Raw genomic sequence first — 225553 nt, 5'->3', positions numbered from 1 at the left:
CTCTGCACATAACTGTCCCTGCTCCACATTCAATGTCCCTAAAGGGCAGCCCCGCTTCCTCCTGCAGGTCAGGAGCAAGCATGTGAGGTACAGCCCTCTGGGGGGTTCATACCCCACTGCCCAGGAGCTTGAGGGGTGCAGGAAAGCCACGCCCGCTCCCCAGCAGGTAGCAAAAGTCCTAGGAGTTCTAGAACCATTCTTCTCCTTCACCCCCTTGACGCAAATTTGCCGAGTGTGGACCTGACAGGCACAGCCAAACCAGGCCAGGTTGCACCCTCACGGGGCACCACACTGCATGTGCAGGAAGCTGGTGGGTGGCAGGCTCGGATTCAAACCCGGGTCTGTCTGAATGTGGGAACTGTGGGAGCAACTGCTCACTAACAACCTAATACCCAGATTCCCCTTCCTTCCTAAGAGAATCCTGACTTATCCTGGGAATCTACATGCACAGCTCAAAGACCATATATCCCAGCCTCCCTTGCAATTAGGGAAATGTAAGGGGAAGTTTGGGGGAGAGACAAATGGCGCTTCCTCCAGTTTTCTGCTGCGGATGCAGACGCAATGGCTGGAGCACCAGCAGTGTTCTTGCATCTTGAGGTGACTGTGAGGGTGGAAACCCCACTTGGAGGATGGCAGATCAGAAAGAAAGAAGGAGCCACAGTCACTGATGATACTTGGGGGCCCAGGACTGCTGCTTGGGTTTCTTTTACATGAGACAGAAAGAAATTTGTGTCTTGTGTTAAATGACTGTTATTTCAGTTCTCTGTTACTTGCAGCCAAGAGCAATTCCTAACAAATACAGGAGAAAACTTTATTCTTTATAGTTTCAAATACCATGGGCATGGGTTAATCCTCTGCTGGGTTTTTACCGCTTAGACAAGGTATGAATTATTAATAAAAGAACTCTATTAATGAAGATCTCTTCCAAAAAAAGAAAATACTGTGTGGCCTGTAGCATTTTCTGGCATTTTGACCTACAGAAGACAAATTAGCAGCAGAAATCTTCAGGAGGTGGGAGTGAATGCATGGGGGTCCTAGGAGGATTCCTTGTTCTTGCCTCCTCCCTGACAATCCATCTCTGCACCACCAGCTCCGGGTCTGCCAGGGAGTGTGACACCTTGAAAAACAGAGTGTCTCCCTCCAAGAGCCCGTGAGCAATGCTGCTTTTTCCAAGACAGCCCCCAGAAACAAGCTAGACGTGCTGGGTGTAGAGAGGCCGTGACTCCGAGGTGCAGCTGCCGTTATTTAGGGCCAAATAAACCACCACACGAGGCGATGCTAGGGCCGGAAGGCCTGCAGCTTCCATCTTGTGAAAGCCTTAAGTTAAAATGTGAATCTCCCCCAAGCCGAGGCCTTCGTGTTTCGGCCTGGAAGCTGTGCTTCCTTGTAAAGCGCTCCGTGCTGAGTGGACAGATGTGACCAGGAAGGAGTCTCGGACAAAAAGCCAGTTGAGTGATTTATATCATTTGTTTGACTTCAGAACTCTCGGGTGGCTGAGCAGAATAAGCAAACAGGTGGCTTGCATGTCATTTGGGAGGACAAGTGGGGTGGAGATAAGCTGTGCGTAGGGAAAGATATCTGAAAAGAATCTGTGGTGGGGTTTCTTTTCCCCCTTGCCTTGCCCGAGTGATTTTAACCAGGATCAAGAGTGCAGGGCTGTGGGGTGGTTACTTGCTAATAAGCGGGTGAGAGGAGGCAGGGGCCGAGGGCTGGAATGAGGTTCCCTCTTCCCTTCCCTTCTCTGATGAAATGGTGAAGGCAGCAGGGGAGTGGGGTTGGCACCCCGAGGACGGGTCCACATGAGGATTTCCAAGGAGACCTCCAGCATCATCGGCTTCAGCCCCCAGGTCCTGCCTGTTCAGCTGCCAGCAACCCCTGTGTCTGCCTGGAGAGCCGAGTGGGGTCTGGGAGGCCGGGGAGGGAGGCACGGAGCTCTTTGCACCGTCTGCCTGCAAGTCCAAGTAATGCACAAGGGCCTGTAAGCTGAGTTTTGACCGCAGAGCCAGCCCAGGGCTCAGGGAAGCTCCCCGTACAGCAAAGCCTGGAGCCCGAGGCTCTGGATGCCTGTGCCAAGCCGACAATGCCACAACGATGCTTGGTTCACACCATGGGCACCAGCCACGCAGCCCAGAGCCACTGTGAGAGGCGAGCACTGGAAATTGTGTCGTATGTGTAGACACACACTTTTCTGGGGAGAAAGTCCAGCCTTTCTCAAATTCCCAAAGGGTGTTGCAATCCCAAAAAGATAAAGAACTATTGCTCTGGGATTTGGCAACTATGAGCAAATGTTTTTTGAGCTCCTCCTCTGTGCTGAGCACCTTGTAAATGTTATTTTACTTATCCCCAAACTCTTCTCCATGTTATACAGGTGAAAATTGAGGCTCAGAGAGGTTAAGTGACTTGACCAAGGTCACACAGCTGGTAAGCTGGAACTTCACCCAGGTCTGCTGATTTGCAACTGTAAGCTCGGGGCTGGATTTTCCATTTCTGAGGTGCTGTTTGGGGTCCCAGGGCCTTTGGTCGTGTGTCCCCTCTGCTCTTCTAGGGACCAAGGAAGTGGTTGGTGTCCTAGGCAGTGGCTGGCTGGGGGTTGGGTGGCTGGGTGACATAATGACCACACTGAGAGGATGTGAATTTCCTCTCTTGTTTGTGGTTTTTTGTTTGGTTGCATTTGTTTTTGCTTTTGTTTTGTTTTTGGTTTTCGTTTTTGTTTTTTGTTTTTTTTTTCTTTTTTTGAGACAGAGTCTCACTCTGTCACCCAGGCTGGAGTGCAGTGGCACGATCTTGACTCACTGCAACCTCCACCTCCCAGGTTCAAATGATTCTTGTGCCTCAGCCTCCTGAGTAGCTGGGACTACTGGTGTGCACCACCACCACTCCCGGCTAATTTTTGTATTTTTAATAGAGACAGGGTTTCACCATGTTGGCCAGGCTGGTATCGAACTCCTGACCTCAGTTGATCTGCCTGCCTCGGCCTCCCAAAGTGCTGGGATCACTTGAGGTCAGGAGTTCCAGACCAGCCTGGGCAATGTAGTGAGACCTTGTTTCTACAAAGAATATTTAAAAATTAGCTGAGCATGGTGATTCATGCCTGTAGTCCCAGCTACTGTGCTGGGATTACAGGATTTCCTCTCTTGGAAGAGTCAGTCTGCTCACCCCCTGGTAGTGTCGGCCCAGCTGGCCCTGGGCTTCTACCTAACCAGGTCACAATTCTGAGAAACGCTGGTTTTCTCACCCAACCCAGGAGGGGGGCTGCTTTGGGGAGGGGGTGAATGCAGGAGTGAGATGTCTTTGAGCCCTGGCATCATGCCACCATGCTGTTCTCAAAAGCCATCACAGGCTGGGTGTGGGGGTTCACACTTGGAATCCCAGCAGTTTGGAAGGCCAAGGTAGGCATATCTCTTGAGCTAGCATCCAGGCTGGAGTGCAGTGGTATGAACATGGCCCACTTACAGCCTCGACCTTCTGGGCTCAATCCTCCAGCCTCATCCTCCCTAGTAGCTGGGACTACAGGCATGCATCACCATGCTCAGCTAATTTTTAAACATTCTTTGTAGAGACGAGGTCTCACTACATTGCCCAGGCTGGCCTGGAACTCCTGACCTCAAGAGATGGTCCCATCTCGGACTCCCAAAGTGCTGGGATTCCAGGAGTGAGCCCCCGCACGGCCTCTCGCATTCCTTTTGACAGCCATGTGGTGCTCTGCCGGTGCTGGCCTGTCCTTCCGTCACCAGTCCTTGTTGGTAGACAGCTGTCATTTCCAGGGAATCACTGTTGAGCATCATTTTGAACAGTTCTTCTCTGCAAGATAGTCCCCCAAGAGGGGCCACGCACTGATTTCCTTGGAGGGAGCCCCACGGCCCTCCCCGGAGGGTGCACGCACACAGACGGGGCTTCATGATGGCCACAGCAGGCTGGCGGCCCTGGCCTGGGACGTTTCCATTTCGGCCTGTCCAACCATAGGGGCAGGGGTCAGTGTGGATGGTGGACTCACCTGTCTCGGTTACACCCTAAGCTCTGGGAACCTGGTCCCAGGGCCGCTGTTCTTTACTGCAGAGTAGCGCGTGTGGTTTGTGAACCACGGTGGTTCTTCCCCGGGAGAGTCTGGGGAGACGCTTGGTGCTGGGACCCCACCACCTCTACAAGATACAGACTGATCCCCGCCCCCCATCCTGTGAGGGACACTAATCCAGTCCACACAGGCCTAAAACCCACTCACCTTGTTACTCCCAAACCTGCCCCTCTCCTCCCCAGCCCACCCTTAACTCAGTCACTCAGTCAGAAACCCAGGTAACATGGGCATTGGCTCTCCCCTCTCCTCTCCATCTGTACAGGCAACTGTACACACACATTCACAGCGGCACTGTTCACAACAGCCAGAAGGTGGAAGCCAGCCAAGTGTCCATCAAGTGGTGAATGGATACGCAAAATATAGTCCATCCACACAATGGAATATTGCTCAGCCATGAAAAGGAATGAGGCTGGGCATGGTGGCTCATGCCTGTAAGCCCAACACTTTGGGAAGCCAAGATGGGAGATGGCTTGAGCCCAGGCATTCGAGACCAGCCTGGGTAACATAACAAGACCCCATCTTTACTAAAAATAGGAAACAGGGCTGGACACGGTGGCTCACGCCTGTAATCCCAGCACTTTGGGAGGCTGAGGCGGGTGGATCACAAGGTCAGGATATCGAGACCATCCTGGCCAACACGGTGAAACCCCATCTCTACTAAAAATACAAAAAATTAGCTGGGCGTGGTGGCAGGCGCCTGTAGTCCCAGCTACTCTGGAGGCTGAGGCAGGAGAATGGCGTGAACCCAGGAGGCGGAGCCTGCAGTGAGTCGAGATTGCACCACTGCACTCCAGCCTGGGCAACAGAGTGAGACTCCATCTCAAAAAACAAAACAAACAAACAACAAAAAAAAAACAGGCTGGGCATGGTGGCTCATGCGTGTAATCCCAGCACTTACTTTGGGAGGCTGAGGCAGGCAGACCACCTGAGGTCAGGAGTTTGAAACCAACCTGGCCAATATGGTGAAACCCTGTCTCCACTAAAAATACAAAAATTAGCTCGGTGTGATGGCATGTGCCTGTAATCCTAGCTACTCAGGAGGCTGAGGCAGGAGAATGGCTTGAACCTAGGAGGCGGAGGTTGCAGTGAGCCGAGATCGTGCCATTGCTCTCCAGCCTGGGTGATAGAACAAGACTCCGTCTCAAAAAAAATAAAAATAATAAAAAACAAAAAAAATCTAGCTGGGTTTGGGGATGCACACCTATAGTTCCAGCTACCTGGGAGGCTGAGGCAGGAGGATCGCTTGAGCCCGGGAGCTCGAGGCTGCAGTGAGCTTTAATTGTGTCACTGCACTCCAGCCTGAGCGGCCAAGTGAGACCCTGTCTCAAAAAAAAAAAAAGGGAACGAAATGCTGATACGCATGGCAACCTAGATGAACCTTGAAAACACTATGCTCAGTGAAACAAGCCAGCCACAAAAAGACAAATATTGTAGGATTCCATTTATATGAAATGTCCAGAATGGGCAAATCCCTAGAGGCAAAAAAAAAAAAAAAAAAAGATTAGCAGTTACCAGGCATCAGGGAGAGAGGAATGGGAGTGACTGCTTCATAAGTGCAGGGTCTCTTTTTAGGGTGATGAAACTGTTTGGAACTAGACAGTGATGCTGATTGCACGGCATTGTGAATGTACTGAGTTGTACATTTTAAAATCGTTAAAATGGTGAAGTTTAGGTCGTATGTACTTTTGCACCATTGTTTTTTAAAAAAAGAAAAAGCGTGGGCTGGGCGCGGTGGCTCACGCCCGTAATTCCAGCACTTTGGGAGGCCAAGGTGGGCGGATCATGAGGTCAGGAGATCGCGACCATCCTAGCTAACACGTTGAAACCCCATCTCTACTAAAACATACAAAAAATTGGCCGGGCATGGTGGCTGGCGCCTGTAGTCCCAGCTACTTGGGAGGCTGACGCAGGAGAATGGCGTGAACCCGGGAGGCGGAGCTTGCAGTGAGCCGAGACTGCGCCACTGCACTCCAGCCTGGGTGACAGAGCGAGACTCCATCTCAAAAAACAAAGAAAAAAGAAAAAAGCATGAGCAAAAGCGAATCTTTCCTTTCCCTCTGGCTGCAGGAGGAGGAAGGCCGTCAGGAGGGGCAGCCTGCAGGGCCCCCACCAACTTTCCTTCACTTGTTCTAACATTCACTCACCGACCAATTTCAGGGCATCCTCAGGGTGAACATGCCCCACGGAAAGGGGTTCTGGTGAAAGGGTAGGAGAGGAACGATCAATTCCGCCAGGGGCTCAAAGTGGGAGGGTCAGAGGTGAGGCCTGAAGGATGAGTTGGATCTCACTGAGTGTGTCCTCGTAGACTGTGGGTAGAGGAAAAGCGAAGCTGAGGTACGAAGCCTGGCAAGAGTGGTCAGGGACCAGTCAGGGATTCAGCTAGTCATGGCCTTGGCAGAGCTGATCCATTGGGAAAAATACTGGATTCTTCCTTACCAGTTGAAGAGCAGTTACCGCTCCAAGCCCCATCGTCTGCCTCCCTGGCTCTGTGACCCTAATGGGTTTGTTGCCCATTGGACATAGCAGGTCAATACGTCAATACATCAGCTTGCAGCAGAGAAAGGGGTTTAATCACAGGGTTGCCAAACCTCAACTCCACCTCCCCGAGGAATTTGGGATTTGGGTTTTAATTACAAGTCAATAAAAATCCAATTCCTCTGTCACATGAGCCACATTTCAAATGTTGAAGAGCCTCATGGGGCTAGTGGCTACGGTATGGGGCAGAGCAGATTAGAGAACATTTCCATCATTGCAGATACTTCTATGGGCCTGCCCTGCCTTGGACAGTCGCTGAGTTCCTGCCATGTCCCTGGAACCACAGGGATGGGTCCAAGAGCCCAGAGATTTATCAGCCCCAGTCCCTATTCTCAAGGTGCTGACAGCTTGTTGGGATAGGCACGCAATTAAACAAGTTATTACATTGCCACTGGAGTTGCCCAGGTGCCAGCAAGAATGTAAATGAGTGAAGTGGACCAGAGTAATGCAATAGGGACAGGCGGGGACTGTGGCAAATTGGAGTTAAAAGGGACAGCTGGAACTCAGCCTCAATCGCTTGGTGTCATGCAGGAAGCAGGCTCTTTCTGGCCAGAACTGATTGTTCAAGAAAACTGTTGGTTTTGTCAGGTAGGTTGCCTCATTATCACAAAATAGCTGCCACCAATCCAGATATCACATCCTCACATGCTGGTGCCCAAAGCAAAAATGGAGGGCCTCCTCCTCAGGTAGGGCTTCTCCTTATTTTTTTTTTTTTTTTTTTTTTTAGAGACAGGGTCTTACTCTGTCACCCAGGCTGGAGTGCAATGGCATAATCATGGCTCACTGCAGCCTCCAACTCCTGGGCTCAAGCAGTCCTCGCACCTCAGTCTCCAGAGTAGCTGGGACTACAGGCACATGCCACCACACCTGACTAATGTTTAAAAAATATTTTATGCAGACAGATTCTCACTATGGTGCCAGGCTGGTCTCAAACTCCTGGCCTCAAATGATCCTCCTGCCTCGGCCTCCCAAAGTGCTGGGATTACCACCCAGTACTTTGGGTATGAGCCACCATGCCTGGCCAAGAAGCAAAAGTCTTCGAGTTCCTTTACTTGGTTGCTGGGCTGTGTTTCTTGGCTTCAGACACTTCTGAGAGACTGCCCTTGGGTCACACCTTTGGAGGTGCGGACAAGATTCATGGCCAGAAGGTGGACAGCCTCCAGGCCCCATGAAGACAGTGAAACTATCAGAAACCGAGGCCACACCCAGCCCAGACCAGCAAGAGCCGATTGTGGATACCTCTTCCCAAGTCCCTATTCAGTGACTTTACAGGGGCAGCTTGATATTGGCATGATGGAGGTGTTTATACCAGGGAGGTGGCAAAAGCCATGAATCAGGATTTTTCCCCAGAGAGCAAGGAACTTTTTTTTTTTTTTTTTTTTTTTATGGAGACAGAGTCTCACTCTGTCACCCAGGCTGGAGTACAATGGTGCGATCTCGGCTCACTGCAACCTCCACCTCCCGGGTTCACACCATTCTCCTACCTCAGCCTCCTGAGTAGCTGAGACTACAGGTGCACGCTGCCACGCCCAGCTAATTTTTTGTATTTTAGTAGAGACGGGGTTTCACCATGTTGCCCATGCTGGCCTTGAACTCCTGAGCTCAGGCAATCCGCCTGCCTCGGCCTCCCAAAGTGCTAGGGTTACAGGCATGAGCCACTGCACCGGGCCAGCAGGGAACCTTTCCTAGCACGTCTGTCTACAACTTTCTCCCAGACAGGGGACACCTGGTTCTTCTCATCTCTGCCTTTCGCACAACGGGATCCTCTCTCTCCTTCTCTCTGAGTCTGCTTCCAGTGACCGTTTTTATACTCAGCCCCCATATCCATATGGCTTCCAGCCCAGTGCTGCAGGAGGAATCTGACTGGACCAGCAGGCTTCCGGCTCGACTCACTGAGGGACCAGGCAGGGTCACATGGTGGGAAGGTGGCTGCCCAGGCCTGTGCATTCAGCGGGGTTGTGGGGACTGGCCGTCCTCAGGGAAGAGGTCACCAGTAGGGGGCACACCAGGGACACCCACTCCCGAGATCCCACGTGGCCCACCCTACTCAGTGACCCAGGCTTTTCTCAAGACACATTTCATTCCCCCAGGCCTTCACCGACCAGTATGCTGAGGAGGAAAATAAAATAAACTTCAAGAAAAACACCAGAGGGCTCATAGGGACATTCTGGCAGGTTGGAGACGCAATTCAGAGAGAGAGGAGGGGCCAAGAGGGCAAGTGGACGGTTCCCTGGGCAACCCTTCCTCAGGTCATACCTACCTTTTCTCCCGATCCACGGATTTCATTGAATTTTTGTGTGTTAAAAATAACTGGCAGGGTGCAGTGGCTCACGCCTGTAATCCAGCACTTTGGGAGGCCGAGGCAGGTGGATCACCTGAGGTCAGGAGTTTGAGACCAACCTGGCCAACATGGCGAAACCTGAAACCCTGTCTCTACTAAAAATACAAACATTAGCTGGGCGTGGTGGCGAGCGCCTGTAATCCCAGCTACTAGGGAGGCTGAGGCAGGAGAATCACTTGAACCCGGGAGGCAGAGGTTGCAGGGAGCCGAGATCGCGCCATTGCACTCCAGCCTGGGTAACAAGAGCGAAACTCCCTCTCAAAAACAAAAAATAATAGTAATAATCAGAAACTGAAAGCAGACGTCTCTTTTGCCCATGGCCAGCTCATGGTGGGGGGCCTCTGGGGAGCTGGGTCTAGCAATGCTTCACCTAAGAGTTCAAAGGGCTTCCCCTCCCCACGTGCTTGAGTCCCTTTGCCATCGGCAGCTCCCCTCCTGCCCCAGCACCTGGCCTGGCCTCTTGTTATCAGATCTCTGTTTATGAACTAGAGCAGCAACCCCAGGGCTGGGATAGCCACAGCCCTGCCCAGGCAGCTGCCTGTGTTCCCATTGATCTGCCATCACATCCCATTACCGTCACTGCCGCACACATGCCTCTGAGCGCCCGCTTTGGGTGAGCGGAGTGGGGCTTGCAGCTCCTTTTGCTTGAGGCCTCTGGGTCTTCTAACCTTGAAGGTGACCTCCAAACTAGGCGAAGAGAACGGTCCCCTCCAGCAGACAAGGGTACCTACCATGCACCTGCCCATTTACACCTGGTGTTTACAAACCCAGCACAGACCTGCTCCCCTGGTGACCATCATTCCTACTTTACAGATGGGGAAACTGAGGCTCAGGGGGGTCTCACATCTGGGAACAGAGCTGAGATTTGAAGACAGAAACCTCCAGCTGGGCACGGTGGCTCACACCTGTCATCCCAGCACTTTGGGAGGCCGAGGTGGGAGGATCACTTGAAGCCAGGTGTTCAAGATCAGCCGGGGCAACATAGTGAGACCTTGTCTTTGCAAAAAAAAAATTTAATTGGCCAGCGTGGTGACACACACTTTAGTCCTTGCTACTCAGGAGGCTGAGGTGGGAGGATCACTTGAGCCCAGGAGTTGAAGGCTACAGTAATCCGTGATGGTACAATCCAGCCTGAGCCACAGAGTGAGACCCTGTCTCTAAAAGTAACTATAATAATGAACAGGGGAACTTTCGAGGGCTTCTCACGGCCGCCTCAGGGCTTACTTGGTACAAGCTTCACTGAGGTGTGCATCAGGTCCAAGGACAGAGGTCAAGGTCAGACAAAATTCAGGAAGACTGGAGTTCCCAGGTGCTCAGGAGGCAGTGCTGAAAAGTGAGAGGGGTGGGGGCCGGACGCAGTGGCTCACGCCTGTAATCCCAGCACTCTGGGAGGTGGAGGCGGGAAGATACCTGAGGTTGGGAGTTTGAGACCAGCCTGGCCAACATAGTGAAACCCCATCTCTACTAAAAATACAAAAAATTAGCTGGGCGTGGTGGTGTGTGCCTGTAGTCCCAGCTACTCAGGAAGCTAAGGCAGGAGACTTGCTTGAACCCGGGAGGCAGAGGTTGCGGTGAGTCCAGATCTCGCCACTGTACTCCAGCCTGGGTGAGGAAGTGAGACTCTCTCTCAAAAAAAAAAAAAAAAAAAAAAAGTTTTTAATTAAAAAAAAAAAACTAAAATTAAAATTAAAAAAAAAAAGAATGAGAAGGGTGGGCCACCAATGCTGGTACATATGTGGGGGCTCAGCTCAGAGCCCTGGCCCCTCCTCCCTGCAGACCCAGGTATGGAGAGGTTGGTCCTGACTGAGGGTCCCCAGCCTGGCCCACTTCCTGTACTGCCCCTGGGGTCAACAAGGCCCCTGGTGCCAACAAGTTCCTCTGCACAGGAGCACCCCAACCCGGGTCCCTGAACTCCTCGGTATCGTCCTTCCCTGGCAGCCCCAAGGCAAGACAGCCGGGGCCCTTGGCAGGAAGCTGGGGCTCACGCTGTGGGCAGGAGCTGCAGCTGCGCCGGGAAGCAGGTGGGTGAGGAGGGGGCGTGGAGGAGAGAGAGGAGAAAGGATTGGGGGCTTTCTGGTTTGTTTGGCTACTAAAATTAGCTGTTTGTGAACAGGGGGCCAAAGGCTCACACCCTCTCCTCTCAGCACAGTCTGCTTTGAAACCCCAGGTGCTTGGCTAAAAATCGTATTGAAAGTTTCCACGCGGCTTGGGGTGACTGGAAATGAGTCTCTGATACAGGATTGTCTTCCTTCCTTATTACATGTCACATTCAGTTCTGATGTTGTTTTGACCGACGCTGTGTGCCCCCCTAGCTTGTATGATGGGTGGGATACGACGCAGGTATGAGGCTGTGAAATTGCATTTGCTTCTGTGTGTGTGCGAGACAGGGAGGCAGAGAGAAAGAAGAGGAAGAGGAGGAGGGAGGGAGGAAGGGATGAAGAAGGAGACACAGAGAGGAAGGACCAAGGAAGGGAGAGAGAAGGAGAAGGAGGCAGGGAAGGAGGCAGGGAAGGAGGGAAGGAGAGACAGAAACAGGAAGAGGGGAAACAGAACAGAGAGAAAAAGAGAAACAGAAAGAAACACACACACAGAGGCTTTTAGACCACTAGCTGCTTGGCTGTTACCAGCCAAGGCCCAGGTGGACATTAGGTGTCTTGTTTTTTTCTTTTTCCTTTTTCTTTTTGAGAGAAGTTCTTGCTCTGTTACGCAGGCTGGAGTGCAGTGGTATGATCACAGCTCACTGCAGCCTTGACCTCCTGAGCTCATTCTCCTGCCTCAGCCTCCGGAGTAGCTGGGACCACGCACATGCACCACCACACCTAGCTAATTTTCTTTTCTTTTTTTTTTTTTTAAGAAATAGGGTCTCATTATGTTGCCCAAGCTGGTCTCAAACTCCTGGGCTCAATCAATCCTCCACCTCAGCCTACCAAAGTGCTGAGATGACAGGCATGAGCCACCACGCCTGGCCTGGGGTCTTGGTGATGGAGTAGCCGGGCCCCCAGATGTGCCATCCCATGTGATTTCACAGTGAGGAGTCCTAGGGTGTCTGTTGGCTGGGACATGCCCATATTGTGGGATGACGTGGAGCCCCAGGGTTGGAAATGGCCGCATCTGAGCTTTCTGTAAGCCCAGGGAGGTAACGTCACACTAGAAAGGCTGGGTGACGAGCCACAGGAAGTCACTGTGAGGACCCAGTGAGCCCGTGCAAGGGGACCCCCCACATGCAAGGGGACCCCCACATAGGCACCTCCAGCCCAGCTGTTAAATGGCCAGCCTAGTAGAGCCAGGTCCTCTTGGCATCTCTGCTTGGATTTCCCCAAATTCAGTGTCCAAATCCAAACAAACTGCCGGGTACGGTGACTCACATCAGTAATCCCAGCACTTTGGGAGGCCAAGACAGGCGGATCACCTGAGGTCAGGAGTTTGAGACTAGCTTGGCCAACATGGTGAAACCCCATCTCTACTAAAAATACAAAAAAAAAAAAAAAAAAATCAGCCGGGCATGGTGGCAGGTGCCTGTAATCCCAGCTACTCTGGGAGGCTGAGGCAGAAGAATCACTTGAACCCAGAAGGCAGAGATTGCAGTGAGCCGAGATCGTGCCACTGCACTCCAGCCTGGGCTACAGAGGGAGACTCCATTTCAAAAAAATAAATTAATTTTAAAAATAAACCCAACACTTTCTCCCTGGAAAGAGGAAACCTGTTCCTCTTCCCCCTCCACCAATGGCATCCCCACCCACCAGTCACTCAGGCTTAAAGCCCAAGCCTCATCCCCGGTTCCCAGCTGAACCCCAACAGACACCTCAAATCCCCTGCTTCTCTCCAGCCCCACCCTCTGCTCCATCTGAACCATGAACTCCCCTGAGCCTCTGAAAGCCCAGAGACTCCCTTCTCAAAATAACATTTTCAAATGCATGAAATAAAACACACAGGATCGCAAAGGAAGCCAACTTTCTTATCAAAATATTTAAAGAGCAAATGGGTAATCCGGTAATTTGCGTGCTTTTGTGTGTGTGTGGTGAGTGAATGTATTAAATCACAGGATTGAATAACAAGCTCTGGCGGTGGGGCCAACAGCTGTCATTATTCTGGAGTTGTGACAAGCATGCTTGGTGTTTCACGCTACCTGCGGCAGCTGCAGTGGGATGGGAAGACCCCCGTGTTTGTACTGGTGAACGTGTCCCAGGCGCTGCGTCATGCCTCTGCAGTTTTGTGGATTTTTTCTTCCATTCATCCATAAGGCAAGGAAATGCTCACTTTCCATTAGGGGGTGGGAAAATAAAGATGTCATTTTTTTTTTCCATTCAACATTCACAGACTCCCTGAATTCTCTATCCATGGATTCGAATGAAGAGTGCCCTGATGCAGGGATCTTTCTGGAACACAAATTGGAGTGTCACTGTGATGACTGAGACCTTCCCATTGGAAGCTACGAGAATTACTAATTTTTTTTTTTTTTTTTTTTTTTTTTGAGATGGAGTCTTGCTCTGTCACCCAGATTGGTGCGCACTGGCGTCATCTCGGCTCACTGCACCTCCACCTCCCAAGTTCAAGCGATTCCCGTGCCTCAGCCTCCCGAGTAGCTGGGATTACAGGCTTGCACCACCACGCCCAGCTAATTTTTGTATATTTTTTTTTTAGTAGAGACAGGATTTCACCATGTTGGCCAGGCAGGTCTTGAACTCCTGACCTCAAGTGATCTATGCACCTCAGCCTCCCACAGTGCTGGGATTACAGGCGTGAGCCACCACGCCCAGCCTGGAATTACTATTATTTATTTTTTTATTTTTTATTTTTTAGTAGAGAGGAGGTCTCGCTATGTTGCCCAGGCTGGTCTTGAACTCCTAAGCCAGGGCAACCCTCTCACCTGAGCGTCCCAAAATGCTGGGATAACAGGTGAGAGCCATAGCACCTGATCCTCTGCTGCTGGAATTAAATGAGAACAATCTGCCCTGCTTACATGGCCTGGCCCCTTCCAGAACCTTCTTCCTCCTACTGGCTATATTCAGCCACAATGGCCCCCTGTTGGTCCCCAAAACTATTTCTGTGCAAGGCCTTTGTGGCAGCGTTCCCTCTGCTGCCCCCTCCCCTGCCCACCCGTCTCCCAAGCCCCACTCCCCTCCCCCCGTCCCCTGGTATGGGGCTCAGGCCTGCCTCGGCCTCCGCATTTTCTCCCTTCTCAGCTGCTGCATGGTTTTCTTGGACTGACTGGACTACCTCCCCCTGAAAGATGTGCCCAAGTCTGCAGTGCCCGTGACTGTAGCCTTATCCGGAAATAGGGTCTTTACCAATGTAATCAGGTTAAGATGTCATACAGGATTAGGGTGGGTCCCCAAATCCAGTGATGGTGTCCACATAAAGAGGAGGGAGGCGGGGCACGGTGGCTCACGCCTGTAATCCCAACACTTTGGGAGGCCGAAGCAGGAGGATAACTTGAGGCCAGGAGTTCAAGACCAGCCTGGGCAACATAGCAGGACCCCATCTCTACAAAAAAATACAAAAATTAGCTGGGCATGGTGGTGCACACCTGTGATCCCAGCTACTCGGGAGGCTGAGGCAGGAGGATCACTTAAGCCCAGGAGCTGGAGACTTCAGTGAGCTGTTATTGCACCACTGCACTCCAACCTGGGCAATAGAGCAAGACCCTGTCTCAAAAAGAAAAAAAAAAGAGAAGAGAGATTTGGATGCAGAGACACAGAGAAGGCCAGAAGGCTGAAGAGGGAGGTAGAGGCTAGAGTGACGCAGCCATGAGCCAAGCAACTCCAGGAGCCGCCAGAGACTGGAAGAGGCAGGAAGGACCCTCCACAGAGCCTTTTTAGGGAAGGAGGTCCTGCAGACACCTTGACCTCAGACTCCTGGCTCTGAAACTGTGAGGGAGTACACTTCTGTTGTTTTAAGCCACCTGGTTTTCAGTGATTCCTTATAGCAGCCACAGGGAACTCCTACCAGAATTTAAATGTCAAAGAGCAGGGACCCTGTCTTCCTAGGCACTGCTATGCACATGCCTGGTACCCAGTTGGTGCCTAATAAGTGTTGTTGAAAGAATGGATGTGTTCTCAAAACTGCAAACCTATGTCCAGGTGTGAAGCACTGTTCTTCTCCTCCTGGGTCTCAGTGCTGACCACCACCGGCTGCTCCGTCCACCTCATCACTGGTGTCTGCCGGCAAGGTTGGCTTAGCTGCTCCCCAATCCGTCAGAACCTGCTCCTGAATCTCCTGCATCCACAGAGCCTGGAGCGTGTAGGAAGTGCTTGATCAAGGAATGCTGCAGAGACAGGGTCCTGGATGGGCAGACAGGCCAGAAAGCCCAGCCCTGCCTCCACCATAGACAACAGGACCAAGGTCTGGTGTGGGGAAAAGCCCTGAGCAGCCGGGGCCCACCATGGACATGCTCTGCACAAAAAGCTGAGGGCTCCATGGCAGCGTCCCCTCCAGCCATCTCACAAGTAGCCCTGACCTTGAGAATGGCCAGATACAGGCTGCTACAGAGCTCAAAGCAGTGAGGAACAGACCCTGAAACAAAACTGGAGCCTGGGAGGTCTGGCCCAGAAGTCACCTCCAAAACGAGCCCATCTGGAGAAAGTATTTGCAAGCTATGCATCCGACAAAGGACTAACATCCAGGATCTATAAGGAACTTAAATCAATAAGAAAAAAACACAAGGCCAGGTGCGGTGGCTCACGCCTGTAATCCCAGCACTTGGGAGGCCGAGGTGGGTAGATTGCTTCAGACCAGGAGAAGTTCAAGACCAGCCTGGCCAACACAGCAAAACCCTATCTCTACTAAAAATTAGCCAGGCGTGGTGGCGGGTGCCTGTAATCCCAGCTACTTGGGAAGCTGAGGCAGGAGAATCATTTGAACCCAGAAGGTGGAGGTTGCAGTGAGCCAAGAGTGCACCACTGCACTCCAGCCTGGGCGACAGAGCAAGACTCTCTTGGAAAAAAAAAAAAAAAAAAAAAAACTCCATTAAAAAGTGAGCAAAGGAAATGAACAGACGCTTCTCCAAAGAAAACGTACAAGCAGCCAACAAACATATGAGAAAACGCTCAACGTCACGAATCATCAGAAAAATGCAAATCAAAACTGCCATGAGAGAGCATCTCACACTAGTCAGAATGGCCATTACTAAAAAGTCAAAATACAGATGCGGGCAAGGCTGCAGAGAAGAAGGAATGCTTACACACTGCTGGGGGAATGTAAATTAATTCAGCCCCTGTGGAAAACAGTTTGGGGATTTCTCAAGGAACCAAAAATAGATTGGCCAGGTGCGGTGGTTCACGCCTGTAATCCCAGCACTTTGGGAGGCCGAGGCCGGTGGTTCACCTGAGGTCAGGAGTTCGAGACCAGCCTGGTCAACGTGGCAAAACCCCGTCTCTACTAAAAATACACACACACAAAATAATAATAATAATAGATCTACAATTCAATATAGCAGTCCCACTACTGGGTGTCTACCCAAGGGAAAATAAATCATTCAATCGAAAAAACACCTGCAATGGTATGTTTATTGCAGCACTATTCACAATAGCTAAGACATGGAGTCAAACTAAGCGTCCATCAATAGTGGAGGGGATGAAGAAAATGTGGTGCATATACACCATGGAATACTATGCAGCCATCAAAACAAATGATATCGTGTCCTTTGCAGCAACATGGATGCAGCTGGAGGTCATTATCCTAAGTGAATTAATGCAAAAACAAAAAAGCAAATACTTAATGTTCTCACTTATATGTGGGAGCTAAACAGTGGGTACACACAGACGTAAAGATAGAAACAATACTGTAATCCCAGCACTTTGGGAGGCTGAGGCGGGAGGATCACAAGGTCAGGAGATTCAAACCATCCTGGCTAACATGGTGAAACCCTGTCTCTACTAAAAATACAAAAATTTAGCCGGGCATGGTGGAGGGCGCCTGTAGTCCCAGCTACTCGGGAGGCTGAGGCAGGAGAATGGCATGAACCCGGAAGGCGGAGGTTGCAGTGAGCCGAGATGGCGCCACTGCACTCCAGCCTGGACGACAGAGCGAGACTCCATCTTAAAAATAATAATAAAAAAAAAAAAGATGGAAACAATAGGCACTGTGATTCCAAAGCTGGGAGGAAGGGAGTGGGGGAAGGGTTGAAAAACTACCTACTATTGGGTTCACTGTTTGGGTGATGGGTTCAGTAGGAGCCCAAACCTCAGCATTACACAATATACCCAAGTCACAAACCTGGACGTGTGTGCCCTGAACCTAAAATTTTTTTTTCAGACGAGTCTTTCTGTCGCCCAGGCTGGAGTGCAATGGTGCAATCTCGGCTCACTGCAACCTCCACCTTGCAGGTTTAAGCGATTCTTCTGTCTCAGCCTCCCAAGTAGCTGGGATTATAGGTGTGCATCACCACGCCCAGCTAATTTTTTGTATTTTTAGTAGAGACGGGGTTTCACCATTTAGGCCAGGCTGGTCTGGAACTCCTGACCCCAGGTGATCCACCTGCCTCAGCCTCCCAAAGTGCAATGATTACAGGCATGAGCCACTGCACCTGGCCTAAAATAATTTTTAAAAGTTAAAATTAAAAAGCCCATCTTTCCCTGTCCTTGGAGACCGCGACAGCATAAAATTACCAACTACACAGACACGCACATTTGCCATTGGCCGTGAATGAGAATGAGGGAAGCTACACTGCAAACAGGAGCCATCTGACGGCAGCTGCTGCTGGTCCGGGCTCCCCATGCACAAGGGTTGGGGGTACAGGCTGGGGTCCCTTTGCTGCGGTTGTCCCTCCTGGGACTGAGCAGCAGACCCCAAGCAGGGGAGGTGGCAGCAGCCCAGCCATGGCTGGGATCCCAATGGGGCTCCTGGCCCAGCAGAAAGAGACCTTGGCAGGCCCAATTCCCTGCTGCAATTTGGGTCACCGTTGAAGAACAGAACGGCCAGCTAAGACCCAGAGGCATCGCCGTCAGAAATGTGATTTCTCACCCCCCACCCCTAGGCAGCTCCTAGTGCTGCACAGAGAAGTTGGAAGAGGGGTTTGGAGGCCGGGCGCAGTGGCTCACACCTGTAACCCCTCGGTCTTGGGAGGCTGAGGTGGGCAAATCACTTGTGGTCAGGAGTTTGAGACCAGCCTGGCCAACATGGTGAAACCCTGTCTCTACTAAAAATACAAAAATCAGCTGGGCCCAGGGGCGTGTGCCTATAATTAGCTGGGCGTGGTGGTGCGTGCGTGCAGTCCCAGCTACTCGGGAGGCTGAGACACGAGAATCACTTGAACCCAGGAGGTGGAGGTTGCAGTGAGCCGAGATGGTGCCACTGCACTCCAGCCTGGGTGACAGAGTGAGACTCTGTCTCAAAAAAAAAAAAAAAAGAAGAAGGAGTTGGGACGGAGGTGAACACGACACCCACAAACCTACAGCAGGGACCAGCTCGGGGTCCGAATGTGGGGAAAAATCTCAGTGCGGCTTATTGATCTGGGTGGCAAAGCATTAAATATCTCGGTTAGTCTGGCACCGTTCCATTCATATTCTATTATTGTTATCAGCCTCCAGGATTTACGGGTGTCGTCGACTTGAATTACCATCAACAGCTATATTTCTCGAGGGATTTTCTTTTCTTTTTCTTTCTTCCTTTTTTTTCCTCTGTGTGAGTGTGTGTCCATCGGTTTCAGCCAATGAATTTCTGCTGGGAAGACTTCTAGCACCCCCTAGCTGTGGGAAGGACTCCACTGCGCTCTGTGTGTGCACGTGTGTGTTTGGCTCCGTGTGTGTGTGTGTGTGTGTGGGTGGAGAGGTGTACACACGTGTGTGCACACACACGTCTGTGCACGGTAGGGTGGGGGGCTGTCAGGTCCATGGTGGGGCACACGTGGGTACCGGACCCTCACTGTGGTCCCACGCACATGCAGAGACCCCACCCCGACTGTCCTCTCCACGCTGGCCCCCCTGGTGGCCTTGTTCCCTGCAGGCTATGACTGCCAGATGTCCCCCAGCTGCACCCCACCCTCTTCACATCCCCCCAGACAGGCCCAAAGCCAGCTGGGCAAACCCAGGCCCCTGGCAGACACTCCCTCTCAGGCCCACTACCCCACTTTTCAGCCAGCGCAACAAGGAGGGGTGACCAGGACCCCCTTCCCCTCACCCAGAGTTCTGCCACCCTTGGTGACATAAGTCTCCCAGGATTAAGCCTTTCCCTGCTCTGCAGAGAAGGTGCCTCCCAGCTCCAGTCACTTCACAGGCCACAGCTTCGTGCCCCAGCCTGCTGGAGCAGGAAGGTATTGATTTCCTTTCTGCAAAAGAACATGGAGTCAAGGGGCAGGCCCCTTGCACATTCTTCCCTCCCGCCCCATGTGACCCGGAGCCCCTGAGACCTGGCACCACCCAGCAGGTCCCCAGGCCCTAAAAGCCATTCCAATAAATCCACGTGTCTTTATCCCTGAGCCAGGGCAGCCTTTGTGGAGAAGAAATGTATCTCCAGGGCACCCCCACCCACGGTCCCTGAATTCCCCCGTGAGAGGGACTCCGGAGGGAGGATCCCAGGGTCTGAACCCAGCTCCACCACTCACAACCATGTGCACGTGAGCAAGTGGCTCAGTCCCCTGGGCCGCAGGGTTTCCAACTATAAAATGGGCACAGATCTATGAAATTGAAAAACAATACTGCATATATTATTTATGGTTATGTACATATGCAATAACAGTATAAATTCCTGCAATGGAAAAATGGATAATCAACTGAGAAGGTGGCTCTTCTTCAGGAGAAAGAGAAGGGGAGAGGGCTGGGTTGGAGCAAGTGGGGAGTGGGGCTTCAGTAGTATCTGTCATGGTCTGTTTCTTCACAAGATACCAAGAAAATACCTGCATATTGGGACCGGATAGGGCTAGAAGGCAGGTACCTGGCAGGTTCATTCTGCTACTCTGCAGTGTTCTGTATGTTTGAATTATTTTAAAAGAAGAAGATACAGCCAGGCACGGTGGCTCACGCCTGTAATCCCAGCACTTTGGGAGGCCAAGGCAGGTGGATCACCTGAGGTCAGGAGTTCCAGACCAGCCTGGGCAACATGGTGAGACCCCTTCTCTACTAAAAATACAAAAATTAGTCAGGCGTGGTGGTAGGCACCTGTAATTCCAGCCACTCGGGAGGCTGAGGCAGGAGAATCACTCCAGCCCAGAAGTTGGAGGTTGCAGTGAGCAGAGATTGAGCCACTGCACTCCAGCGTGGGTGACAGAGTGAGACTCTGTCTCCAAAAAAAAGATACAAAGGTGAAATAAAGTGAGGATATCAAGCCCCCTTTCAGGACTGCAGGGAAGCTACTTGCAGGGCATTGAGCCCAGTGCCTGGTGCTCAGCCAGAACTTGTTCCATCCCATCCCCTGCTACCTGCTACCAGCACCCCACCTCATGGCACCTGCCCAGACCTGACCCCCCGCCACAGTCCCCATCAAAACTCAGCTATCCTCCATTCCTTCCCCAAACCTCAGGAGAGCAACTTGATCAGTTAATCCTCATGAGCACGTTTGCTTGCACTTCAGGTTTGCACTTTTTTTTTTTTTTGAGACAGGGTCTCACTGTGTTGCCCAGGCTGGTCATGAATTCCTGGGCTCAAGCGATCCTTCTGCCTTGACCTCCCAAAGTGCTGGGATTACAAACCTTTTACGATAATATTATACAAATATAAAGTATGTATATCTGGCCAGGCACGGTGGCTCATGCCTGTAATCCCAGCACTTTGGGAGGCTGAGGCAGGCAGATCACGAGGTCAGGAAATTGAGACCATCCTGGTGAACACGGTGAAACCCTGCCTCTACTAAAAATACAAAAAAATTAGCCGGGCGTGGTGGCAGGTGCCTGTAATCCCAGCTACTCGGGAGGCTGAGGCAGGAGAATGGCCTGAACCCGGGGGGGCGGAGCTTGCAGTGAGCGGACATCACGCCACTGCACTCCAGCCTGGGCAACAAAGCGAGACTCCGTCTCAAAAAAAAAAAAAAAGTATGTGTATCCGTATATGCATCTATGTCATATATACATATTTATGTCATAAATATTATAATAACATAAGATAGGGCTGGGCGCGGTGGCTCACACCCATAATCCCAGCACTTTGGGAGGCCGAGGTGGGAGGATCGCTTGAGCCCAGGAGTTCCAGACCAGCCTGTGAAACCCCATCTCTACAAAAATACAAAAAGATCAGTGGGGCATGTGGTGCATGCCTGTAGTCTCAGCTACTCAGGAGGCTGATGTGGGAGGATCGCTTGAGCCCAGGAGCTGGAGGCTGCTGTGAGTTATAATTGCACCAGTACACTCCAGCCTGGACCGTGGGGAGAGACCCTGTCTCTGGGGGCGGGGGGAAGAGTATAAAATGTATTGGAGACATATTTATTTTTGTGTTATCATCTATGTTTGGCAAGCAGTGCTGGCTGCCCATAAATTATGGCTGTAAAATTTCCTTTTATAATCCGTTTGTTTAAGGCGGGGTCAGGAATGGCACATTGGTGCCAGTTGGAACCCTTTGCATGCAGTCAGGGGTCCAGGTGGGCTGAGCCCGGCCTGTGCCTGCTCACTGGCCACACGCCCTGGTGCTGGGCCGGGCCACCCAGAGGATGGGGCATCTTTTTCTATGCACAAAGGCACCGCCTGCTCCCTAAAAATCCTAAGGGTAGAATTTGACACCCAGCCTCCTTTCTGAGGAACCAGGAGCAAACTGCATCTTCTACATCCTCCTCCTTCCAACTCCCCCACTCCCTTGCTGTGTGACCTCAACCGAGTGCCTGTCCCTTTCTGGGCCTGAGTAGTCTCTCCACCTGAAAATCGAAAGGTAGGAGCTAAAGATGTCTCCTGGGTTCCAAAGGCGCCCCCAGCACAGTCAGTGTGGAAGTCTCTCTTTCCCCCAGTCTCTCTCCTACACACACACACCCTGCGTCTAAACCGATGGCTTCACTTGACAGATCCGCCAGCAGAAAACAATTTCCACCAGCAGCCAATGGATTTATGCCTCGCTCATCAGCCGCAGCCTGATCAACCTGTCCTAAGTCACTGAGGGAGGCAGCTGCCTTCCACCCCCGCCACAGGCCCTGCCACGGTGCACACTGGCAGGGCTGGGAGCAGGACTGGCCCAAAGGCCCTGAGAGCCGTGGCCCCACATGTGGATTCTGGGGCTCTTGGGTGCGTGTGGGTGGCACAATGGGGAGAGCACAGGGTAGGGAGGCATCCACAGGTCCTCAGGAGCCAGGACAACTCCCCACTTTACTAATGGGGGACCTGTGGCCTGCAGAGGAAACCAGGCATTCAGGGTCACAGAGGAAGCCACTACAGGGTCCAGATGCATGTCCAGGGGCCCTGCTGGGGCCACCACAATGAGGAAGGCAGAGAACAAGTCCTAGATGTTGTTCCCAGGCTCCCAGGCAAGTCGGGGGAGGCCTGCAGCCCCCACCTGCCTGCCTCCTGAGCCCGTCCGTTCAGCCGCAAGGGAGGCCCTGGCCCTCCCAGCCCCTGTACCGGCAGGCGCAACCCTTGCACGGGAACCCTGCTCCCAGGATGCCCTCATGCCTGCCAGCCCCTCTGTGAGGCCCCTCCTCACTGGGCCATAAGGAGACCACTGGTCTGCCGTGGCCACGGGGGTGGCGTCCTGATGGCCATCACCCCCCACCCCCAGCTGGCCGCCAGCACGTTGCACCATGAGCTCGGAACAGGGTCTGGAAATGCGCCGCTGCAGAACCGCAGCTCCTGCAAACTTCCTGTCCCCTTCAGATGCTCTGGGCGGAGGTGTGCTCCTCATCTCCAGTTTGCAGATGTAGAAACTGAGGCTCAGAGGCGGGAAGTGGTTTTCCAAGGCCAGGAAATGTGCAGCTGGGATTGGCAGCCAGGCCAGCCTGCCCCCGAGGTATGGCCCCTCCTCCACCACCCAGAGCAGGGGCACACAGACAGGAGGCAAAGGCCACACGGGTGCCCGTGGAGCCTCACCTGGCACTTGGCAAGCCCTCAAAAGCCCCATGCGATATATGGAAATCGGGTGCAGCGGGTTATCATGTATCATCTGGGAACCTTGGAGAGGTGAAGGAGCTGGGGGCTCCCAACAAACCCCACATATGATTACGCTCCCCCTCTCCCCAGGCTTCCCCCTGCAACCTGGCAGAGCTCCCAGTTCTCACAAGGAAGAGACAGGGACTCCCCTTCGCTGAGCACCTGAGCAAGGCAGGAATGGCCAAACGGGGGCCGCACCCTGCCCAGAGCCCACACTGGCAGGACCTCGAAACTTTGGGCTGGAGAAGCTCCCTGGGTGCCCATCTTTTTCTCCTGTAGGACTTGGCTGCAAGCCCCTCTTGCAGAAGGAGCCCCCATCCTGGGGCTGAGCCCACCTCTGCCCGGGCACACCCTTGCCCCCCACCTTGGGCTGGGATATAAATTAAAATTCAATTTCATTAAAGGCAGTGAGCAATCAATCCCTGGCTGGGGCTAACAATGCCAGGCAGGGGGCCTTTGCTTCCTCTGGGCTGTAATTCACTCGGCCTCCCCCGCTCTTGTTCGCAAACTGCTGGAGCTGCACTTTCCGCCCAAATTTATGGCACTGGCAGCGTCTGGGGCCTGAGTTACAGCTGCAGGTTTGATCGGGGACTGCATTATTCTGCATCTAGTCCTCACGCCTTGACAGCAAGGGCCGGTTGTTCTCTCAAGCTGGGCATTGTCCTCTGGTTGGCCAGGCTGGGGTGCGGAGGCCGGGTTCTGGGCCCATGCCCTGAGCCACCCACACCCAGGTGGGACATGGAAATCAGAGAACTCATCCCACATCTCGCACTCTCCCTCCTTTAATCCTATAAAGGAGGAAGGGCTAGAATCCATCTCACAGATCAGCAAATTGAGGCACGGAGTGGTCATCTCAGGACCCAGTGAGTGACTCTAACACTCCGCACCTAGAAATACTCCCCACAGGACATGCCGATGGTGCCCATGGGTACCCCCTGCAGCGTGGCTTAAAATAGCCCAACATCAGAAAAAAAAAAAGGGGGCCTGGTGGCTCACGCCTGTAATCCCAACACTTTGGGAGGCCGAGATAGGCGGATCACCTGAGGTTAGAAGTTCGAGACCGGCCCGGCCAATATGGGGAAACCCTGTCCCTACTCAAAATACAAAAATTAGCTGGGCGTGGTGGCGAGCCTCAGCTACCTATTTGGGAGGCTGAGGCAGGAGAATCGCTTGAATCTGGAAGGTGGAGGTTGCAATGAGCCAAGATCGCGCCACTGCACTCCAGCCTGGGCAACAGAGTAAAACTCCATCTCAAAAAAAAGAAAAAGAAAAGAAAAAAAGGACAAATGACCACCAGTAGGCCACAGAGCAGCTGGATATGGGACCCAGGGAATTCTGGGCTCGTGAAAAACAGCAAAGCAGCCCCCATGGATCCCGACATGTCCAGGAGGCACCGGCGCCAGGAGGCAGCTGAGGGTAACAGTATGGGCGGTCCACGTGGGAAGCTCAGATGGTAACTGCGCAGGCTGCGTGTGCACAGAAACGCCTGCAAATGTGGAATCCACGCTGTTACCTTTGGGAACCATAGGATTTTTTTCAAGACCTATATTTCTCCCCACTGCAGAGCAGCTGGCTGCATCTAGAAGTTTCTGCACCTCCGTCTGGGCATCAGATGTTTACCTCTGGTCTGGGGGTAGGAGGGTGGGCTGTCTGCCCGCCACCCCCAGCTTCATGCAGGATCTGACCTCCCACACGGGCTGGGGCAGCCAGCCCGGACTCCCCAATCTCTGACCTCCTCGGCAGCCTTGTGGGAGGGGCTTCGGGGTGGAGAGGAGGGCAAGGCCAGGAGAAGCTGGGACTTGTCCCAAGCGCAGCCCCAAGGCAGCACCTCCCACCCTCTTTCAGAGATGCTTTGGATCCTGAGCTGTTTCTGGCTCCGGCTGGTGGGGCTGGGCCTCCACTGCTGCCCGCAGCCTCTGTGAAATGGGGCTGAACCAAACATCTGCCCCCCGATAAGGATCAATAGAAGGCGGTTCCCTCCCATTAAGCATTTTTCTTTTTTGCCTGCTGGTATCGATTCGAGCCTCTTTTGTATCCCCGAGGGCTACAAGCAATTTTCAGACACCATCCCTGCCTCATGGGCTCGGAAGAGAAGCAGGATCAACGTGTGTGGGAGAGTCCGAGGGGGACCCAGGGCAGGCTTATGCCAGCCTGGGCAGAGGCCCAGCTGGAGAAACTGAGGGGCGGGGGCCACTTGGGGGAGGACCCTGGCCAGCCTCCTGCCTGGATGCATCTCACAGCCCTGTTCTCTCCATCATCGCCCTGCCCCCAATTCCAGGCCACCATCACCTCCCACTGGATACAGCCAGGGTCTCCTGTCCACTCTGGTTCCCTCTAACCCACTCTGCTCTCTGTTCCCAGAGGGGTCTTTCTATATGCAAATGTGGACAGGAAATGTCCAGGGCTCCCTGTTGCCTTCTGGCAGAATCGGCCCTCTGTAGCCCGGTTTCCAACACTCTGCACAGTCTGGTCTCTGCTTCCCGTGCTGGCTTTACCACCTTATCCCTACACACACACACACGAATGCATGCATGCACACACATGCACACATGTTCACACTCACGTGTACATGTACAAATACACACTTGTGCTGCACACATGCATATGCCCTCATGTATGCACACATTCACACAGAGACACACATACGCACACGCACATGCACGCAAACATGCACTTGTGCAAATGCACTTGTCATGCACAGATACACACATGCACACTCACAGACACACACAGGCATGCACACATGCACATGGCCACATATGTCCACATGCACACACACATTCACACACATGCACGTGCACGTGCAAATGCACTCGTCATGCAGATACACACATGCACGCACATACATGTTCATATACACATATGTGCTACACACAAGCATGAACACATGCACACACCACATATGCCCATATGCACACACATACATATGCACATGCAAATGCACTCCAGTCATGCACAGATACATGCACACTCACAGGCACACATAGACATGTACAAGTAGACTTGTGTGCTGCACACAGGCATGCATACATGCACATGGTCACATATGTCCACAAGCACATACACATTCACACACATGCGCGTGCACGTGCAAATGTACTCCAGTCATGCACAGATACATACATGCACACTCACACATATGTTCATATACACATAAGTGCTGCACACAGGCATGAACACATGCACACACCACATATGCCCATATGCACAGACATACACACATGTGCACATGCAAATGCACTCGAGTTATGCACAGATACACACATGCACTTTCACACACACGTGCATATACACATATGTGCTGCTCACAGGCATGCACACATGCACATGGTCACATATGTCCACATGCACACACACACATGCACGTGCAAATGCACTCGAGTCAGGCACAGATACATGCACACTCCCATGACACACATATCCATGGACTACACACCTGTGCTTCACTCTGGCATGCACACAGCCACACATATACATGTGCAAACACACTCAAGTCACACAGATGCACAGATGTGTCCGCACACACACACACATTCCAGCCACACAGATGCACAGATGTGTCCGCACACACACACACATTCCAGCCACACAGATGCACAGATGTGTCCGCACACACACACACACACATTCCAGCCACAATGAGCACTCTGCTACCCTCCTTCCCTGTCTCTGATGGGCCACCCCTCTGCCATGTCAGGCCAGTTCCTACTCCTTTCAAACTCAGCCATGGTAGCGTTTGCCCGTGCACATCTAACTAGGGGCCCCTCTCCCGGAAACACAGGCAGCTTACACTTCCTGCCCCTTTGAAGAGGCCAGCTGCAGCCTGTGTTGCTTCCCAGATCAAGGTGGAATTGGCCACGAGGGACCCTCCAGTGCTGGTTCCTCTTTCACAGATCGGTCCACATCAAGAGGGGGCACTAAAAACCAACGGACCAGCCGGGCGCGGTGACTCACGCTTGTAATCCCAGCACTTCGGGAGGCCGAGGCGGGCAGATCACCTGAGGTCAGGAGTTCGAGACCAGCCTGGCCAACATGGTAAAACCCCATCTCTACTAAAAGTACAAAAATTAGCCAGGCGTGGTAATGGGCGCCTGTAATCCCAGCTACTCAGGAGGTTGAGGCAGGAGAAGCTCAAACCTGGGAGACAGAGGTTGCAGTGAACCGAGATTGCACCATTGCACTCCAGCCTAGGCGACAAGAGTGAGACTCCGTCTCAACAAAAAAGAAAAAAGAAAAAAAGGAAAAAAAACGAAGGTCAGCTGCCCCAGGGCATTGCAGGGACCCACAGCCAGGCTGTGTGACCAAGATATGAAGCCTTGATGTTCTAAGCAATTTTGACTTCAGAGCATGTTTTACTGCACCCACCCCCACCACAAAAAAAGGCCAGCTCACCATCTTCTGGTGCCCAAAACCCCGTACTTCCTCCATGAACAACCTCCCCCGCTCATCCTAGGACCACCTGTTCACACATCTGTACCCCTACCCTGGACAGCACTAAGCTGTAAATTCATGAAGAGCAGAGGCTGGTCTTGGGTATAGATCCTCCAGCAGGGCCCAGCAGAGAGTAGGAGTTCAGTAAGTGATGTGGAACGAATGCATGAATTAAATAAAAGTTGGAAATAGAGTTCGGGTGCAGTGGTTCACATCAGTAATCCCAGCACTTTGGGAGGCCGAGGCAGGAGGATCGCCTGAGGCCAGGAGTTTGAGACAAGCCTGGGCAACATGGTGAAACCCCATCTCTACAAAAATACGAAAACATTAGCCGGGACTGGGCATGGTGGTTCACGCCTGTAATCCTAGCACTTTGGGAGGCCCAGGCAGGTGGATCACTTGAGGTCAGGAGTTCGACACCAGCTTGGCCAACATGGTGAATTCCTGTCTCTACTAAAAATACAAAAAAATTAGCCAGGTGTGGTAGCATGCACCTGTAATCCCAGCTACTTGGGAGGCTGAGGCAGGATAATCGCTTGAACCTGGGAGGCAGAGGCTGCAGTGAGCCGAGATCATGCCACTGCACTCCAGCCTGGGCAACAGAGCAAAACTCTGTCTCAAAAAAAAAAGAAAGAAAAAAAAAGATTATGCGGGCGGACATGGTGGCATGTGCCTGTAGTCCCAGCTACTCAAGAGGCTGAGGTGGGAGGATCACTCGAGCTCAGGAATTCCAGGCTACAATGAGCTATGATTGCACCACTGCACTCCAGCCTGGGCAACAGAGCAAGACCCTGTCTTGTAAGAAAATAAGAAAGAAAGAAAATAAATAGAACTGGACTTGGAACGATGGCTGGGAGAAAGTGAGGCAGATGTTCATACAGAGGCCCCTCCCAAGTAAAGGCAAGAGGCAGAGAGGAGACGAAAAAGGAAGGTGCTGGGGGTCAACTGGCTGGGTGGGGCATGGCAAGAGGTGAGCCTGGGGGGCTTAGGGTGAAGGGCTCCCTCCGTGAGTATTTCTTTTTTGTTGTTGTTGTTATTATTGAGATGGAGTCTCGCTCTGTCTCCCATGCTGGAGTGCAGTGGTATGACTTGGCTCACTGCAACCTCTGCCTCCTGGACTCAAGTGATCCTCCCCCCTCAGCCTCCCAAGTAGCTGGGATTACAGGTGCCCACCACCACACCCAGCTAATTTTTCTGGTTTTGGTAGAGATGGGGTTTCACCATGTTGGCCAGGCTGGTCTGGAACTCCTGACCTCAAGTGATCCACTCACCTCAACTTCCCATAGTGCTGGGATTACAGGTGTGAGCCACCGCGCCCGGTCCTCCATGAGTATTTCTGAGCACTCATTGAATGTGACCCGCGATGCCTGCTCCTGCACCAGGATGCAATTCCAGGAGCTGGTCCCCAACCTGGAAGTTCAGGACCCAGCTCACCTCACTGGCAGGGCCCAGGCCAAGACCAGCCGGGGCACAGCCCGGGCACAGCTCCATGGGGCAGCCAGCATTCTCACCCTCTTGCACTGGGCCCTGACACTTCCAAGGTGACATCCTTCCCAGTCCTGTGTGCCCTTTGGTGGGACCAGGGATGCCAGCCCCTCCCCACAGTGACCCCTGGAGGGGCCGGGCTATTCTCTGCTGGCTCACTGGGCTTCTTTGTGAGTTGAAATGTATTTTTTTTTCTCTTTCCTAATTAACTTCCTGCCACCCCACTTGCAGTAAAGGCTGATTTATTTCTCGTTCTCTGCATTCCGGGGACGGGCTATTTAATCTCAGCCGCGTGGACTCCAACCCACTGTCTCAATGAAATGCAGATCCTTCATCCTGCCAGCATCCTGCCAGCCCCACTCCATCCTCCTGCTGCCCTCGGGCTTGGCCAGCCCAAGCTGCCGCTGCCGTAAATTCTCTTTTATAATAACACCCTTTGCCCTTTGGCCACACCTGTCAGCACGGCTTGGGACTCTGCCGGGCCACAGCTGGCTGCTCACTTCTATGGGCAAACCGGGCCTCAGGCGGCGCCCCGCTGGGAAGCCAGCAGCTGCCCCCAGGCGTCCACCTGCCTGGTCCCCTGTGGCCAACACTCTTGGTGCTCAGCCAAGTCTAGAGGTTACCTGCAGGCAGTCCCCACATGAGCCTGCTGGGGTGTCCTCAGGCCAGGACCACACACAGCCCGTTCACAGGGCAGGCCAGACCAATCTTTCTCCGCATGAATCAGCTCACTGCACTGCTCCTGCACCAGGGAGGGGCCGGAGTGGTACAGGAGGCTGATTCACGGGGAAAAAGAAGCCTGATTTGTAACATCCGCTGATGTCTGTGGTGTCAATACTCCCACCGTGGCCGATGGCCAGATAGTGATGTGATGCCTGTGAATGCCACATTGGGAGGAAAACCCCAGGGCTCCGAGACACCGCCAGGCAGGAGGGGGCGGGTCAATGCCGCAGCTCCTCACCCCTCACGGGGGCAATTCTCAAGCACATTCCACACAGCCTCTTGGAGGGAGGGGTGCCACCAAGACTGAGCCCCAAGTGCCTGCAGCTACAACCTTCTCTTGTGAGTTGAATTATATTCCCCAAAAGATATGCGCAAGTCCTAACCATTGGTAACTGCAAACATCACTTTATTTGGAAATAGCGTCATTGCAGATGTAATTAGTTAAGATGAGGATACACTGGAGTAGGAAGGGCCCTAGCCCGGTGACTGGAGTCCTCATCAGAAGAAGGAACTTGACCGGGCACAGTGGCTCAGGCCTGTAATCCCAGCACTTTGGGAGGCCGAGGCAGGCGGATCACTTGAGGCCAGGAGTTCGAGACCAGCCTGACCAACATGGTGAAACCCTGTCTCTACTAAAAATATAAAAATTAGCCAGACATGGTGGCACATGCTTGTAATCCCAGCTACTCAGGAGGCTGAGGCAGGAGAATCGCTTGATCCTGGGAAGTGGAGGTGATCCTGGGAGGTCAGCCGAGATTGCACCACTGCACTCCAGCCTGGGTGACAGAGTAAGACTGTGTCTCAAAAAAAAGATGAAGATGAAAATTTAGACCCAGACACACAGAGAGAACGTCCTGTGAAGACACAGGCGCACCCATGCATGGCGAAGAAGGTCGCGTGATGACGGGGGCAGAGATTGGAGCGAGGCATTCGCAAACCAAGGAATGCTGGGAGCTTCCAGAAGCAGGAAGAGGCAGGACGGATCCCCCTAGAGCTTCCAGGAGGACAAGGGCCTGCAGACACCTTGAATTTGGGCTTCTGGCCTTTAGAAAAGTAAGAAAACAAACTATGGTTGTTTTCAGTCACTCCGTTGTGATTTGTTACAGCAGTAAAAGGAAGTTCACACGCCTTCCATGTCTTACCCTTAATAGCCTCCCTCCCGCCCTGTCTCAGCTCTCACGTCTTTATGGTGTTCCTGGGGTTACCTCCCAAATAAACCACCTGAACCTGTGTCATTGTCTGAGAGTCAAGGAGCACATTGGACTCACAATCTGAAAGTCCTGCTCCAGGTCCAGCCTCACCATGCCCAGGTGTGGCACCGTGGGCAAATCCCCCACCACACCCCACCCCTGCCTCATCATCTCTAAGTGGGACATTAAGGACTCCAACAGGAGAAGGTTGCTATGTTGGCGGGTACAGTGGCTCACGCCTGTAATCCAGCACTTTGGGAGGCCAAAGCGGGAGGATCACTTGAGCCCCAGGAGTTTGAGACCAGCTGGGCAACACAGGGAGACCCCATCTCTACAAAAATTTAAAAGTTAGACAGGGCTGCTGGTGTGAGCTTGTGGTCCCAGCTGCTCAGGAAGCTGAGGCAGGAGGATCACTTGAGCCCCAGGAGTTTGAGGCTGCACTGAGCCACGATGGTGCCACTGCACTCCAGCCTGGGTGTCAGAATGAGACTTTCTCAAAAAGCAAAACAAAACAAAACAAAACAAAACAAAAAAAATGGTCACTGTGAATGAAGGTGTTGTGGCCTGAACAGACATGCAGTTGTGTTGACAGCCTGCCCAGGAAAGCTTACATCAAAAGCTCACACAGCCAAGTGACTTTGACCCTCCCTTCTTCTGTGGTCCTTTGAGTCCCTAAAGGATGACTGGCAGGCAAGTTGCCCTCATGAATGCATCACCATTTGGGGCCTCTCAAGTCCCCACCCTACATTCTCATCCACCTGCCTTTGGTCTCTGATGGTCCTTGGGGGTCTTCCTCCCACACAAGCAGGGGTTTGATTAGTTTTAGCCAGGTAGCTGTATCATTTCCTAGTAAAACAAAATGGCCTGTATGTGACCTCCACACAACACAAAGTAGGTAAAACAAGGATAGAGAAACACAAAGTCTACTCCAGTCTGTTCTTATTACAAAAAACATTATTCCATCTCTGGCAGAGTGTTCCTGAGTTTTCCCATGATGCCCAACTCTTCTCTTAGTTATGGGGAGTTCTTTGTTGTTGTTGTTGTTGAGGGATTTTTTTGCTCCTCCCTACACTTGTCTTCCATGGCCTGTACCTCTCCACCGCATCTGACAATCTGCACACATGTTTAAAACCATGTTCGACATGGGGTTTAAATTTCTTCCCAGGAGACTCCTGGGCCATATGCAAATCAGAGGGCTGTGGCTAAAGCCAGGAGGAGCAAACAGGAAAACAGCGGAAAGGATTTTCTAATTCCATAGGCCAGTCTAGATCCTGTACATGAGTCAGCTTTGGCTGCATAACAAACAGCCGCGAAAACCTCAGCTGCAGAAAACAGTATGTATTTCTTGCATCCTGATGACTTAGACTGGACTCCCTGGGCTTGGCTCCAAACTGCAGGTGAGGCTCAGCCCTGTGGCCTGGCAGGCTAGCCCAGGGCTGTTCTTCTCATGGCGAAAAAGAGGTGGGCAAGAAGGCAAGCCCCATTAAGAAGTGCGTGTCAAGCCTCTGCTCCTGCTACATCCCCCTCAACAGCCCACTGCCCAAAGCAAGTCTCTCAGCAAAGCCCAAACTCGAGGTGCAGGGAAGGGAACAGTCATGAATGATAACAGCACCCGCCACTGCCCACAACATATGCACGTCCCAGAGTTTGGTGCTCCAGTTCTCATCACAGCATAAACTTGCTGACCGAGTTTCCGACAGTTGAGACCAGACATGATTGACTTTGCGGGAAGAAAGCCCTGGCTTCTCTCTACTGAAGTGTCACTCCAGTCTGGCCTCTTGCCAGGACAGAGGAGGTCATCCCTGACGGAACTGTGATCAGCGTCTCTCAGCCTCAGTCCCTGCTGACATATCCTGAGAACCTTGCTATACTGGACCTCACAATGAATAATCAGGCGATGAATAATCAGACCTCTTCTCGCCATGGCCAGAGCCTAACTGGGGAGACAGGTGAGCCTGCCCTCCATGCAGAAACAAAAATAAGCACCGGAGCAAAGGTACAGGCCAAGTGTCCTGAACACTTAAGGATGGGGTGGGCCGGGCGCGGTGGCCCACGCCTGTAATCCCAGCACTTTGGGAGGCCGAGGTAGGTGGATCATCTGAGGTCAGGAGCTCGAGACCAGCCTGACCAACATGGTGAAACCCCAACTCTAATAAAAATACAAAATTACCCGGGCATGGTGGCACATGCCTGTAATCCCAGCTACTTGGGAGGCTGAGGCAGGAGAATTGCTTGAACCCAGGAGGCAGAGGTTGCAGTGAGCCGAGATCGCGCCATTGTACTCCAGCCCGGGCAACAAGAGCGAAACAACATCTCAAAAAAGAAAAAAAAAAAAAAAAAAGGATGGGGTGAGGAAGTTGATGCATGCAAATGGGAAGGAAGGAACACCTGGGCTGGGTTTCAAAGGGTGAGTAGGAGTCTGACAAACAGGAGAGGAAGGACACATCCTGGGGAGAGCAAGAACAAGGCCTGAGCATGGGCAACTTACATGGCTTTTTTTTTAATTATTTTTTGTCTGTTTCAGGATTTGTGTGCAGGGCAGGACCATCTTGCCGGAAGCATGCTGTTACCATGGCACCCAACACGGCATCTGGTGTTACGTGAACATCCTCCTCTGACTGCGAACAGATGGGTGGATTGTTTTTCCAGAAGGATGAGCTCTATTTCATGATGAAAATCACCCAGGTGTTTTTGCACAAATCATAGGTTTAGTCCCCCAGATGCGTTTTTTACTGAAGTCTCTGGCTACGTTCCTCACAGCCCAGAGGCCTGATGTGCTCTCTGTCCGCATTCAGCCACCGTCTGGGTGTGGGACTCAGAGTGAGCCTCAGCCCAAGTACCGCCACCCCATGTGGAGTGAGGAGATTGCACTAGACCGGTGGTGTTTCTCAAACTTGGACCACTGGTGTTTCTCAAACTTGGGTGGGTGTACGAATCATCAGGAAAGTTCATAACATGTGGATCCTTGGACTCTACCTCCAGGTATATTTTGATTCTACAGGTCTGGGCTTGAGGCCTGAGTATCTGTGTTTCTAATAAGCTCTTGGGGGATGCTGCTGGCTTAGGGTCACTCTGGACTCAGACCCCAGACCCCTGCTCACCTGGACCTTCTCCAAACCTTGCACTGGAGAGAAGGTTCTTGAACCTCATCCGGGAGCAGGCACCCATTCCCTGAGAATCCCACTCTACCAGACCTCACAATGAATAATCAGGCAATGAATAAGCAGATCCCCTCCCACCATGGCCCCAGCCTAACTGTGGAGACAGGCAAGCCTGCTCTCCATGCAGGAACAAAAATCAGTGCTAGAACAAAGGCACAGATCGAGCTGTATCTGGCAGGAGTGGTCAGAATGCCAGAGAGAGAGAGCTCAGGCAGCATTCCCAAGGCAGGTGGTAGACCCAGGGCCCCACGGTGTGTTCAGCCAGTGGCAGGGGTTCGGTTTGAGCTGGTCTGCCCACTGGAATCAAAGTGGGCTGGTACACAGGACCAGAGTCCCAAATACAACCCTCGGGCTCTGCAAGCCTGGCCCATGTCACGTTCACTGCGCCCACAAGCCATGAGTCCTGCCCTCAACTTGCGCCTGTGATGCTGTCCTCATCCAGTCCCAGAGAGATGATCCACCTCGGGGCCCTGCATAAGCCCTGGCCTCTGACACTCAGCCCCCATCTCCTTTACACTGGAAATGTCTCAGGTGTCAGCCCTCTCCAGGAAGCCTCCCTGACCCCAGTCCCTTGGTCGGTGCTCCCTGACCCCAGTCCCTTGGTCGGTCCATTGCCTAGGATGGAGTGCAGTGGTGCGATCTCATCTCACTGCAACCTCTGCCTCCCAGGTTCAAGCGATCCTCCTGCTTCAGCCTTCCCCGTGGCTGGGACTGCAGGCAGGCACTACCACGCCCTGCTAATTTTTGTATTTTTAGTAGAGATGGGGTCTCACCATGTTGGCCACGCTGGTCTCAAACTCCTGACCTCAGGTGATCCACCCGCCTCAGCCTCCCAAAGCGTTGGAATTACAGGCGTGAGCCACCAGCCCCGGCATTTGGTCAGTGCTTTGATACATGTGTCACATCAGCCTTTGTGTCACCGTCGGGGTGGCCCTGGAGGTGCACGGCTCTGCTGTCCCTCCCAGAGTCACCCTCCATGGGAATGTAGTAGCACCTGGGGCCTGGCAGCTCCTGCCCCACCCGGGACCTTGCTAGAGCTCCCCGTGGGCCTGGAGAGGACGTTCTCACAGCTGCACTGCAGCCTGGGGCTCCTCCCACTTAACCCTCCTTCCTTCCTCTTCTCCTCTTGCAAACACCAGCCCTGCGTCACGGTTGGAAGTTGGTCCCCGCCCACCCTGCACCCTCTCCCTGTATCCTGCTCGGGCATTGCGTTTCATCAATCTCTTGCTCATTTCTTCTGTCTTGACGTCTGCTTCCCAGATGACCAAACTGACACAGGTAACGAAATGAGTCTCTCTAATGAGTTCCCTAAAGTCCTGGGCCTCCGAGGGCTGCAAGCTCCGCAGGGCAGGCCCTGCCTCCTCTTACTCATCGCTGACTCCAGGCACCTGGCCTAGAGCTTCGCAGGGGCTCAATAGCTTCCTGTCCTGCTCAGGCAGAGAGGGGCAAGCAGGGAGGGTCTCACACTCCAGGGAAGGGTGCTGCCTTTGCAGAGTTGAAGCGGAGTGTGTGTGGGGGGGGGGGAGTCCTGGGAGACCGTCAGCCACTCCTTGTGCACGTGGGAAAGGGGGACCCGGACAGGACGGGAGGACGCAGGGTGTGAACAGCATCGGACCCCACAAAGCACTCCTGGCGCACAGAGGTAAGGTCTGCTGGCTCAGGTATCACTAAAAGCCACAGAGTGGCTCACCAAGCCCAACAGGGCCCAGACCAGGCGCTCAGCTCTCACTAGGTCCGATCCCCGCCTTGCCTCTGAGCTGTAGCCCTCTGTGCAGGGGGGGCGCACTCCTGCCCATGGCAGACAGACCCCTCCACTGGGACACACGGGGCCACCACAGCCCAGCGCCCTCTTTCTCCTCCAGGCAGGGTGGACTCTCCTGGGTGGAGACTGATATGGTGAGGCTTTGCACCTCACCCAAATCTCATCTTTTTTTTTTTTCCTTTGAGACTGAGTCTGGCTCTGTCACCCAGGCTGGTGTGATCTCAGCTCACTGCAGCCTCTGCCTCTCAGGTTCAAGCGATTCTCCTGCCACAGCCTCCCACGTAGCTGGGACTACAGGCATGTGCCATCATTTCTGGCTAATTTTTGTATTTTTAGTAGAGACAAGGTTTCGCCATATTGGCCAGGCTGGTCTCGAACTCCTGACCTCAAGTGATCCGCCTGCTTTGGCCTCCCAAAGTGCTGGGATTATAGGTGTGAGCCACCGTACCCAGCCCCAAATTTCATCTTGAATTGTAATCCCCATAATCTCCATTGAGTCATGGGAGAGACCAGGTGGAGGTCATTGAGTCACGGGGATAGATTTCCCCCAAGCTGTTCTCGTGAGAGTGGCTGAGTTTTCACGAGATCTGATGGTTTTACAAGGGGCTCTTCCCGCTTCACTTAGCACTTCACCCTCCTGCCGCTTTATGAAGAAGGTCCTTGCTTCCTCTTCACCTTCCATCATGATTGTAAGTGTCTTGAGGCCTCCCAGCCATGCTGAACTGTGAGTCAATTCAACCTCTTTTCCTGTATAAATCACCCAGTCTCAGGCAGTTCTTTATAGCAGGGTGAAAACAGACTAATACATAGGCCTACCCCTTGGGCCATGTGACTGTTGCCAAAGATGTGAAGAGGTCCGGGTTACAGGACCATGCCCCTGGGTGGGTGTGTGGGTGGGTGTGTGGGTGGGTGTGTGCACATGCATGCTGCAACGCTCCCGTGACTATGCATGGCTGTGGTGTACGTGCGTTCGTATGTGACTCCATGGGGTACATCCGCGTGTGTATGTGTTTGCGTATGGCTTGGCAAGGCCCCACCAGAACTGGAATGGGACATGGGGAATCCCCTAGAGGAAACTGGAAGCCTCTGCTTTAAGGGTTATGATATGTTAATTCGCTGCGTTTAATCATTCTACGACGTATACATGGATCGAAGCATCACACGGTGCCCCTTAAATAGACGTAATTATTATTTGTCAATTACAGAAAGAAAGAATTGCCCCAAATTAATTAACAAATGCAGCATTTGCTAGCGAACTAGGAAATAAGGTGGAGAAAACAAGATTTAACCCTTATTTAAATCGAGACATCTTGTATTTTGAAAATGCAATCGAGTATTTTATTTTTAATAGAGACGAGGTTTCACCATGTAGACAGATTTTAAGTGTTCTCACTACAAAAAATAATAAGCATGGGAGGAATGCATATGTTAATTTGCTTGATTGAACCATTCTACAAGGTATGCGTATTTCAAAACATTGTGTTGTACATGATAAACATATCAATTGTTATTTGTCCATTTAAAGTAATATAAATAGCTGGGCACAGTGGCTCACACCTGTAATCCCAACAGTTTGGGAAGCCAAGGCAGGAGGATCACTTGAGCCCAGGAGTTCAAGATCAACCTGGGCAACAAAGTGAGACCCCCATCTCTACAAAAGAATCAAAATAAAATTAGCCAGGTGTGGTGGTGAACACCTGTAGTCCCAGCCACTTGGGAGGCTGAGGTGGGTGGATCACTTGAGCCCAGGAGGTAGAGGCTGCAGTGAGCTGTGACTGCACCACTGTACTCCACCCTGGATGACAGAGTGAGATCCTGTTTCAAAAAATTTTTTTTAATTAAAAATATAAATAGGCCAGCACAGTGGCTCACACCTGTAATCCCAGCATTTTGGGAGGCCAAGGCGCGCAGATCACTTGAGGTCAGGAGTTTGAGACAAGCCTGGCCAATATGGTGAAACCCTGTCTCTGCTGAAAATACAAAAATTAGGCTGGTTGCAGTGGCTCACACCTGTAATCTCAGCACTGTGGGAGGCCAAGGCAGGTGGATCGCCTGAAGTCAACTGTTCCAGACCAGCCTGGCCCACATGGCAAAACCCCTCCTCTACTAAAAATACAAAAATTAGCATGGTATGGTGGCACATGCCTGTAATCCTAGCTATTCAGGAGGCTGAGGCGGGAGAATCGCTTGAACACAGAAAGCAGTGAGCTGGGATTGCACCACTGCACTCCAGCCTGGGCAACAGAGCAAGATTCTGTCTCAAAAAAAAAATTTTTATGTGTATATACATATATATGTGTGTGTATATATATGTGTGTGTGTGTGTATATATGAATATTTATAGGCTGGGCACGGTGGCTCACACCTTTAATCCCAGCACTTTGGGAGTCCGACACAGGTGGATCACCTGAGCTCAGGAGTTCGAAACCAGCCTGGCCAACATGGTGAAACCCCGTCTCTACTAAAAATACAAAAATTAGCTGTGCATGGTGGTGCTTGCCTGTAATCCCAGCTACTTGGGAGGCTGAGGCAGGAGAATTGCTTGAACCCGGGAGGCGGAGATTGCAGTGAGCTGAGATCGCACCACTGCACTCCAACCTGGGCAACAGAGTGAGACTCCATCTAAAAAAATAGAGAGAGAGAGAGAGAGAGAGAGGGGGGCATTTAACAGGAAGAAAAGAACGCAAAATTGTGACCACTATGTTAAAAAGGAAAATGTAGTACCCCACCCCCAGGCTGCAGGGGAGGAGGAAGCCCACATGTGCTGGATACCTGGAGATAGGTGGTGATATGGTTTGGATGTGTGTCCCTCCAAATCTCATGTTGGAATGTGATCCCCGGTGTTGGAGGCAGGGCCTGGTGGGAGCTGTTGGATCACGGCAGGCAGACCCCTCACGAGTGGCTTAGCCGCATCCGCTTGGTGATGAGTGAGTTTTTGCTCAGTTTACATGAGATCTGGTTGTTTAAGAATCTGGGTTTAAGAGCTCTGGTCGTTTAAGAGTCTGGGGCCTCCCCCTTCTCTCTCTCACTCTTGCCGCCTGTACCTTCCGCCATGATTGGAAGCTTCCGGAGACCTCACTAGAAGCAGAAGGCAGCACCGCACTTCCTGTACAGCCTGCAGAACTGTGAGCCAATTAAACCCCTTTTCTTTATCAATTACCCAGTCTCAGGTACTCCTTTATAGCAATGCAAGAACAAACTGGCACAGATGGCACCCAGGAAAATGGGAAGCCAACCCAGGGAATGGGAAGTCAACCTTCCACCCAGGGAAGGGCACATCTCACTAACACAGAAGGCACCTGGCAGGGGTCCAAGGAAGACGGTCCCCAAGTCTCCCACGGCCCCCATGGGAGCACAGGAGGATGTGAGGCCGGGAAATTAGTCAGGGACTGCTAGCAAGATGCAGAGAAAATGCCCTCCACAGAGAACCAGGCACCTCTGGGATAACCAGCATGGAGGGTGGGGGATGGCACATGACAATGTCCCTCCAGGAGACATCTGTGTTGGAGGGGGAACTGGAGCCTCCCCAGGGCCATAAGTTTATACCACCCCCTAGAGCATACCTGCCATGCCAGGTGAGCAAAGGAATGCTCAGAATTGAGCTTAAATGACCAAGTTCATCTGGAATTGGCCAAGATGACATTTTCCATCATCAGTCTGAAAAGGGGCTGGAAATAATGATTAGGTTGGGTCATAGAAAAACACAGTCCTAGCCGGGTGCAGTGGTTCACACCTGTAATCCCAGCACTTTGGGAGGCTAAGGTAGGAGGATCCTTTGAGCTCAGGAGTTCAAGACCAGCCTGAGCAATATGGCAAAACCCCGTCTCTACAAAAAATATAAAAAATTAATGAGTCGGGTGTGGTGTCAAGCACCTCTGGTCCCAGCTACTCAAGAGGCTGAGGTGAGAGGACCGCTTGCGCCCTGGAGGTTGAGGCTGCAATGAGCTGTGATCCCACCACTGCACTCCAGCCTGGGCAACAAAGCGAGACCCTGTCTCAAATAAAAGAAAAAAGGGCCAGGCGTGGTGGCTCACACCTGTAATCCCAGCACTTTGGGAGGCCAAGGCATGTGGTTCACTTGAGATCAGCAGTTCAAGACCAGCCTGACCAACATGGTGAAACCTTATCTCTACTAAAAATACAAAAATTAGCTGAGCATGGTGGTGGGCACCTGTTATCTCCAGCCTGGGCGACAGAGAGAGACTTGGTTTCAAAAAAAAAAAAAGAAAGAAAGAAAAAGGAAAAAAACACAGCCCTGGTTTTGCTTCACTCAAGTACATGGAATAAGAAACGCTTGCCTGCTGGCCAAGTGACCCTCCCACAGTGGTCAGGAAGCTTCTAGAACCCGGTTATGTTGGCTGAAAGCAGAAATGGCCAAGTCAACCTCAGTGTGATATTGAGGGGGCTCCTGGGGCTGGAAGCATGCACCCCAAACTTAGAACCCGGCAAAAGGAGTGGGGAAGACGCCGGTGCCATGAGGGCAGGAAGCTGAGTTTGTTGCTAGGGGCCTGGGAGTGTTCCCGGAGGACGGGAGCCCTGGGAGGGGCATCTGGTGGCTGACACTGATGAATGGCTGTGCCGGGCCAGCCTTACCTGGGCAGCCAAGGCCAAAGCTTGGGGGCAGGAGGAGTGGCAGTGACACGGCTGCAGCTGGATGGAATCCGGGGCCTGAACCCCAGCATCCCCTCCCTGACACCCTACAGCTACCCATAGCCGGGGAGGTGGGGGGGTGCCGGCCCTCGGCCCACAATGCTGATCACATCTGTCTGGTTCTGAGGAGGAAATCCAGGACCTAATGAGAACAAATGGCAGCCTGGATAACTCATTTGTGGTCACAGATGAGATTTCCCCACCCCCTGCACCCCTAATTCAGCAGAGGCCGTCTATGGGTTTCCTTGTGTGGCATGAGCGACACCTGGTGGTCACAGATGGGAATTTCGAGTCATGTTCTTCAGGCTGCTTGGGACACCCCACCTGGACCCCATCCCACTCTGAGCAAAGGCAAGACCACCACTGAGCTCAGGGTGCACTTGAGACTAGGCCGCAGCAAGGAGATGTAGATACAAGGATCATGTCAGAAGACGTTTCATTCATTCATTCACGTTCCCAAGCATTTAGTGAGCGCATACCAGGTATCAGGGAGAGATGAACAAAATGGTTTTATGAAGTTTGCATCCTAATGAGGAAAGCAGATAACAAGCATGTAAATATCAGATAATTCCTTACTGTTAAGTGCTGTGAGAATTCACAAGGTTCAGAAATTGAGTCAAAAATCTTTCTCAGTACCCTCAATAAGCTTCATCTCAGGCCGGGCGCAGTGGCTCACGCCTGTAATCCCAACACTTCAGGAGGCCGAGGCGGGGTGATCACTTGAGGTCAGGAGTTTGAGACCAGCCTGGCCGAGAGTGAAACCCCGTCTCTACCAAAAAATAGAAAAATTAGGCAAGCGTGGTGGCACATGCCTGTAGTCACAACTACTCGGGAGGCTGAGGTGGGAGAATCATTTGAACCTAGGAGGCAGAGGTTGTAGTGAGCTGAGATCTTGCCACTGCACTCCAGCCTGGGCAACAGAGAGAGACTCTATCAAAAAAAAAAAAAAGTGTAAGCCTCATCTTAGCTGAATCCCTGGACACTTACCTTCCCACGGGTCCCAGGCCCCAACCTCAGGAACTTTATATGGACTCTTGCGAAAGTGAGGCAGTGCAGTGACTGGGCAACGGATGTGGAATCAGGAAGACCTTGGGTTCCAATCCTGACTCTGCCACCTCCTAATTTTGTGGCCTTGGGCACATTACCTACCTTGTCTCAGCCTGTTTCCTCAACAGAGAAAAATGGGAATTACAACAGGACCTTATTACAGGACGTACCTCCTAGTTACAAAACTTAATGCCATAACTTACTGTCAGAAAAGTGCTTGGAGCGTCTCCAGACCCAGAGAACCACTTGCAGTAAATATTAGCTGCTATTGTTATTGATATTACTATTATGCCAACACTCCTGACCTTCTCCTCCTCCTCCTCTTCCCCTCCCAACCCCAGAAGCCAGGGGGAAAGAGGAAGGACCGCAGCCAGTCCCCCCGACCTCTCCCCTCCTTCTCCAGGGCTCTCCAGCCAAGGCTAAGCCAGCCCTTCAGTTGGGGGCAAGATGAGTGTGAAATTGCATGTGAGATGGCAGTTTCAGACTCAACCAGACTGGCCTTTCTATTGCCCAAAATTACCCAAGCCGCGGCTAAGGGACAGGAAGCAGAGATTGGAAAGGGCAGGGCTGACGGGAGTGAGTCACCGGTGGGGAGAAAATGAACCACTTCCTGTGTGTTCCCACAGAGGTCAGGGCCCTCAGCAAACAGCGACAGGCTCGTTCTCCGGGCCTGGAGGAGGCTCGGTGCCCAGCGTCTCCGGAGGACTGGCTCTTCCCTCCGCCTGGGGAGTTTGCGGGCCCCAGACACAATCCCCAGGGAGGGGCTCGGCTCTGGACAGCCTTGGCCTCTTTCCCCAGATTTCCCCAGCACTCACACTCTCGGGAGGCTCAGGGTCTGTACTGGGAAGGGCCCTTGCTCGGCGTGGTGCTCTGCTGTGGCTGTTTTGAAATTCGTAATACTTTTTGGACAAGAGGCCCCACATTTTCATTTTGCACAAATTATGCAGCCGGTCCTGAATCATTGCTGGCTTTCCAAGGTCACAGCCAGCAAATGGAATTAACTCCAGGGCTCCTGGTCATCTGTGCCCCCACAGATACCTTCTGGGGGTCTCTGAGGTCAGGCGCCCTCACCCTCCTCCTTCCCTGGAACACGGGCGACCACTGCCCACTTTGCCGCTGCGGCACCCTGAGCGCCGTGGCCTGTGCAGACCACCAGAGGAAGGATCCCGGGAGCCAGGACAGGGCAAGGAGGTTACTTGTTGGGGCAGAAACATGGCTACTGGTCCCCTAGGGCAGAGAAGACTGCAGCAAGTGGGGAAACCTGCCAGACAGCCACCCTGGGAGAGGAGGAAGACCTGTCATCCAGTAGCAAAAAATGCAAGTTCCGTGGTGGTCTAGCGGTTACAGGGAGGGAAAAAATGCAAACACTTAGCGAGCACTGCCAAGGCGACCAGCATGTTCTGAGTTCATTCTCTGCATTTACCCCTTTATCTCCACTGGTTCACTTCCATTTTACAGAATAGAAAACCAAGGGCCGGGTGCGGTGGCGCACACTTATAATCCCAGCACTTTGGGAGGCCGAGGAGGGCGCATTGTGAGGTAAGGAGTTCGAGACCAGCCTGGCCAACATAGTGAAACCCCGTCTCTACTAAAAATACAAAAATTAGCCAGGCGTGATGGCACGCAACTGTAATCCCAGCTACTCAGGAGGCTGAGGCAGGGGAATTGCTCAAACCTGGGAGGTGGAGGTTGTGGTGAGCCAAGATCCCGCCACTGCACTCCAGCCTGGGCAACAGAGAGAGACTCCGTCTCGGGAAAAAAAAAGAAAGCAAGGCACAGGGAGGTAAGGAAGTTGTTCAAGAGCCTACAGAGCTAGTGCCTGGCAGAGCTGGGGTCTACGCCAGGATGCACTTTGCACCCTGCCTGTTCTCCATACGTTAACTCGAATCTGTCCAATAACCCTACAGCACTTATTAGTACTGACCGATCATCTGTGATGTCTTAAGGGTAATGGGTAGTATTGTACTTCCTGGGACCTTAGCTGGGAGAGGCATAACTAGTACTGTATTAGTTGGGGGTTCTCCAGAGAAACAAAACCAGTAGGAGATTTTTTTATATATAATTAATAAATTATGTATATACACATACACACACACACACACACACACACACACACACACTCAGCCCCTCATAGCTGCTTGTTCTGCATCTATGGATTCAATCACCCACGGATGGAAAATATTTCTTAAAATAACAATATAACAATAAAAAATAAACACCTTAAAAATACAATCTAACTACTATATTTATTGATTTATTTATTTTCGAGACCGAGTGTTGCTCTGTTGCCCAGACTGGAGTACATTGGTGCGATCTCAGCTCATTGCAGCCTCCGCCTCCCAGGTTCAAGTGATCCTCCCACCTCAGCCTCCCAAGTAGCTGGGATTACAGGTGAGCACCACCATGGCTGGCTCAATTTTTCTTTTTCTTTCTTTTTTTTTTTTTGTTTTTAAGACAGGGTATCACTCTGTGATGGCACATGCCTCCACACATCGCTAATTATTTTGTATTTTTATTAGAGACAGAGTTTCGCCATGTTGGCCAGGCTGGTCTCAAACTCCGGACCTCAAGTGCTCTGCCTGCCTCGACCTCCCACAGTGCTGGAATTACAGGGGTAAGCCACCACACCCGGCCATTATCCTTTTTTTTTTTTTGTAAATTTTTCTTTAGTGTAGATGGGGTCTCACTATGTTGCCCAGGCTGGTCTGGAACAGCATTTACATTGTATTAGGTATTACAAGTAATCTAGAGATTATTTAAAGTGTACAGGAGGATGTGCGTAGGTTATATGCAAATACTACACCATTTTATATTAGGGACTTGAGCATCCAGGGATTTTGGTACCCATGGGGGGTTCTGGAACCAAGTCCCCATAAATACTACGAGATGACTGTAATATATTTATAGTTATTCTATAACATAATATAATACCAAATATATTAATGATATTATATACATACACAGGTAAAGTGATTTTTTTTTTTTTTTTTTGAGACAGAGTTTCACTCTTTATTGTCCAGGCTAGAGTGCAGTGGCACGATCTCGGCTCACTGCAACCTCTGCCTCCTGGGTTCAAGCAATTCTGCTGTCTTAGCCTCCGAGTAGCTGGGATTACAGGCACCCGCCACCATGCCCGATTAATTTTTGTATTTATTTATTTTTTTTTTTTAGTAGAGACGGGGCTTCACCATGTTGGCCAGGCTGGTCTTGAACTCCTGATCTCAGGTGAGCCGCCCACCTTGGCCTCCCAAAGTGCTGGGATTACAGGTATGAGCCACCATGCCCAGCCGGGTTTTATTTTAATAAATTGGCTCACACAATCTTGGGGGCAGGCCAGTCTGTAGTCTGCAGGGCAGGCTGGCAAGCTAGACACCCAGGCAGGAGCTGGTGCCACAGTCTTGAGTCTAGAGGAAAAATTTCTTCTCCAGGAAGCCTCAGTGTTTGCTCTCAAGGAACAACGAATCAGATGAGGCCCACCCACGTTATTGAGGGTGGCGTCCTTTACATAAAGACAAGTGGTTGCGGATATTAACCACGCCTCCCAGGCACCTTCACCACAATGCCTCCATTCATGTGTGATTAAATAATTGATTAGGATCTTAGCCAAGCAGACACACGCAACTCCTCAGCACCGTTCTGTCCAGTACGCTGTGTGCAGAACTCGTGTGTCACTTGCAGGCCGTGCACCTGTCAGCACAAAACTTTCCCAAGCTCTTTCTTTCTCTTGGCTCAGTGGCCAACAACGTTCAAGACAGTGGTTGCTGCGTCAGCCTGGATCCTGGGGTGAGATGATATGGAAGAGAGTCCCCAAACCAGAAATAAGTCTTGGGTGTTAAAAGCCATGAAAAGGGCCGGGCGCGGTGGCTCACATCTGTAATCCCAGCACTTTGGGAGGCCGAGGCCGGCGTATCAGTTGAGGTCTGGGCAACATGGTAAAACCCTGTCTCTACTAAAAATACAAAAAAATTAGCCAGGAGTGGTAGAGGGGGACACCTGAAATCACAGCTACTTGGGAGGCTGAGGCAGGAGAATTGCTCGAACCTGGGAGGTGGAGGTTGTGGTGAGCCAAGATCCCGCCACTGCACTCCAGCCTGGGCAACAGAGCAAGACTCTGTCTCAAAAAAAAAAAGCCATGAAAGGCAGCTCCCTCCTTCGTCACCACCGGGCTGATCCTTACTCATACCACTCCCATGTGGCACAGAGTGTCACAGTTCAGAGCATGGGCTCAGGGCCACCTGTCTGTCTTTGAATCCTGGCTCTGCCTGTAACTGGCTGTGTGATCCTAAGCAAATTCCTTAACCTCACTGGGCCTCGCTTTTCCTTATCTGTAAAGTGGGAACAATAAGAGTATGTACAATAGCACAATAGGACTAAAATCAAGATCCAAGGAGATAATACACATAAAGTCCTAAGGAGAGTGCCCGGCACAAAGTCGGCTCTCAAAAAATGTTAATTATTATCACTATCATGATCTTCATATGACACGAGATACAAATGACGCAGCGACGTGAAACCTCTCGCTCAAAATCACACGCTCGGTTGGGCCCAGTGGCTCATGCCTGTAATCCCAGCACTTTGGGAGGCTGAGGCAGGCAGATCCCCTGAGGTCAGGAGTTCGAGACCAGCCTGGCCCACATGATGAAACCCCTATCTCTACTAAAAGTACAAAAATTAGCCGGATGTGGTGGTGGCGGGCACCTGTAATCCCAGCTACTTGGGGGTGCTGAGGCAGAAGAATCGCTTGAACCCAGGAAACAGGGGTTGCAGTGGGCCGAGATTGTGCCACTCCAGCCTGGGTGATAGAGCAAGCCTCCATCTCAAAATAAATAAATAAATAAATATTTATTTATTATTTAATAAATATAATATAATATATAATAAATATATTATAATAATATATATAATATATAAATATATAATTATATATAAATTATAATATATTTATATGTATATATATATATATATATGGTGATTGGCCCAGAGGGCTCTACCCCACAGGTGGGATTATAAAAGGGTGAGTTCAGCTCCCTTTTGACTCTCTTTGTCCCTCTGCCATGGCAGGTTGCAGCAAGAAGTCCCTTGCCAGATGCTGGTATTGATTGATTGATTGATTGATTGATTGATTGATTGACAGGGTCTCACTCTGTTGTCCAGGCTGGAATGCAGTAATGTGACCATAGCTCACTGCAGTCTCAAGCTCCTGGGTTTAAACAATCCTCCAGCCTCAGCCTCCTGTAGCTGGGACTACAGGCACACGCTAGCAGGCCTGTTTTGTTTTGTTTTTTTGATTTTTTGTAGAGACTGGGTCTCACTGTGTTGGCTAGGCTGGTCTCGAAACCCCTGGCCTCAAGGAATCCTCTCGCTTCGGCCTCCCAAAGCACTGGGATTATAGGTGGGAATCACTGTGCCCAGCCAGGTGCTGACATTTTAATCTTGGACTTCCCAGCCTCCAGAACTGTGAGGAAATCAATTTCTATTCATTATAAATTCCCCAGCCTCGGGTATCCTGTTGTAGCTGCACAAATGGACTAAGACACTGGCCATGAGCACAACAGCTGGGACCAGCCCCCTTGGCATCTATCTCTAAGTTCATGGATGCCTCTTCATGCCTCTTTCCTTCATGGCTGAAGCAGACATTTGTTGAGGGGCTTCTGCCGGGGACAGTGGAGTGCCTCTGAGCTGTTCCTGTCCCCTGCCTGTCCCCACGCCAGGTTAGCCATGCACTAATGCATGTGTCTTCTAAAGGGACTGAACACAGATCTGGCACTTAAAAGAGATTCAAGGATTTTGCATGTTACAGATGAGGAAACTGAGGCTCTGTTTCTGACATGGGGCTTTGAGAGGGCTGAAGGGGTAAGCATCCACTCTTTGAGGTTTTGTGGGTTTTTTTGTTTTTTTTTGTTTTTTGTTTTTTGTTTTTTCAGACAGAGTCTTGCTCCGTCACCCAGGCTGGAGTGCAGTGGTGCAATCTCAGCTCACTGCAACCTCTGTCTCCCGGTTCAAGCAATTCTCCTGCCTCAGCCTCCCAAGTAGCTCGGATTACAGGCGTGCACCACCACGCCTGGCTAATTTTTGTATTTTTAATAGAAATGGGGTTTCCCCATGTCGGGCAGGATGGTCTCAATCTCCTGACCGTGATCTGCCTGCCTCGGCCTCCCAAAGTGCTGGGATTACAGGCATGAGCCACTGCACCCAGCCTTTTTTCTTTTCTTTTTTTTTTCTTTCTTTTCTTTTTTTTTTCTTTCTTTTCTTTTTTTTTTTTTTTTTTTTTTTTTTTGAGACAGAGTTTCACTCTTGTTGCCCAGGCTGGAGTGCAATGGTGCAATCTTGGCTCACTACAACCTCTGCCTCCCGGGTTCAAGCGATTCTCCTGCCTCAGCCTCCCAAGTAGCTGGGATTACAGGTGTGAGTCACCATGCCTGGCTAATTTGGGTTTCACCATGTAGACCAGACTGGTATCAAACTCCTGACCTCAGGTGATCCACCCACCTCAGCCTCCCAGGGTGCTGGGATTACAGGCATGAGCCACTGTGCCTGGCCTTTGGGGGGGTTTTGGCTTTAGGATGAACCAGACAGAGGCAGCGCTCAGGGACGGAAGAGCCACAGTGGCAAACACACAGGGGACGCAGACAATCAGTGGCTGCTGTAAATATCCGTGGAACATGGTCGATCTCAACGAGGGGCCGGGCTATGAGCACGGTCTCCCTGGAGACACTTAGCTATCCTGACAGCACCTTGCAGGGGCTGAGGCCCTGCAATTATCCAGGTGCTGGTTTCCATGGCAACAAAAATCAGAAGGTAAAATCAACAGGACCTTGTTTATTCTTGCAACCTGTGAATCCAGGGAGAATACAGGCAGCACCAGGGTGTTTGACTAAAAACAACATCCCATTCCCCAGACAGGCTAGATAATAAAGCAGCTCCTGGCCTGTCACCTTTAACACGGGGAAAGCCCTTTCACCCTAGAACTACAGTTGCAAAGAAATCAGGTAATAGATTTTGTTTTCATCAGACCAGGCATGGTGGCTCAAGCCTGTAATCCAGCACTTTGGGAGGCTGAGGCAGGTAGGTCATCTGAGGTCAAGAGTTCAAGACCAGCCTGGCCAACATAGGGAAACCTCATCTCTACTAAAAATACAAAAATTAGCTGGGCGTGGTGGTGCACACCTGTAGTCCCAGCTACTCAGGAGGATGAGGCAGGAGAATCACATGAACCTGGAGGTGGAGGTTGCAATGAGCCAAGATCACACCATTGTACTCCAGCCTGGGCAATAGAGTGAGACTCCCACCATCTCAAAAAAAAAAAAAAAAAAATTTGTATTCATCAGCTATTGCCATAGTAACACTGCATAACAAACTATCCTAAATCCAATGGCTTGAAACAATAGCCACTTCTTCTCAGTCACATGCCTTTGGTTTGACTGCGAATCAGCTGATCTAGGCTGTGCTCAGCTGGGATGTGTTGGGTCCAGGCCTGCTGTGTGTGTGTCTAGGTCGGCTGTGTGTATCTCTAGGCCTGCTGTGTGTGTGTGTCTAGGTCTGCTGTATGTGTCTCTAGGCCTGCTGTGTGTGTGTGTCTAGGTCTGCTATATGTGTCTCTAGGCCTGCTGTGTGTGTGTCTGGGTCTGCTGTGTGTATCTCTAGGCCTGCTGTGTGTGTGTCTAGGTCTGCTGTGTGTGTCTCTAGGCCTGCTGTGTGTGTGTGTCTAGGTCGGCTGTGTGTATCTCTAGGCCTGCTGTGTGTGTGTGTCTAGGTCGGCTGTATGTGTCTCTAGGCCTGCTGTGTGTGTGTGTCTAGGTCGGCTGTATGTGTCTCTAGGCCTGCTGTGTGTGTGTGTCTAGGTCTGCTGTGTGTGTCTCCTCCTCCTCGGACGTTTCCTCTCCAGGGCACAAGAGGCCAAGCCAACCCAAATATGGCATGCCTATTTCAAGCCTCTCCTTGCCTCATATCTGTTGATATCCCACTGGCCAAGGTAAGTTACAAGGTCAAGCCCAAAGACAATGGGAGAGGAAGACCACTTGTGCCTGCTGGGAGTCAGTGTCAAAGGTGTGAATGTATAGTCCAACTATAAGAGAGTGAAGAATCAGTAACAGTAATTCAATCTACAGTTTTTGAAGGCTACTCTATTATCCTATTTTGATGATACAACAAGAAGGACCAGAGGAAGTAATATCTCACAGCAACCTGCCCCAGACAGAAAGGAATATGTTCAATCCAGGGGCATAGTGGCTCATGCCTGTGATCCCCACACTTTGGGAGGCTGAGACAGGAGGATTGCTTGAGTCCAGGAGTTTCAAGACCAGCCTGGGCCACATAGTGAAACCCCCATCTCTACAAAAAATAAAAAGTTATCCAGGTGTGGTGGCACATGCCTGTAGTCCCAGCTAGTCAGGAGGCTGAGGCAGAAGATCACTTGAGCCTGGGAGGTTGAGGCTGCAGTGAGCTATGATCACACCACTGCACTCCAGCCTGGGTAACAGAGTGAGACCTTGTCCCTAAAAGAAAAAGAAATATGTTCAATCCGAGCAGTAAGATAGTTAAAATATTTTTAAGAGAACTTTAAGATTATTAAGGATGGCCAGGCATGGTGACTCACGCCTGTAATCCCAGCAATTTGGGAGGCCAAGGTGGGAGGATCACTTGAGGCCAGGAGTTTGAGACCAGCCTGGCCAACATGGCAAAACCCCGTCTTTAATAAAAATACAAAATAATTAGCCATGCATGGTGGTATGTGCCTGTAATCCAAGCTACTCAGGAGGCTGAGGCAGGAGAATCGCTTGAACCCAGGAGTCAGAGGTTAAAGTGAGTCTCATGGAGTGGCAGGCTAGAAACATAGCTTGGCTTCCATGAGCTATTCTGCTTGCCCTAGGTTAGTCCCATCCTTGGCCAACACCCTGCAAAAGGTTTGGTTTGCACCTGCCTGGTGCTGACATCATTAAAGGTCTCACACCTGACTCACTTGGCCACGCTTGAGCCTCTTGTATCCTGTTAGCCTTTTTCCTTCATAAGGTTTGTTTTGCTGTTCTTTTTCTAAGTCCTCCTTTTTCTTTTTTCTTTTTTTTTTTTTTTTTTTTTTTTTGGAGACTGTCTCACTCTGTCGCCCAGGCTGGAGCACAGTGGCATGATCATAGCTCACTGCAGCTTCAACCTCCCTGCTCAGGCGATCCTCACACCTCAGCCTCCCAAGTAGCTGGGACTATAGGCGTGCACCACCATGTCCAACTTAAGTCCTTATTTTGCATGTTGACATGCTGACATGGTGAGCTCAATAACATGCAACCGTTCTTTTTTTTTTTCTTTTTTTTTTTTGAGACGGAGTCTCACTCTGTCACCCCCCAGGCTGGAGTGCAGTGGCGCGATCTCTGCTCACTGCAAGCTCCGCCTCCCAGGTTCACTCCATTCTCCTGCCTCAGCCTCCCAAGTAGCTGGGACTACAGGCAGCCGCCACCATGCCCGGCTAATTTTTTGTATTTTTAGTAGAGACGGGGTTTCACCATGTTAGCCAGGATGGTCTCGATCTCCTGACCTCGTGATCCGCCCGCCTCGGCCTCCCAAAGTGCTGGGATTACAGGCGTGAGCCACTATGCCCGGCCGCAACCATTCTTGTTTTATAACATAAATCTGTAAGCCTATGAATTTCCCACTAGTTTCAGCCTTAGCTACATCATGAACATTTTGATATGTAGTAATGTCACTGTTGTTCATTCTTAAATAGATCAAATTTTCTTTACATTTCATCTTTGCTTGATGAGTTTATTTAGAAGTGTATTTTTAACTTATGTATCTGTGGAGTTTTTAGAAGATATCTTTTAATGATTTCAAATGTAATTGCAACATGGTGAGAGAATGTGGCCTGTATGATACCACTCCTTTAAAATGTATTGAAACTTGCTTTGTGTCCTAGTATTTGGTCAGTTTTTGAAAATGTTTCTTGTATTTGAACAGAACATGTATTCTCTAATTCTGGGACACTGTATTAGTCTGTTCTCAAGCTGCTAATAAAGACATACCCTAGGGCCGGATGTGGTGGCTCACACCTGTAATGCCAGTGCTTTGGGATGCCACACCGGGCGAATCAAGAGGTCAGGAGTTCGAGACCAGCCTAACCAACATGGTGAAACCCCCATCTCTACTAAAAATACAAAAATAGGGCCGGGTGCGGTGGCTCAAGCCTGTAATCCCAGCACTTTGGGAGGCCGAAGCGAGCAGATCACGAGGTCAGGAGTTTGAGACCAACCTGGCTGACATGGTGAAACCCCATCTCTACTAAAAATACAAAAATTAGCTGGATGTGGTGGTATGTGCCTGTAGTCCCAGCTACTTGGGAGGCTGAGCCAAGAGAATCACTGGAACCCGGGAGGCAGAGGCTGCACTGAGCTGAGATCGCACCACTGCACTCCAGCCTGGGTGACAAAGTGAGACTCTTTCTTGGAAAAAAAAAAAAATACAAAAATTAGCCAGGCACGGTGGTATGCACCTGTAATCCCAGCTACTCAGGAGGCTGAGGCAGGAGAATTGCTTGAACCCAGGAGGCGGAGGTTGCAGCGAGCCGAGATTGTGCCACTGCACTCCAGCCTGGTTGACAGAGCAAGACTCCGTCTCAGAAAAAAAAAAAAAAAAGACATACCCAAGACCAGGTAATTTATAAAGGAAAGAGGTTCAATTGACTGACAGTTCCACATGGCTGGGGAGGCCTCACAATCATGGCGAGAGAGTAAGGGACGTCTTACATGGCGGCAGGCAAGAAGAAATTGTGGAGGGAACTCCCCTTCATAAACCATCAGATCTCCTGAGACTTGTTCACTATCAGCACGGGAAAGACCCGCCCCATGATTCAATTACCTCCCACCAAGTCCCTCCCACAACATGTGGGAATTATGGGAGCTACAATTCAAGGTCAGATTTGGGTGGGGATGCAGCCAAACCATATAAGACACACAGTTTGAAATGTATTTATTAGGCCAAACTTGTTCACTGTTGCTTCAGTGATCTGTTGGTGCATAACTAACCACTACAGATTTTAGTGGCTTAAAACACTATTTTGTCATGAATCTGCACCCTGGGCTGGACTCAGCTGGGCAGGCAGGCTAGTCTTTCCTACGACTGTATTCTGCTAGCAGATTGACTGAAGGCTTGGCTCAGCTGGGACGTTGGGATGAGTAGGACTCTCTTCCTCCCCACGTACTCTCAGGCCCTTTACCTCTCCCATGGGTCTCTCCAAAAGAGTAGCTGGACTTCCCACATGACTTACAGGGCTCCAGGAACACAAAAACAAAGCTATCAGGCTTTCTTAAGGCTTAGACTTGGAACTGGTAGAATATTGCGTCTGCCACATTCTATTTGTCAAAATAAGTTCCAGCCCAATCCAGATTTAAGTGGAGGGGTTACACAAGGGAATGGATACCCGGAGAAGTGGTTCATTTGGAGACTACTCATATATTAGACTGCTACAATTGTATTTTTCAGCTGTTTGAACTATTAATTACTAGAAGAGATAACCCACACTCACACCCAGCAGTGAGGATGGATTCCTCAGTTTCTCCTTTATGTTCTCTTAGTTTTGAGCCTTTAATTTTTTTTTTTTTCCAGACAGGGTCTTGCTGTCTCCCATACTGGAGTGCAGCAGCACAATCATGGCTCACTGCAGCCTCAGCCTCTCCAGTTCAAGTGATCATGCCCCTTCAGCCACCCAAGTAACTGGGAAATAGCCATGTACCACTATGCTTGGCTAATTTTTTAAATTTTTGTAGAGACAGGGTGTCACTATATTACCTGGGCTAGTCTGGAACTCCTGAACTCAAGCAGTCTTCCTGCCTTGGCCTCCCAAAGTGCTAGGATTATAGGCATAAGCCACTGCAGCCAGCCTGGCCTTAAATATTTGAGGCTATATTATTAGGTGCATACAAGTTTAGAATGGTTATACCTTGCTTATGAATTAAACCTTTTATTGCATATATGACCCTCTCTATCACTAGTAATTCTAATTCTTTTAGGCTTAAAATCTATTTTGCCTTCTATTAATATTGATATGCTATACTTATTATGGTTAATACTTGCGTGGTAAATCTTTCTCCATTCTTTTACTTTGATCTTTGATCTTTTCTGGGTCCTTAATGGGTGTGTCTCTTTTTTTATTTATTTTATTTATTTATTTTATTATTATTATTTTTTTAGACAGAGTCCCACTCTGTCACCAGGCTGGAGTGCAGTGGCACAATCTCGGCTCACTGCAACCTCCAACTCCCTGGTTCAGGCTATTCTCCTGCCTCAGCCTCCTGAGTAGCTGGGATTACAGGCACGCACCACCATGCCCAGCTCATTTTTTAAAAATATTTTTAGTAGAGATGGGGTTTCACCATGTTGGCCAGGATGGTCTCTATCTCCTGACCTTGTGATCCGCCCACCTCATCGTCCCAAAGTGTGGTGTGTCTCTTATAAGCATATGGCTGGTCTTTGTTTATTTTTATTTTTTGTTTATTTTTTGAGATGGAGTCTCACTTTGCTACCCAGGCTGGAGTGCAGTGGTGCGATCTCGGCTCACTGCAATATCTGCCTCCCAGGTTCAAGTGATTCTCCTGCCTCAGCCTCCTGAGTAGCTGGGATTACAGGCATGTGCCACCACACCTGGCTAATTTTTGTATTTTTATTAGAGAGGGTTTCACTATATTGGTCAGGCTGGTCTCGAACTTCTGACCTCAGGTATCCACCCACCTCAACCTCCCAAAATGCTGGGATTACAGGTGTGAGCCACTGTGCCGGCCAGAAGGTCAGTTTACAAGGGTTCTGCAGATGCCCCTGAGGCAGCTAGAGGCCTCACAGTGTGTCAGTTTAACTCTGAATTTCTGCTTTCACTTTGATTTTGGCCTCTGAGGCTTTCTTACTCAGCTCAGTAACACTTAAAAAAAAAAAAAAAAAAAAAAAAAAAAACCTTCTGTGTGGTTTGTACAGCATTTTAAATTGTTGCTGCAGGAGGGTTGATCTGAGTGTTTTGCTCACTATACTGTCAGAAAAGGGAATCTATTATTTCTTTAAATATTTCCTCCTCTCCATCTCTTTCCCCTTCCTCTTGGAACTCACAGTTCACATATTAGAACTCCTGGATCTCTCCTCTAACTGTCCTGCTCTTCCTCTTATAATTCCCATCTCTTTATACTTGTTCTCTGGGTTTTGAGATTTTTTTTTATTTTATCTTCTAGGTCTCTTGTTTTGTTATCAATGTTTACCATTCCCTCTTCCATTAATTTTTTAAAATTATGATTTGCTGTTGTTGTACAATGTCTTTTCTTTTCTTTCTTTTTCTTTTCTTTTCTTTTTTTTTTTTTTTTTTTTTGAGACAGATTCTCACTGTGTCACCCAGGTTGGAGTGCAGTGGCATGATCTTGGCTCACTGCAATCTCCATCTCCTGGGTTCAAGCAATTCTCCTGCCTCAGCCTCATGAGTAGCAGTGATTACAGGCGTGCACCACCACACCCAGCTAATTTTTGTATTTTTAGTAGAGAGAAGGTTTCACCATGTTGACCTGGCTGGTCTTGAACTCCTGACCTCAGGTGATTCACCTGCCTCAGCCTCCCAAAGTGCTGGGATTACAGGCATGAGCCACTGTCCCCAGCCAAATACAATGTCTTTTTATGCCATTGACAATTCTTCTAAGGTGGAACCATGGTGATAGTGATGGTGGTGATGATGAAGATGGTGATAGTGATGCTGATAGTGATGGTGGTGATATGATGATGGTGATGGTGGTGATGATAGTGATGGTGGTGATAGTGATGGTGGTGATGTTAATGGTGGTGGTGATGGTGATAGTGATGGTGATGATGGTGATGGTGATAATGATGGTGATGGTGATAATGATGGTGGTGATAGGGTGATAGTGATAGTGATGGTGGTGGTGGTGGTTATGATGTGATGGTGATCGTGATGGTGGTGGTGGTGGTGATGATGGTGATGGTGATGATGCTGATAGTGATGGTGGTGATGATGGTGTTGGTATTGGTGATAGTGATGGTGGTGATGATGATTATGATGATGTGATGGTGATGGTGACAGTGATGGTGACGATGATGGTGATGGTGATAGTGATGGTGGTGATGATGGTGATGGTGATGATGCTGATAGTGATGGTGGTGATGATGGTGGTGGTGATAGTGATGGTGGTGATGATGGTGATAGTGATAGTGATGGTGGTGATTATAGTGATGGTGATAGTGAAGGTGGTGATGATAATGGTGGCAATGGTGATGATGGTGATGGTGATGATGCTGATAGTGATGGTGGTGATGATGATGATGGTGTTGGTGTTGGTGATAGTGATGGTGGTGATGATGATTATGATGATCTGATGGTGATGGTGACAGTGATGGTGACGATGATGGTGATGGTGATAGTGATGGTGGCAATGATGGTGATGGTGATGATGCTGATAGTGATGGTGGTGATTATGGTGGTGGCGATAGTGATGGTGGTGATGATGGTGGTGGTGGTGATGATGGTGATAGTGATAGTGATGGTGGTGATTATAGTGATGGTGATAGTGAAGGTGGTGATGATGATGGTGGTGGTGGTGATGATGGTGATGGTGATGATGCTGATAGTGATGGTGGTGATGATGGTGACAGTGATGGTGGTGATGATGATTATGATGATCACGATGGTGATGGTGACAGTGATGTGACAATGGTGATAGTGATGGTGGTGACAATGATGGCGATATAAAGTTTCCATTCATTCATTTACTATTATGTGAGATATCCTACTTTTTCTTCTTCTCTCTGGCACCTCGGTCCCCTTAAGTCTATTGACATTTTCTTATTCTCACTCATAGCTCTTTGGCTTTCAGGGGGAGCCTTTAGGGTCTCCTATACAGTGGAGAAAGGTAAGGTAACAGGCAGGATGCCACTCCTGTGATGAGCACCAGGAGGAAGTGAAGAGGTCTCAGAGCTGAAGTTGTTGGCAGCTCCCATGTTCAGGGATGGGGGAAATCTCCCAGTCCTCTCACCCCACAGAGCTCTCAGACTGTATTAGTTCGTTTTCACGCTGCTGATAAAGACATACCTGAGACTGGGCAATTTACAAAAGAAAGAGGTTTAATGGACTCACAGTTCTATGTTGCTGGGGAGGCCTCACAATCATGGTGGAAGGTGAAAGGCACTTCTTACATGGTGGCAGATAACAGAAGAATGACAGCCAAGTGAAAGGGGTCTCCCCTTATAAAACCATCAGATCTCGTGAGACTTATTCACTACCACAAGAACAGTCTGGGGGAATCATGGGGGAAATCACCCCATGATTCAATTATCTCTCACTGGGTCCCTCCCACAACATGAGGGAATTATGGGAGCTACAATTAAAGATGAGATTTGGGTGGGGACACAGCCAAACCATATCACCCACATTCTCCCCAGGCCAGAGAGGCCCTACTAGGACCTCATAAGGAGACTGCATGCATGGGACCTAAGGGGATCCTATTCCTATTGGGAATCCCAGCGTCTTGGGCCCTATACCAGGCCTCTGAGTTCCTGATCCCCTCACTGCTGGCCCACTGGAGAGTGAGAGTCCCTGTGGCTGCTTCCTTTCCTAGAGATTTCAGGTGAGCTTACCATGTCACATGAAGGTTTCAGGCCCTGCTGTCAGACTCCCTCTTCCTGGCTTCTCCTTAGCTCCGGACGTGGAACTGAATACAAGTTGGGAGGAACATTCAGTCTACTCCTCCTACTCTCTACCAATTTTTTTAACAGCTGGTAGACCAAGAAAGCATGTCTGTGGGCCATCTATTTACACATTTTGGTCTTGCATATTCTTTTTAGGAATAATATGTTATTTTGTTTGTTTTTTTAGACAGTCTCGCTCTGTTGCCCAGGCTGGAGTGCAGTGGTGCGATATCAGTTCACTGTAACCCCTGCCTCCTGGATTCAAGTGATTCTCCTGCCTCAGTCTTCCAAGTAGCACGTGCCTCCACACCCAGCTAATTTTTGTATTTTTAGTAGAGAGAAGGTTTCACCATGTTGACCTGGCTGGTCTCAAACTCCAGATCTCAGATGATCTGCCCACCTCGGCCTCCCAAAGTGCTACGATTACAGGCGTGAGCCACCATGCCTGGCCAGGAATAATATGTTATTGTACTTATATGGATGTACCTTAATTTATTTAACCAGACCACCTCCCAGGTTTTAATTTTTAATATCATACCATACAAGGTATTGTCTTTATAGATTCTTCACCAGCCTGCCACTGTTATTCTAAATTTGCAATACCCGATTCCCAAAGCTCCACGATGATAATAATAACAATATTACCATTTACTGAGGGCCTGTTATGTGCTAAAGTCCAGTTCTAGGACCTTATCTGTATTAACTTATTTAAGGTGTAGTACAGCTTTATTTTCATCCTGATTTTACAGACAAGGAAACTACGTCTCAGAGATACTGTATGACTTGTTCAAGGTCACACAGCTGGTAGGTGATGGAGCCAAACTTCAAAGTTCTCATGTTTTTCTCCATCCTATTATACACAGAGAATGCTGTGTGTCAGACTTCCAGTTCAGGGTTTGCAGTGTACTAACCATACTTCCCTTGCCAGGAGAGGTTAGCCACCTGGATTCAGATACTTGTAAGGCAGTCACCTTTCCCCAGCAGTGTAGAGAGGGCAAATGAGATAATGCACCTGTAAGTACTTCAAAACTTTTAGCATGCCATACAAACAGAAGGGATAATTAAGAGATTATTGTGGAGTATGCAGATAACCTTGTTTATTTAAAGCACCTTAGCCCATTGACACATGTGGAGATGTCCAGAGACCTGGTCAAATCCTCAAATCGAATATTGCTGACAGCAGAAGAATTTCTCCCATAAAATGCCATAATGTGTCATTTAAAAATGTAAGTAACTCTTGGCCAGGCCCGGTGGCTCACACCTGTAATCCCAGCACTTTGGGAGGCGGAGGCAGGTGGATCACTTGAGGTCAGGAGTTTGAGACCAGCCTGGCCAATGTGATAAAACCCCATCTGTTTTAAAATACAAAAAATGGCCAAGCATGGTGGTGTGTGCATGTAATCCCAGCTACTCAGGAAGCTGAGGCAGGAGAATAGCTTGAACCTGGGAGGCAGAAGTTGTAGTGAGCCGAGATTGCACCACTGCACTCCAACCTGGGCAACAGAGCTGCATCTCAAAAAAAAAAAAAGAAAAAAGAAAAGTAAATAACTCTTTAAAATGTTTTATGATTACATAAACACAAGGCATAAAGATTAAAAAAAAATAGAGACAGAGTCTTGTTCTGTTGTTCAGGCTGGTGTGCAGTGGTACAATCATAGCTCACTGCAGCCTCAAACTCCTGGACTCAAGCAACCCTCCCACCTCAGCTTCCCACCATGCCTGGCTTATTTATAAGGATTTAAAGTTATTTGTGAGTGTTGTCTGGAGCACTTGCTGAAACTGTTTTGTGAATCAGTTTTTCTTAATTTCTTAAAACTGAATGAGGAATAAACCCTGTGTGAACTGGATGAGCCAAAAACCTGTTCTGAATTCCAGTCCACTCTTTAGTGGTTCAAAATTCCCTATTTCTGTCTCAGAAACATTGCTTTCTTTGGATTCTCCAATTTCTCCTCCCTTCTATTTCAATACTAGTGTTTGGCCTTTTTTTTTTTTTTTTTTTTCTTTTTGAGACAGAGTCCTGCTCTGTTGCCCAGGCTGGAGTGCAGTGGTGTGATCGCAGCTCACTGCCACTTCAGCCTCCTGGGATCAAGCAATTCTCATGCCTCAGCCTCCCAAGTAACTGGAATTACAGGCGTTCACCACCATGCCTGGCTCATTTTGGTGTTTCCAATAGAGATGGAGGTTTTACCATGTTGGCCAGGCTGGTCTCAAACTCCTGGCCTCAAGTGATCTGCCCACCTCAGCCTCACAAAGTGCTGGGATTACAGCCTCACAAAGTGCTGGGATTACATGGTGTGAGCTACCATGCCAGACCTAGTATTTGGCCTTCCCGTTTTTTTGTTTTTTTGTTTTTTTGGTTTTTTTTTTTTTTGAGGCAGAGTTTTGCTCTTGTTGCCCAGGCTGGAGTGCAATGGCGCGATCTCGGCTCACTGCAACCTCCGCCTCCCAGGTTCAATCAATTCTCCTATCTCAGCCTCCCCAGTAGCTGGGATTACAGGCGCCCTCCACCACACCCAGCCAAGTTTTGTATTTTTTAGTAGAGACAGGGTTTCGCCATGTTGGCCAGGCTGGTCCTGAACTCCTGACCTTAGATAATCTGCCTGCCTCGGCCTCCCAAAGTGCTGGGATTACAGGCATGAGCCACCGCGCCCAGCCATATTTGGCCTCCTATGGGAGGTCATTTCCACAAACAAGCAAGACTTTCTAATCATTTTCCAAGGATTACAAAATCTTGACTCATAAGTGATACAAATTCATGCCATGATTTGTAGTATTTGTAGCAAGTGACAAATAATACATATTATGTGCATTCAAGGTTGTCAGGGAGTTGGTTTTTGTTTTGTTTCTGAAACAGGGTCTTGCTCCATTGCCTAGGCTGGAGTACAGTGGCACGATCATAGGTCACTGCACCCTTGACCTCCTGGGCTCAAGTGATCCTCCCACCTCAGCATCTCAAACTGCTGGGACTGTAGTTGTGAGTCACCGTGCCCAGCCTTCCGGGGAGTTTAGATCTGTGACTAAGCAAAAAGAACAAATCTGGAGGCATCACTTTACCTGACTTCAAACTATACTATAAGGCTATCGTCACAAAAACAGCATGGTACTAATATAAAAATAGGCACAGACACCAATGGAACATAATAGAGAACCCAGAAATAAAGCCAAATACTTACAGCCAACTGATCTTCAACAAAGCAAATGAAAACAAAGTGGGGAAAGGACAGCAAATGGTGCTGAGATAATTGGCAAGCCACATGTAGAAGAATAAAACTGGATCCTCATCTCTCACCTTATACAAAAATCAACTCAGGATAGATCAAAGACTTAAATCTACAACCTGAAACCATAAACATTCTAGAAGATAACATCGGAAACACCCTAGACGTTGGCTTAGGCAAAGACTTTGTGACCAAGAACCCAAAAGCAAATGCAACAAAAACAAATAGATGGGACTTAATTAAACTAAAAAGCTTCGGCACTGCAAAAGAAATAATCAGCAGAGTTAACAGACACTGCACAGAGATTGGACTTTGGGGACTCAGGGTCAAAGGTGGGGGGTGGCGAGAGATAAAAGACTACACACTGGGCCAGGCGCGGCGGCTCACGCCTGTAATCTTAAGGGATACCTGAGCTCCTTCTAGGAGGTTCTGATTCAGTAGATCTGGGAGAGTCAAGAATCTGTAATCAGCTGATCTCTATCAAGAGCTGATTTTGGGCTAGCTCACGTGCTAAGTGTTTGGTAAGTTCATGTTCTCAGTTTATATCTTCATGACGATTTGAGCAATGTCAAGCCATAACCAATGTCGTCAATGACACCCCCGTTTTACAGATGAGGAAACTGAAGCTAAGAACATCCAAAAGGATTTGTTGGGGGGGTGGGGGAAGCTGCTTAAAAAAGTTATGCAACTAGTACACCTAGTAACTGGTCGACTGGAGATTCCAACTCAGGCCCAGCAACTCCAGACCCCACTCTCTCAATCACTGTGAGACATAAGACTTTTGGGGGAGCTTCTGGTGATTTTAGTGATTAGTCAGCTTTTCGCAAAGCCTCCTAGAAGCCCATGCCACTCTCAAAGGGTGCATGTGTTTGAAATTTATGGCCCATCCCCCTCCAGCGTTTCTGGAAGGAAAATAGTGTAGAAACAAGATCATCGGAGGGAATACGACGAGCAGCTGAACCTCTTATCAGCATTTCCCAGCCTTTGGGCTACTTCGCGAGGTCCTGGTCTCACAGGCGGACCCAATCTGGGAACCAAGGGAGAATCTTTCTGTACACCTGGCACTTCTCGTCACGCCCCGTCCCCCGAACACCCAATCCCAAGCCCGTTGGGCATGACTGATGTCCACTCAGAGCAATTATAATTGGCTATGGCGGACGATCGCTCCGCCTCCCGGACGACCCCGCCTCCCTTTCATTCTGAAAGAAAGAACCTCAGCCTGGGCGTCCAATGAGAAGCGCCTTCACCTCAAAGATCCCGCCTCTTTCGGCGTCGACCCCGCCCCGAGGCCGGAAGGGATGCCCGCCTCCCTTGGCGAGATGAGCCAATCGGAGGGCTCTCACGGCCAGATGGACGGCAGCCGGCCCAATCCGCCGGGCCTCACGCGGCGCCGCCCCGCCCCTCCGCCGGGCCCGAGTGGCGGCCGGGCGACGAGTGCGGGCCTCGGAGCGACTGCAGCGGCGGCGGCGGACGCGGCCTGAGGCGAGCGGCGGGGCGTGGGGCGGTGCCTCGGCCCGGGCTCGCCCTCGCCGGCGGGAGCGTCCATGGCCCCCGGGCGCCGGCGGGGCGCGGCCGCGGCCTGAGGGGCCATGTCCGGGGTGGTGCGGACCCTCAGCCGCTGCCTGCTGCCGGCCGAGGCCGGCGGGGCCCGCGAGCGCAGGGCGGGCAGCGGCGCGCGCGACGCGGAGCGCGAGGCCCGGAGGCGTAGCCGCGACATCGACGCGCTGCTGGCCCGCGAGCGGCGCGCGGTCCGGCGCCTGGTGAAGATCCTGTTGCTGGGCGCGGGCGAGAGCGGCAAGTCCACGTTCCTCAAGCAGATGCGCATCATCCACGGCCGCGAGTTCGACCAGAAGGCGCTGCTGGAGTTCCGCGACACCATCTTCGACAACATCCTCAAGGTGACGCGCGCCCCCTGCCCAGCACCTGCACCCAGGTGGGCCGGGGCGCTAACCCCCGCCCTGGGCCCCTCCGTGGTCCGCCGCCGCGGGCGGGGACCCCTGGGGCGAGGATGCTGGATCCAGCCCCGCCTGCACCCCACTCCCCCTGACCCATTCCCCGAGGCCTGCTGGCGTCGTCTCTGCCCCACCCCGTCTCGCCCTTTTTGAGATGGGGTCTCGCTGTGTTTCCCAGGCTTGAGTGCAGTGGCGCCCTCACAGCTCACTGCAGCCTCGACCTCCCAGGCTCAAGCCCTACTCCCTTCTTAGCCTCCCAAAGTAGTGGGATTACAGGCGCGCACCACCAGCCCAGCTAATTTTTAAGTTTTTTTTGTAGAGATGGGGTCTTGCCGTGTTGCCCAGGCTGGTCTCAGTCTCCTGGCCTCAAGTGATCCTCCTGCCTTGGTCTCCCTCAAGTGCTGGGATTATAGGCATGAGTCATGGCGCCCGGTCTGCCTCTGCCCTCTCTAGGGTGCCTGGGGACCGTGGGAGTGGGAACTCGGGCCAGCTTCTGGGGATGGGGAGTGGGGGCTTGGCACTTAGCCCCCTCCTGGATGTGCCCTAGCAGAATGGTATCTGTCCATTTCCCACTGGAAGATTTGTGGGATAGGAGCCCAACTTGCCCTGCCCTCCGGCTGAGCTTAGAAGAAGAGCAGTGGAGACTGGACAGGAACCAGCCATGAGACTCTTTTTACTTTTCTGTTTTTTTAGAAAGGCTCTCACTCTCTTGCCCAGGCTGGTCTCAAGCCATCCTCCCACCTGGGCCTCCCAAAGTGCTGAGATTACAGGTGTGAGCCACACTTTCTAATAGGAAAACTTCAAATGTATGCAAAAGTAGAGAAAATAGTAGATTGACTGTAAAGTACCTACAGCCCAACTAAAGCAGTCATCAATTCTGTGCCAATCCTATTCACCTGTGCCCTCCCCATGGTCTCCAAGCAAATACAACTTTGTGTAGTTGGATTAGGAAACGTTTTAGGATGTATATGAGTGGCTAAAAGATGAGGCCTCCATGTAAAAACACAACTGCAGTAGCATTAGCAAACCTAAACATTAGTAATAGCTCATTATCACCAGATATCCAGTGTTCAGAATTCCTCCATTGTGGCATAATTGTTTTGTTTGACTCGACATGCATTGCAATGAATCTCCAGATTCTCCTGTCTCTTGCTTCCTTTTTTCTCTTTGCCATATTTGTGAAAGAAGCTGTAGACGTCGGCCAGGTGTGATGGCTCGTGCCTGTAATCCCTGCACTTTGGGAAGCTGAGGCAGGAGGATCACTTGAGGCCAGAAGTTTGAGACCAACCTGGGCAACATAGCAAGACCTCAGTGCCACAAAAATGAACACATTAGTTGGGCATGGTGGAATGCACCTGTAGTCCCAGTTGCTTGAGCGGCTGAGGTAGGAGAATTGGTTGAGCCTGGGAGGTTGAGGCTGCAGTGAGCCATGTTTGGGCCACTGCACTCCAGCCTGAGTGGCAGTGAAAAAAATAAAAGAACCATAGAGTTGATAAAGTCGGGGTTCCAGTCTCTCAGTACCGTGAGCCTGTGTTAAAGGGCCCCAAGGAAGATCTGGAGGAAACTGATGATGAGGGAACAGTGCAGCCTGGCTTACACCTAAATAGCGTCCTTTGTCCTCCCTCCCTTTTTCCTTCCTTCCTTTCTTCCTTCCTTTCCTTCCTTCCTTTCTTCCTTCCTTTCCTTCCTTTCCTTCCTTTCCTTCCTTTCCTTCCTTTCCTTCCTTTCCTTCCTTTCCTTCCTTTCCTTTCTTTCCTTCCCGCTTTCCTTCCTTTTCTTCCTTTCTTTCTCCCTTCCTTCCTTTTTTCTTTTCTTCCTTCCTCCCTTCCTTTCTTTTTTCTTTTCTTCCTTCCTCCCTTCCTTTCTCCCTCCCTCCCTTTCTTCCTTCCTCCCTCCCTCCCTCCCTCCCTCCCTACCCTTTCCTTGTCCCCTCACCACTTTTTCCCCAGCCCATTTTGGGGAAACCAAGTTAGAGGCGAGGACAATCATCTCAAAGCAGATTCGGAGAGAAGTTTGCCATGCCAGAAAACCTGCCTGGAGACGAGGTTTTATGGTGCCTGGGAGATTTTAAATTTAGCAAAGCCCCGTAGAAACCTATCGGGTACATTTGTATCACTTACCCATAAGGACTCCTGCCTCAGCCCTAGAGATGAAGTGACTCCTTCCTGGGGTCTCTGTGCTGGAATCCTGGCCTCCAGACTTCCAGGCCAGTATTCCCACTTGACATACTTCTCATGGAAATGTTTCATTTTCATAGAGCTCCTTTAGGGTTGTGAAGGGGAGAAAATAACTTGATAAAACACCCTTTTTCATTTTACCTCTTTGCAAAGGCTCTCGGTGCGTCAGAGCTCTGGTCAGATACTTCGTGAACTTTGAAGACTAGGTGCCCAGCTTAGCTCACTGGGAGCGTCTGTGTTCAAGTGCATTTGGCTGTCTCAGGGCCTGCCCTCTAACTTCTCTGTTGAAGATCCTGATTTTATTTTTGCTGCTTGCCCAGACCTCAGAACCAGGCAGGCATAAAAGTATAGCAGTTTGACTGTCTCTAGTTTCTTCCAACTCAGAAGATGGAGAAAGTATTTGGAAACATAGAATCTGAAATCTAAATCCGTGTATGAAGTGCGTGTTAGAAAACTCAACCTCCTGGCAGGAGAATGGGGTGAACCTGGGAGGCGGAGCTTGCAGTGAGCCGAGATCGCACCACTGCACTCTAGCCTGGGCAACTCAGCGAAACTCCGTCTGAAAAAAAAAAAAAAAAAAGAAAAAGAAAAAAAGAAAACTCAACCTCCTGATGCATAGAAACACTAACTTCCACTGACTTTCTTATCAGCAGAAACAAAATGTGTTAACTGGTGTCCTAGTTCTTCTTTCCAGCTTTGTTTTTTTACTAATTATAGTTCCATATTAAACTCACTTCATGTGTCGTGACCATTTCAATAACAAGTTAGAAATTCATCTTTCAATTTAAAACCAAAAATCATTTCCTCCTCGTCAGCCCCCACCCCCGCATTTTTATTCGAACAGATCACTTTGAGAAGAGACTATTTTATTTTTTTATATTTATTTTTTGAGACAGAGTCTCATTCTGTCACCCAGGCTGGAGTGCAGTGGCAGGATTATGGCTCACTGTGGCCTTGCCTCGCCTCGTGGGCTCAAGCAATCCTCCCACCTCAGCCTCCCAAGTAGCTGGGACTGTAGGTGTGTACCACCACACCCAGCTCATTTTTGTAGAGATGGGGTCTCACTATGTTGCCCAGGCTGGTCTTGAGCTCTTGAACTCAAGCGAACCACCTGCCTCAGCCTCCCAAAGTGCTGGGATTACATGTGTGAAATACTAAACCTGGCCAGGGAAGAGACTTTAAATAAATTGTTCTGCAGTGCCTTTAGTACTGGACATTTGAATGGCACCATTTAGAAGAATATTTGTGGCTATATAGAGGTTTAGTGTTGACAGGCTCCTTCTAGAGCATGGACTGTGTGCTGTACACATCGTGCCTGATCCTTTCAAATATGGTGTTGAATTTTCATAATGCTTCAGATGGTATTACCTGATTTAGTGAATGAGGAAATTGAGGATAGAGACATTAAAATCTGTTCAAAGTCAGCTACCTAATTAGCAGATGGCAGAGCTAGGAACTAAACATGCCTTTTTTAAAAATTAAACTTTTGATTTTGAGATAATTCTGGAGTCCTATGCAGTTGTAAGAAATAGTAGAGATCCCACATACCCTCTGCCAGCTTTCCCTCAGTGGTTATGTTCTGTAGAACTAGACAGCACAATCTTACAACCAGGATATTGACGTCGATACAGTCACGATACAGAGCCTTTCCATCAGAGAAGGACCCTTCATGTTGCTCTTTTGTAGCCACTCTCTCCCCTTCCTGTCCCAGACCCTGGCGGTGAATAATCTATTCTGTTGTTGTTTTGAGACAGAGTCTTGCTCTGTCGCCCAGGCTGGAGTGCAGTGGCGCAATCTCAGCTCACGGCAACCTCCGCCCTGGGGTTCAAGCGATTCTCCTGTCCCAGCCTCCCAGGTAGCTGGGATTACAGGCGCCCACCACCACGTCCAGCTAATTTTTGTGTATTTAGTAGAGACGGGGTTTTACCATGTTGGCCAGGCTGATCCCCAACTCCTGACCTCGTGATCCACCCGCCTCGGCCTCCCAAAGTGCCAGATGTGAGATACCGTGCCCCGCCTCTGTTCTTTAATTCGATAATTTTGTCATTTCATAAATGTCATGGCCAGGTGCAATGGCTCATGCCTGTAATCCCAGCACTTTGGGAGGCCAAGACAGGCAGATTGCTTGAACCCAGGAGTTCAAGACCAACCTGGGCAATATGGTGAAACCCCATCTCTACAAAAAATACAAAAATTGGCTGGGTGCAGTAGCAGGTGCCTGTAATCCCAGCTACTCAGTAGGCTGAGGCAGGAGAATCACTTGAACCTAGGAGGCATAGGTTGCAGTGCACAGAGAGCACGCCACTGTACCCAGCCTGGGCGACAGAGCAAGACTCCATTTCAAAAACAAACAAATTAGCCGGGTGTGGTGGTGCACACTTGAACCTGGGAGGCGGGTGGGAGGATCACTTGAACCTGGGAGGCAAAGGTTGCAGTGAGCCAACATCGTGCCACTGCACTTTATCCTGGGCGACAGAGTAAGACCCTGCCTCAAAAAAAAAGAAAAGATTTTCCTGTTGTCTCTCTTTTGTTGATTTCTGGTTCGACTCCACTATGGACAGAGAGTATACTGTGTATGGTTTCACTTCTTTTAAATGTGTTGGTTTGTTTTCTGGCCTAGGATACGGTCTATTTGGCAGATGTTCTGTGGTCTTGTGTTGGTGAACGTCCCATAAGTACATGTTAAACGCGTATGCTCGTTTGGTGGAATGTTCTACATGTGTCAGATCTTGATTGATAGTGGTGTTGAGTTCTATATCCTTGCTGATTGTTCAGTAGTTCTGTCAGTTAAGAGTCCTCAACTATAATTGTGGATTTGTCTATTTCTTCTTTAGCTCTATCAGTTTTTGTTTCCTGTATTTTGAGGTTCTGTTGTGTGGTGCATAAATGTTTAGGATTATTATATCTTGATAGATTAACCTTTTTTATTATGTAATGTCCTTCTTTTTTCTCCAGTAATTTTCTTTGAAGTCTCCATTATCAGATATTTTAATATAGCCACTTATGTTTTTATTAATGCTTTCATAATATATATTTCTCCATTCTTTTAATACCCTTGTTTTGAAGTGAGTTTCATATAGACAGCATATTGTTGCATCATATCTTTTAATCCACTCTTTACATTTAGGGTAAAGTCATTATTATGACTGTTACTATCTTAGAGACAAGGTATTTTGCTATTGCCTAGGCTGAAGCGCAGTGGCACGATCATGGCTCACTGTAGTCTTGACCTCCTGGACCCAAGCCATCCTCCCACCTCAGCCTCCCTAGTAGCCGGGACTACAGATGTGCACCACCACACCCAGCTAATTTTTAATCTATATTTATTTTTTGTAGATAGGGTTCCACTATGTTACTTAGGCTGCTCTTGAATTGCTAGCCTCAAAGCCATCCTCCTGCCTCAGCCAAAGTGCCGAGATTATAGGCATGAGCTATCCTCCCTGGCTGATTTTTTTTTTTTTTAAGTATAATGCTTTGTATTATTTTCTTGGTAGTTCCCCTAGGTTTACAGTATACATATGTAACTTATCCCAGTCTCCTGGCCAAAGTGCCAAGATTACAGGCATGAACTGTCCTCCCTGGCTGAGATTGATTTTTTTTTTTAAGTATAATGCTTTGTATTATTTTCTTGGTAGTTGCCTTAGGTTTGCAGTATACATGTGTAACTTATCCCAGTCTCCTGGCCCTGATGTTTTACAGCTTTAAGTGTAGAAACTTTACTTCTGCTTGGGCCCATTTACCCACCCCACTTCACTACAAATGTCTTAGCACTTCTTAACAGACTTTGAATGCCACATCAGGTGGTTTACTTCAGTCATCAACTGTGATTTTAAAAACTCATTAGGAGTAGGAGATTATATTATCTTTCCCCCCTTTTGACTGAATAAAATTGTCCCTTTTTTTTTTTTTTTTTTTTTTTTTTTTTTTACCTATTCTGATGGTCTTCTTTCTGAAGCTCTAAGCCTTCTTCTGTTGTCATTTCCTTTCTGTTTAGAGAACTTCCTTTAGCCATTCTTTAACGATCAGTTTGCTTGCAACAGATTCTCTTAGCTTTCCTTTGTCCAAGAATGCCTGTATTTCCTCTTCATTCCTGAAGGATACCTTCACATTGTTTCAGAAGAGAAATCTACTGTCGTTTGAGTTGGTCTCCTCTCCGAGTTCATGCATTGCTCCTCTCTGGCTGCTTTGAAGAGTTCTATGTTTAGTTTTCAGAAGTTTCATTATGATTTGTCTTGGCACAGGCTTCATCCCGTTTATTATATTTGGGGTTTGCTTGGCTTCTTGAATCTGTACATTTATGTCTCTTGCCAAATGTGGGAAGTTTTCAGCCATTATTTCTTGAATGACTATTTCAGTCCCTCTCTCTCATCTCCTTCTGGGACTCTGACTTAGGGCTGTTAGCACTTTTGTTAATGACCTCCGGGTCCCTGAGACCCTGTGGCCTTGTTGAGTGGGGTTGGAACATCAGCTCCCCTCTGGGCGTTGCTGATTCTAGGGAATGGGAGGGGGTAGCAAAGCGACAGCTAGTCCAGCCTTCCCCCCTCCCACCTTCCCATCCCCTCTTTCTGCCTCGTGGTGGGGGTGCACTTCCCCACTGGGCCCTGCTGACACCACCCTGGTGAGGGAATTGGAGCACCTCCTGCTTCTTCCAGGCAGAGAATGGGAGGTGAGATCCCTGCTTGGCCCTGCCAGCACTATTTGACATGCCACTTGGAGCATGTCACCTGGTTCCTTGAGGGTAGAAGATCAATTTCCCCCTCAATTCCACTGAAACCTCAGTGGGTGGTATATGTGGTTTCTCTGCTGATGTTTTCTCTTGTATTTGTTTTTTGTTGTTGTTGAGATGGAGTTTCGCTCTTGTTGCCCAGGCTGGAGTGCAGTGGCGCAATCTTGGCTCACTGCAACCTCCGCCACCCAGGTTCAAGCGATTCTCCTGCCTCAGCCTCCCAAGTAGCTGGGACTACAGGCACGCACCACCATGCCCAGCTAATTTTTGTATTTTTAGTAGAAATGGGACTTCACCATGTTGGCCAGGCTGGTCTCGAACTCCTGACCTCAGGCGATCCACCCGCCTCGGCCTCCCAAAGTGCTGGGATTACAGGTGTGGGCCACTGCACCTGGCCTTCTCTTGTTATTTGGAATAGGACGGGCATTGCCAAAAAGGTCTGCTGTTGTAAGAGCATCCTTTTCTGGGTCCTTTGGCCAAGAACAGGCTCTTCTTGGAGTTCTTTTTCTCTGTACCTTTTGGCTGTTCCAGCTTGGAGGCTTCTGCAGCACCCATCCTGGGTAAGTAGGAGGCAGTAAGGACACCCAGAGAACTCACTGCCTTGTCATCCCTCAAGTCCTGAGGTCGCTGGGTAGCCTGCCGCCTTCTTTCCACCTTCTTTCTGCACTTGCTGGTTGTGTTACATTCAGAACTTTCTCTTTAGCTGTAAGGGGGCAGACCTGGGAGGAGTAGAGCTGTTACTTTGTGGAAGTCTCCATCATCCTGGTCTTTTTACTCAGTGTCTGGGGCTTTTCCATCTTGATCACAGTTGTGCCTGAATTTGCACATAGGATTTCTGTTAGATAGTGCGAGGACTTCATTACCTCACTCTATCCTCTGCAGTTCATTATTTGAATCTACTAGTTGCTTTGATTTTTTTTGTAAAGATTGCCAGTAAGACTTTCTAGTTTATTCTTTTTTTCTTAAACAATAATCAAGTTTATTAAACAAATTTTTTTAAGTATTATAAAATGTTTAACTTTCATCAGCTTCAAGGTTTATGCTGCTCCCAAATTTTGCATACAACTGAACTTTCAAATCTGCTCACACCCACTGAATTGCTTCGACTTTGGATTCTAAGGCGTCAGTTGCTTCTTGCAAATTTTTATTTGCTGCTTCTAACATTTCCTGTGTTTCTTCTTGAGAATGGCTAATGAAGACATCACCGATTTGATAAGGCATCATTAAGCAGTCAGCATCTGCAAGCATGGTACCGTCACGAGCATCTTCTACGTTTTGGAGTTGTTTCTGTTTTACTTCTATTTCTTCCTTCAGCTCTGTGATTCTACTTGTATTCCATGCAGATTTGTTTATCTTTTGTTGCTCTTCGAAAGTAACATTGACATCTTCTGCAGCCGTCTTCTTCATGGTGGCCACCATCTCGGGACTGGAGAACAGCATGAGACAATGGGACTTTGCCCCCAAGCGCGCTCTTGCTCCCTGTCGGCCCAGAATTCCCCGGCAAATACAACCCTGTCTCCACATTCCCTCCCCTTGGACCCATGGCCAATGATCCCTAAAAGCTGGGACACAGGGAGGAAATGTCACCTGGAAGGACTTGGTACATGCCAGTTAAAGGGACCGGCAACCCCCGTGGGCCGACATCAATGGGGGTGTGGCGAACAGCCTAGTTTATTCTTTTTATTTTTCTAATTCTACAGATGATATCTCCTCACTTCCTGACTGGGCTGTCCTTAAAGTTTGTGTATTTGGTGTTCCCGAAGTTGTGTAATAATGTCTCTGGTGGTGGGGTGTGCCTTAGGCTGTTGGACGACATCAGGCCAGCTTAGATTTATCTCACAGTGCTTCCATTCCCTGACGTATGTGTGATGCGTTAAATCCCAAGAGCGTTTTCATTACTAAATTTCACATCCAGTTAGAAGTGGATAAAATGTTAGCTGTCTGAAGGTTCCTTGTTATATAGACTAGAAGTCCTGACCATCCACATGATTGCATTAGTGTAGCCTTTAAAAGCAACCCCAAGGTAGACTTGTCTTATATGCAAATGTATAGTCACACATCGCAATGTATAGTCACGCATCGCGATGCATAGTCACGCATTGCTTAACGACTGGGATCCCGTCCAGGAAATGCATCGTTAGGTGAGGTTCTTACACAAACATCTTAGAGTGGACCTACACAAACCTAGATAATATAGCTGACCGTATACCTAGGCCTATTGCTCCCAGACTGCAAACCTGTACCGCATGTTACTATACTGAATACTGTGGGCCATTGTAGCACAATGGCAAGCATTTATGTATCTAAACATAGAAAACGTGCTGTAAAAATCTGGTGTTATAACCTTATGGGACCACCATCGTATATGTGGTTCATCTTTTACCAAAACATCATTACGCGGTGCGTGACTGTTTGGCTGATTTTAGAAACTTTTTGAAGAATTAGATGATTAGAGTGGGTGGTCTCTTGTTGCCACTGAAACAAAAAGATCAAGTTCAACAAAATCTCCAAGGCATTGTGCTAGGCGCTGATGCAGAAGGGATATTCAGTGCATATTGCAGAGCCCCTACTCTCCACTCACACTCTCAAGCTGGGGAGACAGTTCCACAAGTAACTTTAACATACAGCGTGAATGGATACCATGGTAAATGCCACTGGAGAGGTGTTGCAGGAGCCCAGTGGGAAGATTAATTCTGGCTGAGGTATCTAAAAAAGCCTTATTGAATTGTGATTTGAGCTGGCCTTTGAAGGTTCTGTAGGATTTCAGCAAGTGGAGAAGAATACACAAATGAGAACCATCTTAATACCTCTACATTTATCAGCTAAGACAGAAAATTCAAATACATAGAGATACTAAAGAATCAGAACTTTCTAGTCCAAAGGAGTGGTTGTAACGTGGTGGCTTGCTTTGGACTGCAGTCGCAGCACTCTAGCTGAAAGCTGTGGGCCTTCTCCCTAGAAAATTCATGTATCTGTGTAGGGTTTCAGGGGAGTGTTTGGACATCCTGAATCCCAAGAGTGGGCCTACTAGTGGCCCATGCACTGCAGGTTAACAGCTTTTGTTGTAGAATATCAAAGATTATGTAAAAGTTTTGGAAATTAAATTTTTTTTTGAAGAATTGTTTGCTGTATCACATGTACTTTTTGCCAGGACGTATGGAACTTTGAAGAAGCCTCCTCTGCTGTTCTGGCCTTTAAGAGTCTCTGTCTTGGGAGTTCAGAAGCGCCTCTTTGGGCTTGATGCTGCAGCGGGTTTGCGTGGCGGCGGAAGCATACATCTGCTTCTGGGGTCTGGAAGCACAGTTGGGTTTTTATGGCCTTGTTGGCAAATTGCATTTAACAGGTTTACCTTATGCTTTGACATACGGGGTTGGTCCTTTTGTAATACCAAAAGACAAAACAAAACAAATGCAAAAACATCTTTTTCCATCAGCTAACTAAATCCAGAGAGACTCCTCTGGCCATTTTTGGGGATTCAGAACACATGAGTGATTGGTCTTGTCCCCCAGCTTTGGAGTTTACATGTTGATTATCTTAACGAAATAATTAGGGGGAGCAGGGTTTGACCTTCAGTCATCTGTCATGTGAGATTTGGAAGCCAGCTGTGCTTGATGTGAGATAGTGTTCCGTTGACAGCTCGTAATTATTTTCTGTTCTTACTCAGTTGAGAGTGGGTTCATGGATCGTATCGGTTTTAAATGGAACTGAAGATTTAAACTTCGGGCTTATCTAGAGATGTAATTATAGGGTGATGTTCAAACCAAAGAAGCTGATGTTGTGTAATGGACCTAGGGCTTAACTTGCATCACCTGAAGGGCAGTGCCATCCCATAATGACAGGCCGGCTCATTTCATGCTGTAACTATTATGGTTTGTTTGTACTTAAAAGAAATGGAGGCTTCAAGTGGACTGGACAGAGCAGCTGCTCAGGACCACCGGATTGCCTTTTAATCCTAAAAGCCGAGTGTGAATATTCGTTGCTCACCGTGTGATGGGTTAGTCTTTCTCTCTGTGAGGATAAATGCTCAGGTGTGTCCAGGTTTTGCAGAATGGAAAACATGACTTGTATCCTGTGTTAGCCGTTAGAGAAGCCCACGCTTCTGGTTGATTCCGTTGACCAAATGCATTTGGAACGTCTGCTTTGGAAGTGCAGCATCCAGAGGACAGAGAAGCAGAGGGTGGGAGCTCTTGCAAGCAGCTAGAAAGGTGCTGGAGGGCAGCACATCCAGCCGCTCTGGACGGCAAGGGGAAGAAAACATCCCTGACCCCCACTTTCTTAAGTAGAGACCAAGTAGATGGCACCTCTCTGTGAACGTCAGCATCTATTTTACTGTCTAGTCTGAAGTCCACAGCACCAACTTTGTCACATGGCCCTGTTAAATCAGACCACAGCAGCAGAGAACCAGCCGTAGTGGGTATTTGCTGGTGGAAGTGTGCCAGGCACGGGTAATCAATAGCTGCTTAAGCCAAGCTGAACAGAAACTAAGCCTGAGGAACACTGAGACCCGAAGAATCTGTGCTAATTCTCTCGTCACCCTGGTGGAACGTTCCAGTGATGGTGCATGGCGTGGACTCCTCGCAGCCCTCGAGTGCCTGTTTGGGGCAGTCAGTGGAGGTTGCCTGGTCTCAACTGGGAAAGGCCAGGCTAGATGCGGGGTCCACGGGAGGACCTGCTCTGTCGTTCAGAGCTAGGCTTTGTGCTCTGCTGCGTGTATGGTAGTGAGTGGAGGAGACACAGTCCTGGCCTCATGGAGCTGATTCCTAGTTCACTTCTCTGGGGACAGGAAACACAACGGGAGGACAGGGCATGAGCTGGAACATCACTGGGAAAGTCACTTGGAGGAGAGGGGAGGCCTTGCCTAGTGGAAGAGGCCTTTCGACTGTCCATTAGATGGATGAACACATCCACCTGGACTAGTCTAACGATGTCCTGGGGCCAAAATCAGGGATTTGGGCTGCGGACAAATTTGTAACAAAACAGTTTGATGCTCAGTCAAGGTGAGATACTGGCAGTCACTGACAACTCCACGGGATGCAAATTACATTCATTTTAAGGGTAAAATTTTGCACATGTTTGTAGACAAGATACACAGTATTCCAGGCAAAACCCTTGTGATAAGGGAGTCATTACTTAAAGTCTCACCTGCCTTCCGGTTTCCATTACAGGTAAGAGGGAATAGCTGGTTCAGATGTTTACTTGTATAATACTTACTAACAAGACTTTTAATCTGTGTTTTCCACTCATGCTCAGTTTTATATCTACAATTTTTGGCGCACATGAGGTGACTAATAACTATTTATATTTTTGTGACCACTTGTGTTTTTTTTAAGAAAATGAAGTTCCAGGCGGGGTGCGGTGGTTCACGCCTGTAATCCCAGCACTTTGGGAGGCCGAGGCGGGCGGATCACGAGGTCAGGAGATCGAGACCATCCTGGCTAACACGGTGAAATCCCGTCTCTACTAAAAATACAAAAAATTAGCCGGGCGTGATGGCAGGCGCCTGTAGTCCCAGCTACTCGGGAGGCTGAGGCAGGAGAATGGCGTGAACCCGGGAGGTATAGTTTGCAGTGAGCAGAGATCACGCCACTGCACTCCAGCCTGGGCGACAGAGTGAGACTCCATCTCAAAAAAAAAGAAAAGAAAGTGAAGTTCCATAATTTTAGTTTTAGGGTGGGGAGAGGAACTGTTTTTCCCTAAGGTTCTGATGACTTGATTAGATAGATATGGATCGAAAACTCTGTTAAAAGTATGGAGTGATGTGGACCAGGAGGCAAAACTCCCTGGGAGATGAGCTGGTCAGAATTGAGAAATAGAAAACCGGTCATTTACCTTCTTATCAGTACTTATCTGGTATGACCGTAGCACAATGAGACTGTTTTTAAACATACCAGGACTGCTGGAACGCACTAGTTAAAGCAGATGCCTCATGAAAAGTAATGATCTTAGGACAGCAAGTCAACAAATGCCTATTAAGTGTGTGTTTATGTGCTAGGTACTGCAGAAGCTGAGGAGATGAGAAGAATGATACCTGGAAGGAATGATACCTTGATACCTTCTCTGTGCATTGGGAGCTTTTGTTTTTTGGGGTTTTTTTTTCATTAATTTTTTTGAGACAGGGTCTTGCTCTGTCACCTAGGCTGATGTGCAGTGGTGCAATCACAGCTCACTGTAGCTTCGACCTCCTGGGCTCAAGTGATCTTCCAACCTCAGCCTCCTGGGTAGCTAGGACACAGGTGCACACCGCCATAGCCCACTTGGCAGGGAGCTTGTGTGTTTGAAGCACCTTATCTGTTATGTCTTTGATCCTCCGAGTAAACCTGTAAGATCAGGTTGGGCTTTACTCTGATGGGTGGGATTCTCACTTTCCTAGCCTCATGTTTCCTTGCAGAGAGATCTCAGCTACTGTGATTCTCTTGCCTCTCCTGCCATCCCTTATCCCCCTTTGCTCGGGGAAGGAGTGACTTGCTTGACTGGTGGATTTTGGGGAAGGCAGTAAGCAGGCGGGGCTCAGGCCCTGTAGATTCCTTCCAGGTTCTCTCTTTGGGAGCCGCCCTCCCCACAGGGGACATGCCTTCCTCCTGCCAGAGTTGTAGGGCCACCTCCCCTGCGTTTGTCCCACTATGGCAGTGGTCAGGAGCCTACTTGGCTACAAACCCAAAACCAGACTTTTTAGTCAGAAGGCCAGTGTTTTCATCTCTATCCACCTGACTCCTGTTTTGATTTCCAAATGGATTCTAGACTGGGAGCAGAGGAAGAAATACTGAGACTCGTATGAGCATGAACACAGCACCCAAGGCAAAAAGAAGATTCTAGGGTGTGTAGTGCATTTCCTGACCCCAGCCCCAGTCCCTTAAGGTAGTATTGAGGCAAGAAAGAGCCATTGCAACCCTAAACATTCTGACACCTTCCCATCTAGAAAGAAACAGACCCAGAGTCGGGAATAGAAGCCGGGGAAAAGTTCGGGGAGAACACTCAAAAGGAAAGGGTCCTTGGTGGAGCCAGGAAGTGTGGAGGCACCCAGAGCTCTGTGCTGACCACAGCTCGAGGCAGGAGTCCACTGGAGGTTGGGACACTTACTAGCTAGCAGGAGAAAATCCACTAGCCTCAGACAAGTTCCCAGCTTTCATCATCTCCCTTTCCTCAGACAGGGATTGAAAGCAGCGTCCGTCTGTCAAACTCTAGCTCTGGTCCAAGAAGACAAACCAGGTAGAAACAGAATCAGGAAAAACTGGCCTCGAGCACGTCTGAGAACAGGCTGGTGGAGGGCTACCACAGGGATGCTGGAAAGGGACGACATGGCAGCTCCGAAACACCGTCCCAAAAGAAAAGAGGGCGAGAGGAAAAATAGCACACAAAAGTCAGATGAAAAACAGGGTAAGAAGAGAAACTATGAAAGAGAAGTAGCCTGTCCAAGAGTGCTCTATATTGTATAAGAATAATAAGCATATAGATGATATAAAACAAGAGCTCCAGGGTATGAGAAAGCATTAACATGAGATGCAAAGGGAAATGGCAGAAGTAATAGATTGAAAACTCAGCATCGTCCTAGATCTCATAGGTGCATCGGAGACAGGAAGGAACTGAATAGTAATGAACAACGATGCAAGGGGATGTCTCTGAATCCTACCCACTGTCAGCGTCCCCATGGCTGTAGAGTTAGGAGTCAGAGAGACACTGGACTCCTTCAGGCATTTGCCCAAAACACATGAACCTAAACCTCATTGTTCAAAGAAGCCTTGGTTTTTCTTATCTCTCCCGACAGAGGGAAATACGGGTGGAGGATTTCCCAATTCTAGGCTTTCTCCTCCTGTGTGCCTGATTTTAAACTGCCTGGGGCAGGGACCTGTTTGTGAGGGCCAACAGCGGCAAAGGGCCTTTTGTACGAATAGCTGGTCTCTGCTCTCATGGGGGTGAGCCCTTTGTACTTCATACAATGAGCAGACCATTTTCTTTTTTCTTTTCTTTTTTTTTTTTTCTGAGACAGGGTCTGGCTCTGTCGCCCAGGCTGGAGTGCAGTGATGTGATCTTGGCCCGCTGCAGCCTCCACCTCCTGGGCCCAAGCCATCCTCTCACCTCAGCCTCCCAAGTAGCTGGGACTGCAGGCAGACACCACCACACCTGGCTCACTTTTAAAAAATTTTTGTAGAGAAAAATTAAGATTTTTGTAGATTTTGCCATGTTGCCCAGGCTGGTCTCAAACTCCTGAGCTCAAGCAACCCACCCACCTTGGCCTCCCAAAATGCTGGGATTACAGGCGTGAGCCACCGTGCCTGGCCAAGCAGGCCATTTTCATATGGGTATATCCACTAAAGAAGATTCCATTGGAGTAGAGGGAAATTTATTTCTTTGGCCACCTGCTAAACTGAAGTCACTAGAATAGTTTTGTTTTCCCTTTCCTGGTGTTTTAACGTAGTGTCCTAAGGTAATAGGAGCTAGACGACTTGGGGGCAGCCACCTGCAGCCAGCTTGGTAGACAACACTTTGGTCTTTCCCCAGCTGCGTCCCTGGTACCATATAACAATACCGGCTGGATGTGGAGGCTCATGCCTGTAATCCCAGCAGTTTGGGAGGCCGAGGCAGGAGGATCGCTTGAGCACAGCAGTTCAAGATTACAGTAAGCTATGATCGTGCCACTGCACTCCAGCCTGGGCTGTCGACAGAGTGAGACCCTGTCTCTAAAAAAATAAAAATAACTATTTTCTACAGCAAACATTAGTTTAGAAACTGCATTGGTGATAGTTATTTTATAGTACAAATCCTTAGGAATATAATTTAGCTGTCCAGTAGTGATTATTTAAAGCCTTTTCTCCCTGTATTCTTCTGCAGTTTTCAGGAAGTTTTCATTTTGAATTGTAGGTGTTTTAATTTCTGGTTTGAATCTTGCTTTACAATTTTTGTAATCTTGAATATTTTTAGAATGTGTAAATATCTGCCAAGGAGACCACAACATCTTCGGCATTTTCTTTTTTAATTGGAAACTTGTCTTGTTTCTTAATTCTTGGTAACTTCAGGAAAAGAGCCACCAACTTGCCTGAGTTCTTTCCTGTTATCTGGAGCAAATTAGAACTCTTCTGGTAAAGTAAGACGCCCTTTTTCTAGTCTTTCATTAATTAAAAAAAAAAAATTTTAATAAAGTATTGGGGGTAGGGAGAATGTCTCAAATGTAGGTGTTTTTGAAGTAGGTTAAAAGACTTCAATCTTGAATTGAGTCTTCTAAAAAAATTTGCGCGATGTTTTTGTAGTTACTTAGTGATACCTCATGATAGATATACATGAATATTTATTTTCTTTGATATGTTTTTATAATTAGGTGATTCTTTCCTTCATTATAACTCCTTTCTCTGAGTGGTTCTGACATTGGTCTTGCCATCTGCCCTATTCTAAGTCACGTCCTGGTGTCACTGCAGTCAGGAGTCCTGTTCTGTCCTCTGCACTGCTGACGGACTAGCCCAGCCCCACTGTCCTCAGCGTGGTTATGCAGAAGCCACTGTGGTTCCCTTCCAGTCAGTTTGGTGGTTATTCCCTCAGTTTAGGTGCCTTCAGTCCGGCCCACAGTGCTTGAATTCTCACGCGACATCACAGACTTCACCTGACCAGCTGAAGTTTCGTTAATACAACCTTTCTGTTTTCACTGTTTTTTAAAATAATCGAGGTAGAATTCACATACCATACAATTAATCATCTGGAAGTGTACGTTCAGTAGCATTCAGTACATTCACTGTGTTGTTCACCCACCACCTCTGTCAAATTCCAAAACGTTCTAATCACTCCAAAAGGAGATCTGGACACGTTAGTAGTGACTCCCCATTCCCTCCTCCTCCCGGCCCCCGGCAACCACGAATCTGTTTTCTGTCTCCATGAATGTACCTATTCTGAATATTTCATATAAATGGAATCATATAATATGTGACCTTTTGTGTCTGGCTTCCTTCACTTTTTTAAAATTAATATACTTTATCACTTAATTTTAGGTTTACAGCAAAACTGAGCAGAAAATACAGATTTCCCACATACTGCCTGCCTCCCCCACACCAGCTTTCCCCTGTGGGTAACATCTTGCATTAGTGTGGTAGGGTTGGGAAAGTTGTGAGTGAATATGAATATATTATTAACTGAAGTCCATAGTTTGCATTAGGGTTCACTCATTGTATTGTATAGTTCTGTGGGTTTTGACAAATGTCTCCACCGTTATGGCATCATTCAAAATAGTTTCACTGCCCTAAAAATCCTGCTTGTTCTACCTGTTCATCCCTCCTTCCCTGTCTCCCCTCAACCCCTGGCAGCCTCTGAGCGTTTACTGTCTCCATCGTTTTTCCTTTTCCAGAATGTCCTGTAGTTGGAATCAGGAATATGTAGCCGTTTCACATGGGCTTCTTTCACTTAGCAATACATATTTAAGGTTTCTGTGTCTTTCCGTGGCATGTTAGTTTATTTCTTTTCATTATGGAGTTGTGTACCTTTGTATGGATATACCACACTTTGTTTATCTATTTACCTGCTGAAGGACATTTTGGTGACTCCTAAGTTTTGGCAATTATGAATAAAGCTGTGGTAAACACCTGTGTGCAGGCTTTTGTGTAGACATAAGTGTTCAACTCATTTCAAGTGCAGTTAATTGCTGGATTATATGGTACAAGTATTTGGTTTTTGTTGGTTTTTTTTTTTTTTTTTTTTGAGATGGAGTCTCACTCTGTCACCCAGGCTGGAGTACAGTGGCTTGATCTCGGCTCACTGCACCCTCTGCTTCCGGGTTCAAGTGATTTTCCTGTAAGTGTTCAACTCATTTCAAGTGCAGTTAATTGCTGGATTATATGGTACAAGTATTTGGTTTTTGTTGGTTTTTTTTTTTTTTTTTTTGAGATGGAGTCTCACTCTGTCACCCAGGCTGGAGTACAGTGGCATGATCTCGGCTTACTGCACCCTCTGCTTCCGGGTTCAAGTGATTTTCCTGTCTTAGCCTCTCCCAAGTAGCTGGGATTACAGGCATCCACCACCAAGCCTGGCTAATTTTTTGTATTTTTAGTAGAGACAAAGTTTCACCGTGTTGGCCTGGCTGGTTTCAAACTCCTGACCTCGTGATCTGCCCGCCTGGGCCTCCCAAAGTGCTAGGATTACAGGTGTGAGCCACCGCCCCCCGCCCGAGTACGTTTAGTTTTGTAAGAAACTGCCCAACTGTCTTCCGGAGTTTGCATTCCCAGAGCAGGGAATGAGAGTTCCTGTTGCTCCACTTCCTGGCTACCATGTGGCATTGTCTGTTTTGGATTTTAGCCGCCCTAAGAGGTGAGGAATGGCATCTCAGTATTTTAATTAGCAGTGCCCTAATGATATATGGTGTGGAGCGTCTTCCTAGGTGCTGGTTGTCCCCTGGGTGGTGGGAATGCTGGGATGAACGCTGGAGTGAGCGTACTCTAAAGACTTGTTCTCTTCAGCTGCCGCAGCTGCTTTGTGTCTGCAGCCCCACCACAGCCGTTTCCCTGGCTTCTCTGCCCTGCGTCCTCCTCCTTTCAGTGTCCTGGACGCAAACGCCAGCACACGTTTTCTCAGGCATTTTTCATAAGGCTGCTTTCCTGTTTACAAAACTATAGCGGCCCTCAGCCTCCCATCAGCTCGATACCTTCTCAGCCAGAAATGACCACAGTAGCTGTATGCTGGCACAAACGCACTTCTCCTCCTCTCTGAGATAGCTCCCTTCTCTCCAGCACCTCCTTCCCTAGTTTACATCTTCTTCATGGCGTCTTCATGTTATGTCACATGAAAACACACCCCTTTAGGGAAAAGAGGAAAGCGTCTTCATACACTGCTGGGGGCGCACATGCTGGGAAGCTTCTGTCCGCCCCTTCCCGCCCTCTCTCCTGCTTCTGCCAGCCCTCTGCTCTTGGGGTGACCTGTATAGATTGTAGCAGCGAGTGTTGTGCTTTCTGGCTTCTGGTTGGCCAGTGGGAAGTCCTGGCAAGAGCTCGGAGGGAGGGAGGGAAGAGAGTGAGGTTCAGTATTTCTTCTCCCCTCCCACCCCCCAGGATTCCTTCTGTCTTGTTTCTCGGGCTTCCCCCACACCTTTGTGATTAGTTCCTAATTTGAATGTGCTGCTTGTTTCCTGTTGGGTGCCTGGATTTAGGATGTAAATTGTTGTAACCTCTCTTCTGGTGGCAGTCTGATGTTTAGAGATGGTCATGGAGTCTTGGGTACTACCCAGAGCGAGATCTAGGAGGAGGCAAGCCAGGTGTCTGTCCACCCGCAGGTGCAGACCTCACCCTCACGGGGCCTGAGGGAGAGGGGCCTCCTCACTTGTCTTTAGTGGGAAAGTGGTTCTTGGACTTCCTGTGCCTGTGGTCACCTGGCCATGCTGTTCAAATGCAGATTCTATTCAGTAGGCCTGGGAGGTCTGTAAGCTCCTAGGTGATGGCTGTGCTGCCACCGGTCCTCAGCCACGCTTTGAGCAGCAGGGATTTTTTTATTGCAGTTTGATTTGCATTGTTAAAATCCTGGAACGACCTAATTGCCACCTGTCGGGGCTGACTGATTGAACTGTGGTGTGTGATGGGCACTACACAGCTTTTAATAAGTCGGTGAATCAGCTGATATTTATCGAGCACCTTCTCTATGTCAAGTGCCCGGGATACATCATTGGAAGCAAATGCTTGCCATGTAGAGCTTACATTCTAGTGTGGGAAACAGACGATCCACAGGGTAAACAGGCACGTCTTATGAAATGTTAGAAAGCAACAAGTGCTGGGGGCAGGAGAAAGCAGGGCGAGAGCGTGTCCATGTCAGGGGTGGCAGGGAGCCGCCTGCAGAGGTGGTGGGGAGAGCACCCCAAGTGCGGAGGCCTCCGCAGACCCAGAGGAGCCAGTGTAATGGCCGTGTAGTGAGGGAGGAGACCCCTGGATGGGCAGAGGCGGGTGCAGGCCACTGGGAAGACGCGGGCCTTAACTCTGTGTTGGGGGGGGCTCTTTGTCCCTGAGGATTTCTGCAGAGGAGTGGCAGGATCTGACTTGGACATTCACAGGGTTGCCCTGGCCTCCCTCACTGAGGGAGACCAGGTGGACGTGGGGGCAGTGAGAGGCTGTCATCCTGATCTGTGGGACCAGCGTGTTAGGAGTGGAGATGCTGGGAAGCGGTCAGATCCTAGAAATGTTGTGAAAGTGTTGATGTTGAAAATACCATTTTTGAGACAGGCAGACATGGGTGGGATCTGTTGAACTGGGAAAGGAGTGAACTATCTTTTAGGAACTGTTTTGAATGTGAACAAAAAGAATGGTGGTGGCATATGGTAATGACACTAACATGTAATGAGCATTTCTCTCTAATTAAAGGGGATTTATTTTTATTGCCCTTATCTCTGTTTTCTAGAATGCGCATTATTTTCATAGGAAAAAGAGTCTTAGAAAAGACATTGCTTCTTTCTCTATGTAATTTTACTGCATGATCTTTATTCTGTGAAGTTTACTCATTTGCATTGGGTTTTATAGATATTAGTAGGTAGTTTGTGCTTTATTATGTCTACAACATGCTTTTTTAATTTTTAATTTTTTTTTTAGCTTGCCTAGCCAACTAGAATGAAAGATCCTTTGACATTGAGGATTGCATTTTTATTTTTCCTGTATTCCAGCTTGTAACAGACACTTCCTAAGTGCTTATTGAACGAATTGTTCTAATTCTTTTAAGCAACGACTGGCCTCTTCCAGAACGGTTTTATTTTTCTAAATCTGCAGAGGGTTATTATTAGCATGCTTGAAAGACCAAAGAATGATTGTCTAATTCTTGAAGGTTCTCATTTCTTCTTCCTTATGCCCTCTGTTCCTGTTACCTTCCCCAAGCACTCCTCCTGAATATGCCATCAAAGTCCTGAATTGGGGCTGCGGTTGAAGTTGGAGTGTCAGAACACGCTTTTGCCTTTACTGCTATCAGCCTTCAGTCAGATAAGTAGCCTTTTTATATAAATAGTTCCTTCTTGTCTCTGTAGAGCTGTGGAAGGCGGGTCCCTTGGGTTTGTGTGTATGCTGGATGAAGCAGACAGAAGGGTTCTTCAGGGTATGGGGCTGTCTCTGGACTACACCAGGAAGCCTGGAAAAGGCCCTCCAACAAAGCCTGCCATAGATGATGCCTCGGACCCCACGTTTTTAGTTACAAATAATATACAAATAGTTACTGAGAATTAAAGTTACTTTCTTCAAGGCCATCAGAGTGGTTGGTAACTGTAATGTCCGTGAAAGACTTAGTGTCTTTAATCTCCTAAACCATGTTGAATTCCAGCAATGGGAGGCCAGGGAATGGGCAGAGGACTGATAGTGAATCTAGGGAGCACCTTTTTATCACATCTAGGAGTGGGCTGAGCAGACTCTCTTAGGGACTGAGGGGGTTGGGTGTTTATCTCCTTCAACTCCTTTCCAAGTCATTGTCTTTAAATCTTTCTTTTCTTTTGGAAACAGAGTCTTACTCTGTCGCCCAGGCTGGAGTGCAGTGGGGTGATCATAGCTCGCTGCAGCCTTTACTTTCTGGACTCAAGTGATCCTCTCAGTTCAGCCTCCTGTGTAGCTGGGACCACAGGCACGCACCACCACGCCTGGCTAATTTTTCTGTAGAAACAAGGACTCACTATGTTGCCCAGCCTGGTCTCAAACTCCTGGGCTCAAGCAGTCCTCCTGCCCTGGGCTTGCAGTCCTTTTTCTTTTTGTTGATTGAGGCTGATCTCACGCTCTTGGGCTCAAGCACCCCTCCCACCTTGGCCTCCCAAAGTGCTGGGATTACAGGCGAGAGCCACCACGCTTGGCCCTTCAATCTTTATCAGGGTTTGAGAAGGGGACTTCCATAAGATATGTCTCAGATTGGGGAGGTTAAGAGTGTACCAGGTCTCAGGCCCATCTAACTCAGAACTACCACTGTTAGTTACTGGACTCTCTACAGATGCTAGTTCCAGTAGGTAGATCTCTGAATTCTGAAGAAATTGCCCAGTGAAGCCTGAGATGCGAAACAACCACTCCAGTCGCTGCCGCTGTATGGTTGAAAACGTACGAAGAACAACATCTCGGAGGAGGCATAGCTTCCCACAGAAGCTTCAGAATTTGTAGGTTTAGATAAAAAGTTAAAAGAGAATGGGAAGGCTAAGCACATTCTAACGTTTTTTAGCTAGGTTTGTTAAGAAATGGTGGTGGTAATCTGAATCACCCTTTTGATGTGTATATCACATTTTACATAGTTCTAGTCATCACATCCTGGAATGTCAGCCTGGGCGGGCATGCGAGGGCCTGGTCTGATTCCCCCGTGTCCCTAGGGCCTGGCACCATGGCAGCACATAGTAGGCATTTGAGTATTTGTTGGATGCATAAATAAATTCTTGTAATAAATACAGGAAAAAGGTCTTAGGGAACTTGAAAGCCTAATTTTAATATTGATGATCTTGTAAACAAAGTATTTTTCATGTTTTAGTAACATGAAGGTCAGGATTCCGCTAAGCAGGAATATGGTGTAACCTCATGTTTCCTGGCAACTAGCCCTTTGGTACTAGACTTGCCACAGGAAGGGAAAGAGCTTACCTAGCGTTGTTCATCACTGTCTTGCTAAGGTGGAGGAAAACGAGGAGCAGGGAGCTGAGAAAATAGAATAACTGCAGGAGTTTCTCTTGTCCATAGGGCACACCGTTTGGGGTGAATTGTTTTGCTTGGGGCCACCCAGTGAGTTCGTTTGGAGTCGCAAGCCTCGCTTCCTTATATAGAGTCATTGATACAATTGGGGAGTTTCCTGAGTGGATGATTAAAGCAGTTCTGTATTCATTCTTCTCTGTAAGTGCCAACACCTGGCCATGATTTCTCTGCGGTCAGCTGGAGACTGACATCCATTTTCTCACAGTATTTACGAGGGAAGGGAACCCTGGTTGGTGAATTCATTCTCATGGTCTTTTTGCCCGAGTCAGCAGCAAGACAGTCACCTTGCCACGGGAGGCAGCGTGTCCCTGTGTTAAACAGGCGGGGAGTCTCCCCTCAGGATACAGCAGGAGTGATTGGAATGATTCTGTTTCTCAGCCTGTCTTGCAGAACAACTGTAATCTAAGCGTCATCACAAAAATTATTAAGCCAAGAATAAGCAGAACATTAACCAGAGAATAATTGATTGGCATCTTTCACCTAGACAACATTTTTGTGAAATGGGAGTGATTCCTGTGGAGTTTTGTCCATGTTGATGAAAACATGGATGTAGGCTGGGCGCGGTGGCTCACGCCTGTAATCCTGGCACTTTGGGAGTCCAAGGCAGGAGGTTTCTTGAAGTCAGCAGTTCAAGACCAGCCTGAGCAACATAGTGAGATCCCATCTCTATTAGAAATTTTTAAAAATTAGCTGGCCATGGTGGCGCATGCCTGTAATCCCAGCTACATGGGAGGCTGAGGCAAGAGGATGGCTTGAGTCCAGGAGCTTGAAAGCTGCAGAGAGCTATGATTGCACCACTGCATTCCAGCCTGGGTGACAGAGTGAGATCCTGTCTCTAAAGTAAAAAGTTTTAAAAGACACAGTTGGAGTTTCCTCTTTGGAAGATGACAGGGCAGAGGCCAGGGTGGTCAGTGAGTCAGGAGCTGGTGACTGGCTGGTGGGGCAGGTCTGGACAACAAGCAGCTGCCACACTGTGTGTCACTTCCGTGCTCTGTGCTTTACAGCGCTGGGGGCTTTCTTTTTCAATTTTTTAGCTTCTTTAATTTTATTTTTTATTTTTTTGTAGCGATAGGTTTTGCATGTCTCCTGGGCTAGTTTCAAGCGATCCTCTCACCTCAGCCTCCCAAAGTGCTGGGATTACAGGCATGAGCCACCATGCCTGGCCTCAGCTTTAAAAAAAAAAAAAAAAAGCTTTATTGAGCTATAACTCACATATCATACCATGCCCTCATTTAAAGCCTACAATTCAGTGGACTTCAGTCTATTTACAGAGCTGTGCAGCCATCACCACAGTCAATTTTTAAAACATTTTCATCACCCCAGAGAGAAACCCTGCAGCCACTGCACATTTTCCTCCTGCCCCAGCCCCAGCCCCGGGCGGCCACCAGCCCACTCTCGACACCGTGGATTTCTCTCGACTCTGTTGATTTGCCTTTTCTGAACATTTTATGTAAATGGAATCATACGGTATGTTGTCTTCTGCGACGGACTTCTTATCGTTTCTTCAAAGTTCATCCATGCTGTAGCGTGGCATCGTCATCCCTCTAAGCGGCCGAATAGCATTCCCTTTTGCTATGCACCGTTTTGTTTATCCGTGCCTCAGTCAGTGGCATCTAGGTTCTTTGCATCTTTTGTGTGTTATGAATGATGTTGCTATAAACATCCATGTGCGGGTTTTGGTGTGAACATGTTTTCTCTTGGGTGTATTCCTAGGAGTGGAATTGCTGAGTCAAATGGTTGCTTTATGTTTAACATTTTGACGAGCTACCCGAGTGTTTCTGAATTGGCCGCACCATTTCTGTTCCCACCAATAAAACGTCTTTGGGGTCTAACCGTGCTTGTGTTTATCTATCCTTTGAATTCCAGCCATCCTGTTTTCGGTTTGCCTTTCCTTGATGGTGAATGAGGTATAGCATCTTTTCATGTGCTTATGGGCCATTTGCATATCTTCTTTGGAGATATGGCTATACAGATCCTTTGCCCATTTTTTTTGTTTGGATTATTTGTCTTTTATGCAGACTAGGGAATTTCTTAAGGGGACTGCTTTTGGTTATTGTGTTTCTCACTTATAAACTCACCTTTCAGTAATGAGTCACATACACCTCCACAGCTGTTTTGGTTTTCTGTTGCCACTGTAACAAATTACCACAGGCTTAGGGACTTAAAACATTTATTTGTTAGCTCCTAGTTGCTTGGGTCAGAGGTCTGGGCACAGTGTGGCTCAGTTGGTTGCCCTGAGTGTCATGGGACTGACAGGAAGGTTCCAGCCGGACTGTGTTCCTTTTTGGAGGCTCTGGGAATGCATCGGCATCCAAGGTCATTCAGGTTGTGGCAAGGGTTCAGGTCCTTGCAGCTGTAGGACTGAGGTCCGGTTTCTTTTCTGACCTCCCTCAGCTCCTGGAGGCCTCCCTCCAGTCTTGCTTGCAGCCCCTGCAACTCAGAACCAGCAGTGAGCGGCTCACAAGGAACCTGCCAGACTTTTCCACCTTCCACATCTGCTTGTAAGGACTGGTGACTCCATCAGGCTCCCAGGGTAATCCAGAATAATCGCCCTATTTTAAGCTCAGCTGATTGGTAGCCTTAATTACCTCTGCAAAGACCTTTCACCTAGGTTCCCAACTGATGAATACCCCCGGCCATCTTTAGAATTCTGCCCATGCCACGGGCTTGTGGCCTGCCTTACAGCCTTCTAGTTACATGGGACCATGAAAGGGTTGTGAGGCTGGTCAGAGAGAATAAGTGAAAACGGCAAGCGAAACCTGTGGGAGAGGCCAGTTTGAGTCGCCTCCCTCCCTTGTTCGTTTGTCCTTTGCTTTTTTTTTTTTTTTCGAGTTAGGGTCTCACTCTGTCACCCATGCTGGAGTGTAGTGGTGCGATCTCGGCTCACTGCAACCTCCACCTCCTGGGCTCGGGCAATTCTCATGCCTCAGCCACTTGAGGAGCTGGGACTACAGGGCTCCGCCACCATGCCCAAATATTGTTTGTGTTTTTATTAGAGTTGGGGTTTCACCATGTTGCCCAGGCTGGTCTCGAACTCCTGACCTCAGGCAATCTGCGTGCCTTGGCCTCCCAAAGTGCTGGGATTACAGGCATGAGCCACCGCACCAGGCTTCCTGTTCTTTATTATAAGTTGTATTTTCTTTATTACAAGCTGTAGTTTATCTAGCCTCTAATCAGTGGTTCTCCGTTGGAGAGACTATGCTCCCCAGGGGGACATTTGGCAGCGTCTGCAGGCGTGTTTGGTTGTGACACTGATGGGTGCTGCCGGCATCTGATGGGTGGAGATGCTGCTGACTGTCCTGCAGTGTGTGAGGCGCTCCAAAACAGAATTCCCCAGTCCCAGAGGTCAGTACTGATGTGGTAAACAAACTTTGTTCTATGTCAGATGGCCAGTTTTTTAACGGCAGAATTACACTATTATGTAAATAATTGATGTTCTTAATGATGACTCCCCCCAGAACCTACAAAACCCTGACACGCCTGTTAGCTGTGTAGAGTCATTCCGTGTTCATTGAATTAATTTTAATATGTTATAGTGAACTACAGTCCCACTTGAAACATCAAGAGCAATCTTACAGTGTTCTAGTACTTTTTCTTCTTTTTTTGTTTAGTTTCCTAACTGTGAAAGCAGGTGTGCTAATACATTTGGAACTAATAATTCATGTGTAGTGTACTTATGGAGACTTAAAAATAAAACTAAAGGGAGGGAAGGAGGAATGGAAGGAGGAGATGATAATTAACAAAGAATTCCTTATTCACAATTAATAGATGACAACATTTGTCATAACTTACTTTAGATGTTTCTTCTATGTTCCATTCTCCTCCCCAGTCCTAATATTGGAACCAAACTGCTTAGACCAGAATCCTGAGTGACCTTGGATCAGCTGCATTCATTCATTTGTTCCACAAACATCTGAGTGCCAGGGGCTGTTTTCAGCATTGGGAATAACAGCAGTGGCCAAAAGTCAGACAGAGTCCATGTTGTCTGCGTAATGGGCAGGTTAGGGACAAATAATGAGTAAGTGAAGAAACATATAATGTCTCCACAGAGAAAGCTGAGAGGCTGGTGTGGGCAGAGCAGAGTGAGTGAGGGCGAGAGAGCAGGTGGACATGGGGTGGCTGGGGTAAGGGAGGATACACAGTCTTGCAGGCTGTGTAAGGATTCTCATTTAAAGTGCAGTATGGGCTGGGTGTGGTGGCTCATGCCTGTAATCCCAGCACTTTGGGAGGCCAAGGCGGGGGTGGGAGGAATCACTTGAAGTCAGGAGTTCGAGACCAGCCTGGCCAATGTGGTGAAACCCCATTTCTACTAAAAATACAAAAAATGAGCTGGGCATGGTGGCGCGTGCCTGTAATTTCAGCTATCAGGAGGCTGAGGCAGGAGAATCACTTGAACCCTGGAGGTGGAGGTTGCGGTGAGCCGAGGTCGCGCCATTGCGCTACAGCCTGGGCAATAGAGCGAGACTCTGTCTCAAAAATAAATAAAAAAAAATAAAGTGGAGTATGATGGGAAGCCATTGGAAAGTTTAAGTAGAGAGTTGAACTGACCCAACTGTGTTTTTAAAAGGGTCATTGTTTGTTAAGTGGGGAGTGTAGACCTCCTCCAGGGGTAGGAGGTGGAAGTGGGCAAGAATGAGAGCAGGGGCATTAGGGAAGAGCGGCAGAGACCCAGACTGACTCGATGGGAGCACAGGAGGCAGTAAGAAGTCACCGGAGTGCATTGCACGTTCTTGATCATTTCTCTAGCCTGAGTTTTCTCATCTGTGAAATGGGAACAGTAATCATGGCTGTCTCCTGGCCGCTCTTAAGAATTGAATGAGTTAATGTGTGCTAGACCTGTGCCTGGACAGAGTAGGTGTTCAGTGAATGTTAGCTTCAATATCATTCTCACTGTCACTGCTGCTACTGCCCTTCCCACCGAGGAAACCCTGGCATGAGCTGGATAATTATTCAGTTTGTGTTCTGTACATGTTTTGAGTCCATAATCAATATGTATATTACTTGTTTTTAAGAATTTATAGAAATGGCATTATTTTGAATATATCATTTAAAAAATGGATTTGCTAGGCTGGGAGCAGTGGCTCACGCCTGTAATCCCAGCACTTTGGGAGGCCAAGACAGGTGGATCACCTGAGGTCAGGAGTTTGAGACCAGCCTGGTCAACATGGTGAAACCCATCTCTACTAAAAAATACAAAAATTAGCTGGGCATAGTGGCAGGCACCTGTAATCCCAGCTACTCGGGAGGCTGAGGCAGAAGAATCGCTTGAACTAGGGAGGTGGTGGTTGCAGTGAGCCGAGACCGCGCCATTGCACTCCAGCCTGGGCGGCGAGATCAAGACTATCCCAAAAAAAAAAAAAAAAGGATTTGCTGAGCAGCACATGTGCGTGCTGTCCATGGGGGTGCGTGAAGATCTAGTTTACTTCTTTCCACCATCACATTACTTACCGTAATTGCTGATCCGTTCCCTGCGAATGCGTATTCAGGTTGTTTACCGTTTTCCCTGCGACCAACAGTGCTGCACTGTGTGTCCGTGTCCACGCCTCCGTGCGCGGCGGCCAGGGTCTCTCCGGGATGTGTACTTAGACGCAGAGTTGCTGGGTCAGTTCCACGCAGGCCCAGCTTTGCCAGGGGCTGTCAACCGTTGCTTCTCATGGAAAGTCTCAGCAAGGCTATTAAATGAACTCAAAAACTATCTCCCTTATTTTCAGATGAATGAAAAATTCAGTGTTTGTGTAGATGGAGAGGAGCAGAGGAGTGATGGGAAATGTCTCTGGGATTGGACGTCATCAGGTGTGCTAAGACACAGACGGGACTGTTGTGAGGAAGGAGCTTGTGCTCACAGATTTGTAGAAACAGGAGGCACAGCACACGGGGAGCACCAGGCTCCAGGGAGCACCAGACTGGGTCAGGAGGCGGAGGGGGACTTGTGGGCAAGAGCCTCGATTGTGGTTTCTGAAAAGAAATGGGCAGGGCGGCATCCACGGTTTAGGATTGGCTGGTTTGAGTAATTTCCCCAGCCTCTGTGCTATCAGGGTGGTCCCTGGTTGTCCAGTGCTTGGCCCTGGGGTGGTTGGCAGAGGCATATGGCTGCCTGCAGTGTGGAGCCTGGGCCCCCAATATAGCCCTGCACTCCAACCTGCGCTGAGTCATCTCTCCTACACGCTCCAGCCTCGCTCATGTTTTCTTTAGTGTTTCAAAAATGCGAAGCTCAGGGTCTTCGTGCGTGAGATTCCTTCCACCAGGAAAGCTCCTCCTGCCCCTGCTGCGCAGCCGGCCCCTCCTTAAGGTCTTGTAAATGCCTCCTCCTGGGCCGCCTTCCCCAACAGCCCTCATTTAAGCAGCCTCCTTGACTGTAGGTCCGCTGACTGGCTTCCTCCTTGAGAGCACACTCACAGTGCCGGACCGCAGGCACCTCGCCGATGTTCCTGTCCACTTGCTTTTTGTATTGCTCCTTCTCCAGTGAGCTTGGAAGCCTCATGTGGGCAAGGCCGTGTCTGTCTGGTTCTCTGTTGTGTCCTCGGAGCCTGCCACAGTGGCGGGCGCTTGGTGGCTTTGACAGGGGACTGGATTGGGTGGAAGGGGCGAGATTAGAACTGGATACAGTGACATCCTTGTCAGCCATGCCGAGTGCAGAGCGCCTACTGTATTGTAGGCATTTGAAATGAAAAGGAGAATGTTTCCCAGGCCGTGCCTAGCAAGGATGCCTGGCAGTCGTGTGAGTGCTGTGGAGGGGAGCAGTGCACACCCGGTGCTGTCGGGAGCACAGGAAGGGTGCTTGGGAGCAGTGCGGGGCAGGTCAGGGAACCCTTTCTAGGATGTGTGTTGGACAGGCTGATAAACTTCTGTGGAAGGCCGTTATATGCAAGGAGTTCACATCTGGACGGTGACTGGCCCAGCCTTTTAGAGCTCCTTCCAGCTCTGAGATTCTATGCCACACACACAAAAAAAAAAAAAAAAAAAAAAAGGCAGGAAAAGGAAATAAGGAATTTTTTGGTGGGGGTTGCGGCTTTAAATAGGATGGTCCAGTAAGGCCGCACTGAGAAGGCCTTCCGAGTAAAGACTTCATGGGTGCAAAAGAAATTTCCTCAAAGTCTTGGTTTGTGTCTTTGATTTTATTTGTGAGCTTGGAGAAGCTTGAGCAGGGCTTTATTCCGATGTCTCTAATTGTCTTTAATTCAGATTATAGGAATTCTTAAATGTTGACTTGCAGGGTTCGGGAAGCATACCAGATGGAAACCGAAAGTGCTGCCGTTTTGAGCACCTACTCATTGCACACCCTGGGTCCAGGGTGAGTCTCACTCAGTTCAACTCCTCGGCCACAGATCTCCCTGATCTCAGTCAGGATTCTCCAAAGAAGCACAGCCAACAGGATACATAGATGTATAAAAGGAGATTTATGATGGAGAATTTCACTCACGTGATTCTGGGGGCTGAGAAGTCCCACGTTCTGTGTGGCAAGCCAGAGATCCAGGGAAGCCCGAGGCGTGATTCAAACGCAGCTTATGTCCGAAGGCCTGAGAACCAGGGCAGCCGATGGTGGGCATCCAGTCCCGGGGCAAGAGAGGATGAGATGTCCAAGCTCCGGCCGCGAGGCAGGAAATGAGGGGTGAACTCCTCCTTCCTCTGCCGTCTGTTCTATTCAGGGTCTTGAGGGATTGGAAGGTGCCCAGCCACTTGGGGAGGGCAGTCCACCTTCCTGAACCCACCGTCCTAATCCTAATGTCATCTCGAGCACCCTGACAGACACGTCCAGGAACGGTGTTGCATCAGGCACCCTGTGGCCCAGTTCAGTGAAATTAACATCACAATCTCCGTGGTCCACACCTTCTGGACAAGGGGTCTTTGCAGATGGGCAGACTTTGGCGTGGCCCCAGATTCCCAGATCTCCTAACGAATACGCTGTTTCCTGCTCCTCCAGCTGCACTCTGACAGCTCACATGGGGCGACTGCCTCCATTTCCATTTTCATTTCCTTCGCAGATTGGTCTGCTCACCATCCAGCATGTTTGTTTGTTTTCCCCACCTGAGAGCTCTCCCGGAATGACTGTCACTTTGTCCCCAGCCTCTCCCTCTGGAGGTATAGCAGATATTGTGGTGGCTTCCTGCAAGGAGCGCTGTGCTGGCATCGCTCAGTGATGTCCCCTTACGCAAGCTACACTGACTGGGAACTTCTGTTCCCTCTGGGGAAGGGGAGGTAGGAGGAGACTCTCCCCTGGATGCCCCTTAATAACCAGTGAAATTGGTACTATGGGCATGGAGTCATCTATTTTTTAAAATAATTTAAATGAAAACATGACTGGAGAAAGCCGGTTTCCTCAAAGCTCATAAATATTTATAGTTTGAAACTTTGTTTCATCTTAGAGCTTGAAAATATAAACTGTAACCTCTTGTTATAGAAGGGGAAGCAATTACCTTTTAAAGGTTGCTGGATACTTTGGGAGGCCAGGCAGGAGGATCACTTGAGGCCAGGAGTTCAAGACCAGCCTGGGCAGCATAGCAAGACTGTGTGTCTACAAATAAAATTAGCTGGGTATGGTGGTGAATGCCGGTAATTCCCAGCTACTCAGGAGACTGAGCCTGGGAGTTTGAGGCTGCAATGAGCCATGATTGCACCACAGCACAGCAGCCTGGGCGACAGAGCGAGACTCTGTCTCTAAACATAAAATTTTTTTTAAAGTTTGAAAAGTAAAGGTCACTGGATTCTTTTGATTTTATATATGTGTTTATCCTTTATCCTTAAACCTAACAAAAAAGGGGCCAAATAACTGCTTTGTTTACCAACTTTCTCATTAGAGGTGGGGTTTCCTAGGCATCTAGACAGATGCTGAGTTTGATAAATGTAACGTCTATGCCTTCATATGGCCCTGGTGAAGCACCATCGTAGAAAGTGGCTGTGACTGACAGGAGCACAAAGCCCGTGATGTGATGTGATGTGATGTGATGTGATGTGATTTTTGAGATGGAGTTTCACTCTTGTTGCCCAGGCTGGAATGCAGTGGCACAATCTTGTCTCACTGCAACCTCTGCCTCCTGGGTTTAAGTGATTCTCCCACCTCAGCCTCCTCAGTAGCTAGGACTACAGGCATGCTCCACCACACCCAGCTAATTTTGTATTTTTAGTAGAGACGGGGTTTCATCATGTTGGTCAGGCTGGTCTCAAACTCCTGACCTCAAGTGGTCCGCCCGCCTCAGCCTCCCAAGGTGCTGGGATTACAGGCGTGAGCCACCGCACCCAGCCTACAAAGCCTCTGATTTTAGCAAAGCACCAAGGCCTAAGGACTCTGCCCGTGTCTTAGCAGCTTTAGAAGGAAAAGCAAGCCAAGAAAAACATTATTTACCATAATTCTGAAGAAAAGCAAATGTGAGTCCTTAAGGGAGGAATTCTGACTTTCTTGAAACAGATTAGTTTTTTTCATGGAATTAGTAACACAGGGACTTACTTGCCCAGTTTTAAGGTTTTTGGTGAGGAGTTGCCTGAAACGCAAGTTCTCTTGAGAGTTTTTTCAGGTTTTTGGAGAGGAGTCGCCTGAAACGCAGGTTCTCTTGAGTACTTACAGCCCCTTCCCACTGCCCCTGGGAAAGCTGTGGTGCTGCCTCTCTAGGGAAACAAATAAGCGCTGCTCTGTGCGTGAAAAAAACAGATTTCCTTTCGTTTTATAAGATGGACGGGGACATGGGACTTTTCACTTGGCTCTTAAGGGAGGGGCTTTTTGAGAAGTAGACACTGGTGTCCTGCGTGGCCTGCCGGACTGTCTTTTCAGCTGTCAGCAGAACCCCTCTGAAGGGAGCACCAGTTTCAGCAGCGTCCGTGCCGCAGGGAAGACTTGGCAACATCAGAGACCAGCACAGCTGTGGGTGAAACTGGACAGCAGCCCTTGGGCAGCATTGGCGGCTAGGGTTTAACCAGAGCCTGTCAGGGGAAGCCCTTCTGGTTTTGCAATCGTTCTTTACAACCTTATGAAATCTGTGCCGTGTGCTTTCAGGTAAATGGATTTCACTTTGAGGTCCCTTCTCAAATGATTTTTTAAGAAGTCTATATAGTTGACAAAAATTTGATAAAAGTTACTTCATTGGTCATGACATAAAGTTATCTGAGTAAGAAGCAGCAGCACACTTATTCTCCTGTACCTCTGGAACATGTGAGCACCCTGGTTGTTCTGGGCTTTCTCTGCCAAGGCTGGGAAACTAGAGTTCTGGCAGCTTTGTTGCTCCTTTGTCTTCTGTGTGAGCCGTGGTGACATCAGCCAGGTCACCCCGCTTGCAGCACAGTCGCTGTGCTCTGGGCATCGGTGGAGCGGGGAGCTCTGGTTGTGCACAGAGGGCCAGGTGTAGATGTCATGTACAGAAGTCAGCCCCACCCAGGTTAGGCTGAGCCGTCTTCCCTGAACCTGAAATGGTTCGCCTGGAGCCCACCTGTGCGCAGCCTGGGGGCTCTGGGCCAGGGTTCCTTGTAGTCTGTATTTCCTTTCCAATTCTGATCTCCTTTTTGCTGCTGGGAGATGAAATCCCCTCACTTGACGACTCAGGAAGCATCTGCTTCTTCTGATTCTTGGGACTTGCCATCTCCAAAGGCTGAGCTGTGGGCCTGGGTGTCCCTGTTGAATGAGAGCACTCCAGGGCCTCCTTCCACATCTTATCTCATTATCTTTTTGTTTTTTTCTTTCTTTCTTTCTTTCTTTTTTAAGACAGAGTTTCACTCTTGTCACCCAGGCTGGAATGCAATGGCGTAATCATGGGTCACGGCAACCTTTGCCTCCTGGGTTCAAGTGATTCTCTTGCCTCAGCCTCCCAAGTAGCTGGGATCACAGGCACCTGCCACCATGCTCATACCCACCTAATTTTGTGTTTTTAGCAGAGATAGATAGGGCTTTAACATGTTGGCCAGACTGGTCTCGACCTCAGGTGATCTGCCCGCCTCAGCCTCCCAAAGTGCTGGGATTACAGACGTGAGCCACTGTGCCCGGACTTTTCTCATTATCTTGCCAGTGACCGTGAGGTCCATCATTTGGAATCCAACTGTAAAAAAAAAATTATTAACAAAACCCAAGGAGTAAGTTCCTTCTAAAGGCTGTAGCATGGTTTTTGTTAGCAGTATTACTAATACTGTTATTATTTTACTCATTTGCAGTGCTATGGTCTGAATGTGTCCATCTCAAAATTCCTATGTTGAAATCCTAACCCTTAAGGTGCTGGTGTTAGGGGGTGGGGCCTTTGGGGAGTGATGAGATCACAAGGACAGAGCCCTCATGAATGTGATTAGTGTCCTTATAAAAGGGACCTTAATGAGCTTGTATACCCCTTCCACCACCTGAGGACACAGTGAGAAATCACCGTCTAGGAGCCAGAAAGTGGGCCCTCACCAGACACCAGTCTCCATCTTAGAGTCCCAGCCTCCAGAACTGTGAGAAAGAAATCTCTGCTGTTCAAGCCACCCGCCTGTGAGGTTTTGTTATAGTAGCCCAGACTAACACATGCAGCGAACCTGAAATATTCAGCTGCGTACTTCTTAAGCAATCCTCTCCCCTCCTGGGGTTGACCCCTTTCTAATGTCAAACCATTTCCCTCTAAGAAGGTGATTGTAATGATACTAGAAGACTGTTCCGAATTCAGAATGCCTTTAAAGGAGTATCTGTATTGTATTAATCATAGAAATTTTTACTATGAATTTATTACTAAATACTATTTACATAGAATTTATTACAAAGTAATATTTATTACTAACAATACTTACATAATTTTACTATGAATTTATTACTAAGTAATATTTACATTTACATAAATATTTACATATTTACAGATGTGTGAAAATTGCTTCTATTAAATGCTATCAGTCACTTGCAGTTTTAATTTATCTACCACAGTAAAGTAAGCTGTTGTCTTTTTGGTTGATCTTTTCTTGTCAGTAGGCTTTTTCATTTTTATTGTACTGTTCCTTGGGAAGCAGGGCTACCCCAAAGGTGGTGTACCCAGAGTAGCCGGCTTTTTAATTTTGTCTTTGACATACGAAAAGGAGGTAGTTTTAGGAGGAATTTTCAGATCCATTGTACAACTAATTTTTTTTTCAAATAAAGTATGGGCCAATATTTATGTATTAATGTCAATAATGAGTCATCATAGGGTGGAATTTCCAATGAAAAATACATTGAAACGCTAATGATGTTTGGTTTGTGTATTTTTTATCAGCTTTGGTACAAGACAGATCTAATGAATAATATAAAACACCTGTTACTTGAGCGCTCCTCACTGCAGGTAGGAGGTAGGACTTCTGCTGCCCTTACTTTGCGGATGAGGAGCCTGGGGTCCCTTAGTTCATCCTGCCAACAGGTAGAGCCTCTGCTCTGTGCCGGCCCTGGGGACACGGGGGTGAACAGAGCAGAGCCCTGTCCTTGTGGGGCTTGTGCTCGGTGGGGAGAGAATCATATAGGAGATGCTGAGTGGACTCTGAAGGCGGGTAGCCAGCCGGAAGTGGTCAAGGAAGTAAAGCGAGGATGGAGCGTGGGAAGGATGGGCCTGGGGTGCAGTTTTGGATAAGATGGCCAAGGGCAGGCCACCCTGAGAAGCTCCCCTGCCCCAGTCCTCACTGAGCATTGAGGAAGTGAGCCGTGCGGCTGTCCGGGGCAAAGGGTTTCATTTGTCAGGAACCAGAAGCGCAAAGGCCTGAGGCAGAAGTGAGGATGTGCCTCTTTGAGGACCTGAGTTTTTGCCATGAATGAGATGGGAGCCTTGTAGGGTTTTGAACAAAGCGGGTGATAAGAGCTGACCTAGGCTTAGCAGGCTAACTTGACTACTGGTTTTGACAGTAGACTGAAGGGGACAAGTGTGGACACAAAGCAACCAATTAGAAGACTTGCCATAATCCAGGTGAGAGATGGTGGTGGCCGGACCCAAGTGAGAGCCATGGGAGCAGCAGGAAGTAGGGAAATTGTAGCTGTCTCTGGAAGGTAGAACCACGGCATTGGCTGACAGGCTGGGCCAGAGCTCGGGATGGTGCGTCTCCCCTAGCTGCAGGCCGCTGCTGCTCTGTGGGGAGTGAGGTCCTCCTGTGCGGCCCAGGTCCCTCTCCATCCCATCCAAATTCAGGCCCACAGGATGGTCCAGGGTAACCCACAGCACCTGGGCACTCTCCTACTACAGCCAGTGGCCAGCCTGCAGGGACAGACAGCCTCCAAGGCCACAGTCAGCTCGGCCCACACCCTTGCTGATCTGCAGAAGGTGCAGAAGCAGCTTTTCAGGCAGCATGGTAGCAGGGCCTGGGTAGGCCAGCTCTGGCTTAACCCAAGTGCAGGCCGTAAGCACTGAAGGCACTGCTCTGGGTGGGTGTCCGGTAGCACTGCTCGTGATGGTCACTGCTTACAGGAGGGAGTTGGGTATGTGTGAGAAGGAAACATGTTCACAGATTCCCGAAAGAGATATTGAAAATTGCAGAGGCCAACTCTGTAATTGCAAATGAAGCATAAATTAAGATTTTCCATTTAGTTGTCTAAATGGTTACCCATGCAGTCCATAGAAGAGAAGATGGATGCCTGCAGAGCAGGACTTCATTAAGCAGCAGCCTGAGTCCTAAGTGGAGGAAGCGCCCAAAATGATCACGGAGCTTGTGGTACTTTCACCTAATAATTCATCGTAGCTCCTCCACGGGGCACAGAGCGGTTTCTGCGCGAACAAGTTTTTCATGAGCTCAGCGGCTGCTCTTCGGTCGTGTGTGTGCCTAAGACTGGCCCCTTAATTTGAAACGCTGCAGCGTCTTGTTTAGTGAGGCTGCCTTATGCTGATATTTAATTATTGCCATGTCCAAGTGCAGTTTTGGTGCTGTTGATGTTACCATTGAGTTTATTTTCTGCAGTAGTAATTTACCACTTAAATTTACTTCTTCCAGCTTTTTTCCATTTGGTCTTATCGCAAGTTTGAACTTTCCTCCAGATAGTTGTAGAGGCAAGGGGTGAGAACAGTGAGCAAGCTGCTGTGTTATCCTGGCTAGGTTTTTTTTTTTTTCTCTCATACCTTATTTTAATGCTCATTAATTCAAAGAGATTTCTGTTTATGGAGACAGTAATTAATAGTAAATCTCCCATCAAATTCAAGGCTCTCTTGATTTTGAAACTTCTAAGAACTCAGGCTAAATGTTTTAAATTGTTCTTTATACCTTCATGAAACGTTTTATTGGAAGTGTTGACTGAGCCTAGTTTTCTTACTGGAAACAAGAGACTAGAAATTCAAACATGTTTGTGAAATTTAAGCATTTTTATTACTAATTGGTACTTTATTATTTATTATTGTATTATAATAGGACTTAGAGGAAAATAAATATAAAGTATAAAAATCAGTATAAAAGCTTATTTGAAGTATAGAAGCCAAACGTCTATTCCATTTTTTCTAATTTTCAGTTGTCAGTATACATACACTAAATTTTCCTCATTTTCAGTTGCTAGTTATCCTGATTTCTCTTTGAGCTGTGGTTTGAGGTTATGACTGCTTAGATATTATTGGAGGACAATTTTCGTGAAGCAAATAGATCAACTATAAAACAATTTGGGGAAAATAAAGGAAAATTAAAAGTTATTAAACATAAATGTGTAAATTGGCACAACCTTTCTGGAAAACAGTTTAGTAATATTTATCAAAACCTCAAAAATGTGTGTATACTTTTTTGACCCAGCAGTTTTATAATTCAACATCTAGGAATTTGTCACAAGAAAATAGCCATATATGTGAAAATAGGGATGTATCAAGGAGTTCCTTGCATCGTTGTTTATTCTTTCCATACACTGGAAAGAATTCCGATGTCCAGCCATAGGGGTTACCTCAATCTTAGCATGTCCCACATGTCGGACTACTCTGCAGCCATTACAGATCTTGAAATCTTGAATGACATAGGAAAGTGTTTATGATACATCGCTAGAAAAATTTTAAAGTGTTACAAAATGTTCTGTAAAGAATAAGACAGATAACATTCCTAGATGTTAATAAGTTATTTCTAGATAGTGATATTTTTAAGGATTTAATTTTCTTTATGTATTTCTATATTTCCTCTATTTTTTGCACTAAAAATACACTTTTATAATCAGAAAGAGACAAGTTCTTTTTTCTTTTTTCTTTTTCTTTTTCTTTTTTTTTTTTTTTTTTTTTTGAGACAGAGTCTCGCTGTATCCCCCAGGCTGGAGTGCTGCAGTGGTGCAATCTCAGCTCACTGCGACCTCTGCCTCCCGAGTAGCTGGGATTACAGGCACCTGCCACCATGTGCCCACACCCAACTAATTTTTGTGTTTTTAGTAGAGATAGGGTTTCACCATGTTGGCCAGGCTGGTCTCGAACTCCTGACCTCAGGTGATCTGCCTGCCTTGGCTTCCCAAAGTGCTGGGATTACAGGCGTGAGCCACTGCCCCCGACCAAGACAAATTCTTTTAGCTATGTTATCCTACAGCAGTGCTGTCCAATAGCAAATCTAATGTGAGCCACAAATGTAAGGCACGTGTGTACTTCAGATTTTCTAGTAGCCACATTAAGGAGAAAGAACGAAAGAAAAATGATTTTAATAATAGATTTTATTGAATCCAATATATCCAAAATATTACAATTGCAACATGTAATCAGTATAAACAAAAGAAGTTTACATGTTCTTTTTGTACTGTTTGTGATCCAGTATGTATTTATAATACCTCTCAGTTCAGCTGGGCCGCATGTCCACTGCTTGGTGGCCCTCGTGGCTGGGACAGAGCCACCATTAGATGGTCTCTTGCTGGGCTGCCAAGATAGTGTAGATGAGTGAGTGTTTTCAGTGTCCGGAGAGATTAGACTCAAGTAGTGTCTGAATGCACAAAATGTCTTCTAATGTAGCCAGGCTTAACAGCATATCCCATACTTCCAGATTTTAATTACTATTTTTAAAAAATGTTCTAGAGAATATCAGAAGTGTTGGGTCCTCAGAGGTCAGCTCAGCTCTGGCTCTAGTCTCCGTGCCTGCTGTAAGCTGCGTGAGAGCAGGCGGCAGCCCAGGCATCTTCTGCCTCCTGCCTGTTTCTCTGCTCCCTTATCTCTCCAGATACTCACAGCAGTGTAGAACAGAGCTGAAAAATCTCTAGCTTGAGCCCGCACGGTCAAGGCTGCAGTGAGCTTTGATTGCGCCACTGCACTCCAGCCTGGGGGACACAGTGTGACCCTGTCTCTACAAAAAAAAAAGAAAATCTCTAGCTTAAACTAAATCGGTCAGGCTTGATAACTGTGTGATTTTGAGCTTCCGCTTTCTCATTTGTAAAATGGGCATAATGCTATTCCTCGCGAAGTTATTTATAAAGACTAAATGAGCTAATGGACAGTGAGTACTTAACACAGTGTCGTTCACATGGCAGGCGCTTAGTCCCATGAACGCAGATTGTTATGGCCTCTCTGAAGCAGCCTTTTGGTTGATAGACTGGCATGAATTTTATGCATGTCTGCATCTGCTTATTTATTTGGTACCTTGGTCAGTATTTAAAGGCTTTGTGGAAAGGCTCTGGGCCTTTATTTACCACAGTGCGCTGAGGCCTCAGCTTGACCAGGTTGGATCAGGAGGAGGGTTCTAAAGAACACTGCCTGGGGGTGCCACCACCACCACGCGCTGCACACATCATGTTTGATAATCAAAAGCAGCCTTTCTAAAATGAACATTAGCTGCGTATCCTCTTCAATGTCTTTTTTTTTTTAATTTATTTTAATAGAGACAGGGTCTTGGTAAGTTGTCCAGGCTGGTCTCCAACTCCTGGGCTCAACAGATCCTCCCGCCTCGGCTTCCCAAAGTGCTAGGATTACAGGCTTAAGCCATCACGCCCAGCTCTCTTCAACGTCTTTAGTGGTAGAAAATGTTGAGTGGTAGTTCTGTGATTCCCAGACCTCACCATGCAATCCAAGATGGCCCCAACGAATGGGCCAAGAATATGTTTAATGAAAACCAACCTAGTGACACTGGCCCCAGAGCACAAAGATTTCACCATTTTCTCACACCTCCTCACACAGTTTCTTTGCACTCTTATCAGTTTTTCAGAAAACCCAACTTGTTACTGTTTGGACTTTTGACACTCAGCCCAGTCCTATTGGCTTTGAAGTGGTGGGACCGAGGAAAGCCAGCCTTGTAGCAGGCTCATCTACAAGAGTCTGGCCCAGTGGCACTCAGACCATAGTCCAGAGGAGCCCGGTGTATGTACACGCGTGTGTGTTTATGGGTTTATGGGTTTACGCATACACACACACTCGTCTATATATAGCTGTCTCTGCTAAAACAAATTCTGTGAAACACTTACCTTTATTATTTGCCGTCTGTTCAGTTAGTTACCAGTATATTCTTTTCCTTTTTAAAATGCCTACTAAATTATTTCACAATGCAGATCCTGACTTGAATTTCGAAAACACCGAATTAGCACATGAAGCTGTTACCTGTTGATAGTGTGTGCAAGCTTTTCCCCCTTAGAATGATATTTTGTGTGTGTGTGTGTTCTCAAGTTTTGCTGATCTTTTCTGTACTTGAGGATGATTTCGTTCCCCCTTGTACTAGTGTTTGTCATGTAGTGAAATTTTTAGTGAAGGGAGATTCCGAGACTTATCCTGACCCCTGGAAGAACAGGAGAGGAAGAAGTTGGTCTGCCCATGGCCATGGCTGGCGGGCGGGGGTGGGGGAGATGATTCCAGAAGTTTCCAGCCTGCTGGCTTGTGAGTTTTGAAACGGAGCCTGGATTTTCACTTTCCAGTTCAGGAGATCTGGGGAAATCTGGATTGGTTTGGAGTTGTTTTTTTGTTTGTTTGTTTTGTTTTGTTTTTTTGGACTTTTAGGAAAACCTTTTCAAGGCAGCTGAAAAAAGCTAATGATGATAGTTTGCTTCTCCTATGCCCTTCCTAAACCCAGAGTTTTCTCTGCAGTTCCATCTCCTCTTGAGAAGCTTAGCTTGGATTTCCCACTGTCCAACTGAACTAAATTTGTTGAAAACCTACCTAAATGTCACCCCTTCTAAGCCATCCCCTCCTGTGGACCTGACTTGGGAGAACTGGTGGGTATTGTGCTTACACAGCAGGGCCCTCAATGCTCTCCCTGCTCTGCAGGTTTGGTGAATTCCTGGTTTTGGATCTCTCCATCTTTTATTGAGAGCACTTGGGGTGAGAGCACTTGGGGGGCTCCTGATCACTCTCCTGCTTTAGCTGCTCCTTCCCTGCCTCCTGTCCCACCTGCCACGGGACCTGCAGGCAGCCTCAGACCTTGCGATTCTCCTTTTCCAAAGCCCTCGATCGTCCCGTTTCTCACACAGACTTCTTAGTTCTCCACAGCCTGTCTGTGAGCGAGGCCTCACCAGCGGTGGCGATTCTGGCTGTCCTCCGACGGTCCTGTCCTTCCGGTTATGGGGCTGGCCTCTGTACTCTGCATCTGAGACTGTCCATTATCTGCTCGTGCTCTGTCTTGCTGCTACGCTTGTTTTGAAAGTTCTCCCAGAGCAGGAGCCAAGTTTACTGACTTTTGGGTTTTTCCCCATTCGTTACCCACCACTTTTCATTGCGTGAGGTGAGCCCTCGGTATAGTCACTGGCAGAGCCAAGAGGGGGCTTTTTAGAGAAATAATAGGCCTGATCCCGTACGACAGTGCATTTGTTACGGGAGGCAAATCCGCGGAGTTATGGTGGGGCCAGGGCTGTGCTGTGAAATGGCAGAGGCTCTGATGGCTGGTTTGACGGCTTACTGCCTCCCTTCGTCAGTTTCTCACTGACCTTTACACTAAAAGGTATCTTGCACTTCAGTTTTCGAGAGGAACTAAGAGGCGCTGTCTTTGCTTGCTGGATTCATCAATGTAAAGAAATGCATCCTGTTTACACTTCTGGCAGCGTTTCTTTTATTTGGATTGTGGCCAAAGGCAAACAACTCAGCCGAGTGGGTTTTTAAAAAACAGAGCTTTCCAAGTCCACATGCTGTTGCCCGAGTGAACATCCAGAATCTTCAGTTTGTCTTAATGGAACTGTTTCATCTTGTAGAGAAAGGCTCATATTATCTTACAGCATTTTATGTCTATCGTAGCTTTGGTATTTATTGTGGGAAGATTTTACTAAGGAATGACTAATCTTAAAAGATTGGGTTTGATTAGGGGCTAAACTAACATAATCTATTTTGAAATGAGATAACAGGATTTGCAGTTTTTGGTCTTCATCCAGCAAAATTGAACCCCACCCCCCACCCCCCCAAAAAATCTACATCCCCAGCAGAGAGGGAATCTATACTTTGACTAGAAGTTTAAGTTGCTGGATTTATAAGTTGTCTTAAAAATATGCTCTCTGAACAGTTTGAAGTGTGACATTGTATTGAGATGAAGTCATCAAACTGCTTGAGACTTTAACCGTTTATATTTGGGTAACCAAATAAAATGTATGGTTATTCAAACAGTTAATACTTCAGTAATACCATGACTGAGAAAAGGATTTTTCTCTTAGCCATTAAAGAGACTTGAATGAGTTGTCTTTCTTATTTATTTTAAGTGTATGTGAGTTTTAGGATTTTCTTGGCTTTTGTGTTTTAGAAAATTGGTCTTTCATTGGAAAAGGATAGGAGTAAGAGGTTTATTATAATATGCCTCCTATACTAGTATTTTACTTTTAAGACTTTAGCAATTCTGTATAATGATGGTGAAAGTGTAACTATCAGTTCTGCAAAAGTACAGTAAATACATTATTGTTACAGGCTTTAAACTCCAGAGAGAGCTTACATCTCTCTCTAAAAAGGAAGAAAAGGGGACTCAGAATTTAGCCAAATGTCCCCAAGTAGAAAACTTCGCTGGAACTCAGATGTGGATTTTCAGAACAAAGTTGGCAGAGAGCAGTTTTTGACTAGAATAAATGTAAAAGGGCAAAAGAGACATCTTTTTTTTTAATGCCTTTTTTCCTTCAAAGGAAGGGAAAATGGACTGTAACTGCAAAGCTTACAAAACTACTACTTAACTGTTCAAAGCTCATCAGTAGTTTAGCCACCTTTCTTGTGTTTTGAAAAAGGGAAAGGAGGAGTCTTTTCTTGTGGTTGGGTGCAGTTCATTTGGACCAGCTCCAGCCTGCTTGGGCGGATTGTGCAGTGGGAATAGACTGCTGTTGCATGGGCCGGTTTTGCGTGTGTGTGTTTTTAAGCCAAACCTATGTTCACCCCGATAGTTGGGGAAGGCCTGGTGTGTGCAGTCCTGCAGTCTTCGTAAGTGACCTTTGGCCTTCCAAGTCCGACCTGGCCCCCTGACTTCGTCTTTGACATAAAAATGAAACTTCCTAGGGGTTACTGATTTAACTTCTGAGTGAGGTTGTACTCCTTGTGAAGCTAAACTGTTCATTTGTAAAAATAGCACCTGAATAGATACCTGGTGGGGCACACCCAATTTCTGTATTTGAGTTGGACGAGCAGGGCCTTCCCGGATAGCGGGAGGGTTGGTGACTTGATTGGGAGGGCATGGAGGCTGAAACCCCATCCAGGCCACCGTTGCCAGGCTGGGCTGCATCTGCCTGGATGATGGAGAGCGTTTTTCTGATTTGTACAAAGGCACCGAGACCCTTTGCCCGAGACCTCGCCAGAGAAATCTGTGTGCTACCTTCTCCGTGCCGAGATAGTTTTTGTTGTGCATAGTGGGGAAAGGAGGAATTGCCTTTGTTTCCTTGGGTTCTTGAACCTTTCTGGTTTTGTCCTTTTGGAAAGGGAAGAGTTTGGTGTGGTGTAGTCAAAGGAAGTGGGGAGATGAGGACCCAGAGGAGGAATCACAGTGGGGGAGCCGGGAGGAAGGAAAGTGGAGAGTTTATTCAAGTCACATTTTCCCTCTAGGTAGATTCCAGTCCACCACTGCCACTCGTTCAGATGAACCCACACTTCTGAAAGCTCCGTTTGAGACCCATCTCCAGTTAGGATTTTAGCAAGCCTCCCCTTTTCCTACTATCTCTTTTCCTTTGGCCTCTGCTAACCTTCCCTCTCCACATCACATAGTTGGAACTTATATTGCCGTGGTTGCTAGTTAACTTTTTAAAAACTTTTTATTTTGAAATAAGTATAGGTTCACAGGAGGTTGCAAAGATAGTACAGAGAGGCAGGCAGTTTTTCCCAGTAGTTATGACACACATAATTTCAGTATGCTGTTGAAGTCAGGAGACGGGCTTTGGGACACTGTGTGTGGTTGTGCGCCCTTTCCTCACCTGTGTAGGTTTCTATAACCACCACCACAGTCCAGACCACAAAGATCTCTTGTTGCCCCTTTCTAGTCACTTCTCCCCCTGTCTTTCCCATTACTAACCCCTGGCAACCGTGAATCTCTTGTCCATCTCTGCAATCTTGTCACTTCAAGAATGTTATTAAACAGCATCGCATAGTGCGTGATCTTTTGAGACCGACTTTTCGTTTAACATAACGTCCTAGAGCTTCATCCAAGTTGTTGCATTTCCATAGCGAATTCCCATTTGTTGCTGGGTAATGGTCCATGGTATGGTGCACCACAGCTTGCTTCCAGTTTGGGGCTATGATGAACGAGCTGCTGTGAACATTACAGGGTTTTGTGTGGACTTAGCTTTCATATTTCTGAGATAAATACCCAAGTACCGCTGCTAGGCTGTATGGGAGTTGCATTTTTAGTAGTTATAAATCCACCCAACTGTTTTCTAGTTTGTACCATTTGACATTCCCACTAGCAGTGTATGAGAGGTCCGGGGTCTCCGCCTCCTCACCACCGCTTGGTGTTGCCGCTGGTTGTCTTGGTTTGGTGGTTGGTTTTTTAGCTGCTCTAACAGGTGTATGGCAGTATCTTACTGAGGCCTCGATCTGCTTTTTCCTGATGGCTAGTGATCTTGAACATCTTTTTCCCTTGTGTATTTGCTGCCTATATATGTTCTCCAGTGAAATACCTCATCATGTCTTGCCCATTTTCTTTAAAAAAATTTTTTTTTCTCTTCATTTCATTCTGTGACCTGCTGAATTTTGCCCATTTTCTAACTGGATTTGTTTGCTTTTTAAACTGTTGAGTATGTATGTATGTATCTCAGGATCTTGCTCTGTCACCCAGGCTGGAGTGCAGTGGCACTGTCATAGCTCACTGTAACCTCAAACTCTTGGGCTCAAGCGATCTTCATGCCTCAGCCTCCTGAGTAGCTGGAACTATCAGCGTGCGCCACCATGCCTGCCTAATTTGTTTGATATTTTTATAGAGACGAGGTCTCACTATGTTGCCCAGGCTGGTCTCGAACTTCTGGCCCCAAGTGATCCTCTCCCCTCAGCCTCACAAAGTGTTGGGATTACAGGCGTGAGCTACTGTGCCCAGCCTAACTGTTGAGTTTTGAATGTCCTTGTATATTCTAAATGAGTCCTTTGTCAGATATGGCAGATGTGTGGTTGGCAAATATTTTCTCCCAGTTCATAGCTGCTTTTCAGCCTCTTAAGAGGGTCTTTGGCAGGGCAAAATATTTTCGTTTTCATCAAGTTCAATTTATTGATAATTTTTCTCGTATGAATCATGTATTTGGAGTCACATCTAAGAACTTTGAGCACACCCTACATCCTGAAGATATTCTCCTATGTTATATATAGTTTTACATTTTGATTTGATTTCGTATAGGCTGTGAGGTTTAGGTCAAGGTTCTTCCCCCACCCCCTCCCCCGCTCCCCCCAATTTTCTTTGCCTGTGGAAGTCCACTTCTTCCAACAGCGTTTGTTGAAAAGACCAGGCTTCCTCTTTTTAATTGCTTTTGCACTTTTACAAAAATTACCTAGCTGTATCAGGGGCTATCCCTGGGTTCTCTGTTATGTTCCATTGATCTGTGGGTCTGTCACCTCACCAATACCACACAGTCTTGATTATCATAGCTATATAATAAGTCTTAAAATCAGATGGACTGATTGTTCCCACTTTTCTTTTTCAAAGTTGCTTTAGCTAATTTAATGCTTTTTCATACAAATTTTCAAATAATCATATTTATATCTACAAAAGATCCTGCTGGGATTTTATGGAAATTGTGCTAAACCTGTTTATTAATTTAAGGATATTGGTAGCGTGTTGAATCTTCTAATTCGTGACCGTGGTATATCTATTAGATTTTGAAAATTTCTTTCATCAACATTTTGCAGTTTTCAGCACATAAGTCCTACACATACTTTGTTAGATTTATACCTGTTTCGTTTTTTTAGTGACTGTTAGTAGTAGTACATTTTTCATTTCACTTTCCACATGTTCATTGCTAGTATATAGAAAGACAATTGAATTTCGTGTGTTGACATTATATCCTGCAACTATTCTGGATTCATTTGTTTATTCTAGGAGTTTTTTTGGTAGATTACTTTGGGATTTTCAACATAGATCATCTTTTTATCTGCAAATGGGTTTAGTTGTGTGTTTTCTTTTTTTGTGTGTCTAATCTGTTTGTTTTCCCCCCTGCTTTTCCTGAGCTGTGTGATCTTTTATTTCATTTTCCTACCTTGTCGCACTGGCTAGAACTTCCAGAACCATGTTGAATAGCAGTAGCAGAAGTAGGCATCTTTGTCTTTTCCTAGTGTTGGAGGGAAAGCATTCAGTCTTTCACATTACTTATGAGGTTAGCTGTATGTTTTTTTGTCAGTGTTCTTTATCAAGTTGAAGCATTTCTCTGTTCCTAGTTTGCAAAGGTTTTTTAAAATCATGAGTGGGTGGTAAGTATTTTTTTTATCCATACATTTGTCTTTCTAGCCAGATTCTGAGTTTCTGGGGGTCAGATACTGCTTCTTAAAGTTTGTTTCCCCCACAAACAAACACACTGAACAAATGTTTGTGGATTGGTAGAACTAGGCATGGTCTCCAACGGCAGACAGACAAGGTCCTGAGGGGAAATTGAGGGAGCATCTCTAACCAGACCGTCCTGGTCAGCTGGGTCTGGAGGAGACGTTCAACTACTCTTTGGTCATCATTACGTCTGACTCAGTGGTTCAAGGCAGAAGTGGAAGTTATAGGCACCAAATTGATGCTGCAGGAGAGAGATGAAGGAGGCAGAATGGATTCATCTGCTCTGCCCTGGGTGTCAGAAATGAAGATTTTTAGGATAAGTGCCAACTAAAAATCATTGAGTTGTACACTTCAAATTGATGAGTTATATGGTACATGGATTATAGCACAGTAAAACTATTATTTAAAAAGGAAAAAAAAAAAAAAAGGCCAGATGCAGTGGCTCACACCGGTAATTCCTAGTGCTTTGGAAGGCTAAGGCCAGAGGATCAGTTGAGCTCAGGAGTTTGAGACTAGCCTGGGCAATATAGTGAGACCCTGACTCTACAAAAATCTTAAAATTAGCCGGGCGTAACGAGGCATGCCTGTGGTCCCAGCTCCTTGAGAGGCTGCAGGCAAGGATCACTTGAGCCCAGAAGGTCGAGATTGCAGTGAGCCATGTTCATGCCACTGCACTTCAGCCTGGGTGACAGAGCAAGACCCTGTCTCCAAAAAAGGAACATAGATAAGTGCCCAGTGAGCAGGTGACCCTGGTTTTCTCTGTCCTGGAGGATGGGATGCTGCTCTCAGCTGGCCTGAGTCCCTCAGATTGCTCTGAGATGAGAAGGCTTTTCCAGATGGACAGATGTGTACTTGATAGCCTTCTCAGGGCCCTTGACCACTCTGTATACCCCCAGTGTAGACCATACGAGAGAGTATGCAGTGTGCCCCTCGGAAGAACACAGAAGTTCTCATAAACACTGCCTTGCTGATTTCGAAACATTAGTCTAAGAATGGTGGAATAGACCTCCTAACTGCTCAGGGGTGCTGTTTTTGCTGAGAGAATATTTTGCAAAGGCTGGCTGCATTCCCTAATACTATTTTAGTTTAGGTTATTTCTTCATCCCTTTGACCCTGTTGATGAGGTAAGAAGGGGCAGAAAAATATTAACTTTATTTTTAACAATGAGGAAATAAGCAAAAGAATGAAAAGTAGTTTCTCATCGCAAACAATGGTGACGTTAAATCTAGAACATGATCCCCTGGCTCCCGTTTTGGTGGGCGGGCTACTTGGCTTGTCGTATTTTAGTCTTTTCCTGTCTCATGACTGCTGACTGCCTGGATTTGTATATTTTCCCACCCGTTTTAAGCTGGAAGAAGCAGTTGTATCTTTTGGAATAGAGGAGCTGCCAGATTTCAGTGATGATGACAGTAGTAGCGCTGGTAGTACTCTTGGCAGTACAGTCATCCCCCGTTATCCACAGCCAGCCGCCAACGGAAAATAGGCGCGGACAGTGGTACCACATTTGAGAGACAGAAGGAGAGACCACATTTACTTAACTTTCATGACAGTATATTATTATAATTGTTGTATTTTATTATTAGCTATTATTGTTAATCTCTTACTGTGCCTAATTCATAAATTAAATTAAACTTTAAAAACAATACAGGTAGGGCTTGGTACCGTTCAGACATCCACTGAGGGTCTTGGAACTTATGCCGCGGATAAGGGGTGGAGGCTACTATAGTTGTTGTTAAAACATTGTTCTTTTGGCGGGGAGGCTGAGGCGGGCGGATCAGCTGAGGTCAGGAGTTCGAGACCAGCCTGGACAACATGGTGGAACCCCGTCTCTACTAAAAATACAAAAATTAGCCATGCATGGTGGTCTGTAATCTCAGCTAAAAATAAAAAATTAGCCGGGCATGGTGGCAGGTACCTGTAATCCTAGCTACTTAGGAGGCTGAGGCAGGAGAATTGCTTGGGGAGGTGGAGGTTGCAGTGAGCCGATATCACTCCATTGCACTCAGGGCCAGGGCAAAAAGAGTGAAACTCCATCTAAAAAAAAAAAAAAGAAAAAAAAAAGTTGTTTTTTTACTGATACACTTCATTTTCCAGTGAAATTTTCTGAATTTGTTGCCACCTCCTCCCCACTCAGTTGTCTCTTTTCCAGTAGCTTTGCAAATGAATGATAGCAGAAAGCAGACTTCTTTCTGTGGTGCTTATGTACATCTGTTTTCTTTTTTTTCTTTTTTCTTTTCTTTTTTTTTGAAACAGGTTCTTGCTCTGTTGCCCAGCCTAGAATATAGTGCCGCAATCATAGATAACCGTAGCCTTGACCTCCTGGGCTCAAGCAATCCTCCCTGCTCAGCTGAGACTACAGGTGTGCCACCACCAAGCCCAGCTGTTTTTAATTTGATTTAATTTTTTGTAGAAGCAGGGTCTTGCTCTGTTGCCCAGGCCGGTCTCAGACTCCTGTGTTCAAGCAGTCCTGCCTCTTTGGCCTCCCAAAGGGGAGGCTCACAGTGTGAGCCACTGCTCTCGGCCATGTGCGTCTGTCTTGGTGAGGTTATGCTGCTGGGAGTTAAGACTTTCCACATCACAACAAACAAAGCAAGAGACAGACTCAGGCTGCACAGCTCAGAGCTTGTGAGTTTTCTGTGTTATGACAATGGACGCCCATTTTGAGGTTCTCTAGCGTGGTTTAGTCTTTGGAATGCAATTAAATCCTCTCTTCTTTCTTTTATTTTCTAGGGCTCAAGGGTTCTTGTTGATGCACGAGATAAGCTTGGCATTCCTTGGCAGTATTCTGAAAATGAGAAGCATGGGATGTTCCTGATGGCCTTTGAGAACAAGGCGGGGCTGCCTGTGGAGCCGGCCACCTTCCAGCTGTACGTCCCGGCCCTGAGCGCACTCTGGAGGGATTCTGGCATCAGGGAGGCTTTCAGCCGGAGGAGCGAGTTTCAGCTGGTGAGTGAGTAGGCCTTCTTGCTGGGCACCTGATAGTGTGTTTTTTACACGACTATTTTGGACCGTTAGTTGAATTTCCTTAAAAACTGTGTAACAGTCCAAGCAAGCTCTAAATCACCGTAAGTTGTAATGATCAGCAACCAAAACACAGGATAGAGGCAGATGCTATATAAAAGGCTCAAGAGGGGAAGGAGCAAGAGCCACTCAGGCAAGATCAATAGCTTTCTTCTGGGAATATGGAGGGTTCTTAGAATCGTCAGGATTGGCACAACCCAAGCAATTTCGTTTTTTTTAGAGATCTTATTCATAGTAGGAAATAACACCCCCCACAACAGCTTCCCACTTTGGACCTGTGGGTATGGGCAACTCACGAACGCCTTCAGATCAGCGCCTCGGAAGCAAATCCAGATCCTCCCAGTTGTTCCCTTCAGATTTGTTCCTTTCGTTTTAAGGTCTAAAAACTTCACAAAGCCCAGTTATTTAGATTCATTTGGGGTCTGAATCTATAACCAGAAAATCTGGGGGGGGTTGCCTGTTTGCTTTTTGTTTTTTTCTACCTTTCAACATTAACCGTATATAAAGTAAAATGTACAATTTTTCTGATAACCAGCATAAATGTGCACAGCTGATACTAATACACACCCAGGGTGTCCAGAAATGCCTCTGACTTTCACAGCCCTTTGCCCCCTTAGCACCCAGAGTCAAGTTGAAGTCATGAATCCTTTGCCCTTCTTATGATTTTGCCATAATACCCATTTATTATTTGTAAACACGACAGTCTTGAGTTTTACTGATTCTTAACCTTCATATAAGTCATTTCTTCGTGTATAGTATATATGCTTCTGTGACTTGCCTTTTTCACTCCACATGTTGGAATTTCATCAGGCGAGGCACATAGCAGCGGTTCTTCCCTTTTCACTGCTGTCTGATGCTCCACTGTGGAAAGATACTAGGATCCATTCCTTCTTTCATTGAGGTACTTTTGAACTGTTTTTCATATTTTGCTGTTGGAAACGTTTTTTTTTTCCTTCTTTTTTTTTTTTTTTTTTTGAGATGGAGTCTCGTGCTGTTGCCCAGGCTGGAGTGCAGTGGCGCCATCTCAGCTCACTGCAACCTCCACCTCTGGATTCAAGTGATTCTCCCACCTCAGCCTCCCGAGTAGCAGGGACTGTAGGCACTCGCCACCACACCAGCTAATTTTTATATTTTTTAGTAGAGATGGAGTTTTACCATGTTGGCCAGGCTGGTCTCGAACTCCTGGCCTCAGGTGATCCACCTGCCTCGGCCTCCCAAAGTGCTGGGATTTCAGGCGTGAGCCACCATGCCGCACCCTATTCATATCTTTTACCCATCCTTTTCCTGCAGAGTAATTTTTATTTTTCTCATTCATCTGAGAGGTGCTATATAGTCTGCTAATAGTCCCCTCAGTTCAATTTCCTTATATTCTTCTCCGAAGTCCCCCTAATGTTAACATCTTAACCACAACACAACTATTAAAACTAAGAAGTTGACATCGGTATGAAAGCATCAGTTAACTGTAGGCCTTGTCTGAATGTGACCCACCTTTCCTCTCGTGCTCCTGTCCGCTGCTTCCTCTCGCGTCCTGTCTGCTGGGTCCTGGCCTGGAATCCCCCATTGTGTTTAGTCATTGTGTCCCCTTGGTCTCTTGCAGTCCATGATAGCTCCTTGATCTTTCCTTGCCTTTCATGACCTTGACATGTCCAGAGCACTGGCCAGGTATTGTGTAGAATCTTCCTGTTTGGGTTTTTCTGGTATTTTCTCGTCATCAGGATGAGGGGATGCATTTTTTTGGCACAGAAACCGCAGGCGTGCTGTTGAGCCCTGCTCAGATCATCTGATCAGGAAGTGCGTGATATTGTCCAGTGGCTGGTGCTGCAAGCCTGGGTTGCTTGGTTGAGGCACTGTTGGCCACCTTTCTCCACTGGGAAGTCAGTATTTTCTCTGTGTTGTTAACGCATATCTTAGGGAGATACATTGAGACCCTGCAAATAGCCTGTTTCTCCTCAGGCTTTTGCCTGTAAATGTTAATGTCCTCCAGGGCATCTTAAGGATGACATTTTTACTAGCCCCTTTCCATCTGCACATTCCTTCTCAAGTTAACTTTAACAGTTAAGGTAAAAGAATCAAAAGAAAGTGGAAGATGTGGTTGCGGTAGAAAGGAAATTTTAATCTCCTAAAGAGCAGGGCTGGAAGAAACAATTGGGAAATACATGTCAATATCTCAATGTGAAATTGAGGTTTACACCTTTTCCCCATACACTCACACAGTCTGGGAAAGAAGATTCTCATTCATTTAGAACTTGGATGGAAATTGAGGATTTTCCAAAGAAGGAAACAGAAGTGTCCGGGGCTGATCATACTGATGAGGCTTCTGTCTAGGATTCGGCATGGTGCAGCAGCTTTGACAGGCTTCTGTCTTTGCCCTGTTCTGTCAGTGCAGGGTGTCAGTGCTGGAAGGGACCTCCCAATTTAGGAAGTCAAGCCCTTGTATTGTCACGACATGGAAGTAAGTCCATACCAGTTATGGTGTGCCTGAGGCCACATCATCTTGGTAATCACTGTGAGAAATTTGGGCCTCAAAGCCCAGTCTGCTTGTTTCTCCCTTTCTTCACTCTTCATTCATTCATTCTGCATTCATGGATCACCTACTGTGTGAGACCCAGTGCTACATGCTGGGGATATAGCAGTGAAGAAGACCAAACACGAGCCTGTCTCCAGCGAGTGAGCTTTTAATCTAGACGTGCGCTTGGCGGGTGATTAGGGTAAGGTGGCCACAGGTGGGTCAGTAGTCATCCCTTTGGTTTGATCTTATGCTTCAGACCATGAGACTTTGTGAAGATACAGAAAATATACTGTTGTAGTCAGTAATGCATTTGTAAAGTCTGTAATAACCAGATGCAGAGATGATGATGTGAAATTCTTGTTTATTAGGTGGTGGGTGCATGACTGTTATTCCTATACTTTATACATTTGCCCTTTTTATTCTTCAAAAGAAATGATGGAGCATTTTATTAAAATAGCTAGATAGTAGGACCCTAATAGTCGTTGTTGTCAAAATACACAATTACAGCAAAACTGAAAGAACATACCCATCTGAAGTCACCGTCACCAGGGCTCCCTCCCCCACCCCTGCAGTAGACCCTTGTTTCTCTTCCAATCTTTTCCTGAGTGTCAAAGCTTTTCTAGCGCGATGCTTCATCACCTTGTTTTTTGCTTTTCTTTCTTCCCCAGCTGACAGCATTTGACAGTCTCCGGTGAAGAGCTGCAGCTGCTTTGAGAATTGCTGTCAGCCAGGTACTAGGCGCCTCCCTGTTCCCTCTGCCGTCTTGCTTTTTCCTGCCATTCCAGTCAGAGATAGAAACAAAAAGAGGAGGAAAAAAGGCTGTGTCTGGTGATTACCTTGTGACGGCCCTTTCTCCTCTGAGAGGAGCAGGGTGGGCCGGGGTGGGGGATGGAAATCTTCCCTTTCCATAGGGGAGGCAGCCTGGCCGCCTTCCCCACTGGCCCCTTGCCATGCATGGCCATTGCTGTCCACTGCTGGTCACAGACAGCAGACACCCCATGAGCATTACTTCTGTGGCTCAGTTAAAAGGAAGATGATCTCGCCATGTTAGACCTTACCTTCCAAAACACAGTTAAGTAAGACAGAGCAGGATGCTCAACAGAAGGACTTTGGTCATCGGTATAACTAATATAAATATTATCTTCTTGTCTGTCCTCTTTTTTAATAAAATAAAATTTAGCATTTTTAAATATAGCTTGCTCATTAACTAATGTGCTTATAATATCGTATGTGGATGATATTGCCTACATACTACAAATGTGGATGAATTACCTACTTTTGAGTATACCATTTATTTCTTTACCTTTTTTTTTTTTTTTTAAAGAGACAGTCTTGCTCTGTCTTCCAGGCTGGAGTACACTAGTGTGGTCATAGCTCATTGCAGCCTTGATCTCCTGGGCTCAGGCAAACCACCCACCTCAGCCTACTGAGTAGTTGGGATCACAGGCATGTGCCACCACACCTGGCTAATTTTTACTTTTTCTTTTTCATAGCATTGAGGTCTTACTATGTTGCCCAGACTAGTCTCAAACTCCTGGGCTCTAGCAATCCTCCTGCCTTGGGCTTCCAAAGTGCTGGGATTACAGGTGCATGCCACCAGGCCCAGCCTTGGTGTACCTTTGAATTTTAGGATCCAGTTAATTAGAATGGTATGATATAGATATATCAGTGTCTTTGGTGTGTGGCTCCTGACCTGAATGTGACCTGGATTTGTATGTCATAGTCCTCCTTCTGTGCCATGGAAGGGTATTCTTTCAGTGAGTCCTTTCTGTGTGCCAGGCCCTGTGCTGAAGTCAGGTCTCATTTCCTCACATAGCCGGTAGGACAGACAGACATGCAAGCAAATAATTGTTATAAATGTGGTAAGAAATATAATTGAGGTTAGACAAGGTGTTGCGCGCCTGTAGTTCCAGCTATTCGGTGGCTGAGGTAGGAGGTTCACTTGAGCCCAGGAGTTCAAGGCTACAGTGAGCTGAGATCGCGCCACTGCACTGATTGCAGCCTGGGCAACAAAGCGAGACCCTGTCTCAAAAAATATGTAATTGAAAAATAATCAGGCTATGTTAAGCATAAAGGAAAAAAGCAGACAATTCTATCCGGCAGGAGGAGGTCAGAGGTGCTTTGGAGGAGACTTTTCTAAAGGCAGGTAGAATGACCCAGGAGACAGTGCGGAGTGAGGTGGCAGAGGGAGCACACAGAGGCAGGGACTGGGAAAGCAGTCGGCAGGGCAGAAGCTTGCTCAGCCAGGGGCTGCCCTGCAGATTTGAGCAGGCTTTAGGCAAGAAGAGTATGCATGCATGTGGATGCAAGCACAGAAATCCCAGCTCAGACTGGCTTAACCAAAGGCGCTTTGTGAGCCAAAAACTGACACAGGCGGTAGCTTTATGTGCACTGTGAGCTATTTCTCTGCCCTTTCCTGGGCTTTCCTGGGCTTCTCTGTGCTGGTTCCTTTTTGGCCTGGCTTCCTCTGTGGCTGCAAAATGATGGCAGCAGAATGAGGCTTCACGCACACACATCACCACTAGGAGCAAGGAGGGGACCTGGCACGTGGCCAGGGAGATGCTGTGCGTGGTTGGTTTAGGCATGGATGAACTCTGGATCCCTGTCCTCACCACTGGAGAAGTAGGGGCCGCCTAACTGGAGCAGTGGGTGGGATGTTGCCACCCGGTCTGTGTGCTGTAAGGTGGGTGCAGGCAGGTCTCAGAGGTCACAGCGTTCTCTGCGGCCACATATACCAAGCAGTTTGAACTCACCTATGGGGAGTGAGGCACCACTGAGGTGTCAGAGCAGTAAATCACAGATCTGAGTTGTTGTTTTTCCAGAAATCACTGTGACTCATGTAAAAGATGCCTGAAGGGGTCCGGGCACGGTGGCTCACGCCTGTACTTTGGGAGCACTTTGGGAGGCCAAGGCAGGTGGATCACTTGAGGTTAGTTCAAGACCACCCTGGCCAACATGGCAAAACCCCGCCTCTACTAAAAATACAAAAATTAGCCATGCACGGTGGTGGGGCGCCTGTAATCCCAGCTACTCTGGAGGCTGAGGCAGGAGAATCACTTGAGCCCAGGGGTGGAGGTTGCAGTGAGCAGAGATCACGCCACTGCACTCCAGCCTGTGCAACGTGTGTGTGCAACAAGACCCTGTCAAAAAAAAAAAGGGGAGGTAAGATGGGGCAAGGACGGCTGAGCTCTCCTGGGATCCATAGAGAGGCAGTGTGGTCATAGCAGGGCAGAGGTAGTCTTGGTCCTTACCCGCATGTCCTACTGTTCATCACCCCATCTGCTTCTTTCCTGGCTGCACAGCTCTTTGCTTCCTACCTAGTTAATATCCTCACTATCTAACTTTCCTCCAAACATGGCCTGTGAGCAGGCCGGTAGCATCTTTAGGTACAGAATTGCCTGAATAAGTGGAACTACTTATTGTTTTTCATGACTTACTTTTGAAATTGTGGCCAGTCAATTACATGTAGTAACTAAGTTGTGAATATAAGTTGTGTCTTTTCTTGCTCGGTCCAGAGTATGCGCTCCTGTCCTCAGCTGCATATGAGCCAGAGGAGGGTGGGGAGGGAGAGCTCCCCTCTTCTTTTAGAGTGACTTCCTAGACGTGCCGTCCAACACATCCTCAGAAGTCTCCTGAACGGGAACACAGTTACCTGGCCACAGCGACAAGGCAGGCTGTGCGGCGTGGACTCACAGCCAGCAAACTTTCCCGGGGAGGAGCTGTTGAGCAGCCTGGGGGAGCCTGGATGGATCCATGGGGTGGCCATGGGAGCAGCTTCCACATATTCTTGGCTCTCTGGTTTTGCTGGCATTTGTTTTTTTTTTTGGAGACAGTCTCGCCCTGTTGCCCAGGCTGGAGTGCAGTGGCACAATCTCAGCTCACTGCAACCTCTGCCTCCTGGGTTCAAGCGATTCTCCCTCAGCCTCCCCCGAGCAGCTGGGATTACAGGCGCCTGCCACCATGCCTGGCTAATTTTTTGTATTTTTAGTAGAGATAGGGTTTCGCTACATTGGCCATGCTGGTCTTGAACTCTTGACCTCAGGTGATCCTCCTGCCTCGGCCTCCAAAGCTCTGGGATTCCAGGCGTGAGCCATGGTGCCCGGCCCTGGCGTTTGTTTTCTCTCTGCCGTGGTAACAGTTGAGAAGATGACCACAAATCTGGACTGCATTTTCTGCCTTCTTGTGGTTTAGCATAGCCGTGGGACTGAGGGCTGGGCCTTGCTCTAGGGGCGAAATGACACTTACCCCCGGCCTCTCCCCCTTCCCGATGCCTGGCCAGTGTCAAGAATCTGAGCAGTCAGCGTGGACCCACAACGGAAGCGGCCTTCAGCCTGTCTTGTTTAAGCCTCTGTGTCTTGGCTTTAGCTCTCACCAACGTAGCTTCCCAGAGTGGCATTTCCCGGAAAGCTCAGAAGACGGTGGGTGCCTGGGGGAAGGGAGAAGAGTGTTGTAGCTGGAAGAATGGCAAGCGCAGAGGCCCCTAGGCGGGAGCAGGCTTCGTGCTCCAGAGTGCAGCAGGGAGGCTGACGGGAGGTGGGCCAGAGCGGTGGGTGACAGGCGACAGGTGCCTGTGGAGGGGCGCCTGAGGGCTGCCGGAAGGACTTAGGAATTGGCCAGAGGCGTGCTGTGGTTTGACTTACACTTAAATAGGATTGCGTTGGCAGCCATGTTGATAATAAAAGTGAGGGTCCCATGGAGGCTCTTGAAGTAATGTAGGTGACGGTGACGGAGGCGGTGAGCTGCGGTCAGTTTCCAGACACCCTAGAACCGGGAGGGATTCACAGGCCACCTCGCCTATTGCTCACACAGCTTCAGGATTGCTGGTGTGTCCGCCCTGAGGAAGAGCGAGCCCCAGGGTTGTTGTGTTCTGTCTGTGGATTTGGGGTGCTTACTGGGGAGCCCATCACTTGTCTTTGTGAGTACGCCCAGGCTGCCTCTGTGTGTTTGGACCCTGCCCCTGGAGGGCAGAGCAGACAGAGCTGAACCCCGTGTTCATGGTGTCACTCACAGTGGCATCTGGTGTCTTCCTTGCCGGGGGCTTGGCTCTCTGCCAGGAGACATGTTTCAGACCCAGAGTCCCCAGTCTCCCCATGAAGGCCATCACCCATCGTTCTTTCAGGTCTCCAGACGGGCATGGTGGGTTGGGGATGCCCAGAGTCGCCATCTTGAATGGGGCAGGGAGAGGTTATAGCAGCTCAGAGACACCTGCCCCAGGGACAGCATCAGTCCCGGTCTGTGCTGGTCAGGGACTAGCTGACTTCTCAAGCATTCAATTAGTGTTTAATTAGTGAAAACTAAAGTCAGCAAATCGCACCAGCCCCTACCAGGTGCATGAGAGGATTTTCCCCATACCTCAGCTATATGGCTTTAGACTTTTATATGCTTAGTCTTCCATAGACAGACAGACAGACAGAGATATAATATGTTTATACGTTTAGTTTTCTGTGAGTTTTGCCAGCTTGGTAAGTCGAACTTTTCATAATCATTGGTTCTTTTCATATGTTTATTGGCCGTTTACATTTATTCTCTTCTTAGTTGGCTATTGACATTCTTTGCTGCTTTATTTTTCTTTGGGAATAAGCATCTTGTGATTCGTACCAGTCTATCGCCAGGCACCCGTTTTTTCCAACTCCCTTTTATTTTTTTGAATTTTGCATTTTGAACTAATTACAGATTCACAGGAAGTTACACAGATAGTCCTTGTGTGTGTCACCTGGTCTCCCCCCAATGATGACATCTTACAGGATTATAGCACGGGATGAAAACCAGGAGACTGGCATTGGTGAGCGTGTGCATGTAGTTCTGTGTCACTTTATTACATGTGTAACACCACAGTCGAAATACAGAACCATCTCCCACCACGGCCTCCCTCATGCCGCCCCTTTCCAGTGTACCTTCTTTTTAAACGGAATCTCGCTCTGTCACCCAGGCTGGAGTGCAGTGGTGCGATCTCAGCTCACTGCAACCTTCACCTCCTGGGTTCAAGTGATTCTCCTGCCTCAGCCTCCCGAGTAGCTGGGATTACAGGCGTCTGCCACCACACCTGACTAATTTTTATTTATTTATTTATTTATTTATTGTATTTTTAGTAGAGATATGGTTTCGCCATGTTGGCCAGGCTGGTCTTGAACTCCTGAACTCAGGTGATCCACCCACCTCAGTCTCCCAAAGTGCTGGGATTACAGGCATGAGCCATTGTACCTTTTTATTTCTGAGTAGTATTCCCTAGTATGGAGGTACCACAGCTTGTTTATCTGAAAAATGTGTGTGTATATGCACATGTACAATACACTTACACATGAAGACCGCATCAGTTTTCAGCTCATAGGATAAGTCACAATGTCAGAAATAAGTGAATAATTTCTAGAGAAAATAGAGTTATTTCAGATATTAAACCATCAGAATTTACTTTCTTAGTTTTGGTTTGGTACTGTGTATGTGTGTGACCGTTTTTAACCTTTCACACTAAATTAACTTCCATAGTGTAATTCAGAGCTTTCTTAACTGTTACAGTCAGAAGGACCTGAGAAATTCCCCTACCAAATCCTATTTGATATTGACACCGTTTGAGGTCTGAGACTTGAAGAAATTTGCCTGACGTGACAAAGCTAATGAATGACCCAGACAGGCGTGAGAAGAATTTAGAGTAGCCTGGGTAGTCTCATGCTTATTTGGGTGCTGATCCCAGCTCTGGAGCGGGTGGGACACTTGCTTTTCCTCTGGGGTGGCTCTTGCCTGAGGATACAGAAGCAGGAAGCTGAGGTATTTGCTATTCTTGGATCCTGCACTGGTGAGAAACTTAATGTGTTTCTGCCTGTGATGTTGGCCTTTCCCCTTCATTTCATTAATCATGAAGAGTATTATATACTTATAAACCTCTAAAAATCTACTCCTCTAGGGGAAAAAAATGAAGTGTTAAGTATTTTAACATAGATCCTTAAGCCAGTACATAGTGGCCCAGGGTAAAAATGTGTGATGTAATAGAGTTAATAATGAAATACTTTATGTGACAGCAAGACCAGAAACCCTAAAGGAAAATAATGATGGATTTGATTACATAAACGTTTTTAACATTTGTATGGCAAAAGTCAACATAAATTAAGAGTCAAATGACAAATTTGGGGAAAATTGCAACCTATAACAAAGGTGTTTTCTGTATGCTAAAGGAGTGAGAGGGCGCTTGCGAATCAGTACACAAGGGATGCATCCCCAGGAGAAAGCGGAGGAAAGAAGGAAGAGGGTCATCATCCATGCCACTCATTGTGGAAACATAAATTAAAGTCATGGTGAAATAGCTTTGTCAGCTAGGTTGGGAGTGATTTTAAAGAATAATGCTTTGGGCTGATTGGGTCTCAGGAAGTAGGTACTATCATACATAAAAGGTAGGAGTATACAGTGAGGAAGTTCCACAGTTTGTGTTAAAACATAAAGTGTTATTCTATTCTTTGGCAGTAATTCATCGTCCCAGGAATTTATCCTAATATAGTAATTGTAAGATTTCCAGCTTGGCTGGGCATGGTGGCTGATACTTGTAATCCCAGCCCTTTGGTAGGTGAGGCAGGCATATTGCTTGAGTCCAGAGTTCAAGACCAGCCTGGGCAACGGGGCAAAACCCCTTCTCTCCCAAAAATACAAAAAGATTATCCAGGTGTGGTGGCATGTGACTATAGTTCCAACTACTCGGGAAGCCGAGGTGGGAGGATCCCATGAGCCTGGGAGGTTGAGGCTGTAGTGAGCCATGATCACACCATTGCACCTCAGCCTCAGTGACAAAGCAAGACCCTGTCTCAAAATAAAATAATGAAATAAATGTTAAATTTTAAATTAAATAAAATGAGATAGAAATGATTTCCAGCTTCTAGTTATAGTGGACTAGTTATCTAAAGACCTGCTGAAAATAATTTAAAATGCTAGATAAAATGTTAAAAATAAATTTATTAGGCCAGGCATGGTGGCTTATGCCTGTAATCCCAGCACTTTGGGAGGCTGAGGAAGGTGGAGCACTTGAAGTCAGGAGTTTGAGACCAGCCTGGCCAATGTGGTGAAACCCTGTCTCTACTAAAAATACAAAAATAAGCCGGACATGGTGGTGGGTGCCTGTAATCCCACCTACTCGGGAGGCTGAGGCAAGAGAATCGCTTAAATCCAGGAGGCGGAGGTTGCAGTGAGTTGAGATTGCCCCACTGCACTCCAGCCTGGGGGACAGAGCAATACTTTGTCTCAAAAAAATAAATAAATAAATAAATAATAAATAAATAAATGTGTTACAGCCTCTAAGCACTGACAGGATTGTAAAGCACCACCAGGCGAAACCCTACAAGAGCCTGGTGGGAGAAGCAGAGCCTGAGCTGCAGTTTCTGACAGATCTTTTGGGGGTCCCGAAGTGGAGGTGGAAACGAAGTTGGGGGATCTGATAGGAGACTGCCGTGTAATGAATGGGGACTTCAGAGGGTGAGGATGAATGGAAAGGATACGCACAAAGAGGGGACAGCAGAGAAGCAGGGCAGGGAGAGGGAGGAGACAAACTAAATCCCACCCATGGGCCAGCTCCCCGGGAGACTGTCACCCACATACCTAGCACCATGGCAGTCCAGGCAACCCCTGTGTGATGGATCCAGTTTAAAGTGACACCAAACAGATAACATACCCAAGTGCCTGGTAGAAGCCAACTTTCTCTGGAAAGACACTTTAACCCTAAACCATGGAGATTCCCCACAGATGGTTTCTTAGGGGCCGGGGCATCACAGAGACAGCCAGACTCCCAGGTACACAACACAGTGCCTGGAACCAGAGGCTGCAGCAGATGGTGGGGTCAGACCCACATGCTTCAGATATTGGACTCCGACACCAGTCTTTAAACAGCTGCCCTAACTTGTTTAAAGATAAAAGTTAGAAAACTGGACACTATTTAAAGTGACATGGCGTATGTTTAAAAGAACAAACTAGAAATTCTAGAATTGAACATTTAAAACTAAAAAACTCAATGGCTATGTTAGGCAACAAAGTATTAGTAAACTAGAAGAAATAATGGAAGAAAGTGTCCAGAATGTAGAGCTGAGAGACAAAAAGGGAGAATATAAAAGGTCAGGAGGAAGGAGGATGGGGTCAGAAGGTGTAATGCACGTTTAACACTGAGTCACAGGAAGAAAAGTCAGGGCAGCACCATGTTTGAAGTGATGGTGGCTGGTAAATCATATCAAACAGTCAAGAAACCCAGTGAATCCCAAGCAAGATTAAAAAAAAAAACCCAAAACACTATAGACATAATAAAACTGCAGAAAACCAAACACAAAGAGGAAAATCTTAAAAGCAGCTACAGAAAAAGGTAGACGTGAACTTTCAAGGAGTGACAGTTTGACAGCTTTCTTCCCGAAAGCTACAGCAGGCACCAGAAAGAGTGGAATGATATCTCGAGGTGGTGTCTACAAGAGAGCTTAACTCTCAATCTAATTGAGTTTTGTAAAATAGAAGGCAGAACAGAGACATTTCCAAACACAGAGAGTTGATGGGTAGCAAATCCTCCCAACAGGAATCATAGGAACTACACTTGAAACAGGAAGAAAGTGATTTCTGATGGAAGGTTTGAAACGTGTAAGAAATAATATGAAGACTAACATCTCTTTTTTCTTTTGTTTTCACTTTTGGTGTCAAAGCTAAGAATTTGTTGCCAAATCCAAGGTTATTAAGATTTACAACTACATTTTCTTTTTATGTTTAAGTTATTTTCTATTTAGGTTTTTGGTAAATTTTGAGTTAATTTTTGTATATGGTTTGAGGTAGGGGTCCAAATCCATTCTTCTACATGTGGACACTCAGTTGTTCTAGCACAATTTGTTAAATGTCTCCTCTTTCCCCATTTAATGGCATTCTTGTTGAAAATCAATTGGCCATAGATATTTGGGTTTATTTCTAGACTCCAAATTCTATTCTCTCAATCTATACATCTATGCTTATGCCAGGAACACACCACTTTGATTACTGTAGCTTTGTAGTAAGTTTTCAAAGTGGGAACTGTGAGTCTTCGAGCTTTGTTTTCTTTTCCTCATTGTGGTTTTGATTTGCATTCCCTTGAGGAGTAATGATGTCAAGTTGTAGTTGTTATTGATGAAGAATAACATGGACTTGCTCTATCACAGAGATCAGCAAACTTTGCCCTGCAAGCTAAATTTCACGTAGCTTATTTTTATATGCCCACCCATGAAATAAGATTGTTTTTTACATTTTTCAAGGCTTGAGAAAAAAGAATATGCAGTAAAGACAGCTACATATCTTTAGACCCACAAAGCCTGAAATATTTACCATTTGGCTGTTTACTGGAAAAGTTTGCTAGCCCTTTCTCTAATTATCAGATATTAAGATTTATCTTTTTAAAAACTTCAATACAGTGGAGGTGTTGGTGCAGAATTAGATAAGTAGAGTAGTCAAACCACATAAAGAACAATGAAATTGGACCCTACACACACACACACACACACACACACACACACACTTTGAAATGGATTAGAGACCAAATTTGAAAGGCAAAACCATGTATTTAACATGTGCGTGTGTGTGTGTGTGTGTGTGTGTATGTATATACACATATATATGAGAGAATCTTCATGATCTTGATGTAGGAGAGAATTTCTTAAAGAACTAAAAGTACAAATCCAAGAGGAAAAGATTAATAATTTGACTCCCATAAAATTAAGAACTTCTGTATATCCAAAGATAGCACCAGCTGTGACAGTGAAGTCATTTGCTATCTGTAACCTACAAAGGTGTGAGTATCCAGAAATAGGCAATTCAGTATGAGTTACAGCTTTCAATAGGCAATTCTGAGAAGAGGAGATGATATTATGATATACTTACAGATTTGCAAAAATTAAAACGTGACAATTCCAAGAATTGGCAAGGATGTGGAATGACAGGAACTCTCATACACTGCAGTGTCGGTGGGAACACAAGTTGGTTTCTCTAGTTTGGAAAACAGATGGGTATGATTTACTAAAGTTAAGATATGTGTTTCCAGTGGCTCAGTAATCCCAGTCCTAGGTATGAAAAGCCATGTATGTAAATGTTCATAGCATTATATATAATTGAAAAAATCCAAATGTTCCTCAACAGTAAAATGGGTGAGTAAATTTTTTTTTAAATTTCTGAATGCTGCAGGAAAAATGAGCAGAGGATAGCTCTCAGCAATATGATCAGTCTCACAAACATTATGATGTTGGCCCAAAGATACCAGACACAAAAGAGTACATATAGTGTGTTTACATTCATACATAAGCACATATATAGTGTGATTACATTGAGAATTCAACCACATTGTTGAAGAGTGCATACACAGGAGATAAAACTACTGGAAAGGATACCAGCATCAAGACAGTGGTTGCTTCTAGAAGACAGAGCGAGTGTTTTGATAAGGGCGCTTCTGAGGTGCTGGTTGCAGTCCATTTGTTGACCTTAGTGATTGCTGTTTTATCAGTTAGTGCATGTATCTTTTATGCATTTTTCCTATATTGTGTTATAATTTACAATAATAATTTTAAAAAGGAAAATCAGATCAATATGCAAAGATTATTTGCAAGGATGTTTATTGTATTGCTTATAAAAACAAAAAGGAAACAACCTAATTATTCAGCAGTAGGGGTTGGTTGACTAAACTGGAATACTGACCATGTGATAGAATATTGTCCAGCGGTTAGAAAAGCTGAGAGAGAACTCTGTATATTGACATGGAAAGAAGTCCCTGACGCATCAAGTGAAAAAGTGAGTTAAGTAGCAAAATATATATCCTGTTTCTGTTTAGAAAGGAAAACAGGCTTATATATGTATACAGAAATGTGTAAAAAACTAGTACCTGGTGTAAGTACATCCGCTGAGCTACCTCAGTTGTTGTATTTTTCTTATTTTTATATATGTTTATGAAAACATTCACTTTCTAAATTATTTTTATTTTTAACTGTGGCCAAAACATGTATTATTGGCCAAGCATGCTGGCTCACTCCTGTAATCCCAGCACTTTGGGAGGCTGAGGTGGGCAGATCACATGAGGCCAGGAGTTTGAGACTAGCCTGGCCAACACAGCAGAACCCCATCTCTACTAAAAATACAAAAATTATCCAGGCGTGGTGGTACATGTCTGTAATCCAGCCACTCAGGAGGCTGCGGCATGAGAATCACTTGAACCCCGGAGGCTGAAGTTGTAGTGAGCCAAGATCACACCACTGCACTCCAACCTGGGTGACAGAGCATTTTTAAAAATGAAGTGTTTTTATAATCAGAAAAGGCCATGAGAACAATTTTAGAGTGAATTATAAAAATTACTGTGACAGGAATTTTTTTTTTTTTGGAGAGTCTCACTCTGTCTCCCAAGCTGTAGTATAGTAGCGTGATCATAGCTCACTGTAGCCTCGAACTCCCAGGTTCAAGCATTTCTCCCACTTCAGTCTCTGGAGTAACTAGAACTACCAGTGTGCACCACCACACCCAACTTATTTAATTTATTTATTTATGAGACAGGGTCTGGCTCTGTCACCCAAGCTGGATTATAGTGGCGCAATCTGGTTTCACTGCAACCTCTGCCTCCTGGGCTCAAGCATTCCTCACCTCAGCCTCCTGAGTAGCTGGGGGACTACAGGCATGCCACCACATCAGGCTTTTTAATTTTTTGTAGAGAAACAGCCATGTTGCCCAGGCTGGGGTCAAACTCCTGGGCTCAAGTGATTCACCTGCCTTGGCATCCCAGAATGCTAGTATTACAGGCAGGAGCCACCACGCCCAGCCTCAGCTAATTTAATTTTATTTTTTGTAGAGGTAGTCTCACTGTGAAGCAGTCTTCTTGCCTCGGCCTCCCATAAAGTTTATGTATTATTCCTGAAAGAAGGCTTACAGTTGAAATAATTCTGGTTAAATATAACATACCCTTAATCTGAAAGCTTCAAAGCGTGGTAGTATCAACCCCATTCCCCATCCACTTTTACCAGATTTCAACAAATTTAATCAGCTTCCACAAGAACTGAGTAAAGCCCAGGGAATGAGAAGAGCCCTGGACTCTCACCATTTTCGCTACCTATTATTGAAGCTTCAGTCCTTAGCTATCAAGGAAGGCGGTATTAATACCCTCCTTTTAGACTGACTCTGAGAGATGTGAAAACATGTAGCACCATGCTTAGCAAGTAGTATTTGTTTACCTACCTGGCTCTCTGATTTCGAATTTCTTTTGTGCTCAGCAGTGGCCTATGAGCTATAGGAGGAGCGATTTTCTTCCATTCATCTCCCTGAGAGCCAGGGGTCTGAACTCCTGAGGTAGGGGCCTGTATTACCCAACTTGTGGAGAGATGATCACAATTTAGCCTCCAGCTCCATGTAAGTAGGGAGCTGTTGGTGTGAGTGTCATGAAAGAAATCAGACTTTAACTTGGGTGGTTTTGAATGAAAGATGAAATTCTCAAAAGAGATAGGAGGGAGGTGGCACAGATGGGCTGATGCAATCCATAAGTGGTGATCAGAGACTCAGAAGCCAGCCTGCTCTTGTGAAAAAGCAAGGCCTGCCCTATTCTGGCTGTTCTTAGGAGAGGTTTTGTGAGAATTTTGCGTTTAAGCCAAATGAAATGCTTGATTTATTAACTTGTTACGACTTTTTTCTTTTCTCTTTTTTCTTTTTGAAAAAATTGTGGCGAAATATGCTTTTTTTTAAGTCTCTTCTCACTAAACCTTCTAGCAGACCAGTATTAACAACTGGACACGTGTATCCCAGCGAGTCTTTGGAAAAGCTTGGGCTAAGGCAGCATAGTGTAGCTCGTGTTTGAGCATTTCCTCGGAGACATTCCTGTGATGTGAGTGCAGTTGTGATTTGCTGTTTGGTAAATAAGAGATTGAAAGGCCCTCCTCTTCTGAAGTTGGAAGACATCTTTGCTGGGATCACCAGGGACACCTCACAAGTTTTAGCTGATCTTTTTAAATTTTCCTTGCTTATGAGTTCAAGGTTTAGAAATAAATCTGAGTTTATTGATGAGCCTTTCACATCTGAGTGGGCAGATTCCCCAGGAGTAGTATTTTCATCATGTTTTCTGTCTTAGCTGGAGCTGCCATAACACTTCCACATACTGTGTGGCTTGAAAACAGACATTTATTTTTCACAGTTCAGAGGCTGGGAACCCAAGATCAAGGTGCTGGCCGGTGGGGTTCCTGGTGAGGGCTCTCTTCCTGACTTGCAGATGGCCACCTTCCTGCTGCTTCCTCACGTGGTGGAGAGAGAGACGCTCTGATGTCTCTCCGTCTTCTTATAAGGGCACTAATCACGTTATGCTCCCACCTGTGACCTCTTCTAACCCTAATCACCTCCCAAAGACCCCACCTCCAGATACCATCCCACTGGGGATTAGGGATAGGAATTTGGGGAGGCACAGCCATTCCATTCATAACAGTGTTGTGATATTGTGAAGTATACATTTGGTCTTCCTTTCCATTTCCAAACATATAGCTTCGCCCTTTCAGGCATCTGGTATAATTGAACTAAGAGACAATATCATCTCTTGTTTTGAAGCTGCTTTCGAGGTATTAATATACCATTGGATTTCTATCATATGGCCCATTTATTCATTCCGTTACCCTCTGCTACTAGTCCTCCTTTTCTTCATTTATACCCAAGCGTCCACGTTTGAAAGGAGCATTAGGTTCAGTCACTGTGCTGGTCTGGATTGCAGGCGGCAATAACCTAGCCAGTGTCTCCCCTCAGTCTACTCCCATTCAGATAGGGTAGGGCTACACAGGTGCAGGACTAGGGGGCTGTATTTACCACCAGGAAGTACAGCTGCAGTCACCGTGAACCCCAGTTCTCCCAGATGGGGTAAAGGCACAACCCACCCCCATCAGGTCCTTGGAATTCCAGTGTAAGGTTTGTTATTATTTTATTATTGAGACAGAGTCTCTGTCACCGAGGCTGAAGCACAGCTGCACGATCACGGCTCACTGCAGGCTTGAACTTTCAGGTTCAAGTGATCCTCCCACCTCAGCCTCCCAAAGTCCCTGGATTACAGGCATGAGCCACCTCTCCTGGCCCCGACGTAAGGTTTAAAAACAGTACAGTTTCTTGCTTAGGAACCAGCTCTGCTTCCAGCACTGGGGTTGCAAGACCTGGTCCTAGGATCACTGCACCAAGTGGGAGCAGGGTGGCCCAGCTGAGGTGATGCAAGGAAGGAAGAAAAATGTGTAATCCTTATGCCAGCCTGCTCCTCTCTCAGCAAGAACTGTGTGGTCACACCAGCCTCCTTCCCAGCCCCTCTTTCCCTGATCCACAAAACAGGAACATCGAGTGGGGACGTCCTTTAGCCGTTGAATGTGGGCCAGCCCTTCATGCTTTCATCGCCCTTGTCTTAGCCAGGGTTTTAACTGCCCGTTCCGCTGCTCTGTCAGACTCACTCCGAGGAGGATGCCTCTCTGCCCGTTGTTGGACACCGTGGGATGTACAGTGTGTCCCCTGGTCTGAGGAAATGACGGTCGGTGTCCAGATCCGAGCAGTGTCTTCTGTTCTGTTCTTTCTATAGCACTCTGAGCACTGGCCTCTTCCACCAGGCAAGCAAAGCCCAGTCCAGAGTCAGTGTTCACTCTGGTTAGGACCCATTTGTTGGCTGGGCGCGGTGGCTCACGCCTGTAATCCCAGCACTTTGGGAGGCTGAGATGGGAAGATCACTTGAGCCTAGGAGTTAGAGACCAGCCTGAGCAAGGATTGCTGAAGCCCAGGAGGTTGAGGCTGCAATGAGCGGTCTAACCTGGATGACAGGGTGAAACCCAGTCTCATAAAAAAAAATCAAAAGACCCATTGTTAGCCCCCAGGGCTATACTTGCCAGCTGTGTCCAGGGCCTTCCCACCAGGGGAGCTGCCCCATAGCCACCGGCAGTTTCTGTCTCTCCAGCTGGCAGGCAGAACGGTTGCATCAAGCCTAGCTGTACGGACCTTTTCCACAGTATGGGTCTGGGCCCTGAGCCCCTGGGTAACCTGTCCAGGTAGTGTGAGGGATGAAGGGAGGGGAGGGCTCTGCCAGCTCTGTGGGAGGCTCCTTAGGTGATTCTGAGCCTGGCCTGTATTGAGAGCCACTGATGAGCCTCTGAGGTCTCTTCCACTCGTGACGTGATTCGGAGCCTGGCCCTCTGCTTTAACTCATAGGCAGAGTTTGATGGCAGATGTCTTCTCCTAAGAAAGCCCATCACGTTAGAACAGGCTGTTGGGTAGGACACAGGTGTTTAGTATCCAAGTTTCGCAGATGCCCATAGACCAGGCAGCTCTGTTTTGCTTCTGCGTTTATGAAAAGAGCTGGCAGAGTGCTTCGGCTCCAGGCCTTTTCGAGACACTGGGCACGACGGTCCTCCTGAGCTGCTGTGGCTGAGATAGAAGGGATCAGGAATGGAGGCTTTATTTGCAGATGATTTTCCTCCTCTCGGTTCGTGGTTCCCACTCTTCATCTTCCAGAACCTTTTTAGACCCCATGACTTCAATCCTCATCACCCAGGACATTCAGGCTGGCTCTGTCTCCTTCCCATCAACTTAATATGACCGTATCTAACCCTAAATGAGGCTGCAAAATTAAAAGCAGCGTACTAGCACCAGAGAAAGGATATCTTAAGCCTATTCAAATCAAACCTCAACACCCTGGAAGCTGGCTGCAGCAGCTGCCTACAGAAAGGAGAGCTAGGGAGCTGAGACACTGGTTTCTCTAGCGTCCTCCTCCCCTGTTACGTATTTTGTACTCTGTGCATGTATTGTCTATCCAAAAATTTGAAAGATGTTAGTCATCTTTAATAGAGGGGAAGTAACTCATAACATAGTGAAAAGTCCAAATTGTTTAACTCTTTAAGCCACGTCTATTGCCACCAAATTTGGAAGGGATGTCGGTAAATTAAATTGTGCAATTCATACTCTTTTGAGAATATTATTAATATTGACTCTCATATCTTGACTACCTGCTGTGCCAACCACTGTGCATGAGTCAACCCAACCCCAGGTAAGAAGGTGGCTCAGTAACACAGATAGCTGCGTAAATATGTGACAGTGTTTAAAAGGGGGGAAAAACAAGTACCCTGGGCTTTGTACTTATGTTTATTCTTATACGTGCCTGGTTTTATTCACCTTTGAAAGAAGTTATATAAAAAGGAAGACAAACCTGTAAGTGCAAAAGGAATGAAGATTCAGTGACACGTGTTGACTGTAGGTTCTCAAACCTTGTACTTTTTTTGACCCTTATATCATTAAAGCATTCGACACATTAGCAACCTGGACCCCCCCTTTGCCTCGGCAAGCCCATCTCCTGCTCCCCTCCTCTCTCTTACTGCTGCAGGCACACTGGCCTTCCTGCTGCTCCCTGCACACTCAGGGCCTCCCAGCGCCATCAGGGCCCTTGTGCTTGCTGTTCCTTCTGCCTGGAATGCACTTCCTCCTTTATCTCTTCAAGGTTTTGACTCAGATGTTATCTTCATGATATCTTACCTGACAATCTTGATTAGAGTCAAAACCCCACCCACCACTACCTATTACCTTTCCCTATTTCATTTAAAAAATGTTTTTATTGGAGAATTACATATATATACACACATATATATATGCATGCATGTGTGTATATATGCATGTACATGTATAGAAATAAAAGTGCATCTGTACTAACTCAGTTTTCACAAACTGAGCACATTGTGTGACCTGCAGCCAGCTCAGGAAACAATGACCTGTGCCCCAGAACCCCTTTCATCTTCACACCACCTTCTGCTCTCCAGAAGTAACCAGTTCTGACCGTGAACACCAGCTGTTCTGTAGAATGGGTATTTCTGCGTTGCTGCTTCATCTGTGGCCTCACACGGTATTTACTCCTGTGTTACTGGCTCCTCCTTGTCGCCATTTCGTTTTGTGCGGTTCTTCCAATTCTGCGGCGCGTTCATCCTTGTTGCTGCATGGTGATTCCATTTTGTGAGTGTCCCGCAATTTAGTTCCCTGCCCTCCTGGTGATGGGCGTCCGGGTAGACGCCAGCTCAGCGTCGTTACAAAAATGTTACTTTAGGTATTCAAGAACCTGTCTTTTGGTGAAGAGATGTAGGCATTTCCCTCAGGGCTGTCCAGGGGTGGACTTGCTGGGGCATCCAGGTGTGCCTGGGTTCAGTGTTCATGGATTTTTCACAGTGTTTGCATTTGTGCTCTACCAGCAAAGGCCAAGTTCCCATTATTCCACCTCATCGCCAATGCTTGTCCTCTTTTTCAAATAGCCATTCTGGTGGCCGTGTAGAGGTATCTCATTCTGGTTTTTTTTTGTTTGTTTATTTTTGAGACTGAGTCTCACTCTGTCGCCCTGGCTGGAGTGCAGTGGTGTGATTTTGGCTCACTGCAGCCTCTGCCTCCCGGGTTCAAGCAATTCTCCTGCCTCAGCCTCCCGAGTAGCTGGGATTACAGATGCCCACCACCACGCCTGGCTAATTTTTGTATTTTAGTAGAGAAGGGGTTTTGCCATGTCGGCCTCCCAAAGTGCTAGGATTACAGGCGTGAGCCACCGCCCCCAGCCTTGTTTATTTGTTTTAATTGAAGTATAATTTCTGTGTGCAAAATGCACAAATCTTAGATGTATACAACACAATGAGATTTACGTATGTATCTACTCACACAGCCACCACCCACATGAAAGAACGTTTCAGCATCCAAGAAAGTCCCTCCCACTGCTTCCCCATTGATACCACTCCTCCTGGTGACCACGCTAGTTTCACTTCCATCACTGTAGATTAGTGTTTTGCCTGTTTTTGAAGTCTGTTTAAATGGAATCGTTTAGCTGGCTTCTTTGCTTAATGACTGAGAGATTCATCTGTGTTGCTACGTGGATTGGTATTTTCTTCTTTTTTCTATATAGCCTTCCATTAAATGAATACACCATAATTTATTTCTTCTCCTGTTCACAGACATGGTGTTTGTTTCTCGTTTTTGGCTACTGTGAGTAAAGCTGCTTTGAACATTCTTGGACATGTCTCTTAATGGATATATGCACTGATTTCTCTTGGAAATATACCTAGGAGTGGGATTGCTGGGCTTGCCAACTATTTCTCCAAACTGGCCGTACTGGTTTATAGTCTCTCCAGCAGTGTGGGACAGTTAGTCCACGTTCTAACCAACACTTGGCATTGTCCTCCTGATTTTAAGCCTCCTGGTGGGTATCAATTGATGTTTTACTTTGCATTTCTAAGTAAGAACTTTCCTGACTAAATAAGTTTGGCACCTTTTTCTTTTTCTTTTTTGAGATGGAGTCTCACTCTGTTGCCCAGGCTGGAGTGCAGTGGTGCGATCTTGGCTCACTGCAAGCTCCGCCTCCTGGGTTCACACCATTCTCCTGCCTCAGCCTCCCAAGTAGCTGGGACTACAGGCGCCCACCACCACGCCTGGCTAATTTTTTGCATTTTTAGTAGAGACGGGTTTCACCATGTTAGCCAGGATGGTCTCGAGCTCCTGACCTCGTGATCCGCCTGCCTCGGCCTCCCAAAGTGCTGGGATTACAGGCGTGAGCCACTGCACCCAGCATGTTTGGCATCTTTTGTACATCTGTTGGCCAGTGGGATATCCTCTTCTATAACAGGTTTGTGCAAATCTTTTGCCCTGTTGGGTTGTTGGTCATTTTCTTGGGAATTCTCGATATGAGTCCTTTGTCAGATTATCCAGAATATGTAAAGAACTCTCAAAACTCAAGAAAACAATTTTTTTAAAAGGACAAAAGATTTGAACAAAGAAGAGATTCCTGAAGCAAACAGCACATGAAAAGATGCTCAGTCGACGTCATCAGTCATGACACACATGCAGTTGAACACCGTGGTGAGACGCCACATGCTCTCCTAGGAGGCTGCCCTTTGGAAGGCGACCACCCAAGGCACAGTGAGGGCGGGGGTGGGAAGTCGGGCTCTCACACACCCCTGGTAGAAATGTGAAGTGGTACTCCTGCTTTGGAAAAGCGGGGCACTTTCTTAAAAGTTAAGCATACAATTATCACATGAGCTAGCCCTTCCACATGTAGATATTTACCAAAGAGAAGTGAAAATATTTGTCCACACAAAGACTTGCACACACATGTTTATGGCAGCTGAACATTGGGAACGTGGCCATCAACAAGCAGATGGATGAACAGACTGGGGTGCACCCTTCTGTGGGGATACTGCTCAGCCAGGAAAGGGAGCACCTGGTAACCTGCAGCATATGGGCGAATCTGGAAAGAATTGTGCCAAGTGCAGGAGGCCACACAAAGAAGGGAGTGTCCTCTAAGATCTGACTTACATGAGAATGTAGAATATGCAGACCAACATGGAGGGATAGATGCCGACCACGGGTTGCCTGGGCAGGAAGGGAGTGCAGGGGAGGGGAAGGGAGGGAGTGCAGGGGAGGGGAAGGGCTGATAAGGCCACAGTGGGAGTTGTTTGGGTGTTTGCTCATGATCTTGGCTGTTATGATGGTCCCACAGCTGTATGCATATGTCAGAAGTCATCAGACTGGGCAAGTTCACTATGTGCGGTTTCGTTTTTTTGGTTTTTTGGTTTTTTTTGAGTGGCGGGGAGTCTTGCTCTGTCGCCGAGGCTGAAGTACAGTGGCGACATGTCAGCTCACTGCAACCTCCACCTCCCAGGTTCAAGCGATTCTCCTGCCCCGGCCTCCCGAGTAGCTGGGATTATAGGTGCCTGCCACCTCACCTGGCTAATTTTTGTATTTTTAGTAGAGACGAGGTTTCGCCATGTTGGTCAGGCTGGTCTTGAACTCCTAACTTCAAGTGATCCACCCACCTCAGCCTCCCAAAGTGCTGGGATTACAGGTGTGAGCCACGGCGCCTGGCCTTTTCTTTGATTTTAATAATTTGGTTTACTAAGTCTGTTCCCTGTCCATTTGCTCTGCAAGGAGTCATCAGAGCCTGGCGCTTGCAGTACCCCCAGGTCCACGTTTAGATGATCTTAAAACATTGCCAGAATCTTGCACGATGGCCTGGCACTTAGGCAGTGCCATTATTACTATGGTATACAGTGAAGGGGCATTCAGTTTCAGTAACTCTGATTTGTAATGGTCCTACGTGGAAACACAAAGCAACAAGCACAGGATCCCATTAGCTCTGGTGCCCAGTGAAGCATCCATGTTGCTTTGTTTTTGTTTGTTCTTTTTCTTTCTTTCTTTCTTTCTTCCTTTCTGTTTGTTGTTTTGTTTTGTTTTGTTGTTGTTGTTGAGATGGAGTCTCACTATGTGGCCCAGGCTGGAGCTCAGTGGCTTTTCACAGGCACGCTTATCGTAGCTCACTGCATCCTCAAACTCCTGGGCTCAAGAGATTTCCCCCACTTCAGCCTCCTGGGTAGCTGAGACTACAGGTGTGCACCACCACGCCTAGCTAACTCTAACTTAATCTAATGCCAACTCCAATGGACAAGCATTGCCCTGTCACAAGCCTAGCTGAACTATGTCAGAATTGAACTCTTTGAGCTTGATATGGTTCTAGAGGCTATTGAGCCTCAATTTGAGCCTAAATTTAAAATTGTGTGATCATTTAATTTAATTTCCAAATGGGACATGTTTATAAATAAAACAAGACCCTATTAAACAATTTTGCCAAGATGATTGACTCAAATTGGGACTCTCCAGGGCAAATGGGGCATATGGTTATCCTGTTTATAGTATATTATGGCAGTGAACCTCAGTAAAGTCATACATTGTAGGTTTGTTTATTTGTTGCTATCTATGCAGTTGAATAATGTTGAGGATATATTTTATTTTCCTCACAGTACCAGGCCAGTCTATAGCTTGAATTGAATCTTAGCTCTGCATGTCACTATGATCTATTTTATTGTAACTTTCTATTATAAACCTTTAATTTTATAAAAGCAATTTTGAAAAAGTACTTGCCCCCCCATGATTTAAAAAAACAAAAACACTTAGACTTAAAATGTAATGACATATCACTTTTCACCCATCAAATTCAGAAAAAAATTCAGTTGATAATATCCAGTGTGTTAAGGGTATAAAGAAATGGGTATCTTAAACCCTTGTTCATTAGGATATAAATTGGTACAACCTTTTTGGGAGAGAATTTGGCCAGAGCTGTTTTTTGTTTGTTTGTTTGTTTTTGTTTTTTCTGAGACAGAGTCTCACTCTCTCACCCAGGCTGGAGTGCGGTGGTGCGATCTCGGCTCACTGCAAGCTCCACCTCCTGGGTTCATGCCATTCTCCTGCCTCAGCCTACCGAGTAGCTGGGACTATAGGCGCCTGCCACCACGCCCGGGTAATTTTTTGTATTTTTTTTAGTAGAGACGGGGTTTCACCGTGTTGGCCAGGATGGTCTCGATCTCCTGACCTCGTGATCCGCCGACCTCGGCCTCCCAAAATGCTGGGATTACAGACATGAGCCACCGTGCCCAGCTGGCCAGAGCTGTTTTAAAAAATTAATATGGATACTCTCTGACCTAGCTGTTCTATTTACAGATACCTAGCTTACAGACATAATTATACATGTCCCAGAAGTGGTGTGCATGAGGATGGTTTCTGCAATGTTGATGGTAGTAGCAGAAATTAAAACTACGTAAATACCTGCCAGTGATGCTGTTTAAGTAGAATACCAGATGGCTATTAGAAGGAATGAAGGTCCACACAGAAACAGCTCTAAGGTGGCTGGGCATGGTGGCTCACGCCTGTAATCCCAGCACTTTGGGAGGCCAAGACGGGTGGATCACTTGAGGTTAGGAGTTCGAGACCAGCCTGGCTACCATGGTGAAACCTTGTCTCTACTAAAAATACAAAAATTAGCTGGGTGTGGTGGTGCACACCTGTAATCCCAGCTACTCAGGAGGCTGAGGCAGGAGAACTGCTTGAACCCAGGAAGTGGAGGGAGCCGAGATCAGCCCGGACAACAGAGTGAGACTCCATCTCAAAGAAAAGGAAATATATCTAAGGCATGGTAAGGGTAAAAACCAACTTGGAAAACAATCAATGTGTAGTAGTTTATCCCATTTATATAAACCAAACAAATCATTAAAGTGTAGATTTCTCCACATACAATATACACGTATTAAATACAGAAACAAAGGTAGAAAAGTGTATGCCAAGTTGATAACAGTGATTAATAGTTGTGGGAATGAGTGGGAATGAACTCTCCTTTATCCATAGGTTTACTTTTTTTTTTTTTTTTTTTTTTTTTTTTTTTTTTTTTTACCTTGAGAGCATATTCACCTGTTACCTAATTTTATAACTGAATTAATTTTCTAAATGTACGTAACTGCATTATAACCATTTTGAAAGAAAACTTATTAGCATTAGGTTTTACTCTAACCTTTGTTTTCCTGAGTGTTACATCCATGATTTTAAGGGCATGTCTGAGGACTCTAGGATGTGATTTCATTTCAAGCAGTCCTCTAATGCAGTTAGTGTTTTTCTGAGTTCTCTGAAGCAGAGAAATACTGGGAAAAACGTAGCTTGCTAAGCCAGGACCTCAAAAAGGAAGGCTACTGATCTTCACTGGATGAAGTGACATGACTCTGAAGCTGAGAGATGCAGGTTTGAATTAGCAATTCCTTAGTCACTACATTTGCTGTATTTAAACTTGGAAAACAGAAACCATTTCTGATCACTTATTTGGCAGCAAAACCTAATCTAACTCAATTTGGACTTGTTTAGTAGCAAAGCCTGGCCTCACATACCCGTGGCCATTTATAGTCTCCATTAGGTCTGTAAGTGGTAGCTCATGCCTGTAATCCCAACACTTTGGGAGGCCAAGGCAGGTGGATAACCTGAGGTCAGGAGTTCGAGACCAGCCTGACCAATATGGTGAAACCCTGTCTCTACTAAAAATAAAAAAATTAGCCAGGCATGGTGGCATGTGCCTGTAGTCCCAGCTACACAAGAGGCTGAGACAGGAGAATTGCTTGAACCCAGGAGGCGGAGGTTGCAGTGAGCCTAGATTGTACCACTGCACTCCAGCCCGGGTGACAGAGTGACTCCGTCTCAAAAAATAAAATAAAATAAAATATAGTCTCCATTAGTACAACTGTTCACACACACAAATCTATGTTATTGTAGAAATATTCTCAGATTTTATTTATGATGAGGATTTGGTAATGCATAGCATATGTACCATGTTATCTTTCCAAAATCTGAAAGTTTCTGAATTCCAAAATATATCTGGTGCTAAGGGTTTAAAGGTTAGGAGTTACAATACAAATGAAGAAGTAAAAAACTTGAAACGCACCAGCCAAGAGTTGATTTTAAATAAGAAGACAGGGAAACAGTTGTTCTTGTGTGTGAGAGAGGGTACTATAAAGGGTATTCATGTCACAGTTGTTGATAGCAGCAAAACACTGGAAATGCCCCCAGGTGGCTATCGAAAGGGTCACATAAGTGATTGTACATTTATTCAGTGGAATGCAGCATAGCTATTTTTTTTTTAAGTACCACAACTCTTATAATATATAGAAAAAATAACTCAAAATGGCTTAAAGACTTAAACATAATCACGAAAACTAAAACTCCTAGAAGAAAACATAGAGGGAAAGCTTCAAGATACTGGATTTAGCAGTGATTTCTTGGGTATGATACCAAAAGCCTAGGCAACAAAAGAAAACATAGACCAATGGGAGCACATCAGATGTAAACGTTTTTGTGCGTACAGGGACACAATCAACAGAGTGAGAAGGCAGCCTATAAAACGGGAAAAATATTTGCAAATCATATATGTGAAAAGAGTTAACATTCAGAATGTATGAAGACTCCTACAACTCAACAAGAAGCAAAGTTAAATAACCCAATTAAAAAATGGGCAAAGGGCTTGAATGGACAGTTCTCCAGTGAGGATAAGCAAGTGGCCATCTAGCCTATGCAAAGTATCTCAGTATCCCTGATGGTCAGAGAAATGCAAATCAAAATCACAATGAGATACTACCAGACATCCATTAGAATGGCTACTATCAGAAGAAAAACAAAATAACAAGTGTTGGTGAGGAATGGAGAAACTGGAACCCTTGTGCACTGTTGGTGGGAATGTAAAATGGCACAGCCATATAGTAGGAAGAGACCCACATGCGATCCAGTAGTGCCTCCTCGGGGTATTTATCCAGAAGAATGGAAAGCAGGGTCTCAGAGATATTTGCACAGCCATGTTTATAGCAACTTTATTCACAATGCCTAAGAGGTGGAAGCTGGCCAGGTGCGGTGGCTCACACCTGTAATCCCAGCACTTTGGGAGACCGAGGTGGGTGGATTGCTTGAGGTCAGGAGTTCAAGACCAGCCTGGCCAACATGGTGAAACCCTGTCTCTATTAAAAATACAAAAATTAGCTGGGCATGGTGGTGGGTGCCTGTAATCCCAGCTACTCAGGAGGCTGAGGCAGGAAAATCGCTTGAACGTGGGAAGCGGAGGTTGCAGTGAGCCAAGATGGCACCACTGCACTCCAGCCTGGCGACAGAGCAAGACTCCGTCTCAAAAAAAAAAAAAAAGGCGGAAGCAACCCAAATGTTCATCAATGGATGAACAGGTAAACAGCATGTAGTACATATACACAATGGAATTTTAGCCAGCCTTAAAAAGGAAAGACTGCAGCTAACATACTAGCTACAACAGAGATGAACCTTGAGGATATTATGCTAAGTGAAATAAGCCAGTCGCAGAAGTATGATTCTGCTTATGTGATAACCTGAAGTAGTCAAATGCATAGAAACAAAAAGTAGAATGCTGGTTACCAGGGGCTGGGCAGATGGGGGAAATAGGAGTTGTTTAATTAGTGCAAAGTTTCAGATTTGCAAGATGAAAAAGTTTTGGAGATCGGTTTCACAACAACGTTAATATGCTTAACACCACTGAACTGTGCATTTTAAAATGATTAAGATGGTAAATTTTATGTCAATATTTTTTTACTACAATTTTTTAAAAAGTGGATGTGGAGCCGGGCGCAGTGGCTCGCGCCTGTAATCCCAGCACTTTGGAAGCTTGGGGGGAGGGGAGGGGGGCCCTGGATCACGAGGTCAGGAGTTCGAGACCAGCCTGGCCGACATGGTGAAATCCCCATCTCTACTAAAAAACAAAAATTAGCTGGGTGTATTGGCACACGCCTGTAGTCCCAGCTACTCAGGAGGCTAAGACAGGAGAATCGCTTGAACCCAGGAGGCGGAGGTTGCGGTGAGCCAAGATCATGCCATTGCACTCCAGCCTGGGTGACAGAGTGAGACTCTGTCTCAAAAGCAAAAAATAAAAAGAAGAAAAAAAAAAAACACAGGATACAGAACTCCTTACCTCGTCTTGCTGGTTTTCTTTACCTTTAATTGAATGTTGGAGTCACAGGATTCGGAAGTGAAGCTCTCAAGTTCACAAAGCACCTGCTCTTCCCTGCGCGCTCATTCATTTAACAAAGTCTTCCTGTTGTAGGCTGGGCGTGGTGGCTCAGGCCTGTAATCCCAGCATTTTAGGAGGCCGAGGCGGGCGGATCACGAGGTCAGGAGATCGAGACCATCCTGGCTAACACCATCTCTACTAAATGAAACCCCATCTCTACTAAAAATACAAAAAAATTAGGCGGGCGCAGTGGCGGGTGCCTGTGGTCCCAGCTACTTGGGAGGCTGAGGCAGGAGAACGGCGTGAACCCGGGAGGCGGAGCTTGCAGTGAGCCGAGATTGCGCCACCGCACTCCAGCCTGGGCGATAGAGCGAGACTCCGTCTCAAAAAAAAAAAAAAAAAAAAAAAAAAAAAGTCAGCCTGTGATTCTTTTTTTCCCTTAGATTTTAATCCAAGTGATTATGAATGTCAAGGATTAAAATTTGGGGGGCTTATTTGGGATTCCCTGGATTCAGATTTCTGAGATTATGCTTCCTTTCCTTTAAGGAAAGGTTTTCATTTTCATCATAATACAAAAAGCAAACTGCTTATTACTTTTCCACCGTACAAAATGCGGTTGACCTACCTCAACGCTTCGTGCATTCGCCTGAACAGAAGCATTTTGGATAACTAACGCGTGCTTAAGCCTCTGAGGACCTCATTCACTAGGAGGACGAGGCGGCGCAAGTCCAGCTGTGGTCAGTCTCAGCGTTCCCTTCAGGGTCCGCCGGCTCACGCTGGGAGAATGAGAGGGACTTCAGATGCTGCTTCAGTTCCCAGCTGTGGCTGAAGCTACTGGGTTCACCCAGCTCACCTACAGTTTACAGAGAAATAAAGAAAAACTCAGATGCATTCAGACAGAACCCCACCTCGAGGGCAGCCTCAGCTCTGATAAGACCAGCTGACAGGCCCTGGCTCCCTAAGCCATGGCAGAGGAGATCATTCATTCACATGTCAGAGACAAAGCCCAGGAGTCTGGATTGTGAAGTAAACGCTGAGCCCGACCACAACCACTGTGAATACTGGGCTACTGGGGCGTCTCAGAGGATTCAGGTAATTGAACAAATAGACTTCATACGGAATCTCAACTCTCCTCTGGTCAGCAATATCAGATGTACTTCTCTGTGAATAATAAACCAGACTGCCTGGATGCGGGAGCACACGCCTGGAATCCTGGCACTTTGGGAGGCTGAGATGGGAGGATCACTCCAGCCCAGGAGTTTGAGACCTGCCTGGGCAACATAGTGAGATCCCATCTTTATTAAAAAAAAAAAAAAAAAAAAAGAAATTAGCTGGGGATAGGTGGCACGTGCCCGTGGTCCCAGCTACTCAGGAGGCTGAGGCAGGAGGATCACTTGAGCACACTTCAGTTTGAGGCTGCAGTGAGCCATGATTGCACCACGGCCCCCTAACCTGGGCAACAGAGTGAGACCCTGTCTCAAAACCAAAATGATAAAAAAAATACTCAACCAATCAGAGGACACCAGCACAGCAGCCTTAGGAAGACTTCTAGAAAGTAAAGGGAAGCCTTACTTTAGGTGCGCACCCTGTTCTCATGCCCCTGTAGTGTCGCTATAGGAAAGAAGGGTGCATAATTGGATTCACTTTAACCAAGACTCTAAAGCAACAGCTCAGCTGAGCTCCTCTCTCCGTCTCCCTCGCTCTCTGCCAGCCATGGAGGCCACTGAGTGGGGATCTCAGTGCAGAGGTCCCAGCCTGGCCTGCCCAGGGAGCTTTCTTGTTCCAGGCGACAGGAAAAGCAGAGCCTGTGGGGGAGGTATTTTGTGCAGGGAAGGCACATGTAGAAGAAGCTTTGGTTTCCTGGACAAGCCCAGGCTTTCTCATTCTTACCAGGGATCTTCCTTAGATGCTTGTCCTTGGGAAGTGTAAATGTGTTCACTGCAGCTCTTTCTGCATATTTTAGACCTTAAAATAATTGTTTTTTGTTTCGAGCTAGCCTTAGATTACAGGACCATTGAGAATTGAGACACTGCTTGGGACATGGACTGGAGCTTCATCCTCAGCCACAGAGCAGTACTGCTGCCGGGGTTGAGGGAGCTCGGGGAGCTTTTCCAGACAAGACCCTTGCTCCAGGCGGTTGGCAGGGCCGTAGGAAAAGCTCCTTTGTGGGCTCCCTGAGCTGGAACTCGGCCTTCTCCGCCCGATGAAGCAAGCAAACTGTGGCGAGGGCGCACCGGCATTTGTGCCTTCAGCAAGCCGGGCTGTGTCTCAACCTCACAGCACTCCTCCCACGGGCCTGGGAAGGCAAATGTGTTTTCTGAACTGTGTTGAGACCACGTGTGTGTGTGTGTGTGTGTGTGTGTGTGTGTGTGTGTGTGTTGGGGTGTCTTGTGAAGTCCTGCTAACCTCTTGTCAGCAGAATATTCGAGAAATGCTTCTGAGAAGAGAGAGGAAGATGACTTCAGAGGCTGCTTGTGGTCTCTCACTCAAGGCTGGTAGGGAGCCCCGGTCCGCGTCCTGGAGGGACGGCACGCTGAGTCCTGGACCAGTGGCCGGCAGGGCTATTGGCGACCACAGTAGCACACAAGGGCTCTTTCTGAGGAGCAGGAGACCCTGGCACGGGCCCCACGGGAGTGTCTGGGGCGTCCCCGCCTGTGGCCTCTTCTCCCCGCCGCAGCACCAATGGCTCCACGAGCAGGGCTCGGAGCTGGCCCTCTCCTGCTTCGGAGCCGCGCTGACTGGGTGTGTGGCGGATGGGAGGCCGCCCTGAGTGCTCCTCCTCCCTTTTGTACAGCCTGGGTGGAAAGGACGGGCCTGGTGCACTCCCTGCGGGAGGGAGGACATGGGGCCTGCTTCCCTCTGGCGCTCCTCCACCCGGGCAGCGTGGTTTCTTTCCAAATGATTTATCCTCTCATCGTCCTGCTGCTCTGTGCTTCATGGCAGTGGGGTCTTATCCGGAAGGGGATTGTCCTTTTTTGGGTTTGTAAATGTAATTTTCAGGAAATGTCATTGGATCTAACTCCAGAATAGAAGGCGTGGTGGAACTGCTTTTGTAGTCCACAGTTAGGCTACTCACACCTCAGGCCCCGCACACGGGTGGGTTCAGAGGCTGGACTTTGGAGTTAAGTAGCGTTTTTGCCCTTGGCCAAGTTAACGTCTAAGCTTTGGTTTCCTCAGTGAGGAAAGTGGGAACCGCCATACCGTGTCTGGATTCGGTGGGATCGTGTGTGTCCAGCAGCAGTCGCGCAGCGCCTGGCGTGAGTAGTGGGTGCACGCCGGCCCCGCCATGTGCACCTTCTGTGACGACCCTAAGTCAGGGTGGTGTTTCTTAGCAGTGCAGAACACGAAGCCCTTATAACTTCTCCTAGAAACGAAGCCTGTGTTGACCTCTCCACCTCAGGGTGAGAGCTTTTGGTATTTTGAGTCAGTATTTTTGGCATGTTGTGTTTTCACAGGTTTCTCTGCCGCTTTAGCTTTTTTCTTGAGGGGCTGGAGGTAGGGACAGTAATGAAGGTAAGGAATGCGGATGGAGCCGCAGTTCTCTGCGAGTGTTCTGTGTGAGTGCTGGGAGGCCTCGGTGAGGTTAGGCTGTGGTGCTAACCAGGTTGGACTGGTGGGCGGCTGGACACTGCACATTTTTCCCTTACATTTGGACATTCCGTGGATACAACAGATGGGAAAACTGGACCAGCTGGAAGCTGAATTTTACGTTGTGATCTAAAGAGCTGTTTGGTACTCAGCACTATCCAGGGTATGAAAGCAGCATTAGTTGGTCATCTCTTCACGTTTTAATGAACGTGAAGTGCCGATGCTCTTTTCATTTTCCAGTGGCCCATCTTGTCAACTCTTCATTGTTTTTTAAGCAAATTCAAGGATTCGGTCAAAGGAGAACCAATAGCTGCAAATTGTAAATCCTGTGAAATTGTCTTTGGGTTCCGGCCTGAGAGGCCGGTTCGGGAACGTGCCCTGTGTAAAGTGGGAACTGTTTGTATCCTAGGAATTCGGTAGATGAGGTAGTGACAATTCTGGAGGGCGATGCTGTCCGTTCCAGCTCTTTTTAGTCGTCCTGAATTGCATCAGGTTTTAGGAAAAAGTTTCTGGTTTTCTTCTTTATTTGTACTAGGCTTCTGAAATATCTCAAATTCTGCCATGAAGTCAGCCGTCCTTGGGAGTCTGTGTGGCTCAGATGTCTGGTTTCAGGGAAATCACAGCTGCCATCTGCGTGCCCACCCCGTGCCTCTAGGCATAGCCAGCAGACGGCTCTGTGAGCATGGGGTGGTGGCTTTGACCTCATAGAAGAGGAAACTGAGGCCCAGAGGGGGGCTGTGCCATCCACGGCCGGGAGGTAGCAGAGCCGGGGCTGCTGTGCTGGGAGCTTGTTTGTGCAGTGCCGTGCACGGTGGCTCGGTGTGGCGGCCGTGGTTGTCTCCCATCCGCATAACTCTAAGAGGAGCCCCACAGCCGAGAGCCAGACGTGTAGGAAATGCTTTCTATGAGATGCGTGCTACGTTCCTGACTCCGTTTACATGTCATTGTTTTGGGTCTAAAACAACATGCTGTCCCAAAACGACCCATGAACTGTGAGGACTGAGAGAGCAAGCAACTTCGTCAAGACTGTGGGAAGGACAGGGGGAGCTGGAGTGGGGAAGGTGCCAGCCAGAACCCCCCACTCCCCACCAAAGAAGCCACATTGCTGTGAGGATGTGACAACTTCTGTTCCTCGTGTCGCCAGCCTCTTGCAGACAAGCTCACCTCTGGTGACTTGGTAAAGCCACGCGGCTGGGACGGTCCAGCAGTAGGGAGCTCGACGCTGTCCCTAGAGGAAAGATTAGAAATGGTCGTAGCTAAACTTAGCTCTGGATAAGCTGCCAGTAGAAGGAAATGGAGATGGATTTGGAGGGTGGAGGTTGGGAAGGCTTAAAGGGACAGTGACAGGTCTGTCCTGCTTGAGGGATGTGTGTGGAAAGTCTTCACAGGCTCTGGTGCAGTCGTCAGGGACGCCCTGATGTGACATGGTGCCATAGCCATCTTAGGTCTTTGGAATGAAGAATAGGCTCTGCCCAGAAGGAAGTGAAGCCACGGTGTTGATTTGACAGGCGGAAGGGCCTGGGTGGTTCTCAGGTGCTTACCACAGCGTCCGGCAAAGACCGCTGACATTGATTGCTTTGATCTCCTGGGTGATTGGCAATGAGCCAGTTCAGATCCTCTGACTTGGTGTCCCCCTGGGGTACTGGTAAGGCATTCTATTGAGTCGAGCCTGTGCAGAACACAGCAGGTTGTGGACCTCGGGAGGCAGCGCTGCTGGGAGGCGAGCCTGAGCAGCTCATGCTGGGGTGTGCCCTCCTGCCTGGACTCTGCACGCGTTGGGTGTGTCTTCAATCTCCACTCCTTCCCCAGGCAGAGGCGGGCGATGGGAAGAAAGCACGTCCATCACGTGGGGCTCCCTTTGTCCACACATCCAAGCTACACATTGCCAACAGAGGCCTTGGAGCTCTTGACCTTCAGTTCCTCAACCTTGACATCCTAGTGTTTTCATATTTTAAAAAATACTTTTAAAACTGAGTGTTCCTGTCATTTTTATGCGTTTGTGGTCATGTGACAAAGCCACTGGTGGCTTCCAGCCTACACAGCCTGCTTGGCAGGAGCGGGTGGCAGAAAGCAGGGAGCGGAGCTTTTCAAAGGACCTCAGCTGGCCGTGGGGCTCTGAGACGGGGGCGGACAATCGCATTGGACGGCATCTGCACCCGTTGCAGAAACTGCCTGGAGGGAGCGGCCCAGCCCTAAGGACTGTTTTTTTCATGGCCTTCAGTCTGTGTTTTTTCTCTTTTGCTCTTTTTAAAATTCTGAAGTGTATACATCTCTCTCCTATCCTGTATGACTACAGAAGAGGGTCTGAAAAAATAGGCACAGCGTGAAACAGCATGAACAAACACCTCTGAACCTGCCACTCAGATGAAAAACATCAACAGTAATTCATAAACCCCATGTGAGCCACTACCGCCACCCCAGCGTCACCACTATTCTGGTATTTGGCTAATTATTCCTTTCCTTTTACTTGTCTTTTTACCACCTATTCCTAAACAGTAGTAACTTACCACTTGGGCATGTTATTCAACCACTTTGTCTCAGTCTCCGCATCTGTCACATGGACAGAACAGTAATAACACACCGTGAGTATTGTGAGAATGAAGGTGATATGGGGGAGGCCCTTAGAACAGTGCAGGCACATAGGAAGTGCAAGGCAGGTGTGAGTTCTTACAGCTAGCACTTTGTTTCCATTTGCCTGTGTTTTAACTTCATGTAAATAAGGACAGTATAACCATTTTATGACTTATTTCTTCAGCGTTATATTTTGAGATCCATCATGGGGTTTTTTTTTTTTTTTTTTTTTTTTTTTGAGACAGTGTTTTGCTCTGTGGCCCAGGGCTGAGTGCAATGGTGTGATCTCGGCTCACTGCAACCTCCGCCCCCTGGGTTCAAGTGATTATCCTGCCTCAGCTTCCCCAGTAGCTGGGATTACAGGCGCCCACCACCACGCCCCGCTAATTTTTGTATTTTTAGTAGAGACGGTGTTTCACCATATTAGGAGGCTGGTCTTGAACTCCTGACCTCAGGTGATCCACCTCGGCCTCCCAGAGCGCTGGGATTATAGGCATGAGCCACCGCGCCCAGCAGAGACTCATCATGTTGATACATGCGGTGATAACCCTCTCATATCCATTCTTCTGTGGTGTTCTATTAGATGAGTAAACTGCACTTGATTATCCACTGAACCAGAGGTGGGCACTGGTGGCTTCCAGCCTAGGGCTGTGACCCTGTTGTTAGGGGCACGCTGCTACACAGGCACCAACCTCTCTAGCACAGGGGTTCCTCCCAGTGTGCTGTGGGGGCCCCCAAGACCCTTTCAAGGGTTCCGCCAGGTTCCTTGAAAGGCTCCCCTGATTAGATCAGGCCCACCAAGATCACCTCCCTTTGGCTTAGCTGAAAGTCGCCCAATCACAGGAGATACGTTCCATCACACTCCAGCTTCCTCCCACGCTGCAGGGGAAGAAACTGCACAGGGCGTGTGTCATTGAGGCTCATCTTAGAACCCTGACAGCACAGAACACATGAAACTGCTGAGACAGTGTCTGCCCTTTACAGCCTCTTTCACGTGCAAGCCTGCAGTGGAGCTTTTCAGAGGCCACACGACGTATGAGGATGTCATCACTTGGATGGCGAATGAGATAAGTGTTTGCAGAGCCTTGTTTTCTTAAAGTGCTAGGATTACAGTGTGAGCCACTGCACCCGGCCCTAAAGCCTTGTTTTCTTAAATGCTCTGAGTTTTCATTTCTAATACTGTAAGCATCGATAGTTTGGGAGATGTTAAGGTTTTGGGTTTTTGTCTTTGTTTAAGAATAGGATAGTAAAAATAGAGGGGCTTTCCATAAAGAGCCTGAAGCAACAGCTGCTGACTCATCCTGTTGGTTTTGAGTTAGGGAGTGACTCATCCCCAAGCAAGAGGTTTTCCAGACGTTTATTAGGTCTGTAGAGCTTGTGTTCTGTGTTAACCAGGCAGCTACATTTGCAGGGGGAGGGAAGAATCATTCCTTATTATTGCTATTCTGATGTGGGGACAGCGAACAGGAGTCAGAGAACCACTAAGCTATTAAAGGAAAAAATATTTAAGCTGCCATTTAAAAAGTCAGGTTTGAAAAAACACATGTCTTCATTGACTCAGCAAGCGTTCAGTACGTACTAAGTGCAAGAGGTCCCTGGGGCTGAGAATGTGCAGGGAAGATGACATTTTCCTTTATGCTTCATGGTTATTTTGCCCTAAGAAGTACTAAAGGTTTTCTGTTGCTGGATGAAAAGATTACCACCAATTAGCAACTTAAAACGGCACAGATGTAATGATCTCCCAGTGTGCGTGGGTCAGCAGCCTGGGCATCCAGAGTTCGCCACATGCTCTGCTCGGAACCTCGCAGGCTGGTGCACCTGGCCGCGTTCCCATCTAAGGCTTGTCATCCTTTTTCAAGCTCACTGGTACTGGCAGAGTTCATTTCCTTGCAGTCCTCTGACTGATGTCCCATTTTCTTACTAGCTGGCAGCTCCTAGGGGTGCTCTCATTTCCTTGCCACGTGGCTCCTCCTCACACCACGGCTGTGTGCTTTCTTCTAGGTCAGCAGGAGAGCACCTCTTTTAAAAGGCCCACCTGACTAGATCGGGCCTGCCAAGATCACCTCCTTTTTTTCCCCCGCCTTGGGACAGAGTATCGCTCTGTTGCCCAGACTGGAGTGCCACTGGCACAATCACGGTTCACTGCTGCCTCGAACTCCCCAGCTCAAGAGAACCTTCCACTTCAGCCTCCTGAGTAGCTGGAACTACAGGCATGTGCCACCACACCCGGCTACTTTTTAAATTTTTAATAGAGATGAGGTCTCACTGTGTTACCCAGACCAACCTCAAATTCCTGGGCTCAAGGGATCCTCCCTCCTTGGCATGAGCCACCACACCTGGCCCAAGACCACCTCCTCTTGGACTAACTTAAAGTAACCAAATCACAAAAGTGATGTTCCATCATAGTCCCAGGTCCCTTCCACACTCCGGGGAAAGACAGGGGCGTCTGTCATCGACACTCATCTTAGAATTCTGACAGCACAGAAATCTTTTCCTAACCCAAGATCACAGAGATCCTCTCCTATGTTTTTGTTTGTTTGTTTGTTTATTTGAGACAGGGTCTCACTCAGGCTGTAGTGCAGTGGCACGATTGTGGCTCACTGCAGCCTCGACCTCCCGGGCTCAAGAGATCTTCCTGCCTCAGCCTCCTGAGTAGCTGGGACTATAGGCGTGTGCCACCACACCTGACTAATTTTTAAAAATTTTTTGCAGAGATGAGGTCTCACTATGTTGCCCAGGCTGGTCTTGAACTCGTAGGATTATAAATGTGAGCCCCCATACCTGAGATCCTATGTTTTTTTAAGTCTAGTTTTAGTGATCCAGTTTGAATTAGATTTATATAGGACACGGTTAGAATCAATGTCCTTTTTTTACTTTTTGATCCTCCAAATGAGAGTTTTTTTTTAATTCTGTGCAGATCACCAGTTTTTCCAGCACCATTTGTTGAAAACTTTTCCTTTCCTCATTTGAGTTGCCTTGTCAATTTTTTAAAAATCAATTGGCCATATATGTGGGGGCCTGTTTCTGCACTCTCATTTCTATTCGGTTGATCCATATGTCTTTTCTTTTGCCGATGATAAACTCTGTCACTTTCTAGCAAGTTGAAATTTGGTATTATGAAAACGTTCTTCTTCTTTTATAAAATGGTTTGTTATTCTGTGGTGTTTTGAAGAGATAAATTTTAAAATGAGCTTGTCAATTTCTACCAAAAAAAATGCCTGCTGGGATTTGTGTTGAGATTGGTATTCAATCTAGATCAATTTGGGGAGCATAAACAACAATGTTGAATCTTCCATTTCATGAATATGACATAACTCTCCAATTATTTAGGTTTCAAATTTTTTGCCCAAGTGTTCTTCAGTTTTCAGTAAAGAAATTTTTCACATTTTAAAAAAATTTCCTGTTTTAGCCAATGCAGTAAGGCAAGAAAAGGAAATGCAGGGTAGACATATCAGAGAAAAAGAAATATGACTGTTCCTGTTGGCAGATGGCACAGAAAATCCCAAGGAATCTACCAGAAAAGTCATAGACTAATGAGTCAGTTTAGCAAGGCTACAGGATACAAGATCCATATACAAAATATAAATTTTACTTCTATAGGCTAACAATGACCAATGGACACATGGAAACAGAAATGTAAGATGCAACACCATTAACAGTCATTTTAAAAATGAAATACTGTGGTGTACATTTAACACAACATCTAGAGGACTTGTTTGATAAGAAGCACGAAACACTCAAGGAATGAGATCTAAACAAATGGAGGGATGTGCCGTGTTCATGGAAAACTCAGTGCTGTCGAGATGTCTGTTCTCCCCTGATTGATACACAGATTGGACACAATTCCTGTGAAAATCTCAGCAAGATCTTTTGTAGACATGGATGTGATTATTGTAAAATGTATCCGGAAAGGCACTGGAATGGCCAAAAATGTTTGAAAAAGAATAAAGTGGGAGGGGCCACTCTCCCTGATTCCAAGGCCTGTTGTCTCCCTGCAGTGGTCAGGCCTGTGTGGTGCTGGCGCAGGGAGAGACACGAGGTCACTCCCGTGGATCGCTCCCCGCCAGCACGCCCGACTGATTGCAGCCAAGGGCAGAAGCAACTCAGTGAAGAAGGAGAGCCTTTTCAACGAAGGGTGCTGGACTAACTGTCTCTGTAGGGAAGAAAAAGTGAACCTTGACCTAAATCTCTTATACAAAATTAATTCAAACTGAGTTACAGATTTCAATGTAAAGCACAGAACTCTAAAACTTGAGAGAAGATAACAGTAGAAACTCCTTGGGGCCTAGAACTTGGTGAAGAATTCTTAGACATGACGCCCTAGTGATCCGTTGAAATCAAATTTTGAGAAAAGGTCATTTTTGTTTCATCAAAATTTGAAATGTTTGCTCTGCAAAAGTTCTCCTTTTGAGGCAGGGTCTCACTCTGTTGCTCGGACTGGAGTGTAGCGGTGTGTTCATAGCTCACTGCAGCCTCAGTCTCCTGGGCTCAAGCAGTCCTCTTGCCCCAGCCTCCCCTGATAGCTGGGACTACAGGAACGCAACACCATACCTGGCTAATTTTTTTTTTTTTAAAGTAGAGATGTGGTCTCACTATGTTGCCCAGGTTGGTTTCGAGCCCCTAAGCTCAAGGGATCTTCCTGCCCTGGCCTCCCAAAGTGCTGGGATTACAGGGGTGAGCCACCGTGCCCTGCCCAGATCCTCTTAGTAAGAGGATGAAAAGACAAGCTACAGACTGGGAGAAAAGTATTTGCTGACTACATATCCGACAAAGGACTCATTATCTAGAAAACAGAACTCTCAAAACAATACTCACCAGTACGAAAACAATCCAAGCAGAAAATAAGCAAAACATATGAAGTGATTTCACCAAAGAGGACATGGCGATGGCACATAAGCACGAGAAGACATCCAGCCTCTCCAGCCATTGAGTCACTGCCAATTAAGGGAGATGCAGACTCAGACTGCTGTGAGCTAGCACTACACACCTATTAAAACAGATACAATAGAAAATAGTGAAAATAACAAACGCTGGTGAGGATACTGAGAAGCTGGGTCTCATTCATCACTGGTGGGGAGGTAAAAGGGTACAACCATTCTGGAAAAGAGTTTGGCAGAGAGTAACGCTGAACTTAAGGGTTTAGATGTAGATTCTCTGGTCACTGAGCATATCCAAGTGAACAAAGCACCTAAGATGCGCCGCTGGACCTACAGAGCTCGTGGTCGGATTAACCCATAGATGAGCTCTCCCTGCCACATTGAGATGATCCTTACTGAAAAGGTACAGATTGTTCCTAAACCAGAAGAGGAGGTTGCCCAGAAGAAAAAGATATCCCAGAAGAAACTGAAGAAACAAAAACTTATGGCACGGGAGTAAATTCAGCATTAAAATAAATGTAATTAAAAGGAAAAAAAATTAAACATACACTTATACAGCCCGGCAGTCACACTCCTGGGCATTTACCCTAGAGAAATGAAACTTACATCCACACCACACCTGTACATGAATGTTCACAGAGTTTTATGTGTAATAGCTAAAATACAGAAACAACCAAAATGTCTCTAGATTGGTAAATGGTTAAATAAACTGCAGCACATTCAGACCATGGAATTCTACCAGCAGTAAAAAGGGGCAAGCTACTGACACATGCAACAGTGTGAGCAGATCCCAAGGACATTATGTTGAGTGAAAAAAGCCAACTTCCAAAGGCCACATGCTGCCAGGTGCAGGGGCTCACACCTGTAATCCCAGCACTTTGGGAGGCCACAGTGGGAGGATGGCTTGAGCCCAGTAGTTTAAGACCAGCCTGGACGACATAGCAAGATCCCATCTCTACAAAAAATAAAATTAGCCAAGCATGGTGGCATGCGCCTGTAGTCCCAGCTACTTGGGAGGCTGAGGCAGGAGGATCATTTGAGCCTGGGAGGAGAGTTTGCAGTGAGCCATGATCATGCCGCTGCATTCCATCCTGGGCAACACAGTAAGACCCTGTCTCTTTTTTAAAAAAAAAAGCCGCATGCTGTATGGTTTCACTTTAAGTACACTCTAGAAAAGGCAAAACTATAGGAACAGAAAACAGATCAGTGACTATACATTCTAGAGATGGAAATCAGATTCGTGGTTGCCAAGGGATTAGGGATGGTGGAAGAAGGAGGATGGCTGTGATTATAAATTCGTAACATGAGGGAGACCGTTGTGGTGGGACAGTTCTGTCTCTTGATTGCAGTGGTGGTTACACAAATCTAGACAGGTGACAAAGTGCATGGAACCACACACACATTGTACCAACGTCAGTTCCCTGGTTCTGATATTGCACTATAAGAACAACAGATGTAACCACTGGGGAAAATGCATGGCAGGTCCACCTATACCTCTCTGTGCAATCTTTGCAACTTCCTGTGCATCTATAATTATTTCAAGATGAAAAGTTAGGGCAAAAAAAATTCATGTTTCTTAGTACTATTAAAAACAGAATTGCTTTTACAATGTCTAGATTCCATTGGGTTATTGGCAGTATATAAAACATATACTTGATTTTTGTGTAGTAATCTTGTATCTTGTAAATGTGCTAAACTCACGGATTGATTCTGTTGCTAGCTTTTTATAGCTTCCGTAGGATTTTGCGTTTGAACAGTTGGCGATCTGCAGATTGTTTTATTTCTTGCTTCCCTGTGTCTTTTATTTGTTTCATTTGTTCGCTTGCTTGCTGTCTTGCTTTTTGCTGTTAGTCTTTCTAACTTAGCATTGACCAGAAGCAGTAAAAGTGGGCATCCTTGCCTTATACCCAGTGTTAGGGTGAAAGTACTCAGTGGTCCACCATGACTTAGGATGTTAGTTGCATGGTTTTCATAGATGCCCTTTATCAAACTGAGGAAGTTTCTTTCTGTTAGTCTGGTGAGAGAGGTCTTTTTTTTTTTTAAGCCCTGAGCATGTGTTGAATTTTTTCACATGCTTTTTTTCTGCATCTCTTGAAACATTCGTATTTTTTTCTTCCTTATTTTGTTAAAATAGTGGCTGTCTTCTATTGACATTTTTTATGTAGTTAGGTTTAAATTGCTAAAGTTTTGTTAAAGATATTGTGTCTTTTCAAGGGGAGAGTTGGTCTGTAATTTTTCTTTTTTGATAATCTTGTCAGTGTGGGTACCAGGATGATGCTGGCCCCATAAAAGGAGTTGGAAATTATTTCTTCCTCTTTGATTTTCTGAAAAAGTTCACGTTCGTTAGTGTTATTTCTTCTTTACATGTTTGATAATGAGGCCATCTAGGCCTGGAGTTTTCCTTTGGGGAAGTTTTGTTGTTGTTTTAGAACAAATTCAGTTTTTTAAAGGCTGTTCAAATTTTCTATTTCATACAGTATCCGTTTTGGGAAATTAAATTTTTTAAAGCAATTTGTCCATTTCATATAAGATGTCCAATCTGTTAGCATAAAGTTGTTTGGAACATTCTCTTAATACCTGTCAATGTTTGACGGAGCTATAGTATAACTTTTTCATTCCTGATACTGGAGATTTGTTTTTTCTTTTTCTTAATTCCCTTAGGAGGTTATCAATTCTGTTGACATTTTTAAAGAACCAACATTTGGCTTTGTTAATTGTTTCTATTGCAAAATTCATTTTCCATTTCATTGTTATCTCATCTTTGTTATTTTCTTTCTCCTGCTTACCTTGAGTTTAAAGAGCTCTTCATTAAGCTCTTTGAGGTGGTACCTTTGGTCAGTGATTTTTGATCATTTTTTCTCTTCTATAAGCTGTTATTTTTTGTTGTTGTTGTTGTTTTCTTTTTTCTTTGAAACGGTCTTGCTCTGTTGCCTATACTGGATTGCAGTGGTGCAGTCTTGGCTCACTGCAGCCTCGGCCTCCTGGGTTCAAGTGATCCTCCCACCTCAGCTCCCCCTGCTGAGTAGCTGGGACTACAAGCATGTGCCAACATACTCGGCTAACTTTTGGGTTTTTTTTGAGGAGATGGGGTTTTGCCATGTTGCCCAGGTCTTGAACTCCTGACCTCAACCAGTCCACCTGCCTCAGCCTCCTAAAGTGCTGGGGTTACAAGTGTGTGCTCCCGCGCCCGGCCCTAATATAAGCATGTAAAGCAACAGATTTCTCCCCGAAATGCTGTAGTGGCAGCATCTCAAGATAAAAGTGTTGATATTTTAACATAGTCTTGAAGTTCAAAATACTTTCTGATGTACTTTGTGAATTCTTCTTTGATTTTGGCATGTCTGGGTACCACTCCTGGAGTGTGCATATCTCTCGCTTCTGTTCCCATCTGTCCACCTTTCCATTCGCACCCTCATATTAATCAGTTATTTCAGTTCCCAAGCTGAAAACTCTAAAACCTTCGCCATATCCGAATCTGGTTCTGAGGCCTCACTTTGTAACTTCACACTGTGTTTCTTCACACTGTGGGACATGCCTGTCCAATAGTCCCCCTTGCTCTTCACACCGTGTGTGTGTCTGTTAACATGCCTGTCCAATAGTCCCCTGTGTCCGTGGTTTCACCTTCCATGGTTTCAGTTACCCGCAGTCAACCGTGGTCCAAAAGGGGATGAATACAGTACAGTGAGACACTTTGAGAGACCACATTCACATAACTTTATTACAGTGTATTGTTATAATTGTTCTGTTTTATTGTTAACCTTACTCTGCCTAACTTATCAATTAAACTTGACCATAGGTACATGTGTAAAGGGAAAAACAATATAGATAAGGTTGGGTATTATTCAAGGCTTCAGGCATCCACTGAGGTCTCACCATGTGTCCCCTGAGGATAAGGAGGGGACTCCAGTATTTTTTCTTACAAGCCAGGCATAACATATCAGTTGCAGGCTCTGGCATCATCTTCTGTTCCTGGTAAATTGCGATTCTCTGCATTTGCCTGTCTGCCTCTGCAGTTTGGGGGCAGCAGTGTGTCCTGTGATCTCAGCTCTCTGATGGGTCTAAGCAGAGCTGGGACTTGCAGTTTGTTCTTCTTGCCAGTGTCGCTGCTGTGAGGATGGGAGTGACGACTTCCAGGCCCTTTACATGTCAGACCGGAGAGTCTGACTTCTTTGACCTGTGGATTATTCAGAAGTGTGTGGTATAGCATCCTTGCTATGAGTTTCTTCATATTTATCATATTTGGAATTTGTGGAGCTTCTTGAAATCTGTAAATTTAGGTCTTTCACCAAATTTGGAAAGTTTTCTGCTTCTAAAAACATTCTCTGCCCCACTCTCTTTGTTCTCTCCTGTGAGATTCCAACTACTTGTGTATTAGGCCTTTAGGAATTGCCCCAGGTGCCTGCACCTCATTCTTTATCTTTTTTCTCTTTTTGAGATTGGATCATTGGGTCATCTCTATTAATCTAATTTCAGTGGTCACTGATTCTTTCCTCTCTCATCCCCAGTCTATTATTAAGTTCATCCAGTAAATTTTAAAATTTCAGATGTTGTGTGTTTTAGTTCTAAAATTTCCATTTGTTTTCCACTATGTTTTTTGTGTATCTGATAAGATTTTCTTTTTTTTTAATTTTATTATTATTATACTTTAAGTTCTAGGGTACATGTGCACAACGTGCAGGTTTGTTACATATGTATACATGTGCCATGTTGGTGTGCTGCAGCCATTAACTCGTCATTTAGCATTAGGTATATCTCCTAATGCTATCCCTCCCCTCTCCCCCTACCCCACAACAGTCCCCGGTGTGTGATGTTCCCCTTCCCGTGTCCATGTGTTCTCATTGTTCAGTTCCCACCTATGAGTGAGAACATGGGGTGTTTGGTTTTTTGTCCTTGCAATAGTTTGCTGACAATGATGGTTTCCAGTTTCATCCATGTCCCTACAAAGGACAAGAACTCATCATTTTTTATGGCTGCATAGTATTCCATGGTGTATATGTGGCACATTTTCTTAATCCAGTCTATCGTTGTTGGACATTTGGGTTGGTTCCAAGTCTTTGCTATTGTGAATAGTGCCGCAATAAACATACGTGTGCATGTGTCTTTATAGCAGCATGATTTATAATCCTTTGGGTATATTCCCAGTAATGGGATGGCTGGGTCAAATGGTATTTCTAGTTCTAGATCCCTGAGGAATCGCCACACTGACTTCCACAATGGTTGTAGTAGTTTACAGTCCCACCAACAGTGTAAAAGTGTTCCTATTTCTCCACATCCTCTCCCGCACCTGTTGTTTCCTGACTTTTTAATGATCACCATTCTAACTGGTGTGAGATGATATCTCATTGTGGTTTTGATTTGCATTTCTCTGATGGCCAGTGATGATGAACATTTTTTCATGTGTCTTTTGGCTGCATAAATGTCTTTTTTTGAGAAGTGTCTGTTCATGTCCTTTGCCCACTTTTTGATGGGGTTGTTTGTTTTTTTCTTGTAAATTTGTTTGAGTTCATTGTAGATTCTGGATATTAGCCCTTTGTCAGATGAGTAGGTTGCAAAAATTTTCTCCCATTCTGTAGGTTGCCTGTTCATGCTGATGGTAGTTTCTTTTGCTGTGCAGAAACTCTTTAGTTTAATTAGATCTCATTTGTCAATTTTGGCTTTTGTTGCCATTGCTTTTGGTGTTTTAGACATGAAGTCCTTGCCCATGCCTATGTCCTGAATGGTATTGCCTAGGTTTTCTTCTAGGGTTTTTATGGTTTTAGGTCTAACGTTTAAGTCTTTAATCCATCTTGAATTAATTTTTGTATAAGCTGTAAGGAAGGGATCCAGTTTCAGCTTTCTACATATGGCTAGCCAGTTTTCCCAGCACCATTTATTAAATAGGGAATCCTTTCCCCATTGCTTGTTTCTGTCAGATTTGTCAAAGATCAGATAGTTGTAGATATGCGGCATTATTTCTGAGGGCTCTGTTCTGTTCCATTGGTCTATATGTCTGTTTTGGTACCAGTACCATGCTGTTTTGGTTACTGTAGCCTTGTAGTATAGTTTGAAGTCAGGTAGCGTGATGCCTCCAGCTTTGTTCTTTGGGCTTAGGATTGACTTGGCGATGCAGGCTCTTTTTTGGTTCCATATGAACTTTAAAGTAGTTTTTTCCAATTCTGTGAAGAAAGTCATTGGTAGCTTGATGGGGATGGCATTGAATCTATAAATTACCTTGGGCAGTATGGCCATTTTCATGATACTGATTCTTCCTACCCATGAGCATGGAATGTTCTTCCATTTGTTTGTATCCTCTTTTATTTCTTTGAGTAGTGGTTTGTAGTTCTCCTTGAAGAGGTCCTTCACATCCCTTGTAAGTTGGATTCCTAGATATTTTATTCTCTTTGAAGCAATTGTGAATGGGTGTTCACTCATGATTTGGCTGTTTGTCTGTTATTGGTGTATAAGAATGCTTGTGATTTTTGTACATTGATTTTATATCCTGAAGTTGCTTATCAGCTTAAGGAGATTTTGGGCTGAGATGATGGGGTTTTCTAGATATATAATCATGTCGTCTGCAAACAGGGACAATTTGACTTCCTCTTTTCCTAATTGAATACCCTTTATTTCCTTCTCCTGCCTGATTGCCCTGGCCAGAACTTCCAACACTACGTTGAATAGGAGTGGTGAGAGAGGGCATCCCTGTCTTGTGCCAGGTTTCAAAGGGAATGCTTCCAGTTTTTGTCCATTCAGTATGATATTGGCTGTGGGTTTGTCATAGATAGCTCTTATTATTTTGAGATATGTCCCATCAATACCTGATTTGTTGAGAGTTTTTAGCATGAAGGGTTGTTGAATTTTGTCAAAGGCCTTTTCTGCATCTATTGAGATAATCATGTGGTTTTGTCTTTGGTTCTGTTTATATGCTGGATTACATTTATTGATTTGCATATGTTGAACCAGCCTTGCATCCCAGGGATGAAGCCCAACTTGATCATGGTGGATAAGCTTTTTGATGTGCTGCTGGATTCGGTTTTCCAGTATTTTATTGAGGATTTTTGCATCAATGTTCATCAAGGATATTGGTCTAAAATTCTCTTTTTTGGTTATGTCTCTGCCAGGCTTTGGTATCAGGATGATGCTGGCCTCATAAAATGAGTTAGGGAGGATTCCCTCTTTTTCTATTGATTGGAATAGCTTCAGAAGGAATGGTGCCAGCTCCTCCTTGTACCTCTGGTAGAATTCAGCTGTTGAATCCATCTGCTCCTGGACTTTTTTTGGTTGGTAAGCTATTGATTATTGCCTCAATTTCAGAGCCTGTTATTGGTCTATTCAGAGATTCAACTTCTTCCTGGTTTAGTCTTGGGAGGATGTATGTGTCGAGGAATTTATCCATTTCTTCTAGATTTTCTCGTTTATTTGCGTAGAGGTGTTTATAGTATTCTCTGATGGTAGTTTGTATTTCTGTGGGATTGGTGATGATATCCCCTTTATCATTTTTTATTGCGTCTATTTGATTCTTCTCTCTTTTCTTCTCTATTAGTCTTGCTAGTGGTCTATCAATTTTGATGATCTTTTCAAAAAACCAGCTCCTGGATTCATTAATTTTTTGAAGGGTTTTTTGTGTCTCTATTTCCTTCAGTTCTGCTCTTAGTTATTTCTTCCTTCTGTTAGCTTTTGAATGTGTTTGTTCTTGCTTTTCTGGTTATTTTAATTGTGATGTTAGGGTGTCAATTTTAGATCTTTCCTGCTTTCTCTTGTGGGCATTTAGTGCTATAAATTTCCCTCTACACACTGCTTTGAATGTGTCCCAGAGATTCTGGTGTGTTGTGTCTTTGTTCTCGTTGGTTTCAAAGAACATCTTTATTTTTGCCTTCATTTCATTATGTACCCAGTAGTCATTCAGGAGCAGGTTGTTCAGTTTCCATGTAGTTGAGCGGTTTTGATTTCTTAATCCTGAGTTCTAGTTTGATTGCACTGTGGTCTGAGAGACAGTTTGTTATAATTTCTGTTCTTTTACATTTGCTGAGGAGTGCTTTACTTCCAACTATCAAGTGGTCGATTTTGGAATAGGTGTGGTGTGGTGCTGAAAAGAATGTATATTCTGTATTTGGAGTGGAGAGTTCTGTAGATGTCTATTAGGTCTGCTTGGTGCAGAGCTGAGTTCAATTCCTGGATATCCTTGTTAACTTTCTGTCTCGTTGATCTGTCTGATGTTGACAGTGGGGTGTTAAAGTCTCCCATTATTATTGTGTGGGAGTCTAAGCCTCTTTGTAGGTCTCTAAGGACTTGCTTTATGAATCTGGGTGCTCCTGTATTGGGTGCATATATATTTAGGATAGTTAGCTCTTCTTGTTGAATTGATCCCTTTACCATTATGTGATGGCCTTCTTTGTCTCTTTTGATCTTTGTTGGTTTAAAGTCTGTTTTATCAGAGACTAGGATTGCAACCCCTGCCTTTTTCTGTTTTCCATTTGCTTGGTAGATCTTCCTGCATCCCTTTATTTTGAGCCTATGTGTGTCTGTGCATGTGAGATGGGTTTCCTGAATACAGCACACTGATGGGTCTTGACTCTTTATCCAGTTTGCCAGTCTATGTCTTTTAATTGGAGCATTTAGCCCATTTACATTCAAAGTTAATATTGTTATGTGTGAATTTGATCCTGTCATTATGATGTCAGCTGGCTATTTTGCTCGTTAGTTGATGCAGTTTTTTCCTAGCCTTGATGGTCTTTACAATCTGGTATGTTTTTGCTTTGTTTACCTAATCAAGTCTCGGCAGTGGTGGGTACCCCTCCCCCAGCCGTGCTTCTGCCTTGCAGTTTGATCTCAGACTGCTGTGCTAGCAATGAGCAAGACTCCATGGGTGTAGGACCCTCTGAGCCAGGTGCGGGATATAATCTCCTGGTGTGCCGTTTTTTAAGCCTGTTGGGAAAGTGCAGTTAGGGTGGGCGTGACCCAGTTTTCCAGGTGCCATGTGTCATCCCTTTCTTTGAGTAGGAGAGGGAATTCCCTGACCCCTTGCGCTTCCCGGGTGAGGCAGTGCCTCGCCCTGCTTCGGCTCGCACACAGTGCGCTGCACCCACTGTCTGGCACACCCCAGTGAGATGAACGCGGTACCTTAGTTGGAAATGCAGAAATCACCCGTCTTCTGCCTCGCTCACGCTGGGAGCTGTAGACCGGAGCTGTTCCTATTCGGCCATCTTGGATCCTCCCTGACCTCTGATAAGATTTTCTATATCTTTATTCAACATGAGCATTTTTAACCTAATTGAGCCTAATTATAATAGCTGCTTTAAAGTCTGTGTCAAGCCATCCCAGTATCTGGGATATTTGAGTTGATAACTTCTGATTGTTTTTGCCCCTGATGATGAATACCTTCCATATTTTGAATAATTTAATTATATCTTGGGTATTATGGATGTCGTTTTAAGACTTAAATCCTGTTCTGTTCATCCATCTAATGTTGATATTTTTGCTTTAGCAGACACTTAACTTGATGAGACCCAAACTGCCAACTTGGTCATGCCTGTGCTGGTGGTTGCTTAGATCACAGCAGAGACCCCTTTCAGTTTGCCCCCATATGTATGGTTCAGGGGCCAGCCAGGCTCTTGGGCAAAGTTTATGCACAGAACTTGAGGTCTCCCTCACTGACTCTTTTCTTTTTGGAGTGTTCCCACCTTACCCCTTGGCAGTCCTGGTTGCCCCAGCTCTGTCCTCTTGTTCTCCTGGCCAAAAAGATGGTAGGCTTTCTGTCTGAATGTTATTGTCGCCACACACCACCATGCCTGTGGCTCACAGGTGATGTGATTGTGCACCTGGAAAATTGAGAAGAACCTACAGGTCTATTATTAGAATGAATACAGAGCTTAGCAGGGTGACTAGGCACAAGCCAATATACAGAAATCAATTGTATTTCTATTCACTAGCAGCAAAGGATTATAAAATGGAAAATGTTTAAAGATGCCATTTAAGAAGCACCATAAATGATTACATACCTAAGAATAAATCTAAGGAAAGATGTGCATCACCTGTGTACAGAAAATTTATAAGCATTACCAAGAGGAATTAAAGGCCTCATTCAAAATCAAAACTCTGCAGGTGTTTGCAGGGACAGGGAGGGTAGACATTGATAGCTGACTTTAGAACTAATATGGAAACGCAAAGGGCCGGCGAGACTCAGTGCTTTCTTCACTTTGAGCACCAAAGTAAGCAAGGACAGAGGTGAATTACAGCCCCTGGAAAATGACTGCATCTGTGAGTCCATGTGGACAGCGATGAGATAAACAGGAGCAGGACTCTTGTTGACAGTAGAATGTCACTCACAGACCGGCAAGCATGGAGTGGCACTGACTGGAAAATCATCTCGAAACTGTCATGTTAAACACTGGAGACATCGCAAAAACCCCAAGGGCCGTGGGAGGCAGCCCTCTTCTTCAAAAATCTCAGTGTAGGCTGGGCGTGGTGGCTCACACCTGTAATCCCAGCACTTTGGGAGGCTGAGGCGGGCAGATCACTTAAGTTCAAGACCAGCCTGGCCAAAATGGGGCAAAACCCTGTCTCTAGTAAAAACACAAAAATTAGCCGGGTATGGTGGTGCACCTCTGTAATCCCAGCTACTCGGGTGGCTGAGGCAGGAGAATCTCTTGAACCCGGAAGGCAGAGGCTGCAGTGAGCTGAGATCGTCCCACTGCACTCTAGCCTGGGCAACAGGGTGAGACTCCATCTCAAAAAAATAAAAAAATTCAAGTGTTTCAGATTAAATGAAACTAAAGAGGCATGATAACTACATGTAAGTAATATACTAAATTCTGTGCTGGAGGAGGAAAATGGTCTTATAATGCTGTATGTGTATATATTAGATCAACCTCGGTGTCTAATCCGTGGTAATTATGAGACAGTCATCCTAGATGAATACTCTTATCCTTGCGGCGTTCTCCTGAAGCAGCACCTGAAGTTGCCGTGGTTGTAGAAGCAGGTGTCCTCATTCTTAGGACATACCCTCTGAAGTTGTTAGGGGTAAACAACTTGCTCTCAAATGATGACGGAATTTTAAAAGTCTGTGTATTGAAAGAGAGCGAGCGAAGGATAAAGCAAATGAGAGGAGATGTGAACAGGTGAATCTAGAGAAAGACTGTATGAGCTCTTTGTACTATTCTTGCGACTTTTCACACATACCTCTGTCCTAGCCCCAAAGAGGCTTGGAATTTGGGTTCTGGCTACTACAAAGGCTGGAATTCTGCTGTGAATTTCCCCAAAAAGTAGAAAGCTAACAGGCAGCCCAACTGTGACATGCCTGGTGCCTCACTTGCTGGGTTTTAGGGATTCTGTGGTGGAAGCCTCTGGAAACTGGGTGAGCTCTCCCCACCCCCAGCCCTGTTATTTAGGTTTTTGGGTTCTTTTTAAGAGACAGTGTCTCATTCTGTTGCCCAGGCCTGAGTGCAGTGGCGCAATCATGGCTCACTGCATCCTCAACCTCCTGGGCTCAAGTGATCCTCCCACCTCAGCCTCCCAGGTAGCTGAGACCACAGGTGTGCATGCCGCCACACCTAGTCTAGGTGCTTTTTATCTAGAGGCAGGGGAATATCTTAAAACATACTGTAAAATTTCTTTCTAGCTCATTTTTCTATGATGATCCCTGTGATACAGATGAAGAATCTAAATCTATAGTGGTTTTTTGTTTGATTATTTGTTTGTTTGTTTTGAGACGGAGTCTTGCTCTGTCGCCCAGGCAGGAGTGCAGTGGCGCTATCTCAGCTCACTGCAAGCTCTGCCTCCCGGGTTCACACCATTCTTCTGCCTTAGCTTCCTGAGTAGCTGGGACTACAGGCACCTGCCACCACGCCCGGCTAATTTTTTTGTATTTTTAGTAGAGGCAGGATTTCACCATGCTAGTCAGGATGGTCTAGATCTCCCGACCTCGTGATCCGCCCGCCTCGGCCTCCCAAAGTGCTGGGATTACAGGCGTGAGTCACCGCGGCGAGCCCTAAATCTGTAGTTTTAAGGGCTGAATCTATAATTTGAACTATTAAACATCTTATGAAACTGTTTAAGAATGAGCCCAACAGATACTCATAAACCCATTGCCCAGTATTAACATGTTGTTTACATTTCACCATCTTTGCCTCTGACAGATGAAAATCCACAAGTTCATAATTATATTTATCGGCTCAAGCTGCCATAACAAAATACTGACTGGGTGGGTTAAACAACAGAAATTAATTTTCTCACAGCTCTGGAGATTGGAAATTGAGGATCTGGGTGGCAGCACCATCAGGTTCTGGTGAGGGAGGGCTGTCTTCCTCGCTTGCAGACGGCCAGCTTCTCACTGTGTCCTGGTGCCTCACATAGGACGGAGTGAGAGGGAGAGCTCTCCGGTCTCTTCTTCTGAAGGCACTATCGTATCATGAGGTCCCTACCTTCAGTCACCTCCCAAGGGCCCCATCTCCAAATACCATCACACTGCAGGTAGGGCTTCCACATGGGAATTCTGGGAGCATACAAACATGCAGTCTATAATGATGATACAAATAGAACCACCTAGAAAAGATCACCAGGAAACGCCAGAAAACCCAGAAAAGATCACACTGGAGTGCCATTTCACAGCTAGTAGGATGGCCACCGTTTTTAAAAATCAGAAAATAGCAAGTGTTGGCAAGGATGTGGATAAATTGGAAACTTTGTACATGGCCCGTGGGAATGTAAACTTGTGCAGCCGCCGTGGAGAACAGCTTGGTGGTCTTCAGAAAATTAAGCACAGAATTACCAAAGGACTGCCGGGCACAGTGACTCACACCTGTAATCCCAGCACTTTGAGAGGCCAAGGCGGGCGGATCACTGGAGGTCAGGAGTTCGAGACCAGCCTGGCCAACACGGTGAAACCCCCGTCTCTACTAAAAATACAAAAATTAGCCAGGTTTGGTGGCGCACGCCTGTAATCCAGCTACTTGGGAGGCTGAGGCAAGAGAACTGCTTGAACCAGGAGGCAGAGGTTGCGGTGAGCCAAGATCGCACCACTGCACTCAGCCTGAGCAACGGGACGAGACTCCATTTTAAAATAAAAAAAGAATTACCATAGGATGCTACAGTTTCACTCCTAGGTGTATACTCAAGAAATGAAAACATATATTCAAGCAAAAACTTCCACACAGCTGTTTGTAGCACTGTTCACAATGGCCAAAAACTGGAAACAAAGTGTTCATCAACTGACAAATGGAAAAACAAACCACATATCCATACAATGGCATGTATATACATATATATATATTTGCCATAAAATGGAATGTCGCACTGGCCTGTGCCACAGCATGTGCGAGCCTCGGAAATGCCGCACCAAGTAAAAGAGCCAGACACAAAGGGCTGCATGCTGTGTGAATGCGCTCCAGTGAGAGATCCAGAACAGGGAAATCCATGGAGACAGAAAGCAGATTCGTGTTGTCAGGGTCTGGGCCAGGGCAGTGGGAGTGGCGGCTGATAGGCTGTAGAAGTGGTGGCTGTACAACATTTTGAAGGTAGTAAATGCCATTGAATGGTTCATGTCAAAATGGTGAATTTTCTATTATGTAGATCTTACCTAATGAAAACATAAAGGAAGAACCCAGGCAAGGGGGCTGGTGCTTTAGGGGCCCGGCGTGGCACCCCCGTGACGGCACCTCTGCACACGCCGAGGACACACCCCGCGGAGCCTGAGCTTACAGTTGTAGAGGCTGCTCCACGGCCAAGGACCCTGTGCAGCTCTTCCTGGGGTCTCACTGCTGTGACCGAGGGGTGGCTGTTTGCCAGGCTTGGAGACGAGGTGTCCACAGGCACAGCCACGAGGCCACACACAGGGCAAGGGGGCCAAAGCGTGGCCAGAGTCAGGGGCCAGCTCCTCTGTACTTTCACATTCTGGCAAAAAACAAAAAAACAAACAAAAAAAACCAGGAGGAGGCCAGAATTCTAGGTTCCGCCTCTAACCTTGGTGTCCTGTTGGGTTCATTTGCTTTAATTTGGGTTCAATTTTGAGGGGTTGGTTTTTTATTTAATTTTTTTTTTAATTATGGAAGATGTTAGCATGGTTCCAAAGTCAGACATACTCAGAGAGGGCTACTCCTATCTCTGTCCCATCCCCCATTCCCTCCCTCCCTAGAAGTCATTTTTATCTGCTGCTGGTGTATCCACGTTTCCTTTTCCAAATATAAGCAAGCAGAATATGGGTTTTAGTCTCCCGCCATTTCTTACATAAAAGGAAGATACTCTGCGTTGTTTCGTGCCTTGTGCTTTTCCTTTGGCAGTGGGTATCGGAAACCTCCTTCCAGCCACGGAGCTCTTCTCCTTCGCTGGTGCGCAGCCCCCGACTGCGTGGAGATCACAGTTTACTCAAGCAGCTTCTCCTACTAGACTTTTCCTGCAGTGACAGCCTTGTGCCTGCGTCACTTTGTATTTCTGCCAGTGAATCTGTTACCTAATTTTTTTTTTTTTAGATGGAGCCTCACTCTGTTTTTGTATTTTTAGTACAGACGGGGTTTCACCATGTTGGCCAGGCTTGTCTCGAACTCCTGACCTCAAGTGATCGCCTCGGCCTCCCAACGTGCTGAGGTTAGTGTGAGCCACCACGCCTGGCCCTCTTACCTAATATTTGGGGATGATAAATTAGCAACAAACAACTCATAGGTACCCAAATTAAAACTTGAAAAGCTTCATTTTTATAGTGTATGTGAATGTGGTGTTGTATCTCTTTTCCAGAATACTTTCACAGCTGTGATATCATTTAATCTCACGCCAGCCCCGTGAGATGTCATAGGCGTTCACTGAGCAAAGCCTGAGTTCAAAATGAGGATTTCTTTTGGGGAACTAGATAATATTTTTTAAAGTATTTTGAAAGATTCTCTGTTATTTAACTAGCATCTCTATTCAGTGGAAATCAAATGCTAACTTTAATATTTATTTATTAAGTAATGAAATTGAAAACCTGGGCCTTTGGCATAGTTTGCTGTTACTTTTCATATACAGCAATTTTAAAATTTGTCTTTGTAATTTGTTACGTTGAAGTGAGTGAACTAGATTTTGGAATCCTCTAGCTCACCATTAACAAGCCTGTTTTCGGTCACAGTGTGAATGACCCCGTTTTAGGATTTTAGAGTTAACCTCACTAAGTGCAGAAACTGTAAGACAGGGCTGGGCGCGGTGGCTCACGCCTGTAATCCCAGCACTCTGGGAGGCTGAGGTGGGTGGATTACCTGAGGTCAGGAGTTCAAGACCAGCCTGGTCAACCTGGTGAAACCCCGTCTCTACTAAAAATACAAAAGTTAGCCGGGTGTGGTAATGCACGCCTGTAGTCCCAACTACTCGGTAGGCTAAGGCAGGAGAATTGCTTGAACCCAGGAGGCAGAGGTTGCAGTGAGCCAAGATCACACCACTGCACTCCAGCCGGGGCGACAGGGCAAGACTCCATCTCAAAAAAAAAAAAAAAAACTGTGAGATAGCTCCTGAATGGGCAGATAGGGTTTAAAACTAAAAGGCCCTCTGGCCAGGAGCTGGAAGTTGGTGTTTGTTTTCTTTGTAACCACTCTCTGGTCCTTGATCTCTCCCTACTTAGACGCTTACATCTGAGACCAGTCCACGGTTACCTTTTCCTCTCACTCCCCAGTGGGACCCACACATGGGCTGTCTTTCATGCACACCCTGTCAGTCTGTGACATTGACAGGCAGGAACTGAACCAAGCATGTGGGTAGAAAGGCTCCAATTAGGAGCAGAGGACAAGAGGGAACCAGAGTCAGCCCCTCATGTACTGATCTCGAGGGTCTGGTCCTATGCAGGGTTGAAAGATTTGAGGCTCTTTTCTCGTGGTCCTAAATAAGCTGAAGGAAGTGCGTGAGGCCAGCAGGGGTCTGTGAAGGGGCAGCTTGCTGTGTGCAGAGACAGAGGTGACGGGCGAGGCTGCTGCAGGGCCTGCCTGACGGTGCTGACGGAGCTCTGAGCGGCAGCGAGCCGAGCGTGTGTCTGTCTCCCACCGGAGGTGTGGGTGACAGGTGCTTCCAGAAACTGCTGAAGGCTGCAGGCCTCTGCAGAAAGGCGGTCTCCTCATGGGCGTGTGTCGGCCTAGGTCCTGCCCAGTGTCACGACATCACATCTGCCCGGCTGTGCCCAGCACAGGTGCACAGGCCCCATATCAACCTGCTGCTGCTGCTTGAAACAGACAACCCCTCTTTCACTGCCACCAGCCCCTGCTCAGGTTCATCCCTTCTGCTGCTCGTGAGAGGACAGACACATTCGTGGGACAGTTGAGGCAGGGGACAGGCCCCTGTCAGGTGTGTGCTCAGTGGCCGCTGGCCCCAGCCTAATGAAATTCATTTCGTTTAATCCGGAAGTCCAAGTTTGTGTTAATCTTGAGCGGTGTAGGTTTTTCACACCAAGGAGAGTCCCGAGAGCCCACTTTGGATCCACTCGTGTTTCTAGATCGCGTGACCGCAGCAGCCATTGAGAGGACTCTGGGCTCGTCTTGGCAGGCACAGTGCCTCTTTATAAACCCACCAAGCGGTTAATTTCCTGTGGACATCTCAGTTTCTGCCACATGCGTTTTCTCTGAAGAAATGACTGAATTCTCCTAGTGTTGAAAATGCATGGGATTGTAAACCTGGCCCTTTTAATGAGCTGCTGCTGTGAGACTTGAGGAGTCCGTCGCAAACGATCGTCCCGTGGGCTGCGTGCCCAATCAGCAGGTGCATTGTCCAGTCTCTGGTGGTGAACCGCAGTGCACCAAACCTCAGGGAAAGCAAGAGTGCGGATGTGAGTGACAGCGTTCTGGATCGCACAGGGTTGCTCTGTGTCCCCTTCTTCCCTCCTCTCCAGCCCCCATTAGAGAGCTTGTGGCACAGTCCCTGGCACCTTACAGTTCAGTGGCAGCTTTCCCACGGACCCCCTGGGCTGTTTCTCGAGATGAGGCCACCCTGACATGAAACTAGATTTGACTCCTCTCCTCCGCCAATCATGCAAGATGACCGAGAGTCACAGATAAGTTTTCCTGCATTCCAAGTAGTGATACAAATGCTGTGATGAGTTAAATGAGCCATCCTCATTCAGTCATCGTGGAGGAAGCAGCAGTGAAGATGTTTTCACATAAGTGTTTGCTGTGTTGTAAAGTGCAGTTGGGGGACTGATTTCAGACTCGAGGGGTGTTTAGATTCACACCGAGGGAAACGTCCCTCCTGTTTCCTGCTTCCCATCCAGCTTGTCCTGATTGTGTCCTCTGTGGTGCTTTTCCCCTTGCGTCCGTACTGTCTGGGTGGAGCACATGTGTCCAGGGCTTTGTGTCCTGTGGTGATAAGAGCACTGGCTGGGGCATCTGTGCCACTGTGACTCTCCATGCCTGACCCAGCTAGAACCCTGCAGGAGAACTGCCTCTGCTTCCTTCGTGCCTGGTGCCACCACCTGCCTAGAAACGGGCAAGGGTGGCTTGGGCTGTGAGCTGCTGCTACTCTCAGCTCCCTGGGGGAGTCCGTGGCCACAGGAGAGGGAGGGACAGTATGCTGATGCTTCTTGGGCTTGCGTGGCACCTCCCGAGGCCCAGGTGAGGGCAGGAGAGCAGGAGGAGGCAGAAGAGAAAGGCGCTGAGGAAGGAACTTGTCGTAAATCAGGGGAGTGAGTGCACCCAACAGCTTCTCCCAGCTGCTTCCTGTCAGGGTGTGGAAGGAGGCATGATGTGCAGAGGACCAGGGGGACTTGGCACAGCCACGGGAAGGCGGCTGCCCCACCGGCCTCACGCTGGCTTCCCACATCACGGGGGCTTGGCGAGGAAGGGAGAGAGCAGGCACGAGAGGTCAGTCGTGCCGGGCCCTTGGGGTACCTTCACCCTGGCACTCCCGATGCCTTCCCTACTGCAGAGCTGGGCCTCTGCCTGGGGCTTTGGAGAGCCAGTGGTCACGAGGTGCACGTGCTCGCCCCCTCCTGCCACTGAGGAGGAGGATGTGTGCTCGCTCAACACAGGCAGTGCTGGGATGGGGAGACGTGTGTTTCTGTCCCCTCAAACAAAACACTCACTTTGAAAACATCCGGAGGCCTTCGTTCTAAAGTAGGAAGGTGGGCTCCTCCCTGAAGGAGCTTCCTCTCTGCTTTCTCCCCTCAGTCTGTCTGGGACAGAGGAGGAAGAGATAGACTGAGCAGGTGCTGGCCGCCTTTCTCCATCCCTTACAACGTCACGAGCTTCAGCGCCATCACGTAGTCCATTCTCATGGCCTTCTCTCCTTAAAATTCTCCTGCGTCAGCTTGCCACATGTGTATGACCTTGCCCCTGTACATTTCCATGAGAACAGAGAAAGTGACTGCTCTTCCCACAAGCCCTGATGTCAGGGCAGCCTGGAAGCCTTGACCCCGCCTGCTGGTGTCTGTCTTTAGAGCAGGGTTCAAAGTGGAATCTTATAGAAAGTGGTATAATTGGTTTTTAATACGCTACCTTTGAAGGGACTCATTGCGTGCCTGTTCATGTGCGGGCTGCTCTGTGGTCGGTGGTTGCGCTCTCCCGGCTCCTCCCGTGCCCCGTGTGTGCCTCGCATTTGGCGGCTCAGCGCTTCCTGAAACGGGGTCCTGGGTGATTCCGCGGGGCCCTTCCCACTATGGAACACGTCTCAGATTGTATCAATGATTGGTCCAGGCAGGAGAAGACTGGCCATCATTCCACCACAACAATCCAAATGGAAGATTCCCCTGTGTTTGCTACTATAAATCAGGTCATAAAAATGTGGGAAGGAATAATGGACTCTTTCTAGAAACTGGAAGATGTTTTGCTAGATGCTCCTTTTCGTCAGGATCTTCTGTCTTTAAGGACAACGTCTTGGGTCCCTTAGGCCGTCTTTGACAGAAGCAAGACTGTACCCAGGAGCCAAAATCTAAAATCCTATTCTAGCCTGTCCTTTGCTGGCCGCATGGCCAGGAGTGGGCCAGCATTCATGTCTGGAAAGAGAGTCCCCCATCAGAGGGGCCTGCATCCCACCACACACCAAAACCCAGCAGCGAAAATTGAAAAACAGCCAGAATTTGAACCTTGGGGTTGGAGCTAAAGAACCTGCATTAAACATTTTCTTTAATGGTAGTTTTTTTATTTTAGAAAACACACGGACACTCTCTGCCTTTTTCCATTGCTTTCCCATTCACATGGAGGCGAAATGCCACTGCTCTTACCCTGTTCAGTTCTTGTATTTGCCACATCAGGATTCCTCAATCCAGACTGAGCTGTGAATATTCTTCCTTCCTGCCAGGGGGAATCGGTGAAGTACTTCCTGGACAACTTGGACCGGATCGGCCAGCTGGTGAGTAAGCACACCCGCCCGAAGAAGCTGGGCTCCAGGGTTAGAAAACATGTGTCCAGAGACCAAAGCAGTCCACGTTGTGAGGACTTTGGCTGGACTGACAGGCCGAGCTTGTTCTGTCACATTACCACGAATAGTACTGTAATGGCACGCTCTCATTTGGATCTGGGCTCCGTCTCAGTGGGGAGGGGAGGAAACTGCCTTTGCCCAGATCACCATAAAGGAGACAGACAGAGGAGTTCATGAGTGAAAGGAGAACTTCCTTTATCTCATGGAAAATTCAAACATACTCAAAAACAAATAGTCTAATGAAACCCCAGGCATGGCAGTTATCACTGATTACCAGTCTTGTTTCAGCAGCCCTCCCCCGGCCTCCGGGAGCAAATGCAGAGAATATTTTAGAGTGTACCTCAAAAAGATAAGACGAAAAATGACAACCGCAATACCGTATGGCTCCTGAAAAATTAGCAGTAATTCCGTAATGTCAACCTAGTCAGTTTAGAGATTTTCCCTGCTGTCTCATTAATGTTTTCATGTTGATTTTGCTTTGTTTTAGCAGAGTTTGAATCAACAACCTAATAAGGTCATGCATTGCCATTGGTCAGGATCACTTAAGTGTTAATCTGTATGTCTCTCCTTTTTTTCTTTCAACTTGTTTATTGGAGTAACTAGATTATTTATCCTGTAGGGTTTCTTACCATGTGGACTTTGCTCTTCCACCCCTGCAGTGTTATTGAAGATGTTTCTCTGTCCCCTGCACACCCTGTGGGTGGTAGTCAGACCTCTAGATCGAGGCGTGATCATGTCCGTGTTTGGTGTTTTGGCGAGAAGCTGCCTGAGTGGTGTGTGCACTCATCACAGGAGGTGTTTTGTTGGTTTTTTGTTTTGTTTTGTTTTTCAATTTTTTGAGACAGGGTCTCACTCTGTCACCCAGGCTGGAGTACAGTGGCACGATCGTAACTCATTGTAGCCTCAACCTCCTAGGTTCAAGTGATCCTCCTGTCTCGGCCTCCCAAGTAGTTGGGACTATAGCATGCGGCACCACGCCCAGCTAATGTTTTTACTTCTTGTAAATATGAGGTTTTACTATGTTGCCCAGGCTGTTCTTGAACTTCTGGGCTCAAGGTATTCCTCCCACTTCCCAAAGCACCGGGATTATAGGTGTGAGCCACCATGCCTGGCCTGGAGGATTATTAATAGTGCAAAGTCAAAGTGAGTGAAGAGTATGCTTGCCTGTGTGTCGCTAAAGACTTAAAGAATTGTCTAAGAATAACATTAAATGTATTGCAGATTGAATTTACATCACATACAAAACCTAAATTAATTCACAGTAAGGTTTTGGAAGCTATAAGCTTTAGGAGTTAGAAAAATAAAAAGGTATCTCTGGTATGGAAACAAAAAAGATGGTAAATTTCCTCTGGAGAAGAAAATGGATGTGGTTTTGCACTGGGCCTGCCCACGAGTGTTCTGAGCATTCGTCCTCAGACTGGTGAGCCTCCGTTCGTTTTGAAATGAAGTATTTGATTCTTTCTGTTTCACGGCCAGTTGATAATTTTATAAACGAAATTTGCTTTTGGTTTCTGGTTCAACCTGTTGCAAAAGTCAGTCTCTTTCCTTCTTACCTTTTTGCCATCTTTTTGTTTCTATTTTCTCTGTTCTTTCTTCCTCCCCCTAAATTTCTGCCTCATCCTGTATTTTACAGAATTACTTTCCTAGTAAGCAAGATATCCTGCTGGCTAGGAAAGCCACCAAGGGAATTGTGGAGCATGACTTCGTTATTAAGAAGATCCCCTTTAAGATGGTGGATGTGGGCGGCCAGCGGTCCCAGCGCCAGAAGTGGTTCCAGTGCTTCGACGGGATCACGTCCATCCTGTTCATGGTCTCCTCCAGCGAGTACGACCAGGTCCTCATGGAGGACAGGCGCACCAACCGGCTGGTGGAGTCCATGAACATCTTCGAGACCATCGTCAACAACAAGCTCTTCTTCAACGTCTCCATCATTCTCTTCCTCAACAAGATGGACCTCCTGGTGGAGAAGGTGAAGACCGTGAGCATCAAGAAGCACTTCCCGGACTTCAGGGGCGACCCGCACAGGCTGGAGGACGTCCAGCGCTACCTGGTCCAGTGCTTCGACAGGAAGAGACGGAACCGCAGCAAGCCACTCTTCCACCACTTCACCACCGCCATCGACACCGAGAACGTCCGCTTCGTGTTCCATGCTGTGAAGGACACCATCCTGCAGGAGAACCTGAAGGACATCATGCTGCAGTGAGCAAGGAAGCCCCGGGGTTTGTCGTCGTTGAGCAGCCTCCACGGCTGTGGGTCAGACTCTTGGGTGTGTGTTGTCTGTGTGGTCCTTGAGTGGGTTTCTCGGATCCGTGCCCTGGAATACCTGGCTCAGGAATGCTGTCAGACCAGCCAGCCAGCGAGCTCTAGGCAAAAGGACATGGAAACTGTCACGTTAGCTACTGAATCCTGGGGGCGAGTGAAACTACTGAAAATCCGAGTGATGATGTTGTGAATACGGAACACCTAATCACACAGCTTGCTTTGCTTTTACAGAAACGTTCCTCTTTTTCTGACGCAGTTTAATTGAGGACCGTGTTGTGTGTGTATGTGTGTACACACACGCTCTGTCTTTAATGGCAGAAACACAAAAACCAGCTGGCCTTGCAGACGGCTTTTCTAACTCAACAGTCTTCCCTGAGACAGACTAACCTGAAAGCTTTGCCTAACGGTAGCTTGTAGAGATCCAGTGCACGCCGATGCTGCTAAACTCAGAGTGCCTGAGCCCGGCCCCGCAGCCCCAGCCGCAGTGTCTGAAGGCCACCTCCCAAAGGGAGCACGTTGCCTTTTCAAACTCCCGTGCCGATTTCCTAAGAGCCCCTAGTCCAAGCCTCTCAGATGAAGCTGAGGAGCCGTGCCTAGGATCCCTTCCCAGCTCTGAGGACGGGCTGCGGAGCTCTGCAGGTGTGGATTCACCTTACGCCTCTATAGCAGGCTCAGCCCTTCCCACCCTGCCCGATGCCCAGCAGCACAACACGGAGTGAGACAGGATGCCCACGGTGACTGCCACTCCGTCCGTGCACACACAGCGGTGCTCTTCTCCCCTTAGCCACCCACTGCCCAACCCAACGGCAAAGACACAGAAACCAGGTCCCCTTGCAGATGGCTCTCCCATCTTCCTGCAAGTCATCTGCTCACACACAGCTGGCAGCACATAGTGTTTCCTTCTTTCAGAAACATTCCTCTTCTGGGGCTTCAGAAAGCTGGCAAGGCCACTAGCAGAGCTTTTGTTAATGCCCCAGCTGCTTGGCGAGCTAACAGCTGACCTTTCGGGAAGCCCACAGACGCTGGAGGAATCTTGAGTTTCTCCAAACTGCCGCTCCACCAGTGCCTTTGGACAGCCGTGCCTGTTCGCCGCTCTCCCTAAGTCTGATTCTCATCGAGGCCCCTCGCTTCTATGACTGTGCTTGCAGAAGAGTAAACACTCTCGGATGCCGCTGTCCTGGGGGAGCCCGCGGGAGCCTGTGAATGTTGATACGAGCTGGCCAGGCCTGGGCCCAGCTCACTTGTCCAGCTACCTGCCAGGTGGCTTTCACTGTGTTTAAAATACATTGCATTCCAAGCTGGTCCCCTCTGTGTATCACTCTACTGAGAAATCCTGCCTAGTGTGTTTTGGGATGTGTCCTAGCATTTACAAGAAAATGAAAAGCGTCCTCTTAATTGGCACCCGAATGTTGCTGTGGCTCAGTCCCACATCCCAGGGCCCTCGTCCCGAGGCCGTGCTGCCCCTGACCCTGAGCCCCTCTGCAGCTCACCCTTGGCTTGTTTTCCGCAAACCCGGTAAACGCAAGCCCTTGGGGCAGATGCAGAAGCAGAAGAGGGAGGGGGAAACCTGCCTCTGGGTCACCCTGTTAGCACAGCGTTCTCATCAGGAGGCCGCATGGAACTCTCTCTTGCAGTGATCGAGGCTGTGCGTCAGTGTTTGCTGGGCTTGTGGCTCCTTTTTTGGCTGGATAAAGAAGTCGCTGTTTTTGTACTGCTTCTGTGGCTCTTCACAGACCTCACGGATGTGACCGGAGATGAGTGCCGATGACCACGTTTTAAAGGAGAAAGAGAACTCTTGGTGGGGCCCTCGGGATGGTCTCAGGTCACATTTGCAGTCTGCAACAGTGACGCGCAGCCCGGTCCGGAGCGTGGTGAGCTTTGTTTGCCTTCTGGGTCGGCTTTCGCTGTGTCTCCTGTGTGTGTTAGAATCCAGAGCCCAGAGGAAGTGCAAGCGGGTCCTCCGCCAACGGGGAGAGCCTCTTCGCGGCGCTGTTGGCGACAGCAGCGCTGTGATTGGCGTAGCAGGGGAGTTGTTTGAAACACCTTCCTGAGTAGTCCGGCCTTGTCAATGAGTGCTTGTTTTCCTTTAAACAGTCTGACATATTTACTCGTCCCTTTCAAACCAGAAGCATGAGAGGAAGGAGATGTTGTGGGGTCCGTTTAACTCGATAGAAAGCGCAGTGGGATGGCCCCCGGTGCGGGCTCTTGACCCACTCAGCGCTGACCCCACCGCCCTGGCCGAGGCACTTGGCCTTGCTGAGCTGGACTTCCTCCTCCTCCTCATGACCAGGGTGAATTAGAACGTTTTTAAAGACACCCCCTTCCAAATTCTGTAACACATTGTAATTGGAGAAGAAGGAAACTCTGCAAGGCTAAACTGTCATTCACAACTTTGCTACACATAGACTCTAGTCAGTTTTGTCTCCAGAACCTTAGGCTTTTGTATTTTTTAATTTTAATTTCACTGTTAATCCTTATTGTCTTTTTTATTAAGATGTTGGAAAAGCAGGAGGTAGTTGTGCCTCAATTATTGCAAAAATGTAACAATAAAGTTCCTCAAAATAAGATCTGTTCCTCACAGCTATACTGTGTACACATAAGACGCATATAGGGTTTTACTGAAATCTATTTTTAACTCTTCTGTTTGTAGAGAAATTGTTTCAAGGATTTTGAGTCATAGGTCTGTAATTTATAGGGATCTCTAGAATTCTTATTGTAATTTTCCTACTTCTTTGATAAAAGAAAAATGTCAGATTATTAACTCCAAGATTGAAAAAAAAAAAACTCTTGAAAGAAGATTATTAGTTGTAACTAACCTGGGGGTTCTGGGCACAGACATCTAACCTGGTATTGTAAGGCAGAGGCTCCCATTGGAATGGTAGTGGTCCAGGTCAGTTGTTCCTGGCGTAAGCTTTGCACAGTGTATTAACATTGGGAGGGTCTGGCTTGAAAATTTGGCTACCCTCAGCCTCCGAATGTTTATTAAAATAAATTTAGTCTTTCTTTGCTTAATATAAAATATTGCCAGTATTCAAAACCAATACTAAATTGATTTTTCACTCCCCAGGATTCAGAGCAGATCACTCTAATACTAATTTTTTTTTTTTTTTTTTTTTTTTTCTTTTTTTGAGACGGAGTCTCCCTCCACCTCCTGGGTTCAAGCGATTCTTCAGCCTCAGCCTCTCGAGTAGCTGGGTCTACAGGCGCCCGCCACCACACCCAGCTAATTTTTTGTATTTTTAGTAGAGACAGGGTTTCACCATGTTGGCCAGGGCGGTCTGTATCTCCTGACCTCGTAATTGGCCCACCTCAGCCTCCCACAGTGCTGGAATTACAGGCATGAGCCACCACACCCAGCTCTAATCCTAATTTTATTTGAAGGTGGTTTATTATTAATTCATCACAGTTTTTATTTCCACATACCAAACAAAGCCTGGCATGTAGGAGAACCATTGTAAATAATACAGGTGTGGCTCACACCTATAATCCCAGCACTTTGGGAGGCCAAGGTAGGAGAATTGCTTGAGTGCAGGAGTTTGAGACCAACCCAGGCCACAAGAGAGCCCATCTTTACGGATAAAATCAGCTGGGCATGGTGGTGCGTGCTTGTAGTGCCAGCTACTTGGGAGGCTGAGGCAGAAGGATCGTTTGAGCCCAGGAGCTTGAGGCTACAGTGAGCTGTGATCGCACTCTGCACTCCACCCTGGGCAAGAGCAAAGACCCCATCTTAAAAATAAATGAAGATGGCCGGGCGCAGTGGCTCATGCCTGTAATCCCAGCACTTTGAGAGGCCGAGGCTAGTGGATCACGAGGTCAAGAGATCGAGACCATCCTGGCCAACATGGTGAAACCCCAACTCTGCTAAAAATACAAAAATTAGCTGGGTGTGGTGGTGGGCGCCTGTAATCCTAGCTACTCGGAAAGCAGAGGCAGGAGAATCGCTTGAACCCGGGAGGCGGAGGTTGCAGTGAGCCGAGATCATGCCACTGCACTCCAGCCTGGGTGACAGTGTGGGACTCTGTCTCCAAAAAAAATAAATAAATAAAGTTGTGTTCCAGAGGCTTTTATTCAAAACACTCTTTATTTTTAAAGCATGGCATGGCAGCATATACACCTAAACACATGCATGTGAGCATGAGAGGCCTCGCTCTCCAAGATCAGAAGCTGGGAGGGGAAGGACCTTGACGTGCTCTGGAGACCAGCGGTGCCCATGGGGATGGCAGGTGGAGGTTCTGTCCTCGCAACCCCTGGGGTTAGTTCCAGCCAGAAAGCGAAGAGACCACTCACAGGAAGCACGGGCACCGTCCGGTCCTCGGCGTGGTGTGACCAGAGCTCTCATGCTCAGGCCTCCACCGTAACTTGCTCTTCGGCATCAAGGGGCATCTCTCTTCTTGCCCAAACAAGCAGCTTTCTGGAAAGAGGAGTGAGGATGCCACTTAGCACCATTAGCCCATGTGTGGCTGGTGGGGGCTTGAACTGACCACAAGTGGGAAAGGCAGAGAGTGCGCCAGAAAAACACCTGCCCTGAGCACACAGTGTGCTCCGACTGTAGGCTGAGCTCTGGGAGCCTGGATGTCCTCACATCTCCATGCTGGATGACGTAGTGGCTCTCTGCCCTGGAGACACAGTCGAATCACCTGAGGAGCTCTCACCCAGGCAGTGTGCTGAGCCGCCAGGCCTGAGACACCAACTCATACATACAGGTTTCTCCATGTCCCAGGCGGTTCTGATGTCAGCCAGGGTTGACAGTCACTGAAGAGGCAAGATGGGAGGTCCAGGTTTGGGGACATCCAGGTTTGGGGACATCCATGTTTAGTGTGGTGAGGATTGTATTTCACCGTGTAACGCGCCACCAGGTCTTCTTACTGGCCAGCAACATGCCTCGAGAAGTGTGGGGATGGTGGGTTTTCTTTGGTGATTTAAGGGCAGAGATGAAATCCTTGCTAATAAATCTTTCATCATGCGCGTGCAGCCTTTCCAAATCTCTTGGTGCCATTTCTCTGTAAGGTGCATCACATGTGCTTAGCAGCCTCTTTCTGAAATGATTGCTTGAAATTCAGGAGGCTTTGCTTTGAAGAGGACAGGCCACTTCAAGACTTGCTTAATTTGCACAGCAGCCCCGGGGAGAGATGGTCCTGAAATATGGGATCCTGGTGTTTCCTTGAAGCCTTGGCGTTCAGGGGAGCTGGTCCAGGCCTGAGAGTCGGTGGGGGGACTGCAGCGGGTGGGCTGGACGCCTGTATACAGAGGCACCAGGGGAGGGTCTGGCACTGCGTGCCCTGGAAGGGGATGGTTCACTGACATCAACCTTTCAATCTCGTGATCGTTTCATGAGGCGTTGTGTTGGACCTGGAAGAGAAAAGCGTTAGGTTTCCCAAGAAAGGAGCTGAAGCCGCCTTTTGAGCAGGCCTCAACGGCGGCTGACAGGCGACCAGGAAGAGGCAGAGTCTGCGGTTTTTGGGGGTAACTGAGCTCTGGGAGTGGAGCCCACAGGGTGTGGACGTGCTGCTCCTGCCTCCAGGTCCCAGGTTCATGGCCTGTCTCGCACGCTCTCTGGAGGAAAGTCTTCAGGTCACCGAGACCTGCCCTTACGGCTTCTCATTCACTTGCTGCTCCACCTCTCCCTCCAGAACCCTCTGGAACTTGGAGGCAGGTTATTTGTGGTGTTCAGGGCGCCATATTGCAATAGACGCATTGGATTTCTGGGCTGCAGTATTGGCATCTCCTCGGGTGGAAGCTCACTTCAGACACAGGTCACTGCTCCCTGGAAGCATCCTTCGCCCTTCCCCTCGCGCAGCTGTGTCCGTCTGGTGCCGCGGGCCCAGGGCAGCCCCTTCTAGGAGATGCTGGCGTGGCGTGGTTCTGCCGACCGCAGGCCATGGCCATGGCTCCAGCCCCTGAACCCGGAGGACCTGAGGGCCCAGAACAGCCATGCTTTGGGGCTTACCTAATCCACATGCCACTGAACTAGTCCCTGGCAGATAAGCTTTTCTCAGTGTTTGAATTTCCCATTCACAGGGTGCGCTCGCAGAACCCAGCAGGAGGGAACAGGAGGTCCCTAGAAGTGAGGGAGTTCCAGATACCCCGTCCTGGTGGATGCTGCTACAAGTCCGTGTCTGTGTGCGGTGAGGGGTAGGAAGTGGGTAGAACTCAGAAATAGACGACAGTGCTTCTGCGCAGAAAAGCAGACCACCCGCTGGGGTACTGGCTTCTCTGTCCTGGCGGATCCGGGTGTGGCGGGGACGAGAATCGCTCCCACGCTTAACCCTGACGTTTGGAAATCCTACCCGGACAGTGTCATTGTGAGACTCTCACGCGCCCGGCAGCCTCGGCACGTGGCTGACGGTGATTTGCTGGGAGTCGTGTTGGAAATGCGGCTCAGTGGCGGACTTCACAGTAGTAAAAACTTAGCTCCACCCAAAACTTAGGTGCTTTTTCTTAAGCAGGTTCCGGGAGGTCATTTTCTCCCTTTGGTTTTCTTTCGGATGTGTGTTGTAACATGAACCAAAGCAGGACACAGGTGCAGTTACCGTGGGGTCCCACGTCAGCCTGAATTTCCTGCCGGGCCGACAGACAGCCTGGCCCTCGTGGGTGGGGTGGGAGGGTGCGGAGAGGCACAGAGGGCCGTGGTCGGTGGAAGGGCTTCCCGTCTCTCGCCTGGTCCTGTTGGTGAAAATGAAGGGCTCTTGTTCCAGGCCTGTTACCTTGGCACCCTTTAATTAACAGTGAACTCACTTCATTCTGTGATTTTAAAAGCTGATGCATTTCACCCACGTGAACGTAACCCCACGTATTTGTCGTTGAAGTAGAGCTTTCCTGGAGGACCACATCGGTTTACCAACAGGTCGCAGGTCTGGCCTTGCCCGGCGCTGGTGAGCCCCAGCTGGCTTAGGCCGTGTAGCTCGTCTGTTAAAGTCTGACCAGAAGTGGCCGGGCGCGGTGGCTCATGCCCGTAATCCCAGCACCTTGGGAGGCTGAGGCGGGTGGATCACGAGGTCAGGAGTTCAAGACCAGCCTGGCCAAGATGGTGAGACCCCCCCCCCCATCTCTACTAAAAATACAAAAAATTAGCCAGGTGTGGTGGCGGGCGCCTGTAATCTCAGCTACTCGGGAGGCTGAGGGAGAGAATTGCCTGAACCCAGGAGGTGGACATTGCAGTGAACTGAGATGACGTCACTGCACTCCAGCCTGGGCAACTGAGCGAGACTGTCTCAAAAATCTGGCCAGAAGTCCAGACGAGGGAAAGTTTATCTCCGCAGAGACAGATAGAGGGGTGGTCAAGAGCGTGGTCCTCTGTGAGGAGGATGTAAAGTCCTCCAGGCCCAGCTCCGGGGCTCTCTGGTACTAGCTCCGGGCGCAGAGGGAGGCTCTGAGAACAGGGTTGCTGGGGACAGCCGCGGTGCCTGACCTGCAGGCCTCCATCGTTGCTGTCTGCAACTTCAGCCTCTGCCCTGAAGCTGTGGGGAAAGCTGATCTGAATCGTCCCCGAGAGCTTGGGGAGCGCCGAGGGGGCATGCAGGGCTGTGGCCAGCAGCATGAACCCCTCGAGACTGTGGCACCCCTCCTCCTCCTCAGTCCGACAGCTGGCTCCCAAGGGATCTCCCGCAGCCTCGGGGTGATGCAGGAGATCTTCGCCACCAATGTCTTTCCCATCTGTGCTCCTCAAAAAAGGTCAGTACAAACTAGGCCGAGGACACTTGGTCAGGTAGGAGACTTTGAAACTCGGGCATCAAGAACTGAACCAGACCTGCATCTGGAAATCACACGAATGAAGTTGGTTCTTTGTGGCTCTCCCGCTCACCCAGGCTGTCTGGATGCACCCGGGTGCATGTTGCCACATTCCCCTGCAAACAGGTGCCAGCAGCTCTTGTGACTTAGCTGTGGGTGACAGGTGCTGAGCACGCGTCTGCAGCAGGGCCCCCACACAGCCCGCGGGCACCATGGGCTGTACGCTCTGTGGTGCTTTCCTATTAGGGAGTCAACCTGTTCAATTTTTTTTTCTTCTTTTATAAAATGTACTCAAGTCACATATAATTTCTACACCACTCACAGGTTGTACAACTGCCATGCAAATGCATTTCAGATTTACTTTTTTTTTTACACAGTGAACCTTCTTGATTTTTATTTTATTTTATTTTACTTTATTTTATTTTAAATATAGGGTCTTGCTCTGTGGCCCAGGCTGGAGTGCAGTGGTGTGATCATAGCTCATCGCAGCCTCAAAACTCCTGGGCTCAAGCAGTCCTCCCACCTTGGCCTCCCAAGTACCTGGGACCACAGGCATGTGGCCACCACCCGCACCTGGCTAATTTTTAAATTTTTTATAGAGATGGAGTCTCACTGTGTTGCCCAGGCTGGTGTTGAACTCTTGGCCTCAAGTGATCCTCCCACCTCAGCCTTCCTGAAGTGCTGGGATTACAGGCATGAGTCGCTGCACCCAGTCTGGGTTCTTAACAAGCCTATGCAAAATTTAAAATCTCTGTTGCATCTGTCAGTCTCGAGTCTCAAAAAATTACTTTTTGACCTGTCAGGCAAATTGGTTTAAAACATTCAAAATGTCCTGGCTGGGCACGGTGGCTCACACCTGTAATCCCAGCACTTGGGGAGGCTGAGGCGGATGGATCACGAGGTCAGGAGATCGACACCATCCTGGCTAACACGGTGAAACCCCGTCTCTGCTGAAATATAAAAAATTAGCCGGGCGTGGTGGCGGGCGCCTGTAGTCCCGGCTACTTGGGAGGCTGAGGCAGGAGAATGGCATGAACCTGGGAGGCAGAGCTTGCAGTGAGCCGAGATCGCGCCACTGCACTCCAGCCCAGGCGAGAGAGCGAGAGTCTGTCTCAAAAAAAAAAAAAAAAATTCGAAATGCCCTTTTTCTTAACTCCATTTGAACCAGCTCACATCGATGGGCACAAGCGTCGCCAGGAAATTCAGCGTAGTAAGCTTGGCACCTACTCATGGCCACCGTGTCCTGAACTCCCTTTCCTGTGCTCAGGCCCCAGCCCACGCAGCAGGAGGACACACTGCCGAAGGGACCAGTTGGACGGCCTTCTGGCTTTAGCGCCTGTGCCTTTCAGGGCCTTAAATACAGAAAGGAACCGAGTGCTCTGTGCAGCCCCTCCAAGACGGTCGCTACAGCGCCAGCACCACCTGCGCCGGGCCATCGTGCCGTGACCGGACTTGGTTTACGAATACAGTGTACGAGGTTAAGATATGATAAAGTGTAAAAATATATGTTATAGCCACGGTGGTTAGTTTAACATATTTTGTATATATGATTTTTATAAATCTATTAAAATGTGCCTTAAGTTACACCTGTTTTCCTGGCGTGTTATGTCCCTGCCTCCCCCGCCACTGCTGAGAAGTGGGGGCCCCTGAGTGTGGCACCCACCCGCCGCTATCTTTTTTTTTTTTGAGACGTAGTCTCGCTCTGTTGCCCAGGTTGGAGTGCAGCGTCGCGATCTCGGCTCACTGCAACCTCCACCTCCCAGGTTCACACCATTCTCCTGCCTCAGCCTCCCAAATAGCTGGGACTACAGGCGTCTGACACCACACCTAGCTAATTTTTTGTACTTTTAGTAGAGACGGGGCTTCACCGTGTTAGCGAGGATGGTCTCGATCTCCTGACCTCGTGATCCACCCACCTCAGCCTCCCAAAGTGCTGGGATTACAGTGACCCACTGCGCCCAGCCCACCTACTGCTTTCAAACAGAAGAATGTGTGTGGCAGTGGATTCTGCAGCATGCGTCGCATCCACGGGCTTCCAGAGTGTGTTCCACCGTGGGGCAAGCACCTTTCCCGAAGCAGAGGCCTCCTCACGTCTTCCACGCATCTGCGGTGCACGGCAGGAGAGTGAGGTGAGCGCTCAGCACAGGGCTCAGCTCAGGCCTTAGTCCCTGTGCTTCCTCTCCTGAGCTCCACCCTCCCCTGGCCTTTCCATCCCTCCCAGGCACAGGCGTCCTGGGTTGCTCTTCCTCCCGGCATTGGCAGGAACCTCCCGGGCCACCCAGTGTTTCTTCAATAGAGTCGGTCGTTTTGCAGCTGCTGGTCGCCACCACCAGACCTGTGGGCGTAAGGCAGGCAGCCAGCAATGACAGCCCGCAGGGTCACACAGGAAACATGCTGTGACATTCGTATAAACAGAAATAACGGGCCGGGCGTGGTGACTCACACCTGTAATCCAGGCACTTCGTGAGCCCGAGGCAGTAGGATTGCCTGAGCCCAGGAGTTCAAAACCAGCCTGGGCAACGTGGCTGAAACCCTGTCTCTACCAAAAAAAAGTTTTTAGTTAGCTAAGTGTAGAGATACACACCTGTAGTCCCAGCTACTTAAGAGGCTGAGGCAGGAGAGTCGCTTGAGCCCAGGCATTTGAGACAAGCCTGGGCAACGTAGCAAGACCCCTGTATCTAAAATAATTTTTTTTTTTTTTAAAAGGCTGGGCGCAGTGGCTCACACCTATAATCCCAGCATTTTGGGAGACTTGGGTGTTTCACTTGAGGTCAGGAGTTCAAGACCAGCCTGGCCAGCACGGTAAAACCCCGTCTCTACTAAAAATACAAAAATTAGCCAGGCTTGGTGGCAGGCGCCTGTAGTCCCAGCTACTTGGGAGGCTGAGACAGGAGAATCGTTTGAACCCAGAAGGCGGAGGTTGCAGTGAGCCAAGATCGCACCACTGGACTCCAGCCTGGGCAACACAGACTCTGTCTCAATAAATAAAAATTCAAAAAAATAATGATCCCCTCCAGCCCCCAAAACACACACTAGTCTTTCCTTTTTGTCACAGCGCATAAAAAGTGTTCACCCCGACGTGGGGAGACATGGAAACGGGGAGTGAACATTTGTGAAGTGACTCTTCATTTGACAGGTGTTTTAAAAGCCTCCAGCAGTGACTAAGTGTTTGTGGATGGGCGTCCGCGTGGGTAGATGAACCGGTCCACGTCAGCAGAGGAGCCGAGTCTCAGAGGGGAGCCACGCTTTGCACGGAAAGCTCTGCAGCAGTGCATGGCAGCCCTGTCGGTAGGTTCCCGTCGGCTCCTTGCCTTCTCAAATGCAAGGAATTGCTTATCGAATTCAACAGACACATTCTCTTTTCATTTAGCCTTCCAGAATTTCATCCTCTTCGTTTAAGCCCTTTTTAAAATTTGGAGTTGAGGCTGGGCACGGTGGCTGACACCTGTAATCCTAGCACTTTGGGAGGCTAAGGTGGGTGGATCACGAGGTCAGGAGTTTGAGACCAGCCTGGCCAAGGTGGTGAAACCCCATTTCTACTAAAAATACAAAAATTAGCCGGGCATGGTGTGGCAGGCACCTGTAATCCCATCTACGTGGGAGGCTGAGGCAGGAGAATTGCTTGAAACTGGAAGGCAGAGGTTGCAGCGAGCCGAGATCACACCATTGCACTCCAGCCTGGGCAACAAGAGTGAAACTCCATCTCAAAAAAAAAAAAAAAATGGGGTTGATAGCATTTATTAATTTTGAGAATGAAAATGTAAGATGTAAGCATTATAGAAAAGCTGAGTAACAATTTATTTTGTATATCAAAGTCGTCCATCAATCATTGTAGTATAAAATGCTCCAGGTGTATTTCCGCTTGGACTGGATTTTTAAAAATAACTGTGCCATACAATCGAGCGGTGATCAAAGCTCATGTAATTAGGGCTAAGTCGTTCCCGTTGGGAGAGGCTATTGTGGGGCTTGTGCGTCGGGCCAAGGGATGCTCTGGGCTCTGCTGTTGGAGCAGAGGAGGGAGCTCTGCCAGGCGCGCTGGCCTTTGCGCTCTTTAGGCATTGCTCCTGCTCGGGGGTCCGTGACAGACATCAGGTTATGCCATCAAGAGCCCCACGTGAAACAACTGCCTCCAAGTGGTGCAGGCGGGAGAGGCGGCCAGAGGATGGCAGGAATGAAGAGACACCCCCCTTCCGACAGGGGCCACCTGCCGTTCTGTCGGAGGAGTTGGGTTGGCAGCCGGCACAGCTGCTGCCCGCATCCTGCCCATCCAGTAAAGGCCTCGAGCCCTCACAAGGGGGCGCCCAAGAGGATGGCCACCACCCACCCAGAAGGGCACAGGTAGAATGTGGTAGAAGTTTGATCTCACTTCAGATGGGGGAAAAAAAAAAAAAAGTCGCCTGTTCTTGCAGCTTCCCTCCCTCTTTCCTTCCTGCTCATACATTTGGAATAAATGGCCGGAGCTCTCCTGTACCCCTGCCTGTGTTAAGCGACCCTGAGAAAAAGCGTGTTCTCTGCCGCTTCCAACCCACTCCGTTTCCCGTGGTTTCTGTGACTCCCCTGTTCCCAGAGGCCTACCCCAGGTGGGCAGAGCACAGGGAGACGAAGTCCCTGAGAGCCGGACGCAGCTCGGCCCTGGCCTGCCCGCTTCTCCCTGACCACGAGACCAAGCCCGGCTGCACAAGCGCTGTCCTGTTAGAAGGGACAGTGGAGCTCCTACGTGAGAAAGTGTTGGAAGAAATGGTGAAGAGTCCACTGCCTTCTGCTGCTGAAAGCCTGACCGAGAGGGGCGTCGGCTTCAGACTGGACCCCACGCTGCCCCCGGGAGCCGTCAGCCGCGCTCATCACCTTTCTCCACGTGCCAGGTGAGTGGGCGCCCGCGGCTGCCACCAGCGTCCAGGAGTCAGGGCTGAACAAAACACGTCCCCATTCCTTCCCGCTGGTCACAGACCACGAGACAGACTCACGAAGCGCGGTGAGGGCCCTTGAACGGGAGATGGTCTTGGACTCAACAAAGACGTGTTGGCCTTTGCTGAGAAGGGACGGTTCAGTCATGCTGTATCCAGAAAACCAGGCACGCTGTGGCGGGCAGAGCACCCTGCCTGAGAGAGAAAATGAACACTGGGCCCACAGTCAGGAGAGCCAGGGCTCTCGGCAGCAGAGGAGCCCCAGGGTGGAGCCACGTGACTCCATGCCGGGCTCAGTTTCCATGTAACAGAAGTGCGTTCATTAAAAAGCCCAGGGAGCAGGCATCGAGGGAGGCCTCAGTGGTGGAATCGGGTAGGTGTCGTCTCTGGTTAATCTTGCGAGAGCTCGGGCCCCTCTCAGAGAGGGCAGGAGGTTGGACGGGCCTGGCTGCCGCGGACCCTCTGAAGGCCATTCTGGAGCCGCCGGGGGAGGCAGGGGCCGCCATGTTTGCTCGACTCCGGTGACTATTTGGATTTGCCTCATCGTCACGGGAACACTGCAGCAGGGAAGAGTTGGACTGAACGCGTGGTGACCCCAGGACACTTCTTGGAAATTGCTTTTTAAAATAAACCCCTGACATCAGCCTGTTTTCATTTGCCTCCCTACCCAAGAAGCTGAGTTCAAAAATAAACCTCCGTTCTTCCGGGTTCTCATTCATCAAGGTGCTGCTGTAGGATGTCAGAAAAGGGAAGGCTCGGCCGGCCGTCTCCGCCCGCAATCTGCATCTGTTTTTAACAGCGTTCGCAGGCCAGGGCTCTTTACAGTCAAGCCGGAAGTGTTTCCTAGATTACCCTGCGGTGTTTATCTTTGACAGCCTCGTGTTCCAAGAGCCATAAATTTGCTGCTGCTTTAGGTTTCCTTGAAACTGGGCACCTCTGTGTGCAGTTGCCCCACAGGGATCACAGCTAGATTTCAGCTCTGGAGCAGCCTGCGTGCGGGGTGAGCTCCAGAGAGCCCTTGGGTACAGGGCGAGCTGCTTCCCGGGGCCTCTCCCAGGACGGCAGCCAGGCCCCCGTGAGTCTCTCACTCCTACTGGAGCTGCAAAGCCAGCTTAGAGGACGGGCCGTCCTTTGCTTCCAGCACACAGGCAGGCAGACCCAGTTCAGGTCTATGAGCTCCGTCGCGAAGCCCTGATTCTCTCCGTCTTCACGGGGATAAAAATATTCCTGTGCAGGCCTCGCCCTCCTTTTATAAACAAAACAAATCAGTGAAGCCCCAGCAACCGCGGGGGTGTTTTCGTTGGCACCTCACCTAAGAGTGCCGGCCACCCACCCAGGCCTCTCCTCAGAGTCCGAAGGAGCTGCAAGGGCCAGAAAGCCTCCTGGTTATCAGAACCGAGGGGCGTGGGTGCCGCTCAGGGATCAGGGTGCAGGCCTCCCGCGTCCGTGCGCCTTCTTACTCTCTTCCTGCTCAGACCGCTCCAGCTTGCTTAGAAAGCTGCACAACAGCGAGAGAACTCGGGGTTCAAGCAAGAACAGACTGCGCCTCAACTTCCGCTCTGCCGTTTCTGAGGCTCCAGCCCTTCCCAGTCCCATCGGGACTGCCACAGCCATACGGTGGGGATGCAGCCATCTGCCTTATAGGTCATTTCGAGACTCGATGATGATGTAAAAAAAATTCCGTTACATAGGAAGGACTCGTTACATAGGAAGGACTCCTTAAGCGGTGGAGTTGACTGACCCACTAGGGAAGACTTGCCTGTCCAGATGGGCCTTGGGCAGGGCAGCCGGTCCCTCCCTCCGAGGCCTGGCCGTCCCTGCATGGTGGGTCTGCAGAGCAGCTCCCTTGGCACTGTATGGAGACGGTCTGCGTGTAGGTGTGTCCCTGGAATGTTCTAGCCTCCCCCTTTGAACTTGGTGGGATCTAAATTTGGACTCCCAGCTTTATCACTCATGCTTTGATTAAGCCATTTTATGTTTATTTAAGGCTTTTGGAGATTTCGTTCATCGGGGAAAGGTCTGAAGCAAATATTAACAGGTCGGCATCCCTCCCTCCTCACCCATGCTCTGGAAACGGGGATGGTGGCAGAGCTCCACTCACTGTCCTGTGCCCTCAAGGTTCACACCATGGACAGGAGTCGGGATGCTGCTTCTCCCCTCTCTCCCCTCTGACAATGAGTTTGGGCTTTTTGGGGAGGAAGAGAGGGAAAAGAATGAGATTTCGGAAGAGGACTGCGGGGCTGCCTGAAGAGAGATTTGCCTCAGAGGGGACACTGCTTCTCACCCCTTCATCAAAGCATGGCTGTGACGTGGGAGTGTGTATTCTAGCCACTTCAGAAGGCACGTGTTAGCTTCCCCAGACTCATCGCACACACAGCAATACAGATAACATCTGTCGTGACCTGAAACTATTTTTAGCTCCATGAGGCCCCGCTGACTTGGCTTACCAAGATGGGTGAGGCTCTCCGAAGAGAGGTCATCGTCAAGCTGGAAGACCCATCCTTGTGAATTCAGGGGCTTCTGACAGATGAGACGAGAAAGTAATTCGGTGGACTTTGCACATGTTTAAAAACTGAAAGAACCGTGGCCCTGTGTGTCTTGGAAACCATCATCTCTAAATTTAATCTCAGTTCAACTTCTGCAGCACTTAAGTTGAGAAAGATTCGTGAGCTGTGACCTTCCTCGAGAAGGCAGCCCTCATTCTCTCTCCTCTGCCTTAGCGTCTTTCCTGGTGACTGTCCCAAGTCACTCTTCACCACAGCAGAGACAGAACCTGGGGCTAACACGGGGGAGAGGAGGGAAACCAATTTCTCTTCCTCAAAGTTGCATTTCAAAACAGTCCTCCTAACAGCTGTCTTAAAAAATTTCACTCACATCTGCAAGTTGGTAAAGGCTGCAGATAAAAGGAGTTTTTTTTAGTGGTTTGCTCCTTCCCACTTCAAAACGCGTTTTTGGGACACGCATCACAGCTGAGGGTCAAAGGACACGGGTACAGAGAGCGCCGAGGCTTTGGTCATAACCGCAGTGCGCTCCCACCCTCAGCCTGAGCCAGGCTGTTCTATTTTTATCACCTCTGTTTAATCTCGCATCACTCCAGCGGTTAACCTTTTGCAGAAGATGAAGGAAATCGGAAAACAGGTCAGGTCACCTCGCAGGTGCACCAGCCAAATCCCCACAGTGAACGCCGAGTGGGGCTGACTGTTCATGAACGGCCACAGCGATATTCTGTTGTCTCACATTCCCTGCCACGTCCCCTCCCCGTGAACCTGGGGTGGGGTCCTTGTCACTGCCACCGTGGAGTGCAGGAAAGGTGACGCTGTGTGACATGAGGCCGAGTTAGGAAAGGCCACAGAGCTTCCATCTGACCCTCCCGATGTCCACCTTAGGAGGGCAACTGCCATATTGTGAGGAAGCCCAGGTCCCTTTCTGAAAGTGACCCTCTCTTTTCGTCTCCCCTCTTTATTCTGGCACAGTTACCTCCCAGGTCACTGTCATGCCCCTTAGAAGCCATGCAAAAGAGAAGGGTATGGATGAAGGTCCTAATGCTACATCTGAGCTTCTCTGAAATCAAGACATACTTGTCCCTTTGCATTTTCCGGGACCAGGAGCCTGCTGTCTGGCTCTGGCTGCCCTGTTTGTCTGGTTTCCTCACAACTAAGAAGATGCCCCTCCTCCATGGAGAGTCTCACGTGGGCAGGAACCAAGGCCTGAGATTCCCAGCCAACTTCCACTTGGCAGCTGTGTGAACGAACCCTCCAGTCGAGCCACAGGGGCAAACCGTCTCCACCGAGCTCTGCCCAAGTTACAAATTCATGAGCTAGACTGTGGTGATTTTAAGCCACTAAGTTTTGGGTGGTTGTTTGCAGCAACAGCCACCAGGCTCCGGCTTTCACCTTCTGTTACTGCAGGGCGCTCTGCCGGCACCTTCCGTTGGTCACTTTCTGAAAGGCCTAGCTCTTCATCTCCCCTCCCAGGTCACTGTCATGCCTCTTTGAAGCTACACAAAAGACAACGGGACGAAGATCCTAATGCTACTTCTGAGCTGCATCTTTGCTTCTCTGAAGTCAACACGGAGTGGGACCAGGACCGGGAGCCTTCAGTCGGCCTCCACCAATGTCAGATTCACAAGGAAGCCTCAGCCCACCTCACCTGCATAGCCCTTCTAGTTTTAGTTTTGTATTTTGTTTTTCTTAGAAGCCCTCCATAACCGTGTGAGCCACCCACCCACAAAAGGTCCAAGCTGCCCTGTGCTTGCCTCTCTCCAGATGAGGGTGTGCGAGCTGTGACCCCGTCCTCGTCAATCCGAAGGGATTCCGCTGTCAGAACCGGAAGTCTCTCTCCCAGAGACCCTCCACCACAGGCTGAGGGGGTACGTGTGACAATAAAAGGGTCAATTCCTCAGGAAGACACAACAATCAAATGTGCATGGACATAAAGGAGCTTCAAAGTGCAGGAAGCAAAATCCGGCAAAACTAAAGGGAGACAGATCAAATGCCCAGCCATGGCAGTAATACCCCTCTCTCAGCAACTGACAGAGCTAGACCGAAAAAAAAGGAAAGACAGATCATCTGATCACCACCTCCAGCTACTTGGTACTGACAGCGCGGCCGCCTTTGCCAAGAAACTGTCCCAAAAACATCACCACAGTTGATCTTCCCCACGGTGAGCTGTAGCCGCCTCAGGAATAAGGGGGCCTCTGCCCTCAGTGCACGTCAGACACCCTCACCTCCTGCAGTGTTTGTCAGAAGAGATGCCTGGAGAGCCCCAGTGAAGTCCGTCAGGATCAGGATGCTGTTAGCGCCACCGAACGTGACACTGTGTGTGTGCATGTGGTTGACGCCTGAGATGATAGAGACAAAACCTCGTCACTTCCCCTTTAGGGAGGAGACTCAGCCTTGGAAGCTGGGTGGCAGTGTGGAGCCCGTTTGCCCCCGGGGTCACTCCTCATCTGATCATCTGAGCCAGCCTCTCCAGCTCCAGCTATAAATAACTGAAGGGCAGGCCCACAGCCTGGAAAGAGACAGGACGCACGCTGCTTCCTTCTGCCTCTGCAGGGGAGAGGGCTCTGTCCCAACCTCAGCGCAGTCCGGGTTGTACTCCACGAGAAGCACCCAGGATCAGGGAGGCCTCTCCATGTGTGCAGGCCCCTGGGAGCGGCTGGCTGGGACACAGGAGTTGAAGGAGGCGCCTGAAGACAGGTGGTCTGTGGCTTCTGCAAAGAACCTTTTTTTTTCTGGAGACAGTCTTGCTGTGTGGCCCAGACTGCAGTACAGTGGTATGATCACCTCCCACTGCAGCCTCGACCTCCTAGGCTCAAGCAATCCCCCCACCTCAGCCTCCTGAATAGCTGGGAACACAGGCATGAACCACTTCATCCAGCTAATTTTTTAATTTTTCTTTTGTAGAGGCAGAGTCTCACCATGTTGCCCAGTCTGGTCTCAAACTCCTGGCCTCTCAAAGTGATGGGATGACAGGCCTGAGCCACCACCCAGGCAGACCCTTCCTCTTTATCCCTGGCAGGTCAGTAGTGGCCTCAGCTACTGGACAGTGCTGGCCAGCATCCTTAGGGAAGGAGACGTAGGGCAGCCCCTGCTGTACTAACTCTCTTCCCCATCCCAGGGACGGGGGGCTGACTCTGCTCTGGCGAGTTTTCGGGCACTCAGCTTCCTCCTCAGGGAGGAGAACTTGTCCCCCAGCACCTTGCGCAGCCCCACGCTGTCCCTGCTGCTGGGTGGGTCCTGCCTGGTGGCCGGGAGCTGGCCCGTGAACATCTCCCAGTGGTCGAGGGCGTCCACAGCTCTGTCCACCTGCACCAGGTCCTCCTCTGCCACTTGCCGCTGCAGGGCCTGGATGCACATGGCCAGCCACCGTTCATGCTCCTTGATGGCCTCCGCAGGGCCCCCAGGTGGCAGCGGAGCCTCTGAGGCCGCCAGGTAGCTCAGCCCTTCCTCTGGCCCCGAGGCGAAGGTGTGACTCCAGGCATCAGGGGTGAGGGGCTCCGACACGCTGGTGCCGGGCTCTGAGTCACTCTCGCAGCACATGCCCGAGTCGGCGCTGGCAGGTGGGGTGTCCTCCCACACTGACGGCTCCCCCGCCTCCTGGCTGGGCCACGTCCCCACCACCGCCTGAGTCCAGGTGTAGAGTCTCTAAGAGGGAGAAACACAGGCTGAGTTTGCTCCGTGCCAGCCCTTGTCTAGCCAGGGAACTGCCAGGAGACCTCCTTACCTAAGGGGACCCCACCGTCCTCAGTTACCCAGGGGCGGGAGTCAGGCTGGTGGTGTGAGGGCTCTTGTGACCAGCACCCTTTGAGGACTCACGTCCAGGCTGTGCCAGAGTAGGAGGTACCCACCCCCAAGAGCTCACCGTTCAGGAACTTCGCAAGCTCCTTGTCATCCAAAGTTAGAACACTTAACATTTTTCGTTTTTTTAGACAGAGGCTCACTCTGTTGGCCAGGCTGGAGTGCAGTGCTGCGATCTCAGCTCACTGCAACCTCCCCCTCCCAGGTTCAAGCAATTCTCCTGCGTCGGCCTCCTGAGTAGCAGGGATTTTACAGGTTCCTGCCAGCATGCCTGGCTAATTTTTACATTTTTTAGTGGAGACAGGGTTTCACCATGTTAGCCAGGCTGGTCTCAAACTCCTGACCTCAGATGACCCACCCACCTCGGTCTCCCAAAGTGCTGGGATTACAGGTGTGAGCCACGGCACCCACCCAGAAAGCGTATAATTAAATAAAATTTTAAATTTTAAAGCAAAGATGTGGGCATGGTGGCTCACCCTTGTAATCCCAGCACAGGGAGGCAGAGGCAGGAGGATCACTTGAACCCAGGAGTTCAAGACCAGCCTGGGCAACATAGTGAGACCACAAGGGGGAAAAAAATGTAAAGCAAAGGCAGTACTTGAAACTCACTTCCTAAATGTTTTCTCCGTTTCACTCTTACCTCTGCTCTCAAGGTTAGTCTCCTCTCCTTCATCTGTACAGGGGACACGCAGTTTAACGAGGTCCCACTGCACATCTGTTCCCAACTGAGCACTCACTGACATCACATTGGGAGCTCACATCAGCCATGGTGAGACTGTTTACACCACAGGAAGTGGCAGAGACCACAAGTCAGGCGTTCTTCAAGAGGCATTTCACTGATTGCTGTCAGTGGACAGCAGTGACCTTTTCTGGCCAGGCCCTTGGTCGGCTCTCCAGCACCTCCCAGAGCCCTGGGACAGCAGGTGACCTCACATCCACACCACTGCCCTCCCTACAACAGCCAGGAGGGCCAGGCCACCCTGGAGTGCCTTTGCCCTGGCCCTCTTCCCTCCACAGCCTCAGGAGATGGTGCTCACGGAAGGGAGAGAGCTCTGGGCAGGAGGAGGAGCTACACCCTCCAGCTCAGATCCAGGTGGATCCAGGCTATGCCAGGTCAGCACGTGTAGGGAGGGGCATACACTTTCTAAAAGTTCATGTCAGATGGTTGCACAAGACCCCAAGTGAAGGCATCAAATGAGAGCTCTCATCCCTTTCTGCAGACCAAGCTGCCCCTGTGCCTGTTACACAGCCTCAGGAGGGTACTAAGAGCTGCCCCTTGACGGGGCACAGCTGGCAGCAGCAACCTTTACAAGGCATCACCAGGTGCTGACCAGCCATCACGCCACCTGTACCCTCGGGAGATGCTCCTACCCTCAGCCACGGCTGTGCCTGGGCTCCCCCCAAGTCACAGGCTCTTCTCCTTCCACTTGGAAAAGCTGTTTCCTCTGTGCCCCCTTCACCTTCCCTTGACTGCCAGAGTCTTCAGAGAGGATCCCTGCAGAGAGATTCCAGCACTGTGAGCTAGAAATGCCAAAATGCCACGGCCTCTAGTTCAGCGTCACCCAGGAGCCTGCAAGATGCAGCTCCTCACTCTACCCCAGAAGGAAGGAGGGCCCAGCTGGGCCCTGCAGGGGATTCTGACAGGCTCCGTCCGGGAACCACACCCCCACTTGCCTCAACGGGTGGGAAGAGGATGCAGGGGCTTTCCAGCGCGGTTTCATTGACTGCTCTGGTGCCTGTACGCAGTGAGCACCTTATAACTGGTTTTAGTCCAAAGCTGGGTTTAAAGAAAAATTACCACCACCTGCCTTTGCACTCAGAACTCAAAGTAAAGCTTTTGAGCTTGCAAACAAATGTCCATGAATACGGACAAGCCCTTTGCTCGGCAACCCCACCCAGGCAACAGAGGGAGTTAGGAATGGAGGCCGCCTCCAACACAGCCTTGTTGTGTCAGCTCCCACCTCCTCCCAAGGGGCCTGTGCCTCCTCTGAGCAGCAGTGACCCAAGTGTGGGTGACGGGAAAGAAAAGAGAAAGTTACCCTGGGAAGACCGTGCCACCCGCCGGCTGCACCAGGAAGTCCCCTCCCGGCTGGGCTCCAATGCCGGCTCTTCCTGACAGAGGGAGAAAAGCCGTCGTCCCCACTCCACCCTGCTGCAACCTCCCAGTCACAGCCACCACACGCAGGCCCTGGCAGGACTCGACCTACCGCCGCCAGTGAGATCCGGATGGAGCTCAACCCCAGCGCAGGTCCCAGGGCTCTGCACTGCCTGGAACCCAGCAGTTGACAAAGCCTGTGTGCGGTCCCCGTGCCCTGCGTGGCCTCCAGGTGGCGCTCGCGGGCCTCCGGAGCGCAGGTCCCAGCAGCCAGGCAGCGCAACTCAGCCACTCACCTGGTACCTCTCGATGAGCCTGAAACCCAGGACATGCTGCAGCTTCCTCAGGCAGATGGGACAGAGGTCCAGGGGCCGCCGCAGGGCCTCGTCCAGGCTGAGCGCACCCTGCATGAGGCAGCGGAGCCAGCGGCAGTTCCCCAGGCCCAGAAGGTGGCAGAGCTCGTGGCACGTGACCTGGGGGGAAGGCCACCAAGCACCTTGCCTCACTGCCTTGCCCCTGCATCCGGCAGATCCCCAGGCAGCCCCAGCAGGACCAAAATGAGGACCTGGGTGAGGCCGGATGGCCGGGAGGTGGTCCGGGCGCCCTCCCCCTGCCCCAGGCAGCACAGGCCACATTCAGGGCCCCAGGGGAAAGGTGAGTCAGGGTGGGAGGCCCTGGGGAGGCCACACAGGATAGGGGCTTGGGGCTCTAATCCCTCCCCTGCTGCTTCATAGCTGTGTAGCCTTGCTTTCCTCGTTCCATAGAGTTAGGGGTCCATCCACTTCACTGTGAGGATGGGGCAGTGTAACAGACCGACGCACCGCGGGCTCAGACAGCACCCTCCTGTCCCCTCTTACCAGCCCCAGAGCCCCCACCCACCTTGCAGCACTGAACCATCCCCAGGGCACTGAAGCACAGGGCCCAGCCCCTGTCCTGCAGGGGGGCCTCAGGGCCGTCTGCTGCTGCCTCTACCAGGGCCGGATCAGGGGCGCTGGGCCCCGACTTCGGGAATTCCCCTGAGAACCGGGCGAAGCTGCAGATGCCCACTTCTGGAGAGAGATGGAGAGAAGGGCACTCTCAGGGGTCAGCCTTGGCTCTGGGGGCCCACCGTCAAACCCACCTCATGCTCTCATGCAAGCTGGCCATGGCCCAAGGACATACCAGTCCTGGGAGGCCCTGTCCTGCCCACATGAAGTTGGGCCCTGGGGCAGACGCCACAGCTGAGGAACAGCCCCTATGCCATTCCTCAGGAGGAGCTGGAAGGGGCCACCTATGCCCATGCACAGGTGTTGACTTCCACCAGGAGGGTGCTTGAAGCAAGAGCAAAGAGGGTGCCCTGCAGCCACGGGGGCCACAGCCCCATGCCAGGCTACCCCCCAGGCACAGCTGCTGCGGCCCCGGCTCACCGTGCCCTGGAAGGAACTTGCTGAAGGTGAAGCTCCAGGCCTCGTGGGGGTACAGGTCAGACAGTGTGAGGCCCAGCACACACAGCGCGTCCCCTGGCTTGTTGTTCTTCAAGAAGGACAGGATGCCGTCTGCGGGGAGAGGGGCAGAGGACGGGGTCAGGAGGCAGCCGGGGACTCCCATCTTCCAGGCTCAGGCTGGCACACCCTGTTATCCTCTTCCTCTGCCTGGGCCCTGCCCCTTCCCAAGTCAGGTCTGGGCCACCAGCATTTGGTGTGACCTGAGGGCCAGGGCCATTTGGAGATCAGGACATGATAAGTCTCAGAGGCCATGGACAGCCAAGTGGGGACGCTGGAGAGGCAGCCAGGCCAACAAGACTGGCGCTTGCAGCCCCAGGAAGGAGAAGCCACCTCAGCAGCTGAGCAACAGCCCCAGAGAGTCCACGTCTCAGCCCGGGGACCTGTGAGTCCCCACGGCAAAAGGGGCTGCAGATAATTAAAGATCTTGGGATGGGGGCGTTATTCTGCATCAGCCAGCTGAGCCTGATGCCATCACAAGAACCCTCGGTGAGCGTGAGGCCAGGCACGGTGGCTCACACCTGTGATCCCAGTAATTCGGGAGGCCGAGATGGGCAGATCACCTGAGGTCAGGAGTTCGAGACCAGCCTGGCCAACATGACAAAACCCCATCTCTACTAAAAATACAAAATGAGCCGGGCATGGTGGTGTGTGCCTGTAATCCCAACTACTCAGGAGGCTGAGACAGGAGAATTGCTTGAACCCAGGAGGTAGAGGTGGCAATGAGCTGACATCATGCCACTGCCCTCTAGCCTGGGCAACAGAGCCAGACTCCATCTCAAAAATAAAAAAAAAAAAAAAGTCCTCATTAGAGGCAGCAGGGGGTCTGGGTGAGAACGTGAGGCCTGAGGGCACTGCAGGGCTGGCTCGGAGGAAGGGCCATTAGCCAAGGATACGGGTGCCTCTAGAAGCTGGAAAGGGCAGGAAATGGATTCTCCCTGGAGTCTCCTGGAGCCAACCCTTGACTTTAGCCGGGGCGGTGGGGGCGCTCCTGACCCACAGCACTGTGAGATCACAGTGGGTCATCCAAGCTAGCAAGTTGTGTAACTTGTTAGCATGGTTCCCAGGAGCATGAGTGTGGACAGATAGAGGAGAGGCCCAGGGGCTGAACCTGGGCACGATGGCATCAAAGCCGGGAAACCAGGAGCCCAGGGAGGGAAGGGGGCAGAGCAGCTACCGCGGGCCCAGGAAACCCGGAGAGGGTCTCAGAGTTAGTGCAGAGAGGAGGGGTTGGGGCACAGAGGCACACCAGAGAAAAGTGTTTTCGAAGGAGTTCTACCCTTAAAAGGAACAGATTGGCAAGGAGGTTTTTCTGTGTGTGTGGTTTTTTGTTTTTTGTTTTTTGAGATGGAGTGTTGCTTTGTTGCCCAGGCTGCAGTGTAGTGGCACTATCTATCTCAGTTCCCTGTAACCTCTGCCTCCCAGGTTCAAGTGATTCTCCTGCCTCAGCTTCCTAAGTAGCAGGGATTACAGGCACGTGCCATCACACCCAGCTAATTTTTGTATTTTTAGTAGAAAGGAGATTTCACCATGTTGGTCAAGCTGGTCTCAAACTCCTAACCTCATGATCCGTCTGCCTCGGCCTCCCAAAGTGCTGGGATTACAGGCATGAGCCACCACAGCTGGCCATGTGTTTGTTTTTGAGATAACATCCCATTCTGTCACCCAGGCTGGAGTACAATCACAGCTCACGCTGCAGTCTCCACCTCCTGGGCTCAAGCAATCTTCCTGCCTCAGCCTCCTGAGCAGCTGGGTAATTGATTGACAATGATGCTAACGAGGTGATGATTGATTGACAAGGATGCCAACGAGGTGATGATGACTGACAGTGATGATTGTTGTGGATCAAGTTATGTCCCCCAAAAAGACAGGTGGAAGTCCTAACGCCCGGAACCTGCCATTGTTTGGAAACAGGATCTGTGCAGATGTAATCCAGTTAAGATGATGTCATGAAGGAGACCCAATGACTGGAGTCTTAGAAGAGACGCAGAGGCACATGGCATAAAGCTCACGGGAAGTCAAAGGCCGAGGTTGGAGTTGTGCATCTGGAAGCCACAGAGGGCCGGGCATTGCCAGCAACCTCCAGAAGCTGGAGGCAGCCAGGAAGCACCCTCCACGGAGCCTTCTGAGACCGCGTGGCCCTGCCAAAACCTTGGTTAAGAACTGCAGGCTCCAGCGATGTGAGACAAGAAATGTCCCTAAGCCACCCAGTTTGTGGTACTTTGTTATGGCAGTCCCAGGAAACCAATACAGTGATCCAAAGCATGCTACTCTCTGGGCAAGATGGCAGGACCCCATCTCTACAACAATCAAAATAATTAGCCAGGTGTGATGGCATGTGTCTGCGGTCCCAGCTACTTGGGAGGCTGAGGCAGAGGAGCCCAGGAGTTCAAGGCTGCAGGGAGCTATGATCACACCACTGCGCTTAAGCCTGGGTGACAAAGCAAGACCCCATCTCTAAAAAAAAAATTAAAAACCAGGCTGAGCTGACCCCACAAATGCAACCCGGCATACCCTCTGGGTTCCACCTGCTTTTGAACCTTCCCGAGTGCATGTCCTTTTCCCGAGGGCTCCCCCGTGCACTTCTGAAGTGTGGGGCTGGGGGAAACAGCAGTTTGTCCACTAAGCAGAGGGGGTGGAAAGCCCTGGAGTGACGTTTGTGGGACTTGGTGCTGTCTCTGAGCTGCCACAGTCCTGGCACGGACAGGTCAGAGGCCGTAACAGGTGAGACGCACCGCATATGGCGTGGGGGAGGTGAGGAGAGCTGAGGCTGCAGAGGCCAAGCCTGAGAGGCACAGGGTCCCCGGCTGTGTTTTAGGGCCAGGGCCAAGGCAGGCCACACTGCCCCCAGGCCCCACTGTAGGACCTCAGGGGCTGGGGAAGCCTGTGGAATATAGGCTGTACCCAGAAAGCAGGCCAGGACAAAGAAACATGCCACCTAGGGGGTGGCACCCCACCCCAACCAGGGGACACCTATCAACCCCCAAATCTCAACAGTGGCTGCTCCCTGTAACAGTACACTAGGGAATTTAGACAACCCTCCCACCAAAAGATGGCCAGACAGGCAGAGTGAATGACAAAGAACAGCTGCTTCCAACACCCACGATGGGGAGGAGTGGATTAAGGATAAAGGTTTGGTGGCCAGTAGAGGGGTAGAGAGCCGCCCTCTATATGATTATGGTGATGGCCACGTGATGTATGCATGTGTCAAGACTCAGAACCTTACACTAAAAAGGATGAATTTTACTATCTAAATTACACCTCAATAACCAAGGCAGAGACCTAATGAGAAAAACGGGGAGGATTGGAGCTCAAACAGATGAAGCTGGACTGTTTCTGGGGTGGGGGAGTGGGCAGGATGACCCTGACATGCTTCCTGCCCTGGGAGGGATGTGGAGCCCTGGGGACCATCAGAATGACCCAGAAAAGCTTCATGTCTTTGTCCCACAGTCAGCCCTTTGGTGCCTGGCAGAAGGAAAAGAAAATCCTCTATGGTGAAAAACATCGGCCCAGGCCAAAAATTCTCAAAGTTAAACTAATTTTTCCAATAAGATGCCTAACTAACAATCGAAAATAACAAGGCACAATGAGGCAGGATAACTGAGACAAAATTAGCAGAAATAACAAATACAGGCACATGGGCACTCCAGATAGTGTAATCGTCGGACAGATGGTCAAGCAACTATGTTCATGGACATCAATGCTGAACTTAAAGAAGTGTCATAGGCAACTGAGACCTATAAAAACGTGACACTGGGCCGGGCGCAGTGGCTCACACCTGTAATCCCAGCACTTTGGGAGACCGAGGCAGGCGGATCACGAGGTCAGGAGATCGAGATCATCCTGGCTAACACGGTAAAACCCCGTCTCTACTAAATATGCAAAAAAAAAGCCAGGCACAGTACTGGGCGCCTGTAGACCCAGCTACTCAGGAGGCTGAGGCAAGAGAATGGCATGAACCCAGGAGGCGGAGCTTGCAGTGAGCCGAGATCATGCCACTGCACTCCAGCCTGGGTGACACAGCAAGACTCCGTCTAAAAAAAAAAAAAAAAAAAGCGTGACACTGCTAATTTCAAAAAGAATCCACTGGAAACTGTAGAACTCACAAACATGACAACTGAAATTAGGAACACAATATATGGGGGTTGTGATTTTTTTTAATGATCGGGTCTTGTTCTGTCACCCAGGATAGAGGGGAATACAGTAGCACGATCACAGCTCACTGCAGTTTCAAACTCTCAGCCTCCCAAGTAGCTGAGACTATAGATGTGTGCCACCACTGCCAGCTATTTTTATATTTTTTGCACAGACAGGGTCTGGCCTAGTTGCCCAGGCTGGTCTTGAACACCTGCCATCAAGCTATCCTCCCACCTCAGCCTCTCAAAGTACTGGGATTACAGGTGTGAGCCACCATGTCCAGCCTCAATATATGGGTTTAAGAGTACCTTAGATGAGGCCAGGCAGGGTGGCTCACGCCTATAATCCCAGCACTTTGGGAGGCCAAGGCAGGCAGATCATGAGGTCAGGAGATCGAGACCATCCTGGCTAACACGGTGAAATCCCGTCTCTACTAAAAATACAAAAAAATTAGCTGGGCATGGTGGCAGCCGCCTGTAGTCCCAGCTACGCGGGAGGCTGAGGCAGGAGAAGGGCGTGAACCCGGAAGGCAGAGCTTGCCATGAGCCCAGATTGCACCACTGCACTCCAGCCTGGGCGACAGAGCAAGATTCTGTCTCAGAAAAAAAAAGTACCTTGGATGTGACTCCAGAGACAGTAAGCCTTAGCCAAAGGATGAGAATAAATTCAGACTAAAGCATGAATGATCATAAAAGATATTATAGAGAAGAGAGTAAGATGGATTAATATACATTCAGTTGGAGTCATAGGAGAGAAGAGAATGGGGCAGAGGTGATAACTGACAAAAGCAGCAATGGCTGAGAGTATCCCAGAACTGATGAAAGCTGTCCATCCGCTCATTCCAGCCCCTTTGAGGCCCTCCCTAAACTTGAGTCTAGGTTTCCTATCCACCAACAGAGCCCTCACTTCACCTCTGCCTCTCAACCCCGCCTCACACTCTCCAGTCACCAGCGACCCTCAGGGAAGGGGCAAGGGCTTGAGGGTTGGGGGCTTCCAGGCACATGTAAAGTACTACGCAAAGACGGAAGGTTGGAGCCATGCTGAGTGGCCTTAGAAGGGCTCATTTCAAGCCAGTGACGGTGACTCACGCCTGTCATCCCAGCACTTTGGGAGGCTGAGGCAGGCAGATCACTTGAGGTCAGGAGTTCAAGACCAGCCTGGCCAACACAGTGAGACCCTGTCTCAACTAAAAATACAAAAATTAGCCAGGTGTGGTGGGCGCTTTTAGTCCCAGCTACTCAGAAGGCTGAGGCAGGAGAATCCCTTGAACCCGGGAGGTTGCAGTGAGCCGAGATCGCGCCACTGCACTCCAGCCTGGGTGACAGAGCAAGACTCCGTCTCAAAAAAATAACAAAAAAAGAAGGGCTCGCTTCTCCTGCTCTGCATGCTCCGGCGTTTTCCTGTGGGCACTGGCTGTGTGGTCAGGTCCCCAGACACTCCTGGGTGGGAAGGAGGAGCTCTCCGGCTCGGTCCTGCTTCCCAAACCCTGGGAAATGGATGTTTCCCAGCAAAAAGGAAGAAAAGCTTCCTTTCCTCTCCTGGGCGCCTTCCTCCCACCTCTTCCTTCCGGAAGGGGCCTGCCTTGGCCTGAGCCGCGGCTGCCGTCCTCACTCACCTGTGTGGAGCTGGAGCCTGTCAGAGTCCCGGCTGGGCCGCGAGGAGCAGCGGATGGACGCGGCTGCCACCGACGGCAGGCACTTGACGCGCAGGCCCAGGAAGAAGGCCTCCGTGCAGCTGCACAGCTGGTGTAGCAGGGAGTTTCCCACCGGCTCCTCGCTCAGGTCTGGTGGGAGAGCAGCGCCGTCAGCCCTGCGACGCCCCTGCCCGCCTGGGACCCTCTCCCCGGGAATCGCTCGCAGACACCGGCCTGCTGGGTAAACAAGGCCAATGTGGACCTACCCTGACAGCAAGCGGAACGTCGGGCTTAGAAAAGGGATGGAAAGCATGACTTTTTCAAAAGGGCAAACACCGAGGGACACAGAGGAAAGATTCATGCACAGATGAAAGGACAGCAGTGACAATCGCATACGAGCTCAGGGAGGGAGCAGGCAGGGACTCACCAGGGGCAGGGACTTCTAGGGTTAGCGCCAGGCACTGCAGCTGAGCAGGCAGCACACAGAGCCGAGCCACCTGGCTGCAAAATTCCAGCCTGACTGGGGCAGAGAGCAAGACAGAGCTGGGCTGCCTGGCTGCAAAAAGCCAGCCTGGCTGGGGCAGACAGCAGGACACAGAGCCAGGCTGCATGGCTGCAAAATGCCAGCCTGGCTGGGGCAGAGAGTAGCACACGAGGGTGCAGGTCGAGGCTGGAGAGGCAGCAGGGAGCTCCCAGGGCAGCCCCTGGAGGGATGCACACACCAGATCACAGGTCAGGAGGACAGATGGACAAGGACCAAGGGTAGAGGCCAGGAGACCAGTGAGAAATCAGCTGCCGGGACTCCAGGCCAGCAGCATCAGCCTCACCCAGGAAAGGAGGGAAATGCAGAGCCCGGCCCAGCCCCCACCTCCTGACCCGGCCCCTGTGTCTCAACAACATGCCCATGTGTCAGCGCGTCAGAGCTTGGGACACCAGGCTCTGAGCCATTAGCAGGGAGGTGGAGGGAAGCGGGTGGCTCCCAAGCTGCTGGATTGGCTGCTGTGGGGTGGTGGATGCTGAGACCAAGGGACACCCGCAGGATTTGGGTCCTGAGGGGCAGGAAAGGGGCTGCGTGGACCACCAGGGCTGGTGACAAGCCTGCGTGGGGCAAAGCCAGGCGAGGTCCAGCTCTGTTCTGGCTTGCTGTCGAGATGCCGAAAGGCGTGGTGTGCTGGTCAGAAGTGGACGCCAGCCCTTTCCTCCTCTCCGAGCCCAAGAGCCCCCGTCCCGTGTGCTGTCTCTGCCAGGCTGCTCTTGGCATGTGAGAGGCACAGAGCTGGCCCTGCCCCTCGCGCTCCCCGCACCTGCCTGGGCCGTTCCCTTCTGAGCATGGATGCCTGTTGTCTCGGCCCCCCATTCACCCTGGGTCCCCCAGACTCTGCCAGACACAGAGCTCTGAGGACAGTGACCACTCTGGGCCCTCAAGCCCCCACCCTGCTCAGCCCAGCCCCTCCCACTATAGCATCAGGATGAGCACCCCAGCCCCAGGGTCAAACAGACCTGCGTTCCAGTCCCGTCCCTACCAGTGACCAGCTCTGCCACTCACACAGGTCAAGGGACCTCTCCCTGCTTCCATTTCCTTGCCTGCGAAATGGGCTGATCCTCATTTCGGCACCCCAAAGAGAAAGTGGTCTTTTTTTTTTTTTGAGACAGTCTCACTTCATCACCCAGGCTGGAGTGCAGTGGCATGATCTCAGCTCACTGCAACCTCTGTCTCCCAGGTTCCAGCGATTCTCCTGCCTCAGCCTCCTGAATAACTGGGATTACAGGTGTGCACCACCACACCCGGCGTGATCTGTATACAGCCCGCAGCACAGTGCCTGGGATGGCTCTAGTTTCAACAGGCGTAGCCAGGACCGTGCACATCTGGATGAGGCCACACCTGCATGTGGACCAGTCCCAGAGCCTGGGCCGTCTGAGCATCGTGTCAGGATGGGGTGGGAGGAAGGAAGCCTTGGCCCAGCCAGGACCTCCCTGCCTCCACCCTGGCATCCCATACACCCAGGGCCCTCTTCCCTCATTTCAGTCCTGCCTGGGGGCTATGCACAGACATCCCCCCCTTGTGCTATATATAAGCTGGTCCCCCAGGAGCGTGCCGATGGCTGCAGGTGTCCCGTACCTATCGGCTGTAGGTAGATGTGCTTCCGAGCCAGGCGGGGCTTCCGGTGCTGCAGGGAGGCGTGGAAGGTCTGGAAGTCCTCGGGGGCCTCGGGTCGGCTCAGGAGCCAGTCGAAGCCCGTGCGGATGAGCAGGGTGCAGAAGAGCGTCCTCTGTGGGTTGTAGGCCTCGGCCAGGAAGAGCCGCTCGGCAGGGGAGAAGGCGGACACATACAGCTGCTGCAGGGCTGCGTCAGTGGAGACCAGAGCGTCCTTCAAGGCCCGGGGCCCGAAGCTGAACTCCTGTGCGGGTCTACACTGCAGCATGGTGGGCGGGCAGGGCCTGGCCACTCCTGGGAGCCCCTGCTGCTGTCCATGGGCCACCTGGGGGACGGCCACGGTCTTGTCCAGAATCTTCCCTCGGGCTGATCCGAGTGGCTACCGGGGGCTCCCTGCAGACAGACACTGGTCCAAGGGCCCTCAAGGCCCAGCTCTGCCTGGTCCTGGACGCTCTCAGGCATGGGCGCTTCTGGGCCCACAGCACCCTGTGGATGACACGAACAGGGGTCCCCTCACTGCCGAGCACACAGGGCCCGATGTCCCAGGCAAGGGATGGGCCGCTCCTGCCCAGGCCTGGGGAGAAGCTCTGCAGAGGACGAGGGTGTCAGAGGGAGCCCTGGCCCCTCCAGGACACAGCACTGCCACCCAGCGAGGTTGGAAGTACACATTCAACCACTTCATCTTCTCTAGCAGGTTGGGTCCCATGGGCCACCCAGGGGACGGTCACAGTCTCTTCCAGAAGCTTCCCTCATCCAGAACTGGGTATGGGGAAGTACCTCCCGCTCGGCAGGGGCAGGGACATGTGTCCATGGGCCCCCACAGAAGGGCAGGGGCCCCCAAGGCCATTCTTCCATTCCCTCTTACCAGCCAACTCTGTCTAGAGGCCTTGGAGGCAAGAGAGACCTCCTCCCCTCCCTGCAGAGCTAGAAGGGCCCCTCCAGGTGGAAACCAAATGCTCCTCTCCACGGCATGATCACTAAGTGTGCATCCTCACCTGGGTCCCCCCATCGCCTGGGGTTCCTCCTTACCCAGAGCCCCCATCATCTGGGGTTCCTCCTCACCCAGAGCCCCTATCACCTAGGGACCCCCCAACACCCAAGAACTCCCATCACGGCAGCTCTTCATCCCAATTACAAGCTTTCCTAGCAGGTCCCTGTGCGCCCAGCAAGCATATGTTTGGGGGGGGGCGGGGGTACACAGCCCCAACAGCACCCAGACGTCCCCAGGACACACGTGAGGGCCCGAGATCCAGATGAAGCAGTCAGGGCAGGCGTTTGTGCCAAACCCCACCAGCTCGAAACACGGAGAAGCGGAGAAGCAACAGCGAATTTCAACGCCCAGGACGGACCAGGTAGGGAGGAGACGGTGGGGGGCGTGGAGCTGGCAGAACCATGACAAAGCCGCCCTGCAAAACAGATGCTCTGACCGGAGCAGCAGCTAGGCAACCCCACACTTAGGAACACGCCTGAGAGTCGTCACCGCACGCTTGGTTCCGGGCTACATTTATGTCTCTGTTCAGAGACTGTGAGACCTGCCAGGGCGGATGGAGAGTGGGCTGGGCAGGGGAAGCCTCGCAGAACAGATAAAAGCAAAGGGGTGGTTGTGGGGAGAGGCTAGAAACGAACCAGAAACCACAGAAGGGGGATGCACAAATAATACAGCCAGGCAGGTGCAGCTAAGGACGTGTGAATAGACCCTTATGAATCAGCAGCCCTCGGACAAGCTTCCTGTAGAAAGCTGAGCTAGACACGCAAAACCCATTTGTCTACAGACCGTCAAGTTGCAAGACCTGCCAGTCCTAGCCGGAAAACCAGAAACAGCTTTGTTTTTGCAGGGAGAATGAACAGCCCTATTCTCTCTTTAACTAACCCTGATTTCTTTTTTAGAGATAGGGTCTCGCTGTGTCGTCCAGGCTGGAGTGCAGTGGCGCAATCATAGCTCACTGCAGCCTCCAACTCCTGAGCTCAAGCGATCCTCCTGCTTCAGCCTCCCAAGTAGCTGGGAATACAAGTGTGTACCATGTCCTGCTAATTTTTGTATTTTTTGTAGAGACGGGGGTCTCACTATGTTGCCCAGGCTGGTCTCAAACTCCTGGGCTCAAGCAATCCTCTCTCCTCAACCTCCCGAAGTGCGTCAGCCACTGCATACAGACCCCCCCACCCCCAACTTCTTTTTGTTTTTTAGATGGAGTCTTGCTGTGTCGCCCAGGCTAGAATGCAGTGTCGTGATCTGGGCTCACTGCAACCTCCACCTCCCGGGTTCAAGCAATTCTCCTGCCCCAGCCTCCCAAATGGCTGGGATTACAGGTGCCCCCCACCATGCTAGGCTAATTTTTGTGTTCTTAGTAGAAACAGGGTTTCACCATGTTGGCCAGGCTGGTCTCAAACTCCTGACCTCAAGTGATCCGACTGCCTCTGCCTCCCAAAGTGCTGGGATCACAGGCATGAGCCACCGTGCCTGTTTGGTTTTTTTACTTGTTTTTTGCTTGTTTTTTGTTTTGTTTTTTTAACAGAATGGTTCTAGCTCTGTGCCCAGGCTGGAGTACGGTGGCACAATCATGGCTCACAGTAGCCTCCTGAGTAGTGGCAACATGGGCATACATACCACGCCTGGCCCACTAACTCCAGTTTCACACATTCATCTGGAAAATACATGTATATGTGCTCATATTCCTATGTATATGTGAATACATAAATAAATTTGATATATGTAATTTATACATTTTCTTTTGGGGAAAATGTGACACAGCTGTATATACATGTGTGCACACAAATATACACAAATATATTTTTTTCCAGAGGAACGTACTGGCTTAGAGTAGCGGAGGGGCTGGTACTGAATTTCCACTGAGATCACTGCCAGCCTGGAGCTTTCTATAACTTCTTTCTCCAAATACATTTTACAAATTTAAGATCCAACTGCATATATAATCCTGTATCTTTTTGCTTCATAAATCTTGAGCATTTTCCAAATTCTTAAACATTCTACAAAAATGCTATTTTTGGCTGAGTGTGGTGGCTCTCACCTGTAATCCCAGCACTTTAGGAGGCTGAGGCGGGTGGATCACTTGAGCCTAGGAGTTCAAGACCAGCCCAGGCAACATGGCAAAATCTCATCTCTACTAAAAACACAAAAAATTAGCCGGGCACGGTGACGCACACCTGTAGTCCCAGCAACTCAGGAGGCTGAGGTGGAAGGATCACCTGAGCCCAGAAAGTCAAGGCTGCAGTGAGCCATGATCGTGCCACTGCACTCCAGCCTGGAGGAGGGAGTGAGACCCTGTCTCAAAAAAACAACAAATTTAAAATTTATTTTAAAAAATAAAAAATAGAGCCAGGCGCAGCAGCTCACGCCTGTAATCCCAGCACTTTGGGAGGCCGAGGCTGGTGGATCACCCGAGGTGAGGAGTTCAAGACCATCCTGGCTAATCCGGTGAAACCCCATCTCTACTAAAAATACAAAAATTAGCCGGGCGTGGTGGCGCATGCCTGTAATTCCAGCTACTCAAGAGGCAGAAGAATCACTTGAACCCGGGAGGCGGAGGTTGCAGTGAGCCGAGATCGCGCCATTGCACTCCAGCTTGGGCACTGCAGCGAGGCTCTGTCTCAAAAATAAAAAATAAATAAAAATGTTACTTTCAACCACTGCCCAAAAACGCCATAATGAACATCTTTGTACATAAGTCTGTGTTTCCATCTCCTCAAGATGGACTCGTAGAAGGGAAAATTCCACATGTGGATGTTTAAAGGATGGTGATTTGTATTGCAAATTGCTTTGCAGAAAGATCACACCAGCTTACGATCCCACCAGCCCTCAAGGTTTTTTGCTTTTGTTTTTTGTTTTTGTTTTTGAGACAGAGTCTCCCTCTACCCCAGGCTGGAGTGCAGTAGCATGATCTTTGCTCACTGCAACCTCCACTTTCTGGGTTCAAGCGATTCTCCTGCCTCAGCCTCCCAAGCAGTTGGGACTACAGGCACCCACCACCATGCCCAGCTAATTTTTGTATTTTTAGTGGAGACAAGGTTTCACCATGTTGGCCAGGTTGCTCTTGAACTCCTGACCTCAAGGGGATCTGCCCACCTCAGCCTCCCAAAGTGCTGGGATTACAGGCATGAGCCACCACACCTGGCCAGCCCTGGAAGTTCTAAGTCATCAGCAGCAGATAAAAATGACTATTGGCCAGGCACGGTGGCTCACGCCTGTAATCCCAGCACTTTGGGAGGCCAAGGCGGGTGGATCACGAGGTCAGGAGATCGAGACCATCCTGGCTAACATGGTGAAACGCCGTCTCTACTAAAAATACAAAAAAATTAGCCGGGCGTGGTGGCAGGCACTTGTAGTCCCAGTTACTTGGGAGGCTGAGGCAGGAGAATGGTGTGAACCTGGGAGGCGGAGCTTGCAGTGAGCCGAGATCGCGCCACTGCACTCCAGCCTGGGTGACAGAGCAAGACTCCATCTTAAAAAAAACAGACAAAAAAAAAATGACTATCAAGAGCCATAAACCACACTGTGTTCCAGGCAGGGCTTCATTGCTTTAACCCTCAGAGAAGTGGGTGCAGTTTTTGTCCCCATTTTCAAGAGGGTGAAACCGAGGTGGAGTAGGGTTAAATCTAACTTAAGCAACACCATGCCACACCAGAATCAGAGGTTGTGGGGGGCGGGGCGGGGGGGTTGGAACACACAGATTTTGTTTTCTAATAATAGTTATGTCCATTTCCTTTTTTTTTTGTTTTTCCAAGACAGTTTCACTCTGTCACCCAGGCTGGAGTCCAATGGCGCTATCTTGGCTCATTGCAACCTCCACCTCCGGGCTCAAGTGATTCTCCTGCCTCAGCCTCCGGAGTAGCTGGGCCTACAGGTGCCCGCCACCACGCCCGGCTAATTTTGTATTTTTAGTAGAGACAGGGTTTCACCATGTTAGTCAGGCTGGTCTCGAACTCCTGACCTCAAGTGATCCATCTGCCTTGGACTCCCAAAGTGCTGGGATTATAGGCATGAGCCACTGCGCCCGGCCTTTTTTTCTTTTTTAAATGAGACAGGATCTCCCTGTGTTGCCCAGGCTGGAGTGCTGTGGTGCACTCAGCTCTGCAGCCTCCAACTCCTGGGCTCAAGCAGTCCTCCTGCCTTGGCCTCCTGAGTAGCTGAGACTACAGACATGTACCAACACGCCCAGACAATTTTTTTTTTTTTTGTAGAGAAGGGTCTCACTATATTGCCCAGGTTGGTCTTGAACTCCGAGGCTCAAGCAATCCTCCCTTATTGGCCTCCCAAAGTGCTGGGATTATAAGACTGAGCCACCACATGGGCCTGAACATGCAGATTTTCAAGCATCATGGTTCCCATCACCATGGGAAGCAGGGCCCCACCTTGCCGGGACCACCTGGGTTCTATGCAGACCGAGCCTGTGCCCAGACCCCCATGCCCACCACCACACTCCAGCGTGGGTCTCACTCCTGGACTCTTGGAGTGAACAGGGCAGTCCTGGCAGGTTCACACCAGGGTGGAATTCCCGCTTCTGGACCATAAAGGAAGAAAGAAACATCAGATGCACAGATGATGGACAGGACCAGATCCTGTGGCCATGGAAAGGGCCATAGTGGGCAAGTCTTGCAGGAGGGCCAGAGGCTGAGCAAGGAGGAGCCGTGAGGACAGACCCAAGTCAGCCAGAAGCAGCTGAGAGATACACGATCAGTGGTACCAAAAGAGGCCGGGCGGGTCCCAGGGCAGGTGAACGCACGGGTTCATTCATTTATCCAATATATATAAAATAATAGGCCGGACGCGATGGCTCACGCCTGGAATCCCACCACCTTGGGAAGTCGAGGCAGGCGGATCACTCGAGGTCAGGAGTTCGAGACCAGCCTGGCCAACATGGTGAAACCCTGTTTCTACTAAAAGTACAAAAATTAGCCAGGCGTGGTGGCACATGCCTGTAATCCCAGCTACTCGGGAGGCTGAGGCAGGAGAATCGCTTGAATCCAGGAGACAGAGGTTGCAGCGAGCCGAGATCGCGCCACTGCACTCCAGCCTGAGTGACAGAGCGAGACTTCATCTCAAAAAAATAAATATATATTATATATGAGATTTTAGTATATACGATAATATATTAATGTAGTATAATCTCACATGTATATTTATAGGATTATGACCAGGTACGGTGGCTCACACCTGTAATCCCAGTACTTCGGGAGGCAGAAGGATCACGTGAGCAGGGGCGGCCAAGGCCAGCCTGGGCAACATAGACCTCACCTCTACTCTATGAAAATAAAATAAGGATTTATTATGAGAATTGGCTCACAGGCCTCAGAAGCTGAGGAGTCCTACAGTGTGCTGCCTACAAGCCAGAGACCCAGGGAAGCCCGAGGCGTGATTCAAACTCACCTCAGGTCCGAAGGCCTGAGAACCAGGGCAGCCGATGGTGGACATCCAGTCCCAGGGCAAGAGAGGATGACATGTCCCAGCTCCAGCGGCAAGGCAGGAAATGAGGGGTGAACTCCTCCTCCCTCTGCCGTCTGTTCTATACAGGGTCTTGAGGGATTGGAAGGTGCCCAGCCACTTGGGGAGGGCAGTCCACCTTCCTGAACCCACCGTCCTAATCCTAATGTCATCTCGAGCACCCTCACAGACACGTCCAGGAACGGTGTTGCATCAGGCACCCTGTGGCCCAGTTCAGCGGACTCGTGACAGTGACATCAGCTGCCAAGGGCTTCCTGGGTGCTGGGCCCTGTGCTGGGGGTTTTCCAACATGAGTGGACAACACAGAGGTCCCTGGCCCCATGGAGTTTAGATGCTCCAGCAGGAAGGCAGGTGGCAAAAGTGCTAAGTAAAGAGCATACATGGTAGGTTAGAAGGTGACAGGTCCTGTTGGAAAAAGAAAAGTCTGGCTGGCTGCAGTGGCTCATGCCTGCATTCCCAGCACTTTGGGAGGCCGAGGCGGGCGGATCACGAGGTCAGGAGATCGAGACCATCCTGGCTAACACGGTGAAACCCTGTCTCTACTAAAAATACAAAAAATTAGCCAGGCATGGTGGCGGGCGCCTATAGTCCTAGCTACTCTGGAGGCTGAGGCAGGAGAATGGCGTGAACCCGGGAGGCGGAGCTTGCAGTGAGTGGAGATCGCGCCACTGCACTCCAGCCTGGGCCACAGAGCAAGACTCCATCTCAAAAAACAAAACAAAACAAAACAAAAAATTAGCTGGGTGTGGTGGCACACATCTGTGGTCCCAGTTACTCGAGAGGCTGAGGTCGGAGGAAGTCTCCAGCCCAGGAGTCCAAGGCTGCAGTGAGCTGTGATCGCACCACTGCACTCCAGCCTGGATGACAGCAAGACCCTGTGTCCAACAACAACAAACCCACCAACCAGGCACGGTGGCTCACACCTGTAATCCCAGCACCTTGGGAGGTAGGCAATCACCTGAGGTCAGGAGTTCAAGACCAGCCTGACCAACATGGAGAAACCTCATCTCTCCTAAAAATACAATATTAGCCGGGCGTGGTGGCGCATGCCTGTAATCCCAGCTACTCAGGAGGCTGACACAGAAGAATTGCTTAAACTCGGGAGGCGGAGGTTGCGGTGAGCCGAAATGGCGCCACTGCACTCCGGCCTGGGCAACAAGAGCAAAAACTCCATCTCAAAACAAACACCTCCCTGCAGAGCGGGGCAGGGCTCAGGCGTGCCAGGCCCACACTCCCATTCCTGAGAGGGTGATCACAGTGGGCTCCATTGAGGTGGGATCTCTGAGCAAGGAGGCAGCGGGGAGGAGGGGCAGACCGTCCCAGACAGAGGTGGTGTACACAGGCCCGCAGCAGATACGTCTGGGGGCTCGGGGGACAGCCGGAGGAGGCCACTGTGGCTGGAATGAATTGGGGGAAAGAACAGGGGACAAGATTGGGGGAAGATGGGGACACGTCGCACAGGAGCCGGGAGGCTGTTGGAAGAGCTTTAACCTTTGCTCTGAGTGAGGTGGGGAACCGCTGCTGGGCTTGTGGCCAAGGGGTGGGGTACGGGGCTCCACAAAGCCCATCTCCTGCCCTAGCCATGCCAGGTGTCAGCCTGTGGAGGCAGCACCCCCTGCAACCTCTCAGAGTCCCCTCGGGGACTCCTGGGGACCTCGCTACGGAAGAGGCGCCCAGGAAACCCCTGAAGCTGGAATGCCCTCAACAACTCCGGGGGCTCTGGCATGAGCTTGGTCCTCTTTATTTATTTTTTATTTTTTGAGATGGAGCCTCACTCTATCACCCAGGCTGGAGTGCAGTGGCACAATCTTGGCTCACTGCAACCTCCGCTTCCCGGGTTAAAGCGATTCTCCTGCCTCAGCCTCCCGAATAGCTGGGACTAAAGGCCCTTGCCACCACACCCGGCTAATTTTTTTTTGTATTTTTAGTAGAGATGGGGTTTCACGTGTTAGCCAGGATGGTCTCGATCTCCTGACCTCATGATCCGCCCGCCTCGGCCTCTCAGAGTGTTGGGATTACAGGCGTGAGCCACCACGCCCGGCCAAGCTCGGTCCTCTTTCAACCCCACTGTGTCCTCCCTGTGAGATGGGTGTGGTCCCACCTGTCTTCCTCCAGGAGCCTGGCTGGCCCAAGTAGGAGGAGGAGGCACTTAGCCGGCCTCGGAGCACCTGACGCCACAGGAGACTCACCAGCTTATTTTTGTAGTTTCTGGGTACCGGTGACATGACCTGCTCACCGGCTTCTCGCTCCCAGACCTTCCGCTCACCAGCACTGCCGCCCATGAGGGGCAAGCACCATAACCTCCCAGTTACCTCCAAATCATTCCCCTAGCGCCGCAGCCAGCTCAGAATGATTTGTTCTGTCGACAGGGGCCTATCAATCATTTCTCTGGAGCAGCCCAGGGCCTTCCAGATGCCCAGGATGGTCTGTGTCCCAGCTTTCCAGAGAATGACATGGTAAAACAGATAGCAATACCTGCGGGCACCCTGGACCAGCCCTGACCAACATTCCCCTTCTTGCGCCTGCCACCCTGCAAAGCCCCAAAATCACTTTTTTTTTTTTTTGAGACGGAGCCTTGCTCTGTCACCCAGGTTAGAGTGCAGTGGCGCAATCTCGGCTCACTGCAACCTCCGCCTCCTGGGTTCACTGCCTGAGCCTCCCGAATAGCTGGGACTGCAGGCGTTTACCACCACACCCAGCTTATTTTTGTATTTTTAGTAGAGACGAGGTTTCAACATATTGGCCAAGCTGTTCTCAGACTCCTGACCTTGTGATCCACCCGCCTCGGCCTCCCGAAGTGCTGGGATTATATGTGTGAGCCACCGCGCCCGGCCCAAAATCACTTTCTGATGCAACACCTTGTCCCACCTCCAAAGCCATCCTGAGATTCACCCGTGTCATAACCCAGGAGACTGAGGCTCAGAGAGGGGAAGCCACTTGCCCAGGGTTACACAGCTCACCTGGATCTTGACTCCCAGCACAGAGACCCCTGACTCCAGTCCTCACACAGGGACCTTCCCCTACTCTCGAGGGGGGCTTTCCTGCCAGCACTCACACCCACCTGACCACCCGGAAACCCTGGTCAGAGGCTTCCCTGCCAGCAAACCCTCCTACTCCAGGCAAAGCATCAGGAAATGAGAAATGCTTTTTTTTTGGCCTCTGTCGCCCAGGCTGGAGTGCAGTGGTGCAATCTCAGCTCACTGCAACCTCCTCCTCCTCCCAGGTTCAAGCGATTCTCATGCCTCAGCCTCCCTAGTAGCTGGGACTACAGACACATGCCACCATGCCAGGCTAATTTTGGTATCTTTAGTAGAGACAGGGTTTCACCATGTTGGCCAGGCTAGTGTCGAACTCCTGGCCTCAAGTGATCTGCCTGCCTCGGCCTCCCAAAGCGCTGGGATTTCAGAGGTGAGCCACCACACCCGGCTGAGAAATGCCTTCTTTTTACCAAAAGTTCACAAGCCCTACCACATTGGTTCCAGGTGTGACTTGGGCCCAAACTGCCAACCTCAGGCCCATCTAAGTCATTCAGGGAGGACCGAATGGGAGCAACAGGAAGGGCCACAGCGACATGTTTTCCAGGGGATCAGAGCACATGCACAGAGGAGCCACAACCACAGACGGCCGTTTGCACACCCACAAGCAGTGGCGGGCACGCGGGTAACTCAGAGCATCTACATTGGAAACCCAGCCAGAGACACAACACCAACGTCAGCCAACCTGAGCCGCCCGGGAAGGAGTGGCCACGCCAGCTCCAGACTAGCCCGGCTGGAAGATCAATAGGACGTGAGAGGCAAGCTCTAAAAATAGCCACCTCCTGGGACAATCGCTTGAGTCCAGGAGTTTGAGACCAGCCTGGGGAAATATGGCAAAACCCCGTCTCTACAAAACATTTTAAAAATTAGCTGGGCATGGTTGTGCATGCCTGTGGTCCCAGCTACTAGGGAGGCTGAGATGGGAGGATTGCTTTAGCCCTGGAGGTCGAGGCTGTGGTGAGCTATGATTGCATCACTGCATTCCAGCCTGTAAGACAGAGCAAGACCCTGTCTGTCTGTCTGTCTCTCTCTCTCTCACACACACACGAAAACACAGCCACCTCCTAGTGCAGACTGGAGAATGGTGTGACAGGCTCCAAGCTAGGAATGAGAATGCTTAGCTCCCTCCATCCCTTGACAGGGGTACAGCTCTCGGGCATCCAGGGCATGACGTCTGCCCAGACACTATTTCCTCTCAAGAAGCCTTGTGGCCACATTCGTCTTCGTGGGTCATTCAGGAAAACCCCGGTCCCCACTGTCAGCTGCCAGCTGAGTCCTTCCATCCTGCCAGGTCATGTCTGCACAAGACCATTCCTCAGAGAGAGCCAGAGCTGCATGTGAGCCCTGGGGGTACCCACGGGGAGGGAGCCGCCTTAGTGGGGGTCAGCTTCGCAGCACCCTCTGGCACTCACCAACCCATCCATGCTCCAAAAAGGAGACCCCCAGACGGAGGTTCCTCGCTGTGCTTTGGGCCCTGTCACAGTGTGTCCCCCTCCTCTGCTAACTGCAGTCATGACAGCAGCCAACAGGTCCTGTGCCTGCGTCCTCCAAGCCACACACGGAGCCGCAGGTGCCACTGCGGTATTTCAGGTGGGGAAACTGAGGCTCAGACGTTAAGTGACTTGGCCCTGGTGACACAGCTGGGGGCCAGCGGGGCCTGGTTTCAAAGCCACGCTTCACACTGGAACCCCAGCTGCTCCTGGAGCAGGGATGTTCTGAGGGGGACAGAGGGCAGGACGTCTCCCCTCCCAGAGCACCCGAGTTCCAGCCCTGCTGCTATTAATACCATGGGTAAACTCAGACGCTTCTCCTTCCTCCTCCCCTTGCGTTTTTTTGTCCAAAGACTGGAAAAGAGCACGTCCGCATCCCCCCCCCAAGGGAGGGTCTGCCACTCTAAGCAACAAGGGCCGCCAGACTGGCCCAGTAACCAGGTATCCAAGGTCAGGCTGCCCTAAACCGCACAGCTCCGGGCACTCACGCTCCCCCATCTGACCACGCAGATGCCTGGCCTTTGGGCAAGAAACCATGCTCTGATTCTCGCTATTCTGAATGCGCTTTGCAAAACCTCCCAGCAGCTGCATCGAGCTATTCATTAGCTGACAGCGGAGACCTTCAGGCAGAACCAGACGGACGGATGGTTTTGGGGGTTTCTCACCTCTCAGTTTCCATTCGCTAGGAGGGGAAACCGGGGGCTTAGACCGCAGGGGTAGTGGCCTCCGGGCCAGACTCTTGGCTTCCTGTTCTCTCTCCTCACCTGCGAACCCCAAACTCCTCTGCCAAGTGTTTCCCTCCCGTGATGGGGGCAGAAAGGACCCACGTCCCTGCCCTCCCCGGTCCTTTGTAAAGTTTGCCATTTCTCTGTCACCCCTCCCTTACTTTTCTGGTTTTGAGACCTGTCTTACATCCCTGCAGGGATCATATCCACCGCCTTCTCCCTCAGTCTCCTGGGGGAGGAAGCCTTCTCCCTCCCCGGCACATACACAGGCTGCGGGGAGCCCTGGGCACGACGAGATTCTCCGCGCCCTGGAGGTTCCCCGGGGACGTCCCGCACCCACCTGGCTCGCCCCAGCCCGGAAACGCCTTCTTTCGGGCGCTTGGCCCTGGATTCCCGACCCGTCCCCAGTTTGCTCCCATCGGGAAGCGCGCAGGTCGCCCTGGCCTGGGAGAGGATGGCGGGGAGGGGGCGCGTGGCCCTTCCCTGGCCCGGCCTTCCCTCTGCAGGACCTGCCGGGGCTGTGCGGACCCCGGCGCGGCGCTGCACCAAACCGTCGCCAAGTGCGCCCTTCGCGTCTCCGCGGTCCCTGCGCGCTCGTAGCCGCCGCCGCCCGGGCGTCCTCGGGGCTTGCTGCGCGGGCCGGGCTGGACCCGGAGCTGCCCCTACCCACCCGCCCCGGCACGGAGGTCCCTCTCGGTCCCTGCGCCCCCGAGTCTTCCCCGCGCGCCCCCCTACCTCGCAGTCCCGCGCCCGCCGGAGCCGGCAGAGGCCGCGCCGGGCACCGAGCCCCGGGCAGCAGCGTGGGCAGCTCGGCCTGGGCCGGGAGGATCGGGAGGTCCCGGTGACGTCAGCGCGCGGGGCAGGGACCGAGGCGGGCGGGACTGGGGCCGGTGTGGGGCTGCGGGCAGGACAGGAGGGCCACACCCCTCCCGGCGCTCAGCGTCCTGCCCCACTCCCTCCAGCTGCCCGCGGTGGAGCTCACGTGGGACCCTCCAGCGTCCCAGAAACACCCGGGCAGGGGGCCCCAGAGCCTAAAGCCAAACAGGTGAGGGAGGTCAGTCAGCCCGGGCCAGTTCGTGCCTCCCCAGGTGAGAGGAGTAAACGAGGCTACTCTGCAAGGCGCCAGGTGAAGAGGTGAACCAGGCCACCAGTTAAGGCCCCAGGTGAGAGGGGTGAACCAGCGCCATGAGGTGAGGAAGGTGAACCAGGCCACCAGGAGAGGCCCCAAGTGAGAGGGGTGAACCAGGCTATCAGGCAAGGCGCCAGGTGAGGGGGTGAACCAGGCTTATCAGGCGAAGCCCCAGGTGAGAGGGGTGAACCAGGCCCCTAGGTTAGCCCTACAGTCAGTGGCCCTGAGGACGGGCGCCCTGCCCTACCCTGGCCAGCTGTGAGTGCAGCCCTGGCCCTGTGCCAGCCACCAGGAGATGGAAAGGACTCTAAGTGCGGAAGGATGACCGAGCCCAGCCCTGGCCGTGAAGGCCGGCATGACGGCTCCAGACAGAGCCCAGAGGCCTTTTCCACAAACTGCCCTTTTCCTCTCTGCAAACCCTCCCAGCACCAGCTTCCCTCGGGCAGCCTCCCACCAGCTCTGCTTCACCGTGCAGAAATGCCCCCCACGCCCTCAGCAGCGCCCCACAGATGGCTGAGGGATTCGTCACCATCGTCCCACACCAGTGCAAAGAATTTTTTTTTTTTTAGATGGAGTCTCGCTCTGTCGCCCAGGCTGGAGTGTACTGGTGCAATCTGGGCTCACTGCAACCTCCACCTCCGGGGTTCAAGTGATTCTTCTGCCTCAGCCGACTGAATAGTGGGGATTACAGGTACCCACCATTGTGTCCAGCTAATTTTTGTATTTTTAATAGAGATGGGGTTTCACCTTCTTGGCCAGGCTGGTATCAAACTCTTGACCTCATGATCCACCCCCCTCGGCCTCTCAAAGTGCTGGGAGTACAGGCGTGAGCCACCACACCCAGCCTCAAAGAATTTTTTTAAGCCTTAAGAATTAACACGGCTGGGCGTGGTGGCTCATGCCTGTAATCCCAGCACTTTGGGAGGCTGAGGCAGACAGATCACAAGGTCAGGAGTTCGAGACCGGCCTGGCCAGTATGGTCAAACCCCGTCTCTACTAAAAATAAAAAAATTAGCTGGGCGTGGTGGCTGGTGCCTGTAGTCCCAGCTACTCGGGAGGCTGAAGCAGGAGAATCACTTGAACCCGGGAGGGGGAGGTTGCAGTGAGCCGAGATTATGCCACTGCACTCCAGCCTGGGTGACAAAGCAAGACTTTGTTTCAAAAAAAAAAAGAGAGAAAAAAACAACATAACACTAGGTGTCCGGTGTGCAAAATTTGGAAAATTATGAAAAATAAAAACAAAAAGAAGACCCCATAAGCCAACTGTGTAGAGGTAACCTCTCTCACCTTCTTGTCAAACATCCTTCTGATCGCCTTCTCCTCCACATTGAAATGTATTTTAAAAAAAGGTTTTTTTGAGACAGGATCTTGCTCTGTTGCCCAAGCTAGAACGCACTGGTATAAAGGCGAGTCACTGTAGCCTCGACCTCCTAGACTCCAGCAATCCTCCTCCCTCAGCCTCCTGAGTAGCTGAGACTACAGGTACGTGCCATCACACCTGGCTAATTTTGAAACTTTTATGTAGAGATGGGATCTCGCTATGTTGCTCAAGCTGGTCTCAAACTCCTGGGCTCAAACAACCCTCCCAGCTCGGCCTCCCAAAATGTTGAGATCACCGGTATGAGCCACCGTGCCCAGCCTAAATACATATTTTAAGGGATTCACGCCACATACTGCGTTCTGCAGGCGGCCTGTGACTTCACACTCATCAGTAGCCAGAAGTCCGTCTCCACACCCTGATGGTCTGCGCTGGACTCCGTGTCATGGATCTGTCACCCGCTTTGGGACATTTTGGTTTCTCCTGGTGTCTCACTAGCATATATCACTGTGATAGATGATCTTGTTTCCACAGATCTTTGTACAGGTATCTGGTCCCCCTCACCTTGGGATAAATTCCTACAAATAGATTGTGACTCACAAAGCTACACTTCTTCACACATGTTGCCACAGGGATTTTCCAGGTTATTTCTGTTGGGGATGGAGAACCCAGAACCTGAGAAAAGATGAATGTTCTTTTTTTTTTTTTTTCTTGAGATGGAGTCTCGCTCTGTCACGCAGGCTGGAGTGCAGTGGCGTGATCTCGGCTCACTGCAAGCTCCGCCTCCTGGGTTCACGCCATTCTCCTGCCTCAGCCTCCTGAGTAGCTGGGACTACAGGCGCCTGCCATTATGCCCAGCTAATTTTTGTATTTTTAGTAGAGATGGGGTTTCACCGTGTTGGCCAGGATGGTCTCGATCTCCTGACCTCGTGATCCGCCTGCCATGGCCTCCCAAAGTGCTGGGATTACAGGCATGAGCCACCGCACCCGGCCTTTCTTTTTTTTGAGACGGAGTCTCACTCTGTTGCCCAGGCTGGAGTACAGTGGTGTGATCTCGGCTCACTGCAAACTCCACTTCCTGGGTTCAAGCGATTCTCCTGCCTCAGCCTCCCAAGTAGCTGCGATTACAGGTGCCCGTCACCTCGCCCGGCTAATTTTTGTATTTTTAGGAAGGACAGGGTTTCACCATGTTGGCCGGGCTGGTCTCGAACTCCTGACTTCAGGTGATCCACCCGCCTTGGCCTCCCAAATTGCTGGGATTACAGGCGTGAGCCACCGAGCCTGGCCTGAATGTTCTGTCCTAAAGCTGCTTATTACAAAGAAGTTGTGGAATATCCTCCCTCCAACCCCCACGACCCTCCCTGAATAGCCACCGGAAAAGAAATTATGCATCGAGGCCAGGTGCGGTGGCTCAACCTGTAATCCCAGCACTTTGGGAGGCCGAGGCGGGCGGATCACGAGGTCAGAAGATCAAGACCATCCTGGCTAACACGGTGAAACCCCCGTCTCTACTAAAAATACAAAAAATTAGCCGGGCGTGGTGGCGGGCGCCTGTAGTCCCAGCTACTCGGGAGGCTGAGGCAGGAGAATGGCGTGAACCCGGGAGGCGGAGCTTGCAGTGAGCCGAGATCGCGCCACTGCACTCCAGCCTGGGGGACAGAGACTCCATCTCAAAAAAAAAAAGCAATTATGCGTCAAGCCCGGAGTGGCAGTTCCTCCTCTGTCTGTTGGGTCAGCCCGGGAGACTGGAAGCCCAGATGAGTAGGGCCCCTCCTGGGTGCCCCAAGTTGGGTGGCGCCATGCCCAGTGCCAGGACCCCCGAAACACAGAGGCAGCCTGCTGATGACCTGGCCCCTGCCAGCCAAGGCTTCACTCAGCCAACGCCCTGTCCACACTGCACCCGGGACACGCTGGTCTCCCACCGGCAGACTGCACACCCCTTTCTGGTTGAAGCTACCTCGTCGGAGTCTATTCTAGAAAGAGGCCATGATATGGGGACCCCTGTCCTTTCAGCGATGAACAAAGGGGGTCACCCCCACCTTTGACCCCATCACCATCCTCTGACCCGGGCAGACTTGGGGTTAAAAGAGAGCTGTGTGGCCTGGGGAAGCTGCTTCACCTTGCCCTGCCTCAGTTTCCCCAGGGTGGGTTAAATAGTGGCTCCCAAAAGATGTGTCTACTTGCACCATCAGAATGGGACCTTATTTGGAAACCAAGTCGTTGCAGACATGGTTAAAGTAAGGATCTCAAGATGAGGTCATCCTGGGTCAGAGTCAGGGTGGGCCCTAAATCCAATGCAAGTGACCTTGTAAGAGACAGAAAGAGGTTCCTCATGGGAGGAACAAGACAATGTAAAAAATAATAACAATTTTTTTTTTTGAGATGGAGTCTCGCTCTGTTGCCCAGGCTGGAGTGCAATGGCGTGATCTTGGCTCACTGCAACCTCTGCCTCCCAGGTTCAAGCGATTCTCCTGCTTCAGCCTCCTGAGTAGCTGGGATTATAGGCGCGTGCCACCAAGCCCAGCTAATTTTTGTATTTTTAGTAGAGATGGGGTTTCACTGTGTTGGCCAGGCTGGTCTTAAACTCCTGACCTCAAGTGATCCACCCGCCTCGGCCTCCCAAAGTGCTGGGATTATAGGCATGAGCCACTACACCCAGCCAACAATTTTTTAAAAAGAGAGAGAAAGAGGCTGGGTGAGGTGGCTCACGCCTGTAATCTCCAACACTTTGGGAAGCCGAGGTGGGAGGATCACTTGAGCCCAGGAGTTGGAGACCAGCCTGGGCAGCATCTCTACAAAATATTGTAAAAAACAGACAGAGCTGGGCGTGGTGGCTCACGTCTCTAATCCCAGCACTTTGGGAGGCTAACACGGTGAAACCCCGTCTCTACTAAAAATATAAAAAAATTAGCCAGGCGTGGTGGCAGGCACCTGTAGTCCCAGCTACTCGGGAGTCTGAGGCAGGAGAATGGCGTGAACCTGGGAGGCGGAGCTTGCAGTGAGCCGAGATCGTGCCACTGCGCTCCAGCCTGGGTGACAGAGCCAGACTCTGTCTCAAAAAAAGCAAAACAAAACAAAACAAAACAAAAAACAGACAGAAAGTTGAAGACACAGAGACACAGAGGAGAAGACGGAGATGGGAGTGGCGCAGCCACAAGCCAAGGACACCTGGAGCCCCCAGAAGCGGGAAGAGGCAGGAAGGACCTTCCCCTGGAGCCCTCTGCAGAAGTTCGGCCCTGCCCCAGCCTTGACTTCAGACCACTGCCCTCCAGAATTGACAGTGAATGTGTGCTGTTTGAAGCCACACAGCTGTGGTCATTTGTCACGGCAGCCGCAGGAAACTCATCCACATTGGAAAACAGGAAAATGCTTCACACGGGTTTTATAAGGAAGAGGAAAACTCTCCCGGGGCATTGGCACAAGGAGTCGTGGGAAGCAGCAGCTGCTTACCCAGCAAACTCGAGCCACAGAACAGGGGCTTGGCCTCTCTGCAGCTCAGCCCTGCTCCAAGGCCAGCAGGCGAGGGTGCAGGCAGACAGTGCTGAGGGGACAGAGGAGGACGGCTCTGAGGCTGGCTTCACTGCACAGCAAGATGAGCCCGGGTCAAGGGCAGAGATGGGGGTGTGCCAGGTGGAAGGAACCGTGCGAGCACAGGCCTCCCTGTACAGAATGCGTGCAGGGATCTGGGCAAAGATGGGTGCAGGAAGTGGGGCAGGGTCAGAAAAGCTGGAGAAGAGATGAGGCCGCATCTGGGGAGGGGGGTTGCTGAGGGCCAGGGGCTGGGGGGTGAAGGGGCTCGGAACACAAGCAGGGGAGCCGTGTATGGCCCAAGCAGGGGTTTCCATGGCCCGACACTGAAGTCTTGGGTGCAGTAGATGATGTCCAGGAAGGAGGCAAAGGGGTCTGAATCCTGGTCCAGGCAGGATGCACGGGGCCGGACCCCAGCACTGCCTGCGGGACTTGGGGTGTCCTAGCACAGAGTACAGTCAAGCCCTCTTCCCTGCCATGGGCTCCCTGCCCGTGCCTCCATTTCCCCAGGCCTCCCTGGAGCTGTCGCTGGAGCACTGTAGGAACGCAAAGCAAAGCTAAGGACCCTCGCATCGGCCTGAGGCCTCCTGGGCAGCCATTCTTCAAGGGACCGTGTGCTGGGGGCCCACCCGGTGTCATCTCATGCTGGACACGAGACCCTGACTCCTGGAGCTGCAGTTCCCGCCCCCCACCCTGTCCTGGGGTAGCTGGGGACCCTCTCAGGCCTGAGGGGAAGACAGGAGCTCCCCAGCAAGAAGAGCACACCACTGCAGGCGGGGGGGCCAAGCAGGGCGAGCTCCCAGACAGGCTCAGCTGGCCCTGGCCCCGGCCCAGCCTCCCTGTGCCCAGCCTGTGAGGCCGCCCTTTGAGCTTCCGGATTAGTATTCACGTCGGGTCCCCAGCTCTGAAAGCCCTTGTTCCCTCCAGAGAGCAGCCAGGGCGGCTGGGGCTGGGGGCGCGCTCAGTGCAAAGTGACAGCCCCAGCACATACACTGGGGCCCTGAGCCCGCTCCCCCAGGACCCCTCCTCCGCTGTTCGGGCTCCCCATGGGCTCAGCCAAGGCTGGGGGACTGGGAGGGAGGGGCCGTCTGTCCATCTCTCTGTCTGTCTGTCTCTCTCTCTCTCTCTCTCTCTGAGTTTGTATCTCTGTCTGTCTGTCTCTGTCTCTTGGGGTTCTTGGTCTCTCTCTCTCTGTCACCATCTCCCTCCTCCCTCCATCCTCGTCTCCTACCCTCTCATGCTGTGTGCAGTCAGGGGCCCCAGGAGTAACCCCACATGTAGTTTCTCCAGCAGGAAAAGACACACGGACCAGGCACGTGGGGACGAATCTCCGATGACATCTCCCTGCACCACCTGTCCCTGTCGGGGTCTGTCTTGACTCTGAGCTGTCTGCAGACTTCTCCACAGCCCCCACAGTTGGACCCCAACAACAAGAATAACAAAGGCTTGGCTGGGCACCGTGGCTCACGCCTGTAATCCCAGCACTTTGAGAGGCCAAGGCGGATGGATCTCTCGAGCCCAGGAGTTTGAGAGCAGCCTGGGCAGGATAGCAAGACACCCCCATCTCTACAAAAATTAAAAAAAAATTAGCCGGGCGTGGTGGCATGCACCTGGGAGGCTGAGATGGGAGGATCACCTGAGGGCGTGGTGGCATGCACCTAGGAGGCTGAGGTGGGAGGATCACCAGAGGCCGGGGAGGTCAAGGCTGCAGTGAGCCATGATTGCACCACTGCACTCCAGCCTGGGCAAGAGTGAGACCCCGTCTCAAAAAATAATAATGAATAACAAAAGCTGTGTTGATGGTGCCCATGGCCAGGCGCACGCTAGCCAGGCCGACTTGGGGCTTTCGGGCCTGAGTGGCACCAAGCTCAGCCATGCCCCTGCTCCAGCCCTGCGTCCTCAACTCTGAAACGTAGTTCTAAGATGGATGGGATTGGCCACGAGGGGGCATCCGTGGGCAGGGAAGCAAACAGTTGGTGCTCAGGGTCCTGGAAGGTTTCTGACCTGGAGGCCGCCCTGCCCGGCGCCTGTGGGTCAGCACCCCATTGGTGGATGCGGGGATCCCGAAGGCCTGGGGTCTGGTGACTTGGCCGGGCGCCCACCCAGGGCCACACCGCGGACCATGGAAATCCCCTCGGAGTCCTCAGACACGCCTGCCCCGGGCTTGACCAGCAGGGTCGTCAGGGAGGCCCAGCATCCATCGGGGTCGTGCCCTGGGAAGGAGCCCCTAGTGAGGGCATGGGCTGCGCTGGGCAGGCCTGTGAGGCACGTGAGGGGCCCCAACTCTGTGGCCAGCACGAGGAGGCTGAAGCCACAGCCCAGCGGCTTCGTCCAAGAGGCCAGAGCCGGCCTGAAGCAGCCAAGACCTTCCTGAGCCATCACCTCCGCCTCCCACATAGTCGGAGCTGGGGTCGGGGGTGAAAATGAGGACGGAGCCCCTACTCCTTGGGCATCTCCGGCAACCCCAGCCACAGAGGGGATCTCAGGTAGCAAGGAAAGCTGGGGTGCCAAGGACGTGCCCGGCTCCCTCTTGAGGCTGCGCGGCCCAGGGCGGCTGCATGTCTGGGCTCCTGGAAGCACCTGGAGAAGCCCTACAGGATCCGGGGTCTCCCGGGGTCTCCAGTGCCTGCTGGGTGGGCTGCACACCCGCCCAGCCTGGCAGGGCTCGGGGAGCCTGTGGGGCCGGAGACCCAGGCAGGTCCCCAGAGAGCCGAGTGCCTGTTAATGGGAGCTCCAGAAGCAGCCCCCTGGTGAGACAGCCACGAGCACCCAGACCTTCTCAGCGCCTCCCATCCCAGGAAACCACATCATCCCAGCCCTGCCCTCCTTCTTCAAGTGCCACTGTCACCAAGGAGCATCTAGTCAACCTCCAAAATCTCTCTCAACTGCCCGCCCCACCCAGGCCGGCTACAGACTCCCCAGCTTCCACACACCCCCTGCCAAGCCACTTGCCCCAACAGGAAGCCTTTCAAAGACCACATCTCACTACCGCCAGCTGTGAGCTGCGTCCCTCAGCTCTGTCTGCCCCAGCCTCACATCCCTAGTTCCTACCTCCGGGGTCCCTCTGCCTACGAGGCACCCTGCACCCCCAGCTGGGCCTCCTCAACTCGGATGAAGCCCCAGGATGAAGCTCCTTCAGGGCTATGGCCCCTCGCCACCTCTCCCGGGCTCCAGACTCTGTCCTTTCTTCCCTGGTCTCCTGGCCTTTGCACAGGCCGTGCCCTCTGCCTGGAGCAGCAGCCTGGATGCCTCCCACCCCACATTTAGGCTTCAGGACCCACAGCTGCCTCTTCCCAGAACCCTCCCGGCATGCACTTCGGCGACTCTTACAAGTACCTGTTCAGCGTCAGCCTTCGCCCAGGAGTGCAGGCTGGGGACAAGGGCAGTGGCCACCTCTGCCGGTCCTGTCAGCACCTAGTGCAATGTCCAGCCCACCGTGGGCGCTCAACGCAGGCGGCTGTGCTGCCGCAGGTCACAGCACCAATCAGACACCCCCATCCCCACACACACCCTGCACCGGCCCACGCGGCCATCACACTCGGAGCACACGCGCTCCGATGTGGCTGCACTGTTGGCACACGCACAGGCGCGCACACACCCACACGCACGAGCGCACACGTGGGCGCACACACGCCGGGGCGCCCTGACCTCCCCGCACGCCCTCCCGTAGCCGCCCCGGCCTCTGTCCCCACGCGTGTCACACACGGCCGGGTGTGCTCGCTCATGCCGTCCCGCGACGTTGCTCCAGCCGGCGCCCGGAGCTCGATCGGGAGAGCTGCTGTTGGCCGCCTCTGCCTGCCAGCGTTTGCCAAGCGGTTTCCATGGTGACACATCTTGGCTCCGACAGGAACCAAGGAGTGTGGGGAAGAGGGTCCCCACGGAGGGGGCGAGGCGAGGCAGGAGGTCTCTGCGTCTTCAGGCTCCCGGCAGGCATGGGGGGCTCCACGAGTGCAGACACCCCCCAATCCCAAGCCAGGCTTGCACCCCGAGAAGGAGGCTCTGGGCTGGTCCCTCTGGGCTGCCTGGCACAGGGACTGACTTAGGTCAGTCAGTCATTCAACAAACTTTCTGGAAGAGCCACTCTGTGCTCACAGCCGGGGCTACGATGCTGCCCAAGACGTGGCCTCGCAAGAGGCTCGGAGTCGAATCCTGAGGCTAAACTGACGTCCCGCCACCCTACTGAAGGCCCCATCTAGCAGGTTGGTCCGTGGCTGCGTAAGCACCAAGGCCCACCAAGCACTTTCTCAAAGGGGGGCTCCCCTCTGTGGTAGATCAGTTACAAACGTGTCCCCGATGCCCCACTCCTCCCTGAATCACCACGCCCTTTGCCGTGTGACTTTGCCCCAACTCCTGTCTAGAGGTGGCGTCTACTTCCCCATCCTTCAATCTGAGCCTGTCTTATGACTTGCTGTGGCCAATAAAAGGTGACAGCAATGACATTCCCAGCTCTGAGCTTAAGCCTCCAGGGACATGCGTGCCTCTGCCTGCTCTCCCCGACTCCTGCTATAGCACAAGAACGGGCTGGGCTGCTTTGCTG

The 225553-nt window shown here is 49.3% G+C and overlaps 3 protein-coding genes across 12 annotated transcripts; 1 reads left to right on the top strand and 2 right to left on the bottom strand.

Annotated features, from left to right (window-relative positions):
* The first annotated feature begins 35050 nt into the window (after positions 1 to 35050).
* GNA12 (G protein subunit alpha 12) lies at positions 35051 to 175467 on the top strand. Of its 3 annotated transcripts, none has more exons than XM_016957029.4 (4): positions 35051 to 35209; positions 111195 to 111410; positions 170521 to 170571; positions 172274 to 175467. In XM_016957029.4, exons 1-4 carry the CDS (start codon positions 35192 to 35194, stop codon positions 172841 to 172843), a joined length of 855 nt encoding a protein of 284 aa, XP_016812518.1. In that variant the 5' UTR covers positions 35051 to 35191; the 3' UTR covers positions 172844 to 175467. The 3 variants fall into 3 exon arrangements, with proteins under 3 accessions (XP_016812518.1, XP_001137357.2, XP_054543334.1); XM_001137357.7 differs by lacking the exon at positions 35051 to 35209 and adding an exon at positions 61702 to 62157; XM_054687359.2 differs by lacking the exon at positions 35051 to 35209 and adding an exon at positions 61939 to 62192.
* LOC129144519 (prefoldin subunit 4-like) lies at positions 70129 to 70533 on the bottom strand. Its single transcript, XM_054687360.1, has one exon. It carries the CDS (start codon positions 70531 to 70533, stop codon positions 70198 to 70200), a length of 336 nt encoding a protein of 111 aa, XP_054543335.1. The 3' UTR covers positions 70129 to 70197.
* A 1497-nt stretch (positions 175468 to 176964) lies between the features above and the next one.
* Positions 176965 to 224502, bottom strand: AMZ1 (archaelysin family metallopeptidase 1). 8 transcript variants are annotated; one of them, XM_063815193.1, is made up of 9 exons: positions 215777 to 216021; positions 203299 to 203820; positions 201162 to 201329; positions 195335 to 195463; positions 194808 to 194977; positions 194225 to 194401; positions 193873 to 193945; positions 193205 to 193328; positions 189957 to 191680 (listed from the first exon to the last, which is right to left on the bottom strand). In XM_063815193.1, the coding sequence occupies exons 2-8, from the start codon at positions 203600 to 203602 to the stop codon at positions 193207 to 193209; spliced, it is 1143 nt and encodes a 380-aa protein (XP_063671263.1). In that variant the 5' UTR covers positions 203603 to 203820; positions 215777 to 216021; the 3' UTR covers positions 189957 to 191680; positions 193205 to 193206. The 8 variants fall into 8 exon arrangements, with proteins under 8 accessions (XP_063671262.1, XP_063671267.1, XP_001139882.3 ...); XM_063815194.1 differs by having other exon boundaries at positions 190909 to 193328; XM_063815195.1 differs by lacking the exon at positions 193205 to 193328 and having other exon boundaries at positions 190909 to 191680.
* Between the last annotated feature and the right edge of the window lie 1051 nt (positions 224503 to 225553).

The sequence above is a fragment of the Pan troglodytes genome, chromosome 6, assembly GCF_028858775.2.
Source record: "Pan troglodytes isolate AG18354 chromosome 6, NHGRI_mPanTro3-v2.0_pri, whole genome shotgun sequence".
Classification (NCBI taxonomy): Eukaryota; Metazoa; Chordata; class Mammalia; order Primates; family Hominidae; genus Pan; species Pan troglodytes.
The sequence above is the reverse complement of the archived record's forward strand: the minus strand, read 5'-3'. Positions and strand labels throughout refer to the sequence as shown.

What these genes read in the sequence shown, in the direction of transcription:
- GNA12 (XM_001137357.7), top strand. Translation starts at nt 61,849, where the DNA reads ATGTCCGGGGTGGTGCGGACCCTCAGCCGCTGCCTGCTGCCGGCCGAG. An exon ending in TCTTCGACAACATCCTCAAG is followed by an intron (nt 62,158 to 111,194) that starts GTGACGCGCGCC and finishes TTTATTTTCTAG; the next exon opens with GGCTCAAGGGTTCTTGTTGA. An exon ending in TGGACCGGATCGGCCAGCTG is followed by an intron (nt 170,572 to 172,273) that starts GTGAGTAAGCAC and finishes TGTATTTTACAG; the next exon opens with AATTACTTTCCTAGTAAGCA.
- LOC129144519 (XM_054687360.1), bottom strand. Translation starts at nt 70,533, where the DNA reads ATGGTGGCCACCATGAAGAAGACGGCTGCAGAAGATGTCAATGTTACT.
- AMZ1 (XM_001139882.7), bottom strand. Translation starts at nt 203,602, where the DNA reads ATGCTGCAGTGTAGACCCGCACAGGAGTTCAGCTTCGGGCCCCGGGCC. An exon ending in CAAGTTCCTTCCAGGGCACG is followed by an intron (nt 194,978 to 195,334) that starts GTGAGCCGGGGC and finishes ATCTCTCTCCAG; the next exon opens with AAGTGGGCATCTGCAGCTTC. An exon ending in GGCTCATCGAGAGGTACCAG is followed by an intron (nt 191,681 to 194,224) that starts GTGAGTGGCTGA and finishes TCTCCCTCTTAG; the next exon opens with AGACTCTACACCTGGACTCA.